Raw genomic sequence first — 288,358 nt, 5'->3', positions numbered from 1 at the left:
GACATGCGGACAAAGTTTGGGATCGTTTTCAGACAAAGGATGTGAACACATTTCAAAAAAGAGAGAAAAAAGAAATTGCTTAATTGCTTGTTGCTCACTTAATTGTGTATGTTTTTAGGGTTTTGGGATCATGTTTTACTAGGGTTTGTAAGCTAGGCAGGCTTGGCCATGTTGGAGGTACAACGAGAAGAATGTGATGAGTGAAGAATGATGAAGAACAGACAATGGGAAGCTTCCATGCTCATTAAGCTTTTTCTCATCATCAAGAATGTGGAGATTCATCTTACATTACATTGTCTTGAAACATTGAAGAAGCATTGATCAGTTTCTTATAACTTGATGGAAAATTTGGGATGGTGGTTACATTGATAATCTTGCCCATTACCAAGCTTCATGATGGAGTTTATGCATAATGGAATGGTTAATGCCTTGATTTGAATTCTATTACATGATTCACACCATATCTAGCAAGATTGAGTCAATTGGCATATCCAATCAAGGGCTTTTGAGAGAGTCTTCATCATACATATGCTTTGATGCAATCTATGCTTAAATGATGCTTTGCTAGATTGCCTATACTTACCTTCTGCCATCGTAAGGGCATATTATGGACATTATGTGTTGAAATCATTTGGGAGAAGAGCATGAGTACCTAACAAGAAATGTAAATGATTATGATATTAGCATGAGTTCATGCAAACAACATTGTAAGTGAAGTTACCAATCTTTTCAAGCATTCTACACAAATCCCACACACATTGTATTCACATTTCTTTTCCTAGAATCTTGAATGTGTGTGAGGGTGTACCCTTGGCATTGAAGCCATGTACATCAAGACCATTATATGCTACATATGGCCTATGTGGTCATGGGAGTTACATTCCATTTCATGAACTGAATTTTATGGTTTCAAGGATGAAACCAATGGGAAGAGATGGTTTGTAACAAAGCCATTAATGCCATGTAAATAATGGTATGGGCCAAAGGCCATGGACAAGTGTAAAAAGGACATTAATAAGTGTCGTGTGGAAGGGGCCAATGATATAAGCCATGGACTTGTTCATTTACTAACTTTTAGAATATACAATCTTCTTGGAGCTCATGCACAAGCTTTCATGGTGGTAAGACTACTCATGTGTGCATTCTATGTAATGAATGCTAGGATGTGTGCACTTCATCCCCATTGAGTGCTAACCTTTCTTGCATATAATTAAGCCCCATAATCTCAAAAGCCCAAGAAGTCTTAAGAAAAGACGCAAACCCTCAATTTTTGGAGTTTTTGGTAGTCAAATAGGTTGTTGTAAACTTTTGGTAGGTACTAAGAGGTTTAGTCATAAATTTCAGAATTTAAAGTGTTTTGGTATTTTTTGGGACTCGAAACTCAATGTTTGGCTTTTTTGCACATAAAAGGCCTAAAATAGCCAAAATTTACCAAAAATTCTATAAAATTTTCTTTCACGTTTGGCAACTAAACATTAAGTTTTCAAGCAATGGACAAGCTTGTATACCTACACAAACTCCATCGAAATTATTGTGTGAATTTCAGCATGACTCAAGTTCTCGACCTTTGATAAAAAAAATAAATCAGCTTTAACATGAATTCAAGCTATCTCTAGAGTATTGAGCTAAGTCAATTTGTGTACTTTATTTAATTATATGTAAATTATTTATTATACTTTCTTTATTTATTTATCTATTTGCACAAAATGGCCAATTTACCTACACAACCCACAATGCAAGAACAAATTACTACACTTCAAGAGAAAATAGCAAATGAATATTATCATGGGCATGAGTTAGAGCATCGTATTAAGCATGCTAAGTACAAACATGATCTTTCCGATTATGATGAAGAGGAAAGTCATAATGTTAGACGCACTGTTAAGGCTACATTGTGCACTTAGAGTTCTGAAAAAAGACTCACAGATTAGTCGAAAGGCATTTACTTTCCATAAATATGATGGGAAGAAAGAGGCTCGAGTGCTTATTGCATGGCTCAATTAGCTAGATAATTATTTTTTATTCAAAAATTTCTCACAAAAGATAGGATTAAATGTGCTTGTAATCATTTGATTGAAAGTGTTGCTTTATAATGGAATGTGATGAAGCAGGGAAAGCATTAACCTAGTACAATGAAAGGAATTCCATAAGCTTTTAAAGAAACTTTTCTTCCTTTACAATACAAGGCTAAAGCTTGTCAATGATGGGATACTTTATGCCAAGTGGAGAAAGAGAATGTCTAACCATGTATCGATAAATTTTGGAATATTCTATTGTAGGTTTAAGTGATCGGGAAGGTCAAAGAAAGAGAGAAAAGAAGGGAATTTATTGCCGGTCTCAAGCCAACCATTAGTGCAGATGTTAACATGTTTCATCCTTATAATCTCAGTTTTACTATGGATCTTGCTCTCAATTCTGAACGCAAAGCTTCTACACCCACCACAGATTCTAAAATGTAGGATAATACATATGCAAAGTCTTCTAAATCTTCTTTTCCTTCAAGTAGTTTTAATAAATTCAAGATGTATAAGGATAAAGATGTGGCCAAAGTTAATAACAACAAACCCTTAAATGAAAAGATGAAGAATTGTTTCATTAAAGTGTTATAGATGTCACAAGGAGGGGCACATTGCACCAAAATGTTCAAAGAAGAAAAAGAACTCCACACTTATGGTTCGTGTCAACATGGTTGAAGACGATGACAACTATGATTCACTCAAGCAAGAGGGTAACCCCAATCCGAACTATATGAATGAAGATAAGGTTCCTATTCATGCTTTGTTGATAATTTAAAGAAAAATAAAAAGATTTTTTTAATATAATGATGGTAGTTCTCATGATTTCATTTCCAAAAAGGTATTAAAAGCACTTAACCTAGATGTATCACACTCTAATTACAATGTGAATGCTACATCGCACTAGTATAACTCTACTAAGTATTAACCTAGATGCATCGCACTCTAGTTACAAAGCGAATGTTGCATCATACTCTATTTACAAGAAACTAAGTATAATTGTACTAAAGAGTTTAGAGACCTTGAATTTGAAATGAACTCATTGAAAGAAAAGAGAACATTTTTAGTTACTCCTTTGCAAGGTGTTGATGTCATATTAGAAATGCCATGGAGACATGAACATAACCCTTAGATTGATTATGACACTGATACAATATAGTTAATGAAAGATGATAAAGAAATATATCTTCAGTGTATCAAAATAAGGGTGATTTAGGTCCTCTTTTAACTCATACTCAAGCTAAAAGAGCTATAAGAGAGAAGGAGAAGACATTTTTTATTCTTGTCAAGAAACTAGCTTAGTGCTCAAGCTGACTCTAAACCAAACGTGTCTCATAATCCTTTTATTTCTAAGTTCTAAGACTATTTTACAGATGAGCTACTTCCTGGTTTACCTAAATCCCATTCAGATCATAAAATTGAGATAATCCCTGGAACTCCCCACCACGTAAAGCTCCTTAGCAAGTTAACATGCTTGAGCAGAAAGAGATTCAGAAACAAGTAGAAGAATTGCTAGAGAAAGGAATGATTAGACCAAACAGTTCTCCATTTGGTGCTCCAGTTCTTCTTATCACAAAAAGACGAATGGGACATATTGAAATCAATTATCATGCTTTAAGCAAGATTACTATGAAGAACCAATATCTAATACCAAATGAGTGGATGACTTTCAAGGGAGCACTTAAGTCTTTACCATCAAACTTGTATGGATGAAGGAGACATTTTCAAGATTACTTTTAAAACCCAAACCGGTCACTATGAGTATCTAGTTATGCCATTTGGTTTGACTAATGCTCTAGCTACTTTCAATAGAATGATAAATAGAATATTATTGAAACATCAAAATTTTGTTGTAGTATTCTTTGATGATGGTCTTAGTTTTTATTAAGAGTCATCAAGAGTACGAACAACATTTAGAAAAAGTATTCTCACTTCTTCAAGAGAATTAGCTCTTGATAAGAGAAATATCTTTCAAGAGGATACTTAGGACATATTTTATTTATTTTGATGGTATTTGAATAGACCCTAAAAAGATCGAAAGCATTGTTAATTGGTCCAAATTGCACGATATTCATGAACTTCAATCTATTCTTGGCTTATGTAGCGACTATAGGAAGTTCATTAGAAATTTTACATATATTTCACATTTGTTAATTAATCAAAATTCTTAAGAAAGTTAGAAACTTTCACTAGACTAGAAGGTAGGACCATTCCTTTTCTTAACTTAAGAAAGGTTTGACTCATGCACCAGTTCTTGCACCACCGGATTTTTAAAGTGACCATTCTTTGAACTAGTTTACTGATGTAAGTGGGCAAAGTTTTAGTGCTGTTGTTATACAAGATGGGCATCCCATTGCCTATGAGAGTCATAAGCTTAAACCAACAGAAAGACATTAAAGTACATACAACAAGGAATTAGCTGATGTTGTACATGCTTTGAGACTTTAAAAACATTATTTAATGAGATTTGAATTTTTACTCAAAATTGACCAACAGAGCATTCATCATTTGTTGACCCAACCTTTAATTTCTGACCCGTCACATATTAAATGGGCTTTATTTATCCAAAGTTTCCAACCCATGATCTAAGATCAACCAAGGAATGAAAATATTATGGAAGATACTTTAAGTAGATGTCCTAGTGTCCAGAACATCTCTATTATTGAAAGTGAGCCGTGATGTCTTATGAGAGTCCTATGAGAATGACCTAATTTCTCTGAAGTTTGGATTAAGCTTAGAGATAATAATTGGAACCCTGTTGGTGATTACTTGTGTCATGATGGTTTCAAAAGAGATTATGTGCTACACAACCTTTTAGACAATTTGTATAAGTGGAAATGTATCAACCACCATACATGGGCCATTAAGGTATTTTTGCTACTTTGTAATAAGTGTCTAGAGAATTCTTTTGGCCTTATCTTAAACAAGATGCAGTCAAATTTGTGGCTAAATATTCTATTTGTTAGAAAATTAAAAGTTATAAAGGTAAGACCTAGGGACTTCTCACACCTTTACTAATCTCTAATGATACTTGTTTGGGAATAGATATATCAATGGACTTCATCACGGGTTTGCCTACTACATTTGGTTGAAATGACATGATTTGGACTATATTGGACTGTCTAAGTAAGCAAGTCTATTTCTTAACTTGTAAGAAAACATTTACTTCTCAACAAGCCACGATCATGTTTATCCAAGTAAATTTTGTGCATCATGGTTTGTCAAAAGTCATTATTTCTAACAAAGACTCTAGATTTTGTAGTAATTTTTGGATTGCTCTTTTCTATAACTTAGGCACTATGTTAGACTTTTCCATTGCTTTTCATCTAGAAACACATGGATAGACTAAGGTTACCAATAGCACTATCTTAGATCTACTTAGAGCTTATATTGCCCAACAGCCTAGTTCATAGGATAAGTACATTCATCTTTTGCAATACTCCTCATTCAGCTCTACTGGTCGAGCACCTTTTGATCGTATATGAAAAAGCTTTGCCTATTTCAGCTACAAGACTTTCTCTACTGGTCGAGCACCTTTTGATCGTATATGAAAAAGCTTTGCCTATTTCAGCTACAAGACTTTCTCATAAAATTAAATCTACTGATAAATTTACTATCGATTTTAGTTGCATTTTAAGTGAGGTAAGACAATCTATTACACATGCTCAAGAGCAACATGTTAATAAAGCAAACCGTAAACGTAAAGCTATCTCTTTTGAAATTAGAGATTATATACTTTTGAGAATTGAGAAATGTCGATTGTTAGTTTGCTTAAACCTTTCAGTGGATCACTTCCCACTCATCTTGTGTATGAGGATCCACGTCTTATCAAGGATGAGGACGAAGTTTTGATTTCAAATACTATCATTGACTAGCAGATTACATTGACCCGTACTGGCAATCAATATATCAAATATTTGTTAACTTTCAAAATCATCCTCATGAAGATGCAAGATAGGTGCCTAAGAAATATTACAAAGTAAAGCAAGAGGGAATATTATGAGAATGTATTTTAACTTAAAAATAGTATTCTACCTTCTTAGATGATTCGGGGGCACTGGATTGTCTTCACATCATGACAAATTATGTTAATACTATGGATGATGCCATTTTAAAATATTAATACATTTGGTGCACATTGACGTATGATTGCGGCTTCCTATGTTTGTTGTAATTGCTTTGTATATGGCAAGGTGATTCCTAGAGTACTTATGCCTAATGAATATGTGTTTGGTGATGGTTTGTATGCCTATGAAATAATCACTTATTACCAATTTATTGTTGGATATTTTATAGGTGAAGAGGAAAGTGTATAAATTATTATTTTTGGAAGGCATTCATTATTTAGGACAAGCTTTGTATATATATGTGCTAGCTTATGCACATCCACTTATTTATTTTTACAAGCTTAGGCTTGAAGCATAGACTTGTAAATCTTTATTTTTACAAGCTTATGCTTGAAGCATAGACTTGTAAATATTTATTTTGTAAAGCTTAATAGCTTTCCCCTAGCCCCAAGTAAGCAAATATTGAAGAGCTCTCTATTTTGGGTAAAGAGAGAGCGCCGGGCAAGATATTTATTTTTACAAGCTTATGCTTGAAGCATAGACTTGTAAATATTTATTTTGTAAAGCTTAATAGCTTTCCCCTAGCCCCAAGTAAGCAAATATTGAAGAGCTCTCTATTTTGGGTAAAGAGAGAGCGCCGGGCAAGAAAAAACACAACTTTTGTGTTTTTAGAAGCTATGGCCTATTTAAATAATTAAATGCTTAAAAATATTCATGTGTGTGGGGAGTAGGCCACACATGTGAGGGGGGAGATTTCACCCAATGTTTATGTCGTACAAGAGCTAAGAGCTAAGTTTTTTCATGTGTTAATATATAAAGCCTGGTTTATGTTGAATTTAGTACAATAGCTTAGGTTGAGTGGCTTTAAAACATCACACGAACTTAGCAAAAAGGGGCTCTAATGTTGGAAGGACATTTGGTGTAGAGACCTGAGCAAATATGGATGCATGATGATGAGTTAAAAGTCAACTTTTAAGTTTAACACTCAGAATGCACAATTGATTAACAACAACGAATTGCAATTTAGGACCTTGATCTACCTTAATACATTCAAATTAGAGGGTCTTTTAGCCTCATAGCCATCTCTTGAAAAAATAGCCAAATCCTCCTCCCCTAATGCCTCCCCTTCTTGATGCAATTCCAAATGTGCATTGCAAACTAAGCAAAAGATGGCATATTCTATGGGATAGGAAACATTCGCATATTCTATGGGATAGGAAACATATTCTATGGGATAGGAAACATTCGCATTTAAAATTTGGTCCCAAGTCATTCCCCCTTAAAAGTCATGTCTGTTGTGGTTAATTATGTATAAGGCCATGTGGAATAATGACATAGCAAATAAATTGGGAATTAGTGATGGCTTATGTCCGAGATGTAGAACATAAGACGAAACTTCACCATCTTGCCCATACTAGCACCTATCTTTTGCAAGACGGTACTAGAATTTACAAGGCAACCTTACCATGAGCTTAATTTCAAATAGAGGAAGTCTAAGAACTTTGTATACATACTTTCTTAAGACTAATAATAGTGGTCGACCATTTTAAATATTTGTGGGCTAGCCTAGTGTGTGAACACTAGTCACTTATATATAAGTCAATTTTGACCATATGCCATACACATTCATTCCCTTATATAGAATACTTATGATCTCTCCTTCTTTTCCCTACTCTCTTGTGTTCTATTACTTGTTGCTAGATAGGTTTATATGTAGGCTTCTTCTTCCTCTCATTAGCTTCTTCTGTGAAAGAAAACCACCTTTTGAGAGAGAGAGAGAGAGAGAGAGAGAGAGAGAGAGAGAGAGAGAGAGAGAGAACCATTGCAAATGTTATCTCCTCTTGCCTCCTCCATCTAGAAAAGGGATTCTCTACATTCATCCCCTTAGCAAAGAGGGTGAATGTATCTCATCTTGCCTTTATTTAGGAAAGGGAAGCTCTACATTCAAGGAGCATTTAGTGTGACAACAAAGTGAGGATGCAACAACAGTGGACGAGCAAGCACACCCATATGGGAAGTTACATTTGTGGCTCTATGGTAAAGCACCAAAAAAATCTTGATTTAAAAAGGCTAAGGTAACTTGAACATATTTGATGCTGTCGATAGGGAAAGCCTAGGGCATTTTTCCATCCATTCTAAGCTATTGGGATCACCTAATATTGCCGGTGTGTTGATTAAAGGTCACATCCATTCTAAGCTATTAGGATCATTTAATATTGTTGCTATTGATTTTAAGAGGTCACACTCCAAAAAAATATGTGGCTTTGGAGTCTTAGATGTGGTTAGTTTATTGGTTTTTATTTTGTTTTGAATCTTATTTGCATGAGGTCATTCTAGTTGAGTACCTTGGAAGGGAAAACCCCTAGTTTCTTAGTGTTCTGCATGATTTTGAAGCCCACAAGGCTGAGATTTCATTGCATTAAATCAAGGAATAGCTTAGCAATTAGGAGTAGAGTCCCCTCCAAACACATAAGCTTTGAGATCCATTAGGTGTGGATTGGAGTGGGAAGTTAATTTTTATTCATTCATTTTATATTTTTCATGCATTGTTAAAATTGGTTGCTTAAAAGCACACAAAATCGACCAAAAAATACACTTAATCACTTGTATAAGCATCTTAAACTTGGATCAGGAACCTTGTGAGTCTACAAAAGGCATTCCATGAGTCTAGCTAACCTGACTAGTGCGACATTTCATAAAATCCAGGAGACGAGAGCCGTGAGCCCATCTAGCGCCATGAGTGTAATGTGAGACGTGAGACGTGAATCATGAGGTTCGCTCACTTGACATGAGATATAGATGTGAGTCATTTTGTATAAGATCCATGACGTGAGCCTAGCTCACTTGACATGAGGTATAGATGTGAGTTATCTCGTATAAAATTCATGATGTGAGCTAGCTAGCTATAAAGTGTGAGATATAGATGAGAGTCAATTTTTATAAAATCCATGACTTGAACTAGCTAGCCATAAAGTGTGAGCCCACAACTTCACATGAGCCAAGTTGCTCAAATTCACATGAGCCACATGAGCTATGAGTTGTGAGGCGTGAGTGAACTAGGCATGACGTGAGTCAACCATAAAATAAAAGTTTCAAGAAATCAAAAAACTCAAACTAAAAAAAGAATTTTTTTTAAAACCTCTCAGTAAAACACACGTCTACCTTAAGGCTTTCTCCCTTAAGAAGTAGTCAAACCATACTGGATGTCATAATGTTTTAAACCTTTGGTGTGAATCATCTCCGCAAGCTGGGTTTATCCTAAGTTTTATCCTAAGTTGACCATGGCCAAGTAGCTCAATGACCAAATTTATGGCAATTAGGGCATGTCTCTTTTGATGTACCCATTAGGGACGAGTATTCCACAAACACCTAATATCAAGCATGCATAGTGCAAGTAGGAGTCCCATGTTTAGGATCCCATTATAGAATCTTCTTCACCATGATTATGATCACTCCAAAGGACTACAAAGTGTGCATGAGCCATAACCTCATCAATGACAAGTATATTTCTGGATGGAGGGACATGGTGGGTGCAAATGCTATTCCATTGAACGTACACGAACAAGTTCCACGATTCTTTTTGACAACCCAATCTTGTTAACGATTAACTCCTCAAATGACATACCTAGGCATAAAAAAGCCCTCATTTTTTTCTCTTAACCAATGTAAAAAAATGTCAAAGAAAGTAGCAATAAGAGTCCAAGAAAGCAATTGAGTTAGAGAAATCTTTGAGATTGGAAGAGTATACATATGGGGCACACACCTTCTGCCCATTGCTACACATATACATCACCTGCATATTTCACTAAGGATATAGGGTGAGATTATATTTGTGTTGAAGGGAAGTCAAAGCAGAGGTTGTATTCTTTGACGTTATGTTGGTGTTAAAGGGGAGGGTTGTATTCTTTGAAGTGCTTTGGAGGTTCTTACAAGGTTAATGGTTTTACAGGCATTGGTCATACCATGAGCTCAGCTTATGCTCACCATGGCCCTCCCATCTAAAGATATACATAGAGGGTTGTCTTGCTAGTGAGGTTAGTTGCAAGCGCATGTGTATGTACCTACCTTGAGGTGCAAAATGTGGAAAAAAAAAGGTGATGTCCTTAGTGAAATATGCAGGTGACGTACATGGGCAATGGGCATGAGGTGCAAGATGTGAAGTCAATCTATTAGCCACACGAAGAAGCTATAAGCATCAAGCTGTGAGATCTATGAATAATATCATATCATGCAAGGAAGATCCCATCTACCCACACAAATTATTCAATGGTGTTCATTACGCTAATTTTGCTAATCCAAAGTATGACCCGCTTCTACTATTACGTGCCCATGTCCACAACAGAAGGAAGCCTTGCATGTGGAACTTCGACATCACATACATACCTTTCATTTTATCTCGACAAGCTCCCTACTACCACCCAAGGCTACCCAAAGATTATCAGCAACATGCCTTGGTCCTGAACCTACCACTTAACCTTATATGCCAAATTCACGACATATCCTGGACCATCCACACCTCTATGACTAACAAGAGCTTCACCTCTAATGTGGGTGATGCAAGGATGTGGCCACCATTAGGAAGGGGGATATATTAACCACTTCATTGTTTAATATGGTTTCACCTGGCTAACCTACCACATAAGGCACTTTTTGCACCTACCTTTTGTAAAACAATGTTAGACTTTATAAAGTGACCTTAACATGAGCTTAATGTCAAATAGGGGAAGTCTAAGAACTTTGTGTACATACTTGCTTAAGACTAGTAAAAGTGGTTGGGCATTTTTAAGTTTTGGCTAAAAATGTATGAACACTAGTCACTGATACGTAAGTCAATTTTGACCATAAGCAATACACATTCATTCCCTTGCAATAGAATACTTGAGCTCTCCCTCTCCCTACCCTCTTGCTTGTATTCTATTAAATCTTGTTTACTTGATAGATTGTTTGTAAGCTTCTGCCTCACATTAGCTTCTTCTCTATCCATCTTTGGTGAGAGAGAACCATTGCGAAGGCTATATCTCCTTCATGCCTCCATCTAGGCAAGGGAAGCTCTGTCTTCATCCCTTAGCAAAGGAGCATTTATGTGACACTAGAGTGAAGACGCGCGATGGACGAGTTAGCACACCCACACGAAAAGTTGCATTTATGAGTTTGTAGCAAAGTACCAACAACACTTTGAAGGCTAAGATAAGCTCTTGACTCGAACACATATCCATCAAATATAGATGCTCTGGGTGAATTTTCTACTGTAATGTTTTAAGACATGTTCATGAGTATGATTTGAATTAGAAAGAATTGCTTTTGGGTGATTTTATTGAATGTTCATGAATTGGAAAAAATTGTTGCTAGGTGATTTTATTGGATGTTCATGAATTGGAAAGAATTAATTTTGCTGGATGTTCATCTTCCCTCTAGAACACCATTAGGGTAGAATACCTATGGTGTGTTTGGATAAACATAAATAAAAAAAAGCTTTTAAATGTGCTCAGAGCAATGTGCTACAAATCTTGAGAATGGGTATGGTTTTGCAAATGAAGATAGTAATGAAGCATTCAAGGAATATAAGCGAGGATGACATTATTATACAATGTGGAAGAAACGCTTGCAATCAAGCAAGCTAGAGATGCCTATGAGGAAAAAATATGAGAAATTCAAGAGGAAATTCTGTGCTAAACCAAGTGGGTTACTAAAAAAGAATCCCCCTTAGCCAAGCACTATAAGGAGCTCTCTCATTACATCACCACCCTGATTGTATCTAAAAGTCATATTGAATTTTGATGTCAAATGCCACCTTGCCCAAAGAGGAAAGGAGTTATGCTTCTTCGAACAAGAAGCATTTGGTAGTTCTGTTCTTATAATATAACCTCCCATTTCCGTGGAAAAAAATAATTTTGGGGTTATCTTTAAAGTTTTGTAGCGCGAGAGAAAGATGGCTTTTTGCCTTAAGACACGTGCGGAACGCTGTCTGCCATTTTATTTTTGCAAAGAAAGCTTGCTCAGTGCCGACGACAGCGAGTCTCTTTGCGTGTTACAAACAGCCCCAATCCTGGCATGAACTCACCAAGGAGTCACAATGGATGGACGGCTGGTACAATCTAATCGACATGCTGAGAATCAAAGAGTCTTGCGTAATGGAGGCACCAGAAGAAGAAGAAGAAGAAGAACAAGAACAAGAAGAAGTGAACTACAGCAGCAGTGGTGGTTAGGCGACTCTAAGCGTAGAGGAGGCACTCGTTTCTTTGGTAGAAGGGATGCCGCCCCTGAAAGCTTCGGTAGAGGACTTTGCATGCATCTTGCACAAGTGCAGAAAGGAGAGAAATCTAGGTCAGGCTCTGTGCTTACATGATGCCTATATGTGCCAAAGTGGGCTGGAAGCGCATACGTCGCTTGGGAACCACCTTATCTCAGTGATGGTGGACGTCGGAAGCATGTGCCATGCCCAGCAAGTCTTCGATAGGCTGTTGTATCGGGACGAGTGTTCATGGAACTTGCTTATCACAGGCTATGTTAAATGCGGGGAGTCACGGCATGCTCTCTTCCTGTACCAGAAAATGCAGGAGCACAAGTCTCTGCATCCTAGTGGATACGTCTTTGTGGCCTTGCTGAAGGCTTGTGCGGCACTGAAAGATCTGGAAAGAGGTCGTGAATTATATGCTGATATTGCTAGGGAAGGTTTACTAGAAAGAGACGTTTTTGTAGGCAGTACTTTGGTCGATATGTATGCTAATTGTGGCTCCCTTGCAAAAGCACAAGAAGTGTTTGACAAGCTCCCCATTCGAGATGTGGTCACTTGGACGGCACTAATTGCAGGTTATGCCAAACATGGGCAAAGTCAGGAAGCACTCAACTGTGTTGAGTGGATGCAGCATGAGGGCATCTCTCCAAATTCTTTCACACTTGTATGCTGCTTGAAAGTTTGTGGTAACATAGGAGCCAGAGGTAAGGGCAGAGAAGTACATGCTGCGATTGCTAAAAAAGGGTTGGAAAAAGAGCTTTTCATTGGCAACACCTTGATCGACATGTATGCTAAATGTGGTTTGCTTGCAACAGCACAAGAAGTGTTTGACAAGCTTCTGGCTCGAAATGTGATTTCGTGGAATGCACTAATCACAGGTTATTCTGAACATGGGTGTGGTCAGGAGGCACTGTACTGTTTTGAACAGATGCAACAAGAGGACATCTCTTGGGATGCTGTTACACTTATTTGCAGCTTGAAAGCTTGTGGCAGCATAGGAGCTACAGTCAAGGGTCGAAGAATACATATTGAGATTGCCAAAATAGGGTTGGAAAGAGACATCCTCATTGGCAACACCTTGGTCGACATGTATGCTAAGTGTGGCTTGCTTTCAACAGCAGAGGAAGTGTTTGACAAGCTTCCAGTTCGAGATGTGATCTCGTGGAATGCACTAATGGCAGGATATAGTGAACACGGGCGCTGTGAGGAGGTACTATACTGTTTCAAACAGATGCAACATGAGGGCATCCCTCTGGATGCTGTTACGTTTCTTTGCATCTTGAAAGCTTGTAGCATTTTAGGAGCCACAAACAAGGGCCAAAAAATACATGCTGATATTATCAGAAAAGGGTTGGAAAGAGAGCTCCGCATTGGTAACATCTTGATTGACATGTATGCGAAATGTGGCTCGCTTGTTACAGCACAGGATGTGTTTGACAAGCTTCCAGTTCAAGACGTGGTCTCCTGGACCACACTTATTGCAGGATATGCAGAATGTGGGTATGGTGAGGAAGCACTCAGCTGTGTTAAACAGATGCAACACGAGGGGATCTCTCCAAATAGTTTCACGCTTGTTTGCAGCTTGAAAGCTTGTGGCAGCATAGGAGACACAGACAAGGGCAGAGAAGTACATGATGAGATTGCTAGAAAAGGGTTGGAAAGAGAGCGACTTGTTGGGAACACCTTGGTTGATATGTATGCTAGATGTGGCTCGCTTGTAGAAGCACAAGAAGTGTTTGTCAAGCTTTTAGTTAGAGAGGTGGTCTCATGGACTGCACTAATTGCAGGATATGCTGAACATGGGCATGATGAGAAAGCACTTAAGTGTTTTGTGGAGATGCAAGATAAGGGCATCTGTTTTGATGCTGTCACGCTTTTTTGCAGCTTAAGAGCTTGTGGCAGCATACGGGCCACAGACAAGGGCCGAGAAATACATGCTGAGATTGTCAGAAAAGGGTTGTTGGAAAGAGACATTCTTGTCGGCAGCACCTTGGTCAATATGTATGCTAATTGTGGTTTGCTTGCAGAAGCACAAGAAGTGTTTGACAAGCTTCCAGTTCAAGAGGTTGTCTCATGGACTGCACTTATTGCAGGATATGCGGAACATGGGTGTGGTGAGGAGGCACTCTACCGTTTTGAACAGATGCAACATGAGGGCATCTCTCCGGATGCTGTCACTCTTGTTTGCAGCTTAAAAGCTTGTGGCAGCATAGGAGCCACAGTCAAGGGTCAAGAAATACATGCAGACATTGTTAGAAAAGGGTTGGAAAAGGAGCTCCTTGTTGGTAACACCTTGGTCGATATGTATGCTAAATGTGGCTCACTTGTAGAAGCACAAGAAGTGTTTGACAAGTTTCCAGTTCGAGATGTGGTCTGGTGGAATGCACTAATTGCAGGATATGCTGAACATGGGCATGGTGAGGAAGCACTCAACTGTTTCGAACAGATGCAAGACAAGGGCATCCCTCATGATGCGGCTACACTCGTTTGCAGCTTGAAAGCTTGTGGCAGCATAGGAGCCACAGACAAGGGCCGGAAACTACATGCTGAGACTGCTAGAAAAGGGTTGGAAAGAGAGCTCCTTGTTGGCAACATCGTGGTTGATATGTATGCTAAATGTGGCTTGCTTGCTGAAGCGCAAGCAGTTTTTGACAAGCTTTCAGTGCAAGAGGTGGTCTCGTGGACTGCATTGATTGTGGGATATGCAGAACATGGGCGTGGTGAGGAGGCACTTGACTGTTTTGAACAGATGCAACGCAAGGGCATCTCCAGGGATGCTGTCACACTTGCTTGCAGCTTGAAAGCTTGTGGTAGCATGGGGGCCACTGTCAAGGGCCGAGAAATACATGCCGAGATTGCCAAAAGAGGGTTGGAAAGAGAGCTCCGTGTTGGCAACATCTTGGTTGATATGTATGGTAAATGTGGCTCGCTTGCAGAAGCACAAGAAGTATTTGACAAGCTTCTAGTTCGAGATGTTGTCTCGTGGAATGCACTTATTGCAGCATATGCCCAAATTGGAGAGAGTAAAAATGTTTTTTCTAGTTTTGAGAGAATGCTAGGAGAAGGTATACAACCAGATCTGGTCACATTCGTTAGTGTTCTCAATACATGCAGTCGTGCAGGTCTTGTGGAAAAGGGCCAGATGCACTTTGAAGCCATCAGCAATGACTATGGTCTCATACCAACTCTTGAGCATTACACTTGCATGATTGATCTCCTTGGCCGTGCAGGCAATGTAGACAAGGCAGTAGCAATTATCAGGAAGATGCCGTGGCATCCTGATATTGTTGTGTGGCATACTGTGTTGGGGGCTTGTCGAAAGTGGGGCAATGTGGAGCTTGGAACACATGCCTTTGAACAAGCAGTGCGATTGGATGAGAAGGACGTGGCAGCTTATATATGTATGTTTAACATCTATGCAGATGCTGGCATGCAGGAGGAAGCGGATAAGGTTGAGGCAGTGAGATTAGAAAACCACGCATGGAAGAAACCAGGACATTGTTGGTGGAAGGAGGCTCATGGATTTGTGCATTCCATTTTGGTTGGGGATGAAATACGTTTCCAGAGGGAAAACAGGTATGTAGAAGGTTTTTCTCTTTAACAGTGGGAAGGAGGGTGGTCTGCCCCAGGTTTGTATTGGGTGCCACAGGGCATTGGAAAGGAAGATTTGTTACTGTGTAAGCCCAACAGAGCGTGCAGTGACAGACGCAACCACGTGTATGAGAGATAAAGATAGAGTGAAGAGAGATGGGAATAGGGGTTTCACACAGTACACGCTGAGGAGGGAACATGCCCCACCCCCTCTTCAGGAATTTATTTCAGGAACAATCCACGGGCTTTTCCAAGCTAGGACCAATACAACAAATGAATACACTATCAAACAAAAGTGCCGATGTCGAGGTCAGGCTGAGTCGATGCCGAGCTCACCACAAGGATGACCCACAAGAGTCTTACACCGGGCTAGTACCAAAATCCAATGTCTGAATCAAACTGATGCTTCCAAATATCCTCAAGGCTCTCTATACCAAAATCCAATGTTTGAATCAAATTGATGCTTCCAAATATCCACAAGGCTCTCTATACCCAATCCGGACAAAGGCAATCCCAAGAGTGCTCACACCGAGGTGGTGGCGGAATGGCCACGGAGCTTTTTAGGACAATGGTGCTTTGAGATGGGACAATCATCACTGCCGAAGGTTCTCTTGATGGTAGCGCTGGCGGTGGCTTCCTGTTGGCAGCACAGGCGGTGCTAGTGGTTTTGCGTGGAGATGGCGGGCGGCACTTGTACTAGCGCTGCTGGTTCTGGTGGCATTTGGAGGTAGCAGCAAAAGTGGCTGCTAGAGGCAGTGGCGGGCGCTGCAAGCAGAGGCGGCGCAGGCGGGGGTGCTGCAGACAGAGGCGGTGCAGGCAGGTGTTGCAGACAGAGGCGATGGTGTTGCGATGCTATACAGGGTGGCACAGGCGACTGGAATCTCTGCACAGGGCAACAAGTGGAGCTGGCCCAGGCGACTGGAGTATCTGCACAGGGTGGTGCAGGTGAAGATGGCGCAGGCGGCTGGAATCTTGGCATAGGGCAGTAGGCGGAGCTGGTGCAGGTGGCTGGTATAGAGACAACGCTTCTTCTCTAGCAGAGGCGGCGACGACAGGCGGCGGAGCAGTCGGAAAGTGGGCGCTGCAAAGGTGTTGCCGTCGGCAGGGGTGGAGGAGTTGGGTGTTGCTTGGAGATAGAGAGGGAAGATGAAGTTAATGATGCCTACTACAAGTCTTCTTCAAGAATCTCCAAGAGTACTTCTCTATCTTCCACCACGAGGGTACAAGCTTCTTATATACTTGATGGGGGGGGGGTGGTCCATGCTTTTGTCTTGCCTTGCTTTTTGTTTATTTTCTTGCTTTTGCTTTGCCTCTTTGCTTTTGTTTTTATTAAATATTAATAATAGTCAAAGTTCTTGATTTGTGCTTTTACAATCTTCAGGGCCTTGCTTTTTTGCCTTGGAGCAGCTTTTTGAAAAAGCGGCTTTTAACTTTTTTGATCGAGTTCGATGTCCTCTCTCCAACGGTGCCTTCAACTTTTTGGTCAACAAAGTTTAACCTTTGCTTTTTCTTGCTTTTTGACCAAGATTGATGCTTTTTCTAATGCCAACATTAGGGACCCTATTTCCATGTGTCCATCATCTTGTCTGTGTCCGGGCATGAGTTCTATCATGTGAAAAGAGCTTGGAGGACCAAATAGTTACATCCTCTCCCTCTTACATCACAGTTGTCCTCAATTGTGGGATACAAATATGCCATATGATCGTGGTACTAGCCCCATTTGGTGCTCTTGTACATTTGGTCTTTCCTCATAAATGTGGTGTGCTTTGCGTCTCTGGCAACATCTTTATGCCTTTCTTTGACCGATGTCCTTGTTCTTGATACATGTTCTTCATAGCTTGTCATATGTGTTAGATATAATAAATGGATTCTTACCTTCTGCAAAAACTAGACATAAGCTAGTCAACAAACAAGTATGCATTATTCGCGTCTACTTGGTATTCCAGGTACTGGCCAGGTAGTTTAGAGCCCAGTAGACTATCGCATGCCATAAATCCAAGCATTGTTCACACATCATAAACAGTACACAAAGTCAAAGAAATTCAAACATACATCAGCATGCAATGCACAAGTAATGATCCTCCTGTTCATGGATTGTCTTGTCTTGTTTCATTGAAACCGTGCTGAGCCATGTGGTCACTAGGACCACTCAGACTATCCCCAAGTTCGTTTGGTCACTCGAGAGTTCATCAATAGTCATCTGGGCCATCTGGTCGCATTGATCGCCGGACTATGAAATCCAATCAGTCGTCTCGGCCATCTGGTCGCAATGATCGCCCGACTATGAAATCCAATACAGTCGTCTCGGCCATCTGGTGGCAATGATCGTCCGACTGCGAAGTCCAATATATTTGGCATCGTTGCCGTCCAATGGGTTTTCGGACATTGTTGCTTCCCATATAAAAATCTTGCTCCTTGGGCTTTCATGCATCGTTGCCACCCAAACTAGAGCATATCCAATCAAGACCATTACATAAGCAAGATAATGATCAATTCCATTTTAGTATAGTTATATACAATGAAGAGGGCTAGAGGTACAATCTCTCCCTCTTAAATCTTTCTTGATCACAAGACATTTCAAGCTTGTGCTTCAAATACATCTGGACCAATTGCTTTCTCATAAGCTCGAAAAATATTTGGATAGTCCTTGAAGTACTCTTCTGGCATCCATAGGCGAATAGTTCTTAAACTTCAAGAGGAATTTTGTGACCATTGTCCTTTTTTTTTCACAATGAAATACAATTTATTTTGGCTGTAAGATTTTTTTTTGTTCTTCCACTTCTGGTGGATCATCCAATACAAGCTCCTTTGGGGGTAGTCCTATATATGGCTTTAATAAATTGACATGTATGTATCCTCCAATGATCTGGTAGATACAATCGATAACACACATCGTTGATCTTCTTAGTAACCTGAAAAGGTCCATAATATCTGGGGACAACCTTGGGTTCTTTGTGTTCTTTAGCTTTAGACTTTCTAAGTCTTGCCTTTTCAAATCGCAATAAGATCCAATCCCCTTCTTCAAAAGTGACCTTCCTTATGTGCTTATCTGCAGCTTTTTTTTTGCTTGGCTTGAGATGTCTCAATAGCCTTTTGAACCTGTGCAAAGGCCGTATCCAAATCTCGAGCAAACTCGTCTGCATTGGAAGATCTCTTCCTTGGTCTTCGAAATAGGCAACAATGGTCTGCCATAGATAATCTCAAAAGAAGCTTTGCCTGTCGAAGAGTGAACAATGTTATAGACAAACTCAACCAATGGCAAGTACTTCTCCCATTGATTCTTTGCTTCGAGAGCATAACACTTTAGCATATCCAAAATAGTGAGGTTTGTAATCTCACTTTCCCCATCTGTTTGAGGATGAAAAGCCGAAGAGAAATTCAACTTTGTTCTTATTTTGTCAAAAAGTGCTCTCCAAAAGAAACTGATAGTTCGAGGATCTCTATCCTCTACAATGGATTTGGGTAATCCATGATGTTTGAAGATCTGCTGAATAAACAATCTCGCCATATGATCTGTGTGGATGGTCTTCTTTACTGGAATGAAGTGGGCTTGTAACCTATCAATAATAGTCCATATTCCATCATTCCCAAATCTTGATTTTGGCAACCCAAAGATTTTGTCCATAGTAATACTTTCCCATGGAATATTGGGAATTGGCAAAGGTTGTAACAATCCGGTGTGTTTTTGTCAATCAAATTTGACCTTTTGACAAACCAAACATTCTCGAACATATTGCTCAATATCCCTTCTCATGCTAGGCCAAAAGAAATAACTCTCCAAAGCCCGAGTTGTTGTCATGATACCCCTATGTCCCATGTAAGGTGGGGCATGGTATTCTTCAATTACCTTTGGTCTCAAATCTTTGGTCACACATAAATGGGCTTGCATCAAAAGGAACCCTTTCTTGATGACATAAGAAGTCACCAAGAGGCTAGCTCATGGGTATCAAGCCTTAGGCAGCCAAATCTTGGGCATACTGTTGCCCAACATAGGAGCAATCAGCCACCACAGTAGCATAATCTTCTCCATTCTGCAACCTGTTCGAAATGTCCTTGAAATCTTCATCTGTGGCATAAAGATCTCTCATCATAGTGAAGCCCAAATGATATCCCATAGAAACTGCATGGGTCATGGGTCTTTGAGATAGAGCATCTGCTACTTTGTTGTCTTTACCATGGGTATGCATAATCTGAAAATGAAATTGGGCCAAATAACTAGCCCATCTTATATGCTTTTCTGATATCTTAGGTTGAGACATAAATAACCTGACTTTGATGGTCTTTCTTGATAACAAACTCAACACCCATAAGATAGTGCTTTCAAATCTTTAAAGCATGAATGATAGCCATCAATTCTTTCTCATATGTGGGTGCGGTCTTTTCGGCTCCTTGAAGTCTTCGACTCTCAAAGATCATAGTATGGCCCTCTTGGTTCAAGGCTGCTCTAATGTAATCTAATTCCACTTTGATAAATGTGGAATAATTAATATCAGTCCTTTGCTAGCATAAAACTTTAGTGCTTCAAACGATTCTTTTTCAGCTTTGGCCCATCGAAATTCTACGGCTTTCTTTGTCAAATCATGTAGTGGACTTGCTACCACGGTAAACCACTTGATGAACTTCCTGTAATAAGAGGATAAGCCAAGGAAACTTCGAACTGCATGCACACCAGTCAACTCTAGCCATTCCATAATAGTCTTGACTTTATATGGATCCATCCTGACCCCTTCCTTGGACACTATATGGCCCAAATAGTGAATCTCTGACAAAAAAAACTCACTCTTCTTGCTTTTCACATACAATTTGTGCTTTTGTAATTCCTGAAATACCATGTTAAAGTGCTTTTGATGCTTTCTTCGTTCTTTGAATGCACAATAATGTCATTGAAGAAAGTAGTTGTAAACTTTCTATGTGCTCAAAATATTCTTTCCATTATTCGGTTGAAAGTAGCCGGGGCATTGGTAAGACTAAATGGCATCACCAAATACTCGTCCAAGGTTGTCCTGGATGCGGTCTTGTGAATGTCCTCTGGAACGATCTTGACTTGATGGTAACCCCTCTTCAAGTTGATCCTGGTAAAGATAGTGACTCCATTCGATCTATCTAGGATGTCATCAATCCTGGGCATAGGAAACATGTTCTTTATAGTGATCTTACTAAGAGCCCTGTAATCAATACATATACGGCAAGAACCATCCTTTTTTTGAACCAATAAGATTGGGGAGAAAAAAGGTGATGAGCTAGGTTGAATCAAACCCTTTTCCAATAGCTCGGTCACTTGCTTCATAATCTCCTCTTGTTGAGCAGGGATGGTCACCGAGGGAGCTTGGTGGAGGAAGCTTTCTTGGTTGTCCTCTCTCTACTTTAACAATCTCTCTCTAACTATTGCCACCACCATCTCCACCCACCACCGCCTAGCCCACACCATCACCCTCTCTCTCTTCTCCCACTCTTTTCTCTCCCTCGCTCTTTCTTTCCTCCCTTTCACTCTCCCTCTCTCTCTCTCTATCCATGTCTCTCATTCCTAATACTCTCTCTCTTCTATTACCACCTACCCTCTTCTCTCTTCCCTCCCCTCTCACTGTCCTTCATCTCTCTCTTTCTCTCTCCCCCTCACTCTCTATCCTTCTCTTTACGTACTCTCTCTGTCCCACCCCTCTCTCACCCCCTCTATCCTTCTCTTTACTCTCTCTATCCTCCCTCTCTTGCTCTCTTCTTCATTTACCTCTCCTTCCATTGTGGGATAACGTCATCGGGTAGCAATGAAGAGAACCTCCTATGGGTAATCTCACTACAATACAATTACACGATGTGCTTATATTGACACCTTTAATAGTAAAGTTCGTCTCCCACGTTGGCCTTTTGCAACATATCAAAGATATGTTCTAGCTCCGGTGAACACTCCTAGTTCAGAAGTGCATGGCCTATCTTCAAAGGACCCCCTACAAATGCCATTATCGTTGTAGAATGATGTCTTGCCACGCCATGTTGAGTAGAGTTATACATCAATTGTCATTACAGGATATAAAAGACACACCTTTATAATCTTTTCACACATGGTCACAATTGATTATTACACTTGTTAACGGTGAGGCTTTTATAACGGTAGAGGAACTAGCACTTTGATGTTCGCTTGGAGCGTCGAGAACTACTGTCATGGTACAACAACACTTTTACAAAGCGTACATTTTGTAAGTGCATACACCATACAAATTCTTTACATTATCATTACCAATGATTAAAATTATACTTGGTAAATTTATTTGGATTGGAGTTAGGTTACCTAGGCTAGCTGAATTAATAGGTCACAATGGTGTATTTGGCGTTTCACCTCTTGCCAAGCTTATTTGAATCCATAACTTAATCTATGTTAGTATCCAAACAATGTAACAATAATACCAGTGAACCACAAGTAAAAGAGTGCCCTGCATGACTAACTTCAACTTTTGGGGTTGCCTCGATCTTATGAGTGCTATCATCAAAACACTTTTGTCATATGCTGATGGAGAGGTATCAGTCGTTCCCTTCTTGTAGTGCGTTTCCTTTTTCCTTTCCCTTCGTTGCATCCTTTTTTGGTACTTTTATCCCTTCATTATCATCATTCTCTTCATCGTCATCCTCTTCATCTTCATCATCCCTTTCATCTTTCATAAGACTTTTGTCCTTGCCTTGAAAATGTCATTTGTCACGTAGACTTCTAGGCTTCACAGTAGAATTCATGATTTGAAAAAATATAAGAAATAATATTTAAAATAAATTAAAATATCTAATTATATAGTTCATACCATGGTTGATTACTTCGCTTTACAAGTTTGAGTATACATCTCCTTTTCGCTCTTGAAAAATTTACCACTTGGAAAGTCAAGGAACAATGGGCATCTCTTGTATATCCCTGTATCCCAAAGGTCTCGAAGTTGCTGCTGTGTATACATAGTGCTCTCATGTTTTGGATTGCACTAATCTTTTAAGATTGCAGGCACATCTATAATATATCTCTTCGCATGGTACTTATTACAAATCCATCTACACATTATTATTTTCGTTCAATTTACAAATATAAGAGTACAACTAAGTAGTCAGTAAGCTTTGTAGAATGTTACGCACCTGAACATAGCACGCTTGGTAGCTTTGACAACAACCAGGATTTGAAGCTACCACACCTTGTTTCTTTAAGGATTCCATCATTTCCTCGCATAGCTTTCCAAAATACAGTCTCTTAAGATTGACGAGGTTCTCTAAGAATGTATTTAGAAAAATTACCTTGTACTTTTCTGATATTTCTGTAAGGACAGATACACCTTGTGCTCCAATCCCATGCCATATAACTTCTCTCCAAAGTCAATCCCTAAATAAAGTTGCATTTGCTGCGTTGTTATTGAAATTATTATTCAAACAAAATAGAGTACTTTGTAAATATCAAGATGATAGGGAAAGCAATTATTACATACTTTTAGAGTACTTTGTAAATATCAAGATGATAGGAAAAGCAATTATTACATACTTTTAGGGATTTATGAATCCTTTAGTCTCTATAAATTGCCATAAATCAAGATATCTAAAATCTGTGCTTTGTGGTCATTTGGTAAATGAGCTAGTTTCTAAGTTGTATAGCATATCCTCAATTAAACAATCTGGTTTCTTGTCCCAATTAACTTGCACCAGTCGTCTGCAACACCATCAAAATTAAACCGCAACATTAAAACCATAAAATGTTGTCTACGTAATAAAGAGAGGAAAGAGTGTAGGATTTCTTACACAAAGAAACCTTTCCCTTGTGCAGGGTTTGCAATTACTGCCAGCCGCCTTGTAGCATGCCTCCACTTTCTTTCATCTCTATAAAATGCAATTACTGCCACTTGCCTTGTAGCATGCCTCCACTTTCTTTCATCTCTATAAAATGCCGTTCTCCATTTCTCTTCAAACTCATGTGCATGCAAACTATCTACTAGGGGATCAATATCTCGGGTGGCTAGTACTCATCCTATTATTCACGAATTACAACATTAGTGGATAACATGCAAATGTTAATCGTATATTGCAAGTGTCTAAATATTGAAGGTTTACTTGGAATACTTTTGGGAAAGTTTCGAAAGCTCACAGTTATACCAGAATGGGCGTTCCTTTTTTTTGTATCAAGGCATCCATGCCTTGATCATCTCTTTAGTGCACTTTATAATTGTTTCTTTGTTTGCCAGTCCAAGAAGCGTCCTAATGAGGAACACTTTATCCAAGGGAAGAAGAAACATAGCTCACTTCATTCATTCTATGGTAATAAAATTTAAGGTCATGATGAAAGATTGAAACATAGTACACTGAATATTCCTAATTCAAAGAGACTTAACACATATATTCTCTTAACTGTTTAAGCGAGATATCACTATGAGAACCTCTCTCTCCCCCATAGCCTTATTAAATTTAATAAGGATAGTGTCAACAAAAGGATTTCTTGATACGACATTCTTGAATGTTACAGCTAGATAGTGTAAATCTAATTAGTCTCAAAACTATTTTATATAACAAAAGATCACATTAAAAAAAGTAGGCAATTTAAGTAGACTCACATTTATTAATCTCCTCTATCCATGCCACAACTTGATGATTGCCATCCTACACATACATCTTGTTGCTTATGAATTTTCACTCTGTGCCTTTGATCATATTCTTGAACTCCTCGTTTTCAATCGCCAGATGTCATTCCATGCAATAACATTATCTTGAGTCACTTCTCTAATATGATTGTGGGATGACGAGATAGAGCAAATGAACCTGCATTTATCAGCAACATAGCCATTCGTATATGAAATTCCCTTGCCAGCTTCTTGTACCTAAATTGCACTCTTCGTATATAGAGGGGTTAGGCACAAGTCTGTACAAGGGAATATGTGGCAAAGGAGTGGATTTCACCACCTGTAATGCACACACATACACACACACACACATTATGCTTGGAAATTCAAAAGATATCTTATGTAAGATTTGATAAAAAGTGGTTAACAATTATCGTCACTCAGTTAAGACTGTCTTGTAGTGTTCTAATTGCAAGTGAGTTGCATGAGTCACCATTTTCATCCTCGTCTTCTTTTTCAATTCCCTCGTCCACCTCTCCTACTTCTCTTGCACTTTCTTCCTCTTCTTGGTACTTGTCACTTCTTGGCTTGTTTGTTTGGCAGGTGTGCTCTTTATGCGTTTTGCACGCTTTGGATGTGGATTTTCCTTTAACGTGTTTGCAACAATCTAAACACATCGATATATATAAGGCATATTGCTTTGGATGTGGATTTTCCTTTAATGTGTTGCAACAATCTAAACACATCGATATATATAAGACATATTGCTCTTAAAAAAACCGCTAAAAAAGAGCATAATTGGAAAGGTGGAGAGAGGTAAAATATGACATGCAATCTTTGGCTGACCATTGCTTTTTTACTCTTTTTTTTCTTTTTCTTTCTTATATCTTTTAGGACTCTTTCTTACTTATTCAATCTGCTTCTTCTCGTGCTACTTGTTTGTCCTCGTGGTGTCTCCCCAATTCCAAAGAGAAACACAAGTATCCTTGATGTTCAATGATACTAAGGTGGCTACTCGGACCGTTTTGCATGTAGATCCCATCATGGATACTGTCCATGGAATTGGTTTGCCACTTGGTCATGTTGGCGTGTCGATAGAAGATGTTAAAGTGGGAGAAGTTCCTCTTCCTTTTCCCCTCGAAGATGTAAAAAATTGATTATCTACTAATCTTAATTAACTAGGTGATTAGTGAGATAATGCGGTCATAAATTTGATGGATTCTAAGCTAGGCTCTGATACCATCTTAAATTTGTATTAATGTGATGAGCTATGGTGGATCAAAAGCTAGAATCAACAACAATTCTCTCATTTACAGATTCTCTTGTACAGCCTTTGGCTAAGGGCTTGTTCTCGCACACACCCTATTCACTTGTAAATTTCAACACCTCCCCTCAAGTGAATAATCCTAGCACACCTAGACCCTATACCAAGTTTCCCTCTTACTTGGTAGTCCGCGACCAGTGCCTCAAGTCCCTAAACTCATAGTCCTTGACACTCTCTCTCTCTATGTGTCCAAGGAGGCTACTACAAGTGCCCGTGACGTTGACTAAAGTGCTCACACATACATCTACCACATGGCCTACATCATCGATGGCTCAGAGGTGGTTTTACTCTGATAGGGTAGGTTACATTGGTTTCTCTCTCTCTCTCTCTCTCTCTCTCTCTCTCTCTCTTAGAGAAGATGATTTGACTCCACTTCCTTAGGAGCCTCCATGAAGTTTGCCGATTTCGTTCCTTCTCCATTGGGTTTGTTGTAGTAGTCTCTTGCCATGTGTGATACAAGGGGTTTTCCTATTATTCCTGATTATGGACCAGATAAGGGTTTTCTCCATGGTTTATTTATTGAGTTCATCCCATGCATCTTTTGCCTATTGTATCCCTGTGATGTGATGAATAATTTCATCATTTAAACTGAGTGCGATAAGTCCTAATGCTTTCTCATTCCGTCTCTTCCACTCATTTTTCCTACTCACCTCTGGGCATTCATCTCTTTCCTCAACTAGCCCCCACAGATTTTTTCTCATGAGCAAATACATGGTTTTTGTTTGCCATGTATAAAACTGCTCCCCGTTAAATTTTGCTATCTCTTGTGCTGTGCTCATGATGATGTGAAGGGGATATTACCTCTTGATCCAATTTCAAGATTCAAGAGGGTAGTGTCTACCCTTTTACAACTCAATCTGGTATTTAGGTGATGATTACAACAACAGATTTATCAGCATAAATTCACTAGAAATTACATAAAACCAAGGGTAATAAATCTGTACTGAATGGTTGGAGTATCAAACCATCTTCGAATTGTAATGTGAAGCTATAGGGATCTGTATCAGATACCCAATGGTTATCTTTAACCCTCAATTGCACCAAAATACAATGATCAGTGTTGATTAATCCATTGATTAGCAAAATAATTCTCTGTTTTGTGTGCAAAAAACAGAGTATGCGGGGAGTCCAGATCCTTGGGACCTTAGAGTTCAAAAAAGCTCAACCCCTTTCAAAGCCATCAGTAGTAGTTAGTCTAGTTAGAGAGGATTAAGCCAAGAAACACAAGATTTGACCAAACTTTGGATTCTTAATCTCTGTTTTACCAAAGTTACCTGCAAATTTGATGTAGAGCTTAGATTTCACTGTAGACTTGATGACATAAAAAACTATCTTCACCAACTTGTAGAGCACTCTTGAAAATCCCTAGGGCCAAGAGGAATTAGACCAATGTCTTCTGTGGAGGAGTAGATCTGCAGTTTTCTTCCAGAAACAGGTGATGATTTGATTAGATGGGCTGAAGCATAAGGAGTGTAGCTATGTGTGGCTAAAGGCTCGAAGCCTATTGTTAAGCCTGGAGGGAGATCAAGTCCCTCCACCAGTTGTGGGTACAGAAGGCTTGTTGAAAAATGACTTAAAAATTGATTATCTATTAATCCTAATTAACTAGGTGATTAGCAAGATAATGGGATCATAAATTTGATGGATTCTAAGCTAGGCTTTGATACCATCTTAATTTTGCAGCAATGTGATGAGCTATTGTGGATTAAAAGCTAGAATCAACATCATTAACAAAGAGATTAGATGATGATTAAGATGTGATTAGTAAGCAATTAACTGATATCTTAATGTAGGCATGGATAACCAAAAACCAGCAAATTCTCATAAGGCCAATGTCTCAATTTAAAGAGTTTACATCCAAGCATCTAATCCCACTGATCTCTCCTTGATTCACTCCACCTCTTCTGCTTGATTCTCTCCACCTCTTCCCAGAATATCTCCACACATCCTAAATCTTCTCATGCTACCCTTTATTCTCTCCCAATAGATACTTCTCACCTTGTCATAGCTTCTCTCTCATTTACAGATTCTCTTTTACAGCCTCTTGCTATCTAAGGGCTTGTTCTCGTACACATCCTATTCACTTGTATATTTCAACACCTCCTCTCAAGTGAAAAATCCTAGCACACCTGGACCCTATACCAAGTTTCTCTTTTACTTGGTAGTCCGCGACCGACCAGTGCCTCAAGTCCTTTAACTCATAGTCGTTGACACTCTCTCTCTCTATGTGTCCAAGGCTACTACAAGTGCCCGTGACCTTGACTAAAGTGCTCACACATACATCTACCACATGGCCTACATCATCGGTGGCTCAGAGGTGGTTTTACTTTGATAGGGCAGGTTACATTGGGTTGTGGGATCTCTCTCTCTCTCTCTCTCTCTCTCTCTCTCTCTCTCTCTCTCTCTCTCTCTCTCTCTCTCTCACAGAAAAGATGATCTGACTCCACTTCCTTAGGAGCCTCCATGAAGTTTGCCGATGTCGTTCCTTCTCCCCACCAACCACTGGGTTTGTTGTAGCAGTCTCTTGCCATGTGTCCTGTCTTTCCACATTTGTGGCAAGTGAAGGTCCTTCCTCACTCTACCTCGTCCTCATCCTCGAGAGAATCCTCCTCAGGCGAAGAATGCTCTTTCTTCTCCAGCTGTTGAGTCCAGCCATTTCTTCTCTTTGACCTTGGTCTCTTGCTCTAGTAGAGCTCCTTTTATCTCATGCAGCTTCAATTCAGGTACATTCTTTAATGTTGTTACAATGTTTTCATATTTACCTTCGTCCTCCACACTCTTCACAGAAGCACTACTAGTGCCTCATCATCTTCTACCTTCTTGCCAATGGCTACTAGTTGTTGCTTAATGCTTTTGTATTTTGTCAAGTGTGTGATTAAAGTTTCACTTTCTTTCATATCCAGTTTATAGAATTGCATGAATAGATTTATCTTTGATTTTTTTGCTTGAGTGCGAAATAATTTATTGAGTTCATCCCATGCATATTTTGCCCATTGTATCCCTGTGATGTGATGAATGATTTCATCATTTAAACTGAGTGCGATAAGTCCTAATGCTTTCTCATTCTTGCTCTTCCACTCATTTTCCCCACTCACCTCTGGGCATTTATCTCTTCCCTTAACTAGCCCCCACAGATTTTTTCTCGTGAGCAAATACATGGTTTTAAATTTGGCTATCTCTTGTGTCGTGCTAATGATGATGTGAAGGGGGTCTTACCTCTTAATCCAATTTTAAGATTCAAGGGCAGTGTCTACCCATTTACAACTCACTCTGGTGTTTAGGTGATGATTACAACAGATTTATCAGCATAAATTCACTAGAAATTACATAAAACCAAGGGTAACAAACCTGTACTGAATGGTTGGAGTATCAAACCATCTCTGAATTGTAATATGAAGTTATAAGGATCTGTATCAGATATTCAATGGTTAATTTGAACCCTCAATTACACCAAAATACAGTGATCAATGTTGATTAATCACATTGATTACAGCAAAATAATCCTCTATTTTGTGTGTAAAAAACAGAGTATGTGGGGAGTCCAGATGTGGGGCCTTAGAATTCAGAAGACCTTAACCCCTTTCAAATCCATTAGTAGCAGTTAGTCTAGTAAGAGAGGATTAAGTCAAGAAACACAAGATTTGACCAAACATTGAATGCTTAATCTCTGTTTTACCAAAGTCACATGCAGATTTGATGCAGAGCTTGTAGACTTGATGAAATAAAAAACTGTCTTCACCAACTTGTAGAGCACCCTTGAAAACCCCTGGGGCCAAGAGAAACTAGACCAATGTCTTTTGTGGAGGAGTAGATCGGCAATTTTCTTTCAAAAACAGGCGCTTCAAAAAGTACAAAAATCAAGAGGATGTGCTGGCGGTTTGATGATTTGATTAGATGGGCTGAAGCATAAGGAGTGTAGCTATGTATGGCTAAAGGCTTGAAGCCTATTGTTAAGCCTGGAGGGAGATCAAGCCCCTCCACCAGTTGTGGGTACAGAAGGCTTGTTGAAAAATGATTAAAAAATTGATTATTTATTAATCCTAATTAACTAGGTGATTAGCAAGATAATGGGCTCATAAATTTGATGGATTCTAAGCTAGGCTCTGATACCATCTTAAATTTACAGCAATGTGATGAGCTATGGTGGATCAAAAGCTAGAATCAACATCATTAACAAAGAGATTAGAAAATGATTAGTGAGCAATTAACTGATAGCTTAATGTAGGCATAGATTTAAAAAACCAGCAAATTCTCATTAGGCCAATGCCTCAATTTATAGAGTTTACATCCAAGCATCTAATCCCACTGATCTCTCCTTGAGTCACTCCACCTCTTCTACTTGATTCTCTCCACCTCTTCCTAGAATATCTCCACACATCCTAAATCTTCTCATGCTACCCTTTATTCTCTCCCAGTAGATATTTCTCACCTTTTCAAAGCTTCTCTCTCATTTACAGATTCTCTTTTATAGCCTCTTGCTAAGGGCTTGTTCTTGCACACACACCCTATTGACTTGTATATTTCAACACCTCCCCTCAAGTGAATAATCCTAGCATACCTGGACCCTATACCAAGTTTCTCTCTTACTTGGTAGTCCGCGATTAGTGCCTCAAGTCCCTAAACTCATACTCCTTGACACTCTCTCTTTCTATGTGTCCAAGGAGGCTACTACAAGTGCCCATGACGTTGACTAAAGTGCTCACACATACATCTACCACATGGCCTACATCATCGGGACGTTGACTAAAGTGCTCACACATACATCTACCACATGGCCTACATCATCGGTGGTTCAGAGGTGGTTTTACTCTGATAGGGAAGGTTATATTGGGTTGTGGGGTCTCTCTCTCTCTCTCTCTCTCTCTCTCTCTCTCTCTCTCTCTCTCTCTCAGAAAAGATGATCTGACTCCACTTCCTTAGGAGCCTCCATGAAGTTTGCCGATGTCATTCCTTCTCCACTGGGTTTGTTGTAGCAGTCTCTTGCCATGTGTCCTGGCCTTCCATAGCAACAAGTGAAGGTCCTTCCTCCTACTCTGCCTCTTCCTCGTCCCCTCGTCCTCGAGAGAATCCTCCTCGGGCGAAGAATGCTTTTTCTTCTCCAGCTATTGAGTCCAGCCATTTCTTCTCTTTGACATTGGTCTCTTGCTCTAGTAGAGCTCCTTTTATCTCGTGCAGCTTCAATTCAAGTACATTCTTTAATGTTGTTACAATGTTTTCATATTCACCTTTATCCACGCTCTTCACAGAAGCACTGTTAGTGCCTCATCATCTTCTACCTTCTTGCCAATGGCTACCAGTTGTTGCTTAATGCTTTTGTATTTGTTCAAGTGTGTGATTAAAGTTTCACTTTCTTTCATATCCAGTTTGTAGAATTGCATTAACACATTTATCTTTGATTTTTTTGCTTGAGTGCGAAATAATTTATTGAGTTCATCCCATGCATCTTTTGCCCATTATATCCGTGTGATGTGATGAATGATTTCATTCAAACTGAGTGGTGCGATAAGTCCTAATGCTTTCTCATTCCTGCTCTTTCACTCATTTTCCCCACTCACCTCTTGGCGTTCATCTATTCCCTCAACTAGTCCCCACAGATTTTTCCTCATGAGCAAATACATGGTTTTTGTTTTCCATGTGTATAAAACTGCTCCCCATTGAATTTGGCTATCTCTTGTGCCGTGCTCATGGGTGATGATAGGAAGGAAGTCTTACCTCTTGATCCAATTTCAAGATTCACGGGCATTGTCTACCCTTTTACAACTAAATCTGGTGTTAGGTGAGGATTACAACAGATTTATTAGCATAAATTCACTAGAAATTACATAAAACCAAGGGTAACAAATCTGTACTGAATGGTTGGAGTATCAAACCATCTCCAAATTATAATCTGAAGTTATAGGGATCTGTATCAGATACCCAATGGTTAATGTGAACCCTCAATTGCACCAACATATAGTGATCAGTGTTGATTAAGCAAAATAATCCTCTATTTTGTGTGCAAAAAACAGAGTATGCGGGGAGTCCAAATCTGGGGCCTTAGAGTTCAAATGAGCTCAACCCCTTTCAAGGCCATCAGTAGCAGTTAGTCTAGTAGAGGATTAAGCTAAGAAACACAAGATTTGACCAAACATTGAATGCTTAATCTCTGTTTTACCAAAGTCACATGCTGCAAATTTGATGTCGAGCTTGGATCTCATTGTAGACTTGATGAAATAAAAAATTGTCTTCACTAGCTTGTAGAGCACACTTGAAAACCCCTGGGGCCAAGAGGAATCAAACCAATGTCTTCTCTGTGGTGGAGGAGTAGATCTGCAGTTTTCTTCCAAAAACAGGCGCTTCAAAAAATGCAAAAATCAGGAGGATGCGCTGGCGGTTTGATGATTTGATTAGATGCGCTAAAGCATAAGGAGTGTAGCTATGTGTGGCTAAAGGCTTGAAGCCTATTGTTAAGCCTGGAGGGAGATCAAGCCCCTCCACCAGTTGTGGGTACAGAAGGCTTGTTGAAAAATGACTAAAAATTTCATTATCTACTAATCCTAATTAACTAGGTAATTAGCAAGATAATGGACTCATAAATTTGATGGATTCTAAGCTAGGCTCTAATACCATCTTAAATTTGCAGCAATGTGATGAGCTATGGTGGATCAGAAGCTAGAATCAACATCATTAACAAAGAGATTGGACAATGATTAAGACGTGATTAGTGAGCAATTAATTTGTATGGATATGGCTCACATACTTTCCTGGTATGAAATAGGCTTATTTAATACACCAAAAGCTAGGAATTGGGTCTATAACTGGGTTTATGTACACTTATTAGGTAATAAGTATACTTAATCCTCCAATAATTGTGAAGGAAAGAATTTTCCTTGAAAATTATAACTGGCACATATTGTATAACAAGAAAATCTACCAAGGGCATGGATAAGCGTGTATGTATAGGTAGGTCTTTATGCCTATAATAATTGGTCCATACTATGTTAGGTATACCTATATCTTAACTCTTAACTCACACGTCTATAGGTTAACATGTGCAACTTCACAACTCACGGGGATCATATCTCTAGGCTCATGTATCTAGATTCACATCTTTTTGCACAAGATTATCTCGCTTAGGCTTGGTTTTTTATAGTTTTTGTGATTTCTTAGACTTGATGGGATTTGTTTAATGTTCCAATTCTAAAGTTGTGATGTAACTAATTAAGTGATTTTTTATTATTTTTAGATGATTGTGCATGCTTCTATTTTACCAATTCAACAATGCATGAATAAATTATGAAAAATAATGAAATGTATAAACAAAAATTGCAACTTCACTCTAATTTAACCTAATGGATCTCAATGCTCATGTTTTTGGAGTGGATTCCACTCCCAATCACAATTGCTGACATAGTACATATGTGTGTGTGTGTGTGTGTGTGTGTGTGTGTGTGTGAGAGAGAGAGAGAGAGAGAGAGAGAGAGTTATAACCACACTGGGCTAACACTACTCCATGCATAACTTCTTCAGGCCATATTTTTATACCGCACAATGCACTTCATATGTAAAACTACTATGAATATTTTTTACCACACAATGCACTTCATGTAAAATGATTATGGAAAATCTCTAAGTTTACAACTTGTGTAATGTCAAAAGATAGTCAGATGTTGAGCTTTGAACTTGTGTAATGCTGATGGTGTATATTTATTTAGGCTAGGAAATTAGCCTAGACTAGCTTATTGGGCCCCCAAACATAAGTTAGGTAGCTGGCAATGTATAAATAAGAATTATATATAAGACATTTTGACTAATGATGAGAAAACACATCATCCATTCTCATAATAAAGTTTGAGTCTTTTTTCTCTTGTGAGATTGAAGTGGCTTTTACGCTTTTCTCTTCTTCCTTGTTACATGCATGCATAGGGATTATGTGGATAAGTGATGGTGTTGTTGATGTATGCTCTCTCCCTTCTCTCTCCTTCTCTTGTCTACTCTCTCATACTTTTACTCACTGTGGCATCAATGTAGAGCTTGAGCTTTCCATAACTCTCTCTCTCTCTCTCTCTCTCTCTCTCTCTCTCTCTCTCTCTCTCTCTCTCTCTCTTTGATCCCCACCCATTTACAAAGTTTCTTTGTGGGGTGACAATAAAGGAGGCAAGGTTGAGGATGCTAGCTCTCCACAAGAGAGAGTTGCTCTACCAAGAGTGGCTTAAGGACCCTAGCTCTCCACAAGGACGAGTTTCTCTACCAAGAGTAGCTTGAGGTGCAAATTGATATGACCTTTGTATTCTTCTCCCCTTCTCTCTATTTTGCAAGGCTTGAGTATTCTCTCTTGTGAATATATTTAGTGTCACTACCAAAAGGAAGTGTCTTTTCTTAGGATTCCCTTGCTATACTTTGCATTTGTAGTATTGACATAGCCTAATTAGATGCAAATCCACCAATTTTAACCTTCTTTTATCGATGCTTTATGGTTTATTTTGCTTATTTGGTTAAAGTGTAAATCTACCAATTTTAACCTTTTTTTTATCAATGCTTTATGGTTTATTTTGCTTACCTTGATACAAATGGAGCATGGAGCAACCATTGGATCAAGTTCCACTGATTTTAACCTTTATTTGTTAATGTTTTATGGTTTATTTTGCTTACCTTGATGCAATGGAGCACCATTTAGGCTCAAGTTGCATGGCTGCTATAACTAAGTTTCTAATTCAATTTCCATTGATTTTGGTTGATCCCTTCTTGTGTTTATAATTTTATAAGTTTTGTTCATATATTTAATCTCACCATTAATATTTGTATAAACACAATTAGGTTGCATTGTGCACATCATTAGGTAGGTTATGGGAAATTAGGCATGCTATTAAGAAATCCAACAATATGCTTCATTTAGGAGAAATCAGACAGCAAAATTTGGATTTTTAGACCAAGTCTCAAACAGTCCAACAGAGATGGAAACTTTAAAAAAGTTCAGTTGAATCCAGAATATCCAAGATCGCTGTTGGACTTGTGTCGGTAGTAGGAGAAGTACTCGCTCTTACATGAACACGAGGTCAGGTAGGATTTTTGGACTCAATCCCACGCTAGAAGAGAGTGCCATAAATGATGCCAAATCAAGAGTATCTTCTCAAGAGGAATCTTTGCACACTTCACAATCCTTCGAACCCCATAGGAGCCAAAAAATCATTTGAGCTATTGTGTCGTGAGGACGCTAACTTGAGTGTGAGGCCTATTCTTGGGAACACGAGCTATTCTCCCTTCCACGTGGCTAAGGGAGAGGAGGGAGAGGGCCAAGGGAGGAGAGAAGACCCTTTCTCAATTTTTAATTTTCTCATCTCAATTTTTGAAAGAAGAGATTTGGTTTCTTACCTAATGATTTTCTTGAGAGAGAAAACAGGGGCCTCCCTCTTAAAAGGTGAGCTTCATGTGATGAAAACTTCAATGTGTAGGTGTATCTCTGTTTCACCCTCTCATTATAAAGAAAAGATAAATGCCATTACGTGTAAGATGCATTTAAGAGTGAGCACACCTCACGACATATCCCCATCCATTAAAGCTTAATCTAAATTAAAATTCAATTAATTAAAATTATATGTGTACATGTGCCTATATATAATTAAAATTCAATTGATTAAAATTATATGTGTACATGTGCCTATATATAAATTTCTTTATATTTATAAATACACATGTATATATGTGTATAGGTGTATATGTCTAAATATAATAGAATGTAATATTATATATAATATATATTTGCATGTGTGTGTGTGTGTGTGTGTGTGTGTGTGTGTGTGTGAGAGAGAGAGAGAGAGAGAGAGAGAGAGAGAGAGAGAGAGAGAGAGAGTTTCTATGTGTGGGAGATTGTGTTTGAGAAGTCAGAGGGAGTGTGTGTGTGTGTGTGTGTGTGTGTGTGTGAGAGAGAGAGAGAGAGAGAGAGAGAGAGAGAGAGTGAGAGAGAGAGAGAGAGAGAGAGAGAGAGAGAGAGAGAGAGAATTTGTGTGTGTGAGAGAGAGTACAATATATAGGGGGAGAGAGTGTGCATTTGCATTAGTGCATGTGCAGGTGTATACATGTGTGTGTGTGTGTGTGAGAGAGAGAGAGAGAGAGAGAGAGTGTGCGTGTGATGTACATGTGCATGTGTGTGTGTGAGAGAGAGAGAGAGAGAGTGTGTGTGTGTGTGCGTGTGATGTGCATGTGCATGTGCATGTGTGTGTGTGTGTGTGTGTGTGTGTGTGTGTGTGTGTGAGAGAGAGAGAGAGAGAGAGAGAGAGAGAGAGAGAGAGAGACATTACATGTAAGATGCATTTGTTTGAGAATGAGCACACCTCACTACACATCCCACCCATTAAAATTTAATTAAAAAATATTGGTGTATATATATACATTTATTTATATTTAGAAATACACACACACACACACATATATGTATATATAGGTATATGTGCCTAAATATAATAAAACATAATATTATATATAATGTGTCTAGCTATAAAATATAATATTATATATTATATATATTTGCATGTGTGTATGTGTGTGTGATATATATATATATATATATATATATATATATATATATATATATATATATATATATATATAATTTCTATATGTGAGAGAGTGTATGTGGGGGGAGAGAGTTTGTGTTTGCATTAGTGCATGTGCGGGTGTGTTCATGCATGCATATGTGTGTGTATGTGTGTGTGTGTGTGCACATGCATGGAGAGAGAGAGAGAGAGAGAGAGAGAGAGGGGGGGGGTTTACATTAGTGCATGTGCGGGTGTGTACGTGTACGTGTAAGTGGGTATTTGTTTGTGTGTGTGTGTGTGTGTGTGTGTGTGTGTGAGAGAGAGAGAGAGAGAGAGAGAGATGTACATGTGCACATGTATATGTGTGACATAGAGAGAATGCGTGCGAGAGACACACACACATATATATGTCTATGCAAGGGTCACAGAGACACATGCACATACAGATGCATACACACACATACATACAAATGCACACAAGCACACACACACACACACACACACACACACACACACACACACACACACACAAGCATACACTTGCACACACATACAAGCACATGCTCACTCGCACACGCTTGCACACACATACACATGCATAGATGCATACACACATGCATGCAGTTGTACACTTACATTTGTATGCACATATGCAAGTGTAAGGTTCCCCCCTTCCAAAATGGGGGAAACACTTAAGATAGTCCACTAAGTCTTAACTTGGAGAAAATTTCCTACTCATTCTCAACACCTTGACCATGTAGAGATTCAAGGATACGATTCATAGGTAAGACATAGTCCTATCCCCCGTAGGGGGAGCGTGATCTTCTAAACATCAAATCACTCATAGGGTAATTGATCATAATTTGGGCAACTACTAGTGTTGATTCCTAGAGACAATGCTTTTTTCCTCATCCATGCAAGGCACAGCCACTGGCCTAGTCTTCTAGAATAGAATTGCCTGAGAACCTATTTATCTAGCGTAGGGCTTTCACTTAATCTATTGGAAAGCTACCCGACTAATCGGGTCCACCCGTCCATAGGATGATGCCGTCGGGACATTCCATCCTCCCACTTTCCACCCTACTCACACGTCAATTTGTTTTCTAATTAATCCTACCACAGTGTTTTGACATAAATAAACATGTTCCTTAATTAAGGCCCTTTTCACAAGGTTTGTTAAAATAGCCTTTTTCTGTAGTACAATAATGTCAAAGATAAGATTTATTAAAAAAATTTATACATGAATCAATTCCATACAAGCCAAATTGGCTCTCTTATTCTTTTCCTTTATACTGCCGATGATCTAGAATTCGGCCTTCCAGCCTCTACATGCTGGGAAAAACCCTACGGGACCATACACCTCATCGTCGACCGCCACTGGTGAGGACTCAAGCCGGCCTGTCACCCTCTCAGGCTCCGTCGCTCGATCCTCCCGCCCCTCAGAGGGATGTCTACGTGCACTAGGGTGGTGGGCTAATTCACCGAACTAGCTTGGGCCCTCAGAAACTAGGCAGCATCACAATCACTCACCTCAATTGGCGAACCTCATTCTCCCAATGGTATGAGGGATACCATGGGCCAACTCTGGGCCTTACTAACGTCTCCACCATCTGGCTATATAAGCACAAACGGGGCAACGTCAAGGCAAGGAGAGTTGTACCTGTATCTTAATTTAACCAAGTGAACAATCCATTTACTCAACTAAACCATAAGACTAGAATCCAAGGCGATAAAGCAACCAAAGGACCTTCGCACGTTCACTGTGATCAGCTATGAAGAGACTACAACTCATCTTCTTAGGCGTCAGCAAACCTAGAGGTGCTGGTGGTCTCCACCTCGACTCGCCTCTTGTGGACACCTCTGAGCAGGTGTACATCTCATCACACTAGCGCTGCTCAAAATGCTCAAACATGGTAGAGCAGGGGTTGCACATGGTCACACATGTGCCCTTTCTAAAAGGCAAGAGGCCTTGGATTTAGAAAGGGCTATTAGACATAGACTAGCTGCCTTACAGAAAGAGCACGAGAAAAATCCTCATGCTAAAAGGGTTGCAAATTCTTTATGTACTGTTAGGGTAAAACTTCATCACTCTCTTGAGCAACGTGCGGAGTACCGTTACCCTGCCCATGAATCCTTTTGGACCCAGATGGGTGGCAGATGTAACAAACATTTCTTTGCTACTCACGGCCCATCTCATCCCAGAGAGAGTGTCAGGAAATTGCAAGATTTACATGGCACTCTTCACTCACATCATCTTATGGTTAAACAGATTACTACTGATTTCTATCACCATCTACATGATTTAATACATAGGACACAGAGGAAGGTTTGGAATGTCTTGCCATATTTGATCACTGAGGAGATGCGTGCTATTCTAGATGCCCCTTTTTCTATGCAGGAGTTCAGTCATTCTCTTCATGCCTTACCTCATGGTAAGTGTCCAGCCTGAGGATGGCCTCTTCCTTGTTTTTTTCATTACTTTTTGGAATGAGATTGGGGTTAAGATCACATCCGCTCTCCAGGGAGAACAGCTTCTATGTCTTCTTCTCTCACTGAGAGGCTTATCGATCTTATTCCTAAGAGTAGGGGGATAAGACATTGATTGGCCAATGGAGACCTATCACCTTACTTGGGACTCGCCGTGAACTCAATGCTTTAGTCAGATGCTCACTTTATGAGTATAAAACTCCTAGGTGGGAACCACCTCTACCAAAGAACCTAATATTTATTTGGCGATTAGAGGCGGTTCCCACCTAGGAGTTTTATGCTCATAAAGTGAGCAAATGAACTCTAATTTGCGATCTAAAAGCTTACTTCTAATATTCCAGATGTAGGTGCGTCAAGCCGGGGCCCACGGGAAACCAGCAACCCGCTTTGCTTTGTGGCTCCAAGTTAGCTTGCCTTCTTCACTTGAGAGAACTCACCAAACGGCTCCACCGTTTGGACTTCACAGGCCGGTGATGTTACCTTGAGTCTCACTCTGAAATCTGTAGTTTTGTGTGTGAGGCCCCAGCTCTCATAGTCCACCATTTTTCACTAGCCAACTAGGTAGCACCAAAACTGACAATCCAACATGCACCCACTTGTTTGCTTCACCCACTATGGGGACTGTGGGGTCAAGTGACCCCCTTGAGCCCAGCTCATAAGGTGTATCAGATAGATAAATGCATTGCAAACATTTAGAAATACACAATACCATGAGGCAAACTTTAAAAAATATACCTCAACCTGGGAACCACCAACATCGTAACACCCAAAAGAAGGCTCATGCTCTACCACCACTCGGCGATGTATATCTAGATCTGAAACACGGGTGTATCTCTCCACCTATCCAATAGAATCCCGTGCACAAATAATAAAGCTTGGAGCCATGTAGTTGGTGGGCACTTGTTAAAACTATAAACATGACATATACATTTACATTGCAAGTACCTGCAAAGGAAGCCATGACCAGTAGCCAACCACAATCTGCCAATGTGGAGGCAGCAAGAGCAATCCCAAATCGTACATGCTCCTCTGACAGCCTATCCCATATTGGACATGGCTCTCCACCACTACGAGGAAGAACACCACATGGAAGATCCAAAAAGATGAAGTCTGAAGCCCATGTGACAACCCTACCCTTCTTGACATACTGCCTCTCTGTGGGCCTCACTCGTGTCATATGCTCATGTATCAAAGTAAATGTAGAATTCTTCAAGCCACTTGCAAAGTCTTTTGCAATGCATATATAATCCCCAACGACAACTATACACCTACTTCCAACATCTGACAATGGAGCAAGTGCTACATGCTCCTCTAAGAACAAAAAGGTTTTACTCTTCTTAAGTGTTTTCCTCCCTATAGTGGGCGTTGTGTTCTCCTCCTCATCCATAAGGTCTTCATCTTCTACTTCATCATTCAATTTCTCCTTTCCTTTTACTTCTGTAAAATTTGCTTATTTAGCATTATTGCTAGCTCTTATTATTTTCAAACGAAAACATGATTAATTGGATGGGATCATTGATATTTACCATTTTTCATGCGTGCCTCGTCCTTCCTGTGGTCCATCTTCATCTTCTTGTAAATCTCCTTTTCCCTCTCAAGTGTGTGTCTAGAGTCTAGATCGATCCACCATGGACACTGCTGCAACTCCCATTCGGATAGTGTGTGCATGGGAGGGGGTACATACAAACCCCCTCGTTTTCAGCCAATACAGCCCATTTTCTAGCTCTGATAGGAAGAGCATCCATGAACCCCTGTCCCTTCAAATAGTTGAAGTACTTATAGCCACATTCCCAAACAAAGTACTATAAGGAAAACATTGAATTGCATAATTCCTAACCATTGCAAAACTATAGACCAAGTTCTTGACACTAGTCTCACTGAGACACTGTCTAAATCAAATTTAATTCTCTTAATGCTTTGAGGTCTTCACTATAGACTTAAGGCTAACATTTTTAGACACCAATGTGTAAAGGTCTTTAAAAACTAGCATCTAAGAATAGCAAATATACCTGTAAACTAGTCTTTGTGCAGCCAACTGCACCAAGTCTAAATTCTTCAATGCTTTTAAATCATCTCCTTTCTCCTTTGAATCTGCGCGAACTTCTAAAGAAAACAAATGTTTTCTTCCTTCAAGCTTGACCTCCTCAAAGTAGTCAAATAATGTGATGTTGCATGGAATGTTCACACCCCCAGGGACATCCACAAAGTCAGGTAAGATACTTTGGGCCTTTTGAAATATTCTCTCCAATATCACCTCTCTTTTTAGCCATCTATAGTAATATAAAAAAACATGTTTTTAGTTTCTCGAATTTAAAGGCACAACATATGGCAGTTGAGATTCTCAAAGGAAGCATAATAATATGCACAATCTATAATGATGATCACCCCGAGGAAGGCCAAAGGAGATTCTAGTAGCCTTATTTGACTCAAGCAAGGACATCCAATATGTCTCTGTGGCCAAACAAACATTACAAAGGCAAGCATGTTTAACTTCTCCACCAATGTGACATAGCTGTCAGAATCCCACTTTAGAGAGAATAGTTTCTCTCGCCACTCACCTCCTAGCTTGGGATCAATGATATTAAGAATCTACAATCAATCGTTTAAGTTTAGAGCCATAAATTAATAGAGTTTTGCTCAATTTATCCGAAAATGAAAAAGACACTCAATTAAAAATGTAAAAAATAGCAGAAGTCTTTACCTTTGATATCCTCTCTCCATAATGTGAAGCGAGCTCATTGACATAGGTCTCTTCTGCCTTCTTCAACTCACTTTGAGACAAAGTAAGCTTTACTTGATCCGTTTTCTTTGCAAGAGCCTGACTTATTTGAACCTTTTTAAGACAAACAAGAATGAGACTGCAGGGGCAGACGCTCCAAGGCTCCAATGGTTGCAGCGATGGTGTCAACAATGGCGTCTAAAACCTAAACCTACACGAAATGGTCTAAATAATCATTATTAGACATACGCGCACACACAAAAATAAAAAAAGATTATATTAATCATTATTTACATAGTCTAATAATATTATGTATAATAATATAAATACTGGGTGACCATTTTTTAAATTTTTTCATTCTCATGTTACTTAGAAATTATCCCAAATCTAATCAAATTCTACTTTTTAAAGAGAAACAATGAAAAGTTTAATTCTAACAATTTGATTACATATCTAGGATAAAGAAAGGCTAAATTCAAGAATGGAGAGAGGGGGAAAGCCTTTCCAACAAGGCATAACATCATTTTTCATTTTAAAGAAAATAAAAATTAGAAAACCATTAAATGGAATAAAGAAAAAGTAGGATTTCTAGCTTACATGAATTTTTGCGAGCTTTCCTTTGGCTTGATGGTTTGAGGGATCTACTCTTGTTTGTAACAAGAGTGGCCACCAATTCTTTTGAAGAGGAAATGGTCAAAAACTAATGAATTATCAATAAATTCACTGTTTTTGGCTTTGGGGAGGAGTAGAGTAACAGTGCATAAAATACTATTAAGCTTTTACAAAGGGGAGGCTTCTATTTATAGTAAGAAAAAGTGAGCCTCTAACCAAGCAAACTGATTCTAGAATTTTCCAAATCAATTTGGTCACTTTTTGACCAGTTTTAGGTTAGTTTAGCTTACTTTTTGGTTCTAATTGAAACAGGAGAGAGGAGAGATGAAATATCTCATTATTTGAGAGTTTAAAACTCCACCACACATGTGAAATAGGTGCCTCCTTCATGAGGGAAATTCCCCCACACTGAGGTGTCAAAAATGCATCATTTCCTCTAAATATCACTTCTTTTTTAACTAATAACCTTGTCCTTAGTCAACTCTTCATCTTATGTGAGTATTTACTCATTTTTGGGGGGATTTTCTTCATTTCTTCAATTTATCTCCTCCCTACATTTGGATTAATCTAATTGGCCCCTCATAACCTTAATCTAAAATTTTCAGAAAATATGGACCCTTAGGCTAAGGCCTTTTGAACAGATTATAATTTATTTCTAATGCACCTTCTGAATTTCTTTTTTAACTTCTATTTTGGGAAAATTTATTTTAATAAGAAGATATATTTTTCCATCCAAAAATATCTAAAAATTGAATAACCTCTCTCTAGAATATTTTCTCTCTCTAATCTAAAATACGTAAAAACAAGATCTGTTAATATTCTGACAAGGGGAATGATTACACGGGGAGAGATTGGACATCTTGAGGGGTTGGGGGAGGAATCTTACATCCTACCCCACTTAAAAAATGCGAGATGTCCTCATCTCACAAGTGGAGTATGATCTCTTTCATCTTCTTCTTCTTCTTCAATCACTTCCAGTGTTACTGCTCTGAAAGTGGACGGCCGATTTAGGAACAACTCTCTTTGACTTTCCCTATTCTGAGGTAGAGGTCTTGCATTACTTTGGATTGAAACTGCAGGTTGGTTAGAGGGTCTACCTCTGGGATTTCCCTAAATTTGGCGGCCCTAAATTTTGCGGATAGAAACCTGATTACTCTAGAAGGAAGGAGCTAGAGTATGGAATCTTGATCCCTCATTTTCCTGCCCCGAAAACCTTGATCCAAAAGGAGTTGGGCAATCCATACTGCGATGTCCAAATCCTTGACAGTTATAGCATTTCACTCCCTTGTTCAAGGGTGGAACTTCTAAAGTTAAATTCCAGGGGATTGAGTTTTGGGAAAAGGACATTTCTTCCATTCTAGAACTTTCCCTATCCTGGGATTGACCTTGATATCTCTTAGATGGTGGAAGGTTGGAATCACCTTCTAGAACTAATAATCTTTTGAAAGGTGATGGTTTTGGCTTTGGTGGGACCTTGACATCAAAGGCCTTGGAGAAATCCTTCACCATCCGCATTGCCTCGAGCATGGAAACTGGCTTGGCATTCTTCACCAAAATATTCAAAGGTTCGTTCAGTCCCCGAATGAACCTGGCCATCAGCTGTTCTTCATTCAGTGTGGTGGCGAGTATTTGAGGAGGAAAGCGAACGCTTGGTGATATACTTCAATAGTTATGCTCCCCTGGGTTAACTCTAAGAATTCATTCATCTTTGTTTCCAAAAAGCCGGGAGGACAGAATCTCGTCCTTAGGTAAATTTTGAGATCATTCCATGTCTAGGTATTCCGATCCAGACGGTTTGTCTCGCAGTAGTTTCTCCATGCCACTCTGGCTATTTCTACAATCTTCAGCCTTGTAAGAGCCATTTTGCTCTTCTCATTGTACCCGGTGACATCGAAGTATTCTTCCATTGCTTCGATCCACTTCTCCACGGCCTCTCCCAAGTTTTCCCCTTCACCCTTAAAAGGTCCAGGCTACGAGCTATGAAGAGTTTTACGAACATGCAAGTCGAGCTCTTCCTCATCGAGTTGGGGGTTTTCATTTCTACCACGACGACCTCGATCCATGTTTCTATCAATACGAAAAATCTTGTTAAGTTCCCTTTATTTATGATTCAAATCAGATTTTTGAATTATCTGATTCTGGGGTTCTTTAGATAGGTCGGCTCCCCACAGAATCGTGGGATAAAGATACTCGCATTATCAGATAACAATTCATTCAGAACATATCATTCATATCTTTAACACAATAATTGTCTATTATACCAAAATTTCCATCTGAGCAGTCCTCCATGGGGGAATTTTAATTTTATATATTTTTAATTTATCATCCCTTAACTTGATCCGCTCGGTCAAGAGTTAACAGTAGCAATCTGTCAGCACAATCCACTAATCTCATAGTAATTTTCTGAAGTCATTATCGTCATTACAGTTACAAACATCAACACAGGGACTCGTCCCATTCATCCTCATTGTGGTTTTGCTCAGTTTATCGTTTTTCAACAAAAAAAATTAGGAATCATCATTTTTCAATCAGAATCCAATTCAACTCATTAGTTCTCAACCAAAATTTTAAAAACATATCAACCACATTCGAATTCATCATCTGGATAGCATTTTAGCTTATAATTTCAAGATCTTAGATTTACTCATAATACTGCCAAGAGCTACAGTTATACCCCTCGGTATATACGGGTAGTCACGGTCCTTGGAATTATAAGGTAAATACCATCATGTCTAGGCCTCAAGCAAGTTAGGGATTCCATACAATTGCAGCACGTCCATCTGAAGATCCAATTATCAAATTAGGAATTTCTTTCTAAATATCAATTTGTATGAGTTTCATCACACAATTCCAACCTTTTATTGCTACTTCATAAATTTATGACATTCTTGGCTTCTCGTTTGATCCACTTTAGCCAAATTGCTCTGATACCACTTTTGTAAGATCCCTGACCCCACTGCGCAACGAATTTCAGGGTGCTAGCAGCAGAAGTAGCACTTCTTGCACGGGGCAGGGTCCCACACTCGGGGCCTCGCCCACAGATATGCAGACAAGAGACTAATCCATCGGTTCTTCCAAAACTCGGAAAAACTTCCCTTGCCCAGAAAGTATGGGCGATTCCTCCAGGATAACTTTTCTCTAACGTAGTCAAAAGCTTTAACTAACTGAACTCATCAGACCAAACCCGTAAGTCCCATAGTCAGATCAAGGGAAAGATTGCACTTGGATCATAGAGACCAACGCTTTTTTCCTCATTGAGAGGCACAACCGTTGATTCTTTTCCATAGAATAATTTTTATCCGAGATTTACTTCATCTATCCACTTCTTGCACGGAGCAGGGTCCCACACTCAGGGCCTCGCCCATGGATATCCAGACAAGAGACTAATCCATCGGTTCTTCCGAAACCGACGAACTCGAAAAAACTTCCCTTGCCCGAAAAGCACGAGCGATTCCTCCAGGATACTAGGATCCTTCGCAGGTGACCTAGCGCTTCACTCATAGGCCGCTTCCTTGGTCCCTCTTCCACCGTACTACCGGAAGCTCACCATTTAAATCGAATAAGACCTTGGCCGACCTTACTACTCGAGATGTTCTCTGTTGACTCTCCGTCAGCTGTTGCAACTTTATCAGCTAGGTCTCCACGACCTCATTCACAAGACGGTCAAAATGCTTCCCCAGCATTCTTGACATAAAACAGTCATTTAAAAACAGTTTATAAATACAATTTCTATAAAACGAATCTCTCGTCTTTCCACATCAATCTACATTACTTAATCCACATTCATTTCATAAGCATTCCCATTCTCATCCAATCACATCATTTTCCATCTCAACACTTCTTTCCTCAATTAACCTCATCAGAACTCATCCACTCGCATTTACCCATACATCTCATCTCATCACATTCATTAACATCTATCCAGTTTACATCGCATCTTATCACATCTATTCATTCACATCCTGATTCACATCACATCACATCCATTCATTCACATCCTGATTCACATCACATCACATCCTGATTCATTCACGTCCTGATTCACATCACATCCATTCACATCCCATACCATTCATTCTCATCCCGATTCACATGCCATCACATTCATTCACATCCCTTATCATTCATTCACATCCCTTATCATTCATTCACATCCATCACATTCATTCACATCCCTTATCATTCATTCACATCCTGATTCACAGGTTATCACATTCATTCACATCCCTTATCATTCATTCACATCTTGATTCACATGCTAACACATTCATTCACATCTCATATCATTCATTCACATCCTTTATCATTCATATATCTATCCAATTTACATCACATCTCATCGCCTCTATTCTCGTTCATATCCATCACATTCACATCCACATATATTCTTTCACATACATCCACATCCATACTTATCACTACACATCCACATATATTCTTTCACTACACATCCACATCTATCCTTTCACATACATCCACATCCATACTTATCACACATACACATCCACATCTATCCTTTCACATACATCCACATCCTTCATATATATACATCCACATCCATTCTTTCACATACATCCACTTCCATTCTTCACATACATCCACATCCATTCTTCACATACATCCACATCCATCCTTTCACATACATCCACATCCATTCCTTCACATACATCCACATCCATTCTTTCACATGCATCCACATCCATCCCATATCATTCATTTACATCCTGATTCACAGGACATCTCATCACATCCTGATTCACAGGACATCTCATCACATCTATTCACATCACATCCATCCATCCATTTATTCACATTTATCTGATTCACATCACATCTATCCATCCATTCATTCTCATTTATCTAATTCACATCACATCTATCCATCCATTCATTCACATTTATCTGATTCACATCACACCTATCCATCCATCCATTCTTTTATAAAAATAAATTTCTATGGGAATAACACTTTTATAAAAATCCTTTTATACATTTATTTATGCATAAATTTAATTTTAGGAAAAATAACACTTTCGAAATAAAAATAAATTCTTTTATGCATCTTTCTATGTATAAAATCAAATTTAATGAGAATAACTCTTTTGAAAATAAATTCCTTTTTGCATCTTTCTATGCATAAAATCCAAATCAATGAGAATAACTCTTTTGAAATAACAATAAATTCCTTTTTGTGTCTTTCTATGCATAAAATCAAAATCAATGAGAATAACTCTTTTGAAATAAAAATAAATTCCTTTATGCATCTTTCTATGCATAAAATCAAAATCAATGAGAATAACTCTTCTGAAATAAAAATAAATTCCTTTATGCATCTTTCTATGCATAAAATCAAAATGTCAATGAGAATAAATCTTCTGAAATAAAAATAAATTCCTTTATGCATCTTTCTATGTTTAAAATCAAAATCAATGAGAATAACTCTTTTGAAATAAAAATAAATTCCTTTATGCATCTTTCTATGCATAAAATCAAAATTAAATGAAAACAACACTTTTATAATAAAAAGAATTTCCAATATGCATCTTTCTATGCATAGAAATTAATTCTAATGAAAATCACACTTTTATAATAAAAAAATATCCAATATGCATCTTTCTATGCATAGAAATTAATTCTAATGAAAATCACACTTTTGTAATTAAGAAAATTTCTTTTATGTACCTTTTTATGCATAAAAATTAATTTTGATGAAAGTAACACTTTTATAATAAAAAAATTCTTTTATATATCTATTTATGCATAAAAATCAATTTTGATGAAAGTAACACTTTTATAATTAAAAAAAATCTCCAATATGCATCTTTTTATGCATAGAAATTAATTCTAATGGAAATAACACTTTTATAATAAAAATATTTCTAAAATACATTTTTTAATGCATAGAATGAAAATAACACTTTTAGAATACAAAACGATGGGCATTACTCTTTTTGAATAATCAAAGATAAAACTTATTTCACAAAATTTAAGAAAATTTTACCATAACCTCCTTTGTATGGCTGACCATTTTTCAATTTTTTTCATTCTCATGTTACTTAGAAATTATTGGTTTAAAGCATTCTAAACTAATCAAATTTCACTTTTTAAAGAAAAATAATATGAAAAGTTTAATTTTAACAATTTGATTACATATCTAGGATAAAGAAAGGCTGAATTCACGAATGAAGAGAGGGGGAAAGCCAACAAGGCATAACATCATTTTTCATTTTAAAGAAAATAAAAATTAGAAAACCATTAAATGGAATAAAGAAAAAGTAGGATTTCTAGCTTACATGAATTTTTGTGAGCTTTCCTTTGGCTTGATGGTTTGAGGGATCTACTCTTGTTCGCAACAAGAGTGGCCACCAATTCTTTTGAAGAGGAAATGGTCAAAAACTAATGAATTATCAATAAATTCACTATTTTTGGCTCTGCGGAGGAGTAGAGTAACAGTGCATAAAACACTATTAAGCTTTTACAAAGGGGAGGCTTATATTTATAGTAGGAAAAAGTGAGCCTCTAACCAAGCAAACTGATTCTAGAATTTTCCAGATCAATTTGGTCACTTTTTGACCATTTTTAGGTCAGCTTAGCTTACTTTTTGGTTCTAATTGAAACAGGAGAGAAGAGAGATGAAATATCTCATTATTTGAGAGTTTAAAACTCCACCACACATGTGAAATAGGCGCCGCCTTCATGAGGGGAATTTCCCCACACTGAGGTGTCAAAAATAATCAATGTCATAATCAACACATGATCTTTGTCTTCACACTACCACTCAATCCACCATCTATACGACACCTCAATCAGTACCTTTCCATATCTCACCACCTATACTCATGATATTATCCATGTTAGTTAAACAAATCATATCAATCGATCCAAATGCTGTCTTGAGACATAGGCCCCACAATAGTATCAAACTGCACATACCAACTGGCACAACACACACACAAGCATCTCCAATATAAAATAAGAAATATAATTTTCAATAACACAAGAGTGATTTGAGTAACACCTTGATTCCCCAAAACTTGGATGAAAGGTAAATGTCAAAGAAACCAGAAATAAGAGTAAAAGAAAGTAGAGAGTTGGTGTTGTCACAAAGGTAAATGTCAAAGAAAGCATATGAAATGAAGTAACCATAAGTTAAGATTTGGGACAAATCATTATGTTGATTAACATGCAATTAGCCAGAAATCATACATAATGCCTAAGTGATTTAGCCTTTCACCAAAGGATGAAAATAGCCTTCCATAAGCCACGTTATGGTAGCTTTAGGCTCCAATGTACAGTCCAAAAGTCATATGATCAAAAGATACAAATGAGGGTCCATGAGCCCCTTTTATACTTGAGTGCTATGACCATAAACCTAAGCTTAATATTAAACTTGCTAATCCATTACAAACTATCCCTTCCCCAAAGATTTTGTTCTCAAAATCTATCATGTGTACAATTGCCATATCTCCCATATACATTAATGAGAAGAGAAGGTTCCATCATATGTACAAGACAATGGTACAGTCTCCAAAAGTAGCCATGTCAAACTAGTATGAACTCTAAATAGATTTCGTGAATCGATAGCATGAGCAATGTAGAACTAGACCCTCCAATCACGAAAGAAGCATTCTTGAAGCATAGTGTACTGTTATGACAGCCCATGTCGATGTCGAAACCACTTGCAAATCTCTCATGAAAACCCATGTTATGACAGCCCATGTCGATGTCGAAACCACTTGCAAATCTCTCATGAAAACACTTCAAAATGAGTCCCAAATGACATGTGCATGATGCCAAAGCATGTAAATATCATAAACTACCAACATAGTAACCATTAGAGCTCATTGAGATTACCAAAAGACTCCCAAAAGTGCCTCTACCAAATCTATCTATAAAATTCTAAAATGCACATCTTCCATCATAGGAGTCATAAAAGCCCATAAAATGCATGAAAAATGGTCAAAACACATCCTCCCATAATAGAACTTGTTGTTACACATAAGAAAGTGGCTGTCATGTAGTCTCATCCGTAGGTAAATGCCATTTTGTCCTCCCAGCTCTCTTAGCAAGGTCTAGATCCCCTCTTGTAGCCTTTTGCTTCTCTGCAATAGCTTTTTTCTCTCCACTAGCTTCTTCCTTTGCACCCCCCCCTCAAGAGCTTTTTTCTCTCCACTAGCTTCTTCCTTTGCACTTCCCCCTCAAGTGCCTCTCATAGGTCTCTCTCTCTTCTTCAAGGCATGTACTTGATTTCATTTCTATCCAAAAAGGACAATGCTTTTTTCTCTCCACTAGCTTCTTCCTTTGCACTCCCCCCTCAAGTGCCTCTCATAGGTCTCTCTCTCTTCTTCAAGGCATGTACTTGATTTCATTTCTATCCAAAAAGGACAATGCTTTTTTCTCTCCACTAGCTTCTTCCTTTGCACTTCCCCCTCAAGTGCCTCTCATAGGTCTCTCTCTCTCTTCTTCAAGGCATGTACTTGATTTCATTTCTATCCAAAAAGGACAATGCTTTCTCTCCCATTCAGAGAGGATATTACAACCATTTGGCTTTTTGTCCTCTCTAAATATGAATGAGGTGTACATACAAAATGTAGGTGGTTGAAGCACACTCCATGCCCTACATATAGTAGGCACTCTCTATAGTATATTTTGCGTGAAACCAAGTAGTGAAGGTACATGTTTGTGGATCACAACTTCTTACATTTACAATACATCAAAATAAACTATATTACATAAGAGCACATGAATAAAAAGAAATAAATGGATTCTCACCTATATATAAGTCACCGTCTGCTGGTGAGATCAACTTGTTTAGATGGCAAAGCAGCAATAATCATACTTGGAACTAGTCGCTCAAACAAGTACTCTCTATGTCTCACCACAATGTCATTGAAGTACTCCTTTAGTGTAAGATGGTCTGGCAGTTGTGTTGGCCCTTCATTGGTTGAGGCTTTGATAACCTGGTCCAAAAGTCTCGCTGTATCTGTCAACACATGTTCCATCCACACTTCTTTTGCAATCCATGCAATAAAAGGATGGTCAAATAGCTTCATGCCATAGCTCTGTTTCAAATTCTCATTTGCCCCCAAAAGTGAAAGGATAGATACTTGCTTTGCCTTAGAGCATGTTGCTATAGAGATTTGATACAACTTATCTAAGGTAATCTTTATAGCAGCATCTTCATATGGTAGACTCCATAAGATGTTGAACCACTCTTTTCCAAGAGAGGGATTCACAATGGATAACATCTACACATATCACAATTATCACATATACACTTTAATGATAGTAGCTTTATAATGCAAATTTTGAAAGGGTATTTCTAAGATTATAGCTTTCCAATTGATATGCTAAGATTCTATTAAAAACACTCATCGAGAATACCATTCGACCAAGAATGGCTTGTGTGAGTGGGTACCATTCTCTCTTGCCATTTGCCACTTCCTTTTGTTTTGCCTAATCAATTGCTTTCTTCTATTCTTCACTTAAAACCTCTATGAAGTGACTAGGATCACAAGTGATAAGTGTGCTAGTATGATAAAGATAGTCTTTAAGATTGGTGACCACAATGGCATCCTCATTTAGCCTATCAATTGAGAAGAGTTTAAATGTCATGGAAGATGTATTAAAGAATCTTAAATTTTTATATTGAGTATCCCACAACAAACATATTCATGATATCAAATCAATAGAGAGATTTTGTAAAATAGATCAAACATTGATGTTCAGGGGAAGAAACTATTACTTATTAGTTAAATCTCTGCAATGTGGCAGAGATTTAGATCAAACATTGATGTTCAGGGGAAGAAACTATTACTTAAAAGTTAAACCTCTGCAATGCGGCAATGAGGCACATCTCGTCATTAGCTTGTGGAGAGATAATTTGAGCTTGCATCCTAATATGTCGATACTTTATGTTTCTTAATGGTGAGTTTGTTTAATGCCCTGTAGTCTACACAAAGGTGTGCATATTTGTCCTTCTTTTGGACAATTAGGATGGGTGCAACAAATGGTAAGGAAGAAGGAAGTTCCCCTATACTTTGCATCCAAGAAGCTATTCGATGTTAGGGTATGGAAAGAAAGGATGGATATTTAGGGTATGGAAAGAAAGGATGGATATTTAATTCCTAGAGCTAACCTTGCTAAATCAGTGCATGGGAGCTGGTTAGCATCAAATGATGGGATTAAGTATGTAACACTTCTGAATGTGTGTACCATTGATTCAACAACTATGTTGCTTCAAATTTCATGATATATGAAATATATAAAGGGCTTGCACTTGGGAAGTGGTCCGAGTCTTGATAGGTTGGCAAGAAGATATTTGACTATAGGTTGTTGTAGCTCTGTGTGTAACTAAGTTCATTGACCTTACAAATGAGGTGGCTAATGATATGAATGTTGCGGGTGTGGATGCTTGCATGGGAGACATGAAAACTATAAGAAGGAAGAGGCACTACTCCTTTCAAGGAAGCGTACATGACAATTACTCTCATCGCCTAGAATACCAATATGTGAATCTGCCAAGATCAACAAAGAAACAAAGTAGACCTATGAAGACTGAATCACATAAAATATCCATAAAATAGCATGGGCTATCCGAAGAATCGATGCTGGTAGCGAAGTGGTGTCAAGGGTACCTATAGGACAAAGGGGTTAAATGCAACAAGCTCATTGACATTAAGGGAAGGTCAGGAAAACAAGGTGTGCCTACACCTGCACCTTGCTTCTTTGGGAGAATTAATACACCTGCAGGCATATGTCCACAAATGATCTAGTTTTGTGTTGATAATGATGATCATGCATGGACTCCTTCCAACATTGTTAAGGGCACTCCTCCAAAGGTGCCACAACAGTGGCCTATTGATAAGGGGGCATTCTTGAGGGATGAGGAAATCTCTACACTCAAGGCAGGAGGATTTGAGTTGAATACTAGTGATCAAGAAGTACTTCCAAATGTAGGGAAAAATAGAGATGGAAGTGCAGGTGGTGATGATGAAAGACCTCACTTGCATAATGGAGAACATGTGGAATGGACTAAAAATGTTACTAAAGACATGCAGACAATGATCAACTCATCCGTAGGCTTGGAGTGTGATGTGGCATCATGTTAATGTGGTGGTGGATAAGGAGTTATTTCATCAAACTGGTAGTGGTGTCCAACTGGAGATCTTTACCCTCTCCATAACATGATGCGAGTTGGAGTCCAGCATCGTATTTTGCTCTAGCGAAATACACATGCGAGTTTTGAAAGATAAGGATAGATCAAGTGGATAGAGAAGAAGCTCATGAGATGGAGAAGCCTACACTCGAACCTATTCAAGCAAACCATCAAGCATGTAAGAATCCAGCACAACACAAGCAAGAAAGCAAGACGGTAGAGAAGAGAGAGATCTCACAAGTATTCTATTGCAAGGGAATGAATATGTATTGCTTAATGTCAAAAATGACTTAACAATACAAGCAATCAAGAGGTTTGAGAGAAGAGAGAGCAAGCAAGAGGGTAGAGAAGAGAGAGAGCTCACAAGTATTTTATTCCAAGGGAATGAATACATATTTATTAATATAAAAAATGACTTATATACAAATGAATACATTTTTTATTAATATAAAAAATGACTTATATACAAATGGCTATGTTCACATGGCTGTCATAACTTAAAAATAGTATTATCAACTCAAGGTAAGTTTCTAGTATATTTATATCCATAGTCAATTTATATTCTATTTGTATAATGTCAAGTTTCTCATGAATTATGTCGCCGAGGAACTTTATATTTTGTATGCATAGAAAAGTATAGAGATTCACATGTTTTTGGAGTGTTAAATTGGTTCTTGCCATATAATTTCAACTACACCATCAATGATGGAGGTATGTGTTGACTTCATTTCGCTAATGATTCACATTGTTAGCAAAATCATGTTTTTGGAGTGTTAAGTTGGTTCTTGCCATATAATTTCAACTACACCATCAATGATGGAGGTATGTGTTGACTTCATTTCGCTAATGATTCACATTGTTAGCAAAATCATTTAAATTTACTTTAAAAATCATCTTTGCTTTTACAATAAGATATTGAAAATAAATTCATTATATTATCATTCATTTCTCAAGTAAGAACAAATTTTAGCATTAAATATTTCCACACTTTAGGTATTACTTAAACAAAATTAAGATTTAAAAAAAATGTATCAAAATTTAAGTTTTAGAGGGAACTCGCACATTTGAATTCCCTCCTGTAAACAGTGGCAACAACGTATCAAATACATCCCGTGAGCTCACACCTGTCTCTTTGGTACATGATAACAAAGGCTGCACAGCATCTTCCACAAAAAACAACATCTCGACTAATCAAGATACGCTTTGACTACGGATGATACAATCTGTAACCCTTTCTCTCAGCACTGTAACCAACAAAAATGCATTTGACAGCCTTATCATCCAATTTTCTACGTTGTTGCACAAGCACTAAAGCATAGGCCAAGCAGCCAAAGGCACGCAAGTGATCAATAGAAGGCTTCCTGCCATGCCAAGCTTCGTATAGAGTAACAGACTACAAGGCCTTAGTGGGACACCTGTTGAGTATATATGTAGCACACATGACAGCCTCAAGCCAAAGCGCATGTGGCAAAGCTTGGCTCTTGACCATACATCGTGCCATCTCCATAAGTGACCTGTTTTTCCTCTCAGCAACACCATTTTGCTGAGGGGTATATGGCACTGTACATTGGTGTTTTATCCCACGACTAGCCAGAAATGCATCAAACTCTTTAAACATGTACTCCCCCCCTCGATCAGAACGGAGGGTGCCCACAGTACAATTGGATACATTTTCAACCATAAGCAAAAATTGTTTGAAGCACAAAAACACTTCGAACTTTGCCTTCAGTGGATATACCCATGCATGCCTTGAGTAATCATCAATGAAAGTCACGAAGTACAAGTGTTTACCAAATGACGAAGAATGCATAGGCCACATACATCACTATGTACAAGTTGCAATTTCAAGTGGCCCGTACAGAACCATCCTTTGGAAACGCAGAACACTGCATTTTGCCCAAAATATAGCCTTCACAAACATGTTTCAATGGTGCCTCAAGAGGGGGCAATGAAGCAACCATATCAAATTTCTGCAAACGCAGCAAACTAGCAAAGTTCAAATGACCAAAACGAGCATACCATAGTTTTGCATCAGAAACTGCCTTTTCATCAGAAACTGCATTTGCTGAATCTTCCACACACTTGTCATAAGAATTGAGCCTATACAGCCCACGAAACAATGTGCCAGATGCAATAATCGTATCACCAAAAGTCAAATCATGAACAGTACATCTGTCATCCACAAATTTGACTACAAGTCCAAGTCTAGCAAGCGCAGAGATAGACAATAGATTCTTCTTTATCCCTGGCATCTGAAAGTGTGAAAGCACTGCCATTTACAGTAATAAGCATAATTTTACCAACGCCCTTCACTGGGTAAGAAGCATTATTAGCACATGTGACAGTATTCCCAATAGGGATCTCCTCAAGCCAAGTGAACATATCACGATGCGAGGTAATGTGCTTTGTAGCACCACTATCAAAATACCATACATCAGAGTCAACAGAAACTGCCAAACATGCATTATGGATAGATGGGTCATATTAGCAATACACGCTAAAACGCCCATTCTGTATCCTGCACAACATTTGCAGAATCTGTAGTTGTAGAAGCATCCGCTATTGTGGCTGCGTTTTACTCTTTCTTCTTTGGCTATTTAGCCTTTAGCTTAGGGCAATTCTTAACGACATGATCAGTTGCCTTATAATAGTTGCACCTGATCTTTTTCTTGCCTTTATCAAGAGCCTTCTCAGACTTATTGTTGCTACCTGTGGAAGGAGAAGAAGTTGTAGACCTACTAATAGGAGAAGAAACAGTGGAAGGGGCTGCCTTACCACTTCTTCTCTGCTGGGCAGCAATAAATGCTTGATCAACTGCATGCTGCCTGGCCCTGTTTTGCTTAGACTGCGCTTCTTGCAAGAGCTTGTTGACTAAAGTATCATACTTGACAACATCAGGTCTATCCTCAGTAATAAGTCTCCACATGGAAGCAAAAGTCTGATATGACTCAGGTAAAGCATCAAGAACAGTCTGCACAACAAGAGAATGATCAGGAATAATCTCACCTGCAGTTCCTTGAGATCTTTAATCTTAGCAAGAAAAACATTCATGTCATCATCTTCCTGCATAATGTTCGATTCTAGCTCTTTACGCAGGTAAGAGATTTTTGCCTCGTTACGACCTGCATACAAACCAACTAGAATATCCCGTCTGTTTTGCTGTTTTGGCTGAACGAATATGTGGAGTGATGTTACGTTTGACAGAAAGTGCAATTAAGGCATGAGCCTACGCATCTTTACCATCCCAACGAGCTTGTTCAGCAGTGGGTAAAATAGCAGCAACAGTAGAGCTGCTAGAACCTGCAACATCCTCAACAGATCCTACATCCACTGAACCTGGACGTACATCCATACCCTGCACAATGTTCCACACTCCTTTTGCAACCAAAACATGCTGCATCATGTATGCCCAAAGTGGGTAGTTGCTGTCTCTATCCAGTTTGTCATCATCAGCAGACATGCGAAATACATCATTGCTATCAGCCATGGCCCACTGACTGAAACTGATGCAAAAGCTACCTGTAAAATGAAGCAAAGACTGAATAGAAAACAACTCGTGCTATGTAGCACGGTCCACAATAGAATACATATGCCTGTTTTACAGAAAACTGCACTGTCGACGAAATTTCTGCACAAAGTGACGAAAACACCTGTACAGAACTTGTAATGCAAAAACGGAGCCCGAAACGACCTCAGATGCAATTTCTAAGAACGCAGAGCCCTACGAGTAAGTTTGCAGAGTATAGGACCTGCAAGCGCTCGTGAAAGCTCACCTCAATCGGAGAACGTGAGTCGGAGGGTGCTAGTGGTGTAGCCCTGGGAGCCAATGCCTACTCTGGTACCAATTGTTAGAATTAGGGTTGCAAGAAAGCACACAAAGCTTGGAGAAGAAGAAGCAAGAATGCACATAACACACAGTGTATTAGATTGTGTCAATGTACAAAAGATAAAGATAGCCCTAGAATGATGGGCGTAAATACAAACCGGGGAAAAAAACTCCTAAAGAGGGAAAAAGTGCCCCGGCGGTCCTCTGTGTTCACACACATCACTGCCTATATATATGGCAACATGGAAGTGGCCACTGTAGGCTGCTTCTTTTGCTGAGCCATGATATACATAAATCACCAAGGTAAAATCAAAACCCACTAGTGGACACTCGTGTGTCATAACATCCAGCCCAATCTGAATCACTAAAAGTATGCAACTATGACTCACCCCTTTTGGATAAAAATAATCCAAAATAATGAGTGCCCTGTAAATAGTGGAAAACCCTCTTAACAGCCTACCAATACTTCGTACCTAGGCTATGCATAAATCTTCTCAACTGTGAGACCTCATAGTATATATCTGGCCTCGTGTTGCATATATAAAGAAGGGATCCAATAGCCTGGTGATACAAACTAGCATTAAAAGAGTCTCCTGTATCTTGAAGACTAAGCCGAGTACCTGTCTCCATAAGTGTAGCCATAGGTTTACAGTCTTCAATATTAAACCTCTTCAATAGCTTCTGTATATATTTAGACTGTAGCATAACAATGCCATCAATGCGCTGCATTAACTGAATCCCCAAATAGTAATGCAACAGTCCCAAATCTGACATCTCAAATGATGACTGCTGTGAATCAGTCTTAAAGGTTGAAATCTGGTCTATATCCGGTCCCGTAAGTAGCAAGTTAACAATGTATAAAACGATGACAAAAAATGTGTCCTTACTCCTCTTCACATACAGGGTACTCTCTGTTGGACTGTTGCGAAAATCATTTGCAACCAAGTATGTATGAATCTTCGCATACCATGCTCTAGGAGCCTGCTTAAGGCCATAAAGATCCTTTTTCAACCTGCATACTTTAGACCCTCAATGTCTACACAAGCCATTTTGGCATATGCCTAGATTCTTCTATTGCTGCTCTCTCCTCATCCACTACATCCTTAATAATTGCCTCATCAAAAGGCTGATTTTGCACCTCCAAATGCTGAATTTTAGCACTTGGTTGAGCATTCAATTGCTCTACATATGGCTGCCCTCCATTAAACAAAGGTAGGAGCGAATCAAACATGTCTTGTGAGCATACATTCTGTTGTTTTTTGCATGAAAGCATGGGCTGAACTGAGTTTTTGACAAAAACATCTCTACTTACCAAAATCCGCTTTTAGGCTGGATGGTAGAGTCTGTATCCCTTGCTTTCTGAATTGTATCCCACAAATATGCTTTTAACTGCCATATCATCAAGCTTATTGCATTGTTGCTCAGACACAAGAGCATAAGTAAGACAACCAAAAACACGCAAATGAGCCACAAAAGGCTTCCTGCCATGCCAAGCTTCATAAGGAGTTTTAGACTGCAAGACCTTGGTAGGACATTTGTTCAACACATAGTTGCCTCTAACCAAGAACCATGAGGTAAATCTTGGGCTTTCACCATACATCGTGTCATCTCCATGAGAGACCTGTTCTTCCTCTTAGCCACACCATTTTGATGAGGTTAGTATGGCACTGTACATTGATGCCTTATGCCTTATGCCTTTTCCAACCATATATGCATGAAATTCTTTGGACAAATACTCCCCCCCTCGATTTGAACGAAGGGTGCCAACTTTACATTCACATGCATTTTCAGCGATGGATACGAAGTGCGCAAAGTACATAAAAACCTATGACTTCTACTTTAATGGATATACCCAGCTATATTTGGAGTAATCATCAATAAAAGTGACGAAGTAGAGATATCCCCCAATAGATGGTGTCCTTATAGGACCACATACATCACTATGTATAAGTTGTAATTTCTTAACAACTCTCACAGATCCATCCTTTGGAAATGATGCTTGCTGCTGCATTTTACCAAGAATACACCCCTCACATACATGTTTAGTAGGGGTCTCAACAAGAGTTGGCAACTCAGACACCATATCATGCATTTGAAGGCATAACAAACTGCCATAATTCAGATGGCCAAGTCGTGCATGCCATATTCTGCATCACTCATAGCACGAGTCGTCGAGACTGAGCAAGCATCATGCTGCAACTTCTCAAATACATCCATCTTGCATAGGCCATAAAACAAGGTACCTGAGGTAATGATAGAATAACCATCATTTCGATCTTGAATTGTATATCTATCATCCACAAATTTCATCGTCAAGCTTGACAATGCTAAGGCTGAAACTGACGGCAAGTTCTTCTTAATGCCTAGCACATATAAAACTTTAGAAAGAGTAAATGTGCCCCCATTTACAATAGTGAGCACAACTCTACCAACTCCTTTGACAAGATATGAGGAACCATTTGCACACGTGACGGTTCCTGCACTTGGAATAGATTCTAGAGATGAGAACAATTTTTTTTGTGAAGTAATGTGCTTACTAGCACCACTGTCAAAGTACCAAGCATCCAATTATGCCACTAACATGCATACATCATGAACAGAAGGCCATAATTTTAATGTACTGTCCATGTCTAATCATCTTGAGAAAAACTTGCAGATTCCTTCTTCTCTGCACTTGGTGCAGATGCATCAGCCACAGCTATACCCGATTCTTTCTTTTTCTCCTTCTGTAGCCTTTTCTTGCACTCATTTATGTATTGCCCTGGTTTCCTGCAATAGTGACACTTGCCCTTCTTTTTAGGCTTATTGCCTTCTTTCTTGGCATCCTTACCTAACGATTCTGATTTTGGCTTATAGCCACCATGTGAAGAAGCTTTACCTTTGCCTTTCTGATTGGCAACAAAAGCTTGGTCACACCAACTCGCATAACAGATCTATTTTGCCTAGACTGCTCTTCTTGTTGCAAGAGTACTGAAACTAGCTCATCACATGTTAGGGCATTTGGATTTCCGTTCATTATGAGTCTAAGGGTAGAGGCAAAACTCTGATAAGAATCCAGCAATGCATTGAGAACTGTGAGCACCAATGTACTATCAAGATATATCTCATCCATACTAGCAAGCTGCTCCTTAAAATCTTTGATATTGGTCAAGAAGCTGTCCATTGAGTCTCCCTCATTCATGTGCTCCTACTCCAACTGTTTGCGTAGATATGCAACATGTGCTTCATTGCACACCTGGTATAATGCAACAAGTGTATCCCATGTCTGTTTTGAAGTCTTACATGACCGAATATGAGGAATAATGCTTCGCTTCATAGAAAGTGCAAGTAATGCATGTGCCCGTGCATCTCTTCTATCCCATCTCGTTTGAGCATCAGTGGGAGGTATTGGTGGTGCCTATGGAGGAGCCACATCTGTATCAGATTCTACTTCAGATGTACCTGCAGCACATGGTTGCATTGGTAGTTGTGAAACAGGACGAGTTTCACTACCACTGAACACATTCCAAAGGCCTTTACCAGTACATGCCTCATCATATAGGACCACAATGGGTAGTTAGTCCCATCAAGTTTGTCCTCAGCAGACAACATGTTGAATACATCACTACTACCAACCATGACTTTCTACCAAATGCAAAATCTTTCAACACACTGCAAGTAGTCATCAGTATGTAACCCTAGATGGCTGCCAACTAACTGAATCACCTGCAAAGTGCATGAAAAATAACACAAAGTAGAGAATAGAGTGTTACTAGCAAAAGTATGATGGTCGATGTTATTGAAGACATTGTATATGTTGCTGCACACCAAATCTTTGCCTTTACACACAGTCCAAACACCCAAAATCGAGCAGAACCAATCCAAAATGACGCCTCTCCAGAACGTCTGCCGAAACCTTGCGATGCACAAAACGCGCCCGAATCGCGCCGTGGACCCCGAAAATTTATGTATACTTAGTATACAACATACTACAGTATATACCTTATTCTCTTAAGAGGGAGGCTGACTACTAGATCAAGTGTTAAGAAAGCTAGCTCTGATACCAACCTCATGTGCCTATGTAGTGGCATATATGTAGGATTAATGTGTTCATTAACTAGCACTGGCATAGTAAGTTGCCCAATAGTCTAGATTTCGGAGGTAGCTTGGGTTGGTTCTATTAGTTTTGCACTGTTACAGTATTTATCATCTATAGGCCTCATGTATCCACCTCGCTCTTCAATTGGGGTGTTCTACAGTCACAGCTTGAAAATAGCCTTTCTTATAATTCTCAAGGATTTAGAGGTAGTTAGTACTGGCGGGCTACCAACTAGTGAAGTTTCATCTTCTTTTACTAAAAGATAAGTTGAGCGTTAGAGAGTCTTGTCTCTTATGAACAATTTGTTAAATTTACCACCTAACTTAATTTGGCTCTCATGAACTAATAGCAATTATTGACTATTATGAAAGAGCCCTTAGGAATATGTATTTTCCTAAGATGCTTTATCAAGTATTGAGGACGGTAACTCATGGGAGATGAAGCATGGTTAAATCGTTTAAGAGGCAATTCCCAAATTTCCTTATTACACATTTCTTTGCCTATTGGGTGTCCCCATCAAAATAAGGGAATATGCTATGTTCTTAGAAGAAGATATAATTAACATGGTAGTCAATAATGAGACTAGACTAAAATCTATAAATTAATGACTAAGTGTGAAAGTGATCGTAAGTAGAGGGTACACTTACGTAAAGTCTTGTAATTGAAACATTAGTTCAAATTTGACTAAATAAGGACTTCAACAATGCTTTTTTAAAAGGATCCCGCTAAAGTAATGTAGCCAAAGGTTGCGACCCTCATCCCTTTTCAAGCGCCTTACCAATACATTTTTAAAAGGATCCCGCTAAAGTAATGTAGCCAAAGGTTGCGACCCTCATCCCTTTTCAAGCGCCTTACCAATACATTTAGAGCTCTCTCTCTCTCTCTCTCTCTCTCTCTCTCTCTCTCTCTCTCTAAGGATAAGCCTTTTATTGACATCATTGAAGATAACTAGATGCTACAAGTGGCAATTTGATTTTCATGCAACAACTCTTGGGCCATGCTGGATAGCACTTTCAAAACTAATGTGTTTGGTCTTCCATTTTTTTCCCAACTAGCATAGACGATGCATGTAGTACAAGTCAAGAAAGCATTGCCTTGGAGATGACCATAAGGATGATCTCTAGATTGAAAAGAATTTGACCCACATCCATTATCATTGACGAGTTCCCACACAAGCTATAGTCTATCCTAAAGTCATGGATGAGGATGCATATTTCTTGGACATTAGACTAGTAGAGCAGAGGCTTTGGCAACAATTACTGTACATGTAGTGCTATACTGGTTTCATGTCAAGAAGGCATGGGTTGAGAACCTACTACTGTAAGTATGTCTCATTCATTTCATTTACTATGCAGCACGTGTTCAAATAGTATATTATGTGTGGGTCGAGAACCTACTACCGTAAGTATATAATGCATGGGTTAAGAACCTTCTACGCAAGTATATCTCTCATTCATTGACTATATACAAGTTTAAAAAGTATATTATACAATGTCTTCGCTTACTTTGCATAGTCCTCATGCACAACTTGTGTCAAGTACCAAAAGAGATGAGGGATCACATTTACAGCTCCTTGAGTAATCTTATATACACACCTAGCGAGAATTTATTTGATGAAAGGTTTAACAAGCTAATTGTTTGATTATTTGGCACATGTGAATGTCTGATGATATGTGTATGATGGATGATGTGGCCAAACATGTATCTGGTGAAGGAGGTGGCCGAAATTTGGACGTCTTTTTTATTATAGTAATGCCGACACATCTAACTTAGTTGAGAGGCTATGGTAGTACATAAAATATACATTGTTAGATGCCAAGATAAACAAGTCTATTCTAGAACTCTTGCATGCGCTTGTGGGAGACTCTACTACTGGCAAATGACCGAGGGGGTATATTGTTGGAGTTCTTCAAGTAAAAAAAAGAGATAGGTATAAAGTAGACACGTATTATAGTAAACACATCTTATAATTCTCATTTTTTTGTTTTTGTTCTTCTACCTATTGATTTGTCTCCATCTCCATGTTTGTGTTTTGCAGGTTGACTCTTCATGCTTTAGCATTCGTGGCTCAAGCAAGCAACACACCTCGAGGTTAGCAGCATGCAGTAGGCAGGGGAAAGAATTTTGGGAAGGTATCAAGTAGATGCATCAACCCTACGAGCCATCAATGAGCCAACCATGTTGTCTAAAATGCAAAGCACAAGTGACCCATCTACATGGTACCACATGTCCATGCAATCAAATTATTATGATTGCACCCTGATTGGAGAAGTGAATGCAAACACCTATATGGGCTATGATTGCACCCTGATTGGACAAGTGAATGCAAACACCTATATGGGCTATGACTTATTATCAAATATCATTTATCCTATCTGTATGCTATTCTACCTATTATGGACAATGCACGTGAAATGGCATTTACCCTGCCATTGTTAGGAGTCCCACTACCACCAAATACTGAGTTTCACGATGGTGGAGTTGGTGATGAGGTTTCGGATGGAGACATTCACAGGGATAGATCTATAGAGATTCAGAATTGCTACAAAATCCTTCAAAAGATTGAGCAGGAGTTTCCCACATTTAGCACCCAGCAAAAGGAAGGAACCCTCAAGTTGTTTGAAAACTTCAGGGGACACCATGACGTGCATCTTTGGACCGAAGTAGAATGACATGCCAAAGGAGGGAGGCATTGCATAAATTCAAGCTAATGTGACATAGACAAGGCTTGGGCATGGGACCACCCAATGACTGATATTGGATGTAGAGGGAGATTAAACTAACCCGCTAGGCCTGCAAGGCTAACTTGTGTTTTGCGACGCAAGCATCAAGGTGGTAGAAATCGTGTCAAATTTAAAAAAAAGGCCTCATATTACTGTAGTCATCACTGTTGTAGCAAGACACTTATGTTGGGCCCCTTGGAGACTACCTCTTGTCACACGTGCCACACCCTACTTCCTATCTCGCAAAGACATGTCCCTCAAGACAGGTATAATCTTCTTGGAAGGCTTGTCAGATTGTGTGATCAGGTGAGCATGGGAGTGGTAACAATTATTGCTTGTATCTATGAGGCTCGACAGGAGGAAGAGAGACACTTTACCTTGAGCTTTGGAGGTGGTGGTGTTCTTGAAAAAGTGTATGCTTCAAAGCATAGGATCATGCTTCTATTCTAGTTGGCTGTGCTTTTGATGTGCCTTTCTTGTATTGAGCGCGCTAAAATTTCCAAGCAATTATATGCTCTAACAATCATAATTTATGAATAATAACTCTATGTTTATTTCCTAGCCATTCCGTGTACAATGCTCAGGTTTGCTATGCATTGGTTTACTTCACTGCAATGTTCACTGATGAACTATTGTTATTCTAACCACCTCTTGTAAACATACCAACCTCACATGTTATGAGATTTGGCAAGGATTGGACCTAACCTAGTTTACTTACCTTGTATAGGATTGAAGACAATATTGTATCTGCTATAACCACCCCTTGTACATGTATCAACTTGAAAATATTGCTTATTTGCTAGCCACCCCTTATAGATATATCTCGATCTGTCAATTAACACTATTCATTTGCTCTATACTTGGGCCTACCCCAATTCACTGTTCTCTGACCTAGTTTACTTAATAGGAACCTGGTTTTGTATATAGTCTCTTGGTTTACACAACACAAGTTTAGAGCATTTTTTTAATGCACTTTACTTAGCTCTACCCCAATTGACTGTTCTATGCCCTCCTTTCTTGCACGAAACACTGGTTTGCTCTTTGTATACATTATGATGGCCTATAGTAGACAATCCAAGGGATCGAACATTATATCACGCTGTAATTATACACATTGTTGGCCCATAGTAGACACATTGCCATGCCACGTTATTTTATGCCTTGTCATTTTGCGGCTCTCTACTTATATAGATCAAACATATTTCTCCTCATGCAAAGCTACATAGTAGGCCAAGCCACTAACGGGCACACCTGTGTGACTGCAGAGTTAACCCAAACACCCAATGAGCCCATTATACACTACATCATGTCACAAGCTAGTCAATTATCTTTTTTTTTGCTTACAACCACTTTTTACGTGGCCACCCAAGTACACTGTACAGTAAAACCAGCCACCCATTTACACTAGATCACATCAGGTGCATCTTTTGCTTATACACAAGGTGTCACACATCATAAATGCACCTCTACGCTTGTAGATTTAAAAAAAAACTTTGCCCTTATTTTTATAATGCGTCAGTGTTTTTGGTGATAAAGTACAACATAGTGATGTATAAAATAATGTTACTTTTATGGATGCTCATATTAGTTCTCAAACCTTACATCCTACCTCCCTTCTCCCCTTACTTCCTCCCTCAACAGAAGGTTATATAAGGGTAACATCAACAGAAGGTTATATAAGGGTAACATCAACACTATAAAGAGCCCCATCTCTTGTAGGTGGAAAAAACTATGTGAGAAAGTTGAAAAAATATAGTTTTTGACCTTAACTAAACCAATATCATCATCTAAAAACACATTGTGGAGTAAACACTCGTCTACATGCAAAAACACCACTCTACACATAAAATCTTCAATATGTTTGAAATCTTATTATAGATATTATTCCCACATGTTATTTTAGCTTGTCTTCACGTAATGTTTTATAAATAATATCTACAAATTCGTTCATTGCAATGTATATATGTAACATTTAGATAATTGTTTCACATAATATTGGGATTTTAGTGATGAGGTTGAAACAATAAACTAAGATTCCATTTACAAGAACATTATCTAAGACAAGTGTATAGAGAATGGGGCATTAAAAAATAGATAACAGAGTTAGACGTTACCTATTTGAAAATGTACATATATGAGAAGGTACAAGTCTCTAATTACCTATTTGAGAATGTACAAACCTACCATAAATACTTATTTTAGAAGGTATCGATGATAGAGATAGCATACGAAAGAGGTACAAAGGACTCCTATCACAATTGTTCAAAAAAAACCATTGTTAACTACTCTAACTTCCATGTCCTTTGTCTTTTTTCTTTGAGAAAGAGGAGTCCATGCATGTTTTTACTTTTGAGCATTTTTTATATACTTATAATACAAAGTTTCAAAAACTAAGTTGATTAAGTATTAAAGCATCAATGTGTATACCAAGCGAGTGATTCAACTAGGACCATCATATTAGTATATTTCACAAGAGTACCTAGCCACATTGGCAATCACACACATACACCTTTTGGTGGCAAAGAGAAAGGGCCCGCCATAGGTTCACAGAGGCATTCCACAAGTTTGTCAATTGTTGCATAGTCCAATTGCACATCAAATCCAACATCCTTGGGCCCTCCTTTCCTTTTTGCCTTGCAAAGACAGGTTCTTTTTTGAATGGTTGCCAACACTGCAACAAACAGTAAACGAGGTATAGGTGGCCAACACTGCCATTGAAAGTAAATTAGGCCACAAGAAGTAAATCAGGACACATGTGGCCAACACTGCCACCACAGACAATAAACTAGGCCAATTATGAAGAAAGAAAATACCCTTTGATGGGGAAGAATGGGGCTCCAATTCTTCCATAGGACCCTAAGCTGCCCCGCCACTGCACTGTCTTTTTTAGGAGCCTTAGGTGAGGGACTTTTAGTGAACCTGCTAGCCATGCTTGTGTTCGTGTTTTTAACATATTGGTCTTTGGAGAGGTCTTGTTTGAAATGTTTGCATTATATCGAATTTTAACATGCAAAATAGGGCTACGACTTGCCACCATCATTGATCGTAAACCAAGCCACTTATGTATGAAGAGAGTAAACTAGACTGAATTATGCCACTTATGTATGAAGAGAGTAAACTAGACTGAATAGGGCTACGACTTGCCACCATCATTGATAGTAAACCAAGCCACTTATGTATGAAGAGAGTAAACTAGACTGAATTATGCCATGGATAGTACCTATAAGATGTTGGCTTCATTCACCTTTCGATTTGCATTGTGTTGTAGAATACCTTTTCCTAGAGGCGGTTGGGACTTGTCTAACTTTTCAACAAGGGGCATCTCCTTGCCCCCTTTAGACTTACATGGTGTCATGGAATACCTTTTGCTAGAGGTGGTTGGGGCTTGTCCAACTTTTCAATAAGGGGCATCTTCTTGCCCCCTTTCACTTCAGTATCCACATGTTGAGCCCCTCCTTTACCTCTTCTCCCCATCTTCTTTGATGGGGAATCCTTTAGTGCCATATCTACAACAAGCAAAGCAAGAATTAAAGCCACAAGCTAGTCATATGCAATGCAAGAAATATTGGTCCAAGAAAGTAAACGAGGCACTAGTACAATAACCATTACAGTAAAATATTGACCAGCTGCCCTGAGTGGTACATGGTATCATACATTACATTTTGTTGGAGGCTTCCTTTGTGGCTTTTCAACAAGGGGCATCTCCTTGCCCCCTTTCACTTCAGTATCCACATGTCGAGCTCCTTCTTTCCATCTTCTTCCCATCTTCTTTGATGGTGGGGAATCCTTTAGTGTGACATCTACAACGAGCAAACCAAGAATTTAAGCCACAAGCCATAGGTAGTCAGCAGTCATTTGTAGTGCACGAAATATCAGCCTAAGAAAGTAAACCATGCACCAGTACAGTAACCATTACAGTAAAGTATTGATGAGCCACCTGAGTGGTACATAATGTCATACATCACCTTTTGCTGGAGGCTTCCTTTGTGGCTTTTCAAGAAGGGGCATCTCCTTCACGCCTCTGTCACTAAGGTATCCACATGTCCAACCCCTTCTTTCCCTCTTGTTCGCATCTTTGTTGGGGAATCCTTCAGTGCCATATTTGCAACAAACAAAGCAAGAAGGGGCATCTCCTTCACGCCCTGTGTCACTAAGGTATCCACATGTCCAACCCCTTCTTTCCCTCTTGTTCGCATCTTTGTTGGGGAATCCTTCAGTGCCATATTTGCAACAAACAAAGCAAGAATTAAAATCACATGCCACAGCCACATACTAAGACATAAAAAAATAAAGCTTAATGAATTGAATATTTGGATAGAAATAGAATCTTGGGATAGTAACTACGCTAATTCCAATTTCTGTAGAGTAAACCAGAGTAGCTAATAGTGGTGGGCATGGTGTCACATACAATACCTTTTGGTGGAGGTCTTTTCTGCAAGGGGAATCTTCTTTGTTCCCCCTTGCACTACACTATCCACATGAGCCCCTTGTTTCCCTTTTGTACCTGTCTTCTTCTTTGACGGGGAATCCTTTAGTGCCATATATGCAACAAACAAAGCCACATGCCATAACAACATACCCACACATACAAAAACAAAGCTTAATGAAAAGCATAAATGGTTCCTAACCTTTTGGTGGGGGAGATGGCTGCAAAGAGCATCTACGAGACGGGTAGTGGAGACAAGGGTTTTGGTCCTGTGTCCCCTTGTTTACCAGCTTGAGCACGTCCTTTCCCTTTTCATGGTCTCTTCTTTTGACCGCCACGAAGAGTTGCGTGCCATATTTGAGGAGAAATCATGACAAAAAAATAGGGCACACAGTAAATCGAGAAATAAAACCAGGCCATGCAGTGAGTGCAAAAAGATGCACAATTCCCACACACATAGTAGATGCGTGCACACAAACACAAACCACATGTTGTTGGCCCAGGGTCGAGTGAATGGATTGCGCTGCTGTGATGTTAGCAAATTCGCGTAAGCCTGGGTAGAGTTGTTTATGTGCGTTTGAAGTAGGGGTCTGGAGTTGTTCCGAGTGTTTGAAGCATATGCATTAGGTAGGTAGTGAGGGATGGTGAGGAGAACAATGGTGGGGATACGTGAGAGGTCTGCACAGACATGGCATGTAGAATTGCACGCGCTAGCTATGGGCCATTTTTTGGCATCCCCTTTCTGACACGAGTGTCGAAACTTGACAGGCCACTTTCTAGGAGCCCAACGTGTCAGAACGGGAGTCGGGCCTGGGGCTTCCACGCAAGCGATTCATGGCCATGGCTTCATTCAAGACACCGTGGCATATAGTGAGGAGACCCATTACACGTTGCAATCAATCATGCCTAAAGAAAGCAATTAGAACCACTTCTCAAGTTTTCGAAACCACAGTTCTTCAGCAAGATGGAGAAAAGGGTAGCCACTGGAAGAGAAGGTGGACCCCCCTTTTTCCAAGCCCCAAGAAGAGCAGAAAGATTCGTCCTCTGCTACCTACCTAATAAGCTAGGCTGCCTTTAAAGATTAAGCTTATCGCCAACTTGGGCCAGAGTGTGATTGCCGACGGTCGTTGATTAATACGATATTCTCTCTCTCTCTCTCTCTCTCTCTCTGTGTCTCTTTCAACTTGCTGTTCTTGGAATACTCCTCCGTCTCTATTAATTCCTCTAATTCCCATGCCTTCATTTCACCCTTGCTACACAGATTTGGATGAAGCTGTATGAGGACTAGAATTCTCATTTGTATTTCATCTCATTGTGCTGCTTAGATTGGACAAATCCTCAGTCTTATGAAGGTGTATAGCTGGTACCCGCAAGGGTTCCGGCCTGCACCATGTTCCTTCTGCGCAGGTTCGCAGGCAGATCGCACGATACTGATGCCAACGAGAAACAAGGTACTCCTCACGCATTGATTAAAACGGGCTTTTGATAATTGCATTACAGGATCCACGCATACCTGCTTACACTCTAACTTAATGATAACGACATTTTTACTCCTTCAATAAGGTGATAATTTACTCCGTTATAATGATGCATTACAGAAGATTGCAGGTGTTGCTTTGATAATAGTGGCATTTTGTATGTTTAGCAGATGGAAATTCGCAATGCACGTGCCAACTTAAATGTTTGTGTGTGTGTGTGAGAGAGAGAGAGAGAGAGAGAGAGAGAGAGAGAGAATTCTGTTAACATCTGCGGAATGCCAAAATGACCTATGAGCCTGAATACATATATGAAGAACATGGAGGTCTTATGACAAATCTGTGGTCCAATCAAAGGAACATCAATTTAAAAAAGGAAAGCTAAAAAGTTATAGTGTTCATTTATCACTTGAGTGAGTCCCATTGTACTTGGGCTAGAAGCCGGTTCTCTCAAAGCCAGAGGTGCAATGAGTGGTTGTCTGTGACTTTGAAAGGGAAGGGGTTGATATGTCATCTACGGTCATGTAAGCCGACTATCCACACACACATGCTGTTTGGGGGCATGGTAGTCCCCCTTGAAAAGGGGTCCTTGTGTATTGTAGCTGGCCACATCTGCCCACCACAAAAGCAAGTGCGGGGTGGAGATCACCATCCACATTGACGTAGGGAATTAAGGAATAATGAAATAACATGGCCACTAATCAAGCGGCATATGGTTCAACATTGGTGCCACCCGGTGTATCATATGGAGAAGATGATTGAGATAAAAGCAGAAGACATTTTCTGTTTGAGATTATTCTGACAAAATTTGGGAGCTACAAAAGTATTCTTCGGCTTTATAGGAATTTAAGGCAATTTCTAGATGGAAATCATACATTCGAGGAAAAAATTTGTATTTTGGGAAAAATAATGGAGAGATTTGGGAAAACTGACATTTTTTTCGGGGTGGAAATTTAAAGGAGCTTATAAATTTGAATGCAAAATTAGGGGAAACACAAATTTGGGAGAAGTATGGGACAATTTGAGAAAAACTTGAATTCTAGGGGGTAATGATGAATTTTGAGCCAAAGTTCAAGAGGCAACCATGTGTAGAGAACTTTGGGAATTTCACAATTTGGGGTTGTTAATTTCAGGAACTGAAATTTTGGTGGAACTCTATGTTTAGGGCACAAATTGTGGAAAAGTTTTAGGGGCAAAATTTAAGAGGGAACCATAAATTTAGGGTAAATTTGGAAAAAACCCTAACTCTCGGGAGAAATTTGGGTAAACCAACAATTTGGGGATGTTACTTAAAATAAAACTATAAATTTAGGGACAATTTTTAAAAATGGAGTTATTTTGGAATGGCACTTTGCTAGCATTCACTCTAAAATGAAAAATTATTTTGTGTACTACTCCAAAATTTGCTATTTTTTTTGACCCATGGGTTTTGTAGGCCATTTCGATTCTCGGCAATGAAACGTTTCCATTTCGTGTTTCAAAAACTGTTTCATTTTGGAAATAGAAACGGAAACCTTTCTTGCCATACTGGCTAATGAGGTTGTTGAGGTGGAGGTTTGCTTGCAGTTGGGGTGGCCTTAGTGGAGGAAGTGTCAGAGGGCATTGGAAAGATGTAGACCAATGATAAAACACTGAAGCTCCAAGAGAGAGAGAGAAAACAACAAAACGCTGATGCACTAATCCTCAAGAAAAGAGTGGATACAACCAGCCTGTAGGCGAGGAGTGGACTCTGGAGAGGTTGAAGGTGCTCACCAAAGTGATCAAGAAAGAATGATGAAAATTGAGGAAGAGGGTAGCATATATATACACGACATATGAGCTGGCCGATGGCCTCCTAGGCTCCTACACGACGTGAAAATAGGCATAATAGCCATAAAAAGGGTGGGCAACCCACATCAAAGGCCCATAAAAAAGGGAAAAAATATGGAAAAATTGGGGAAAAATATGGGGAACACCTGAGCATGGAAATGTCCCCCGTAGACACAAGAATAGCCACCAGCAAGAGATGATACATGCTAACACCCCCGGGGGTGGCCAAGACCCAAGGAGCTGCCATGAACGCCAATAGCTGACTGAGATAATCCTTTGGTAATAAGTCTATAGCGTTGTCCTGGGGGGGTAGGACAATACTCAAGGATAATGTCTCCCTCTAAGATCCGCTCTCGCACAAAGTGTTACTGGATCTCTCTATGCTTGGTCCACGCATGAAATACTAGATTCTTAGCAATAGCCAAGCAACTCTGGTTGTTGCATGAGATAAGGGTAGGGTGCTGCTATCGAAAATTGATCTCCTCAAGTAGCCGCCGCAACCAAATCACATCACAAGCAGCCGGAGAGGCGGCTCGATACTTCGCCTCAATTGTTGAAAGCACCACCGCAGGCTACTTTTTACTCATCCATGAAATGGCTCCAGATTCAAGAGTAAAGCAATACCCTATAGTAGATCGTCGGGAATCCACATCTCTAGTGCAGTCGGAGTCCCTTCAGCCACGTAAAGTGCCCTCCACTCCATAGAAAATGCCAAAATCCTTGGTACCTTTCAAGTATTGCAACACGCGGAGTGCTGCTTGTTGCCAATGAGTGTCCAAAGGTGCCTGCATGAAAGCACTGAGAGTTTCCACCACAAATGCACAATTAGGCCGTGCGTTGAGCATGGGGGAAGTGATGGGCTTACAACTGTCATCCTGAAAGCCTCTAGCAGCTCTGTAATATACCATTGTTGAAAAATGAATAGGCCATTCCAAGAAAGAAGTGAAGCAACCCAAGATCTGTCATCTCAAATTCCTTACTGAGGGCAGCCTTTGTCTGAGCATTGTGCGCTGTATGGGTGTTGTGATGATCAAGTTGTCCACATAGAGAATGATAAGAGATTTGCATCAGTCGCCGACTGCTTGAAACCTGTTTGTTGAAAGAAAGAATCAATCTTCTCATACCAAGCCTTGGGAGCTTGTTTTAAACCATACAAGGCCTTTTTCAGCCTGTAGACATACCTTTGGAGCTAGGAATTTGAAATCCTGGGGGCAACTTTTTGAGAATAGCCTTTGGCCACAAGCTGGGCCTTGTGCTTATCCAGAGTCCCATCCGATTTGTACTTGGTCTTATAGACCCACTTGACACCAATCACCTTCCGCTTTGCCGGTCTAGGAACTAGCTTCCAAGTCTGATTCCGTTCAATAGAATCAAGCTTTGTTTCCATGGCCTACTTCCAAGTCGGTTTGAAAAGTGCCTCCCTAATATGAGTAGGTTCCGAGTCCTCCAGGATGCGTGACATCAGAATTGACGCCCAGGTTCTCTTCAGATAATGTTGTGGTACGCAACTACTTCGATTGACGGGGACCCCTTGCTCCAGGTGAAAGCAATCGTGTTACCCAGAGTCCCGCATACGAGATCTCCCCTCAGAAGTCGAACCCTGCTCCTCAGGTGTAACCTGCTGTGGAGCATCCACCGAAATCTTATCCTCCTCATCAATGTCGAATGATTCCTCCGCCGGAGGTGCTCGAGGATGTGCCGGGTCAAGTCGAGGAAGAGAAATAGGAGGATCTAGTGAGGAACCAAGGAGAGGCTGAGTCGAATCAGCCCCTGAAGATGAAGAAGCCCTCTTTGCAATGGGAGATGAAGTCTCATCAACCACCACATCTCTGCTAACGATGATCTTCGAGGTTGCAAGATTGTAGAGCCGATAACCTTTGGATTTTGAGCTATAATTAACCAAAATATGGTGCTTGGACTTAGCGTCCAGCTTTTCCCTGTCACCATCAGGTACATGAACAAATGCATCTGATCCAAAAATCCGAAAGTGAGAAACCTCAGATTTTCTTCCGAGGTAGGCTTGAAAGGGGGTCTACCCTGGAACAGCAGTAGTAGTAGGGGACCGATTGAGAATGTAAACAACAGTAGCAACTGCCGCCGCCCAAAGCTTTTGAGGAAGACTTCGATGTTCCAACATTGCCCGAGTTATCTCAATCACCGTTTGGTTCTTCTGCTCCGCCATGCGGTTCTCTGAAGGAGTACTTGTGTTGGCAAACTCCCGTTGAATGCCATGTAGCTCCCAATACTGGCTAAACTGGGGAGAAGTAAACTCGCCTCCTTTGTGGGCTTGTAATGTTAAGATCGAGTGTTTTGATTATTTCTCCACCAAGGTTCTCCATGTTTGGAATTTGTCGAAAGTTTCATCCTTTGATTTTAGAAAATAGGCGCAGGTATACCTGCCAAAATCATCAACCAAGAGAAAAACATTTTTAGTAGAACCAAGAGACGGAGTGTGCATGGGGCTGCACAAATTTGCACGAACCAATTCTAGAGGTACCGGAGCTTGCCGTGTAGCCTTCTTTGGAAAGGCCTCCCGATGTTGTTTCCCTTTGAGACGAGAGTGACAAGGGCCCTCAAGGGTGCCAACATTTGGTAATCCATCCACCAGTTGCTCCCGAAAAGCCTTCCGCAAGGCCTCCAAATGAAGATGTCCAAATCTTCATGGATTTACCCAAAAAAAAAAGTGTGTGTGGAGTGCGTGTGTGAGAGCATATCTTGATACAGAGTTCTACACCCACTATTGGGCACTGATGACGTTAGTGGGGATGTCGTAGTATGTAGTCCATACTATGCATAACGGAGTTGATAGTTATATAGTCTTGTGGGTTGACTACCATGAGTATATAACATGCACGTTCCTAAAAGGTGAATTTGGGCATGTTCTTGGATTCATCTAGGTATATAATTCAGCCGTATATATTAGCGGACATGGAGATTTCACATTGTGAAGTTTTCGTCCAAGTTGCGGCCAGTTGATATTGTGGTAATTCTTTCTATCTTTAGCGGTGCATTTGCCTATCAACTACTTATTTGTTGTACTAAATTTTTCTATTTGCTACTTCTCTTAGTGCTAGGCTTCATTATGGCTGAGTCTGCCGTGCATCTCCGGAGGTTTGACAGAAACTCAGTACGAAGGGCTTTGTGTGAATATATGCTCTTATGTGTGTGTGTGTGTGTGTGTGTGTGCGCGTGTGTGAGAGCATATCTTGATACAGAGTTTCACACCCACTATTGGGCATTGATGACGTTAGTGGGGATGTCGTAGTATCTAGTCCATGAAGAACATGTGGTGCAACCCGACAAGCGGCCCCGATATCTTTGCTTCTTCCCTCGCTCTGGTTGGGTGTTTCCGATGCATTTTGGTGGACTGTTTTGCTACTGCCCAGCCTCTTTCTCTCTCAGATTTGAGAGGGGGCTGATTGGTGCTCGTGCCTTGCTTTGTTGGAAAAGTGCTTGAGAGGAGTCTTGGAGTGCTGAGATTTGTGTACTTTGTTGCTGTGGATATGGCTCCCCCCTTTACAAACAAGTATGACAAGTTTGAGGGAACCAACTATGCCCATTGGAAGCTGAATATGCGGATCTGGTTCATCCATAAAGGTTTATGGGAGATTGTTCAGGGTAGTGAGAAGAAGCCCAAGCGTCCTCCAAACTCGAGGAAGTGGACAAGGAGGTCTCAGTGGCTGTGTAAACTCTTTCCAGTGCACATCAAGTATGGTCCAAATCGGAGGATCTCTTTGCTCGAGATTCATTTATGTGGGTAGTTACTTTGCAAGGGAAACTCTACGGTCTGTTATTTCTTGTTGGCAGTTCTATGCAAGTCGTTCCTCATGAAGGCCAAGGTTATCCATGACTAGTTACTTCAATGGGTGCTGCTTTGTCCTTTGCTCAGTTGGTTGCACTTATCCTCACCAAGCTTTCCCCGGAGTATGATGTGGTTTCTCGAGCTTTGAGGTGCCAGGTCACAACCACTCAACTGGATTTTGATGACCTTAGCTCCCTTCTCTCGGAAGAAGAGTCCGTCCTCTTTTCTTAGGGTAAGATCAAGGTGTCTCCTAATAGTTCATATTAGGCACTTACTTTAGTTCATAAGAAAGGTCGGAGTTGTTGCTTCTCATGGGGGAAGAGGACATCTATCGAAGGATTGTTTGTCCAAGAAGAAGGACAAGACCAAGGGCAAGTCTTCATCTCAGAAGAAGGGCAAAGACATGACATAGGACAGTGATTCAAATATTTCTAGTAGCTCATCTAGGGCTCCTAGGGTGATTGCGGCTCGGGAGGACCAAGATGGTGTACTTCTCTACTATACACGATGTCTTCCCCCATGTGCTTCCAACCAGAGGAAGCTTGTGGGTGGGAGAGGGGACTGGTAGTAGCTTCATTTTTTGGTGCATGGGAACTGCGAGTCGGAGTTCCAAGCATTAAAATCTGGTAGGACAAGGTCATCTTTCCTGCAGCAGAGACTATGGAGAAGATCTGTTCTGAGTTCATTGTTCGAGGCTTTTGGGACGTGATGTGTCACATTCCACTGATGGGCGATAATGGGCGCGGTGTGTCCGGTAGCTCATCATTCTATTCTTGGAGTTCACTGCAAACTGGTGTGGGAATTCGGAGCCAAGCAAACTTCAAAGTTCTTTGCTGATCGTGGTGGCATTGTGTTTCGAGGAAACAAGTTGGCGGGTGCTCTCTCCGAGGTGATTCCGGTATCTGTAGTACTAGAGGGTCCATGGTTGCGTCTTCATTAGCGTATCTTCTTTAGAATCTTGCACACTATGAGTTGCAGAGGGGGTGTTAGAATATTGTGCATCTCAGTGTATTGGGGTTTTTCCTATTTATTAGGTTTTCTCCATTTTCTCCTTGTTTAGTAGGTCGTGGAGCAGTTGGCCAGCTCCTAGGGGCAGTTGGCGATTTCCCTGCTTCATTACATTAGGCAGCTCCTCAAATTCACTTGTAGCATCCAATACAAGCATAGTGCAACATTCCTTTGCTAGCTATTGCCATTGTAATAAACTTTACGCTATAATAAAAGGCGATCTTGTCAACAGTCTCTCTCTCTTTCCTTGTCTATGCTTCCACTTGCGCATACTCCAACAACAATAGGGGGAACAATTGCTTGAGCAAAAGGCTTTGATTTAGGCCTTGGAGAAGCGACTACCTTTTCCAAATTCCTCTTCACCCATTCTCCCCTCCTTTCCCTCACCAGTTCTCACCAAGACTCCTTTCTAGATCTTTACCTCGCTAACTCCATTGCAGAGTTAACGCAACAGTCCCGTGTTTTACATGACTTACGGGTACGGGAGTTTGAGCTTCAGTGTGGGTAGTAGCTCACGTTGCCGCATAGGAGGAACAAAGATGACACGCGGAGTGTGAGTGTTTCTTGAAGCTCTTGACAAAAGGACAGTATGGCCACTTCTCCACTTATCTTCAAGAGAAGGTGAATTTTAGTAAGTATAATGGTAAACTCGATCCCACATCTTTGTATTCTTGGATTGATTAGTTTGAAGCTTACTTTGTTGCTGGTATAAAGTCTGATGTGGAAAAAGTTGTGTTAGCTAGTTGCTACGTAGAAGGGAAAGCTATACATTGGTGGATACATTGGGCCCATGCCAATTTTCAATTTGGGGTTTTGCTACATACTAATGGGGCTAGTTTGTTACCAATCTTAAAAAGTGGTTTCTACTGCCTCATTGCCTTGAGTGACCTAAGGATGAGTTCAGGGGATTGTGCCAGAACACGCAATCGGTCCTCCAATTTGCCAATAAGGTCACTCACCTGGTTTTACAGTTGCAAAAATCCGAGGAGGACTAGAAAGGGCAATTCCTGTATCGTTCAAGCACACAAATGCAATGGGATGTGTGTATGTTTGAACCACTGACCTTGAACGGGCACTAGTGCTTGCACAAAGTGCCGAGATGAAGTACAATAGTGGAATGCCCAAGACTTCCTAGCCCCCAATGTCCAAAGCAGCTCTTGCTGGTGGCAAGGGCGAGAACCAAGTTGGGTCTTCCCCAGGATAGAGTATGGGAGCCTCTAGCTCCAAGAACTCGACTAATGTGCTAAAACTTATGTTGGAATTAGGGTTGCAGGAATGCACACACAACTTCAAGAAGATGAGGAAGCTTGAGCACAACACAGTAGTGTATTATGAGTGCCAAAAATGAAAGATAACAAGCCCTAGAAGATAATGGGCGTATATACAATGCACGGGGGAAAAAACCTCCTAGTGAGGGAAAAAGTGCCCCGGCGGTCCTAAGTGTGTTCACACACATCACTACTATAATATGGTAACAAATCCCCCCTGGAGTGATGCGGTGAACAAGAGCTAGCACTCATGTATAGGGAAGTGTCTAGCTATGTGGACGAATCCACAAAAGGGAGTAAGCCCAAAGCTTTGCGAAAAGCTTCGAACTTCTCACGAGGCAGAGCCTTTGTGAAAAGGTCTGCAAGGTTATCCTGTGTTGGCACATAAGCCAAACTGATCTCTCCTGCAGAGAGTCTCTCCCTGACATAATGGTAGTGCACCTCAATGTGCTTCGTACGAGCATGGAACACTGGGTTCCGCGCAACTGCCAATGCGCTCTGACTGTCAGTGAAGATGGTGGTGGCAGATGGCTGCCCAACACCCAAATCAGCCATAAGGCGTCTGAGCCACACACACTCAACCGTAGCTGTGAAAGCTGCCCTGTACTCAGCTTCACAACTAGAAGTGGCCACAGTAGGCTGCTTCTTGCTCAACCATGATATGCATGAGCTTCCAAGCATGAAGCAAAAACCACTCGTGGACACGCGTGTGTCATAACAACCAGCCCAGTCAGAATCTGAAAAAACATGTAAATCTGGCGGCAATGATCCCCCCTTGGGATAAAACAACCCAAGATGCCGAGTACCACTCAAATAGCGAAAGATACGCTTCACTGCCTGCCAATGCTTAATGCCTGGGCTATGCATAAATCTGCTCACCTGGGAGACTGCAAACTGAATGTCTGGCCTCGTAATGCATACATAAATGAGGCAACCAACAGCTGTCTGATAGAGTGTGACATCAAAGTGATCTCCAGCATCATGAAGACTCAACTTCAAACCTGTCTCCATTGGAGTAGCAATAGGCTTGCAGTCTTCAAGGCCAAATCTCCGCAACAATGTTTCAATATACTTTGTCTGACACAAAGCAATACCTCCATCACACTGCTTAAATTGTATCCCCAAATAATGATGCAAATGCCCCAAATCTGACATCTCAAAAGAGGCATTCAAATCAGCCTTAAAATCAGCAATATGACTCTCATTTGGTCCTGTGAGCAGCATGTCATCGACATAGAGAGCAATGATTAGATGTACACCATCCACACGTTTAACATACAAAGTGCTTTCTGTTGGACTATTCTGAAACCCATGTGCAGTCAAATATGCATGTATTTTTTCATACCAAGCTCGTGGAGCTTGCTTTAAACCATATAAAGCCTTTTTTAACCTGCACACTTTGTTTTCCTGCCCTCTTTGAACAAAACCACGAGGCTGCGATACATACACCTCCTCATGCAAATCTCCATTTAAGAACGCAGTCTTTATGTCCAGCTGATGTACATTCCAACCATTATGAGCTGCTAATGCACAGATGCTACGAACAGTGGTCATACGACATGTGGGAGCAAAAGTCTCATCAAAATCAATGCCCTTCTCTTGAGCATAACCTTTTGCAACAAGCCTAGCCTTATGGCGATCCACTGTGCCATCAGGCTTACGCTTCAATTTGTATACCCACTTAGTGCCAATGGCCTTCTTGCCAGGGGGCAAGTCACATAAAGACCATGTACTATTCTTCATAATAGCATCGTATTCTGCTTGCATAGCAGCCATCCAATTTTCTGAACTTTGTGCCTCATCAAATGAAACAGGCTCACTTTCATCGCACATACTAGAAACAGCCAATGCATAACAATCTGACGCATAAGAGGCACCATGAGAGCCAGAACGAGTGCGACTAGACAAAGGGGCATCCAACTTGCTGTCACGCAAAGTCTGCACCAGCCATCTAGGCATGTTCCTAGAGCCCTCAATCTCTTGTCTCTCATCCTCAAGTGCATCATGCACATCTGCATCAGATATAGGCTGATCTGTGCCATCATTTAAAACCTGCATAGGCTGAAAAACTGCCTCATGAGGTATTGCACTTGACTGTGCACCACTGAAAAGAGGCAACAATGTATCATAGACATCACGTGAGCTGATATCTGTCTCCTTAGTACATGAAACCAAGGGCTGAACTGCATCTTCCACAAATACAACATCACGGCTAACCAAAATGCGCTTTGTCTGTGGATGATACAAACGATAGCCTTTGCTCTCAGCACTATATCCAACAAAAATACATTTGACAGCTTTGTCATCCAATTTTCTGCGATGTTGCACAGGCACTAATGCATATGCCAGGCAACCAAAAACACGTAAATGGCCAACAGATGGCTTGCGGCTATGCCAAGCCTCATATGGAGTGACAACCTGTAATGCTTTGGTGGGACACCTGTTTAGTACATAAGTGGCACACATGACAGCCTCAAGCCAAAAACCATGTGGTAGACTTTGACTCTTAACCATACATCTTGCCATTTCCATGAGAGACCTGTTTTTTCTCTCAGCCACACCATTTTGCTGTGGTGTATACGGCACTGTACATTGGTGTTTTATCCCACGCTCAGCCAGAAATGCATTAAATTCTGAAGACATATACTCCCCCCCTCGATCTGAACGGAGGGTGCCCATCTTACTTTCTGACACATTTTCAGCCATAACCAAAAACTGTTTGAAGCACAAAAACACTTCGGACTTTGCCTTCAAAGGATATACCCATGCATGCCTGGTAAAATCATCAATGAAAGTCACGAAGTAAAGGTAGTTTCCAAATGATGGAGTTTGCATGGGACCACAAACATCACTGTGAACAAGCTGCAATCTGCGTTCAGCTCTCACTGATCCATCTTTGGGAAAGGAAGCACGCTGCATTTTACCCAATATGCAGCCCTCACAAACATGCTTGACAGGTGCCTCAAGCTTAGGCAAAGAAGACACCATTTCAGATTTCTGCAGGCGCAGCAAACTTGCAAAATTCAGATGACCAAAACGTGCATGCCACAGTTTTGCATTTGAAATAGCCTGCGTATCCATAATAGCACATGCTGAATCCTCTACACATTTGCCATCCATATTGAGCTTATACAGCCCTCGACATAGTGAACCAGATGCTACAATGATGTCACCACAAGAGAGATCATGAACAGTACATCTGTCATCCACAAATTTTACAACCAAACCTGTTTTGGCAAATGCGGAGACTGACAGCAGATTCTTTTTGATCCCTGGCACATACAATGCATCAAAAAGTGTAAAGGTGTTGCAATTTGCAACATTCAGCACAATCTGTCCAACTCCTTTAACGGGATAAGAGGAGTTATTGGCACAAGTGACAGTATTCCCTGTGGGAGCAGACTCAAGGAAAGTGAATAAACTGCGCTGCGAGGTGATATGCTTAGTGGCACCACTGTCAAAGTACCATACATCTGAATCCACTGCAGACATACATGTGTCATGCAAAGATGGGTCATAACTGCACTGCGCATTGAATGCCCATTCTGTATCTTGAACAACATTAGCAGATTCATTGTTAGAAGGAGAGGCATCTGCAACAACAGCCATACCAGCCTCTTTCTTCTTAGCCTCTTTCGCAGCCAGCTTAGGACACGCTTTGATGACATGATCATTTCCCTTACAGTACTTGCAAAATGTCTTCTGTTTGTCACCCTTCTTCTCATCTTTGTCTTCCTTCTTTGGTTGCGCAGCATTTGCAGATTTCTGCTTACTAGAAGAAAAGCCAGCTTTACCTTTCCCGCTTCTCTGACTAGCAACGAAAGCTTGATCTGCGACACGCATAATATTCCTGTTTTGCCTTGACTGGTCTTCTTGCAGCAAAACAGAAACTAACTCCTCAAATGATAAGGCATTGGGATTGCCTTTCATCATCAAGCGAAGAGTGGAAGCAAAACCCTGATAAGAATCTGGTAGACCATTCAAAACAGTCTGCACAAGTGAACTGTCTGACAGGATTTCATCTGCAGAAATGAGCTGCTCTTTGAAATCCTTGATCTTTGTCAAAAAGCTATCCATAGAATCACCTTCGTTCATATGCTCACTCTCCAACTGTTTTCGGAGGTAAGCAACACGAGCCTCATTTCTTGCCTGATACAATGTTGCAAGTACATCCCAAGCATCCTTAGAAGTCCTGCAGGAGCGAATATGTGGGATAATGGTACGTTTGACAGACAGCGCAATCAAGGCATGAGCCTGCGCATCTCTACCATCCCAACGAATCTGCTCTGCTGAAAGTGGTGGTTCTCGAACAGCTGCTACAGCACTTGTGCCTGCACCATCATCAACAGTACCTGTTTCTGATGTGTTTGCAGCATTCCCAGCCACAATAGGACGTGCATCAATACCCTGCACAATGTTCCATAACCCCTTTGCTACCAATACATGTCGCATCATATATGCCCACAATGGATAGTTGGTGCCATCCAACTTATCCTCAGCAGCCAACATGCGGAATACATCATTGTTGTCAGCCATGGCCAATGACTGTACTACTAGATGTAAATGCTGTCTGTAAGAGGTAAACCTGTATGAAATCGACCTGTGCTATGTAGCACAGCCCAAAACAGACGAATGGGCACCTGTCCTGCAGATTTTAATCTTGACAGAAAATCTGCACAGTAGGACGATTTTGCCTGCGCAGTACTTGGAATGCAAAAACGGAGGGCGAAATGACTTCAGATCAAAATTCTGAAACGAACAAGCCCTACGGGCTTGCCCACGGCATATACTAACCTGCAGACGCTCGTGAAACCTCGTCGCAATCGGAGGAGATGAAGCGGCAGGTGCCGGTGATGCTGCCCGGGAGGAGGAAGCCTGCTCTGATACCAATTGTTGGAATTAGGGTTGCAGGAATGCACACACAACTTCAAGAAGATGAGGAAGCTTGAGCACAACACAGTAGTGTATTATGAGTGCCAAAAATGAAAGATAACAAGCCCTAGAAGATAATGGGCGTATATACAATGCACGGGGGAAAAAACCTCCTAGTGAGGGAAAAAGTGCCCCGGCGGTCCTAAGTGTGTTCACACACATCACTACTATAATATGGTAACAACTTAGTCCAGACCAGAAAGCACAAGCAGGCACGACCAGTGGTAGGCTCAGCTAGGATGAGTAGAACCAATACAAAAAGGAGGTTTGATGCTTTTATTGTAATACAATAGGGCATTCTTCTAGGGCGTGCCCCTAAGAAACCCCCTGCGTAGATCACACCACTAGCATCGATTGCTTCAGTGGTGAGTCAGGCTTCCTCACAGTCTACCTAGGATGCCACTAGTTCTTCAAATCCCACAGTAGGCACCATTGTTAGCTGGGAGCTCAAAGATAAGCAGAAGGGCACCCATGATTCGGAGTATGAGCACAATGAGTTGCTTAAGACCTTTGATTACATAAGTGGCCAGAGGGTGTGATCACGGAACAGGCTTCTCGGCGGGCCCGTTTCCCACTTACTTCAGTAGACAAATAGGTTGAGAGATTTAGCATAGAAATGTCCGCGAGTATCAAGGTTGATCCTCATGGTGCTAAGTTAGTCATCCATGGCATAGAATTTGTGCGAGATTTCATGGTTGCCCTGCTTATAGGAGTAGATATAATCTTAGGGATTCGATGGTTTCTCGAATTTCACCGCAATATTGATAGGGAACGGCACACTTTCGAACTTTCCTGTCATTAGCCACATGTAGGCTAAAGGCGCATAGGGTGCGTTGATCTATATTCAGACCGTCCAAAGTGTCACTAGTGCTTTAGAGAAGTACTGGGCCCTTCATGACCGATTTCAAAAGATTTTCCTTCTGGAGAAAGTCCCTCCCAAGCTTCCTTCGTTTGATCACAGAGTTGATCTCCTTGAGGCTTGGATCCCTCGAGTAAGTTTCCATATTGCCTGAGGTAGGCTATGGCATGGGAGTGGACCGCCAACTCCAAGAATTGTTGCCGTCAGGATTCATAGGTTCTAGTGTGTCTCTGTTTGCAGCATTGATCCTTTTTGTCAAGAAAAAGGATGGAACAAGTTGACAGTCAAGAGCAAGTTCTCAATGTCTCGGATTGACTATATTCTAAAGAGGCTGAATGGAGCCAAGGTGTTTTCGAAGCTTGACCTAAAGAGTGGATACCATCAGGTACAGATTGAGGAAGGGGAAATCCCCAAGACTTCCTTCCGCACTTTGAGTTTGTGGTCATGTCCTTTGTCTTGACGAACGTGTCGTCGACATTTAACTGCATGATGATGTGTGTGTTCAAGGACTTAACTGGTAATGAGCTTTATTTCAATGAAAAGAAATCGGAATTTTATTTGTTTGAGGTACATAAGGTGGACGTCCGATTAGATCCCATTGGAAGATTCCAGAAATAGCGTACGATGTGCGGTTGTTTGTGGGGATTTGCGAGGTGTACTCTATCCACGTCGACAAATTCTTCAACCTTTCGGCAACTCACATAGATCTGCTCAAGGGTGTCAAGATCCGTAGGCAACGCATCTGCACGATCCCTCGCGGACTGCAGGCTTTCAAGGACCTCAAGGTTACTTTATCAGAGGCCCCTTGTTCAGCTCTTGCATCGTGGGATGATATATTCTGTCAGGAGCTAGAATTTACAGCCAGAATTCTGTCATGCTACTCATTCAATAAAGCAAAAACACCTTACGTGGTGGGGGCCATTCAAAGGGTATTCGGGACCCAATGCTGTATATTTGTCTTCTTTCTCTCTTTGCTCTCTTATCTTCTCTACATTGTGCTATTCATCTCGTCAAGAACCAGGGGCTGAAAGTATTTATCAAAGTATAATCCTCGTCATTAAGCTTCCACATGTTACAATATCAATGCCAAACAGTATAAGAGCTCATGTGGGTGTGATAATCCTCAGCCATCAAGAATGTCCAGCATAGGAGAGTCAGTGACTCACATGGCTCGTCATGTCCACCGCTGTTTTTTGGAGGGGGATGTTCCTGTGGGGCTGGAGGATCTCCCGAATCGTGTTGAGAGGATTGTGGTGGACCAGGGGCCGGTGGATATCAAGAGTGGTGTAGCTGTTGGGTGCGGTCCCGATTACTATAAGAGGTATTACTCCAAGAAGTCATGTGGGGTGGGGGGCGGGGGTGTTAAGCTAGTGATGGTCAATTGTGAGTTGTTCCAAGGCTGGGCTGAGGAGTGAGCATCAGGTATAGACCTAGACATCTTTGGTTGGGGAAGGCATATCATCTCGGAAGAGGCAATGAAAGTGTCCTCCCGACCAATGCCCTTTTCTCTCTCTGTTTCTAGTGTAAGGTGATGGGAGGAGACCTGGATCTCTCCAATTGCGATCTGCATGTGTTTTTGTGAAGTATCCTGGCCTCTAGATGAGTCCATCTGCTGTGACCCTCCAGAGATGATCCCGGTAGAAGTGCGTCTTCGTGGGAATCTTTGGGGGCACCAACCATGAGGTGTGGATATGTAACCTAAGAAGATCAGACAGCATGATCCGGTTAATATTGTGGTAGGTGAGCTGGAGGGAGGGGGCGTCTAGGCTGTACTGAAAGTGTGTATGTAACCTAAGGAGATCAGACAGCATGATCTGGTTAATATTGTGGTGGGTGAGCTGGAGGGAGGGGGCATCTAGGCTGTACTGAAAGAGTGGTAAGCGGTCCATTTGGAGCCCCTGTGTGAGCAATCATTGGATGACCCAAGCATACCAAACTCGGTCGTGCCCTGATCTGCAAACTATTGGACAACACGAGAGAAAGTCTCGGTAACTTGTGGCTAGCCATGGCATGGAGGCGATGGATGTATGCCACGGTCTGAAGGCTGCTCCAAGCTCTACTAAAATGAGAAGATATGGCACCGACGGCTTGCTCCTTATCGTTCTTCAGAACATCATGACCTGTAACTGCTCAATCCTCCTTCCCAAGGTCTGGCCTCTGAAAGGGACTCCATACAGCACCACCCGGGCTACTAGGGTGCCGAAACCATTCCTTAGGGCTAATTTCCTGGAAATGTGTCTGATAACACTGCCTCTCAAGGAGGGCAAGTGTTGTGTAATCTCTCATGAAACGGCCTCGGCTGTTGGCTGCATGGTGAAAATCGGGCCAGAGAAGGTGACTCTTTAATAGAAGTAGAAATGCGACAATATCCCCCATGTATGTGAACTGATGCCTATAGGCTACTGGTGAGAGGTGTTAAAGATCATCATCTTGGTCCTCCCAAGGTTTACCGTGAGGTCACGCTGCCTATAGAAGCTGCAGAGTGCATCCAAGTGCCTAAGAAAAACTTCCGCTCAATCCGAGATCAGCACTCTATCATTTGCATACAAAAGGAGGGGATCATGGTGCCTGTTGGGGGGAACATGTGCCCCATGAGTTAGAAATCTCATCAATTCAGAACCCAAGCAGGGTTGGAGTGTCACATGCACCCACGCAAGCACTGAGGTGCTATGTGTCACACTAGCTCATTGTCAGTGCTATATTTTGTATAGCACTGACTCCATTGTGAGCCATAGTTCAGGACATGTGAGGCACGAGCTACATAGGTCTTTTTCAAGCCTTAGGTGTAAGTGTTTTTCCCTTAACCCACTTGGAGAACGATCACATGAAGGTCATCCTAGCATAGGAATCAACAGCAACCATATAGATGCATTTAGTAAGCATATAATGCATGAGCATATGATAGCCTTATTGCCAGCCTAAGGGCCTTGCACATGGGCAGCCTGAGGGCTTTGCACATGGGCAGCCCATGCATAGTTGTTACGAGGCGCGCCTCTAATAGTTTGAGGCGTACGACTTCCTGATGATCGAGGTGTCCACTTTTTTTAAAAAAAATACTGGTTTGAGTCTTTAGACGGGGGCTTTAAGGGCCCAAGGCAGCCCCTCTCTCACACACACTCTCTCTCCCTCATTCTCTTCCTCCCTCCCTTAAGCCTTTCTCAAGACCCAAAGTTCAAAGTTCAAACTTCGAACACACTAGGATGATGATGTTTTTTATACCCACTTTTGGAACTACCAGTTCATTTCATTTTACTTTGTACCCTTGAATCTTGATAATGTATCCAGATGATGAAGATGGACTATTTTGGTCTCATAGGTTATTTTGGCCTTTTGTAGACGTTTAATACAGCTTTCTTTCTTTAACACACACTCTCTCTCTCCCTCTCTCATACACATCCTCTCTCTCCCTCCCTCAAGGCTCATACATACATACTCTAGTCTCTCTCTCGCTCTCTCAACTTTCACTATATATATTATATCTATCTATCACTATATATATATATATATATATATATATATAAAACAGACGCCTCTAACACCCCTCTAATGTCTCTAAAAAATACGAGTCTTTCGAGGCGCGTACCATACCCGCCTCGTACCGAACGCCTCTGACACCTCTAACAACCTTGAGCCCATGAGTCACCAAAGGAGGCCAACCAAGGGCCACCAAGGGGCCAGCACTTGGGCCTTGGCTGTGTGGCCAGCCCATAGGCCTGTCGGCCAGAAGTAGAAGGCCATAAGAGCCTGTCGGCCAGCAGCATATCCAGCCTGGCACACACGTGTGGATCTAGAGATCCACTGTAGAGGGTCATGATCAGGTGTGCATGTCCCGCACATGAGGTCAGTGCATGTCTGGCATGTCTGTCACCCTCTGGAATGATGTAGAGGTGTATTGGGCATTTATTAGGTGTCCACTCGGATGCACGGGCCCAAGGTCATGTGAGGAGATGGACCTTGTAGCTGTCTCAAGGATAGCCATGGAAGGGCTGTCCAAGAGACACCTAGGCCTTAGACCACCCCCTTAGGCACTAGGGACATCATTGGTTGATCCTATGCAGCCCAGACGGCTAGCAAAAGCCCAATCAGCCAGCCACATACCTTGTCAGCTAGCACAATACCCTGTTGGCCAGCACAAATGTTCACACGTATGAAAGGCGCCACAATTAGTGCTGAATATGCAAGTCGTGGGCTGATGAAAACAGGCTGACAGCCTCTTGAGTGAACCAACCAGCATATGAGAGCCTATATAAGTGATGGGCAGCGATTGGGGAAAACCATCTCATAATTTGCAAGTGCTGAGAGTCCAAGGGCTGTATACAAGCCAAGTAAAGGGCCGGAGCGAGGTGGAAGGTGTAGATCCAGGGATTTTACCTTCAGGCTGAAAGCTATGTCAGCCAAAGGAGTACATGCAAATGTGTTCAGTCTAGGCTATTTACAAATGTGTTCAGTCTAGGCTTTTTACAGCCATAATTCTCTGATTATACTCATTCAATAAAGCAAATACACCATACGTGATGGGGGCCTTTCAAAGGGTATTCAGAACCTGTAAACGGAAGGCAACTGTACACGGGAAATCTTATCAATCATGAAATCGGAAAGTACACATAAGCATGCCAGATAAAACAAGATGACAAATCTGCACAGTACACCACACTAGGGGCGCACCCCTTCCCCCCCCACCCCCCCCCCCCCCCCCCCCCCCCGCCCCGCCTTTTATGGTTAGATTACCAAAAAGGAGTCTTCTTCCAATACAACTTTGCGGGTGCCTAGGGTTCACCACTGGTTGCACCTGTTTCTTCCAATACAATATGAAAACAAGAAAACATAACATAAACTGAATTCACTGACAAATCTCAGCACAAGGGAGCATTCCCGGCATAATGCATATGTAGGACAACCATGGACAGCCCATAGCACTCCCACATCAGCCCGGGACAACTCTCCATCTTCATCTTCCTCCTATTTGGCTCATAGAACTAGTCGACCAGCCACAGAAGGGGTTGACTGGCAGCAACACTCATTCCAGGAAGACTTCGATTAGCAAAAGATGACTCTCCCTCAAATCGGCCAGCTTTCTCCCCTCTTTTGTGCCCTGACCAGCAGCTTTTTAAGAGCTGTAAACAGGCGGCCAGCAGCAAGAAAGGCTCCCAGGAGTAGCCGACCAACTTCTACCATACACCTGGTCCCTGGATGGTTTCCGTCGTGATGGATGGTGAGAAAAGGCTGCCCATAGCTGCAAAAACTGGTCGACCAGCTCCTATGCACCTAGAAAAGTAGGTGCATGCTCCAAATCTGAGTTTTTTGCCAGTAATAAGGGCTCCCCGCCGGAAATAGCTCAAACGTGTGCTTTGTGGGTCCAAAAAGGGAGTGCCTCCTAGAAGTGGGTATAAATAAAGTCCGGTGCCCACCTTATGGCTGCCACATGTATTAAATAAGTCCTGTCCAGTGTGTACAACTTAGAAGTTGTCCAGCCACTTATTAAGTGTGTGAACCTACACCCATGTGAAAACGTAAAGCTGTAAATTGGGTTTTTGGGGACACTTACCACCTGCAAAACACATGTAGACCACTTGTTAGTCCCAAACAGGTGTGCACATACACATCCATAGGGTGTGCCCAGGCGTCCTCGGCTCCATGGACAATGCAGGTAGAAATCTCAGGCATTGTCTAGGCAAACAAGACAAGTCATCCAAAGTAAAATCAAAGTCATGCATACACATGAGTGCAGCTAGATTGGAAGAAACATCCATCTACTCAGTTGTATCCGATAGAATGTCTAGGGCTCATGATCCTTTTGGAACCTTCCCAGAACATAAATACAAAAGATTTCCATGATAGCTAGTCCTAGAGAATTACATCATGTCAGGCTCCATGAGCCATACATGTACACCATGTCAGGCCCCACAAGCCACACATGTACTATCATGTCAGGCTACACCAGCCATACATGTATGTCATGTCAGGCTCCACATGCCACACATGAACAGCAGAAAAATAGAAGCTGTAAGGAATTTTGTGACAGGACCCAATACTGTGTTTGTCTCTTCTCTCTCTCTCTCTCTGCACTCTTATCTTCTCTACATTGTGCTATTCTTCGTCAAGAACCAAGGGCTGAAAGTATTTTCCAAAGTATAATCCTCGTCTATAAGCTTCCGTAGGTTACACTGGGTGTGTAGAGTGGCTTCTGAAGTGGCTTCAAAGTTGTTCTCGGTCTGCTTGATGGTTCACAGCTGGTGTTTGGTCTACCTTGTCCTTACGTTTGGCATTCCTCAGTCAACTGTCATTAGTAAGTTTTTGGCATTGTAAAGAACGTTCTCCAAAGCAATAAAGCAAATACTTGTGCTTGCGGGGGGGGGGGGGGGGGGGGTGCCCTTTAGTGGGTAGTTGGGATCCAATCTGGTGTCGACTCTACATAGTCTCTCTCTACAGCTCTACTGTATTAAAGATTAAAGTGGATTGCTTAATGCTCACTAATGTAAAGGGATGATGAAGGCCTTGCTGTGCATTACACGATCAAGCCGGTTGCATGTTACATTGGTATCAAAGCTTTTGCTTGTGACCCAAGTTGGCCACATAAAGTGAGAGCATTCTGTGGATGGTAAACTTGAGGTTGGAAAAACCCACCTAGCCGTCCACCATGTCTTGGGACGAAGAAAGAAGCTTCAAAGAAGACTCCAGTGTAAAAGAAAGTGTCCAAGAAGACAAAACTGCAGAAGAAAGTGTCCAAGTAGATACCACAAAAGAATAAACGCTTTTGCAAAGCACTAAAAATTTCCTTCAAGAGCCGATGAAGCAAAATGGACTATTAAAGTTACAACTTCATACGGCAAAAGAAGCAAAAACCCTAAAGAGCAGCCTAAAGAGCAGGGTCCCACATAATTTGAACGCATGCTTTCTCTATGGGAGCCTGTGTCTGCTGATGACATCATGATTATAAAACTGACTAGCATCAAGGTGCTCGTATATAAGGCGTGGTTAGTCCCTCGCATAAATCATCTCATTCTCTCATAGTTTCAGCAGGGATCAAGAGTAGAAACATGTGTGCTTGAGTCCCAAGACTTGTGCATACATATTTTCAGTTTGCCGACATTCACCCGATACAAGCGATCACTTGGGTGTGTCTTCACTCCCAGCTTCTGCACAAGTTTAGCATTAATGAAGTTGTGAGTGCTATCAGGGTCAAAAAAGATGTGCACAGTCCAAACATATGCATCAAGTCGTTAGACCCAAGATTGCCATGTTGAAAATACTTTCCATGCAAGCACTTTGACCTAAAACAATAGTACCCACGGAAGAAATTTGAGGCTTACCTGTTACTTCGGTCAAATGAGCTGCCTTGCTCTTTGCTTTTGGACAATTAGCCTTCATACGGCCCTTTTGACCACAAGTGAAACACTTGCCCTCCCTAACGTTGTGAAGGGTCTGTTGGTGCTTTTTATCCTTCTTCGGATTGGGTTCACCCGAAACCTGGATTTGGTTCTATGGAGCCTTCTCAGACTTAACCTTTCATTTACGCCTGGAAGCTTGCTCAGAGGTTTTTGAGGGTTGAGGTTTCTTAGAGACATTCTTCTAAGTGTGGCCGGTCATCGTCGCTTCGTAAATCCTAGCATACCGGATGGAGTGCCTTGCTATGATTATTTCTACTTGAAGGGGAGTCGTGCTGCCATGGTAAAGGGAGAGAGAGAGAGAGAGAGAGAGAGAGAGAGAGAGAGAGAGAGAGAGAAAGAAAGAAAGGTTTGCCATGTCGGATTTTGAAAGTCAAAAAAACGGAATAAAAAAACATATGCTTGAGGCGAGAAACTGCAAAAGGTGGGCTAGTTCTGCTCCATGCATGAAAGATGAAGAGCCGGCTGAGAATCCTCTCAATGGGCTGTCTTCAATCAATTTTGTCACACATTGAGGACAAGTGGTCTAAGGCCTCCCCTTTTATGGGCAGAGAAACACCTAAGTGCTTTCTGTTCTTTTAAAATAACTGGGCCCCCTTTTTAGCTCTGCGTTAAAAATTGCCTCTCCCTTGCATTAAAAAAAAATTGCTTAAGCTTTTTTTAATAAGACAAATATCTTCGGCTTTTTCAAAAAAAAAAATGCCCCACTTAGATTGCTATAGTGCCTTTTTTGCCCATTTGCATATCATCAACAGCTTGCCATCACTTTCTCTCTCCTCTGTCTGCTGCCCACACTTGGCCGCCAGGCTGACTTTACCAATTGTGAGGCTGTGGTGGGCTAGGAGTCACAGGAAAAGGGTTATCTTCCACGGACGAAAGCTCTCCAAGTCTCTGAGAGAAAGCCCTAAGAGATGCTCTATGAGTGCCACCAAGAGGAGGCCGTGGGAGTGCCGTCAAGCCCTTGAAGAAGTGTGGGCTAAGATGCGAGCAAGAAGGATGTCCTTCCATAATCGGCTGGAGACCAAACAACGAGCTTCCCTAGTAAAGCTCCGTTCTGGGTCGTAGGGTCAATGGCACAAAGGCCTGTGTGAGGAGGTTGTAGGATCTCTCCATGCCACCTTCGTGTGACCCACCCTCATCCCTGCTGGCCCACTAGAAGTTCCGAATGAGCCGCCGGATCTGTCCAATGCAAGCCGAGAGAATGCTCAACATAAAGAAATGTACCACATGGTGGCTAGAAGGACCTGGTTGGCCACCACCACCCTTCCAGCCAAGGAAAGTCGAGACGAACTGTAGTAGAGCAGCTTCCTCCGTATGCAAGAGGAGGGGGGCATTCTGCTTCTCAGTCGATATGTCCAATCACATGTTCATAGATTGCCTAAAGAGAGATGCCTTGTTACAAGCTACCTCCCAATACACAACTCTGAATATTTTAAGTGTCTATGCCCACATGTCAGCCAAGGTAGCGAACATTGGTGCCCGTGGGAATCCACTGAATGTTTCTACCGGACACCAAGTTGGGGTGGGAGATTAACTGACCCAAAAACCAGACAACTTGTGCCAGTTGATTGAGCACCTGAGGCTAGGCAAAACTTCATGACAAAGGTTCATGGTGCCCGAGGCTACCCCAACCTGCCTAATTTGCTGCCCACAGCCCAATGGCTCCCAATTGCAGCCCAATTGCTCCTTGATTGTTGTCCAATTGCTTCTAAATTCTAATTGCACAATTGCTCCCAATTGCTGCCCAATTACTTGCCTGGTCTGTTTATTTGCTCGGTAGCTTGCCTGTCTGCTTGTATAGCCCTTGGTTAAGCCCGTACGGCTCACAACTCAGCTTGTACAGCCTTGTGCAACCAGCCGCCCATACTGACCTGGGAACAATGCTTAATCAAATCAGATGCCTTGGGAATAACGCACAGGCCTGTTGGTATTCCCGCTGACTGTACACCCTTTGTATTGCATTCCTTATGGCTAAGATTAGTTTCATGCCCACATTTTGTCTTTGGGATTTTTGGGTGTGCCAAAATCCATGGACATGCACATGCATGAAGCATGCGATGCCCATGTCCAAATGCAAGTCACACTCACATGTTCATTTCCCATGCAATCATGCAAAACATGACATAGACCATGTGCAAAAACATGACATAGATCATGTGCAAAAATTTATCAAGCAATTTTCCCATCTGATGGAGCTTGACACTGATTTTCTAGGTGGGAGAAAATTGGCTGGTTACATTTGATGCACTTGATAAGGTTTCTTGAGGGGTCCTCTATCCTATCTTTCTATGATTTCACTCTTCTGGCAAGAAAGGCCACTTGACATTTTTCAACTTCCTTAGAAATAACAATTTTAAAGACTTGATGATGGAAGAACATGTCATTTGGAGTAATTTAACATGTGCAGAGTTTTGATTGAGGCGGCACGCAAGGTCAAAGGGTCAGGTTGCTTGAGGGCAATGAACCAACGTGGCAGGACATCATCATTGGGCATGGTGACTAGGTTTAATATAAGGCGGACCAAAACAATGTTGAAGAGAGAAATGGGGAATACAGAGGTGGTAGTGGCATCGAGGAAGGGGTTATTGATTAGCAAAGCCACAAGAAGAGATTACCTTGGTTAGCCACAATCGATGTAAATAGAAATAACGATTTGATAGATACCTTGGTTACTCATGGTTGTGATCTGCAACTTAGTGTCTTGAAAGGCTTCTAATGGCACAGTGGCAACCTGCTCAAAGTGTTATCTTAGTTATGGAATGATATTCTTAGTGCTATTGGCATCATTTATAATTTGAGCTTTTCAGGAGCCATTTACTTGACTTGTTTGAGAGAAGAAATGGGTTACAGATCATTTTCTTTACTGCAGGTGGTTCAAATCTCACTGGCTATGTTGAAGATGAGGTTTCAAGGAAGGCCTTAGACCAAGCAAGTGAGGATGTAAGAGAAGGTAAATATGAAAGAGCTTTGTGGATGCTGGAAAAACTTGGACATCTCTATCCTGCTGTCAAAGGAGTTGCAGAGCTTGTGGCAGTTGCCGAAGTGTGCAATGCTGCTGTTTTGAGATCTTGCATGTGTTTGTCAAGAGAAAATAAAAGTCCAGATTGGTACAAAATTTTAAAGGTAAGGATTTCAGCTGCCCTATTTTTCAGAGAAGTGTGTGTTCAAGAATGACAACGTGCTTTTATTTCAGTTGCAGGAGGAGGTGGTGATCCTCCTGAGAGTAGAAGAAGGTTTCTTATTTTCCACTATGGATTTTAGAGGAAGAGTTACTAGTTGCATATTCTCTAATTATAAGGCGGGTGGCCTTAGCCGTCTGAGTGGAATAATTGTACTTTTTTGTTTCAACTTGTATTTTTAGCTTACATCATAAGTTTTATTCACGTTGAAGAGTAGTTGGCTTTTGATTTTGATAGTAATTTGTAATTGACTGAAGGGTTGCACAGCATGCTTGCCCCTTGGCAAGACAGATGTTTGCTGTAGGTTTATAATAAGCTCCCTTACTGATCTTTGTTTAAACCTCCTCATTGAAACTTTGTGTTCAAGCCCTTTCTAGAGTGACTGAGGAGCTCTAGACAATCCAGATTCCAGACCCTTCTAAGTTTGCATAGGTGTTTTTGCACTTCTCACAGGTTTGCAGCAGAGTTGCCAAGGTTGGGATGGACTATATTAGAAATGGGATCTAGAGTAAGATAAGGAGAATGATTTTTATGTTTAAAGGTTTTTAATATGCTTGATTTAAGTCATAGGAGGGACATTGATGATTTGTAATTTCGAGAAAGTGTTCTGTGTGCTCGCATAGAATAAAGGTGGGGTGTGGTAGGATAGGAGTCGTCCTAGTAATGGGCATTTTTGTTACTTGGGAAGGATAATGTGTGAGTCTGTTTTTGGATGTGTTTGGGGTCTTGCAAAGGAGTACGTGGTTGATGTTCTTTGAAGAGGCAGCAATTCCTCACTGCATTTCTGTTCACACTTGAAATTCACTTTGAGCATGTGCAAACAAGCTGCTGCACAGCTTATGCTGTGCATTCATTCCAGGTTATGTGGCAGCCTGGTTTTTCATTTTTGCATCATTATTCGCAAGCCTCCTTATTTTTTATTGAGCCTTTGCCTGTGTGATATGTAGTGTGTTGAGCACACATATGAGTGCCATTGAGCTATGAGCACTAGTATGCCATGTGTCCTAGTCTAGTGTAATTGTATTGCAAGGCTGCAGCATATCTGATGATTGCACTTAAGGGTTGTAGTAAATGTTCTTGAGCTTGCAGTACTCACGACCAATGCTAGTAAAGCCTATACAACTAGGATTTAAGTACACGTGCATACTCTATTTTGTCTAGTTAGCTTAGAAGATGTCATTCAAGAAACCAACCATTTTGCACCGGGACATGTTTTTTTGCGGGTGGGGGGGGTTTGGGGGGGGCATGCACACGCACGTGGGGACACACACGTGTTTATCTCTGTAAATAACTTATTACCATTCCTACCTCATCACCACTTCAGGGATCATAATTGGTATATCCTAAAGGATGAGATTATTTTTATTAAACAATCACTCACCAGCAGTAATCTTTCAACGTCTCACACGGAGAAATAAGAGAGCCTACCTAGCCAGGCTTGAGTAGGAGCTATACCAGCTATAATCTTTCAACGTCTCACACGGAGAAATAAGAGAGCCTACCTAGCCAGGCTTGAGTAGGAGCTATACCAGCTATTTCTTGGAAGGGATTGTAAGGAGGCCTGGAGGATCTTCCAGGATCATCGCCTTCCGACTCCGATTACTTCACCCAGCACTTGGCACACCTATGCCACCTCTCTCTACCATGCCCCCGAGCAGCCACCTCTCCCCCATCCACCCGAACCTCGTCCCCCACACTCTTCCTTCTTTCACCTCAGCATGGTGAGAGATGCTATTGAGAGGATGCAGACTGGGAGAGCATAGGATCATGATGAACTCCTCACCGAGCATTTCTCCCATGCTAGGGACACGCTAGCCCCTTTACTAGTTCACATGTTTAACAGGGCTTTATATGAGGGCTTCCCCGTTAGTTGGTCATCGAATACTATTAGATTTATGGCTCGATTTTGGAGCATGAGCTTAGTAGATGGTCCGAGGAGCAGAGACTCAGAGCAACGCGGCAGGCAGGCTTCAGGAGAGGGCACTCCACACTAGATCATATCTTTACACTACGGGGGATCATTGAGGAGGGGAGAGCTCACGGGCATCGGATATACGGCTGCTGTGTCGATTTCCGCAAAGCTTTTGATACCGTCCCACAGGCCAGACTGATGAGGAGACTCCAAGATATGGGAGTGCCAGCAGGGATGCTTTGGGCGATCATTACACTCTATGAGTCAGTCACAAGCAGAGTACGGGCTCCAGCAGGTGACTCAGAGAAGATCATACATAGCACTCTCGGGGTGAAGCAAGGCTGCCCCTTGTCTCCTACTGTATTTGGTCTATACATTGACGAGATCTCGGATTACATAGACAAACAGGGAGGACCAGGAGTACATTTGGGAGGAGTCTTGATACCGATCCTCTTGTATGCAGATGATATTGTTCTTATTTCTGATTCACCAGAGGGGCTGCAGAGGCATTTGGATGCATTACGGGCCTTTTGCGAGGACTGGGACCTCACTATGAACCTTGGAAAGACCAAGGTCATGATCTTTAACACCTCCTCACAATGGATAAGTAGATCTGCAGTACAGTTTACATACAGTGGAGAGCCTGTGGAGTATGTTACCTCATATGTATACCTTGGGATCACTTTCTCAGTTCTCGATGCGGAAGGCGGCCGAAGCTAGATTGATGAGGAGATATGCAACCCTTGGCTCGCTAGAGAGGTAATGTTCACAGATATAGTTTCAGGAGCCGAGGACGAAGCTTTGGCTATTTGATACTCTAGTTACACTTGCAGTACTGTATGGTGCCGCCATCTGGGGTCCTAGCTTATAGCACAGGAGGAGACAGAGGAGAGAGCTGGCCAAGACAGATACAGAGGAGGTGTATGATGGGTCGAAGCCGATGGAGAGGCCCTAGTGGCGATGATCTCACGCATGATTAGGAGTAAGCCATCAGTGCCACATGAGATTGTGCGGGCAGAGGTGGGGGCTACACCGATAGTGACGGAGGCTCTATTGCAGACAGTGAAATACTGACATAGGCTATGGGAGCTTCCACTTGATAGATACCCCCGGCTATCCGTGGAGTCCTCGAGACAATTGACACTTGAGGGAGATACAGAGTGCTGGTATGCACAGGTAGGCACTTGGTTTGGCATGCACGATATGCAGATGGAGGCACTCCCCCCGTTCCAGTATAGCATAGAGGCCCCGTCATTTTCTCTCAGCCGCACAGAGCGGAGCCATCAGGAAGGACATTGTCAGACTGGATACTCAGAGGACATGGAGTTCACGTAATCGTCCACTGGGGACGAAGATGGCCTTCTATAGAGATCACCTCCTATGCCTGACAGAGGATGGGGTGAGATGTGCGATCGGCCAGATCCGCACCTCGTCCCACTAGCTGAGAGTGGAGATTCCGAGATATGGGCCTAGGGCGGCCGCACCAGAGGACAGGATATGCTAGCTTTGTCATATAGAGCCCGAGACAGAGGATCATGACATATGCCAATGCCTTGTATACTATGAGATTCGAGGGAGGTTCCATTGCCTCTTCCGAGATGGGTTTAGACCACTTTCTAGGATCATGGACTTCCCCGATTAGAGATGCCTGGGACTTTTTCTTCTAGAGCTCCGTAGACACAAGGAGTCCTTAGTGAGATCGAGATCAGCTGTACTTGCTCGAGGATGAGCATAGAGCTCTCACGGACTTTTTCCATACCAGCACTCCGATGGCCGATCCACCCATCATACCCAGACCACAGGTTACTGCAGGAGCTTGGCTGAGAGGTGTGACACTCGACAGAGCCACTGAGTTATGCAGAGCTCGACGCCCCAGACCCCATGGCTCTCGCCCATGGCCATGCCACCATAGGAGGATTCGGGCCATCATCTCCCATCATTGCAGGACCTTCTCGCGCCAGCTCAATTTTACCACCTTGAGCACCATGTCACAGCGGCCCATGAGAGATGTATTAGGGTGATATGAGAGCTCTTTGCTCATGTACCTAGATCAGATTTTATAGTTCTAGATTTTTGTTACCTTTCTTTATTACTATTTTGTACCCAGGATGATGTAGCTCATGTATATGATGTAACCTTTTGGTCTCATAGGTCATTTTGGCCTTTTGAAGATGTTAATACAACTTTCTTTCTTTCTTTCTTTCTCTCTCTTTTTCTCTCTACCCTGAGGCCGCCTCTTACACTGTCAACAGGAGATAGGAGTCCCATCTAACATAGTTTGGAGCATTATCGCCCTCTATGAGTCCATCACTGGACAAGTGAGAGCCCCATGAGGTACATCCCAGGAGAATTCCAGCACTATTGGGTTGAAATAGGGCTGCCCTTTATCACCCACTCTTTTTTGGCCTCTACATTGATGAGATCGTGAGCTTCATTGACTGATTAGGCGGGGCTAGTCAGGCATATTGATCCCCATACTACTTTATGCTGATGACATCGTCCTCCTCTCAGATTCAGCCAAGGGGCCTCAAGGACAGTTGGACTTACAAGACTTCTGCACTCAGCGGGACCAAGGTAATTCGTCATCAGCACTTCAGGGATCATAATTGGTATATCCTACAGGATGAGATTGTTCTTTCTTAAACAATCTCTCTCTCTCTCTCTCTCTCTTACCATTCATCATCACCACTTCAGGGAACATAATTGGTATATCCTACAGGATGAGATTATTCTCGACACCGGCGGAGACTACAATAGAGGATCAGGACCATACTAGCACGGCATGGGAGACGTCCAGTTAGAGTACTCACCATGGAAGACATTGAGGATATCCGCCATCAACCGATGAGAGACATCTTTGGATAGTGATGTATATGATGCTTACCTTTGTTGCTGGAGTTTTCCTCCCCAGATGTTATCCATTAGGAGCTCCTAGTACCTTACTTTTCCTCATAGTTATTGTTTCAGTTTCAGTTAGTTGTTTAGTTGTTTTAGCTTTTCTTACACAGACATTGTATCAGATCCACCAATTGTTGTAACCTTTTTGGTCTCATAGGTCATTTTGGCCTTTTGAGGACATTAATATATCATTTCATTTCTTTTTTTTTTTCGTGAAATGGTGTTTTATATTATATGTAAAAATGTACATCAGCCACATGGCTCACACAGAACCTATGGCCCCAAAAAAAAACCCCCACAAAAGATCCTCTAAAGGATCATGACCATGCAAACCTGTACACTAATAAGAAAGCCTCCTGGCCAAATAAGCATCCTAGATAAAAGCATCAAAGATGAGCCAGCCGAGCCGCCGTAGATCATAACGAAATAACATCTGCATCCAGTAGTAGCTGAGCTAAGAGAAGAGAAGAAAACTGCCAAAGCAGCAAACCGTGGATACGTAGAATGTGCCCATGTATTCCAAACAAGGAATCAAAGATGAACCCATTCCGTGTAGTCCAAATATGCCAAAGTCCTGTCCATCTAAGGAAATGGAATATCACAAGGTGACTGTCCGAAGTAATGACTTGAGGACAAATCCCAAATATCCACTGATGAGCCGAAACAGTAGACCTCTCTATTGCCTCCCAAACGCGAGAGACAAAAGACCAAATCTGACGGGCCACTGGACAACTCATGAACAGATGCATAACTGTTTCAGTGCATGTCGTGGAGAAGAAGCAAGAGGCCAATGTAATTTTACGACGGCTGAGCTGATCCCGTGTAGGTAACCCTCCCACCAACATCCTCCAAATGAAAACCTTACCTTGGTAAGGGAGTTTAGACTGCCAACCACGCATAAGAGTTTTCTGCCACCATGATTTAGACTTGTGCAATCCCCACACCTTATTGGCCTTGGCTGAAACCCAATCTTTCTCTGATACGAGCTTATGATAGACCTGGTTAGCTGAAAGTGATATCAAGTCACCAGATTTACATAGTGCAAGGCTGATCTGCAGATGGCCGAGGCAATGGAGTAAAAGGCTCAATTGCATGCATGATGTCAACCCATAGTGGCTGAAATGTCCGAGGAACCCTAAAGTGCTGCCGAATACGACGAAACGAATATGGCCTGTCACGACCAGGTATCACAGCATCTCGGATTCTAACCAAGCCTAACCTGACCATGCGGTTGAGTCGTATGCGTGAAGCATCTCTGTCTGGCCAAACAATGACACGCGACTCCACAAATGTTTCGAACTGCAAAGAGTTCAAAAGTAGTCTTTCATGACCAGGATCCCACCGAGCCAATAGTAGAACTTCATGCCAAGAAAGGAGAATATGCGATAAAATGTGAGATGAGCGAACACGGACAGGATGAGCCGCATTCACAATGTCCCACCATGAAGCCTGCACGCGTGTCCGTCCATGTGACAATCCCTCCAACTCAATCAAGTCACGAGCCATGAATACCCAAGGCTGCTCCTGCAAACACATATCCTGAAAAAGCACCCACCTACGCGCCACCATATGCAAGCAGACATCCAGTAAAGCAGCCCCACCCATTCTTTTGGGCGTCGTAATGTGATTCCAAGCTATCCATGTTTGACCCATAATATTTCCTTGCCTCTTCCACAACATAAACCAAATGGGAGCAACCAAACGGAGAAGAGATTTATGCATCCAAGGTAGCAAAGACAAAAAATAGGAAATCATCTTAAGCATAATAACCTGAGCTACCTTAACCCTCACGTGCATAGGCCACCCTTGAGCTTTCCAATACACAAATTTATCTGAGATCCGAGCAGAAATCCAAGCAAGAAGCGCTTGGGGGTCCACATCCACACCCACCGGATACCCAAGATGACGAACAATGTCTCCTGTATGCGCCACACGGCCTTGCCACCCTAATGCCTCAAGATTAAATTCCGTGCATACAATGAGGGCTGATTTTGTTGAATTTATTTTCAGCCCAAAAGCCAATGCAAAATTATTCCAAGCCTCCATTGCTCGATCTATATTGGCTTTTTCGGCCCTGAGAAACATAAAAGTGTCATCCGCAAGGGCTTGAGCAACCAATTGCTTGCCATGAGGGAGATGCAAACCAACCACTTCACCATGCGATGCCATAGCATCTAGGCGAGATAACATAGGATGAGTGGCAATGGCAAAGAAAAGAGGGCTAAGAGGACAGCCCTGCCGGAGAGAACGGGTGAGAGAAATACCATCCGAAAGTCCTCCATTGAGCATAATCCGCGTGATAGAGCCAGAGCCAAGTAAATGCACCAAATTAGCCATTTTGGGACCAAAGCCCATGGCTGTCATTAACTGAGAAAGGAAAGACCAGCTGACATGATCAAAAGCTTTTTCAAGATCCAGCTGCACCATCACAATCTCTTGCTTCTTTGCCTTGGCATAATCCACTCCAATTTGAACATTAAGAATATTATGCAAAATATTCCTGCCATGCACAAATCCATATTGATATGGATGAATAAGAGTAGGAAGCACCTTCTGCAAGCGATTGGCAAAAATCTTTGTAAAGATTTTATACATAATACTTATAAGTGAGATCGGGAGCCATTGAACCAAAGAAGTAGGCGAAGGGACTTTGGGCAACAAACGAAGTATGCCCAACTTCCAATCGGCAGGCATATATCCCTCATCCCAAACCCTTTGACAAATAAGCGTCCAAGGCTCTGCAAGCTGATCAGCATATTTTTGGAAAAACTCATTTGTCAAACCATCCCAACCAGGGCTCTTAGGCTTTGCCAGCCAACTTATGCTGCTTATGTTCAACTGCACACAAAACATCCCAACCATGACAAAAAGTTGTACGCCAAAGCCTGAACTGCTTTTGGCGCGAAGAAATACCTTTACATTCCATTGTACAATTTTCATAAGCCTTCCCAGAAAAGGAATCAACAAGGCCGTGTACTAGGCCCAGGACAATCTGCCAAATCACGAACCTTTTGAAGCATTGCATTTTTAGACATGGTATTTGTGATCTTAGACTGCCCTTGGAGTTCCCGAGCACGTGCCGAAGGGTAATGACCATCCCATGGCGAGATGACCTCACCCTTCGAACCAAACACAAGAGGCAATTGTTGTTGTGCTTCTTTTGTTAGGCGACTTCTAATAGGATAGCGTTCTACTCTATCCACCCCAAGAGCCCCTGTACCCTGAGAAAGTTGGCCTCCCGGCCTCTCAATCCTGGTCTGTTGCTGGGCACCTGAACCCAAAGGGCGACGAGCATATGTATGTAAGGGCCCCTGATGAGTACGCAAAGGCCCCCGCCAAATAGCATCTGAGAAATCCCCCCACGAGGCAACAAATCATGTCTTTTTACCATGTACTTCCACCCATGGCTGCTCAACCTCATTCTGAACATCCACATGTACATCCATGTGCTGGGCATCATGTAAAGGAGCATCATGCTCATCTTCCACGGGCAACTGCCCATCAACGATATCCTTGGTAGCAACAACTTGTTCTTTCTTAGGACATTTGGAGACAAAGTGGCCCATCTCACCACATTTGAAACAGTGGCCAACAAATGTATCCCACCTCAATTCATACAGTAAAGGTTGTAGCCCAGCCATATTGACACGCAAATGTGTCGGCCTAGGTCTCCCAGTATCCCACAACATGCATAGACGATTTCGGTTTCTAGATGTCATTCGAGGCACCACCAAGACATCACCGATACCTCGCATGAGACCTGGTCAAACACGCCAAAACATTGGTGGGAATCGTTTCATTTCAACCCAAACTGGGCAAGCCTGGCGCAACATATCTTGGTACTCTGCCATAGGCTTCCACGGAACCACATGAACCAACTGCCCATCCAAAAAGAGTGGCACCTGCTCCAAGACTGCCCTACGGGCTTCCGAAGTGCGAAAAAGTATTTCATAAAAGCCTCTCGGACCATCATAAATCTCCTCAAGTGCCTAAGGCGACACCAAGCGGCCCAACCATGCTCTAAGACGAGGCAACAACGGAATACGCCTAGTAAAGAAGAAGATAGCAGCACGATCATGAAAATCTGCTAGCTCTTGTAGCAACAAAGGAGTCTCCATGCATACATCAGCTACACCACCATTATCTACTGCAGCCATTTGCACGCTATTTGCCTTCACATATTCTTGCAGAAGCTCACTAGTGATCTGCAGCAAACGTGCAAACTCCGGAGAAGGTACCTGAGAACTTTCCTTTGCATTCTCTCCAACATTCACCGGAGTGAAGCTTGCATCAACATCAAGCCTTTGACGTTTTCGTTGCCCCAAGGCATCTGAAGCATAACCCACATCCTTCTCGATCATCTCCTCAATAAGATCCATGTTAAGGCTATTGGCAGCCCTGCCACCAACAGCAGCAGCCGGGTCATCCAAATCCATGTACAAAAGCAAAGAAAACCCGTTCTCTCAAGCCCTAATTCAGCACCTGAAAACCCTAATTCAGCACCACACACTGCACACGATCTGTGTCTTTGATGGAAAGTTGTTTTTTGGTATTTAAGACACCCTCTCTCTCTGTCTCTCTCTCACACACACACACTTACACACACACACTCTGAGAAGGTGATGTGCAGAGAGGAGAAACAAAAGGCAGAAATCGACTGGTTACAATAAGCAGACACAAAGGACAGGAAGCAAACGAACGGGTCGCAAGCAGAGAGCAGGTAGCAAGTCGTAGATGAGGAGGCAATGAAGTCGCACATTGAACAGGGGCGCAGATCATAGAGACGCAGGCGAGCAGAATCACAAGCGAACAAGCGAGCAAAGTCACACATGAGCAGGGTTGCAGGAGGCGAACAGAGTCGCAGAGTTGTAGGTGAGCAGATCGTAAAGTCACAGGCAAGCAGGTCGTAGGGTCACAGGGTCGCAGGCGAGCTCGCTCCCTCTCTCTCTCTCTCTCTCTCTCTCTCTCTCTCTCTTGCACACACACACTCTTTTTTTTTTTTTCATTTCATTTCTCTCTCTCTCTCTCTCTCTCTCTCTCTCTAGCTTGAGCCGGCCTCTTACACTGTCAATAGGAGATAGGAGTCCCATCTAACATAGTTTGGAGCATCATCGCCCTCTATGAGTCCATCACCAGACGAGTGAGCTCCAAGAGGTACATCGTAGGAGATTTCCAGCACTATTGGGTTGAAACAAGGCTGCCTTCTATTACCCACTCTTTTTGGCCTCTACATTGATGAGATCTTGAGCTTCATTGACGGATTAGGTGGGGCTGCTCAGGCATATTGATCCCCATACGACTTTATGCTGATGACATCGTCCTCCTCTCAGATTCAGCCAAGGACAGTTGGATGCCTTACAGGACTTCTACACTCAACGGGACCAAGGTAATGGTGTTCAATACTTCCTGCCCGTTCACATCCAGATTGAGCTTCACATACAGAGGGGATCATGTGGAGATTGTCTCATGCTATGTTTACCTTGGTGTCACTTTCAATGGCCCACGCTTCACCATGCTTCCCGCAACACATGCTAGAGTGACACGGGGATATGCAGCCTTGAGCTTACTTGAGCAGCAATGCCTCCAGGCACATTTCTAGGAGCCCAAGACGAAGGGTTGGCTTTTTGACACCCTCGTCACACCAGCCTTGATGTATGCCTTGATGTATGGAGTAGTCTTCCGGGGCCAGATTTATCTGACGAGGATTGGCGGCGAGTTGAGAGGCCCCAGGTCATGATGTTCTCCCGTATGATCCGCAACAAACCATCAGTCCCACACCAGATTATCTAGGCAGAGTTTGCTACAGCCCCGATGGTAGTGGATGCACTCTTCTAGATAGTCACATACCTCCATCACATTAGTCACATGGATCCCCACAGGTACTGGAGGCTTGCCCTGGAGTCCTTGAGCTGAATGTTCATATGTCACATGCCATGCGGATTGCGATTGGCTAGATACGGGTTTCACCCACTGCCTCAGAGTGGAGCCAGGTAGAGTTGAGCGTGTCTTTAGAGCCAAGGAGCTCATACGAAGACCCAAAGAGGAGAGGATCTACCGATTATGCCACACAGAGGTTGAGACAGAGGATCATTACATATGCCGCTGCCTAGTATACTATGAGATCCGCGGAAGGTTTCAATGTCTATTTCGTGAGGGATTTGGTCCACTCTCCAAGCGCATTAACTTCCCGGACTAGCGTTGCCTAGCACTCTTCCTGCTTGGGCTCCCCCCAGACACAGGGTCACTTTCTTGAGAGAGCTTCAGCCCCAGCCACCCCGACCCTGGTCCCCTCCCTTGCCAGCCAACCATCACCAGTTTCTTTTGGATCCAAGAGGTGGAGGACACCCATACAATGGATCTTGTGGACCCACCTCGCCCGAGAGGAGTTACCTCAGACTCTAGGCCTCCGCATTCGAGTGTGCCCGACGCTCCTGCCTCCCCCGGACGCCGGCCATGATCCCCTCATCACCTCCAAATCTAGGACATGCTCCACGGCCATTGGGCTACCTTTCCACATGACATAACTGAGGGAGACCTCTCGGCCATACTCATTAGCCCCATGCTTAATATTTTTTAGAGTGGTATACCATCTACAAGGGCTAATGCTTCTCTCATGTTTCTATGTTCCTGGTATTCCATGATGAGTTTCCATGGTCAGTTTTGTATCACCCCAGTGAGATAGCTATGTTTTGGTTTCTATTTTATTTTCCATTCCATGATGAGATATGCCATGGACATTATTGTATCACTTTGGTCTCATAGGCCCATTGGGTCTTTAGTAGACGCTTAATATATATATATATGTATATCTCTCTTTCTTTCCCTCTCTCTCACATGCACTACCCTAGACCCACTTCTGCCACCCTCTTTACCATACATAATGTTACTAAAGACATACGTCTGCACCATGGGAAGGCCACGGACCACGAGGACTTACGAGCTGAACATATTGCTCATGCTTGTGATGACAGTCTGTCCCCCTTCCTAGCTGATATGTTTAACATAGCTCTTTGCCAAGATTTTCCACCCTCATGGTCTAATAACACCATTGTGCCGATCTATAAGGTTGGGAACCCATTGTCAGTGAGACAGGGAGAGTCTGAGCATCAGGAGGCATGTGAGATGTGATCGCTAGCACCAGAGGGGTGAAGCAAGTATGCCCTCTCTCTCCGACACTCTTTGGCCTTTACATAGATGAGATCTCTTACTTCATTGACAAGTTGGGACACTCGATGGCATTGTAGGTCTTTTGTGAGCAGCGGGACCTCACAGTGAAAACCTTGGCAAGAGCAAGGTTAAGATCTTCAGACTGCACGCTTTGTGGCTTCTAGATTGAGCTTCACATATTCTCGGGACGAGGTAGACATCGTCTCAGCTTATGCATACTTGGGATAGACTTTTGCATGGTCTGTGAGAGTGAAGATTACTTCTTCTTCACTCTCAAGTTGGTTGTAACTGAACTCAATCCTAAAGTACTTGGATTGAGTAGAAATAAATTCCCATCTTGGGAGTGGTTCCCCTCTTCAACCCTCAATCTGGCTCCATCATATGTCTCTCAACTTTACTTCCAATATGTATTGCTATCTTATGCACATGTGTTGTAATTAATTTCAGCATTGAGTTATTTGGAGTTAGTTTTGTATGCATCTATTTTAAGTGTGGAATAACCATCGAAAATAAACGGGAATATTAATTGTTAAGCATACCATGTTGTACGGGGCGCCTACAGTGGTATCATAGCTGTTTATTTGTCAATTTCAAATTTTATACGGTTGTGATAACTATAAAGAAAAAGAAAAGATCAAGTTTGCAGCTCTTCATTTGACTGACTTAGCTCACACTTGGTGGACGGGGTTGGAATGCGACCATGCTGTCCCAAAATCTTGGAGGCCTTTTATTCGAATGTTGAAGGCCTAGTTTCTTCCCGTTCATTTCAAAAGAGATGTGAAGATGGAATGGGATTGGTTTTGGCAAAGAAAGATTGAGTCTCTTGATGACTATATGAAGAGATTTTTGGAGCTACTCTTGAAGGTTCAACACTTCAAGAAAATCAGCAACTTTGAAAAGATGAGGAAGTTCTAAGGTGGCCTACACTCCAGACTTCATACTGCTCTCAATCATTATTGCTGCTCCAATTTGAGAGAACTCATAGACCATGCAGAGACATGGGAAATGGAGCATGGCAACAACGTGCTTCAAAAGAATGAAAAGATGAGGTCCTTTGACAAGGAGGATAGTTCAGCCACTAAAGAAGGGGAAAAACAGCACCAAAGGCAGCTACCAACTCAAAAGAAGATGAGGCCTTATGAACCTTCCAATGCCCCTCAATTCTGCTCCAATATGTATTCCCAAACAAAGCAGATCTATGAAGAAGAGAAGCAACACTACATGAAAGAAGGGAAGTGCTTCAAGTGTGGACAGCTAGGTCACGCCTCCAAACATTGTCCCAACAAAAGACAAAACAAACCCTCCAACAACTCCATACCACAAGTCACAATCAATGCGATAGGAGATGTGGTGGGCAACACAACTCACACCCCAGAGATGCGCCAACTATTGAAGGCTTGGGGTCAAATGCAAGGAAAGCAAGCTCTTTTCTTGGTAGACCTTGCAGTCAATGAGAACTTCATCTCTTGGCAATTAGCAAAAGAGTTTTGCGTAAGGAATGAAGACATGGATACTCCATTGGAACTGCACCAAGTTGCTCATCCTGATGATGGAGATGCAGAGAAGACAATTGTACCTTACATTGGCAAGCTGAAATTCCAGCTACAAGGCTACAGTGATAAAGATACCTTTTGCATCGCCGATCTTGATGGTTATGATGTGATTCTCGGCATGCCTTGGAATCACAGGGTAGATTCAGCTCTCTACTCCGAGAAAAGAAAGGTGGAATTCAAGCATAGAGGCAAGAAGTATGAAATCCAAGCTAGAGTCAAAGCAGAGACACCATAGCAATGGTAAGCCATATGCAAGTCTCTTGAGCCATTAAAGATTGTGTGCAATGTTGTTTGATTTATGTGAATGATGTCCATAATAGAAAAGAAAATATGAATGTTCAAAACCAAGAGCAAATAAAGCTTTTGGAAAAGTACAAAGATTGTTTTTCAGAAGATCTTTCTTATCAACTTCTGTCAGAAAGGCCGGAAGACCATCAAATAAATATCATTCCTGGAAGCTCTCCTCCCAATCTTGCACCATACCGTGTAAGCCGACCTCAACAAGAAGAAATAAGAAAACAAGTGGAGGACCTACTCAGCTGTGGCTTGATTAGGCCAAGCAGTTCTCCTTATTGCTCCCCAGTTCTCATTTTTCAAAAGAAGGATGGCACATTTAGAATGTGCATTGATTATGGAGCTCTCAACAAGATCACTGTGAAGAACTGCTTCCCAATTCCAAGAATCGATGATATTCTGGATCGATTAGGAGGCTCCAAGATCTTCGGTCGGATCGACTTAAAGAGCGGCTATCATCAAATCGGGGTGGTACCGAAGATTTCCATAAGATTGCCTTTTGCACTTCGTTTAGTCTTTATGAATTCTTGGTCGTTCCTTTTGGATTGACCAATGCACCGGCTACCTTCAACCAAATGATGGAACGCATCTTTCGAGATCATCGCCAATATGTCAGTACATTCTTTGATGACATTCTTGTGTTCAGCAAGAATGAAGAAGAAGATCACCAACACTTGGAAGAGGTTTTGTAACTTCTTGAAGAACACCAGCTTCTAATCCATGGTAGAAAGAGCGAGTTCTTTATGGATAAGAGAAATTGTCTTGGACATGTCATCTCTTCTAAAGGCATTCAAATGGATACTGAGAAGATTAGAATTATTCAAGGATGGCCAGATCTTTGAGATGTGCATGAGGTACGACCTTTTCTTGGATTGTGCTCATACTACCGCCGATTCATCAAGCATTTTGCACACAGCCTCTCCTCTACATGACTTGACAAAGAAAAGCTCTTTTCGGTGGATGGAAGCTGAGAAGGCAGCCTTCACAAAGCTGAAAACAGCCCTCACTTTAGGACCCGTACTCATCATTCGTGATTTGCTAAAACCATTTGTGGTGGAGGCAGATGCTTGCGGAGATTGCATTGGAGCAGTTCTCAATCAAGAAGGCCATGCTGTGGCTTTTAAAAGTGGTCGGCTAAATGATGTAGAGAAAAGGTATGACATTTATGAAAAGGAATTATTAGCTGTGGTACATGTCTTAAAGATTTGGAAGCATTATTTTAGGCACCGAGTTTTTGGTTAGAACTGATCATCAAAGCTTGAAGTATTTCAAACCTCAAAGGCATCTACAAGAAAACATGCGAAATGGGAAAACTTTCTATCCATGTTTCATTTTCAGATTATGTATACTCCTGGAAATCATAATGTAGTGGCAGATGCACTTTCTAGAGTCCCTCAAATTTTAACCATGACAGTGGCCCATCATGAAGAGTTTCAAGAGATGCAGAACACATATGAGAAAGATGCTGATTTTGGAGTTGTTTGGGCAAATTTACAGTAAGGAGGGTCTCATACGGATTACTTTAGCAGAGACGGTTATCTCTTGATGAATAATCGCCTCTATATCACTTTTCCTCTTCGAGAAAAAGTGTTGAGAGAAGGCCATCAGCCTCCATATGCAGGTCATCGAGGAAGGGCAGCCACTTTGAGTGCACTAGAGCATTTCTTCTACTGGCCCACACTTCGAAGTGACACCCATGACTTCATAGAGTCATGCTTGGTTTGTCAAAAATCCGAGTATGACAGACAAAAGACTCTTGGTTTGCTGCAATCCTTACCAGTTCCAGATGCTCCTTGGGAATCCATCACTATGGATTTCATCTCAGGTATTCCAAGAACTCCACAAGGTCATGACATGATTTGGGTTATTATTGATAGATTCAGCATGCAATCACATTTTATTCCTTGTCATAAAACACTAAAGTCTGGACAAGCTGTAGGGCTCTTTATCCAACACATTTTTAGATTACATGGGATGCCTTCTCAAATAATATCTGATATAGATTCTAAGTTCACAAGTAATTTTTGGCGGGCTTTATTTGAAAACTTTGGGACTACCTTGAAGTTTTCTTCTGCTTTCCATCCTCAAACTGATGGGCAAATAGAGGTCATGAATCTCACACTCCTTGATATGCTCAAAGCTTATGTTAGTGAACATAAGACCCAGTGGGAGGAATACCTTTCTTTACTGGAGTTTGCCTACAACAATATAGTGCATTCATCTACAGGAAAAGCTCCAAATGAAGTTATATAGGGTAAAGTGATTCCACCACCAATTATTCGCACCAAGGATAAGATTTTTGCTACTGATGAGTTTGCTTTAGATATGAAAATAGCAATGAATGAAGTCCGCTCCACAATCAGGTCAGCTTAGGAGCGACAAAAGAACCAAGCTGACAAGCGTCCAAGGCATTTGGTCTTCGAGAAGGGCAACTATATTTTGTTGAAATTTGATAAAAGCCGTCTGAAGCAGGGAACCGGCCAAACTTCATCTTTTCCAAAGTTGTCCAATAGATATTATGGGCCATTCAAAGTTATTGATAAGATCAATGAAGTATCTTACAGGCTTGATCTTCCACCTCATTGGAAGATACATAATGCTTTTCATGTAAGTTCGCTAAAGTCTTATGTTGGACCAGAACCAAAAGAACCCATCATTGAAGATCCACCTTTGGTGGAAGAAACTGAACAGGTGCTAGAACCAGAATAGATATTGTTTCACAAGGACCAAACCACCAGAAGTGGCCTTGTCTTGGAAGTTTTTGCTGAAATTCAAAGATCTACCCTCAACCGATGCAAAATGGGTAGATGAAAAGTTCATGCAATCTTATTCAAGGATTCTTCAACTGTACGAAGAAGCTTTTCAGCTAAGGACAATTGAATGAAAGCCAGAGGGTTGTCATGACTCAACGCAAAATGAAAGAAATAATTCTTTGTATCCTTTGTAATAATTATACTTTCTTTTATGTTTTTCATGTTTTCCTTTGAAATTAGATAAGTAAGAAAATTCATTTATTTGGATAGATTCGTGCATAGGAGCCGGCTATTGGTGAGTTGTCATAGGTCATGGTGGATTCACCCAATTGGCTAGAACATGGATAGTGCACACTTCCACGTATATGACCTAATTGGGCGCCTATGGCCGAAACCCAATCATACCAAGGTCAAGCTCGCACACAGAAAGGATTGATGCTTGGGAGTGTGGGCTAGATCCGCCAGAATAGACAGTTACATTCGATAGATGGCATGACCAATTAAAGTCTATGTTAGAGTGGTTGCTTGATTTTCATTTTACATGAGTTAGATGCATCAGGTTGAAAAACCATTACTGTATTGTGAATGTGGACGGAAAGAGCTTTCATTTGACTCCCATATTGGGGGGTCCCTAAAATCTAGGGCCGGGTCCTAAAAATAGGGACCTCGGTTTTTCCTAAGAAGGCTTAACCCTAAAAAATAGATATTTCCTAAAATTTAGGAATCACTTACTATATTTAGTAATTTTTGCATCCTAACCATGCTTGCTAAATTTGAGGTTTCTATTTTTTTGGAGTTGACACCTCACCACAGAAAGTTCTAGAAGAATGGACGAGTGTCCCAACACTTGTCACTTGAGTTTCCAAGTGTCTCTCCACTTATCCCACCTTCTAACATGTGGCTGGACACTTGTCCTTTTCAGCCTTACTTTCTCTCTTAAGCCTTACTTTTTCTCTTAAGCCTTGAAGCTCTCTTTTCCTATACATACAAACCTTTTCCTCTCATTCTACACACAACTCCCTTGTTGTAAATCAGTCCCTACTCACCCTAAAGCAACCCACACCACTTGGGTACAACCCCTACCTCTCCATCAGTGCTTCCACATGATGTAACTACTCCATCTTCCACCTTTTCCCATGCTGTCCATTATTGCAGCAAGCTTGTAAATGAGGTTTGAGTTCTCTTATTACTCCAATTTCAGCTTTATAAAGTCTCTTTTCCCTTCATCTTTGGATCAAGTACAAAGTTGCTGCCATTGTACAGCTCTACATCAACAAGAAGGTTGATTACTCTCTCTCCCATTGTGGCTTCTCACTATCTATGTATTGTAAGAAAATGCATTTGCATACTTGCTTGTTTTTGTATGTTCGTTAGCATAGACTTTTGCATGGTCTGTGAGAGTGAAGATTACTTCTTCTTCACTCTCAGGTTGGTTGTAACTGAATTCAATCCTAAAGTACTTGGATTGAGTAGAAATAAATTCCCATCTTGGGAGCGGTTGCCCATCTTCAACCCTCGATCTGGCTCCATCATATGTCTCTCAACTTTACTTCCAATATGTATTGCTATCTTATGCACTATGTTATAATTAATTTTAGCATTGAGTTATTTGGAGTTAGTTTTGTTATGCATCTATTTTAAGTGTGCAATAACCATTGAAAATAAATGGGAATATTAATTGTTAAGCATACCGTGTTGTACGGAGCGCTTACAGACATTGTATCATTTTAGGATTGTACTAGTGGCACTTTCTTCTCTCAGCTCTAGTTGGGTTTTTAATCATGTTTTTTTCCAGGATTTTGTCACTTCATGGACACATTAACAGTTTTGGTATCATGGGTCCTTTGATCTTTTGTAGACGTTAATAGAACTTTCTTTCTTTCTTTACACACACACACACACACACATATTTTTTTTGGGATGTAAAACCACTATTCTATTACTTTATTGTAGAGAGCGAAGCACCCTCAGTGTGAAAGTGTTTCTCATTAACTCACAAAACTAAAAATAGTGGAAAAACAAATCTAGATGTATCTTATCTAACTATTGGAGCTGATGGTAGTCATATAAGGATTGGCACAATGATTGAGGGAAGTAGTAATACTTGTCAATCGGGGGTGATAGGAAAGCCAGTTGATTGCATGCAATCCAAAGTGACTAGTGAGCCCAAAATTGTCTATAAAAAATATGGAGCCATTCTTGCTAGCGCTCCTTTGATATTTGCCAAAGATCTAGAAGATCCTCGAGAAATGTGTACCAAGAAATCTGATAGTCAAACACACAGATAAAGTATGCAAGAAATCCTGGGTGTCAAAATAGCACCATAGCAAGTGCTGGATGGTCTCATTAGAGCATGAACACCTTGGGCATTGAGGAATAGTAATCTTTCTTGTTGTCAAAGTTTAAAAGGAAGTACTCCTTTATACACACACTCACACATGTACTTTTTTTTTTTTGGTTGTAAAACAAGTGTTCTATTACTTTACTATACAGAGAGAAGCACGCTCATGAGACTTTTCCTCATCAATTCACAAAGCTAAAAACAATGGAAAAACAAATCTAGATGTATCTGATCAAGTTGTTGGAGCTGATGGCAGTCATGTAAGGATTGGTACAATGATTGACGAAAGTAGTAATACTTGTCAATCGGGGGGACGGGAAAGTCAGTCCATCGCTTGCAATCCAAAGTGACCAGAGAGCCCAAAATCTTGTCCATTCCAAGAAAGGTGCCATTCTTGCGTGCCTCCTCTCATATCTGCCAAAGATCCATAATTCTTGGTAAAATGTGTACGAGGAAATTTGGTAGTCAAACACAGATAATCTATTCAAGAAATTCTGGGTGTCAATATAGCGCCATAGCAAGTGCTGAATGGTCTCATTAGAGCATGGGCATTGAGCAGTAGTAATCTTTCTTTTTGCTAAGGTTGTACCGATATGGAGTACTCTTGTAATATATGTGCAGAAGAATACTCGCTGTTTTAATGACAATTTACTTTTCCATACTTTCGGTTAAGTTTGTTTCCATTATTTTTCCAACTTATTTTTATCTCATGACATGTTTGCATGGTCTGAGAATCAAGGCCTTGGAATGATCAATCTGTAGACTCTTGCTATTGTGATTTGTGAGAAAGAAATAAGTGTCTCCTGACTTTGCCAAATCTTCTAGTCCATTGTGTTGAGGGTCAAGTAACACATTCTCATAGGGCTGCAATTGGCATTTGATTTGCTGGCATGAAAATATGTAATGCATACCCAAACCCCATCTTGTTTGAGCTTGTGGGAAAGATAACACACATCCTTGAGGGGATATGACATCTTGAACAGTACATATTCCTTTAGTAGACAAGAAATAAGATTGTCGAGGTGTTGTAATCGCTAGCGGGGTAAGGAAAAGCTCTACTCCAATGTATATTTTCATATCTCAATGCATTCCCTATCTGAGGAGGCCTTCGAGACCAATGTAGATATTCAAGCACTTTTTTATTTTTTCAGTCAACAACCAATTGGCTTGTGTATGGACATCCAAGAATCTCGCCATGCACATGTCCAAATAATATATCCTAGTGTTGTAGCTTCCATTTGCCAAACGAGCATGTTTGAAACTTTGTACGTATTGTTGCTACCATGAGTGCCCAAGGCTATTCTTGTGCAAGAGTACGTAGCAACGTTGCTTTTCTTGCCAATACATGATAATGAATATTAAGTCCACCATGCATGTAATAGGGCACCAATTAGAGATATTTGGACACATTTGTTTTTTTTGGCACGAGTTTGACTAAGATGACGGCATAATACCCTGTAACCATAATTGATTGATCATAAGCAAGAGTGGCTGTTCCAATATTTTCGAGAATTGAAGAAAGAACTCCATAGTTAAACCATCCCAATGTGGGGATTTCCATCAACCCAATGATTGAACTGCGGCGCTGAGTTCTAATTCCGAAAAAGGACCTTCAAGATCTTGTGCTTCTTGTGCATCCATGAATTCTTTCACAAGCGAAAGTAGCTGAACATGGGTAGAAGAAGCTATTTGTCAATCGAGAAGGGGTTGCAAAAGAATGCTGAAAATGAGTAACACATTCTTTCTCCAAGAGCATAAGATTTTGTCCCTTCACCGTTTGACAACTGAACTCTATTGCATTGCTTTTGCCTTGTTGGATGCGACTTTTGAAGAAGGCTTTCGAAGAACAACCCTTGTCCAAGAGAGGTTTTTGCTGTAATCGAACTTGCCATTTTTGCTGCTTTCTATGATCATTTCTGTCTAGTTTATGCCTGGAATAATGCATTTGCATTTCTTCTTGAGGGGATAAGACATGAGTATAGCGAAGCTCTTCAAGAGCCTGTAATTGATTTTTCAGCGAGTAGTTCTTTGTCTTTCTTCCCCTAAATTAGTCAGTTATTATACCTTGCATGTGTCACCATTTGGCTGCCCAAGTGGTCTTCCCCTATTTCGTGCCAAGGTATGGGAGGCCAGGGAGCTTCGTGTCTCGTGTACTGAGGCCAAGACTCGCGTCACATATGGGAGGCCAGACCTCGTGTCACCTATAGTGTGGCGAGGACGTGAGACCCATCGTCATGGATCCTAGTTTAGGCTTTCCACTGAGCCAGTACCGTGCTCAGGAAGACTTGCTATTTACAGGTTCCAAGAACGGGAGATATATCCATTGCATAATGCATATGCACGCATGTTTGCCTGATTGAAGCTGATTTTGCGTGACTTGTTTTCATGTAATTGCCTGCTATGACGTGTCCAGTTCATGGGTAGGGGACGCCCACCCGTGAACCGCCCTGTATTCTGACATGGTTTGTGGCATGTGAACAGGTGGTAAGTAATCATTTAAATCTTTGTTTCTCTTTAACTTTACCCTTGTATGGGCAGCCCAATCTTTGGATACCCATCTGACCATTTACACACATTAGTGTGTGGGCTCTAAAAGGAGGTGTGTACTTGTACCAGGGAGGCTTGAGCCAAGTCTCTTCGAGGGTTTGAGCCAGGCTCTATTACGAGAGCGCCTATTTGTGCGGGGTCTCGGAACGACAGTTTCGCGTTTACTCCCCTCCAGGTGTATGAGAATGATGAGTCCGGCATCGACAAACTACTCCGACACACTTCTGTTTGGGTAACTTGTCTTCATAGTTGTATTGCATTGGATTATCAAGCTGGTAGGCCCTTGGAACTTTGTACAATACTCCAATAATATATTTTAGTATTGAAGAGGGGGGGGGTCGGCCCGTTTGCGGTCCTAGTGGTGGTGTATTGTGCAGTGCATGTCTTCTTTGTAGATTATCTCGTGTAGTGATGTATCATTTAGTTGTTTTGTGCAATGTGGCTTTTACATTTCAAGTGTTGACGTGCGTATTGTTCACGAGACGGTGCCCAAGGCAGTTCACACCTAGCTGGTGTAGTTACAGTGGTCTCAGAGCCAGGTTGTTACCCTCCTCAGTGGGGAAACGGTCATTTGGGCATTGGGCTCCGTGTGGATAGCCGTGAAACACTATGGAGAGCCATGCACAAAGTGGTCAAGGGGCGAGTTCACATGGCCAAGCATATGCATGCAGGTTATAGAGAGGAGCAAATATATGTGGGACAACCTTCTCGTGCCATGTGCATTGCTCATGGACATGCCTAATGCAGATTGGCAGCCAGATTCAGGATGAGATTTAGGGCTTTTGCAGCATGGACAGGAGTCGTTCAAGACTTGCAAGGGCTAGACATCAGTCGGCCAACATCGGCCAACATTGTGGACCCCACATGTGTGAAAAGAAGAGCATTAAATGCTGAATATTTGAGGACTGAACTGGCCGACAAGGACACAGTTGGCCAACCAACAGTTGAGGAATGCTATGTAAAGGTCGAGGCCCCTTGGGGATAAATCATAAGACTAGCATAGACATGGGTGACTTTTCATAGTAAGGACTCCGTTTAGGTGTGCTTCAGGCCACTGGATTTGTACAGTGATACATACACTTTTGATAATATGAATATATTGTAGATTAGGTGAAAACTCTGCGTTTTTCTCTCTCTTCTCTCTATCTATCTTTTGCATGACTGCATGAGTATAAAAACTTCAGGCTGATTATGAGATATTGTTGCTGCCTATGGTTCCATCCACCCTTATTGCATTGTGCATGGATGAAACCATCACCCGTGTCTTGGTCTTTTGGTGGTGTGGTGGCCAGGCAACATTGTATCATAGCAGGTTTTAGGAATGCTAAGTGCTGAAGTGTCCCAGATGAAGGTGCACAAGTCCAAGGTACAAGGAAAAGTGCACAAGAACAAGGCCCAATGGAAGTAACACCAACATGGTTAGGTTGTATAGCATAACTCGCAGGAATGGCAGACAGTCGGATGCCGGTTGGGGCATAGTAGGAAAGGCTTTCAGAGTAACAATTCCAAGGGATGATGATCATCCACGGGGATGAGTGCAAGGAAAACTAAGGATTAGTCTTGAGAACATGGCAAAGAGAGTGGCAAACATGATATAAATGTACATGTGATGCAGGCTTCCCATGGGGAAAGTGATAGGCATGCTAGCTGCTATGCTTTGCCTATGGAATTGGCTAGATGAGCCCCATCACGGGCTGAAAGTTGTGCATAATGTTGGGACAGCCAAAGCTGATTATGTATCACTTGCCACTCATGCCACTGAGTATACCCGTGGTGAACGAGTCTCATGCAGGGATCCTTATGCGAATGCAAGTATTGGGAGGCTGCCTTTGCATAGGTCACCATTGCATGGGGCGCATGCTTCCGTGCCACATATTTCTCACCAGGGTCATGTGCATGCACCTTCTGTTGCGCCATTGGACAAGGGGAAGAGAAAGCTAGAAGATGAGGGTCACCATGCCAAGAGACTCAGAATTTAAAGTAGTTGACAAATCTTTGAAGTTTGAAGCTTAACATGGGGATTATGATGCAAGCAAGGCAATGGCTTTTATAGCCCAGTTTGACATTGCCTTCAGTGATGAGGAGTTCTGTGAGAAATCAAAGATTCGCCTTGTGAGTATGTTCCTAAAGGGCTTGGCTACCCATTGGTGGATCACAGAAAAGCTCTCTAGCAGCCCTGTTTAGACATGGGAGGACTTTAAAGAGAGATTTTATGCACAATTCTTGCCTTCCAATGCGGTAGAGAAGATCATGAGGAAGAGGAAGGACAATGAGTCCTCGCAGACATATGTAAACATGTTTTGAAAGATCTATTGGGAGGTCTCGCCATTCTTGTTTGTGAGTGAGCCCAAGAAGAAAAGGAAGTTCAAGTCTGGACTTCAACTAGTCTACAAGTCTGGTCTTGATACTCACCACAATGCTACCTTGTAGGACTATATAGCCGGCGCTCTTGCCACCAAGCAATTGGAACATAAATTGTAGCGTTTTGGCAAAAGAGACCATGCTTTCAAGGGCAAAGATAGGGCTGGTCATAACTAGCAAAAGAGTGGACAACATGTTGAACCTTTTGTGAAAGATGTAAAGAGTGGTGGGAAGGCTGAAAAGATGCAACCCAAGGATGCCTCTTAGAAAAAGCACAAGTTTAGCTTCACTCCTGAGCAAAGGGAGCAATATGCCAAGGATGTGGTAGCGAAGATCACATGTTTCATGAGTGCCATAAGTGTAAGAGTAAGGACAAAGAGACGTAACAAAAGACAAATGTGCACGCCATTCTCGATGTGCAAGGGAATACAGAAAATGAAGAGAAAGGGAGGATGGTTTGCAAATCTTGGGGACAACTGATTAGCGGACACTCTTTATGTTTGATGACTGTGCCACATATAACTTTATTTCTGTAAAGATGGCATCCATGTTGAACATTGATGTAGGGGACATGGGACCCCATATTGAGCGGAGGCCGCTTTTGTGGGCAAGCAAGTACAAGTGATTCCTATCTTTGGAAATTTGCGTATACACATCCAGGGGTTTCATGAGAATTTCTTGGTTGCACCATTGGGGGATGTAATGTATTGCTGGGAAAGCCATGGCATCACTGCATAGAGCCAGGCAAGGAGTATAAAACCAACAGGATTACTTTTATGCATAAGGGCCACATGCATGTTATTGATGCTGGCCGAGAGGGAAACTCCATCCCAATTGTATCTCATGTTTAAATTAATAAAGCAATGAAAAAGAATGTTTTTGCATACTTGGTTTTTGTACGTGAAAATGTTGACTGAGGTTTGCTTTAGCCAAGCTCTTCACCATATTGCTCACCGGTCTTGGTAGTGCAGAAGAAGGATGGCTCCTTTTGTATGCGTGTGGATTACTAGGCTTTAAATAAGATTACTATCAAGAACCGGTTTTCAGTTTTGCACATAGATGACATCCTCGATAAACTTGATGGGCTTGCATGTTTCAGCCGCATTGACCTTAAGAGTGGGTATAATCAGGTGTGTGTGGCACAACAGGTTCTACACAAAATGGCATTCAGGATGTCATTTGGGTTATATGAGTTTTTGGTTCTGTCGTTTGGTCTCACGAATGTCCCAGCCACGTTTAATAGAATGATGGATCACACTTTATATGAGCATCGGAAATTCATAGGTGTGTTTTTCGATGATGTCTTGGTATTTTCCAAGAATGAGCAGGAACACCACTAGCATTTGGCCATTGTGTTTGAAGAGCTTCGTAGCCACAAGCTCTTCATCAAATTTTTGCATTTTCTATTTCTACACACTTCTTGCCTTTTAGGAAGACTATTAAAGTTGAGCATATGGTCAAGATATTTGTGGCACAAGTGTTCAAACACCATGGTATGCCAAAGTCCATTGTGGGAGATAGAGATCCCAGGACTACAAGCCTCTTTTGGAGAGCTTTGTTTGACAATATGGGCAGTAAGTTGGACTTTTCACTGGCTTTTCACCCCCAAACACATGGGCAAAGTGAGGCTCCGAATGCAGCTGTGTTGGATCTCCTCAAAAGCTACGGTGCAGATCAGAAAACATCTTGGGAGAAGTATCTATCGTTAGTAAAGTTTGCATACAACAAGCTAGTGCATGCCTCCACGGGAAAGGCCCCGTTTGAGATTGTTTATGGCAAGGTGATATTGCCACCCATCCTATGCACTAAGAATGAGATCTTTGTAGTTGATGAGTATGTCAGAGATCTTGATGTTGCCTTTGCACAAGTGTAGACAGCCATTGCTTGTTCACAGGATAAGCCTAAGAGGGCTGCCGACAAGCATAGGAGAGGTAGACATAAAAGAGAATGATTGGGTATTGCTGAAATTTGAGAAAGCAAGACTCCGTAAGAGGCCAAGATAGGAGGGAGCATGCCCTAAGCTCTCTGCTAGGTATTATGGACCTATTAAGGTGATAAAGCAGATCAATGAGGGAAAGGCAATGAGGTCGCTTTCCGGCTTGCATTGCCTGATTATTGGAGGATTGACAATGCCTTTCATGTGAGTCTATTGCAGAATTATGTGGGGCGAGAGCCAAAAGAGCCTGTCACAGAAGAGCCACCAGAGGTTGATGAGCTAGAGGAAGTTCTTCAACTTGAGCAGATTGTGTTTCACAAGGAGAGAAAGCTACTTGCCGGTAAGATTTATTTATTTATTTATTTATTTATTTATTTATTTATTTTTTCAAAAAGAGACTTCTATTAAGTATGAGAAAAACATAGAACAATCACAGCTATAAGCCGGAAGAGAATAGAATCATCCCAATATGTAAGGTGATTTCAACCAATGAGGAGCATCATGATGCCATGTAAGACGTGTGGTACTAGAGGAAAAGAAGATGCCATGGTCCCATTCCCGCATAAATATCACACACTTTGCCTGCGCAAAACGAGAGGGCCCCTGAATGCTAGCCCAAGTAGCCATAAGAGTGTGGATGATATCACCCCATATAGTACTAATGCATTGAGACCCAAAAATCTGGACACCCTCAATAGCCTCCGTGCATCTAGCTCTCCAGATCTACCATGCTGTAATACTGGCAATAATCTCTCAACTGGTGTCAATCCTTTGTCTAGGGGGTGTATAATCAGAGTGAGGAACATCCTGCAATAAACCATGCTGGGCAATACCTCTACAAATGAAAAAAAAACAGAATTTGTACCACTGCCCTCATAAAAAAGTTGCGGACCGGACTGGGAGAGCCAAGCAACTGCCCCCCAAGTCACATGCATGGCTCGGCCATTCAATTTGCCCATAAGTTGGGCTACAGGACCCCAAATCTGCTGTGCAATGCTGCATCCCCATAGACAATGTTGTACGGACTCAGAATCTGCCGCACATCTAGGACAAGAAGGTGCTACACCGAAAACTAATCTCCACTGATTGGTGGGGAGACCACCATGTAAGAATAACCAAAAGAAATGACAGATCTGGCTCCTTTTGTATGAGTGCCAAAGTCTATGCCAATATCTGCGCTGTATCACTGGAGAAATATCATAGCTCTCCCAATGAGGCCTAAGAGTAGGGATCCTATGCATCTGTCGAGTGAGGAGAAGCCTGGCATTCCGAACAGTGAAACTGAAAAAAGGAAGGCTTTTCAAAGGATCAAAGGCATCAATCCACTCCCACTCTCCTGGATCCCACTAAAGATATTTGATAGGACTGCCACCATATAACCACAAACACCAAGAGCCATGAGTCACTATCTGAGGAGAAGGGTCAATGAACCAGTGCTTCCTCGAGCGACCAACAATCCTCACTGGACTAAGCCTAGTATTTGGTATAATCTCCTCCATAAACTACATCTCCTCAATCTCCCACCAGGCATGATAGAATAAATGAGGAAATCTGTATCCTCCTGGCCTGGCAGAGCAATGACCTGTAGAGGTATGCCTATCCTCAAAAAGACTCCTAGCCAACTCGGATGATAGTCTCCGTGAAAGGTCCCAGAAAGCCACTCATGCGGAATAGCTGCATCAATCTGATCAATACGAATGCGAGAGCCCCTAAGATGCTGAGTGGATGTAACTCTCCAATCCTTCGGAAGACTCTTAAAGGTCTTCCAAGCAAGAACTGTGTATGCGCATCTCTCCCATCCTGACCATTGCATATAACGAGATGCACCAAGTGGCCAACCAGCCTCATCCCTAATGAACTCGTTCCACATAATAGGTTGTTGGTCAGCCTTGTCCAAAGACCTAGGAAGCCTTTGTCGCAAAAAATATCTCATGCTTCTCCATGCTCTGACAATGGCTGCAATAAGAGGGGAAGATGGTGCCCTAATATCAGCCTCTGTGAACAAAAAACGTGTGTTGGGCATCTAGTCTCTCCGGACCCTGGGTGTACATCTGGAAATCTGAGACAAGAAAAAATCCTTCCAAGGCTCAGTGCCTGGTAGGAAACCTCTGACCACAAGTTTGCAAAGCAACGCCCTGCACTGAACATCCGAATCGATAATATTCAAGCCCCGCTCTCTTTTGGGTTGAATAATTGTGAGCCAATCTACCCTGACACAAGTGTCTGAGGTGCCATCCAAGCCCGACCAGAGAAAATTGCAGATTAATCTCTGCAATTGGCCAATGCACGCACGAGAGAAGCACCAACAAGAGGCAATAAACCAAGCTGAGGCAAGCAAAACCTGATTAGCCACCAAAGCTCTGGAGGCTAAATCTAATCTCCTGGAGCTCCAATGGAGGAGCTTCTTCCGGATACTCATAAGTACCGGAGCAAACTGCTGTGCAGGAGAAATATCAATCCCAACTTGGCATCCCAAATATCTAGCAGTGCATCCTCTGCTGATCCAAGTAAAACCAAGCTCTGCACCCCAATCAACTCTCGGTGAATCACTAACCTAAAAACCAGCAGATTTGTGCCAATTAATGAGGGCCCCTGCTGCCAAACAGAACTCCTCTAGTGCTACCCGGAAGGAACATAAGCATATATGTGAAGCCTCCAAAAACAGGGCTGTGTCATCAGCTAACTCAGAGTCAACCAACTCCTCATGACTACGAAGAGGCAATCTCAATCCTGAAATACCAGCAGTGGAGCGGAGAAAGATGCTCATGGCCTCTGCAACTATGATATATAATAAAGGGGCTAATGGGCAGCCCTGTCGTACTGAGCGAGAAATCTGAAACTGCTCTCCTCTATCACCGCAAGCAAGAACTCTACTATGGGCATCACGATACATGCATGAAACTCCCTTGATCCATCTCTGAGAGAAGCCCATATGACTAAGAGTACCCTCAAGGAAGTCCCAATCCACTCTATCATAGGCCTTCTCAAAATCCAAGAGCAGAATGGCTAAGGGCTGATTGCTCGCTTTAGCCCATTCGACGGCCTTCCAAAACGAGAAAATGCTATCAAAGATGCTCGTGCCATGTCAGAATCCATTCTGGGTATCATGAATAATATCTTGCAAAATTGGCTGCAACCTGATGCTCACTGCCTTAGCAAGAATCTTAGGCAGTCCCAAGTAAGGTGATAGGTCTCCACTAGCCAATCAATGTCTTATCCCTGCTCTTAGGAATAAGATAAATAAGCCCCTCAGTGAGAGAAGAAGGCATAGAACCTGTGTCTCACATCTCCTGCAAAGCCGATGTTATCTCAGCCCCAATCTCATCCCAAAAAGTAGTGAAAAAAACAGGGGAGAGGCCATCCTCCCCTGGACACTTACCATGAGGTAAGGCATGAAGAGCATGACTGAACTCCTGCATAGAAAAAGGGGCATCCAGAGCGGCACACATCTCCTCGGTGATCAAATGTGGCAATGCATTCCAAACCTTCCTCTGTGCCCTATGTCTCAGATCAGAACGCGGCTCAGCGCTAAGAAGCTGGCAATAGAAATCGGTGGCAATTTGTCTAACCATAAGAGGATCTGAGTGAAGAGTGCCATGTGAATCCTGCAACTGCCTGACACTATCTCTGGCATGAGATGGGCCGTGAGAAGCAAAGAAATGTTTGTTACATCTGCCACCCATCTGTGTCCAAAAGGATTCCTGGGCATGGAAACGGTACTCCGCGCGCTGCTCAAGAGAGTGATGAAGTTCTACTCTAACAGTACATAAAGAATCTGAAAACCATTGAGCATGAGGATGTTTCTCGTGCTCTTTCTGCAAGGCACTGCAAGGCAGCCAATCTACGTCTAATAGCCCTTTCTAAGTCCAAGGCCTCTTGCCTCTTAGACAGGGCACATGTGTGATAAAAGTCACTAATATCACAGAGAGCAGAGGCCAGGCTTTGAGAGGCTTGTAAGAAGTCATGAGATCTCCAAATATCAAGCATACGACGCGATAGTTCTGCATCTGAAAACAAATGATCAGGGATGCGTACATGGGGTGCTGATCCATGGCAATTCGGATCTCTAATACATAAAACCATTGGGCAATGATCCGATTTGGAGGTGCCTGTAGCAATCAAAGTATGTCCACCTCTGTCAAGCACCCAATCATCCACATAAAATCTGTCTAACCGTGCATAGATACATCCTACGTCTCTTCTCCTGTTAGACCATGAATAAAGAAGAGAGGATGGACTCCTCAAATGTCACCTCATGCCAACAATCTTTTTTTTTTTTTTCAAGAAAAGATCCTTTCATTAGTTATAAAAAACGCCCATTGGGCTACAAAACCCCTCTCCTGCTCATAAGAAGGCAGAGCAGAGATCCAATCAAGGCAACTAGGGAGACTCTCCCTAGGTGCAAAAAAGTACAAATAATTGAGAGGCTATATCATACAATAGGAGGGGGGAAAATCCAAACAGGTGGCCTGTAGTGCTAGCGGGGGGTACCCGCATGTAGAGTATACCACTGCGCCAAGTGCTGTGGAAGGCCTGGCGCCGCAAGATCGCTCGATCTGAGTCGCCCCGGATGCGGTCATACTGTCCTCGTAGGGTGTGAATCAACTCTTGCGAGATACTCCGAACAGTCTCTGCTGGTGGCTCCAATCTCCCCTCAAAGGCCCTGAAACAACAGGCTCTCCAGGTGAACCATATGGTGAGGCTCCGTCTCGTATCCCAGAGCAGGCCTTGACGAAGTCGACCAAGCAGCGGCTCCCCACGTATACATGCCCTCTGAAGAGAGGGGAGCCAAAATGCGCAGCATCCTTAGCCAAATCTGCTGCGCCTGTGGACAGTCCCATAGGCAATGTCTCTGTGTCTCCAATGGGTGGCCGCATCGGACGCAGGCCGACGGAAGGCCACTGTAGACAAGCCAGGTGCCAACTGCAGAGCCCCTGTGGGCAACCAGCCACTGAAAAGTCGAGATCCTGCGTGCCTATCAGCTAGCCTAGAGACTGGTCCAAAAATCCTCCAAGAACTCCTGTGAGAGTCCCTGTAGCCGCCAATGCCCCGACGCAGTTGGAGAGACCATCCTCCTCGCAGTCAAAATACGCCTCCCCAGCCGAACAGTGTACTGGAAAAAGGTGATCTCTGTGGCCTCGGGGGACGCATAAGGATCATGCCACTCGTACTGGCCAGGGTTCCACTGGAGCCGGGCCCCAAGTGCCCCCCGTTGGGAGAGCTCTAGTCTGCAGCCGTTGAAAAAGAAGCTCCTTCCAAGGCTCAACACCTGGAAGCAGCCCCCGAACAATAAGCTTCCCCAACAAGGCTCTACTCTGATCAGCTGGATCTATAATGCCCAAGCCCCCTGGCCAGCGGAAGAGTAATAACTGCCCAAGCAACCTTGGCCCAGGCTGGCTGACCATCTTGCCCAGACCAAAGAAAGTTCCTGATCAGCCTCTGTACCTGGCTGATTCAAGAGCTCGAGAAGATCCAGCAAGACGTGATGTACCACATAGTCGCTAAAAGCACCTGATTTGTCACCACCACCCTCCCAGCCAAAGAAAGCCGAGCTTTACTCCAATATAAAAGCTTCTTCCGAATGCTCAGAAGAAGCGGGGCGATCTGCTGCTCAAGTGACAAATCAAGTCCAATCTGGCATCCCAGATACCGTACTGCTGTGCCAGGAGGAATCCATCTAAAACCCGGGTCTGGGCTCCATGCCGGAGCAGGAGCGCTCTACTGATCCAAAAAGCCACTGTCTTGCGCCAATTGATCAATGCTCCCGAAGCCACACCAAAAACCTGTAGCGACTGCTCTGCCCTCTGAAGATTGGCCTTCTGGCCATGCAAAAACAATCCCGTGTCATCAGCAAACTCAGAATCGAGCAGGTCCTCACCACGGACTGGAAGCTGGAGTCCTCTCAAACCAACCTCCTTTGCTGTCAGATACATGCTCATAGCCTCTGCAAAGAAGAGAAAAAGGAACGGGGCGAGAGGGAATCCCTGAGGGACTGATCTGGTCAACTCAAAACTCGGCCCCCGTCCTCTTGCCATCAACACCTGGCTACGAGCTGTGGAATATAGAGCCGCAACTCCTCGAATCCAGTATGGCTCAAAACCCAAGCGAAGCATAGTGCCCTCTAGGAAACCCCAATCGACTCTATCGTATGCCTTCTCGAAATCAAGAAGCATCACGACCAAGTCCTCACCAAGAAATCTAGCTCGGGCCGTCGCCTCCCAAAAGGTGAGAATGTTGTCAAGGATACTGCGCTCCTTGACGAATCCTGTCTGGGTAGCATGAATCAACTCCCCAAGGAAGGGCTGGATTCTCAAACTCAAGGCCTTTGCTAGGACCTTGTAGACAGTATTGAGGATCTTAATAGGCCTCCAATGCCGAATATCATCTAACACTCCCTCCCCCTTGGGGATAAGAAAGATCAAGCCCTCTGAAAAGCTCTGTGGCATCACCCCAGTGTCCAAAACATACTGAAAGCCCTTGCGGAGGCCTGGCCCCAAAAGGTCCCAATAACGCATAAAGAAGGCAGGCGTCAATCCATCCTCCCAAGGGTAACTATGACGCGGAAGGACCCTCAAAGCCTCAACAAGCTCATCCTCTAAAAGGGGCTCCCCCAAAACTGCGCGCATACGATCTGTGACCCTCCTCTGCACATGGGCCCACACAGTCTGTCTGCAAGCATCACGTGCCTCCGTGGCTGGCTCCGCTGAAAGCAGGTCTTATAGAACTCAGTGGCAATGGCTCTGATCTCCCCGGGCTCAGTGGCTAACGATCCGTCCTGCCTCCTGAGCTGGCGTACTCCTGCTCGAGCATGGCGGGGTCCGGTGATCTCAAAAAACTCCCCAGTCACTCTATCACCAAGCTGCGTCCCACTGAGAGGCCTGGCGATGATAGTAGAAATCATGTCTCTGCTCCTCTGCCTCTCTAACCTCCTGGCGTGCCTGGGTCAGCTGGGACGCCACCCACTCACATGTAGGCAGCTCCTCCTGAAGATGTTGGAGCGACGCACGGCTACGTCTCAAGCGACGCTCCCGCTCTCGAGTCTCTCCCAGCCGTGTCAAGGCTGTAGCGTGCAAAAAAGAGCTGAGCTCGATGAGTCCCTGGGCACACTGGCCTGCTGCATCCAGATCAGAGCTCTGGCTACCATGCCATATCCTCTCAATATCCTCAGAAAGACTGGGATCTGTAAGTATCCTCTCTGGGACCCTCAACTGCAAGCTGGTCTCCCGTGTCCTCTCCTCCAATGTCAAAATAACTGGCGCATGGTCTGAAAAAGAGGTGCCAGCGAGAATGCCAACAGAGCCACCACGCTCCCCGAACGTGTCGCCCACATAGAAGCGATCAATCCGTGATAGATTAGTCCCTCCCTGGTGGTGATCCGACCGAGAAAAACTAAGACTGTCATGAGAACGGGAGAAAGCCTCATGCTGCCATGCATCAGTGATCCGCAGTGTCATACAAAATCGCTCCCAAGCTGCAAGCTCCGTGCCGTGCACTGTAACATGACTTCCTCCCACCCTATCGGCCGGGTCCTCAAGCATGTTGAAGTCTCCCCCAACACACCAATGTGCGGCCTCGGGCAATGCATATGTAACAAGGGTCCAGAACTTTGCTCTGGCACTAGCATGGTTGGGCGCATAGACATTGAGCACACCAAAGTGCTCATCGTGCATCCTCAGCATAACATACTGTGCTCAGAAAGCCTGATGGGGGTATCCTCAGGGGCGGGCGAGGGGGCTGCGGAAGAGTCCCTCTGAGGTGGGGCGGGAGGAACCTCCATCAGAGTTTGAAGCTGAATCGAAGGCGAAGCGATAAACGGGGGATCCTGCAAGAGCCAAGCTGCACGAAAAAATGGAGCGGGGATGGGAAGAGAGGGAAGGGCGGAAAAACAAAAGGGGGGGGGGGGGAGACAGAGGGGAAGGGGCGGAAGACAGAGGGGCCGGAAAAAAAAGGAGAGGCGGAAGGCAGAGGCGAAAAGGGGGGGGGGGTAGGGCGGGGGGAGGTAGGGGGGGCGGGACGCGGAGGAAGGGGGGGAGCGGGGGGCGTGAAGGAGGCTGAGGTAGGCGGGCAGGGGCGGTGCGCGGAGGCGGGGAGAGGCTAAGTCACGAGGGCAGGGAGGGGGGGTGCGAGCAGGCGGCAGCTCGAGCAGGGTGAGGGGCGAAGGCTTCAGCGAAGCACGTCCTTCATACACTTTCCCATGCCAACAATCTCTACCATGAATGGAGAGTACAAACCTCCCAAGATGCTCTTTCAAGAGGATGCACCAAGCCTGCCGGTAGGATTTTGAGGCGATACCTTGTGAAGATCAAGAACTATTTACGTATTGAGTATTGATGCTAAATGGGTTGATGAAGGCTACTTCAAAGATTACCCACAGCTTCTTTAGGCGTATTTGGAGGCTTTTCAGTAGAGGTCAACTGTTTTGAAGCCGGGAAGGGTGTGTCACCATTTGGTCGCCCAAGTGAACTTCCCCTATTTCGTGCCAAGGTATGGAAGGCCATGCCTTATGTCACTCGTAGTGTGGCCAGGACGTGGAACCCACTGTCAGGTATCCCAGTTTAGGCTTCTCACTGAGTCGGTTTCGTGCTCGGGAAGACCTGTTATTTACATGTTCAGGAATGAGAGATATATCCATTGCATAATGCATATGCATGCATCTCCACGTGCTTGAAACTGATTTCGTGTGACTTGTTTTCATGTGATTGCTTGCTATGACGTACCGTATTAACGGGCAGAGGACACCCACCCGCGAACCGTGCGAATGCCCTATATTCTGACATGGTTAGTGGCATGTGAACAGGTGGTAAGTATTCATTTAAACCTTTGTTTATTTCTCTCTGACTTTATAACCTTAGCAGTTCACATTCATTAAAATTGGGCACCGGCTACCATTGGTCATTGCCCGGTTCCCAACGAACCCTTGTATGGGCAGCCCAATCTTTGGGTACCATGTAAACACACATTAGTGTGTGGGCTCTAAAAGGAGGTGCCCACCATCAAAAGTTGGTTTGCTATGCCACATGGCACAAGGTGAATGGATCCCTTCCCATCTCTTCCTCCAACCTCCCCCACACAATTGCTCTTTCTCATCCTATCTCTCATTTGGTAATTAGCGCATCATTCCAAACCTATTTAGCTGCAAGTAGACCAGCTCCAATGTGCTTCTCTCTGTTGCCGTACATTGCACCTACTGTACTCGACTGTGTACTTGCTATACCTGGTTGTGTACCTGCTGAAATCCTAACTGTACATGCAAGTACAAGCTGAAACCCTAAGTGTACCTGCAAGCACAAGCCAAAACCCTAATTGTACCTGCAAATACAGGTTGATACCCTAAGTGTACCTGCAAGTATAGGTAACTGTACTTGCAAGTACATGCTGAAAACCCTACTATACCGGCAAGTACATACTGAAAACCCTACTGTACCTACAAGTACCTGCTGAATATCATCCGACATCTACAGTACCAGATGTGTGTGCTGTGAACCGGCACCAAGTGTACGTGTTTGAGTACTTGGTATTGACACCGTGTACTAGTACCTGTTTGCATACGTGTACTTGTATGTGTACTTGTACCAGGGAGGCTTGTTGAGCCATAGTCTCTGTGAGGGTGTGAGCCAGGCTCTAGTACGAGAGTGCCTGTTTGTGCGTGGTCTCGGAACGACAGTTTCACATTCACTTCCCTCCAGGTGTATGAGGCTGGCGGCCAGGCTATTTAGACTCATTCGATGAGTTTGGCATCGAAAAACTACTCCAACACACTTCTGTTTGGGTAACTTGTCTTCATAGTTGCATTGCATTGGATTATTTGGCAGGCCCTTCGAACTTTGTTTCGAATAAATACTCCAATAATATACTTGAATATTGAGGGGGGGGAGGGGGAGGGGCGGGGTCAGCCTGTTCGTGGCCCTAGTGGTGTACTGTGCATTGCCTGTCTCTTTTGCAGATTATCTTGTGCAGTGATTTATCATTCAGTTGCTTTGTGCAATGTGTTGACATGCGTATTGTTCACAAGACAATCCCCAAGGACGATCACACCTAGCTGGTGTAGCTACAGCATGCGAATTGCATGATGCCAAGCAACATCTATGTCCTCATACATTTATACTTGAAGTGCATCGGCAATATCATGTACCATATCCTGAAACAAGGGGTGAGTGAGACAACTATTATTTATGAAGCAAAGCCTCTTTTCTAGCAGCTGAACATCATCAATGGGAACATATAAATAGAGACTCATCCATAAAGGAGCATGATGCGAGAGTCCATAGGATAAACCCACATACGACATGTTACTAGATCAGTGTGATCAGCATTTAAAATGTACCAGTGGTCCAAGCTGGCACATTCTACAATAAAGGCATTATGATGAAATGTGCAACCTTTTTTGTTTTGACAAGTTTCTTTCCAGATATCCATTGCATTCAAATGACGCATTACAATTGTCCATGATACTCTTGCAGTTGCAATTATATGTGAGTGACTGCGAGTATTGTCATCACGCAGTGGCAAATTATTAAAGACCCCATGTAGAAATGTATTTGTCAGCCATGGATACTGCAAAAGTTTGAGCCAAAGCCTAGTTCTTTGGGCTGAAACTAAGGGAGCATAAACAGATGCAAATTCATGTACTTGGCCATTGAGTATACACTGCACAATGTCAGGTGATCATTATAGGCCACTTGCTGGCTGTAATACACGTCTGACCAGTACACAAACTCAAGAAAAAGTATTAAAACCTGCATAATATATATCATAGCCATGGAAAAGACCAGTTTGCCATGAGTGTCTGAGAAAACGATACCGACGTAGCTCGCTGAAGCTCCCGCCTCCACCCTGCTCTGCGCACCCGTCTGTTCGCCCCCATCCCTTTGTCGCCTGTTCGCCCCCTCCTCTCCGCTTGTTCGCCCCTCCACCCCCCGCCTGCCTTCTTCTCGCCGCTGCGCCCCCCTCCTGCCTCGCTGCTGCGCCTCCCCCCTCCTCGCCATTTCGTCCCCCCCCCTCCTCGCCGCCTCTTCGCCTCTTCGCCCCCCCCCCCCCCCTCGCCTGTTCGCCCCCCCTCCCCTTTGTCGCCTGTTCGCCCCCCTCCTCTCCGCCTATTCGCACCCGCCTCCCTTCAGTAGCGCCCCGCCTCCCCTCCCTTTCACGTTTTTTGCCGCCCCCCCCTTAGGGTTTCTCCTTCGTTTTTCGCCCCCTCCCTCCTCTTTCGTGCTTTTTTTCACCCCCAGGGGGTTTTGTTTTTCTTCATTTTCATCCGGTCTTCCGCCTCTTTGTGTGCAGCCTGTTTCTTGCAGGTTTTCCGCCTTCGCCTCGCCTTCGCCTGAGCTTCAGACTCTGATGGAGACTCCTCCCGCCTCACCTCAGAGGGACTCATCCGCAGCCCCCTCGCCCGCCCCCGAGGACATCCCCATCAGGCTTTCTCTTTCGCCGGAAGAGGAAGCGAGCCTCACCGCAGAGGTGGAACGCCTCCAGGCTCATTCCACCATCTGCCGTATAGTCGGCGCTCGCCCCAGTAGAGGGGAGATCAGGGATCTTCTTCAGGCCCGCCTTCTTGCAGATGTGGGCAAGATCCTGGATGTACAGCTCTTGGGCCGGGGCCATTATCAGATCGAGTTCGAGGCCGCCCAAAGCGTTGCCAAGGTCCTTGCCATGAGTCCTCTGGACATCAGGGGTGCTCGGGCTTTCTTCAGACCCTGGCAGCATGGATTTGACCCAGCAGCGGCGGAACAGGGAGAGCGCCTCTTCCATATTACAGTTTGTTTCCCTGGTCTCCGCCGAGAGTATCTTCCGCTCCTCTCCAGGCTCGGAGCATTGGTGGGCTCGGTACTAGAGACGGGCCCCTCAGCAGCTTCAGTGGTGGCCAGAGCAGCTGGGCTACCTTCGGTCAGAGTGTTGGTGTCTGACATCTCCTCCCTTCCTAAGGTCATTCAGCTACCTAGGATAGGGGGGGGGTGGATAGATCAGAGAGTGGAGTTCTCGGGGCTCCCGAACCAGTGCTTCATTTGCAGGCAGGTCGGTCATCTGGCCAAGGCCTGCCCTCGCAGGAGACCTCGACCCACACCACAGCAACAGGCTTCTGATGGCCCGCCCACAGATTCGACTCGGCAGGCTGCCTCAGGGACGCCTGCCCAGGCCACAGAGACCTCGGAGTGGCAGCCTGGACAGGGGCGCCGCCGAGGGAGACAGCCACAGCAGCACGCCCAGAGACCGTTGCAGCAGCAGCCACAGTCTCAGCCTCACTGGGTTCCCGTGAGGAACAGCTTTGCTCCCCTTCAGGAGGAGACCCCTGCAGCGACCGAGGACCAGGAGATGCCAGCTCCCCCTCCTTCACCCCCCCCACCCCCGTCCCCTCCCACCGCCTCGCTTCCACCTTCGCCTCCTCCCGCCCCCGCTCCGGTTTCGGCAGCGGCTCCCTCTCCACCTCCTTCGCCTCCCCCTCCTCCCCCTCCGCCCGCCTCACCTTCCCGGGAGACCCTGGCAGTTCCCTGGCGCTCACCTGCAGTCCGGAGAGCGCTGAGCACTGACCTCGCTCGAGCATCACAGAGGAGACCTATGCCGATCAGGGCCTCACGGATTTCATCTATCCGCAGTCGGCTGAGTCGCCTTGGCATTAGACAGCGCTCGTGGGCCTTTGATTATACCTTTACACGGCTTTTTGGAGCAGAGGGACCCCATGAGCCAGCACCCATTCGAGTCCATGTAGTGATACCTCCGGCCCGCGGGGAGGAGGCACTAGACTCAGCGGTGGCCTTCTCGTTCCCTCTATGTGGACCTTGTGATCGGGAGTGGACTCTAGAGCTCGCTCTCAGCACTTTGAAGACTCAGGCAGTTGAGTTTTCTCACCACATGAGCGATCTGGAGGTGACAGATGTGATAGGCCGACTTTGGGAGTTGGCTCATTTTTTCTTGGATCCCGGGAGTGTGGATACCTCACGTATTCGGCATTTGGTCGTGCGCATAGTGGCAACTTGGCACGCGACCCTGGATATGTGAGTATACATGAGGTTTCTCTGTCAGAGCAGGAGGCAGTTGCCATGGGCCACAGCCACTGGCGCCTGATCCGGGATTCTTGCATTACACCGGGTGGGCAGATTCGCAGCCGTTCGGATGGGGACTACTCTCCATCCAAGCCGCTTGCGAAGGCCCGCCGCACGGCTGAGACCGCATCCACCTCAGCAGGGCATCCATGAGGATCATCTCATGGAATGTACAGGGCCTTGGCGGAGCACACTTTATACGCTATCGAGGCTGCTTGAGGCAGGAGCTTCAGAGATGCCTGGTTGGTGGCAGCATTGACATTTTGATGATGCAGGAGCACCACTTGGGTGAGAGCAGGATCCGGAGATATGGTTCGGTGATGCCTGGTAGATGGGACACTTTTTGGTCTGCAGGGTTTGGTCCTTTGGGTGGACAGGGAGGAGTATGCATGGTTATTGCAGATGTATGGCGGCAGGCCATTGTGGATCGAGGGATCATTGTGCCTGGTAGAGCACAGTATGTCATTCTGAGGATGCATGATGAGCTATTGGGTGTGCTCAACATCTATGCGCCCAATCATGCTAGTGCCAGAGCAGAGTTCTGGACTCAGGTTACAGATGCATTGCCAGAGGCCGCACATTGGTGTGTTGGGGGAGACTTCAACATGCTTGAGGACCCGGCAGATAGGGTGGGAGGCAGTCATGTTACAGTGCACGGCACGGAGCTTGCAGCTTGGGACCGGTTTTGCATGTCACTGAGGATCACTGATGCATGGCAGCATGGGGCTTTCTCCCGGTCTCAGGACAGTCTTAGTTTCTCTCGGTCGGATCGCCGGCAGGGAGGGACTAATCTATCACGGATTGATCGCTTTTATGTGGGCGATTGGTTAGGGGAGCGAGGAGGCTCCGTCGGCATTCTCGCTGGCACCTCATTTTCAGATCATGCGCCAGTTATATTGACATTGGAGGAGGGGACACGGGAGCCCAGCTTGCAGTTGAGGATCCCAGAGAGGGTACTTGCAGATCCCAGTCTCGCTGAGGATATTGAGAGGATCTGGCATGATAGTCAGTGCTCTGACCAGGATGCAGCGGGCCAGTGTGCCCAGGGACTCATTGATCTTAGCTCTTTTTTGCACGCTGCAGCTTTGACACGACTGGGAGAGATTCGCGAGCGGGAGCAACGGCTGAGACGCAGCCTTGCTTCGCTACAGCGCCTTCAGGAGCAGCAGCCTGCATGTGAGTGGGTGGCGTCCCAGTTGAGCCAGGCACGCCAGGAGGTTAGAGAGGTAGAGGAGCAGAGACATGAGTTTTACTATCGTCGTCAGGCCTCTTAGTGGACGCAGCTTGGTGATAGAGTGACTGGGGAGTTTTTTGAGATCACTGGACCCCGTCATGCGCGAGCAGGAGTCCGCCAGCTTGGTAGACCGGATGGATCAGTAGCTACTGAGCTCGGGGAGATCAGAGCCATTGCCACTGCTTTTTATAGTGACCTGCTTTCAGCGGAGCCAGCCACTGAGGATCGAGATGTTTGCAGACAGACTGTGTGGGCCCATGTGCAGAGGAGGGTCACAGACCATATGCGTACAGTTCTAGGTGCGCCTCTGTCAGAGATTGAGCTTGCCGAGGCCTTGAGGGTCCTGCCGCGACATAGTTGCCCAGGGGAGGACGGACTGACGCCGGCCTTTTTTATGCGCTATTGGGACCTTTTGGGGCCAGGCCTCCGCAGGGGCTTTCAGCATGTTTTGGACACTGGGGTGATGCCGCAGAGCTTTTCAGAGGGGTTGATCTATCTTATCCCCAAGGGGGAGGGAGTATCAGATGACATTTGGCATTGGAGGCCTATTACGATCCTCAATACTGTCTACAAGGTCTTAGCAAAGGCCTTGAGTTTGAGGATCCAGCCCTTCCTGGGGGAGTTGATTCATGCTACTCAGACAGGATTTGTCAAGGAGCGCAGTATCCTTGACAACATCTTTACTTTCTGGGAGGCGACGGCCCGAGCTAGATTTCTTGGCGAGGACTTGGTCGTGATGCTTCTCGATTTTGAGAAGGCATACGATAGAGTTGATTGGGGATTCTTAGAGGGCACTATGCTTCGCCTGGGCTTTGAGCCAGGATGGATCAGAGGGGTGGCAGCTTTGTATTCCACAGCTCGCAGCCACGTGCTGATTGCAGGAGGACGGGGGCCGAGTTTTGAGTTGACCAGATCAGTCCGCCAGGGGTGTCCTCTCGCCCCTTTCCTTTTTCTCTTCTTTGCGGAGGCTATGAGTATGTATTTGACGGCAGAGGAGGTTGGTTTGAGAGGACTTCAGCTCCCAGTCCGGGGGGAGGATTTGCTTGATGCTGAGTTTGCAGATGACACGGGCTTATTTTTGCATGGCCAAGAGGCCAATCTTATTCGGGCTGAGCAGTCGCTCCAGGTTTTTAGTGCAGCCTCGGGAGCATTGATCAATTGGCGCAAGACAGTGGCCTTTTGGATCAGTAGTGCTCCCACTCCGGCATGGAGCCCGGACCCTGGTTTTAGATGGATTCCTCCTGGCACAGCAGTGCGGTATTTGGGATGCCAGATTGGCCTCGATTTGTCACCTGAGCAGCAGATTGCCCCGCTTCTTCTGAGCATTCGGAAGAAGCTATTGTATTGGAGTACAGCTCGACTATCCTTGGCTAGGAGGGTGGTGGTGGCAAATCAGGTGCTGTTAGCGACCATGTGGTACATTACGTCTTGCTGGATTTTCTCGAGCTCTTGCATCAGCCAGGTACAGAGGCTGATCAGGAACTTTCTGTGGTCTGGGCGGGACGGTCAGCCAGCTCGGGCAAAGGTTGCATGGGCAGTTATTTCACTTCCGCTGGCTCAGGGCGGTTTGGGCATTATAGATCCAGTCGATCAGAGTAGAGCCTTATTGGGGAAGCTTATTGTTCGGGGGTTGCTTCCAGGCGCTGAGCCTTGGAAAGAGCTCCTCTTGCAGCGACTGCAGGCTCGGGCGCCCCCTGCAGGGGGTACTTGGGCACCAGAGATTCGCTGGATCTTCATAGAGATGAGGAGGACAGGCCTCAGTAGAGGATGGGAGGACAGATTTGCTTTGAGTATCCTGAGAGCTTGGGAGCTGCTCAGACCGGGGCTATCTCAGCAGCCTCCTTCTTGTGTTGAGGAGCGGGCCAGGCAGCCGCTCATCTGGAGCCCAGCGGTTCGTACGGAGCAGGGTCATATGCTGGGTTCTCGGCCTCGTCTAGCCTGGGGACCTTTAGCGGCAGGCCCAGCTCGTAGTTTTGGAGACTGGCAGGCTTTCTGCAGTCTACCAGAGGAGATCCAGGTGGAGAGGCTGAGTCACTTCAGAGGGGGGTTGATTATGAGGGATGATATTCAGGAGGCACTTATAGAGGAGTGGTTCACACCTCTCGAGCCAGTGGCCCCACAGTGGATGGGAGCCTTTACGCAGTTGGAGATCCTGATTGCTGTCAGAGCTAGCATTGAGGATGGCAGATGCCTCTATTATGAGATTCAGGATGAGGGCAGACTCCAGAGAGTGGAGGTGGAGTCGCCTTTGGTTGCAGAGTGCACCTTCCAGAGGATTCGGGTAGTGGCTGCCGCTTCTCGGAAGTGGCATATTGACCCCGACCCTGCTGATGTGCTCCCGGATTGGCGCATATGGGCATATGCAGCGCGCCCCTTGGCCCGGCTACAGTGGGACCCCGGGGAGTACGAGTGGCATGATCCTTATGCATCCCTTGAGGCCACAGAGATCACCTTTTTTCAGTATACTGTTCGGCTGGGACGGCATATTTTGACGGCGAGGAGGACGGTTTCTCCAGCGGCAGCGGGGCATTGGCGATTGCAGGGACTCTCACAGGAGTTCCTGGAGGATTTCTGGGCTCGGCTCTGGGCTAGTCGGCAGGCCCGCAGGATCTCGGCTTTTCAGTGGCTGGTCGCCCACAGGGGCTCAGCAGTTGGCACTTGGCTTGTTTACAGCGGTCTTCCGGCGGCCTGCGTCCGATGCGGCCACCCTATGGAGACACAGAGACATTGCCTTTGGGACTGCCCTCGGGCACAGCAGATTTGGCTGCGGATACTGCGTATTCTGGCCCCCCTCTCTCCAGAGGGTATGTTTACGTGGGGTGCCGCTGCTTGGTCGACTTTGTCAGGGCCTGCTATGGGCTATGAGATGGAGCAGGGCAGTCAGGCCATCAGATTTATTAGGGGCCAGCCTCGCCTGGTTCCGGCACCGGATTTCTCGTCCGGCAGCTGGACACAGGAGAGGGATTTACGATGGGAGCTCCTCAGCAGCCTCACCATCTGGTTCACCTGGAGGGCCCGGTGCTTTACGGCCTTTGAGGGGAGATTAGAGTCACCACCAGAGACTGTTCGGGGGATTTGGCAGGAGTTGATCCACACCCTGCGAGGACAGTACGACCGCATCCGGGGAGACTCGGATGAGGCGATCTTACGGCGCCAGGCCTTTCACACCACTTGGCGCTGTGGCCCGTTCTACACCTTACACATGGGATCCCCCCGTTGGCACTACAGGCCACCTGTTTGGCTCTTCCCCCCCCCCTATTGTATGATTTAGCCGCTCAGTTTTTTATACTGATGCTTGTATTTTGCAGCACCTAGGGAGAGTCTCCCGGGCTGCCATGATGTATTCTCTGCTCTTCTCTCTCTTAGGAGCAGGAGAGATCTTTTGTAGCCCTTCGGGCGTTTTTATATAACTAATGAAAGGATCTTTTCTCGGGAAAAAAAAAAAAAAAAAGAGACCAGTTTGCCAAGCTAGAGCATGCTGATTATGTTCCTGCAAACATACTATATCCAGTTTTATTCTTCACATATAGTTCTAAACGAATCTCCAAGTTCTTGGGTTATGCAACACTTGTACATTATATGCCATACATTTTATGAGCGCATTCATTGTCAGAAGAAAGGGAGCGATTTCAAGTGTAGGCCATATCAATATCAACCAACATACTTTGCAATTTCATCATTCCACCCTTAAGCACATCAGCCCACAACATCCCTGCATCAACATGTGTAGGGGAGGATACTTTACTATGTGATGTAGATGCAGATGACTCTGTTCAAGTGTGTGTCTGCTATGGTTGCGGTTTGACATTGATTACTTTTCTTGGATTCAGGGTCTGCCAACCCTCTGAATCCAACACATTTTTGTCTCTTGCAACAGTGCTTTTCTGAGGTGGCTTAGAGCGTACTTGCTGTTGGGGCTGTTGTACAATTTTGCTTCTTGTTTGCACACTTGTGTTGGGAACAGGGTGAACAGAATCAGCCGGAGGCCGCAATGTGAGAGTGGGACAATCTGAAGCTAGATGCCCAAACTTATGGCATGTAAAGCATGCACTTGCAAACACACTCCGTTTTAAGTCAAACATTTTTCCCCCATGTGTACATCATCTATTTCCATAGCAATTGATGGAGGGGTGGGTTTAGCAGTGCCCCACAGCATGTAGAAACAATTACAATTGCCCACATCACATGTGGGGCACAAATTACAATTCCCAGCTATTGAGCCAAGCATGGCAGGGCTTCGTTGAAATTCACAGGAAAGTAAATTTTTATCCATTGTGCAACATCATTTGCTGATGACATTTTCATAGGATGACATCACTCCCCAAAAACTTCTTTACTTTTGGGAGAATTGTTTGCACCGAGATTTTATATTTGATTGTAGGTTCAGGCTTGTCCCACAGAGCTTGATTTTCTTGAAATTCCTTGTGAAGAACATCATATAAATATTGTGCATCTGGATAGTCATGGTGAGGCAGAACAGGAGCTGATTCCTTTAGCCTTTTAGAATCTTCAGCAATCGAAGAGATACACCCATGGGTGTAAACTTTCTTGTGAAAGACTTGATCATGGTTGTCGATGATGAGAGCAGGAGATCAGAAAAAACTAAACAGAAGGTGAAAAAAGAAGGGAAATCACAAGGCTATGAACAAGAAACACAGAACGGACAGCAAGAGGGAGGGAACAGATGCAGAAGAAGAAGACGAAGACCAGCTAGAAGAAGAGACGATAGGCAGCAGGAACAGAAGAAAGCCTTGGGAGGAAAAGGCCAGCAGGAACCAATGTCCTTCTGAGCAGTAAGAACAGGCGACAATCTAACGAAGGGTTAGACTCCAGCAGAAATGGGCAACTGGTCAAGCTCGAATAGGAACAATTGACGGTAGGTACAGTTGGCACACTATCCAGTCGACAGGAGGTACAATTGGCATACTATCCAGGCGACGGGAGGCACAATTGGCACACTTTCCAGCAGGAACATGCGACAGTGGACGGAAAGCGAAGACATGTAGGAAGCTGATGACGGAAGGCAACGGCAGGAGCAGGGAACAACAGAAACAGTCGATGGCACCACACTGCTAGCACATGCGCACCTGCACACACACAGACGTCTGCTTATGCACACTTGCTCAGGGACACATAAGGGGGCGTGGTGGCTAGTTGGTTATTGGCACATGAATGTGAGGAGATTCGTGTATGGTTGGTAACTTTAGAGTTGATGGGTGACTCGGTATTATCAGTAGTTGTTGTAAGCTGAGAAATAAAAGAAATCATAAGTTGGGGGGGGGGACCAGCCTAGTCTCTAGTGTGGTGTACTGTGCTTGCATAGTCTATCTGCACCATTCAATACTTTGATTCATCTGGGTGTGGATTGTCTTTGTGTTTTAAGCGAATCTAAGTGAATAGTTAGACCTTGCAAGGCACTCCCTTTTATGTGCCGTAGTGAATATGCTTGATTCCTTACAAATTTTGTGCATTTAATGAAAATATGCTTTCAGGTGGATGAGAAGTCGGATTTTGATTTCATTAAGAAGAGATATCGCCAATTGGGTAAGCATTTGGAAGGCTTATGGGTATTTTATTATGAAATATATTTCCCTACGCTTGTTTTGTGGTCTAGCATGTCCTGTTTTGGAGCTTAGTCATGTACTATTTTCAGTTTTGTGCTTGAACTATGAATATTTTTATTTTTTTCTGCTTGAAGAACACTGCAGATCGTGGAAAAAAGTCAAATGTTGGTAATGAGCATGTAGTTTTCATTTTAGTTAAGGTGCTTAATGTATCAATATCACAAGTGCGTTGCTGTTGTATCAGCTTTACTGCTCCATCCCGACAAAAATAAACATGTAAAGGCAGAGGCTGCTTTCAAGCTGGTATCAGAGGTAAAATATCATCTAAAGGTGTGCCAAAATTGAAATGATCTTGTTTCTAATCTCAGTATAGCCAAGGGATAAGTTTATTTCCTGCCCTGCTCTTGATTGCACTTTTATAACAAACTCGGTGATAGGTTTGATGGTCCATTGTTGATATGTTTCAAAGTAGCACAGTTTCGATTTACTCAAGTAGAATCTACTGTTAGTACATGACATTTATGCTTCTCTTGATTTATTGTTTAGCTATGTTTTAATGACTTGTGGGCATTTGCTTACAGTCTTGGATTCTTGTTCGATGTTGTTTTATGTACTCAATTGGAAGTGAAATGACAGATAACTACAAAATGTTGTGCTTTCTTATGCATCTTTGACTTGTTTCAAGAGTTTTGGATTCAAAGTTTTACCAGATCTTACTATCTCAAGTGGAGGAATGCTTGGTATTGACTCACTCCTTGGTCACACCAAGTAAACATCTGCAAGCTTGGCAGCACCACAATCTAATTAATACCCTTTTTGAATGAAGAGTAGAAGTAATGTCGCATCCATGCTGTGATACTCTTGTGTGTATGTGCAAATGAATGAACAGAGAGAGAGAGAGAAGCGGAAGAGAGAGACATGCACAACATACAAGTACCCTAAACTACCGTATATTCATGTGCAAGCAAAGGTGATACAATTGTTTCTAAAGTACAAAAATGTTAGTGAAGAGAAGGTCTCAGATTTCAGCTGGTGAAAATTTGGGCCATTGGTCTGCTGTCAGCCTGCTCTGGGACATGCTTCAAAAAGGTGTTCACATGTGTTTAATGCTGGTGACTAGCGCACGATCACCCCTGGCTCTGCCCGACTGCTCATGGGCTGCCCGAGTGGCACTGTATGATGGCCAGTGTTGCCAAATATTTGAGAAATGGTTTGTATGAAATGTTTCAAACAGGTTTCATATTTGAATGAAATATTTCATGTAGACGGCAATAAAAGCTGAACTTATTCATGATTCAGGAATCAAGACTGAATTGATCAGTTACAAGTTACAACTGAATTGACACCAAATGTCATGATTCATGAATGATGACTGAAGACTAAAAATAAAAGATGACATATGGTCATTGCTCTTGAAATTAATCATGATTCATGAGAAGTGTTCAACGAGTCATCAATGAAATGAAAAAAAACAACAGGTTTCGGACCTCTATGTTTTTTATAATAAAAAAAGCATCAAAAAAATGGTTTGAAATACCTGAAGCATTTCACACGTTTTGTACAAGTTTCATATTGGATGATGCTGAAGATCTCCGGGGGTTGGCCTTTTTGAAGAAAAGGCGACCCATACTGGATCTGGAGGAGAGGCTAAGGGGGTGTGCTAGTCCAGAGGAATGGCTAAAAAATTTATGTTGAGGCTAAGATGACCGCCTCCTCCCCCCTTTCCCCCGGATGCCTACAAGCCTCTCTTGTTGTATGGGGGGAGGCAACGCGTGGAAGCATAGTGAGCAGCCTACCGTTTGAGCTTGGCCCGAGCAAAGACGCCCCCTAGAGATGTGCAAACAGGCTCCCAAGAACTGACTTGAAGGAAGACAGGTGAGGGCATTCTGCATCAAAGGTTGGAGTCATCACATGAGGAAGTTGATTAGAAGAGCTTGGGTTGACAAGCCTCCCAAGCGTGGAAGGGGCTAGCCACAAACTTGTCTTTGAATGAGATACTACTAAGTTTGCGGATAGGGGCCATGGTTGGAGCTGGAGGGCCAAGGTCCACCACGGGTGGAGGTGCGGACCAATATGCGGGCAAGAAGAAAATCCTTTCAAGGCTCTTCCTTGGGTTGGACTTTGGAGGCCGTGGACAATAAGATTTCCTAGCAAAGCTCCCCAATGTAAAGCTAGATTGATGATGTCCAAGCCCCCTTTGTGAAAGGGTTGGACTATCACTCTCTAGGCCACCTTGGCCCTCCTGGATCGATAGACATTGCCAGCCGACAAGAAGAACTGGATGTAAAGCCCTCGTGAGACCAAAGTGGCATATCTCATCACGAAACGGAAAATAAAATAGAAACAAAAGAACGCTCTCACTGGGATGATACAAAGCTGACCATGAAATCTCATCATGGAATACCAGGAACATGGAACATGAAAAGAGCATCAGCCCCTAATAGATAGTATACCACTTTCCAAAATATCAAGCATGGGGCTAATGAGTATGGCCGAGAGGTCTCCCTCTGCTATGTCACGTGGAAAGGTAGCTTGATGGCGGTGGAGCATGGCCTGGATCTGGCCAACGTCCGAGGGGCCAGGGCACGTTGGAATGTGGAGGCCTGGTCTGAGGTAACTCCTCTCGGGCGAGATGGGTCTGGAGCAGCCCGAGGTGGGTCCACGGGTTCCACTATATGGGTGTCCTCCTGTTGGGTCCGGAAGAAGTTGGTGATGGTTGGCTCATGAGGGAGGGGTCGGGTTGGCTGGGGCCGAAGCTCTCTCAAGAAAGTGCCCTTGCGTCTGCGGAGCTTGAGCAAGAAGAGTTCCAGGCAACGTTGGTCCGGGAAGTCAATGATCCTGGAGAGTGGACCAAATCCCTCATGGAACAGACAACAAAACCTCCCACGGATCTCATAATATACTGGGCAGCGACATATGTAATGCTCCTTTGTCTCAACCTCTGTGTGGCATAATCAAGAGATCCTCTCCTCCCTGGGTTTGAGAGAGAGAGAGAGAGAGAGAGAGAGAGAGAGAGAGAGAGAGAGAGAGATGACAAAGCTGTAGAGTAAGCTAGTATACTGGGCAACGACATATGTAATGCTCCTTTGTCTCAACCTCTGTGTGGTATAATTGGTAGATCCTCTCTTGCTTGGGTCTCCGTATATATATATATATATATATATATATATATATATATATATATATATATATATATATATATATATATATATACGGAGAGAGAGAGAGAGAGAGAGAGAGAGAGAGAGAGAGAGAGAGAGAGAGAGAGATGACGAAGCTGACCAGCCTTGCAATAGGGTGCAGCTATACAGCCAGCGCTGAATAAAGAGAGAGAGAAAAATGAAATGTTATATTAACGTCTTCAAAAGGCCATAATGACCTATGAGACCAAAAAGTTACATCATGGTGGATCTGATACAATGTCTGGATAAAAGACCAAAAAATGAAAAATAAAGATGATACTACTGGCACCTAGAAAATGAAACTGGAATTGGAAGGTAAACAGAAACCCTTATAGGGTGTGAATATAGTGAGGGGGGGGGGTACGCTATGGAGGTGAGTGGAGTACAGTGAGGGGATACAATATCATGTAGGACGGGGGGGTACACTATGGAGGTGCCTCCATCTCATAATATGTGCCGCATCGGACGCTGGCAGATCTCCTCAATATCCTCTGTGGTCAGCACCCTGACTGGGTGTCCCGCATGTCTCGCAAGAATAATCCGAATCCGCCGCTGTAACCTTCGTCTATGCTGGGATGCCCTCCTCCGTAGTCGTGGGCGTCTGGACCACCCAAGCTCAATCGCACGATCAATCAGTGTACCGCTGGTGTGGGTAGTATCCATGTCCTGCTGCTGCTGTGGTCCATCTGGCGCAGTGATGGCTGGACTAAAGAAGTCTGTAATGTGCCTCTGAGTCTGGCTCTCTGTGCGCCTAAGCAGGCTATCTCTATATCTAGGCAGCTCAAGCAAGAACAATCCCAAACACCTCTGATCCTGGTACCCCATGACTCTGGAAAGTGGTCCAAAACCCTCTCTGAATAAACAGTGGAAACGACCACGTATCTCATAGTATGCAGTACAATGGCATATATAATGCAGCTCTGTCTCTGGCTCCCCATGGCATACTCGGCATATCCTGGCCTCAGCTGGTATACCTCTATATCGGCCAATCTCAATCTCAAGCTGGTGTGAGGACGTGCGAATCTGACCAATAGCACACCGTATTGCATGAGACAAGTGTACATCCATGTAACTGGGTCTGATCACAAAACCATCTGCTGTGAGCTGAAGAAAATGCTCTCTGTAGAAAGCCATCTTCGTGCCTAGCTTCTCAGTCGGCTGTATCCATGTCCTCCTAATGTCCAGCTGAACTAAATCCCGACGGATGAGTCTGGTAATCTCTGTCCGTGTGAGAGTGAGAGAGGGTGCCTCCAGAGAATACTGGAAGGGAGGCAATCTGTCCATGCTAAAACCATGTGCCTGGAACCAAGATGTCATCTGTCCATACCAACAAGCCGTGTCTCCCTGTAAAGCTAACTGTCGGGAGGACTCAAGGGCGAGGCGTGCATATCTGTCTCGGGGGAGATCCCACAAGCCATGTATGTAGGAGACTGATCTCGTAAGAGCCTCAATCACCAGAGGGGCAGCCGTCAGCTCTGCTCGAATAATCTCATGAGGTACCATCCATTGAAGACCAGCAAGGTCAATCAACCAGATCCATGCCCGGTTTCAGAAAACAACTCTTACTCCTTGTGGGCTCTAATAATCCTAGCAATCATAGATACCAAAGGCCTCTCCATACCTCTCCACCCGCTTGCGCTGTGATGGCCCCCATATCTGCCCTCCATAAAGCATAGCTGATGTCACTAGAGTGTCAAAAAGCCAAAGTTTCGTTCGAGGTTCCTAAAACTGAACCTGCAAACACATCCTCTCCAAACCACCTAGGGCTGCATGTGCTCTAGTCAATCTAGTCTCTGCTGCTCTCCTCATCGAAAACACTGGCCCACTGAATACTGCCCCAAGATATGTATATGCATCTGTATACTCCACAATCTCCTGCCCATATGTAAACGTGGGAGCTGACCGCCTAACCCACTGTGGCGTGGTGTTAAACACCATAACCTTGGTTTTGCCAAGGTTGACAGACAATCCACTATCATGTGCAAACTCATGTAAAGCATCCAGATGACGCTGCATACCCTCAGGGGATTCAGAGATCAACACAATATCATCAGCATATAACAATAGTGGGATCCATGTACCTGCTAGCTGGGCTCCTCTGTCCCCGAATCTCTCAATGTAGTCAAAAGCCTCATCCGCATACATACCAAACAATGAAGGAGATAACGGGCAACCTTGCTTCACTCCTATAGTGGAGTGAACCAAAGTAGAGATCCCCTCTGGGGTGCGTACCTATCCTGCAACTGATCTATACAAAGCCATAATCCCCCATATGAGCTCTATGGGTACCCCCATCTCCTGTAATCGCTTCAACAGGTGTGTGTGTGTGTGTGTGAGAGAGAGAGAGAGAGGCCATTAGCAGGCAGTCGTCACCCCCAGCAGATAGTCGCCATCAACAGGCCACTAAGCAGAGATACGTGCGTAGATCATACTGCACCGCGCGCATTTGATCTCTACGTCAGGTGGCATCAAGAAACCTCCATCACAGCTCTACACGAGGGTTTTCGACTCTAGGGTTTCAGGCAGCAGTGGAAGAAGATTAAATTTTTTTTAAAAAAAAAAAAAATCAGGTTTGCAGGTTTTCTCAAGGGTGCAGCAAGGGTTTAAGCAACTATTCAAGGTGCTGAATTAGGGTTTTCAGGTGCTGAATTAGGGTTTGAGAGAACGGGTTTTCTTTGCTTTTGTACATGGATTTGGATGACCCGGCTGCTGCTGTTGGTGGCATGGTTGCCAATAGCCTTAACATGGATCTTATTGAGGAGATGATCGAGAAGGATGTGGGTTATGCTTCAGATGCCTCGGAGCAACAAAAACGTCAAAGGCTTGATGTTGATGCAAGCTACACTCCGGTGAATGTTGGAGAGAATGCAGAGGAAAGTTCTCAGGTACCTTCTCTGGAGTTTGCACGTTTGCTGCAGATCACTGGTGAGCTTCTGCAAGAATATGTGAAGGCAAATAGCGTGCAAATGGCTACAGTAGATAATGGTGGTGTGGCTGATGTATGCATGGAAACTCCTTTGTTGCTACAACAGCTAGCAGATTTTCATGATCATGCTGCAATCTTCTTCTTTACTGGGCGTATTCCTTTGTTGCCTCGTCTTAGAGCATGGTTGGGCCGCTTGGTGTCGCCTGAGGCACTTGAGGAGATTTATGATGGTTCGAGAGGCTTTTATGAAATACTTTTTCGCACTTCGGAAGCCCGTAGGGCAGTCTTGGAGCAGGTGCCACTCTTTTTGGATGGGCAGTTGGTTCATGTGGTTCCGTGAAAGCCTATGGCAGAGTACCAAGATATGTTGCGCCAGGCTTGCCCAGTTTGGGTTGAAGTGAAACAATTTCCACCAATGTTTTGGCGTGTTTTACCAAGTCTCATGCGAGGTATCAGTGATGTCTTGGTGGTGCCTCGAATGACATCTAGAAACCGAAATTGTCTATGCATGTTGTGGGATAGTGGGAGACCTAGGCCGACACATTTGCGTGTCAATATGGCTAGGCTGCAACCTTATGAATTGAGGTGGGATACATTTGCTGGCCACTGTTTCAAATGTGGTGAGATGGGCCACTTTGTCTCCGAATGTCCTAAGAAAGAACAAGTTGTTGCTACCAAGGATATTGGTCATGGATAGTTGCCCGTGAAAGATGAGCATGATGCTCCTTTACATGATGCCCAGCACATGGATGTACATGTGGATGGTTAGAATGAGGATGAGCAGCCATGGGTGGAAGTACGTGGTAAAAAGACACGATTGGTTGCCCCACGGGGGGATTTCTCAGATGCTGTTTGGCGGGGGCCTTTGCGTACTCATCAGGGGCCCTTACATACATATGCTCGTCGCCCTTTGGATTCAGGTGCCTAGCAACAGACTAGGATTGCGAGGCCGGGAGGCCAACTTTCTCAGGGTACAGGGGCTCTTGGGTGGATAGAGTAGAACGCTATCCTATTAGAAGTCGCCTAACAAAAGAAGCACAACAACAATTGCCTCTTGTGTTTGGTTCGAAGGGTGAGGTCATCTCGCCATGGGATGGTCATTACCCTTCGGCACGTGCTCGGGAACTCCAAGGGCAGTCTGAGATCACAAATACCATGTCTAAAAATGCAATGCTTCAAAAGGTTGGTGATTTGGCAGATTGTCTTGGGCCTAGTACACGGCCTTGTTGATTCCTTTTCTGGGAAGGCTTATGAAATATGTACAATGGAATGTAAAGTTATTTCTTCGCGCCAAAAGCAGTTCAGGCTTTGGCGTACAACTTTTTGTCATGGTTGGGATGTTTTGTGTGCAGTTGAACATAAGCAGCATAAGTTGGCTGGCAAAGCCTATGTATATAAGGGGTTTCATGTTTTCTACAGCGGACATCCTGCTTCGCAGTTAGGTGTTATGTTTGCTGTTCGTTCGCAGTTTCAGCCTTCTCTTGCGATTCAAGATGTTCATGGAAGATTTCTAGTGATACAGATTGTTTGGGATGATACGCCTTTATGGTTGTTAGGGGTGTATGCTCCAAATAATGCTTGTTGCAATGACTTGTGTGCTCTTTCAATCTCTCATCCTGGCTTTGTGATGGGAGACTTTAGTATGTGTGTCTCCAGGGAGCAAGCCACGTCACCTCATTCTGTAATGGATGGCCCAGAGAGAATGGCGTGGGAAGCTTTTGCAGCAAGGTCGCTAAAACAGAACATGTAGTCTTGGTTGCATCCAGATGAAAGGGGTTACACTTATGCTTCACAACAGTTTCGGGGCACTTATGCTAGATTGGATAGGATGTATATTTTACATCAAGATCTCTTTTTGCCAGAGGTTCTTACTATGATGGTTGATCAGCAACAGGTTTTCTCGGATCATTGGCCGCTTGTGTTTGAAATGGTCTATCATCCTGTGGGGATGCATATAAAGGCTTGTTGTTGGGACGCTTGCCTTTGCGCTTAAATCACACTTTTTTGGAGCATGAAGTTTTTGATGTTTATATGCGTAAGTTGATACGACATTTCTCCACAAGAGTGTCCATGGCTGATTATCATGCTTGGCCAGTGTTCCTTACCAACACTCGGAAATTAGTGTGGCATTATGGTCTTGCTAATGCCTCTATACAAAAACAGCATGTGGCTCTTCTTGAGTCGCTTTTAAAGGGCTTGCAGGCGTTCATGTTTACTGGCTCTATGGATGCTGAAGTTGTGGATGCCATAGAATGGCTGAAAAAGGAGCTATCTAGGGTGCAGGAAGCACAATATGTTCGCTTTAAACTACTTGCACGTCTTGATGCTTTGCGGGATGCTAACTGTCAATCTCATCGCTTCTATGATAAGTTGCATCAAAAACATATGTGTGAGAATATTGTTAGGCTGATGGATGCCCAAGGTAACCTTGTTACTCAACCTTCTGAGGTTATTCAGCATTGCATCAGGTTTTATGAAGATTTGCTTGCCCCTCCAGAGGATGTCTTGCCGGCTGTCTTGGCTGCAAGGGAGTTTTTGTTTGCTGAAGTACGATATCAAGTTGACCCTGATGTGGCGGTTCAGCTTGATGCTCCTGTTACTCAAGGGGAAGTGGAAGCTGTTCTCTCCAAACTTCCCATGGGAAAGAGCCCTGGTTGGGATGGTTTGACAAATGAGTTTTTCCAAAAATATGCTCATCAGCTTGCAGAGCCTTTGATGCTTATTTGTCAAAGGGTTTGGGATGAGGGATATATGCCTGCCGATTGGAAGTTGGGCATACTTCGTTTGTTGCCCAAAGTTCCTTCGCCTACTTCTTTGGCTCAATGGCGCCCTATCTCACTTATGGGTATTATGTATAAAATCTTTACAAAGATTTTTGTTGCCAATCGCTTGCAGAAGATGCTTCCTACTCTTATTCATCCATATCAATATGGATTTGTGCATGGCAGGAATATTTTGCATAATATTCTTAATGTTCAAATTGGAGTGGATTATGCCAAGGCAAAGAAGCAAGAGATTGTGATGGTGCAGCTGGATCTTGAAAAAGCTTTTGATCATGTCAGCTGGTCTTTCCTTTCTTAGTTAATGACAGCCATGGGCTTTGGTCTTTCCTTTCTCAGTTAATGACAGCCATGGGCTTTGGTCCCAAAATGGCTAATTTGGTGCATTTACTTGGCTCTGGCTCTATCACGCGGATTATGCTCAATGGAGGACTTCCGGATGGTATTTCTCTCACCCGTTCTCTCCGGCAGGGCTGTCCTCTTAGCCCTCTTTTCTTTGCCATTGCCACTCATCCTATGTTATCTAACCTAGATGCTATGGCATCGCATGGTGAAGTGGTTGGTTTGCATCTCCCTCATGGCAAGCAATTGGTTGCTCAAGCCCTTGCGGATGACACTTTTATGTTTCTCAGGGCCAAAAAAGCCAATATAGATCGAGCAATGGAAGCTTGGAATAATTTTGCATTGGCTTCTGGACTGAAAATAAATTCAACAAAATCAGCCCTCATTGTATGCACGGAATTTGATCTTGAGGCATTAGGGTGGCAAGGCCGTGTGGTGCATACAGGAGACATTGTTCGTCATCTTGGGTATCCGGTGGGTGTGGATGTGGACTCCCAAGCGCTTCTTGCTTGGATTTCTGCTTGAAATATTATGGGTCAAACATGGATAGCTTGGAATCACATTACGACGCCCAAAAGAATGGGTGGGATTGCTTTACTGGATGTCCGCTTGCATATGGTGGCACGTAGGTGGGCGCTTTTTCAGGATATGTGTTTGCAGTAGTAGCCCACATATCTTGAAATATTATGGGTCAAACATGGATAGCTTGGAATCACATTACGACGCCCAAAAGAATGGGTGGGATTGCTTTACTGGATGTCCGCTTGCATATGGTGGCACGTAGGTGGGCGCTTTTTCAGGATATGTGTTTGCAGCAGTAGCCTTGGGTATTCATGGCTCGTGACTTGATTGAGTTGGAGGGATTGTCACATGGACGGACACGTGTGCAGGCTTCATGGTGGGACATTGTGAATGCGGCTCATCCGGTCCGTATTCGCTCATCTCACATTTTATTGCATATTCTCCTTTCTTGGCATGAAGTTCTACTATTGGCTCGGTGGGATCCTGGTCATGAAAGACTACTTTTGAACTCTTTGCAGTACAAAACATTTGTAGAGTCGCGTGTCATTGTTTGGCGAGACAGAGATGCTTCACGCATACGACTCAACCGCATGGTCAGGTTAGGCTTGGTTAGAATCCGAGATGCTGTGATACCTGGTCGTGACAGGCCATATTCGTTTCGTCGTATTCGCCAGCACTTTAGGGTTCCTCGGACATTTCAGCCACTATGGGTTGACATCATGCATGCAGTTGAGCCTTTTACTCCATTGCTTTGGCCATCTACAGATCAGCCTTGGCTTGATTGGGCACTATGTGAATCTGGTGACTTGATATCACTTTCAGCTAACCAAGTCTATCATAAGCTCGTATTAGAGAAAGATTGGGTTTCAGCCAAGGCTAATAAGGTGTGGGGATTGCACAAGTCTAAATCATGGTGGCAGAAAACTCTTATGCGCGGTTGGCAGTCTAAACTCCCTTACCAAGGTAAGGTTTTCATTTGGAGGATGTTGGTGGGAGGGTTACCTACACGGGATCAGCTCAGCCGTTGTAAAATTACATTGGCCTCTTGCTTCTTCTGCACGACATGCACTGAAACAGTTATGCATCTGTTCATGAGTTGTCCAGTGGCCCGTCAGATTTGGTCTTTTGTCTCTCGCATTTGGGAGGCAGTAGAGAGGTCTACTGTTTCGGCTCATCAGTGGATATTTGGGATTTGTCCTCACGTCATTACTTCGGACAGTCACCTTGTGATATTCCATTTCCTTAGATGGACAGGACTTTGGCATATTTGGACTACACGGAATGGGTTCATCTTTGATTCCTTGTCTGGAATACATGGGCACATTCTACGTATCCGCGGTTTGTTGCTTTGGCAGTTTTCTTCTCTTCTCTCAACTCAACTACTGGATGCAGATGTTATTTCGTTATGGTCTACGGATGGCTCATCTTTGATGCTTTTATCTGGGATGCTTATTTGGCTAGGAGGCTTTCTTATTAGTGTACAGGTTGCATGGTCATGATCCTTTAGAGGATCTTTTGTGGCTGTTTTTTTGGGGCCATAGGTGCTGTGTGAGCCATGTGGCTGATGTACATTTTTACATATAATATAAAACACCATTTCACGAAAAAAAAGAGAGACGACGAAGCTGTAGAGTGAGCTAGATTGCTCGACTCAATGATGATTTGATTGATATATTGGACCTTCGCCAAGTACATGCTTTTGTAGGCTTGAAGCCTTATCTTTTGACCCATAGAAATCACACACACACACACTCAACTGATGATATATGTCACCCGAATCCCAACACCTATGACTTCACTTGATATATGGATTAAATCATGTGGATCAATCATCCCTAGGTTTAGGCACCAATTCTCGCAATTACTATTGAAAGAATAGACATGAATGCTGTCATTACGTGGAACGAGACCTGACTGTACCAACTGTGCATGTGCATGTAGTTGCAGAGCTTTGTCACCACCTCCACCACCACTAGGAGGCTTCTTGTCGAATAGACACTGAATTGCATAGTGGCCAAGTCTCTGACATTTAAAATAGGCCCCTTTAGGGTCCTAGGGATCGTAGTAGAACTAGTTGAGTTTTGATACCAGAAGGCCTCCATTTTGGTTGCTCTAAAGTAGTTTTGGTTCTCGGAACATTGGGTTTACTTTTAAGGTTTTGCTACCATGGATTCATCCAAGAGCAACCCCTTAGTAAACTATGTGTTTCAATAGTGTACACATGGGTAAATTAATTAGTTTATTGAACGGATTTAATTGAAGTCTTGAGAAAATTATTATAATAAAAAGAGACAAATTAAGTGGACACTTACTTGAATTAAAATGTTTCTTTGAGTTAAACAGTTGATTAGAGGATTTTCGATCAAGAAAACTCTGGTTTCACGTATGGAGTAAGAGAGTTTTGATGATTTAGAGCTTGATTTCTTGTAAATCAAGGGCTTTGTGATTTAGAAATGAATTACGGTATTAAACTATGGTACAATGTATGAACCCTTCGGTTTGAAGCTTAAAGCTTAATTTGAGCTTGGAGGCTTATTATTTTGAGAGGAAGTGAGAGGAAAGGGATTGCGCCTATTTCCATTCGGGCAAAATATATAGGGGAATAAACTTGAATACTTATTTAAGCTTTTTCAAACATTGTCAAAGTCTAAAATGCTTCAGAATGAGTGAAAGTCAACCTTTCCTCTCTCCTCAAATAGGTGCGGGAAGTTCATGAGGTGGAAGAGGAGATTCGACATATTTTAAGAGGACAAATAAGTACATAATATACATTGCAGGCTACAAATGTCATGATGTCCCTAGCACATGGGGGCTCCCAGTTGTGCCATGTGTTCACCCCTAAGGGCTTGTGCAAAATCAATAAGGGTTCAACATTTTTTAATGAGTTTCCATCAATTACCAAGCTCTACTGTGGTTGATCATTTAAATTATTTTGTGCACATCTTATGCACAAATCAAGTACATTTTCACAACCAATTGACTCTAAAATTACTCTTGAGTAACCCTAAACTAATACTAAGGGCTAAGCACTAATTAATTGAACTAATGCTCTGAGACCAAATGAAACATCCCGTAGTAAGAATCCACTTATATGTGTGTCCTCCTAAGACATATACTCACAAAAGAAAGCTTGAGAAGCACGTCTGAAGCACTACAAATCACATACACCATATGATGAGTATATATGAGCATCCATAGGATTACACAAGGGTTTGGCTAGCAGTCGCCACCCAACTGATGGCTCCAAACCATATGCAATGGTAATCCATCCCCGAGCTAGAGACCGACACAACTTTGGCAAGCCTGCACCCTCAAGGCATGCACGTCTCATACCACACACCCCGTCCTTCACGATTGTCATTGGTACGGCTAACCAGTGGGCTAACCACAAGCTGGCTCCATTGGGAGGCTCCTCTCGCAAGGTAGAGTTCAACACATGAACTCTCATAAATGAGTGGCAATTCCAACTATATAGCTTATAGCCAGTTCATAGAGCTATAAGAACGGTCCAGCTGGTCTCTAATCACTAGCCTCGTTATGTCCAAGTACGGGATATGACAGGGAGGACTCAAAACCTGATCCAAACAATGCCCAATAATCGAGAGAAGCGTATGATACTCCTTTGAAAGGCGAGGGAAGCAAAGCAATTCTAGGAATCTTGTTGCTACTTGGTGAAGTACACCGGGGAGCTTTGTACTGTGAACAGGCTCATCGCTGCAACAGGGGTGAGTCACACTCATCCTGGGATGTAATCGTTGCCAAGAAACTGGACATCTATGATACGCCCTTGCTCGCTGACTAGGGCAGCTTGCAGGGTGTCACTTATCTATCCTTGGGCTGGCTTGCTAACTACAAACTTGCAAATCAGGATTCTGGCTTTGAGGGCGGCCACAAAGGAAGCAAGGAGCTGGAGGTTCATGACGGAAAGTTGACAGCTGATGCTGTCAATCGGGCCAAGGAGTGCTACTTTGAAGGGAAAAAGACAAAGGGCACCAACCAGCTGCCTGAAAGACAGGGAGCAGTGAGGAAAGGAAAGGGAAGCAGGAAAGGGGACAACGGGAGGCGAAAAAACTCAGTGCTAGGTATGGGGATATAAAGAGGAGGAGGAAAAAAACCAGGGGATGCAGCGACGGGACAAAGGGGAAGAGGAAAAAACCCCAATGTCCAGTGCGGGGGCGGCTAGCAGGCAGAACAGAACAGAACAGGGGTGCTCAAACAAGGACGGCAGGGCTTAGAAGCGAAGAGGTGGGGGGTACTATCGCAAGGGCAGAAAGGGAGCAGGTCTCAGAGCTCAAAAGAGGGAGGGGGCATGGGAGGCTACCTGGTTAGGGAGCTCCAGCTCTCTGCGTCGTGTCTTGGCATGCATCATGGTCAAAGACTTGTATGGCAATGCTTCTTTTTGGAAAATCACAAGAGGATAGTATTGCTCCTCTGGGGGATATGTTCAGATTTTCTATTCTTAAATGGATCCCCTTTTAGGAAAGCCTTTGTGAGTTTAGAGTCATGTAGAAGTTCATTCCATGTGAACACTACATTATTGTGACAAGAGCTGTGTTCTGAACGCAATACAGACAGTTGCTTGGAACTTTGTATTAATGGTGCAAGTTACTGTTCAGCATTGTTCACTTTAATTATAAAGAAGCCTTTCTGAGGAGTCTAAAGGGAATATTGATTTCTCATCAATTTTTTGGTTGTCTTTTCAAGGAGATGATTTGAAATGTTTGATTAACAACTTATGGGAATTGGTAAAGGTTTTAGAGATTTTTGGAGTTCCGATAGTAATAAAAGCAGCATCAAAGGGTTACGGGCAGCTTATGGGGAGTGATGGTTATTGGAGTGTGGGCAAGGACCAAGGTTGCATTTAAAACCCGTTTTTTATTATTTAGTACTTTTTGGACTTCCGAACGTTTCCAAACGTTTCAAACTTAAAAACGTTTGTGTTTTGGTTTCTTCCTGCGTGTCCTTTTTTCTATGTATTATGTTCGGCAATCGCGTTGTATAGCCCGTTTGCGCTCATGACATCAGACAGATGTGACATTGTCATTTGATTTTGATTTATCATTTGTTTCTACTATCTACTTGAATTGTCAAATTCCAATCATGGTGTATTTGGGTATGTCTAGACATTGTTTATGTTGTGAGTGCTAATTTTGAAATTCTTAGATAGGTTGAAATGCTAGAATGGGACATGTGTTGACACATCACTACTTGTCTATCAAAGGATATTAGATATAGACTTCGGGCTTTCTTGACCAATCTCTCACACACAGACACACATATATATGATTTTAACATTGTAAAGTACGTAACGTTTTTGACGTACTTTATCGGTCGGCAATGTTCTATACCATGTACTAAACTCGTGCCGTTTCGTACGTTTCGTACGTTTGAAACTACCTTGGCAGGGACATCTGAGATTGAAGAGAATTGACCTTGTTGTGGCACTCATTTTTTGAAAGAACTTGGCTACAAAGATGCGTAATACTTCTTTTACAAAGGGAGGTTGTCTCTGTTGCGGTGTGTGAAAGAAACATGATGAGGATGTGTGTGTGTGTGGGAGGTTCGTGACCTGCTCACCTGCGACTCTGCGACTCTTCTCGCTTGCGACCTTGCTCGCGTGTGACTTTGCTCGCTGGTGATTCTCCTCGCCTGCGTCTCTATTCGGCTGTGTCTTTGCGACTTGCTCGCCTGTTCGATGTGCAATGCCGGCATTGTGCAACATCACTTGCCATGGGCATTCTACCCCGAAAGAACACTGGTGGAAGTAGTCAACTTTCTTAATTACATGCGAGAGGATTTGCCAGGGCTTGCTGCTTCTCTTGGCACAATCATATGCCCACCTCGTCCTTCGGGTAATAGGAACAGGCTTTGTATACTTTGGGACCCACGCCCTCGTCCATTGCAATGGAAGTAGATGAGGTCCATATGGGTGAAGAAGCTTACTATGAGTTGAAATGGGGTGTATTTGTTGGTGCATGTTATACGTGTGATAAATTTGGTCATATGGCCACTCAATGTCCCACAGTGTTGCATCCTCCACCGCCTGCTGGTGGGGTCTCACACTCGACATCAAACATCAATGTGAAAGTTCAGACACCTCCTATCTCGCAGGCGGGCAAAAGTGACAAGGCAAAAAAAAAGCCTCATCTCTTGCAAATGCAAATGTATCGTATTCACAAGCTCTGCAAAAGGGAAAAGAAAAATTGGCAAATGATGGTTGGCAAACACCTAAAAAACCAGTGTTGCAGTGCAGGCAACTGTTGCCAACCTGAAACTGGGCCCTTGATGCTTCCTCCTTGCACATGGCTGCGTCAAATTTGCAAAATAATAGTGGGCAAGAAGTGGGAACAAATGGTGGCATAGAGCGCAGACTCTTATGGAAGTGCAAGAGATGGAATTGCTAATGCAGGCACATGAAGATGAAATGCAAGAAAATATGTTGCACAATGATAATGGGAAACACATGCCAATGGCAGATGCCTGAGCAGGCCGTGTCATCTACTTTCTTGTACATATTTCTCATGGTAGTCCCTCTTAAATGCTTTACGTACGATGTCAATGGCCTTTGTGATGTAAATAAATGGAGTTGTTTTTGGTGCTATGTAAATATGATGAAACCAGATATAGTTTGCTTGCAAGAACATAATCAGAATGAGTTCGTAGGGCAAGTAGGTCACTTTGCTGGTTATGGCATCTTTTATGCAAGCCTGGGTGCATATTCACGAGTTGCCTTGTTGGTCAGACATGAGTTACAAGCGGTTTTAGCGCATAATGACTCGGATGGTCGCTGGTTGGTGGTTCAATGTCTAATTAATGCTAAGATGTATGAGTTTGCAGCTCTTTATGCGCCAACTGCTTCAGCTAAGAGAGCAACGTTATGGGCAGAGATTTGTGACTACCCTTGGTTGCATAATGCTTTCTTGTGTGGGGATTTTAACAATGCCCCTCAGGGGGATAACTCATTTGGTCATTTGCATATGCTAGCTTCTGAGAGGTTCTTTTGGAATGCAATGATAAATACTTTACAGGCTGTTGATTTGTGGACTCAAATGTGCCTTGGGGTTTTTGGCTTCACTTTCCACCACAAGGCTTTTTCTCAATATCGAGCCCGCCTAGATAGATGGTATTTATTACGTGCGGATCAGTATGATGATTTTATATGCAAAATTTGGGTGGATCACTCACAAGTGTTGTTTGATCATGTACCATTGTGGAAAGGGCTATACTTCGGAGTGCAATTGGATGATTGCCCTTTATACCGCCATCGTCCGCTTCTCATCAATAACCGTTACCTTTAATCAATAACTGTTACCTCTTGCATTACCTTTTCTATAATTTGGTCAAAGAGGTGATTTATCCGCTAAAGTTGCAAATACTGGAAAGTACAGATCTGGGTTTTCACCTCGCAATGAGGTTTCCCATTGGTAATATAAGAATTACAAAAAAAAAAAGGCGATGAGGATAGACCAGCACTAACTGACAAAGAGACTATGTTTAGGTGAGGGTTAAATGCCCTGCTTCCTCTCTTTGGTTCTGGAAGTAATGTCCATACATGTTTTCCTCGATTGAAAAGTCACAAGCGGATATTTCAGTGGAAAACTGTGCTATGTGCAAGAGCTTATGAGAGGGAAAAGGAAAGAAAGAAAGAAGCTCATACAACATGGCAGGTAAAGACCTATATGTGTAAAAGCCAGCTCTTCGTGCTTGGTTCCTGCTGGAAGTGGGCGTAGAAACAGTGCCTCTCGAGCTGGGCTAGGGCTGCATGTTCTCTAGCCATCCGTGCCTCTGCCAATTGACGAGATTTGGGAGGTGCTGGTTTTCCAGGATGGTTCAGCAACACTAGCCCTTGATACAGGAATCGGGGCTTGAACTGAAGCATCATCATGGCATTTGATTATCAGATCACAACAAGAGAGAGAGTGAGAAAGTACAAAGCTCAAGTAGAGAGAGAAACTGCACGATTGTAATGATGACTTGTTGATTGATTTTTTCAATGAAGTCCAACACCTTTATAGGTACAAAGGTTGCTTCCTGACATCATTGCTTATGTCACTCACACACAAATATCTAGATATTATTTGATACCCCTCTAAGAGGTGGTTCATGCACACATACTTCCTCACTCTAGGCGTAGGTTCACACACAAGCAAGACCTTGATTCCCAACAATCTCCCCCTCAAGGGATTACCTCATACTGTGTCATCAAGGATAAATCTTAGGCTCATGGCCTAGTTTCTCATGCCAGTTATGGGGTCTCAGGGTAGAGTACACATGAGATCAGGTCACTTACAAAACACAATAATCATAACACAATAACACAACACACAACATTGGACTCTCAAAGGCGCACTCATCCTGGCAGAAATTTGCTTCCTCTGTGGAAAGCTCTTTCTCCTCAATGATGTTGGCCAATGGCATTTGCTTTTTTATGATAGTAGTACTTTTCATTGTGGTTGTTTTTTCCGCAATGTTTCCACGATGTCTTTGAATAGCAGTATTTTCCTGTATGATTGTTCCTACCACAAAGGGAACATTTCATATCTTTGAAGTTCTTTGTGAAGAAATATTAGTTTTCCCTTTCTTCTCTTTTCTTCATCTTCTTCTCCTCTTCCTTGAAGGAGGTTATGACCCTTCCAATATAAGACTGGGGAGATTCTTCAAGGTGGTGATGAGGTTCCTGTAAAGCTCATCTGGCATAGACTTGATTCGCGCCGCTATGGCCACACCATAGTTGTTACGAGGCGCGCCTCTAACAGTTTGAGGCGTTTGAGGCGTACGACTGCCTGATCGAGGCATCCACAATTTTTATTTATTTATTTATTTGCTGGTTTGAGTCTTTAGATGGAGGCTTTAAGGGCCCAAGGCAGCCCCTCTCACACACACTCTCTCTCCCTTCATTTTCTGGGTTTTTTTATCCAGACATTGTATCAGATCCACCATGATGTAACTTTTGGTCTCATAGGTCATTATGGCCTTTTGAAGACGTTAATATAACATTTCATTTCATTTCCCTCATTCTCTCCCTTCCTCCCTTAAGCCTTTCTCAAGACCCAAAGTTCAAAGTTCAAAGTTCAAACACACTAGGATGATGATGTTTTTTATACCCACTTTTGGAACTCTCTCTATACATTTCATTTTACTTTGTACCCTTGAATCTTGATGATGTATCCAGATGATGAGGACGGACTATTTTGGTCTCATAGGTCATTTTGGCCTTTTACAGACGTTTAATACAGCTTTCTTTCTTTAACACACACACTCTCTCTCCCTCTCTCATACACACCCTCTCTCTCCCTCCCTCAAGGCTCATACACCCTCTCTCTCCCTCCCTCAAGGCTCATACACCCTCTCTCTCCCTCCCTCAAGGCTCTACATACACATCCTAGTCTCTCTCTCTCTCTCTCTCTCTCTCTCTCTCTACGAGGAGGTAGAGATAGAGGAACACTACATTTGCCGATGTACAGTCTATTATGAGATCCGAGGGAGATATCATTGCCTATTCCGAGAGGGTTTTGGGCCGTTACGCAGGGTCATGGAGTTTGAGGATCAGAGATGCCTCGGATTGTTTCTCAGGAGACATAGAGAGACCCTCTTGGCAGATAGGAGGCCGAGCCATGATGTACCTAGACAGAGGACCCTGACAGATTTCTTCGACACCAGCACCAGCAGTCCACACACCTCCTGATACCTCCTCCATTGGGCCATCAGAGCACCGACCATGCTCCCAGGGAGTCACCACTGATAGAGCAGTTATCTTATGTCGTGCTCGTCGGCCACGCCCACTAGGATCCCGACCACAGCATCCTCACCATCGCCAGATCAGAGCCATTATTGCTCGGCATCAGAGGCGCCTACCTCGCTTCTACGACCTCTGCATTGTATATAGGCCCATGGCGGAGATACTTGATCTAAGGAGAGGGCAACACTTCAATTGATCAGCATACATGGATCTACCTGATATACATTTTCCAGTATTTTCCAGTATTTTCTACTCAGTATCATCTTGAAGTCTTGCAGTTCTGTTCTTATAACTGTAGGACAATCAGTTTATTGTACTTTTTAGTCTTGTTCTCTTTGATGAGACACCAACTTCAGATGTACTCTCAGTTTTGGTCTCATAGGCCATTATGGCCTCTTAGAGACGTTTATATATCATTTCATTTCTCTCTCTAAACTTTCACTATATATATTATATCTATCTATCACTATATATATATATATATATAACATACGCCTCTAACACGGCTCTAACGTCTCTAAAAAATATGAGTCTTTCGAGACGCGTACCATACCCGCCTCGTACCAAACGCCTCTAACAACCTTGGGCCACACCTTCCTTCACTTTGGCTTTGAGTGGAGCAAACTGGTTCATTAGGGACTTCATCTTGTTCACATGAGTGTCGAAGCTCTCATGTGATTGCATCATCAGACCATAGAACTCTTTTGTAAAGAGGCTTTAAAGTTCTTTCCTTGAAAAACAAAGAGCTTTTTTTTGAGAAAAAAGATCCTTCCATTAGTTAACAAAGAACAGTCACGAAGGCCTTTGTACAACCGCAAAGGTCTAGATACAAACTTGCCTCCATGTAGGAGGTGAGGATCAAAGAATCAAGGGGTGGGGAAAGATGCAGTTCTCCTCCGGCTGGCCGCTTTATGAGGAGAAGCCTATCTCATACAAGAGGAGGGGGAGGGAATAACCACACAGGTGGCCTGGAGTGCCAAGTAGGCTCACCACCTCTTTTTGTGAAAGGGCCAGGCCGCTAGAGCCTCAAGAATGCTTCCCGTCGCTTCCACATGCGGTAATAGCCACCCTGCAGCTTCCCCCACTGACCACGGAGGGTATGGATGATGTCAAGCCAAATGCTCCTAATGGACTCAGGCGGAGTGTGGGTACCTTTAATGGCTTCGCTGCATCTAGCTCTCCTGATGTGCCAGGCAGCAATATTGCTACAAATCTCCCATCTTTGGCACGAACACGGAGTCCAATGCTCAGTAGATGGGCTGGGACCTTGTAAAAGAATGCTTTTGTTCACTCACAATGCATTGGAAGAAGGTATGCTTTCTTATCCCGAAGCTTTCAAGATTTTTTGGCTTCATCTTCTACTTCAGGCATTTTCTCTTTTCCTTCAATGAAAGGCTAGAGGCCTTCTCTCATCAGACTTAACTTTAGTTTAGTCAACAATGTATGGAAATTATCCCTGTCAATTTTTTCAATTAATAGATGAGAGGCCATGATAGGTAGTGGTGGGTATGGTAAGGTCTTAGTGAAGGAATAAATTCAATTCTAGTGTCTAGTCCCTTACATAGGAAAAATGTGCAAAAATTAGGGTTTCTAAACTGGGGGGTTTTGGAAAATGACACTATAGGAGGCTATAGCAACATCTGAATGTCACATATGTACCCTCAATTTTAAAAAAATGATGGAGGATTTGGGATTTCTGCTTTCATTAAGATAGATTTTCAGAAAATGATAAAAAGCGCCAAATTTTTACTTTCTTGATTTGAACCGATGTTCGCAGAAGCTTTGTTGACTAGATGTAGGCTCTTATTGTTTTTATTCTACTAGTGATGACAATGTTGGCAGAAGCTCTAACATTGATGTAGAGTTGCTCTATGGGCAGTAGCAGCAATAGATACACGAGAAGGGGAAGCTAAGGTACACATAGGCATACACATCGGCTTCAACCTGTCAAACATGAGCTGTTGTACGGGCAGCAACAACAGCATGCGGATTCTCTGATGGTGCATACGGCAGCTGTGTCAGGTGGAACCGCTGTTGATGACCAGCAAGCGCAAATTGAAGAGGGTATAGGCCGGGTAGATGCTTTGATAGCAAATGAAGGACAGGGGTTGTCCTAGGGTTTGGAGGGAGGCTTGAACTGAAACATCATCATGGCATTCGATTATCCGATAAATAAGAGAGAAAGAAGGAAAGAAAGAAAGATATATTAAGCATCTACTAAAGACTCAATGGGCCTATGAGACCAAAGTGATACAATAATGTCCTTGGCATATCTCATCATGGAATGGAAAATAAAATAGAAACAAAACATAGCTATCTCACTGGGATGATACAAAACTGTCCATGGAATCTCATCATGGGATAAACATGAGAGGGGCATCAGCCCCCAATAGATGGTATACCACTCTCCAAAATATCAAGCATGGGAGAGAGTGAGAAAGTACAAAGCTCAAGTAGAGATAGAAACTCCACGACTGTAATGATGTGACGTTGATTGATTTCTTCAATGAAGTACAATACCTTTATAGGTAAAAAGGTTGCCATGTGACATCATTGCTTATTTCATTCACACACAAATATCTAGATATTATTTGATACCCCTCTAAGAGGTGGTTCACATACACACATACTTCCTCACTCTAGGAGTAGGTTCACACATAGGTAAGACGTTGATTCCCAACTGTATTTCTTATTGAGACAAGGAAAGCAAATTGTCACCAAAAAGCTTGAGATGCTAACTAGGGGATTGGATGCTCGGTCGAAGCTGTGCTGCCACCTCGTAAAGAAGGCGTGGGTAGTGCATAGTGCGATGGGGCTTAGTTGCATGATTTTGTCCGATGCTGTAGGCGAATCAAACTTGATCTGGTGGTATCCACACCGCAAAGGATGAATATCAGTGATCTTTCAAGGCTCGCCGACAAGGCTTGCCTACAAAAGGTCTCTGAGCTGTCCGGCAACTACCCACAATCTTGCAGACCAAGGTGGGGGCCTTGAGGGAGGCAATTGTCGAAGTGAGGAGCTAGAGGTCCACTTTTGAGAAGGAAAGGCAAGGGACGGTGGCCTCAGTTAGGGATGACGGAGCGGCTGCCATGGAGTCCTCGTGTAGTTGTGAAGACCAGAAGATGCCGACACTTCCGAAGAGAAAATCAACCTGAAAGCTGAAGAGGCTCATGCGCGCGGATTTTTTGGGGGGGGGGGGGTTTGAAACTGGCCTTCAGATGAATCCCAAAGGGTACTAAGCAAACATTTAACACACTCTCTCAAAACTGTTAATTCAGCAAGGTAAAACACAGACACTGGGGAGCCAGAGTGCTCCTACACAAATAACAAGACGACACCTATTGGCCCCAAAGCTTGGCGCCCCTTTCGGTATTTCTTTATTCAAATTCAATGGAAAAGCTTAACTGAGTACAACAAAGCCAATCAAGGAAAAGAAACCTGCATGTCCACCCTCAAGACCTCTTAGCATAGAGGATACACACACAGATCCATGTCCCACAAAAGCACACTCCTGTCTCCTTTGATCAACCAAGACTTGAGGGTTGCCAGATTGGACATCTAGCTGTTCCATGATCGTAGCCTCAAACTCAGCCAAAGAACAAATCCACAATCTTACTGTGTTTCCACCCTTCAAACTGTCCAACCCCTCCTCTCACAAAGGGCCAGATGAAACAACTCTGACACAGTTGTGAGCTAGTGGAAAGAGAGAGAGTTTTTCAGCCGACACACTGCTATCCCTCAGTCCAGTCCTCGTCAAATACACCAGCCCCGAGAGAAAAGTGTCTGCTGTCTTGAATTATAGCCACCTACCTTTGCCCTCCAGAGCTCACACGAGGGGGAGAGAAATGAAATGAAATGTTATAATAACGTCTTCAAAAGGCCATAATGACCTATGAGACCAAAAAGTTACATCATGGTGGATCTGATACAATGTTTGGATGTCTGGCCTGCTGTCCAGTCAACACCCCGCCAGCAGTCTTCCCTCGCCCAACTCTGTGTACCAACTGTCGTGCAGCCGCATGCAAAAACCCATGCCCAGCTCTGTACGACTACTGTCCTACAGCCACCTGCAGTTCTGTCCACCTGCAACCTGGTTTGGTGAGCACCTGCGCAGACTGCCAACTCCAAGCGTGTGCAGCCCACTGTGTGCTTTCTGTTTGCAGCAGCCTTCTCTCCACGCCTGCAATCACCCTAGGCTGTATGCGCCTTCCTTTTAGAAAAAGCAAGAGAGATAGAGAGGGAGGCGTGTACTCTAAAAGTAGAGAAGCCTCCTCTCCCCATAAAAATCCGAAGGCCCATAAAGTTTATTAAAACTTTACTAGGAGCCACTTATGCCTAGGGGACACCCAAGGTTATAAACTTTAAAAACTTTAATCCCTTGGTCCCCCTTCACACTTGGGGATGTCCACAAGTTAACTTTCCGGGCACCCAAGAATGAACAATTAAATGTTTATCTTGCTCACAGACCACCATGCCCACACATATACTGTACCAATTTCACAGGGCCATGACGACATACCCCCCTCTTGAAGAATGGCAAGCGTCCTCGATTGCATTCCAAGTGAACAGCGGATTACCCATAGTCAAAAGACTCTCATGCATGGAGTCCTACAAACAAAAGCTTTCTCCCACGATCAAGGTACCTTGACTACCCATAGTTTTTCACCCTGTGGACAACATACATCGTGAGACATCCAGTGCTTCTATTTCTAGCAAAAAGGACTTGAATCTGTTTCCAAAAGAGAACTCATATGACAGCGCATTATATGATACAATAGACACACCTGTACCATCCATCTCTGCCGTCGAAGGGTACTATCCATCTTAACCATGGATTCCCTGACCCTTGTCCAATCAGCGGCAAGGCTATACCAAACATGTGTCCATTCCTGTAACTGCTTGCATGTGACCTATCTCTTGGAAAAACCAGAAGCATGTTTCCCACGCGAAGCAAAGACATGTTCCAGTATGCATCCAATGAGTTGTTTCCCATGAAACATCTGGTCTGATCAAGCATGAAACCTTTGTCTTGTCCCCCACATGAAATCATCCATAGCACCCTCTCAAACATAGTACCAACACGGCACACAAACAAGAGAGTTCTAATTGAATATGTCTGGCTGTAATTCTGTGCCAAAACTGAGATACATGGGTATGCCCAAAACTGCAAGTCCCTTTGTTCCGTTCAAGCAGGAATAAAGCAATCTGCCCTATGTACATCCACCCATACAAGCTTGCATCACTTCCATGCTAAGAAACACATCCATGTGACCTTGTAAATGCAGCCAAAAACCCATGCACACAGCTGTACTTGCAGCCAACCAAAACAGCCCATAAACAGTCCCAAAACAAAGCTTTTTTCCCACAACATCAGCATATACAATAGCCCACAACTCATGTGCACGAGCGAATCCTACATGATCATGAACACATGAGCCCTGGCAAGCTGTAACAAACTGCCCAAAAGCAGTCCCTGTCATAAAGCCATTGCTCCAACTTGTTGCCCTTCCATAGCCATGATCTGTGCAAACATATAATTGCCGACAATACACAGAGTGACGGCATTCCCCGATTGCACTCGCCAGAGTGCTCCTACACAAATAACAAGACGACACCTGTTGGCCCCAAAGCTTGGCGCCCCTTTCAGTATTTCTTTATTCAAGTTCAATGGAAAAGCTTAACTGAGTACAACAAAGCCAATCAAGGAATAGAAACCTGCATGTCCAATCTGGCAACCCTCAAGACCTCTTAGCATAGAGGATACACACACAGATTCGTGTCCCACAAAAGCAACACACTGCTATCTCCTTTGATCAACCAAGACTTGAGGGTTGCCAGATTGGACATCTAGCTGTTCCACGATCGTAGCCTCAAACTCAGCCAAAGAACAAATCCACAATCTTACTCTGTTTCCACCCTTCAAATTGTCCAACCCCTCCTCTCACAAAGGGCCAGATGAAACAACTTTGAAACAGTTGTGAGCCAGTGGAAAGAGAGAGATATTCAGCCAACACATTGCTATCCCTCAGTCCAGTCCTCGTCAGATACACCAGCCCCGAGAGAAAAGTGTCTGCTGTCCTGAATTACAGCCACCTGCCTTTGCCCTCCAGAGCTCACACGAGAATGTTGATGTACGGCTACCAAGCTAGATCTTTGGCAACTATATCAAAACTTAAGGGTAATGCGGCTAGAGGATATGTAGGAAATGCTAGTCAGTGCACGAGAATCTATTAGAAGTGCCTATGATCGAGGGAATGCTAGTATATCTAAGGATACCCAAGAGTCCTTAGAAGTTGCGGATGGGGAAGGTTGGGAAGTTGTCCCCTAGGTATTGTGGAATTTTGTTACAACCCCACGGATCTCTCCTAAATGCAAAACATGAGTGATTAGTACAAACCCCCTAAGAGGGTTGCAGGCTAGCTCACCACCCAACCGTAGGCTCGCGTCCGCAAACCTCCCCGGAGCCAAAGGCTAAGGCTCCAATCCCATGAACCATGCCAATCAACCTACCTGTTGTTTGCTGCTGTTGAGGCCTTTGGCATGACCATCGGTGATTTGTCGAGTCCAATCATGTTCCCGACGGTAATCCTGGTGCATCAACTCTCTGTGTACCAACTGTCCTGCAGCTGCCTGCAAAAACCCACGCCCAGCTCTGTACGGCTACTGTCCTAAAGCCGCCTGCAGTTCTGTCCACTTGCAACTTGGTTTGGTGAGCACCTGCGTAGACTGCCAACTCCAAGCGTGTCCAGCCCACTGTGTGCTTTCTGCTGCAGCCGCCTTCTCTCCATGCCTGCAATCACCCTAAGCTGTATGTGCCCTCCTTTCAGAAAAAGCAAGAGAGAGATAGAGGGGGAGGCGTGTACACTAAAAGTAGAGTAGCCCCCTCTCCCCATAAAAATCCTAAGGCCCATAAAGTTTATTAAAACTTTCCTAGGAGCCACTTATGCCTAGGGGCCACCCAAGGTTATAAACTTTAAAAACTCTTGGTCCCCCTTCACACTTGGGGATGTCCACAAGTTAACTTTTTGTCTGGGCACCCAAGTATGAACAATTAAATGTTCATCTTGCTCACAGACCACCATGACCACACATATGCTGTACCAATTTCACAGGGCCATGATAGGTGGGGGGGGGGGGGGGGGGGGGGGGGGGTTGTTGAGGGACAGGCAGCCAGGGGATTGGAGGCAGGTGAAGGTGGATGACATGCAGGTCGAAGTGCAGAGCAGGAAGGGGTAAGGCAGGGGCTCAACAGGGTGGAGGAGGAGGAAGGCAGACGAGAGGAGCGGGGGGCGAAACCAGGCAGCAAGGAGACACAGGGCAGCACGAGAGAGAGGAGTTGGGTGATGCAAAGGCCATAGGTGCGCAGATGGGGAAGCTCCATTATTTCCTCAGATTGTTTAGTAGTGAAAGTACTTGAATGCCAGTTGATGTAAAAGTTTTGGAATTTCATTCTCAGGGTGGTTTCAGTGATACCATCTCTCTTGAGTGCTTTTCCGGTGTCTAGTTAAAAAAATGACAATGGGAGGTTTTCTAATCTGTGTGGACAACACATTACAGGACAATGTACAAATATTTAAAGGTGAACATGGAAAGAGCTTGTTGCTCTCACTGCAATTTCCTTTTTTTTTCATTTTTATTGCTCTGATCGTGTTGTAGACATCTGCAATCTCAAAATGCCTTTAGAGGTACCAATGTTTTGAATCCCACTATCTCTTGAAGTGGTTCACTGATTGTTTATTTCAGCAAATGCTCAGTGTGGGAATGCTTGGATTGGATGTTTCTCCTCACCATTCAGTTGCTTACACCTATCTATGTTGAAAGCTTTTCATGTGTCTGATAACCTTAGGAATACAAGGCACAAGTTCCTCCTCACTTTTTCCCTTCGACTTTGCTTATACTTGCAGGCTTATGCATGCCTCTCTGACAAGAAAAAACGTGCAAATTTCAATGTCGAAAGGTCTTTAAATTGCAGACGGTGCAATCCAAGAGATTCTGTTACTTCAGGGTCAGACAGGTGGTCTAGTTGTAATGTCCTAAAAGAAAAGAAAACAGGTTTGCGGAGGCCAGACAGTTCTCCAGATCTCAGTCAGGCTGATTGGATCTTAGATCAAGAGCGACTGAAAATGTTTCGAGCTAGGGCTCGAGCTAGGGTATTTGGGAACCTGACTAAGACGTGGAAAGCAAGGGGTTTTAAAGGGACACAAGAGGTCAATCTAGGAAGAGAAAGGTTCAATCAAAGAGAACTGGATCAAATATTTTGTCCTGCCAAAGGAGCGAGGAAGATTTCTGATCAGTGGCAGGGCAAAGGCAACATAAATGAACTCAATGTAAATAAGATGGAAAGTCTAAAAGTGACATCAGTAGTTTCCTCTAAGGCCATAAACAATGAAATCAACAACCTGCATAAGGCAAATCTGAATATGGTTTCACATAATGTAAATGAAAATAACAGAGTTTCTGATCACCAATTATCAAGACCTGGCAAAAACTTAGAAATACTGATACGTGACATACGGGCAGAAATGAATTCAAGTGGAGATAGCACAGGTGATCAAAGCTGTCAGTGGGAGAAGACTACAGGACAGGTTTCTTCAGCAGAGAATGTGTTTAAAACAGATGGAAGAGACTTAGGAAATGACTTGCAGGGAAGTGATAGGACATTAATTAGGAGGTCAGGACTTCATGCAGATGGGGACTATGCTTCTCCAAGAAAGGTGCAAAGTTTATTAGGGGCCTCAAGTTCAGGCTTTGAAATCCAGGCTAATATTGCAGAGCAAGAAGCATTCGGTATAGCTGGAAAAATTGCTGTATCTTCATCAGCACAAAGATATTCACGTCTCCGTGGTTCTTCAGGAAATGGTTCATTTGAAATGAAAGATAATGCAAACCTTTCAAATGAATCTGTATCCAGAATTTTCTCTGACAAGGTATTTATTAGCATTACGAATAGGTCTTATAACAAGGGAAATGGAAATACGGTATTATTTCTCTACCGTTTAAGTTCACTTATCTTCAAAAAGACTAGCATTTGAATTTAGGACTTTTTGGATTATTCGAGGATCAAGTGCATGCGCTGGTGCAGCTGCATGCAGATGGGTGGATAGGGTATGTGCATGTGTTTATAGCATGTATTCTCCTCCTCCTCTCAAATGGAGGCATTTTTTGCAGGGAAATTTGTCAGATGAGGTTAGAGGAGAATGTAATTCCGAATTTAATTTTTTTCCATCAAAAACCATTTTTGAAAGCCCGCTCAAGCCAAGGAGTGAAGCAAGAGATTATGACAAGACTGCAATGAACGATGTTGAGTATATACCATTCACTAGCACTGTCCTTGAGAAACCGGATTTGCATGTGCGAAATTGCAGAGGTGATAGCCTTGATATGGAGGAGACAATTCTGCAGACTCAAAAGGAGGTTGGTCTTTTTGTTCATATCTTGGTTGTTGATCCTGCTTCTTGATTCAAAGTTAACACTTTTAAATGTAAATTTTTGTTGTAAACTCTAATTTTGAACCAATGTCAGCACTTCACGGTCATTTTGAATGAGCACAAAAAGATAACTTCTATGATGGGGTAGCTAAGAGGCTTTTTGATGTTTTGCTTTAAACTTGCCAGGAAAAATTCTTACAAGAAAGCTAAGAAAAACTCAATACTTATTCGGAGCAAGCTATCTAGCCACTTAACTCATGCAAGTAGTGTAGTTGATCATATGCTATATACAAGCCACTTAATTTTTTGACACTATGATCTGTGATGATGATGTGCTCCTTGAGAAATAGTTTTTGATGGCACTAGGGCGGAATTTTACAATGATCCAGTTAAAATGGTCATGGCCATTTGAAGAAAGAAGCTCATTTTCTGCAAGTGTACAACAGATGCAAAATTTCTTAACAGTTTCAACTTGTCAAGGCTATTTTTGTTTAAACCCTTTTAAGAACCACCTAGGCTTCCACATGAACCAGTTGCGAGGACAAGACATCTTTATAATTTAAGATATTCAGTATTCCGAAGAGACATAAAAATGGAAGGGTAGATCAGAGGAAAGTTCAGCTGGGGAAAAGTTAAGCAATTTAAAGAATAGGTTTCCTAGTAGCTTTACATGGACTTGCATGTCTCTAAAGGGGCGGAAGTGCTACATGTCTTGTATTTATGGGATTTCTCTACAGATCACACCTCAGGCAGACTACTAGCATTGTCCCGAAGGACGAGGAGGCATGGTACCTATGGGTGCTGCTACAAGTGATTGGAGAGAGAGCTATTTATATTGCAATATGCTATTTCCCACCGAGCCACTCCCCTTATGCTCAGCAGCATGGTTAGTCATCTTTCCTACCACTATTAGAGTTTTCTTGTGTGGGTGAAGTCCTCCTATTGGGAGACTTCAACGCTAGGACCAGGAGCTGCCAAGTTCCTCTACTTGAATTGGATGACCCCATCAGACTGCAGGACCTGGACATCAGTCACATGGGCCTCATGAGATCATCATAGGACAAGAAGTCTGGGAGATACTCCTGGAGCTCAGAGCTGCACACAGTCTCGTTCTTTATAACGGGATGCCCTGCTGGTTTTCCTCAGGTGCCTTCACCTGGTTTCCACACAGATGTCGAGGGTCTGCCCGAGCTGCCCCAGCGGCGAGGGCGGGCCTCCGCGTGCCCACCAGGCGACGGGCGCAGAACGTCGCCCCTCGCGGGGCGGCCCCCCCTAGGCGGTGAACAGCCGTCTCAGAACTGGTACGGACAAGGGGAATCCGACTGTTTAATTAAAACAAAGCATTGCGATGGCCCCCACGGATGTTGACGCAATGTGATTTCTGCACAGTGCTCTGAATGTCAAAGTGAAGAAATTCAACCAAGCGCGGGTAAACGGCGGGAGTAACTATGACTCTCTTAAGGTAGCCAAATGCCTCGTCATCTAATTAGTGACGCGCATGAATGGATTAACGAGATTCCCACTGTCCCTATCTACTATCTAGCGAAACCACAGCCAAGGGAACAGGCTTGGAAAAATCAGCGGGGAAAGAAGACCCTGTTGAGCTTGACTCTAGTCCGACTTTGTGAAATGACTTGAGAGGTGTAGAATAAGTGGGAGCCTTTGGCGCAAGTGAAATACCACTACTTTTAACGTTATTTTACTTACTCCGTGAGGTGGAGGCGGGGCTTGGCTCTAGCACCGTGGATTACCTACTAGGATCTCTGGCTTTGGCACGCCTCATCCTTGACTTCTCCACCCGGCTACCCCCCATTGTTTCTGACCAAACCTATCTCCAATTCACCCTCATGTGTCCTGACACCGCGCCCCAATCCCGCCGACCCCCCCCCCCCTCCCCCCCCACCTGCCCGCCCAAACAACACCTCCCACCTCTCACTACACCCAGATCCATTTTGATCACGAGCTTGATGGTGTTTACTCAGACCACATTTATTGCCAGCTCCAAGATGTGGACCTCTTAACCCCTTGCCACCCTCACATCCCAACTCACCATCATCCTTCACTCATCTGCCACCACCTCCTTCAGATGCACACCCTGCTCCACTGCCAAGTCACCTTGCAGCACCATGCCCCAGGATGGTTGGTATGATGATGAATGCCGGGCCACCCGCTCCCGTCTCAAGCATGAGGTGTGCGTTGGGAAAATCTCAAGGCACTTAGTGCAACGGATTTTCTGACAAAATGCAAGAAACGAGAGTTCTATGCTTGGAAAGAGGATGAACTATAACGACTCTTCTTGGGGCCTAACTACAAACAAGGACGCTTGGAGAGAAGTCCCCCCCCGCGGCCACCTCCACTTTCTTCACACTGGGCATGGTACTGATGGCCATTTGTAGACTATGTAATGGGCGAGCACTGGATCGTGAGGGACTCATTTCCAGTACATCTCCCATGCCCATGACACACTTGTGCCCTTACGCCTACATGTTCAATAAAGTCATGTGTGAGGGTTTCCCACCTTCCTGGTCCACTAACACCATCACCCCCACTTACACTTCACAACTGGGCCGCAGGATTCACATGTCAGAGGTGGAGGACACTCCCACAGCAACAACACGTTGGCAGTCCCAAAGACGCCCGCCGCACTTTCTCTCAGATTTTTTGAAGTGGTTGTGGGATAGTTTTAGAAGATCACCCTTTTCATGTGGCAGCTGGCACATAGGAGCTTAGCAGTTGGCACTTGGCCATTGCATTATGTCGGAGGTGTGGTTATCCCCAAGAGTCTCAGCATCATTGTCTTCGGGATTGCCAAAAGGCTCAGCCGATTTGGTAGAGGATCCTATGCATTTTCGCTATAGATCGGGCCCCGCCCGTATTGTGACGTGGGGTACAGTTACTTGGGCCACTGAGGCCGTGATCATCATGTCATATAAGGAGGAAGGTGGGGGACTAGCTAGCCCTTCAAGTCTCTCACCTTCGTATTTCTACAATGCCAGTTCCAGCTCCTCCTACAGGTTGTTGGACTTTGGGTTCCAGCCAGAGACAGAGATTTGTAGCAGTATTGCTGCGTGGCACATACAAAGAGCATGATGCAGCGAAGCCATCGAAGGCACCCTCACCCCGCCAGCGAAGTCTATGTGGAGCATGTGGCTTGATATCATTCATACCCTCCGTGGTCTACAGTGCCAGTTCCAGTTCCTCCTACATGTTGCTGGACTCCGGGTTCCAGCTAGAGATGGGAGATTTGTAGCAATATTGCTGCATGGCACATACGGAGAGCATGATGCAATGAAGCCATCGAAGGCACCGTCACCCCGCCAACGGAGTTCATCCGGAGGGAGCATTTGGCTTGATATCATTCATACCCTCCGTGGTCATTAAGGTAAGCTTCAGGATGGCTCAGACTGCATGCAGAAGTGTCGGGAGGCCTTCCTGATGATATGGGGGCACGATCCCTTTCTTACAGATAGTGATGGCAAGCCCACTTGGCATTATAGACCACCTGTGTGGTTGTCCTTTTCTCCTTGCATTGTATGAAATAGCCCTCTCCTCGTAGAGGGATTAACCAAAGGAGAAGTGCATCCTCCCCTTTTGTACATCTTGACTCTTGTTTCCCATTTGGGGACAAGTTTGTACTTAGTCATTTTGGTTGTTTTTCTCGGTAACTAATAGAAGGATCTTTTTCCCAAAAAAAAACCTAATCACTCGTACTCTGTTTCAAGTGCATATCAATACAAGGAAGTAAAGATTCCTAAGTGAAGTCCACATAACGAAAGGCAATCTTAAACTGTTTGATGAAAGCAAGCTCTTTCGTCATGTCCATCCTACCATTGAAAGTCTCAAACTTCACATCTTTGTCGCCTCACTTCAACTCTTTAAGCGGCTTCCTATAATAAATGTGGGCAGATAGTTTGTAGAGCGTGATGATGGTATTGTGATGTTGCAATCAAAGTACATAAAAAGAGTATTTTACACATTTTGGTCTATAAGCAAGTTGCTACACCAATAGAGACAAGTGCTAGGCTTAGTCTCCTGGATGCAAATGAACCATTTGATGCATCACTTTATGAGCAGTCTATTGGGTGTCTCATTTATCTATGCAATACAAAGCTAGACATTTAGTTTGGGGTCTCCCAAACTAAATGTCTAGAAGTAAGAATTGGCAGGCTGCCTGCCAAGCGAGTTTGCTGATACTTATATAGGGCACTCATCAATCCCTTACGTCATTCTGTGTAAGCCAAGACAAGAGCTTCACCAAATGTGGGAGTAGGAAGAGCAAACCAAGCTCCACCACAAGGTCAGAAAAATGCATTAGGCAAGAAAGAACGCAAGGGCTTGTGAGGCGTGGAGAAAAAAAGCATTGGCTCTTAAAGGAAATGCACCAGGTGAAATTAGATGGGCCAGGCCAAGCAGAGTTCCCCGCTGTCATGGGAGGTCTAGCCAACTGAGCAGACCTCCCTAACACCAGGTAGCACTAGTGTGGTTTTTGAGGAGATAGTTGAAGACGAGGAGGTGGGGGACATAAAGAAGCCAGAAGGGAGTTTTTCTCTGAATGAGCTACTCAAGTGCTGGGATGATGAAGGGTCAAAGAGTGGGGGTTCTCTCTGATCTCGGCAGCAGGGAAGAGCTTCGTATCACCAAGAATGACTGATGTTGGTTTCACACTAGGAGAGCGTTGCGTGGCTTTATTGGCAATATATATATATATATATATATATTTTTGGGTGGGTAGTTGATCCTTCTGGTTTGACAGCATGGCAAGGCACCCAAAAAAGAAAATTAATAATAAAAATAAAAAGATCCTGGCATTCTTTGCAGCTTTTTTTTTTAAGTTTTTTTTTTTCTAAGCATAATAATTCCATTTGTAAGCCTAAATATGATGAGACTCTTTTACTTAGTGGAGGGAGAGAGGACGAGGACGACGACGACGACTACTACTACTACTTCACTTTTTGTTTTTTTTTTCCCAGAAATCGGAACAACTACTCAAAACCCTGCAGCGACTTCGTGAAGAGACGAAGTCTGTAGCTGCCAGTCTCGACTATTTTTGCTATGGTCGCACCTCAAAAACTTGATGTTGGATCCTTTCAAAGTATAAACCTGAGTTCGTATGTATAAAATATTGGGGGTGTTTTGGGCGAACAGCCCCATCACCTGCGGATATATATAGTTGTTGTACAGCTACTGCCTTTAACGTAGGCGCATTATTTCACACGTAGAGCCTGCAAAATTGTTATGTAACCCTGTGCCTCTAAGTGTAACCAACAACGTTTCCTTGCTGTGTGTGATGTGTATGAGAATTCTGCAAAAAAGAAAGGGCCGTGTTCTCTGAGGCCATAGGGTGATTTCGAATAAAGGGTGTGTGTTATCAACCATGCTAATAAGATTATGCTGTTCCTGGATTCTTCTTCTTGCTCTTTCCATTGTTTTTCCATATATAACCTTGTGATTTTTCTCCAAGTGGATGTGGTTTCTGGGGGCGATTGGAGGCAGCTGACCCCATGTTGAGGACTTAGAGAGAAATCAAGAGGGTCAACGATGTATCCTATTTTTTAAGATATCGGTTCTGGATTTGTGTTGTCAACCACATTTTTGCATTAAGCTTTGTATCATCGTGGTGTATTTTTGTTGTTGATGCCAATGCCACCTATAAGTAGTCTGTTTGAGGCTCACAAATCAACTCACTAACCCAACCATAGACTTAACAATTCCAAACTATCCAAGCCAACCACGAGCCTTACTATATTCCGAACTCAAAACTATCCATGACCACACATAGAGTTGAACTGATGCATGTTGCTAATCACTCTGTTGGTTAATATGGTTTCACTTGCTTGACCTACCATAAGACACTTTGCCATCTTACCTACTCGAACATGCACTTTTCTTTTGTAAGAGGGCATTGGAACAAATAAAGCGATCTTATCTCGAGCTTAATGATAAATAGAAAAAATCTATGAACTTTGCGTAGACTAGTAATATAGCCCTAGTTAGGCCTATTCCATAAAATGAAATATGTAAGCCTGACGTGGTTTGACATGGTTTGACCACTTTTTGAGGGAGCAAACTTTGGGGTCCGTGGTCTTGCTCCCGGTTCTTCAATGGAGCTATGCCCAAAAATAAGGGGGTTTGATGGCCTTTTCACAAAATTTATGGTGGTGTTTATAGAGCCAATTATAGTGAATCTGGAGCTCTCGGAGGACCGTGGTGGCTCTTGTTTCAAGGTTTTCCGTTGTTCCTCTACTTATGTTTGTGTTTCATGAGCTCATTCTTCCCAAAGTTCCTTACTTGAGGTGAATTCAAAGAAGTCTATCCTTAATAAGAGAGCACTTTCTATATACTGCTAGTCATGTGCTGGTATTGAAGACTTGGTGGGTTTAAGGAAGAGTAATCATGATTTGATTAGTGTCTTTTCTAGATAGAATACAGATAATGAATGACTTAAAACCAAAGTCAATAGAATTTGTATAAAGAAATGGAGGAGATCCAATAAAAAATTGATCAAAAGTAGGTATAATGCCATTATGGAGGAATGAACACAACTCCTTAGCAGGCTTGTCCTTGCTTACTTGCATCCTTCAAAAAATAAGCTTAGATAAAACCATCTTAATGGGATTGCAAGCGTCAAACAATGGCAAGAGGCAATTGTTATCCATGTCATTAAGAATAGGTAAGGAAAGGACATCTCTTTTTTTTTTGGGTGGGTGTGCAGGCGGGGCAAGGGGGACATCTAGCACGTGTATGCATATATTTTAAAATATGACATCACATCTAAACAAATGTGGAATCACTTGGCTCACTCTTTTGTTCTCCTACAAATGACCTCTCTAAAATTATCGGCTTCTAGACACTTCCCACCGAGGACTTCTAATTGGCCTCCATAATCATTGGGATAGCATATCCTTAATTAGGAGTTATACAAAGGTAGTGAAGGGCATACACCATAAGGAGCTTATTCAGGTAAGAAACCCTCTGTTACACTATATTGCATATCCTTAATAGGAGTTACACAAAGGTAGTGAGGAGCATGACATTGTAAGGAGATTATTCAAAGGTAAGAAACCCTCAGTTAAATATTTTAAGACATTTGGATGTGACTATTTTGTGCATTTTCTAGACTTATCTAGAACCAAGTGGGATTCCAAAAACAAAAAGTGTCTCTTCTTAGGGTATAGTATGGAGTTAAAGGGTTACCGATCTAGAGGCAAAGAAGATAATTGTCAACAATCGTGATGTGGTGTTCGAGGAACAGCCTCATTAGGTGGTTGAGAGGGCTCCATCCACACTATCCTTCAATGAAGAAGTAGCCTATCACAACCACCACCAGTGTGATAGGCGTTCGAGGAACAGCCTCATTAGGTGTTCGAGGAACAGCCTCATTAGGTGGTTGAGAGGGCTCCATCCACACTATCCTTCAATGAAGAAGTAGCCTATCACAACCACCACCAGTGTGATAGGCGTTCGAGGAACAGCCTCATTAGGTGTTCGAGGAACAGCCTCATTAGGTGGTTGAGAGGGCTCCATCCACACTATCCTTCAATGAAGAAGTAGCCTATCACAACCACCACCAGTGTTATTACCAACTCCATAAGAGGTGGATTCATTAGATGATGAAGAAGAGAAGCCTACAACACCTCATAAAGGGTATATTCTAAATGGGTGGATCAACTCTTGGATAGGAAACCTGTGCTTAGCAATCGCAGAAGAGCCAACAGCTCATAGGTCCAAGAGAATAGAGGAGGAGAAGAGGGCCTCCGCTCACATTGTCAATATGGCTTTGATGGTGGCTCTGAGATAATAGAAGTACATGAGCCAGCTAGCTTGGAGGAAGCATTAGCAAATCCAAATTAGAGGGGGGCAATGGAGTTAGAGTTTGACGCAATTTTGAGGACTCAATTTTGAGAAACCACACTTGGGATCTTGTGGGTCTACCTACAAAATGGAAGGTTATTGGCACCAAGTGCATTTGGAAGGCCAAGTACAAGTATGATGGTACATTAGATAAGTACAAGGCAAGGCTCCTAGGTGAAGAGTTTTGCACAAGTTGAAGAGTTCCACTTTTAGGAGACATTCACCCCCATCATGGCTAGATTCACCACTATTCATACTGCCTTGGCCACTCATTGGGAAGTGGCCAATATTACAAATGGATGTGAAGTTAGCATTTCTGAACGGCCATCTCAAGGAGGAGGTTAAGGAGGAGGTTTATGTGGTGTAACCACTCAAGTTTGTGATACCTGGTTCAAAAAACAAAGTGTACAGACTCCGAGAGGCATTGTATGGGTTGAAACACGCCCCTCAGGCATATGGTACCAACGATGGCAGATAAATGTTTTCTTTGTTAAGTATCAGTGTCTTGAACATGCCCCTCAAGCATTTGGTACCAACGATGGCAGATAGATGCTTTCTTCGTTAAGTATCAATCTTTCTAAATTGTCCTTCAGATGCAAATTTGTATATTTTCTTTGAGCACGGCAGGTACATGATCATTGTATATGTGGACAACCTCATTATATGACAGGGAAAAATGAAAAGAAGATCTGAAAAACACAGGAGATGTTGAGTTTAGTGTTTGATATAATAGATCTTAGGCTTATGCATTTTTATTTGGGGATTGATGTTTGGCAAGAGTCAGATAGAATATTCATTTCTTAGAAAATGTATGCAATATAAATTTTGAAGGCATTTGGGGCATGGCTAAGTGCAAGTCAAGGGTTACACGGAGGTTGGTGTGAAGCATGTGGGAAGATGCTTCTCCACTTGTGTATATGAAGGAGTACAAGAAGTTGGCGAGAGGAGCTTGATCTTTCTGTACAATACACAACCTGACATCAGCTTTACAGTTGGTGTCCTTATGAGGTTGTCAAATCAGTCTCTGAGAGAACCATTAGAAGGCTAGAATGTGAGTGTCGAAATACATCAAAGTTACCATTGGGCATGGCATCACTTACAAATTGGATAATTCTTTGACTCAATTTTGTGACTCAAATTGGGCAAGAGATTGTGATAACAGGAAATATGTTTTTGGGTAGTTAACTGTTTTCTTATTAGGTCTGGAATAACATCCTAGATTAGCAAGAAGTAGCCGGCATTGGCACTTTCTTCCATAGAGGCTGAGTATAAGAAGGCAACATGTTTTCTTAGTAGGTCTGGAATTACATCTTAGATTAGCAAGAGCAACCAACATTGGCACTTTCTTCCATATAGGCTGAGTATAAGAAGGCAGCATGCTTTGCGTCATGTGAAGCAATCTGGTTTAGGAGGATCTTAAGAAACATGGATGTTGCTCAAAACGAAGCGATGGTGGTGTTGTACAATAATCAGAGTTACATGGCACAATCACCAAGAACCTAGTGTTTCATGCTTGTATGAAGTACATTGAGATACAATATCATTATGTGTGTGAGCTTATTATGGATGGAGAGGTGGAGCTTGTCTAATACCTAGAAATGTGAGTACATTTTCACAAAGGCTCTGCGGAGAGATGTGTCAGAGCCCCATCTTCATTGACTCAGCATTGGACCAAAGAGGCAGTTCACCTCTACATGTGTGGACATTAAGGGCGAATGGGAGTGTTGGAAAAGCATTTGATCAATGCTCCACCCTCATGTTATTTCTACGGGTGATAGATGTGCTCTATTTCATAAGGCCCCCTTTATGAGGAGTAGCCATTGTGGTGAGCACTCGGGCAGTCTGTAAAAAGCACACTTACTTAATTGTGCTTTCTAAAACTTGAAGCATAAAAATAATCCCCCTTCCACTTTAGCACAAAAAAAAAAACTCACTTATGCTTTTCTTTACTCGTGCTTTTTTCCATTTTGACATCCATGCCTCTTTTAGCTTTTCTTCTCCCACGCGTCCTCCTACATGTCTATGTGTGCATCCAACCTGTATGCTCTCTCATCTGTTTGCTATCTTTTTGCACGATTTCCCAGTCCACATGTGCACATTATCGAGCCCACTACCCCACTACCTAGGTCTCTTTTCTCGTTGTCCAATCAGCCTTGTGCATCACATCCAGTTGCCACTTGTTGGGATGCACTAAAGTATGGTTGCTCGACATTTTGTGTGGTTGAATGGGCCTTCTTGGCTATGTTGCTTTTTGTGTGCTACAGTATGGCTACCCGGCATTATATGTGGCTTGAATGGGCCTTCTTGGCTACTTCCCTCAACAAGTTGCACTGAACTAGCTTGTGCATGGTCATATAACAAACCCTCTTCCCTTGTTGGCTATGTCCCTCAACAAGTTGCACTGAACTAGCTTGTACATGGTCATATAACAAACCCTCTTGACTACCCCTTGGTTGGCCACCTTATCCCTCTTGTTGGTTGGCCTATCATGGACACCCTTACCATTGGTCTATCCACCTTTATGTTTGAATGGGCCTTCCTGGCTATGTTGCTTTTTGTGTGCTACAGTATGGCTTCCTGACATTATGTGTGGCCTGAATGGGCCTTCTTGGCTACGTCCCTCAACAAGTTACATTGAACTGGCTTGTACATGGTCATATAACAAACCCTCTTGACTACCCCTTGGTTGGCCACCTTAGCCCTCCTGTTGGATGGCCTATCATGGACACCCTTACCATTGGTCTATCCACCTTTATGTTTAGTTGCATTTCATGCATGCAAACCTACCTTTGCTATGTGTAAACCTAGCTCGTTTGGATTTCCCCTTTTGTTATGCACATCACATCCCACATACACCTATCACGCTTGCTTTTCATGTCTACGATCAGAAGGGCAAAGCAAGTTGCACAAGAAGATGCCTCAGGCCATCATGGCTTCCCCACACCAAGGGTCCTTTTTTACCTTCTCTCCTACCCTATATACATCCATAGTCTAGGCTCTTGCTTTTCCTCGACTCTTCCACACATCGATATGGGGAAACTAGCTCACATGAGGGTAGTGTCATGTACATCCTCTATGCCTTGGGTTCTAGCACTTGTCAAATCCAATCTCTGTTACCAGTGTAAGGCCATGCCCAAGGATTATCTAACCTAGAATCAAAACCCTAACAAGGTTTAATATACCCAACATCATATGCATTGCATGACCGTGATAGATTGAGGCTATCAATTCACCACCCAACCATAGGTTCAGTGTCTTGAACCATCCTTAAGTTGCAGGTCTGATTCCCAAGCATTCTTGGTACTGAGATGAACCCAACCTAGCATCCCATACCACTACGCCAAACTAACTGCCTTGCAACTCCATGGCCATGGGATCTTGCATGTGTCCTTGGTATGTATCCCCAAGCCACTACGTGACTACTTGACCTCTTAAACCAAGGATAGCCAAAAGTGCCCATGAACAAGCTAGGGCACTATTTTAAAAGTGACAAAATGAACATTGTGTTACCTGTCATGTACAAGAGCTTTATAGCCTCCGTGATCTTAGATGGTGGTGCTGGTGTTAACGTAATCACCAAGGATTGATGAGAGGCCCAGGGAAGCCCACCACTCATAGGCACAAGCCTTGTGGTCAGGCTTGCCACCAATGGGAACACATCCAAACACTTAGGTGTCCTACAAGATGCAAAGATCAAGACCATCACACTAAGCTTCCACCACACATTCTTGTAATGGATTTTTAAGAAGAGGATCATATAAAATGATCCTCGAAATTCCTTACATGAGATGCCACGCTAAGGTGACATTTACCATTAGTTCATGATTTTGGGAAATTAGTTACATTTACATATGCAAAGGCAACTAGTCCTTGAAGATAAAGCTGAAGACAAGGAAGACTCGTCCAATGGGTCAAGGTATTTTTGCCTAATGAGTCTAATACAATTGTCTGTGTACCGCTTGAGTCAACATGTATAAATATTGCAACAAGTTGTTGGATAGTGAAGATAAAAACTAGGACTGCGAGCCTCTTTTAGTGAAGATGAAAACTAGGACTGCGAGCCTCTTTTAGTGCCATCTATTGTCTCTAAAGATTGGGTCGGTCCATGTCTTGGCAACCATGGATATTCTTCCACAAAATCTTGGAACAAGGTTAATAAGATTGGAAAAGACAAAAATAACCTGCATATTCATGCTTAGTATAGCATCTCTTTTGGGAGCCAAAAGCGACTTCAAACTAGAAGTAGCTAGTGATTCATTTAGTGAGGAATCCTTTGCATAAGAATCAACTTCTATAGTATTGCCAAGAAGGAGAAAACCGTATAGAAATCCTAAGAAGTATCTTCTCCTCATGGAGATGAACCTTCATTGGCTTCACTATGTTGACGTCATGGATTCCCATGAGACGTACTCCAAAAACCATATAGAAATCTTAAGAAGTATCTTCACCTCGTGGAGATGAACCTTCATTTGCTTCACTATGTTGACCTCGTAGATTCACATGGGAGGCTGACTTCAACATGATCATCCTTTAGGCCAAGATAGTGGTCTATAAAGGTGACCAACATCTCAAGAGCTTTGAGTAAGCTAAACTCTACGCAGACACAAGCTCAATAAGGTTAAGGTTGAGGTAGAGAAAGAAGCCTAACTCTCAGAGAGGATCCCACGAGCTCTGAGTAAGCCAAGCTTTGCCGAGCTACCAGATGCAAGCTCAACAAGGTCAAGGCTGAGGCAGAGAAACAAGGTCAAGGCTGAGGCAGAGAAATAAGTCTAACTCATGAGAGGATCCCACGAGCTCTGAGCAAGCCAAACTCTATCAAGCTACCATAAGCAAGCTCAATAAAGTCAAGATTGAGGCAGAGAAAAGAGCCTAACTCAAGGAGACCACCCAAGCCTTAAGAGGAAGATTTGATGCAAGTGTTCGAGTACTTTAATTCCTACAACATTGAGAAGTGATTGGTACACTACGAGAAGTGAAGGCAGAGAGCCACATGCTTCATATGGCAGCCTTGCTGCTACTGAGGTTAAAGAAGTACATCTTGTTGGCCCAGGTGAAGAACCTAAGCCAATGTTTATTACCAAAGACCTTACCCCTGAGCAAGAAGGAGAATTGATAACCTTGCTCAAAGAATTTCAAGTGGTTTTTGCTTGGAAATACAGTGACATGGAGGGAGTTTCTCCGAAAGTGATGGTTCATGTCAAGAGCTTACCTTAGCCTTGCCAAGCATGTGTCATTAGGTCTTGCCTTCCAGCCACAAATGCAACGTCCATTGTGGGTGCGCAAGCTAATGCACTACATCCTCACTCCATAATGGTCCTTGTCAAAGGGGTAAAGGGAGAGCTCTCAATGCCTAGAGGGAGTCAAGAAGAGATGGTCCCTGGTCCTCTCTCACAAAAGGTGAAAGAAGAAGAAGAAGAAGCTAATGCAAGAAGAAAACCTATCTAATATGCATCCATCAAGAAAGGAAGATTTAACAGCATGCAAGCAAGCAAGAAAAGGGAAGAAGGAGAGCTCATAAAAAAACTATTGCAGGGGAATGATCGTCTATTGCTTATTGTCAAACATAACTTATATACAAGTGACTCGTTTTTACATTAGGCTGGTCAAACTTAAAAATGGTATGACCTCTGTTACTTATTAGTCAGGCAACTATGTACATTAAGTCTATTGACTTTCCCTATTCAACATTAAGCACATGGTAAGGTTGTATGGTAAGGCTACTTTATATGTTCCCACCAATGGAGTGGTTAGCATACCCCCTTCCTAATGGTGATTGCATTCTTGCATCACCAAGTCAGTTTTGTAAAATTGCTACGAGGAAGTGGATGATCCAAGATACGCCATGGAGTTTTGGTGGCCAAGGTTAAGTAATTAGTTTGGGACTAATCCACAATCAGATGTAGGGAAAAGTTATGTGAAGCTTTGGGAAGCCCTAATGACAATGTGCCAAGGTGGCATGGAAAGTCATGGTAGGCGATGTAGAGGTTCTTCATGCCAAAGCAACATGCCAATGCAGTGTGGAAAGTGATAGTAGGCCATGTAGAGGTTCTTCATGCCAAGCCTCTGGTGGTTGTGAAGTGGTGTAGACACCAATCATGAGGTGGTTCACAGAAGTAGCTCGTACCCCTATGATTCGTGCACAATGAGTAAAAGTAGGTTGTACCCCTCTGGTGGTTGTGGAAGCGGTGTAGACCCTAATCATGAGGTGGTTCATAGAAGTAGGTCGCACCCTTGCGATTGGTGCAGAAGAGGTGCAGAATGAGTGCCAAGACCCCATGGAATGACCAACATGGGTAGATGGCATCCCTAGACATCTTAGCACGATAGGTTATTATGCTTGGATCTCACAGTGTGATGCTTAGAGATTGGCTTTCTTCATGGGCAAATAGGTCGACAAGGGTGAGGTTTTGTTGGTGTTGAATTGGAGTCAAAGCAAAGGATACATGCATGAGGACTCGTTGGATGTACCTACAAGGTCCAGGATTCTCCAGGCAATGGGTCACACCATGGACGTACTATGGGCTAGGCTTGCACCGCCATGGTCCCCCCATCCAAAGATGTACCTAGAGGGTTAGCGACGATAAACGAGGTTAGTTATAGGTCTATGTGTTTGTGTGTGGTGGGATGTAAGAAGTGAAAAAATTATGATGCCCATAGTGAAATATACATGTGACATGCATGAGCAATGAACGAAAGGTGTGCCCACATGGGTGCACTTCTCCAACACAATTGCTTTCTTAGGTCCTGTTTGCCACTTTCTTTGACATTTACTTGATAGCCCTTTTCTTGGGGAGTCAAGATCAGTAGAGTATTTGAGACATGACAATGGATTTACACATGCAAGGGAGCTAGGCAGTCTACGTGGCTCGAAGGATGTGGCATTATCGAGATTAATGGGTGGTGCGGTTAAAGATGAGGCCACGGAAAGTTCTTGTAGGAAGTTCCAAGCAATGGGTCGTACCATGGGCCAAGCCATGGTCTCCCCATCCATAAATGTACCTGGATGGTTGTCGATGGTGGCGGGCATGGCAGTAGCAGCAGTGATAAGGCACCACTATACACCCTTTGTTTTATGATGTCGTTCTTTTTACCATTTAGCCAGTTGGAGCTGTGGAAGGAGTTGAAATTTACTATGGAGGATCAAATATGGTGATTAAACACATGATTGAATAGAAATGATGCTCAGCATAAGTATTAAACACTAATAAAAAATGATTACCTTAATGATGCTCATAATGACAGCATAATTGGAGGCAAAGAAGCTTGATCAATTCCATTAGATGTGAGCCTCTTATATAGGCTAGAGTATATGATATTAAGTTGCAATTAGGTGTTAAACCTTGATCTAAATCATCTCCACCTTCCCTCCTTTATTCATGGACCTAAAAGTGACCTGCCTTTCTAGATTCAAGCTGATTGATCTAATCATACCTAATGATGATCCCACGACCTCTTCTGGCTGATTTTGAGCTACCAATTGACCCTTTTACATAATGGTAATGATGGACAATAAACTTTGAACACATTTGCCCATATATCTATGACATTTGCGTGGTTTTATGTGGATAGTGCATGTACAAAGTATGTGTCCCATATAACATTTCTAATGAGGTGTTTGCCATATTTTGAACACCCCTCCTAAACACTGAATTCACCCAATGATATAGTTGGTCATGCTGACTCTCATAAGCCTAATTAACTACCCCATGCTCAATGATAACATACATGAGCGTGGTCTGACTGACAATGCCATACAAGTTTATGCCAATGTAAACTCAGAGGCTTTAGTCATGTGTACAAAAGAGGTATGGGATGACTTTAGAAGAGTGTGACAATGACATTGCTGCATGTATGAGTGAAGAGGAAACTCGTGTCTATAGGGCAGTCAGTGCCTTACACAATAGCACTTTAGAATAAATGTTCAGAAAAGGTTATAGATAGGGCCTCTTGATGGGGCTCCTTGTCTTTAGCCTTGTTTCCCTCTTGGTCTTCATTTAGCTGCATCTCTTACATGAGATAGGCTCGTTGCATCTTCTTCTTATTACCAAAACAATTCCTCTTCATGGCCAGGCTTGTGACAAAAGTCACAAACAAGAGTGTTGTTGTAGCCCTTGTGAGAGTTGCCTTTGTTAGATCCTGCATAAAGAGCATGTTCAGTAGGCAAGGTAGATGATGAGGACACCATTTGCTTGGTGTTTAGTTTTCTCTCTTCCTCAAGAAGAGAAGCTTCAATGTCCACAAGCTTTGAGGTAGGCATGTTAGTCAAGGTTGTGACTACATGATCATATTCTTCAGGTAAAGACTTGAGTAATACACCAATGGAGATGTCTTCATCCATCTTGAGATCTATCCCTGCAAGTTGTGTTAGGAGACCTTTCATGTAGTTCAAGTGTGAGGCTAGAGATGTGCCAGGCTTCTAGCTTAAAAAATTCAATGTGCAAGCCAAACTTTGAACTTTTAAAGTGAGCACCAAATAGAGTTATGAGTTGGTCCCAAACTTCCTTGGAAGTTTCACATCCATCCGCATGATGAATATATGTATCATCAAGCTTCAATGTGATGATGGCACGAGCTTTGTCGTCTGGAACTTCCCATGCAAGTGCTTCAGCAACATTCCTTGGTTTCTTCTCCTTCCCATTGACAATGTTTTGAAGAGCCCCTTCTTTAGGAGTATTAGTTTGATGCGGGTTTGCCATGTGTGAAACCCATGACCTTTGAAGCGCATAGACGGTGAATCTCTGGTGGCCATTTGGATTTGGGATGAAGGGGGTCTTACCTCTGGTGTTTGAGGCAGTGTCTACCCTTTTACAAGAGAGAGTAGCTTGAAGTATAATATTCCCACTACTAGTGAGTGAGACTTGAAGATGAGAATACTATGCTCTTGATTGAGTGATGGAGAGGCTTCCAAATAGCAACCAAGCACATATGCAAGCTCAAAGAAAAAAAAAGAAAACTTTCCTCACAAGATTGGAGGTCAATAAATTAATAATTAACCCAAGTGATTAGGGTTACATTGCTTTACCCAAAAAATGGTTGAGCTTCTAGCTATGGCAGCTTGACGCCCCCTTGGTCTTTCTCTCTGTGTGGCCAGTAGAGAAAATCATTTGACAAACCCTCTTAAGAGAAGCTAGGGGACCCCATGGGCTACCTCCAGCTCGCAGGAATTAGCCCAATTCGTTGTGTGGAGCCCGGACGATTTTAAGATATAGGCATTGGAGCCTTAGTGAACAAGGGTGTAGAAGGTGTGTGGGTGTGAATGGTCCTAAGGGAGCCACCTAACCCTAGGCCACTAGCAAGCCTATTTAAAGGCGCATGCCAAAGGCATTTGTATGAGCATGAAGCTTAGTTGTATTTTGAGCAACTTAATAAGATCGTTTCTTGTATTTTGGGTCTCTCTCCTCCACACATTTTGATCTAGCATAAGCACCACAAATTCTATCATGGTATCTAGAGCTAGGCAACTTGCAAGGTGTAGAATAGGTCAAAAAAAGTGGTTTTTAGAGTGCATCTCATCTACCCCCAGCCAGTGGAGGCCTTCCAGCAGCTTGAGGAGGACGAATCTTGGCGTGCTTTCAACTAGGAAGTTGAAGAAGGCTCTTGGGCGCTCAGCTTCGTACCATCAATTGCTAGGTTTTCTCTCTGAGCAGGCCGGCATTGAGCTCTGAGTAGGCCGGCGCCGTTTCTTCTGCGCTACTACTATCGTACACCAATACGCCACCTGTGGGCACCATAGGCCTGAGGTAAGTTAGGGCTTTTGAAGCCCATGACCTAACGGCTTAGGTCTTAAATCTGAGCCCTAATGGCGAGCTGAATCGATCGTGGGAGTCGAAAAACCAGGCGCCTACTATTTTTTTCTCCATGAAAGCTTGCTCAAGTTTGTTAATAGTGTTCATAAACACTAATAGTGTTGCTTAACACTAATAGTGGTCATAACCATCAAAGGAGGAGGTCTTTAACACTTAGGAGGCTCTTCTTCATCAATATTGGAGGCCGGGCACACACCATAAGTGCCACATTATAAGTCTTCATCATCAACCCGCTTCTATGCTTACCTTGGCAAGCTTTCAAGGAGAAATGGTGCAACCATAAGCCATTGTCTTCATCCCATAAGCCAAAGAGGTTGAAATTTTTCGGTTTTCTATCATCAAACTCAGTTCCTTGAGTGGTTTAAAGTTGGGCACATGTACACTAAGTGCTCATCTTTAATATTTTTGTGTATCACCCTTGAGGCTCTTGTTTGTAAGAGGCATAGGCATGTCATAAGCCATATGCTCTCATTCCCAAGCCCAAGGCATGTTATTCCGCTGCATACTCAGCATTTTCATCTTCTAAGATGAGTTTTAAGGTTGAGCATAGCATCCCTAAGTGCTCTACCTTGTTGATGGTCATGTTTTTTATAAACATTTCTTGGCATTGTATTTGTAAGAGGCATAGGCAACATTATGAGCCATGCCCTCACCTTCTTGAGCCAAGAATGATGTGCCTTATTGGTTTGAGCATTTACCTCAACCACTTACTCACTTTCATTAAGCTTGTACTTTCAAACCCTAATGGGTATCATGTAACCAACATGCACCAAAGCTCTTGTTGTAATTATGGAGTAGACACTGCCCTTGACCAATCTATAAGGCAAGTGGTAAGACCCTCCCTTTCCCTTTCCCATATAAATCTACCTCATAACCGTTACTCTAAGGAATTCCCTCATTGCCCATGGAGGAGGTATGCTATGCAGAGAAGCATCAAGCATGTTGAAGGAACACCTATATGCAAACCACTTAAGCAAGGGTAGTAGCCTTGTGTTGACCATTGTTGTGTGAGAATGGTCGTGGAAGCATGTGGAAGCAATGGCATGTATGTCCAAAGAATGTCAACTACAAGAGGTCAAGTAAGCACAAAGAGTGGGGTGCACCATCATTAAGGTGTATATCTTCATCGACATCAAATAAAGACTTAGATGGCATCATTGTATTAGCCTCTAAGGCTCTAGGAACATAGTTGTAAGTCCTAGATAACCACACCACCATGAACATTCTTGTGAGCCTAATGTTATAAAGGCAAGTTTTTTTTCTTTCATATGTCCAATACCACCCATTCCAAGCTCATTTTTTCATGGCTGGTATTGAGGGGGGGTATTAAGATATAGGCCTTGGAGCCTTAGTGAACAAGGGTGTAGAAGGTGTGTGGGTGTGAATGGTCCTAAGGGAGCCACCTAACCCTAGGCCACTAGCAAGCCTATTTAAAGGCACATGCCAAAGGCATTTGTATGAGCATGAAGCTTAGTTGTATCTTGAGCAACTTAATAAGCAAGATCTTTTCTTGTATTTTGGGTCTCTCTCTCCTCCACACATTTTGATCTAGCATAAGCACCACAAATTTCATCAAATGAGACGTACGACTAGATCCGTGTAGAAAAACGTCGCCTATTTGGGGGAAAATGAAATGGAGGGCAGCCTGTCTACGGATCTGCACAATTGGTGACTCTAGCCTGAGCGCCACGACCTTACCAAGCTTCCCATGAAGTATTTTGGCTAATGATGCACCAGATCTCGTGCTGGAGATGCTCCACTGACAAGGGGTCGCAGATCCTGTTTTGTAGGAGAGGTAGGTGAGATGGATTAAGCTTCCTTATGATGGTGATTAAGGATTTAATGAAGCATGCTAATGATGGAATAAAGAACGATAGGCATGGAACCTTGCTCTGATACCAATTTGAAATTTGCGATGGAGGATCAAATATGGTGATTAAACACATGATTGAATAGAAATGATGCTAAGCATAAGTATTAAACACTAATAAAAAATGACTACCTTAATGATGCTCATAATGACAGCATAATTGGAGGCAAAGAAGCTTGATCAATTCCATTAGATGTGAGCCTCTTATATAGGCTAGAGTATATGATATTAAGTTGTAATTAGGTGTTAAACCTTGATCTAAATCATCTCCACCTCCCCTCCTTTATTCATGGACCTAAAAGTGACATGTCTTCCTAGATTCAAGCTAACTGATCTAATCACACCTACTGATGAGCCCACGACCTCTTTTGGTTGATTTTGAGCTACCAATTGACCCTTTTACATAATGGTAATGACAGACAATAACCTTTGAACACATTTGCCCATATATCTATGACATTTGTGTGGTTTTATGTGGATAGTGCATGTACAAGGTATGTGCCCCATACAACGTTTCTAATGAGGTGTTTGCCATATTTTTAACAGAAGGCCCATAAGTCTTGTCACAAGTATACCATCAAGTGTATGTTTTTTCCCAAGCATTTGAATGCAACACGAACCACCGAACCCCACCTTTCCAAAAATGAATCCCCCAACCATTTACCGTCAAGACCTGGCCTCACCAAAACCTTTGCATGCATACCCACACTAGTTAAGCGGGTTCTTCAAGACCACCACACACCATTTGCCCATTGTCGACACGATTAACAACCTCACCAACTAACTTCCTTTCAAAGCTGTCGGGCAAAGCTCCCTCCAAGCCTAGAAAAGAGACTGAGACATTGGCCCATCAACCCTGAAGCTGGCCCAAAAGCAAGTAATCCCATTGGCAACTTCAAGGCATCAACACACCCATGATGTCGGCACACTAACCTCGAAGAAGCTGGTGCAACCACAAGCCCCCATTCGGCACATCAACACTGATGCCAATAAACAAGGTCCTTGGGGTGTGAAAGACCTCAACCGGACATTACCAGCACTTCGACAAGCACCATTGAATGCAATGCCGACGTCCATGTCTTCCCACCCAACTGATAAGTGTAGGTGTTTTTCGTACCCTCTCTTACTACTTAGGTTGGCTCCACCACTGAGTGGGTAGAGCGCTCCCTAATGGAGGGTAGAGCCTAGGATTATTTGCATAGATAAATCATCAGATAGCCCAATTGCCAAACTACCCAAACCCCAAAGATAATCCCACTACCATCAAAATCAAATCACTTATAACCAGACACTTGCAAGCCTCTAGCTTACAATCAATCCTACAGCCATTCGACATCGACACTTAGGCACATAACCCTAGACAAACTTTCCTACCTTGTGATCTATAATCCCACTACCAGACACTTGCAAGCCTCTAGCTTACAGTCAATCCTACAGCCATTCGACATCGACACTTAGGCACATAACCCTAGACAAACTTTCCTACCTTGTGATCTATTTAGCACCAATCCTTACACTTGTGCCTTCCGCACCTTTTCAAGGCACTCTGGCATTGGATCCTATTCTTGCACACAATATCCATGCCCCATGCCAACACTTTGCATGCTTGCCTTCAATTTGGTTTTCTTGCCTCATCTTCTTTCATTGAGTCTCATTCTTGCTCCGTCTAGGCCTCTTCCCTGACCTTGACAATTCCGATGTCTGCATACTCATAAGGGCCACTAGCTTTCCATCCATGCCCAACATGCTAGGAATTCGTGAAGATGCCACTAGAGAGTATCACCGTAAGGTGCTTTGCTATCTTATGCATGCAAGCGGGAACTTATCTGTACTTATCTATTTGTAAGACAATGCTATAAAGTGGCCTTACCATGTGCTTAAACTGAGTGTACATAGATGCTTAAGACTAGTAATGTTATGTGTCATAGTGCCTTTGATAAGCTAAAGCTTGTTGCATTAGTGTGACAAATCCTATGTCATCAATGATGTTGGTGGGATCATAATGCAAGAAGGATGCCCCATAACATATGAATCCTAGAAGTTGAGGCTGCATGAAAGGAATCATGTTGTCTATACTTGTAATGGTATATGCCTTAAAGCTTTGGTGACACTGTCTTCTTCGGCAAAAGTTTACCTTGATAATTGATTATAAAAGCTTAAAGTGAATCTTCACTCAAAATGATCTTAATATGAGGCAAAGAAGATCGATGCAACTCTTCAAGAATTTAATTTTGGGATTAAATATAGATCAATAAAAGAGAATGTGATTTAGTGAATACCCTTAGTAATTCATGATAACCATAATTTCAAATCCCTTACCTATCGAGATCAAGAAGAGAATTGGATCAAATAAATTCTTCGCTCCTCTCATTGCCTTGCTTAAGCAAGAAAGTAAGGCAGCCTAGGAAATGAAGAAAATCCAAGGTCAGTGATTAGAGAATGATTGCGTGTACTTCAACAACTAGTTGTGTGTACTTGAAGATGGAGAATTAAAGAGAGGAATTCTAAATGAGGCTCATGAGAGCCCTATAGAAGGACACCTCGAGTATGCAAAGACTTTTAGGGTTATAAAGAAGAGTTTCTTTTATCTTGGACTTAAGAAGAATGTGTTACAACACATTCATTATCAATGCTTATTTTGCCAAAATATCAAGGTCAAAAAAGTAAAGATGATAAGAAAATTGCATCCTTTAGATATCTTGTAATTTAAATGGAAATTCATAAGCATGTATTTCATTACTAGATTACCTTATAAATGTTGAGTATGAATCCATCCTAGTAGTGGTGGATCATCTTAATGAAGGTTACCCACCTGATCCAAGTGAAAAAGTCCTATACTGCACCTAATGTTGCTAAAGTCTTTTTGAAACCATTTAAGGCACTATATGTCTCTCATCTCATCAAAGCATCGAGATGAACCCATTTAAGACACTATATGGATAACATTGCCTAATGCCATTAAATTGGTTTGATCCACACAAAAGCATATAACTCCAATGCTTGACATCAGGGGCCATGTATGTCTAGTACTACCGACATGCATACATAGCCACCAGGATCCACCCTGCTCGTCGCAATTTGGAGCTGCTTCCATGTCATCGCACTAATCGTTCTAGGAGCCTATTAGATATGTAGTACTACTACACTGAGATCATGCACTTATGCCATGTGCACGTTTATCCCACTGGAGTTTTTCCCAATGGCCATTCGGGCATACACGGGCACCTCATGGCCACTTTTATCCCACTAGGTTTTTTCCCATGGCCATCCAAGTTTGCGTAGACACCTTAGGATTAGCTAATATAATATAAGCAACCTCATTCTTAGTTTAGGGTTACTATTCATTTTGTACTTCATTATACCTTGAGCTCTTGCTCCTAGTGAACTAGCCTTCTATACTCTCTCTCTTTCTCTCTCTCCCTTGTGTTATCTTTTATTTGAATATTGAGTGAGTGAGTTGTAACTTTTCTTCCATTCAAAGATAACAGTGGTATCAGAGTAAAGCTTTTCCTTAGCTTGCTTTTTGGTTTTCATCTTCACTATGTGCAAGCTTCTATATGTTGTGTTTAAGCTTTCAATAGCTTGTTTCATTTGAACTTTATCAGTTGGTTTCAATTCAGGGATGAAGCTCTTCATGGTGGTGCTATAAACTTTCCATTGAAGCTCTCTTACACTTTGTACTATAAAGGAGGCTTTCTCATATTGAATTGTCTCCTCTACTTCAAGAGTCCACTCCAATACATTTGGTTTGTACAAAAGATTCAACATCTACAAGAAATTCTATAAGCGATTCTAGCACAATAGAAGTCAACTCATTTTTCTTAGTTGGATCTTTTTAATCTCAATCAAATTGTTTAGCAATTCCACTTTCCACCACTTCACCTGTAATTCACATGTGGTGCAGATAAAATCGCCCATTTCTTAGATCGTTTTTATCTTGGATTGTTTTTGGGTGCAATCTCTAATTTTGTGATCATTTACAAGTTTTACAATGTCGATTTAACTCTTGAATCATTGATTTATTGGATCAACCAGTTCCACTCTTTGATCAACGATTCCCTATTTTAGGATTGCTTCAATTCGTGGTTCTCCAACGATCCAACTCCACTGATCCTACTTTGTCGATTCCACTGTTTTGGACAATTCCACTTTTTTCGACGATTTCAATTTCTCTCGGCACAAGTTTGGTCATTAACTTTGTAAATGATTTGTTTGGTATTCTTTCCAAAAAGAGGATAAATTGGATGGGTCAAATTACTCCCTATGGAATTTTATGATCAGAAATGTCCTAGTTGAAAATGTTTTATAGGGTCATATTAGTGGTGTGATGATCCCTGCCCTAGTGTAATTACTCTCTACTTCTCAAAGGGTTCAGGACCCACAGATCCAATAACAAGTTCCTCAAATTACTGCTTTCACCAAAGAAGATGGGATTCACATGATGCTTAAGCTTTGACATTGATAGACTTGTCAGTCAAAAGTTCTATTATTTCACACATTCGCTGTTTTAAAATATCCTTGTTTGCTTGAAACACTTTAGAAATTATGTATCATGCTAAAAATGATACGAGGATTGACTTTCTTGGAAAGAAACTTGATAGTGAAAATATGTAAGAAAAAGGGTCCATGAATGAACATCTAACAAAATTATAGGACTTGAGAGAACTTCTCAATATTTATGAAGTCATTCTTGAAAGGATATGATTAACATCACTCTCATTGCTTAACTCTTATCTAGGTTTCAATACTTCCCGTTGGCATTCCTTGAGAGATAATGTAGCCCATCTTACCTATCAAGAGCTTATTAGCTTACTATTACAAAAGGAACAATCTAGAAAGAACTCTGAGAGTTCTAGCAATGATTAAGTTCTAACAACCAAGGATAAGGGCAAGAAATTTTAGGACAAGACCAATTCCAACAAAACTTCTAAGGCTAAGGGTGATTCAAAATAACCAAAGAAGGTTACTTATGCTAGTATTGTAAAGAAGCCTAGCCATACAATTGAAAATTGCTTCAAACTTCAAAATAAAGAAAAGAAGAAAAAGGTTGCTAATAATGTTGTCCAACCATCAAGACTTCTCACTAATAGCTATTTGCAACTATAATCCTGAATAGAATGCATGTTTGAGTGCAACCATCCCTAACAGTTGGTTTCTTGATAGTGGCGCTTCTAAGCACATCACTTCTCAAATAAGTTTGGTTAAACGTATGGAGACTACGCAAAGTGGTTACACTGTTACATGTGCCAACAATACCTCTTACCTCAATAAAGGTATTGGTGAGATAGTTCTCACTACTATAAGTGGTGAAGATCTCTGTCTTTAAAATGTAGTTTTCATTCCAAGAATTAAAAAGAATATATTTTCTATGTCCACTCTAGCAAGGGGGTCTTAATGTTAAATTTACAAGATGATAAATGCATTATTCATGTGATAGAAAAGAGGACAAAAGTATTGTTATTACTAGATCTTTAACCTTGCTTGTATGGTTTATATAAATTGGACATATATGATCAATGTGACGTTGCTTGTATGGCACACTTCTAATATAATGAAAGATGCCCAGTTATGGCATGCTAGTTTGGTCACACTTCTATTAGTGGTTTGATGCTTCTGTGTTAGAGGATCTTTCTCAACTTGATCCACCACCAAGATATATTTGTGAAGTATCACATCCTTGGCAAACTTGTTTGCCAATCTTTCCCAAAGAATGCAGCAGATTGAGCTAATCATAAATTGTGGCTCATACACAGTGATGTGTGTGGTCTAATGAGGACTACTTCTTTGGGAGGAAACGTATACTTTGTTACACTCATTGATGATTACAACAAGTATAGCTGGTCTTACTCTATGAAGGAAAAGTCGGAGGTATTTTCTCATTTTTAACACTTTGTTGCTATGGTTAAAAATCAAAATGGCTTTAAAATTTAAACTCTCCATTTAGAGAGAGGGGAAGCAAGTTTCAGTGTACAACTCCTTATACACCACCACAACAAAATGGTCTTACGTAGAGATAAAACAGGACTCTCATATGAAGATGGTTAGATACATGGTTAAAGGTCATCAACTTCCACATAAGTTTTAAGTGGAAGATGTTATTTGTGCTACTTCTATGTGTTGAATAGGTGCCCCACTAAAGCTTTGAAGGGTATCACTCCTTATGAGGCTTAGTTCAATAAAAAACCTAAGATTAAATATATGTCTGTTTGATTGTTTGGCATATGCATGTGTGTCAAGACAAAGTAGAACCAAGCTTGATGACAAGGCAATAAAATGTAATTTTATTGGTTATAATGTTGAAAGTAAATGCTATCATCTCTATAATCCTCTCATTAAGAAGATTATTATTAGTAGGGATGTCATTTTTGTAGAGGATTCTATCTACCCAATTAAGGAATTTAATAAGCATGCCTACGCTAATTCTCCTTACATGTTTGATGGGTTGTTACTACATGTGCCAGTTTTTTTATTCTCAACAAATTTTGCCTAATGATCCTTATTTTTTGTAAGGGGAAAATGCTCAATAAATTGATGCACCAACTTTACATTAACTGGAAGCTACAATAAATGTTGAAAGATTAGCAATCAATGAATATAGGGTTATACCTAGATGAGTTAGAAGCACCTTACAGGATAGAAAATTGTCTTCTCCTTTGCAAAGTAGAACAAGATCTAGTGCTAGAACCACTTCTTCAACAGACATTGCTGAGTTTATATTTCTTAGTTCTCTACATGATACAGATGAACCTGAATTTTTTGAAGAGGCTCAAAAAGATCCAAAATAGGTGAAAGCCTTGCAGTATGAAATTCATTCCATTCAGAAAAGTGATACTTCGGATTTAGTGGATCTACCATTTGGTAAGAAAGCTATTGGTACTAAATGAATTTTCAAAGTTTAGAGAAAGGTAGATGGATCAGTTGATTCAAGGCCAAACTTATTGTAAAAGGTTATGCCTAGCAGAAAGGGATTGATTATAATGAAACTTTTGCTCCCACTTCTCGTATGATCACTATCCCATTTATTATTGCTTTGGCAACCCATCATGGATGACAAGCAAAATTTCCTTAATATCATTCTCTATGTAGATGACATGCTAGTATTACAGGCAACAATGAGGATTTCATTACAACATTCAAGATTTACCTTGCCTCAAATTTTGAGATTCAAATCTTTGTCCTTTATACTACTATCTGGATATGCAGTTTATGCAACAAGATTATTGTAAGATTCCTCCCCAGCCTCTCAAAATGTCTAGCATCTTCCTCTAAAATCAATCCCTCTTCAGAAATATAAAAGACTTGTTTCTAACTGTTTTAACCTAGCGAGAGAAAATATTCTAGAGAGAGAATATTCAGATTTTTAATATTTTTGGATGGAAAATTATCTCATCTTATTAAAATAAGTTCCCCTGAAACAAAAATTCAAAGAGAACTTTCCAATGTGCAATTGAAATTAATTGGAAATGGGTATAAAGGACCTTAGCCTAAGGGTCTAGATTTTCAGAAATTTTTGGATTATGGTCCAATTAAGGTTCCTATGGGCCAATAGCATCAATCCATGTGTAGGGAGGAGATAAATCCAATTTTGTAAAAGAAGATACCAAAAAATGAGTAAATGCTCACATAAGATGAAGAGTTGAAAATGTATAAGGTTTATTAGTAAAAAAACTATGAGCAATATTAAAAATATGAGATATTTTGGGTATAATGATTTCATATTGACACTATGTAAGGAAGGGGAGTTCTTTAAAGGAGGTGCATATTTCACATAAGATGAAGAGTTGAAAATGTACAAGGTTTATTAGTAAAAAACTATGAGCAATATTAAAAATATGAGATATTTTGGGTATAATGATTTCATATTGACACTATGTAAGGAAGGGGAGTTCTTTAAAGGAGGTGCATATTTCACATAAGATGAAGAGTTGAAAATGTACAAGGTTTATTAGTAAAAAACTATGAGCAATATTAAAAATATGAGATATTTTGGGTATAATGATTCTATTTTGACACATATGTAAGGAAGGGGAGTTCTTTAAAGGAGGTGTATATTTCACATGCTTGAATGAGTTTTAAACTCATAAAAATTGAGATATTTTATCTCTCCTCTCTCCTAATTCAAGTCTAGTTACAAAAAGTTAGCTCAACTGACCTAAAAATGGTCAAAAATTGACCAAACTGAGTTGGAAAATTCTAGAATCAGTTTGTTTGGTTAGGAGCTCAATTTTTCCTATAAATAGAAGCCTTCTCTTGTTGAAAAAAATATATAGTGTTTATGCATCGTCACTCTACTCCACCTAAGCCAAGAACTGTGAATTCATTAATAATTCACTAGTTTTTGGAGCTTTCCTCTTTCTTCAATCCCCATTGGTGGCTCCATCAACATACTTAACCAATTGATTGGTTGGGGGCCTCTACTGTGAACAAAGAATCAAGCAATTTGTAAGGTAATTAGTGAATATTGATCTTTCCTATAATTTCTTAATGTTTCTCTCTTCTCAACCCCTCTCAAGCTTGAGAAGCTTAATTGGTATGGTTTTTTTTTAATGCTATTGAAGTTAATTGGTGAATAGTAGTGAAGAGTTACATAATTTGATGAATGCTATTGAAGTTAAGTAATTAATGATAGTAAAGAATTACATAAATTTCTATTTATGTTTAAATTCTAATGGTTTTTATGTAATTTCTCTCTCTCACTCAAGAAATGGTCATACTCATGACCCATTCTCAATCCAAATGAAGCTTTTCATAAAGCTTTTCCTTAACCCAAGATTAAGCTATGCTTGAGGTCAAATTAATGGCTTTTTTCTATGCTTTTGGTTTATGTATATTGATGATTCAATCCATTTTGGATTAATGATCCAATTAGAGATCATTTTAATTATTTCTTTAATGATAAGCTTTATCCCTTAGAAAAATTAAGATTTATCAGTCTCATAGCAGCGGAGCTATGGTAAAATTTTTATAAAAATTATGCATAAAATAATTTCATTCAAAGCATAAAAAGAGGACTTCCTACCATATTCTAGGAATTATCATCCTAGATTAATTAAAAGAAATTCATTATAATCATGAAGAAATTAAATTTTTATATTATGTATAAAGGATAAGTTTTTATATCAAAAGTGTTACTTTTATCATTTTTATTTTCATGCATAGAAGTATGCATAATGGATAAATTTTTATATCAAAAGTGTTATTCTTATCAATTTTTATTTTCATGCATAGAAGTATGCATAAAGGATAAATTTTTATATCAAAAGTGTTATTTTTATCATTTTTATTTTCATGCATAGAAGTATGCATAAAGGATAAATTTTTATATCAAAAGTGTTACTTTTATCATTTTTATTTTCATGCATAGAAGTATGCATAATGGATAAATTTTTATATCAAAAGTGTTATTTTTATCATTTTTATTTTTCATGCATTGAAGTATGCATAAAGGATAAATTTTTATATCAAAAGTGTTATTTTTATCAATTTTTATTTTCATGCGCAGAAGTATGCATAAAGGATAAATTTTTATATCAAAAGTATTATTTTTATCATTTTTATTTTCATGCATAGAAGTATGCATAAAGGATAAATTTTTATATCAAAAGTGTTACTTTTATCATTTTTATTTTCATGCATAGAAGTATGCATAATGGATAAATTTTTATATCAAAAGTGTTATTTTTATCAATTTTTATTTTCATGCATAGAAGTATATGCATAAAGGATAAATTTTTATATCAAAAGTGTTATTTTTATCATTTTTATTTTCATGCATAGAAGTATGCATAAAGGATAAATTTTTATATCAAAAGTGTTATTTTTATCAATTTTTATTTTCATGCATAGAAGTATGCATAAAGGATAAATTTTTTATATCAAAAGTGTTACTTTTATCCTTTTTATTTCATGCATAGAAGTATGCATAATGGATAAATTTTTATATCAAAAGTGTTACTTTTATCATGATTGAATTTCATGCATAAAGGTATGCATAAAAGTTGATTATTTTATTATAAAAGTGTGTCTTTTATTATATTGAATTTCATGCATAGAGGTATGCATAAAAGTTGATTATTTTATTATAAAAGTGTGACTTTTATCATAATTGAATTTCATGCATAATAGAGGTATGCATAAAAGTTGATTATTTTATTATGAGAGTGTTACTTTTATCATATTGGATTTCATGCATAGAGGTATGCATAAAAGATATTCTTTTTATACTAAAAGTGTGATTTTTATCATAAATGGATTTTATGCATAACTTAGATACATAAGAGAAATTCTTTTATTCTAAAAGTGTAATTCCTACCAAATTGAATTTATGCATAAGAAGATGCATAAAAGATTGATTTTAATTTCAAAAGTGTTACTCTCCTTAAATGGAATTTATGCATAAATAAATATGTAGAGAAATCTTATATCAAATATAAGAATTCTCTTAAAAAAGATATGAAATGTAATAAGATGTGATAAGAGGTGTATGAGATGTGATAAGATTTGATAAGATGCGTATGGAAAGTGATAGGATGTGATAAGAGATGTATGAGATGTGAAAAGATGTGATAAGATGTGTATGAGATGTGATAGAATGTGTTAAGATGAGTTAGGATGTGTTAAGATATATATGGGATGTGTTAGGACGAGAATGGATGTAATATGGTTGTATGAATGTGATGTGGATGTATACATGTAGATGTATATGTATGAATGTGAATGTGGATGTGGATGTGGATGTATGGATGTAGATACGGATGTGTATGTATGTATGTGGATGTGTATGTATGAATGAGGATGTGAAAATAGATGTATGTATGTAGATGTGGATGTATGGATGTATGTATGTAGATGTGGATGTATGGATGTGAATGTGAATGAAGAGGTGGATGTGGATGTATGGATGTAGATACGGATGTGGATGTATGTATGTGAATGTGGATGTATGAATGAGGATGTGAAAATAGATGTATGCATGTGAATGTGGATGTATGAATATGAATGTGGATGTGTGGATGTGGAAATGGAGGTATGGATGTATGAATGTGGATGTGGATGTATGCATGTAGATGCGTATATATGAATGTGAAATTGGATATATGATGTGGACGTACAAACATGGATATGTATGTAGAATAATGAATATGAAGGTGTATGTGAGATAATGTGTAGTCTATATGAGTGAATGGATGAGAACGAGTACACATTGAATGGAATGTGAAATAAGTAATGTGGTCCGAGAGTGGATAATATGGAAAGACAAGAGTTCGTTATAGAAACTGTATTTTGTGATTGTTTGTAAATGACTGTTTTATGTCAAGAATGCTGGAGAAGCATTTTGACCGTCTTGAGGATTAAGGTCATGAAGACCGAACTGATAAAGTTGCAACTACTGACGGAGAGTCAATGGAGGACGTCTCGCGTAGCAAGGTCGATCGAGGTCTTGACCAGCCTCGGTTCGATTTAAATGGTGAGCTTCCGGTACGGTGGATGAGTGACCAAGGAAGCGGCCTGTGAGTGAAGCGCTAGGTTACCTGCGACGACGAGCGAAGGATCCTAGAGGGTGCTGACCATACGGTGCTCGGGCTCTGGGTCGCCGAAGATACCCACACGTGCGTCGTGGAAGATATTGGAACAAGGAGTAAGAGTTGTTTTCTGAAACCGGGCATGGATCTGATTGATTGACCTTGCTGGTCCTCAACAGATGAGTCCATGGCTCTTTTATATGGATTTGTGGGTTGATCTAGCTGATCTTTCACGGAGATTCCATTCTATTATATGAATATATTGCCGGTTACTATGAGCTAGGAACTATGGAAAAGGCCCCTGAGCGAACAGGTGGTGAGCGTTCTGGTTGCCAATGATGCCATAAGTATACCAATGAATGAATGACTGGAAATAAGGATTCAACCAGAGACTTTGAGGATTGTCATCAGTGACATAATGGTTTTATTAAAGGATTGTTTTAAAGCTAGTTGATGCTAAGGAAAAGGCAATTTCATATTGGGTGTGTAAGTGGTGTGACTAGTTTTATGTTTGCATGAACTTCCGGCTAGGGGGCCTTGGAACTCTTTTCCCTGGTACCCGAGACAAAACCTAACCAAATTCTTAATTGGATCCCATCACTACAGTGGTTGGGCGGTTGGTTAACCCATGGGACTGGATGGGGTTAGGCTGGACTGATGGATCCGTAAATCGAGATTTAATTTCTATTATTACGATAGATGAAGTAAATCCCGGATAGAAATTGTTCTATGGATAGGAATCAACGGCTGTGCCTCTTGATGGGGAAAAAAGCGTTGATCCCAATGAACCAAGTGCAAGTTTCTTCCTTGATTGACCAAGTACCGTTAAAGGTGTAGTCAGATCAGTTGATCCGTAATGATCTTGACTACGTTAGAGTAAAGAGTTATCCTGGTGGAATCACCCATGCTTTCCGGGTAAAGGAAGTTTTTCCGCTTTCGATTTTGGACAAACCGACGGATTAGTCTCTTGTCCGGATATCCGTGGTGGGCGAGGCCCCGAGTGTGGGACCCTACCCGCGCACGATGTGCTACTTCCGCTGCTAGTATCCCGAATCCGTTGCGCGGTGGGGACAGGGATCTCATAGTTGGTATCAGAGCCGGTTTTGAAAGCTAATAAAGATAATTAAATTCTTATCTGAAATTGGTAATAAGAATTCAGAAACAGCATTTTCATAATGTATTTTCATTCCGTAAGCTTCTTTAATGAAGAAATTTTAATCAAAGAAATTATTTTTATAGATGGAAGTTTCCCATTTATCTGGTATTCCCGACCTCACCCAGTCTCAAGATATGATTGCATTTGCCTTCAAGCATCTCGTCTCTTCCGCTTCAACACGAACAAGCCGAGCAAGACTCGCACGCCATTTCGAGGAATCATATTTTCCTAACCCAGTGGAGAGACAACAGCATAAGTGGTTTGCAGGGCTATATTTCCACGCCTCTTATAACCGGCGTGCAATGCTGAGGCAGAACCTCTCATTGGCCATGATTTTGATAAAGCTGAAAATGACGCGTGGTGTCATTCTATATCTTTCAACGCCTCAAAATTTCAGACTTGCTTGCCGAGTTTATAGACTCCTTAGTCAATTTATCCCTAAGGAGAAAATAATAGCTCCCTTCGCAGTTAGAGAACTTATGTAACAGGGCATGACTATGGCCCAGTACGGTCCTCTTATATGTCTTTCGAGGAGATTTTGAACTCAGAGCCGAGTTGCTCTATGTACATATTGCAACTTTTATATAAATAAAGAAACGTTTTTCGGTTAAAAAATTCCTATTGGATAAATGATTATTTATGGCGAACCTACTGCTGCTGATAAAGAAAAAAAATCTGTTATCGGACATATGTCATAGATCTCCATTAAGATCTTGTCTTGTATAAGAAATTGTTTTTCCGAACTCTTAAGTCTTAGGATCTCATGAATAATATCAAAATAAAAATTTAATAATATATAAATTTTGGCAGAATCATGAGACGAGGAAACCGTGGTCGTCAGCCAGACCCTATCTCTGAAGATGACGAGCTTGACCTTGATGTTCGCAAGGCTCTTCATAGGTCTCAGCCAGGACCCTTCAAAGGAGAAGGGGAGAACCTGGGTGAGGCTGTGGAGAAATGGGTGGAAGCCTTGGAAGAGTATTTTGATGTCACAGGATACAATCATCAAAGCAATTGGCTAATAAAGATCAACTGAGAAGCCAAATATGTCAAAAATTTATCAAGAAACACAAAAAGGTTGTAATTGTGTGATATAATTCATACAATTTGATATTCAAACTGAAAAATTCGTAATTTAGTAATTGGGTTTTCAGATGCCGCAATTGTATGGAACCCTGACTTGCTTGAGGCCTAGACATGATGGTATCTATCTTATAGTTCCAAGTATCATGACTACCCGTATATACCGAGAGTATAACTGCAGCTCTTTACTGACAGTATATACGAGTAAATCTAATACTTGAAATTATAAGCGTTAATGCTATCCAGATGATGATTTCGAATGTGGTTGATATGATTTTTAATTCTGTTTGAGAATTGATGAATTGATTTGGATTCTGATTGAAAAATGATGATTTTTGAAATTTAGTTGGAATATTATAACCTGACCGAAACCACAATGAGGATGAATGGGACGAGTCTCTGTGATGATACTCATAACTAGAATGATGATAATGATTTCAACAAATCACTATGAGATTAGTGGATTGTACTGTCAACTTGCTACTATTAACACTTGTCACGGTAGATCAAGTTAAGGGATGACAAATTGATAACTTACTTAACTGAAATTCCCGTGGAGGAATGTTCAGAAGGAAATTTTTCGGTCTAATGGACCATTATCGTAGGAATGATATGATCTAAATGAATTATTATTTAATGATGAGTTCTATATAAGGAATATTTATCCCAGTATTCTGTTGGGTTGACCAGAATCTAAGGAACCTAGAATAAATTGGATCCTAAGAAAAAGAGTTGTCCTCTACTTTGCGAGATGAGGACATCTCGCACCTTTTTAAGTGGGGTAGAAGTTTGTAAGATTCCTCCCCCAACCTTCGAGGTATACAGGAGTAAGAATCTCCCTTTCTGATCTTAAAATTATTCCCTCTCTAAAATAAAAGAAAGATTCTGTTTAAAAAGGGAAGACACTTTTCCCAGAATACCTTATCTGGAGCCCACCTGTTTTAAGAATTCAGAACAATGAGTTCAGAAGTGAGAACCGGTGTTTTGGATGCCAAGGTTTTGGTCATCAGTTAAAAGACTGCCCGACTCCTACCATGAAAAGGGCACAGGGAAGTCTAGAACCCAAATTCAGAGACCAATTCCTTCATACCAATCTAATCAGGGTCCGTCTCGGACAAGATTGCTTAAACTAGGTCCAACCCATTGATTAGGGTCGAGATGACCAATCTCAAATGCTTGGCGACTTAGAGCAACAGATGCAGGCAATTCATAAAGATATAAACGCCCAGGATCGACAGAGACAATATACAGATAAGAAGAGGACAATCAGAGAATTCAAAGAAGCAGTTATAGTCTTCATTTGATTACGGACCAAAAGAATTTCTTTATCCCTAGGGGAGTATAAGTAGTTATCCCCCAGCTATTGTGGATCAAAGAAAGTAGGTGACTTAGCCTACGAACTTCTTTTATCTCCTCATCTCAAAGTTCTTAATGCCTTCTATAGAAATTTGTGCCAAACCCAAATCATGGAAAGACGCTAAAACTTCAGTGGCAAGATACCGTTGGCTTCTAGGTTACGCTAACTCCTTCCCTTATATAAGTCGTAACTTTTACATATCACTCACAGTAATCTTACTTCCATCGATCTCCCTTCTTCTTAATCTCCTTCATGGCTTGGCAATAGGAATTAGTTTTATCCGTGATGATTTCTCACCTTCAAGACGCAAGCGAGTCTGTGAAGAAGGATTTTATAGAACAGTATGAGCGCTCACTTTTTCCTCACTTGGGAACGTCTGTAGCTCAGACCAAATGGCGAACCTATCAAGACATAACTAGGGTAACACCCTGGGGTCAGCAGCACTTTCGTAACAATGTCCGCTTGGCCATGGTTATCGAAGCCTTGGGTTTGGGTCCTCGATACTACTGCGTCATGAGATCAAGACATCTTGGGTTTTCTGAGCGAGTCTTCTTACTGGCGTGTTTTCTTCCTCATCAGAAGATATGCCTTTACCCCGTTTTTGGTTTGTCTCTCAGAGGTCCTTTTGTTAGAACACCTCATACCACTGAGATAGGCGCGGCAATAACCAACAGAATCATTCCCATAGATGAGTTACCTTATACGTGCCCAGCTTGTGAGTGCTGCTTTTGATGGATGGGCTTATGGAAGTGTAAAGAGTTCTTCTATCTTTACTGTATATGTTCCAAGAATGAATAAAGTTTAAATCTTGTTCTTGTCTTGACCCTTACTCTCTTGAGACTTTTTTAATTAGTGATTAATCTTAATTAAAAAAATTTCTCTCAGTCTCATACTTGTGCATCTTGCGAAATTACCCCCAGTTTGCGAGATGAGGGCATCTCGCATTTTTCAAGTGGGAGAGAATGTAAGATTCCTCCCCAGCCTCTCAAAATGTCCAGCATCTTCCCCTGAAATCAATCCCTCTTCAGAAATATAAAAGACTTGTTTCTAACTGTTTTAACCTAGAGAGAGAATATTCTAGAGAGAGAATATTCAGATTTTTAATATTTTTGGATAGAAAATTATCTCATCTTATTAAAATAAGTTTCCCTAAAACAGGAATTCAAAAAGAACTTTCCAATGTGCAATTGGAATTAAATGGAAATGGGTATAAAGGACCTTAGCCTAAGGGTCTAGATTTTCAGAAATTTTTGGATTATGGTCCAATTAAGGTTCCTATGGGCCAATAGCATCAATCCATGTGTAGGGAGAAGATAAATCCAATTTTGTAAAAGAAGATATCAAAAAATGAGTAAATGCTCACATAAGATGAAGAGTTGAAAATGTACAAGGTTTATTAGTAAAAAAACTATGAGCAATATTAAAAATATGAGATATTTTGGGTATAATGATTTCATATTGACACTATGTAAGGAAGGGGAGTTCTTTAAAGGAGGTGCATATTTCACATAAGATGAAGAGTTGAAAATGTACAAGGTTTATTAGTAAAAAACTATGAGCAATATTAAAAATATGAGATATTTTGGGTATAATGATTTCATATTGACACTATGTAAGGAAGGGGAGTTCTTTAAAGGAGGTGCATATTTCACATAAGATGAAGAGTTGAAAATGTACAAGGTTTATTAGTAAAAAACTATGAGCAATATTAAAAATATGAGATATTTTTGGTATAATGATTCTATTTTGACACATATGTAAGGAAGGGGAGTTCTTTAAAGGAGGTGCATATTTCACATGCTTGAATGAGTTTTAAACTCATAAAAATTGAGATATTTTATCTTTCCTCTCTCCTAATTCAAGTCTAGTTACAAAAAGTTAGCTCAACTGACCTAAAAATGGTCAAAAATTGACCAAACTGAGTTGGAAAATTCTAGAATCAGTTTGTTTGGTTAGAAGCTCAATTTTTCCTATAAATAGAAGCCTTTCCTTGTTGAAAAAAATATATAGTGTTTATGCATCGTTACTCTACTCCACCTAAGCCAAGAACTGTGAATTCATTAATAATTCACTAGTTTTTGGAGCTTCCCTCTTTCTTCAATCCCCATTGGTGGCTCCATCAACATACTTAACCAATTGATTGGTTGGGGGCCTCTACCGTGAACAAAGAATCAAGCAATTTGTAAGGTAATTAGTGAATATTGATCTTTCCTATAATTTCTCAATGTTTCTCTCTTCTCAACCCCTCTCAAGCTTGAGAAGCTTAATTGGTATGGTTTTTTTTAAATGCTATTGAAGTTAATTGGTGAATAATAGTGAAGAGTTACATAATTTGATGAATGCTATTGAAGTTAAGTAATTAATGATAGTAAAGAATTATATAAATTTCTATTTATGTTTAAATTCTAATGGTTTTTATGTAATTTCTCTCTCTCACTCAAGAAATGGTCATACTCATGACCCATTCTCAATCCAAATGAAGCTTTTCCTTAACCCAAGATTAAGCTATGCTTGAGGCCAAATTAATAGCTTTTTTCTATGCTTTTGGTTTATGTATATTGATGATTCAATCTATTTTGGATTAATGATCCAATTAGAGATCATTTTAATTATTTTCTTAATGATAAGCTTTATCCCTTAGAAAAATTGCGATTTATCAGTCATAGCAGCGGAGCTATGGCAAAATTTTTATAAAAATTATGCATAAAATAATTTCATTCAAAGCATAAAAAGAGGACTTCCTACCATATTCTAGGAATTATCATCCTAGATTAATTAAAAGATATTCATTATAATCATGAAGAAATTGAATTTTTATATTATGCATAAAGGATAAGTTTTTATATCAAAAGTGTTACTTTTACCATTTTTATTTTCATGCATAGAAGTATGCATAATGGATAAATTTTTATATCAAAAGTGTTATTTTTATCAATTTTTATTTTCATGCATAGAAGTATGCATAAAGGATAAATTTTTATATCAAAAGTGTTATTTTTATCATTTTTATTTTCATGCATAGAAGTATGCATAAAGGATAAATTTTTATATCAAAAGTGTTACTTTTACCATTTTTATTTTCATGCATAGAAGTATGCATAATGGATAAATTTTTATATCAAAAGTGTTATTTTTATCATTTTTATTTTTCATGCATTGAAGTATGCATAAAGGATAAATTTTTATATCAAAAGTGTTATTTTTATCAATTTTTATTTTCATGCATAGAAGTATGCATAAAGGATAAATTTTTATATCAAAAGTGTTATTTTTATCATTTTTATTTTCATGCATAGAAGTATACATAAAGGATAAATTTTTATATCAAAAGTGTTACTTTTACCATTTTTATTTTCATGCATAGAAGTATGCATAATGGATAAATTTTTATATCAAAAGTGTTATTTTTATCAATTTTTATTTTCATGCATAGAAGTATGCATAAAGGATAAATTTTTATATCAAAAGTGTTATTTTTATCATTTTTATTTCATGCATAGAAGTATGCATAAAGGATAAATTTTTATATCAAAAGTGTTATTTTTATCATTTTTATTTCATGCATAGAAGTATGCATAAAGGATAAATTTTTTATATCAAAAGTGTTATTTTTATCTTTTTTATTTTCATGCATAGAAGTATGCATAAAGGATAATTTTTTATATCAAAAGTGTTACTTTTATCCTTTTTATTTCATGTATAGAAGTATGCATAATGGATAAATTTTTATATCAAAAGTGTTACTTTTATCATGTTTGAATTTCATGCATAAAGGTATGCATAAAAGTTGATTATTTTATTATAAAAGTGTGTCTTTTATTATATTGAATTTCATGCATAGAGGTATGCATAAAAGTTGATTATTTTATTATAAAAGTGTGACTTTTATCATAATTGAATTTCATGCATAATAGAGGTATGCATAAAAGTTGATTATTTTATTATAAGAGTGTTACTTTTATCATATTGGATTTCATGCATAGAGGTATGCATAAAAGATATTCTTTTTATACTAAAAGTGTGATTTTCATCATAAATGGATTTTATGCATAACTTAGATGCATAAGAGAAATTCTTTTATTCTAAAAGTGTAATTCCTACCGAATTGAATTTATGCATAAGAAGATGCATAAAAGATTGATTTTAATTTCGAAAGTGTTAGTCTCCTTAAATGGAATTTATGCATAAATAAATGTGTAGAGAAATCTTATATCAAATATAAGAATTCTCTTAAAAAAGATATGAAATGTGATAAGAGGTGTATGAGATGTGATAAGATTTAATAAGATGCGTATGAAAAGTGATAGGATGTGATAAGAGGTGTATGAGATGTGAAAAGATGTGATAAGATGTGTATGAGATGTGATAGAATGTGTTAAGATGAGTTAGGATGTGTTAAGATGTATATGGGATGTGTTAGGACGAGAATGGATGTAATATGGTTGTATGAATGTGATGTGGATGTATACATGTAGATGTATATGTATGAATGTGAATGTGGATGTGGATGTGGATGTGGATGTGGATGTATGGATGTAGATACGGATGTGTATATATGTATGTGGATGTGTATGTATGAATGAGGATGTGAAAATGGATGTATGTATGTAGATGTGGATGTATGAATGTATGTATGTAGATGTGGATGTATGGATGTGAATGTGAATGAAGAGGTGGATGTGGATGTATGGATGTAGATACGGATGTGGATGTATGTATGTGAATGTGGATGTATGAATGAGGATGTGAAAATGGATGTATGCATGTGAATGTGGATGTATGAATATGAATGTGGATGTGTGGATGTGGAAATGGAGGTATGGATGTATGAATGTGAATGTGGATGTATGCATGTAGATGCGTATGTATGAATGTGAAATTGGATGTATGATGTGGACGTACGAACATGGATATGTATGTAGAATAATGAATATGAAGGTGTATGTGAGATAATGTGTAGTCTATATGAGTGAATGAATGAGAACGAGTACACATTGAATGGAATGTGGAATAAGTAATGTGGTCCGAGAGTGGATAATATGGAAAGACAAGAGTTCGTTATAGAAACTGTATTTTGTGACTGTTTGTAAATGACTGTTTTATGTCAAGAATGCTGGAGAAGCATTTTGACCGTCTTGAGGATTAAGGTCATGAAGACCGAACTGATAAAGTTGCAACTGCTGACGGAGAGTCAATGGAGGACGTCTCGCGTAGCAAGGTCGATCGAGGTCTTGACCAGCCTCGGTTCGATTTAAATGGTGAGCTTCCGATACGGTGGATGAGAGACCAAGGAAGCGGCCTATGAGTGAAGCGCTAGGTTATCTGCAAAGGATCCTAGAGGGTGCTGACCATACAGTGCTCGGGCTCTGGGTCGCCGAAGATACCCACACGTGCATCATGGAAGATATTGGAACAAGGAGTAAGAGTTGTTTTCTGAAACCGGGCATGGATCTGGTTGATTGACCTTGCTGGTCCTCAACGGATGAGTCCATGGCTCTTTTATATGGATCTGTGGGTTGATCTAGTTGATCTTCCACGGAGATTCCATTCTATTATATGAATATATTGCCGGTTACTATGAGCTAGGAACTATGGAAAAGGCCCCTGAGCGAACAGGTGGTGAGCGTTCTGGTTGCCAATGATGCCATAAGTATACCAATGAATGAATGACTGGAAATAAGGATTCAACCAGAGACTTTGAGGATTGTCATCAGTGACATAATGGTTTTATTAAAGGATTGTTTTAAAGCTAGTTGATGCTAAGGAAAAGGCAATTTCATATTGGGTGTGTAAGTGGTGTGACTAGTTTTATGTTTGCATGAACTTCCGGCTAGGGGGCCTTGGAACTCTTTTCCCTGGTACCCGAGACAAAACCTAACCAAATTCTTAATTGGATCCCATCACTACAGTGGTTGGGCGGTTGGCTAACCCATGGGACTGGATGGGGTTAGGCTGGACTGATGGATCCGTAAATCGAGATTTAATTTCTATTATTACGATAGATGAAGTAAATCCCGGATAGAAATTGTTCTATGGATAGGAATCAACGGTTGTGCCTCTTGATGGGGAAAAAAGCGTTGATCCCAATGATCCAAGTGCAAGTTTCTTCCTTGATTGACCAAGTACCGTTAAAGGTGCAGTCAGATCAGTTGATCCGTAATGATCTTGACTACGTTAGAGTAAAGAGTTATCCTGGTGGAATCGCCCATGCTTTCCGGGTAAAGAAAGTTTTTTCGGTTTCGGTTTTGGCTAAACCGACGGATTAGTCTCTTGTCCGGATATCCGTGGTGGGCGAGGCCCCGAGTGTGGGACCCTACCCGCGCACGATGTGCTACTTCCGCTGCTAGTACCCCGAATCCGTTGCGCGGTGGGGACAGGGATCTCACAATTATGGTATAGTCATTAAGTAGTCAAAGTACATTAAAGCACTACTCAAGAGGTTCAATATAGAAAGTTCTAAATCAATTTCTACACCAATGGAACCTTAGTCTTTAGGATTTCACTGAACCATTCGACATAGTCACTTATGATTAAACTATTGATGCCTAATCTATTTGTGCACCTTATGACCAAACATCCATAATGGTGTGTTACAACTTTTAAAATTCATGCATTGCCTAGGCACTAAGCATTACCATGTAGTTAAATGTATCTTCTAGATACTTGCAAGGCACTCAAGATCTTGGATTGTTCTATGCTAAGGAGGGTGATTTAGAACTACAGGCCTTTGGTGATTCCGACTAGGCAAGGGATTATGATATGTGATAGTCCACATCTAGGAAATGTCTTTCTTGGTAATTCATGCATACCTTACCTCAGCATAAGAAGAAACCACCAACTAACATTATCCTGTAAAACTGAATACAAAGTAGCATTCATCACCTGTGATAGTTGAATGTGTATGGTTGAGAAGATTGGTGGAGAATCTTTGTGTCCCTTTCAGACACCCCTACTCCTATTCTTATTGAGGCAGTTAGAGCACAATGGCAATTGTGCTCTAGCTGTCAATCTTTGTGTCCCTTTCAGACACCCCTACTCCTATTCTTATTGACAGTTAGAGCACAATGGCAATTATAAAGAATCTTGTCTTTCATGCTAGGACCAAGAACATTGAAGTGTATTTACCACTATGTCAAAAAGAGGCTCCATGGAAAGAGAGATCAATCTAATCTATTACAGTACACATGATAATATGGTAGATCTTTTCACTAAAGCCTTATTACGTGAAAAGTTTGAGGCCTTGGGCCTCTTCCCTTTCAGAGGCGAATCTGCAATCTTTGTAATCCTCACATTTATACTATAGGTGGATTTGTTAGATATGTAGCATTACTACACTATAAGGTTATGCACTTATGCCATAGGCACTTCTGTCCCATTGGGTTTTTCCCCATGGCCATCTAGGTGTGAATGGGCACCTTAGGATTAGCTAGTATATATAAGCAACCTCATCCTCAGTTTAGGGTTATGTTCATTTTGTACTTTTTTGTACCTTGAGCTCTTGCTCCTAGTGAACTAGCCTTTTACACTCTCTCTCCCTTGTGTTCTCTTTCATTATACTTCATTGTAACTTAAGGAATAGAAAGAGGGACCTTACATTATCAATATGTATATAAGATACACCACCCATGGATCTCACCTAGGCTTTCAAGCAGGTTTTCTCATTGAGAGTAGCTTGCTCTAAGAGCTTTGGCCTCTTGCTTTCCAAATTGAGACACAAAACTTGGATATGTTCTCATTCTCAACAAAAGAAAAAGCCAGGAGGGGGCAACACACCACATGAACGTGGCATGTTCCCCCTAGAATTTTTTTAAATCCAAGTTTATTGTATCCACATTGATGCACCATAGACCTTATGTAGTAAGTATGCTAGGAACATGGTAAAAACCTGGCTAGCTATGCTAGGGTGTTGAGATATGGGTTTGTTGTTAAGTTCACCACTATCACCTTGAAGGGAGCAATAGTGATTTTGGATGGACAAGGATTGGCACTGATTGTTATTAAAAATAGATTGTGATCCATGCATTTATCTTAGTCAGAACTCAATTTCTTTTGGAAAAAGTAAAGCTTTAAATTTTATAGATTCCAAATTAACAAATTCATTGGGTTGATTTTTTAGATAGGTTGATGTAAATTCAATTTTCATTAGGTTGGTAGGATCCATGAGTTGGTAGTTCAAATACATTGTATTCATGACTTTATTTTATAGTTTAAGGTCTTTACATCTTTTATTTTAGGGCAGGATCCTAGAAAAATGATGGTTCATTGCATTTGAAAGAAAAAGAGAATGAAATCTACCTTAAAAAAGGGTGTTAGGAGAAAACCTAGAGGAGGTGCCCCCATATGAATGTCTAACTTCAATAGAGTGGGACAATGATCAATATGAATGCCTAATAGTAACCTAAAGTCATATTTAAATCATTATATAGTTAATCATAGTTTCAATCAAAGAAATCCATCATTAAATATCTCTAATAAAAAATTATAGACATTCTTTTTAATGTAAAATTTAGACAATAACTGCATATTTATTGAGAGCTTTATTCCACCACAATGGGCACCATTGGCAAGCCCATAAGCCTCATTAGATTAGGGTGCAAGCCATCCATGCCATAAGGCACCTAAGGGAGGGGAGATCAAGCAACCTTAATAAGCCTCCATGAAATTGGCACCAAAACTGCCCCTCATTGTGAGAATCAAGCCTTAAATCAACCCCAAAAGCACAAATAGAAATAATGGGAGGAGGAAGAGAATGAGCCTTACCTTGCTTGATTTGGTGAAGGATGAAGCAGTGATAGGCCTAACAACTTACAGATGATTGAGAGGGAAAACTTGACCTCAATAAGGTATTACTATGCTAATCCATCATTAGGGATTGATTAACATTGTTTAGGAGCTTATTTTGAAGAGGATGAGCCCAAGAGGAGGTGAAGAAGAGGGAATTCTAATGTGCAAGAATGAGGGAGAGAGATGCCAAAAATGCTTATAAGACGGCTTTTTTAAAGGCAAGCATTGAATGAGTATTACCTTCCCCGCTTCTTTACTCTCTTCACATAGCTCCTTCACCCTCCACATGTGCCAAAAATGTTTTCACTTGTGAGCTCTTACAACCTTCCTAAAAATCTTTTATTAAAAAAATCTTTTCAAGTGTGAGTTCTTACAAGCTCATTAGCTTTAAGTGTGAGAGTTCTTAATAACCCTTCATATGTGCCAAAAAGAAAAATTCAAGTGTGGGAATTATCACAACCTCACTAACCTCCAAGGATTATTATAATAAAGATCTCAAAAGACCAACTTTGGCCTACCTTAGCATATGGCATTATATTTCCACTCTCAGATCATAAATCTATTCAATTTTAAGGTGCACACAACCAAACTTATTTTTTTAATCAATAATTTATCATACCCATGTCAATTATTCCTAGTAATGCACAAGAACTATGGAGGGCTGGTTCGAGAAGTATAATTTTTTATTACTGGATGGACAAGTTTGAGAACTTATCTTTAGAATCCATAAATCCCAATATTCTCAAAACATTTAAGAAAATGAAATTTTAATGCTACATGACTGTGTTTGGGTCCTGGACAGTCATTCTCCAAGATTTCAACTGTCGGGCCTACTTTTTTTACACACCACTTACGCACCCAATATGAAATTGCCTTTTCGCAAATTTAACTATCTTCAAGACTGAAATTGCCTTTTCTCAGATTCAACTATCTTCAAGACTAAAATTGTCTTTTCTCATATTCAACTATCTTCAAGACAGAATTGGAATAAAACCACAGAGATTCCATCATAATCCTCACTATTCTAATACCAATGTTTTACAACTAAATGTCATTCAGACTCTCTGTTGAAGACCAGCTAGTCAACCAACGAGATCCAATTTCATAGTTTCCAGTTCACTTAAATAAATTTCTCGCCAATCCGTGAAGATTATCGCAACAGGGGCCTTGTTCTTGAATGTTCGGGCAAGGGACTAGTTCGGCGATTCTTCCAAAACCGAAACCGGAAAAACATTCCTTACCTAGAAAGCACGAGCGATTCCTCCAGGAAAATCTTCTAACGGGGTCAAGAGCCATAACTATCCTTTGTATTTCGACCAAACCCGCGAGTCACATGGCTGAATGAAGAAGAGACTTGCACTTGGTTCATAGAGATCATCGTTTTTTTCCCCTAAAGTGAGGCACAGTTGTTGATTCTTTCCCATAGAACAAGAATTCCATGTGGCTTACTTTGACTATCGTAACTTGAACATAACTGAAATTTATTGTAGGAATCCATCGATCCATCCTCGGCACATGGGTTATCCCTCTTTATAAAATTTTGGTTGTGTTTTGTCCCGGTACCACGGAAAAGAGTTCCCAGGCCCCCTAGCCGACACTCATACAAAAATATAAAATAGACAAACCACTTACACACCCAATATGAAGTTGCCTTTTCTCATATTCAACTATCTTCAAAACAGAATTGGAATAAAACCACAGAGATTCCATCAAAATCCTCCATATTCTAATTCCATTTATAATCAAATGTCATCCGGACTCTCCGTTTGAAGACCAGTAGTCAACCAACGAGATCCAATTTCATGGTTTCCAGTTCACTTAAATAAATTTCTCGCCAATCCATGAAGATCTCCCCTTAACATACGCATGGGTGTCCTAGTAGCCGCCACGCGAGCCCGTGCATCGCCTGCTAAGAACCCTCTAGGATCCTCCTTAGGTGACCTAGCACTTCACTCAGGGACTGCTTCATCAGCCCTCACCCATTGTACTGGAAGCACACCATTTTTAACTGTACTATCGAGGTTGGTCAAGACCTTGGCAAGCTTGGCCCCGCGAGAGACATCCTTTGATGACTCCCCGCCCCAGCTGTTGCAACGTAAACTCTCCTTAGATTAACAATAAACCAAATGCTTCCTCCAGCATTATGGCGTAAGACAGTCCTTTACAAAAACAAAGTTTCTATGCAAGTAGGTTTTTCCCATTGAGTTTGATTTCCTCTCTCACGAAAAGCCATTTCACGAGAAAACATTTCTAGTATTGGTTTCACAAGACTCTTTTTTCAAAACCCAGACTTCCTTAATGGAAATCACGAAGCTCATATCTCGGTTGATCCATCCATCAAATACAATTTAAAATGAATTTCTAACTTCTTTCTAGACGATTTTAGGTCTTAAGGGAAATTCTCTAAATCAAACAATTATCCCTTCTTCATAATACTGAAGAATGGGAATGGTCACAAGTCTTGCCTTAATTTATAATTCAAGAGATGGGCAGGCATCTTACTAACCCACCTTTCTCAAGTGGTCCTGGTCTAGCACCGAATTACTTGAATTTATTCTTAGATTTATTTCCTAAAGATATTTCTCCATTTATCTCATAAAATAACTGTGATTTTTTATCATAAGGGTAAACATCCAATAATATGAAAATTCATTCTACTTTGGATATAAAAGAACTATAAATAATTCTACTCGTGAATAATAGAATTTAACAAGGATATTTCTTTCTCTAAATTATCCTTTAATAAATATGCATATATCATTTTATTAAAATATTCACATAAAAATATTCTTAAATATTCTCTTCTCCATTTGAACCTAGGCTGATATCAACATGCCATAATTATCTACATAGAAATATGATGAAACAATCTCTTTTTGATACCAAAATTAATTATGTGCATATTCCTATTTAAAGATACGATAAAAATTCCTCTTTTGATAAATAAAAATATTCGTGTATATACATACCATTAATATACCTATTTAAAATATGACAAAAATTTATCTTTTTAACATTTAGACATTTATTCATACATACTATAAATGTATATTCAAAAATGTAACAAAAATCCTTCTTTTAGCATTTAAAATGTTTATGCATAGAATATCATGAAAATCCCACTTTTAGCATTATTAAATTTATGCATAAACATAATTACATAAAAATATGGTGGGACTTACTCTTTTAATATAATAATACTTTATGCATAAACATAAGCATAAATATAAGCATAATTACATCTAAGCATCTTGTTTATTCAAAAAAATATTCAAATATAACTTCCATATGAAAATAATTATATGAATGTTATCATAAGCTCTCTTTCATCTTAAAATGAATAAATATAAAATTTCTTAACATAAAAACAAGCTTAAATGATTTAACCTTATTCTAAGTAGGTTAAAAATCATAAAAATGTTTAATCTCCATCCTCTAGCTTGTTAGGCTTAGAGTTTTGGGTAAGAAAATGAGATTAGAATTAAGGACTATCCTTCCAAGAAGGATTTAACCATAAAAGTGAGTATTCTTTCAAAAAGAGAGATTACAAATAAAAAACAATACATTTAAGCATAAGAGATTAACATTAATTCATTTAAACAACATAAATAAATAAGGGCATGGTTTTAAGAAGAAACCATAAATCAGAATGCTTCCCAAGCATGTAGAGAGGTTGGAAAGAAGAGTAAAACATCATTGTTTTAGGCTTACCCTTGGTTTTTGTCTTGATTCTTCAGGGCGAAGTGTAGCCCTCAAGGAAGAGGCTTGGCCACCAAGAAGAAGAGGGTAATATCCAAGAGAAGAAGAGGATTAGTGAAGCCCCAAAGCTTCACAATGGAGAGGTAAGGTAGAGGGATAATGGAATTACGCTAAAATAAAAATTACACTAGCATATAAATACACTAAGATGAAAATACAAAGGAATGGGGTTCTATTTATAGGTGAGAGAGGCCACCAATCAAGTCCAATTGGGATCTAGAGGCTTCCAGCTTCGATTTGATCCAATTTGGATAAGTTTTGAACCAGTTAGGCCCACTTTTCTAATCTAGTTTGAAAGAGGAGAGATGAAATATCTCATTTTTTGAATTAAAAACTGGGATAATGATGAGGTTTCTAGGTGCCTCCTTTATGAGCTCCACTCACCCTCCTGAGGTGTCAAATTTTTCATTTTTATACTATTAAGTGCCAGTACTAGTCAACTCTTCATCTTCTGTGAGAATTTACTCATTTTTGGTGGATTTTCTTTTATTCTTGCCTTTTTCTTATTCAAACACTTGGAATCAACCCTATTGGCCCATTAGAACACTCTTTGGACCTTAATCCATAATTTTTTGAAAATGGGTACCCTTAGGCTAGGTGTCCAATGCACATATTCAATTAATTTCTAATGCATGTTGGAAAACTCTTTTTAAACTTCTGTTTTAGAAAAATTTATCTGAAATTTAAAGGATAACTTTATATCCAAAAATATCTCAAAACTGTATTATCTCTCTCTAGAATATTTTCTCTCTATAGGCCAAAAATAAAGGAAAACAATGTTTTCTTGTATTTTGAAATAGGGTATGATTACAGGGACTGAAAGGAGAACTTATACATCTTTAGAGGCTGAGGAGAAACCTTACATAAGGTTTTGGTCATAGTACAATTCTTGGATGATAATTTCTAATCTCTTAGATAAAAACTTTTCTATAAGGTTACTCTTACTCTTAGCATTATAAGACATCCACCTAAAATTTAGGATAGATCTTATTCATGTCTCAAACCAAGTAATTTTTCTTGAATCATCTTATGTACGGTTTAAGCCTTTCTTAGTTTAAACTCTAATTCTTCCTTGATTTGATTTAGTCTTATGTACAGTTTAAGCCTTTCTTAGTTTAAACTCTAATTTTTCCTTGATTTAATTTAGTTAAGCTACTGTTCTAAAATTAGATCTTCCATGGCCTTAGTTGGGCCTCTAGTTGTTGATATATGATTACTTCTTTCTAGCTTTTCCTTATCTCTCTCTAGATTAATGCTACTTTTTTCTAGGATTTCATTGGGAACTTTCCTTTCAGTAATTTTCTAAATTTAGACCCTTAATGATAGTTCTATCCTTAACTTTGTTCATAATGCTAGGGTTAGAGGCATATTTATTGGAGAAAGTCTTTCGTAAGAGCACAAGAGAAGAAGAAATATATACATAAAGAAATGATTGAATTCTCCCCATTCACATTATCAAAAGTTGTATATATACACAAGGGCTTTTCCCGACCGTCCAACTTAAATGGGTGCCGATTGCTTATCTTTACATTTGGAGAGGAGAAACTCCAAGGAGAACATCTCTTCAAAAGCTTGCATGCACATAAACAACCCATATAGAGTGGGCCCCCCGATGTTGATGTCGAAGACGAGGCCTTGCACATGGGATTCATCATATTTGTGCCACTTCATCATTGCTTCTCTCTTTAAAGTCTTGGAGACAAATCATGATGGTGTCCAAGAACTAAATGGGGATGCTTGGATTGCAATGTCGACGACGCCTTTTTGGTAGGAAGTGATAAATTGTGTGATCTTCCTGCATATCCAATCCTCTATTGGGATCACGATAAAAGATGAGGAGTAATGGATTGATCTTCTTTTTTGACTCACCTTCTACTACATCATGCACCTATGCAGTGGCATGTACATAACATAGTGAATAGCAGCAGTACGTGGCCCAACAGTCTGAGTTCTTTAGGTAGTAGAGATGCCATCTTGGCTGATTCTTTATCTTAGCACTATTGAATGATTTGTCATCTTGGGCCGGCCTCCTATATCCACCTCTTTCTTCTATTGGGGTCTTCTGTAGACACTCCTTGAGAGGTCTCTCTAGGTACATCTGCATTAGCAAGAGATCTAGTCTATGCCATAAGGAAAATTTCTTTTAAAAAATGAGTAAAAACATTTGAAATTTTAAATTTCCTTGGGAACCTTGAAATTTTATAAGGCTCAAATGTGCTGAGAAAAATTATAAAGGTGCACTTGTTGTGCATACACACATGTGTGTGCACTTAGATCCTAAAAGAATTTAAAAAATTTGAGTTCGTAATTAAATCTAGAATGTGGGGTTTACCCTAGGACCAAGAGCATGGTGGGTAGAAATATTATTAGCACATTGGAGAAAATAAATTAAAATGGGTTAGCCTAAGTGTGTGTGCCCTTGGGAAAAATTAATTAAATGATCTAAGGTTCTAAAGTTTGGGTGAAAAACATGGTTTGAGGAAACCAAGTGGAATTGAGGAGGTGGTAAGTGAAATTGTACACATGGTTTTAGTAAACCATGGGGTTGGCTAGTGGTTTCTTGCATGAGTTCGAGCTCCCTCAACTCTAGTGCATTAGTGCGGTGGGTTGTTACTTTAGTAAGCCTTATTCTATCCCCTTTTCCTTGGAGTGAATTCATTTAAAGTGAAGTGCATGGCGGCTGGGACTCATATACATGCCAAAATAGGTGACCTATATAAAGGAGTTCCATCTCTCATTTTTCAACACGCCTAGTAAGTTAGCTCCTTTTGCTAGTTTTTCCCATCATAAATGCCCTGTAGTAACCTTCTTACACACTCTACATGATATAGTACTCATAGGTGGTCATACTAGGCTCTCATAAAGGCTTGAAACGAGTACATAAATCAAGAGATTCCAAGCAAGTTGACCTTTGATATCCATAGCTATAAATTGACCTTTTTGTAATTAAATAAATCGTCACCCTTAGGTTTCATTTGAGAATTCTTAGCACTTTATGAGTGGGATTCGACCTTAGAATATACCCCTTGAACTTTAGCATATGTGGAAAATGGGCATTGAACCTTGCTTACCTTATTGAGGTGTTCCACAAACCTCCTGACTAGAAGCTCCTCCTCCTCACGTTTGGAATGATTAGATAATGAAGGGTAGGTGTAACCCTTCACTTTTCAAAGTCTAAAACTTAGTTTAGCTTTGTTTTAACTATGGTGGGCAAGTGACAATAGGGGAAATTATATGTGTGAGTTATTTGAATAATGGTAGGTAAAAATTTATAATCTAGAAAAGTGGCCAAATCATGAGAAATTTATTGTCATTAAATATTTTGTATGATTAAACTCATAAGTTATTTGCATGGGTGTGTTGCAAGTTGTTAGTGGTAAAAACGTGTTAAACTCAATGCTCTTAAAGAATCTTGATTCAAAATCTTTATAATCAATTCGTGCATGTCGTGTTCACACAATCCATCCTCATTGTGAAAGAAAAGATTTGTGTTTTTTGCTTAAATAAAGTGTAGTCATTTTAAGTTATGTAAAAGCATATCTCGTAACTTCTATTATGAAAATATATGCTGGTCAATTTACAACTTAACCATTTCAATAGTCATCTAACTCCTACTCAAAAATTATTCCATCATTCACTCCACCCATTTTCATATTAACCATCACTCTTGTCTCTCCACATACAAAAGAGATTAATGGAATTGTGGCAACCTTGACTAATGAAGATCGTATAGCATCTTGTTACAAACGAATGGAGTTGCAACTGTTACTAAGGAGCAATTATGTTCTACCTTTGGTATTTCAGAAAGTTCTGACACTCTACCAACTACCTGTGAGACGACTGTAATAATGTGTCTTTTAAAGTGCCTAGTGTATACCATGGAGAGAATAGTATGATTCACTTGGATATTCAATTTGGAGATACCTTCATTGTCTAGGGAGTGAGATTGATACCTTCCAGTAACACCCAAACAATAATAGATCTGGAATCTATTGAGGCTTCTTTAAGTGTGGTGCCTTTCTTAAGACAGTTGCCATGTAAAAGTTCACTGCAAAAAGCATTTGATTTGGTCACTACAATCTAGCAAGTGGATGAGCTTTCTCTAGATATGATGGTTTGAGCTTTCACCTAAATTACATAGGGGGTAGTAAGTATGATATTCATGTATGGACAAATGAGCTAACAAGTAATATATCTAGATTTAAAGGTGTTGTAAGAATGAGAAGATGTGAAGGCCATTTACAATGCTCCAACAATGTTTGCCCCTTTGTTGAACGGACTCAAACTGTTAATGAAAAGAATTGGCAAGGGAGACTGGCAAGAAATTATCCATCTGGTCAATGTGTTAGTGGGTTTGCATCATTGAAGTGTCTGCATTGTGGTTTGCCACCTCTCTGTGTGTCTCTAAATGTCAATGCAAATTGATTATTTGTTACCCAACATGTAAGGATGAGATGAAGGTTAATAGATGTGTAATCCATAATGGGTATCATATGCATCATGTTGGGGAAGGGATCTCTAGAGGTGCTATTGAAGAGGTGAACAAAGCCTTGAAAATCACTCAAAGAAGTGCATACCTCCCTATCACCAAGAAGAATTCAAATTTAGGTGCAGGCAACGGAAAGATGCACCATCCCAAGAGGCAGCAGAGATAGAACTCAAGAACCTTCATGCAAGTTTCAAAAAGGGACATGTAAACAAAAAAGAGATCTCCATGTAAACAAAAAAGAGATCTCCATGTTGGAGACATGGATTACTTGGTGGCATGCAAGAGTTGCACACTAGAGTGAATACATGCTGAAGGTAATCTCCACTATCAATATTCAAATTGTGATATTAGCTTGCGCTCCCTTGCTTTTTCAACATGTGCTAAAATATTTATTGCATTATTTTAGGGTATGGAAAGCAAGGATGGATATTTAATTCCTAGAGCTAACCTTGCTGAATCAGTGCATGGGAACTGGTTGGCATCAAATGACGATATTAAGTACATGACCCTTCTAAATGTGTGTACCACTGATTTATTAAGTGTGTTGCTTCAAAGTTCATGATATATGCAATATATAAAGGGCTTGCACTTGGGAAGTGGTCTGAGTCTTCATATTTTGGCAAGAAGATATTCGACTATAGGTTGTGCCGTGTGTCAACTAAGTTCATTGACCTTACAAATGAGATGGTTGATGATATGAATGTTGCGGGTGTAGACGCTTGCATGGGAGACATGAAAACTATAAGAAGGAAGAGGCCCCACTCCTTTCAAGGAAGCATTCATGTGACGACTCTCATCGCCTAGAATACCAATGTGAATGTGCCAAGATCAACAAAGAAGAAAGTAGAGCTATGAACAATGAATCACACCATGGAGAAGCAAATATCCATAAAACAACATGGGCTATCCAAAGAACTAATACCGGTAGTGAAGTGAAGTGTCAAGGATACCCAGAGGATACCAGTAGTGAAGTGAAGTGTCAAGGATACCGGTAGTGAAGTGAAGTGTCAAGGATACCCAGAGGACAAAGGGGTCAAATGCAACAAGCTCATTGACATGAAGGGAAGGTCAGGAAAACAAGGTGTGCCTACACCTTGCTTCTTTGGGAGAATCAATACACTGCAAGCATACGTCGACAAATGATCTGGTTTTGTGGTGATAATGTTGATCATGCATGGACTCCTTCCAACATTGTTGAGGGTACTCCTCCAAAGGTGCCACAACAGGGGCCTATTGAGATAAGGGGACATTCTTGAGGGATGAGGAAATCTCTACACTCAGGTAGGAGGGTTCGAGCATAATACTAGTAATCAAGAAGTACTTCCAAATGTACGAAAAAATAGAGATGGAAGTGCATGTGGTGTTGATGAAAGACCTCAGTCACTTGATGGAGAATGTGTGGAATGGACTACAAAAGTTACTAAAGACATGTAGACAAGGATTAACTCATCCATAGGCCTAGAGTGTGATGTGGCATCATGTTAATGTGGTGGTGGAGAAGAAGGTCCATCAAACTGGTAGTGGTGGCCACCAACAAGAGATCTTTACCCTCTCCATAACAAGCGAGCTAGAGGCCAACATCGTATTTTGCTCTGGCAAAATACACATGGGAGTTTTGAAAGACAAGGATAGATCTTGCTTGTTCCATTGGGAACAAAGCCTTGAAAATCACTCAAAGAAGTGTATACCTCCCTGTCACCAAGAAGAATTCAAATTTAGGTGCAAAGGCAATGGAAGGATGCACCATCCCAAGAGGCAGTAGACATAGAACTCAAGAACCTTCGTGTGCAAGGTTCAAAAAGGGACATGTAAACAAAAAGGAGATCTACATGTTGGAGACATGGATTACTTGGTGTCATGCTAGAGTTGCGCATTGGAGTAAATACATGTTGAACGTAATCTCTATCAATATTCAAGTTGTGATATTAGCTTGCCCTCCCTTGCTTTTTCAACATGCGCTGACATCTTTATTGCATTATTTTAGGGTGTGGAAAGCAAGGATGGATATTTAATTCCTAGAGCTAACCTTGCTGAATTAGTGCAAGGGAGCTGGCTGGCATCAATTGATGGTATTAAGTACATGACACTTCTAAATGTGTGTACCACTGATTTAACAAGTGTGTTGCTTCAAAGTTCACAATATATGCAATATATAAAGGGCTTGCACTTGGGAAGTGGTCCCAGTCTTAATTGGTAGGCAAGAAGAAGATATTTGACTATAGGTTGTAGCTCTGTGTTAAGTTCATTGACCTTACAAATAAGATGGCTGATGATATGAATGTTGCGGGTGTGGATGCTTGCTTGGGAGACATGAAAACTATAAGAACAAAGAGGCCCCACTCCTTTCAAGGAAGCATGCATGACAATGACTCTCATCGCCTAGAATACCAATATGTTAATGTGCAAAGATAACAAAGAAACAAAGCAGAGCTATGAAGAGTGAATCACACCATGGAGAAGCAAATATCCATAAATTAGCATGGGCTATCCAAAGAACTAATGGCGGTAGTGAAGTGAAGTGTCAAGGATACCTAGAGGACAAAGGGGTAAAAAGCAACAAGCTCATTGACATTATTAAGGGAAGGTCATGAAAACAAGGTGTGCCTGCACCTTGCTTCTTTGGGAGAATCAATACACCTAAAGGCATATGTCGACAAATGATCTGGTTTTGTGGTGATAATGTTGATCATGCATGGACTCCTTCCAACATTGTTGAGGGCACTCCTCCAAAGGTGCCACAATAAACCCTTCATAATCACCTTGAAGAATTTCCTTGCCCAACTTGATATAATCACACTCCCAAACCTTAAAAGATAGGCCATGCATCTCTCGATATGATGAAGTAAAGGAGGATAAAGGCATGTACATCATGTCAACATTTGTCACCTTCTTGGTAAGTAAGGCCTCATCCTTATTGGGCACATAATTTATATGAAAGTTAAAAACATACTTCAGTGTAATGCATTAACAATGACAACCTCACTTTCATAATGCACATTTGGTCAAATATACCAAAAAGAAAAACTAAAAGAAACATAAGATAGAATGTTGTATTTGAGGTACCATGTTCCTCATGGACAATTTGTCCTCCCAGCTCTCTTAGCAAGGTCTGCATCCCCTCTTGTAGCCTTTTGCTTCTCTACAAGAGCTTTTTGATCTCCACTAGCTTCTTCCTTTGGTTCTCAACGACATCACCAGAGGATCCGGAATTAGATTTGCACTCCCCCCTCAAGTGCCTCTCATAGGTTTCCCTCTCTTCTTCAAGGCATGTACTTCATTTCATTTCTATCCACCAAAAGGACAATGCTTTCTCTTCCATTCAGAGAGGATATTACGACCATCTGGCTTTTTGTCCTCTCTAAATATGAATGAGGTGTACATACAAAATGTAGGTGGTTGAAGCACACTCCATGCCCTACATGTAGTAGGCACTCTCTGTAGTAGCTTTTGTGAAACCAAGTAGTGAAGATACATGTTTGTGGATCACAACTTCTTACATTTCCAATACATCAAAATAAACTATATTACATGAGCACATGAATAAAAAGAAACAAATAGACTCTCACCTATATTCAAGTCACCGTTTGGTGAGATCAACTTGTTTAGATGGCAAAGCAGCAACAATTATACTTGGAACTAGTGGCTCAAACAAGCACTCTCTATGTCTCGCCACAATGTCATTGAAGTACTCCTCTAGTGCAAGATGATCTGGCAGTTGTGTTGGCCCTTCATTGGTTGAGGCTTTGATAACTTGGTCCAAAAGTCTCCATGTATCTATCAACACATGATCCATCCACACTTCCGATTGCAAGCCATGCAATAAAAGGATGGTCAGATAGCTTCATGCCATAGCTTTGTTTCAAATTCTCATTTGCCACCAAAAATGAAAGGATAGATGCTTGCTTTGCCTTGGAGCATGTTGCTATAGAGATTTGATACAACTTGTCTAAGGTAATCTTCATACCAGCATCTTCATATGGTAGACTCCATAAGATGTTGAACCACTCTTTTCCATGAGAGGGATTCACAACGGATAACATCTACACATATCACAATTATCACATATACACTTCAATGATAGGAGCTTTCCAATGTAAATTTTGAAAGGGTATTTCCAAGATTATAGCTTTCCAATTGATATGCTAAGATTCTATTAAAAACACTCATCGAGATTACCATTCGACCAAGAATGTCTTGTGTGAGTGGGTATGATACTCTCTTGCCATTTGCCACTTCCTTTTGTCTTGCCTAATCAATTGCTTCCTTCACTTCTTCACTAAAACCCTCTATGAAGTGACTAGGATCACAAGTGATAAGTGTGCTAGTATGGTAAAGATAGTCTTTAAGATTGGTGATCACAATGGCACCCTCATTTAGCCTATCAATTGAGAAGAGTTTAAATGTCATGGAAGATGTATTAAAGAATCTTAAATTTTTATATTGATTATCCCACAACAAACATATTCATGATATCAAATCAATAGAGAGATTTTGTAAAATAGATCAAACATTGATGTTCACGGGAAGAAACCATTACTTACAAGTTACATCTCTGCTGCAACGCGGCAATGAGGCACGTCTCGTGATTGGCTTGTGGAGAGAGAATTTGAGCTTGCATCCTAATATGTCGATACTTTATGTCTCTTAATGGTGTGGTGAGTTTGTTTAATGCCTTGTAGTCTACACAAAGGCATGCATATTTGTCCTTCTTTTGGACAAATAGGATGGGTGCAACAAATGGTGAGGAAGAAGGAAGTTCTTCTATACTTTGCATCCAAGAAGCTATCCGATGATTCCCTTCCCATACAAAAAACATCTTACTGGAAAGGAAGGCCCATGTTGCATTATTTGCTATTGTAGCCTTAAACTCATCCTTGACCATAACCTAATATTTATCCCATGTAGCCCTTATGTTATCGTCCACAAGGCTTTTCAATGCTAGCTAGAATAAGATCCTTCACACCATCTTTTTGCTTCTCTTGTTTACCTGCTCCATTATTATTCCCTTGATCATCTTTCTTCTCTCCTTGGCCCGCAATTAGGGCATCATCAAGATATTGGGCTTCCATGTCTTCAATATCACTCCCTTGCTGAGTACCCTCATGCTCTTGGCTAGCCTCCTTCCCATCTTGCTTCTTCTTCTTGCCCCCTCAGGGTCTAGATGTGCTTCCCTCTTTAAAGAGATCAAAGACACAAGGCAGACCCAAATCAATATACAAAATCCTAAACTAAAATACTTGTGAAAGCTGATTTATAGAGACCTAACCTTTGGAGGCATTGTTGTAAGTGCTATATCTACAAAATGAATAATAAGCATCAAAATAAAAATGTAGCAATATTAGAGGTGCACATGATTGAGTTGAACAACACCGTTTTTTCAAAAAGAAGAAGTCATTTTAGGTATTAGTATAAGAACCAAGCTACTACACCAACTCAATATTATAGAATATACAATAGACCGAGATACTCTTCTCTAGAAAAATGAACTTACGACAAACAAAAGTAGTTCGGGCACAATGAAAAATAGGGGGGCACTTGAAATTTGCAAGCATCATCCTAGTAAGAAAAGGGATAAACCATCTAACAAAGAGAGGTCAATGCCATACAATAGCAAAGGGAGTAGGCATAAGATCAAACCATCGTCAACATCATACCTAAATCCATTCTCCAAGATCACCCTATGAAAGAGAGGTGAATGCTATAAAGGGGCACAATAGTCATCCAAATATACAGAGGCTAGTCCACTAGCTGAATCCATTCTCCAAGATCACCCTATAAAAGAGAGGAGAATGCCATAAAGGGACAAAATGGCAGAGGGTGCACGTTGAGACCTAGTCCATTAACTACATCCACAGTAGATATGTAGAGGTCATCCCACAATAGCTAGATCCAATATCCAACCTTGCGCTAGGTGCCAATCAAGAAAGGCCACAACTTCTACCTTGCATAATAGTGTAGGACACATAAGCATCAAGATGGTAAGTACTCATGCATGAGTAAGTGGAGCCATTGCTTGGATGGAGATTTATGACCATAGCATTGTTTTAAGCAAACCATTTTTTCTTAAATTGCACTAAGGTTTAGCTCCTATGGAAATGAAGTCTTTTGAAGTGGCATAATGTCACTGCTAACATAGCCAAAAGTGCAAATTGTGGCTTGTATAATGGAGAGTTAAAATTTGGCCTAACATTACAGGCTAAGTGATATATCACTCGAGTTGTAGCTACTACAAATTTAAGATGGATCTCTTACTTGCAATATGTCATATGCCAAACTTACACCCCCCCCCCTATTCAAATTCACCTTCAACTTCCTCTACCGCTATGTCATGTGTGTTATGAAAGAGGTAAGACTGATTTTACTTGTACAAGATGTAGATGCACAAAGGTGGATATGATGTTGAGATTTTCCACACGTGTAATTCGAAATGCCAGCTGAAAATGCAAATTTCCACATGCTGTATAAACACACCCTTATACATTCAATATGTGCTAACGCCTGAACTTGTGTATGTGTTAAGAGATCTTCGTGTGAATAAACCACACCATCTCGCAGTTGCAAAACTGCACCTCAACATATCATCATGATGGATGGATGTACTTGGCCTTAGCGCGGGAACGTAAAGAGAATCAAAAAATTTAATGTCCATAGATCAGTTAACTGTGCCATGGCAGTGTTCGAAAAAAACCCGGGTATAGTGTAATTTGCACTTGCAGATTTCTAAAATTACCTTCAAATTTGAAACTTAAGGGTACAAAAACCTGCATATTTTGAGGGGTTGTAGAACAAAAACCTTCAAACTTTGAAAATTTTCTTTATAAATAATTTCACAATTTTTAGATGAAGGTTTTTTATTTTTTGGGAAAATAGTTTTTTTCGAACACTGTGCCATGGGAAAGCCCATGTCCCCCCTTTAGTGCTCGTCTCTTCATATAAAAATTGGACAAGGTTGGAGTGTACTAAAAAAAGCAAACATTTCCGGGTATTTAAAGGCCTTTTTGTTGCAAAATACCGGATTTTTTAAAGAGCACTCACTGCTCAGCAGTTTAAGCTTGACCACAAAAGACCTCGTGTGCAATTGCTACATGGCAAAGGCATTTATGGACCTCTTTTTCCATTATCGCCATTTTCCGAAGAGGCCCATTGCCTGCGCAATTCGATCGATCTCCTCTTCAGACGCCTCTTGAGCTGTGGCAATGGCTATGGCTTTGTTCAGCCGCGGCATCAGAGCTGTGCTATTGCTGTCGTGCACCATCTCTGTCCCCTCGGCCTTTTTGTACCTCTATCCGGACCTTCTCTCATCGTGCATTGGCACGTTTCTGCAGGCGTGGGCGGGTTTCAGTGCCTGGCTGACCCCTCCTGTGCTCTTCCTGCTTATGAATGTGGTTGTCTGTGCGCTGGTCTTCACTTCTGGCTTTGTGGTACAGACGCCATGGGGCAGGCAGCACGGAGTTGATGGTGAAGGCGGTGAAGTAGAGGGCAAGAATGGCAGGGAAGAAAATGCCGAAGAAGAAGAAGAAGCTCTTTACCCTGAGGTCTTCAGTTCCTTCTTTGGCGAGGGCAACGTGGCGACTTGCAGGGAGCCAAGCTTGAAGCAATCTTCATCTTCATTTTCTACATATAGCAGAGGCCGGCCTTCTTACCCCGCTCTAGGCAGAAGCCTTTCCGAAAGACGAACCGCTTACCCTAATTCTAACCCTACCCCTATGGTTGGCCCGAGCTACCATGACAAGCCCCTTGTTAAGGCACTCCGGCCTACTCATACACAGGCCCCCAACAAGAAGACCGTGACCTTCGACATGGGAAAGCTTAACTCTCCACCTGTGGTGGTTCAAGCTCGGAATGGCTATAGTGAAGATAGAGATGTTGATCAGAGAGCAGACGCCTTCATCGGCAACTTCTATCAGAAGATGAGGCTGCAGCAGGTGGATCCTTACATTGAAAGGCTGGAAAGAAGCTATGGCAGATGAGTCATGCCTCTGGATCTGATACTCATCCTCATCCTATTATTATGTACATCCATCGCGAATAGCAGCATATCATAAAGCAAAGTCTCGTTTTGCTAGGGTGCAAAACACAGTCCTAAGTTAGGATTCCTTTCTGAGATCCTGCAACACAGCCATTTCGTGAGGTAGTGTTTCTTTCTAACGTGCTGTAATGCGCCATTAGCTAGAGTTTCCGCCTTTCCAATGTAATGCAGCCAAGTCTGTTTCTTGTGCATTGATGAAACGCTAGGGTTTCTTTCTGATTTAATCTTCTTGTATTTACGGTTTCTCATGTTGCCTTGAAGAAGATAGGGTCTTCATGTCACCTGTGAACACGGCAAGACATGCTATATACTGAGACATTGGGATGTTCCTTTGCTGGCTTCTAAATTAAGCCACTGCAATCTCTTCTGGTGGAGCAGAGAGTAACCTTGATAACCTTGATCTGAATAATGCTCACCGGTGAAAAGCCTAAAGACAGAAGCTCCTCTATACTAAATAATCAACATGAAAGATTCTCCTCTTGAGGGAAAGGTTTCCTACTGAGCTTTAGCTTATGAGGATGCTTATATTTTGGGGGAAATTATGTTGCATTCTTGTAAAGAACTTTGGCAAAATGTTATGCATGTTATTAATTGTTATTGATGTTATTCAAGTAATATGCAATGTGTATGTGTAACAAATCTTAAATAGAGGCTGCAACTTTGTGGCAACCGTTATTCTGTTTTCTGGGTTGTTATGGTAATCAACTTTTGTAATGAGTCTTATGTAAATGCATAATGGGTGCTACTGAATTAGAGGCATCCATGTGCTTCCTCTGTGATGAACCCATCGTATGTAAAGACTTGAACGCAAGGATATCTGTGAACGTTTAGTTGGGTTAGAGGCATTCGTGTGCTTTCTCTGTGATGAACCCATTGTATGTAGGAGTTGAACGCAAGGATATCTGTTAGAAGCTTGTGTCAATGAGTGAAGTCTGACACAAAATCAAGAGGAAACTGGGGTGAATCGGAGTACAGACTCCAGAGTCTCGTTATTGGTTAGACAATGTGGATAGGTGGACAATGGAAAACTAGAAACACCTGCAAGCTGCATTATTTAGTGAGTTGGCCTACTCAGGGAGTTCGTTCATTCTACAATTTTACCTCCAAGAAAATAGTACAAATCTTTTGGGAACAAGAGTTGACCAATCGAACTTGCTTGCGGGAAGAATACGCCACCAGCTCGTGACAAGAGAACCCACCGGATTGCGACAGGTGAATTGAAGTTTGAACTAGTCGTTCCTTCGAGTAGTGGGTGTGGTGGGCCAGTTACCATGCCTTGTCCCAAGTGCAACTGAGACTTTATCCCCTACCTCTGTGTGTGTGTGTGTGTGTGTGAGAGAGAGAGAGAGAGAGAGAGAGAGAGAGAGATCTCATTGTATCCATGTTGATAAAAGAGTAGAAAGCGTGAGCTTGGGCAATTTCCTTGTGGCAGGTATGATGGCTACAAGCTTTTTATATTACCAAACCCTTACAAGCTTTTTATATTACCAAACCCTGAGTGTTGGTACCACTCCAAATGTCAATTTGCAGGTCTCCTGTTATTATTATTCATTCGCAGTTTATAAATTTATAGATGCCTCCTATTTTAATTAATGCACCTGATTAATTCATATGAGGTCTAAAACCTTTGACCAGCTCCTCCTCCTCGCACTCCACCGCCCCACCACCCACGAAACACAAAAAAGGCCCGGGAAGAGCTTGCAAGCAGCAGTGCTCGTTGCCTTCCCCTTGCCTACATCGCCTGCTCTTCATAAGAGTAGAGAGAGGGAGAGAGAAGGCAAGCAAAAGATCAGAGGGAGATCACGGTTTTTTTTTCCATAAGCTGACAGAGAGACAGCACACCTAGCCCTGCCCTAAGACGAATGGGCCTCGTCTATAATTCTCAGATTTGATCCTGACGCGCGAAGGTGGGAGAGGGACCTCCATTGTCAAAACATGCCTTACAAAATTGCAGCTAGGGACCCTATTCTCCTCACTCGGATGTATTAATTAAATTTTTTGGTAGTGTCGAATGTATTAATTAATTAATTTTTCGGTGGTGTATATTCGTTTTCATATTATAATTACAATTTGTAAGGTTTAAAAATCTTAGAATGTAGGGTTAAAAAAATTAGAATGTAAGGTTAAAAAACTAATTTTTTTGTTTTGAACATTACAATTTGTAAGGTTAAAAACTATACGAAAAAAAGATCGGAAACGAAGCCCAAAAAAAATATTTATATTGTTGAAAACCAAGCATAAGGTAATTACATGTGAATTTGAAAATCAAGGCCATGGAGCACTATATGCTTCTTGGCGAAAACCAAGCATGAAGTAATTACATTCGAAATTGAAAATCAAGGACATGAAGCACTACACAAAACATGCTTCCTCTTCGGTGAACATGCACAATGAACAACAACAAAAGACAGACTGTGATTAAATAGGGCATGAGACCATAACTTGCTCTAAAATAGAAAAGTCCAGTATTTTCCATACGCCTCAAGAAACCCAAATAGCAGGCAGATATTACGACCAAAAAAAGCATTCCGAACAACCACGAACACACGACTGTGCTAGAACCATCGTTGGAAGACGGCCAGGAAGCATATCGAACAGCCATGACCCCACGACTGTGCTAGAACCATCGTCGGAAGACGGCCACGAAGCATATCGAATAGCCACAAACGCGAGCACCGGTTCCAGAAGATCGAAAAGACAGACGACCATGACCATGGTTCGACGACTGTGCTAGAACCATCCTCGGAAGACAGCCAGGAAGCATATCAAACAGCCACGAACACACAACTGTGCTAGAACCATCGTCGGAAGACGGCCACGAAGCATATCAAACAGCCACAAACGCAAGCACAGGCTCTAGAAGAGGGAAAGACAGACGACCACGACTAGAATCAAAAAAGACAAGAGAAGACATGCAAAACGAAGGGCTTACACATGTCCACGTTTGCATGCATGCAAATAGCTTCCAACATGTGTATCGCGGCCCCTTTCGCTTCCCCTTGTTGATTAAGCTTTGCAATTTTAATAAATTCTTTGCCTTATTAATTAATGCACCCCACAAAAATGTTTGGGGTGCATATTCTCCTCAATACTCCAACACACTGCATTTTTTAGGGTTGTTCGATGGCTTGAGCTTCCTCAACACTCCAACAGTGCATTTTTCGGGTTATTCGCACATTGTGATAGTGGGACAAGCGGGCACTAATTAATATATATACTCTAAGGTGCAAAGGTTTTAACCTTTGGACCTAGGTCTTTGCCCTCGTCCTCGCCGATGATCGAACAAACACACCACATGCGTGATGACCGAGCGACTCTAAGCAAACACACCGCATTCACGATGACTGAGCGGCTCTGAGAGAGAGAGAGGTGAAGCAAGATTCATTTTCTTTGGCAAGGCTTGCAGCAACAAGCAGGCAATAAAGAGAAGAGAAGCGAGGAGAGAGAAGATAGCAAGAACATGCCGTGCAACGAAACGAACTCTCTGAGAGGTGAAAATAAATTGTATGAGAGAAAGGCGAAATCTACACGGCGCGAGAGAGGCAGCTAAATGAAGAGTCTGGAAAACTCTCGCAACATCCAACCAACACCTTTCCTAAGGTTTCAAAAAAAAAAATCAACCTTTCCTAAGGTCCCATCGCTTTCCTCCTTCGTAACTAATTAATTAATACCCAAACAAAATTTGGGACCATATTAAGGGTGTGTGTGTGTATGTGTGTGTGTGTGTGTGTGTGTGTGTGTGTGTGTGTGTGTGTGTGTGTGTGTGTCTTCAGTTATCTAATGATTGATTATATTTTCATTATGTTTACAATTTATATAAAATTATAGATTTGAAGAAAAATGTGCAAAATAATTTTAGTTGATTTATTTTATAATTATTATAGTTTGAATATATTTTATATTATTTATGTAAATGTATAATTATTTATATATATTTAAAGTTTATAATGGTATATATATATATCTTAAGGTATATATTGATTGATTATATTTTCAGTATGCTTACAACTTAATTTAGTATGAAGTAATTATAGATTTGAAGAAAAGTATGTCAAATATTTTTTAGATAATTTATTTTATAATGTTTATATAAAGAGTATTTATAATTTGAATATATTCTATATTATTTATGTAAATATATACAATTAATTATTTTTATTAAAAAAATATAATTAACAATAAAAATAATGTATAAAATTATTATTTATTTATATAAATATTAATATGTACATTTCATGTTCAAAAATTAGTTTGTAATTTTAAAGTCATTAATTGGTCTTTGCTTCTATAATATTCAATTTATTATCGTGAATCATATATTTTTATTATTATATTTAGGTTATTTTTAAAATACATAATATTTTTTAAATCTTAATTATGGTCAAAGTTATATATTTAAATTTGTAATGAATATTACATACATAGAGGAACCAAATTTGGTTTTTATATTGTTAAATGTATTCTAGTGGGTTAAGAGTAATAGATTTATAATTTTTATAAATTAAAAATCTAGTGGGTTAAGAGTAATAGATTTTAATTTTTATATTGTTAAATGTATTCTAGTGGGTTAAGAGTAATAGATTTTTAATTTTTTATAAATTTAAACTAAGCGATTCTTGAATAGCATAGTTCCATATATATAGTATATATGCAATTTTTGGATAGAGTTTATGAATAGTATGCTTGCATATAGTGAATATATCTTGAATATATAGTGAGTACATATATAGTATACCTGCACTTACCTTAACGTAACTTGAATGTATAGTGAGTATATCTTGAATTTATAGTTAGTATATCTTGAATTTATAGTTAGTATATCTTGAATATATAGTTAGTATATCTTGAATATATAGTGAGTATAGCTTGAACATATAGTTAGTATATCTTGAATATATAGTGAGTATATATATAGTATACTTGCAATTACCTTAATGTAACTATTAAAGTCAAGAGCTTACATGAGCATTTGTCGAAATAAGTGTCATTTGGTATTGCCTTAGAGCCACAAATGCAACGTCTCGATATGGGTGCACTAGCTCATATGTCGCATCCTCACTCCGTTGTTACACTAGAATGCTAAGGGGGTGAAGATAGAGCTTCAATCAACTTGATGGAGGTGAGAAGAAGGTTGCCTATATTATGGATCAATCACATAATAGGTGGATAGAGAGGAGAAGCTCATGCAAGAGAGATCCTATAATTAAACTTATCTAAGCAAGCATCCATCAAACAAGCAAGATTTAATAGAATACAAACAAGAGAGTAGGGAGAAGAGGGAGAGCTCATAAGTATTCTACTGTAAGGGAATGAATGTGTATTATAAAAAATGACTTATGTGCAAACAATTAGCTTTCACAATAGGCCACACACAAGGTGGAAATAGCCCCGGGCCACTACTCCTAGTCTTAAGCAAGTATGTATTTGAAGTTTGTGACTTCTTTATTTAGCATCAAGCTCAAGGTGAGGCCACTTTATAAAGTTCAGTGTCATCTTATAAAAGACGGGCTTCAGTTACACATGTTAAAATGGCAAACACCTTATGGTTAGGTCGGGCAAGTGAAACCATGCTAGCCTTGTCGTAAGCAAGTATGTACATGAAGTTGGTGACTTCATAACCCCTTTTCTAATGGTGATAGTGTGTCCTTACATCACCAAGAGCAGGTAGTGAAGATGCTGCCAGTTCTGGAGGAGAGGAGTGGATGGTCAACGATGTAGCCAGTGAAGTTACCAATCCACATGCTTTAGGGCCTGTTTGAGATAGGATTTGGTTGGCCCTTGAGTTAGGAAGCATGTCGAGGTTGCATGTGGTGTAATGGGGAAGCGGAAATGGTTGATGTCAGGCCTCATCTTTGGGTTTGTGAGTTGGTTGGGGACCGTGGTTTTGCTTTGTGGAATCATGTGCCAAGACTACTTTCATTTGATTTGCAATGACCGTTTGTAGTCGTGAATTGTTGGCGTGGGTAAGGTTTGATTTCCAGATCTCATGGGGTGAAACTAAAAACTAGGTTATTTTATGTTGCTTGTTGCTGAGGTTTTTATTATGGTGGTGAAGATCGTTGAAGACAAGGTAAATGGCCCAAAGAAGACGACAAGGAGTTGTATTCTTTGAAGATCTTTGGAGGTTTTGAAGAGGATTCATGCGATGGGTCTTTCACCCACCATGGCCTACCCAGAGATGTACCTTGATAGGTGGCGATAATGAGGCTTGGTGTAGGTGTTAGCTATGGTGAGTGCTTATGTATGCAAGATGTGTTTGTGAAGTGCAAAGCCCTTGTGAGTAATGTAGGTGTACGTGCATGGGCTATGAGGCTTGAAGGTGTGCCCTTGTCTACTCCATGTAATAACTCCAATTCTCTAATTCCTTTGACTCTTATTTATGCTAAGGGGCTCATGGACCCTCATTTGTATCTTTTGATCATATGACTTTTAGAATTTACATTGGAACCTAGATATACCATACCTTGGCTTATGGAAGGCTATTTCCATCCTTTGGTGAAATACTAAATCATTTAGGAATTGTCTATGATTTCTTGCTAATTGCATGTTAATCTCTTAGCTTATGGTTACTTCATTTCAATTGGTATCAAATCCTTGATTTTGATTTTTGGGAGCTTTCTTATGCATTTAGGAAAGAAATTTGCAATAAAATGGGTATCTGCATATGTGATTTTAGTAATTTTCTTGATTTTTGCAAGCCTTATTTTCTGCATTTTCATGGATCTTCTTGATGTTGATGGGGAAGATGATGTAGTTTCAAATTTTTGCTTCATTTCATCAATCTTCTAAGGTTTTAGAGCATGTGGGTAGGATCTGCATCAATTTTGGCAATTTTTGGATCAAATTTGGGACAGGGGATCAAATTTTGGAAAGCTGTGGACCAAAATTGGGGGAAATTTCTGCATCTCCACATTTTTCTCTCTTCTCCCTCCTTGTGCTTGAGCTTTCCATGTCCATAGCTCACTCTACACACTTCATATGCTTGTCCAAGCTTAGGGTTATGATCCCCAAGCTCTAGGGTTTAGCCTTTCTCTTGAAGAAAATTGTGAAACGGCCTACACGACGACCTCCCATGGATTTGGAGAAGAGATAGTTTGCATATTAAGGCTAATTCAAGTATGGAGAAAGTGTTTCCTCAACAAGGATGCCATTCAAGCATCCAATGGTGAGATTTGAGCCTCTTCTTTGGGATTTCATCCATGGAAACAAATGCTTGAAAATTTTTACAATTTCTTGAAATTTCTTGAAGAATCATGCTCTTCTCACTTCCAACCGTTCATACCGTCAATGCTTGATTCTCACTAGTATTTAGAGTTTCTTGGCCCTCTTGAATGATTTGGGGGTTCTCCTCAAATCAAGGGCATTCATTCTCTTCATCCTTTCAGCTTAAAATACCATTTGTGGGGATTTCTATCAATAATTTCATCAACACATGCATTCTTGGGAAAGTTTACCTTGCTTGAGATTCTATCATGCATACTCTTGATAAGTCTTGATCCTTCCTTGCATTGGTTTATCAAGATTAAGAATCAATTTCATGGATCCTTTATCCTCTAGAAGCCTCTACACATGCTTCTCCAAGAAGAGGTGAAGTGGTGCAAATTGGAAGAGGATTGAAGTCACTCTTAAAGCAATTGATTGGAGAGCTAAATATTAACCATTTGAAGCAATGGAATCAACATTCTTTTACCTCTTCATCAACATGAAATTATTGAGTTAAGATACCTCTTCATCAAAATTAAACTTTTGTGTTGAGAAATCTTTGATTCCCAAGCCAAATAGAATCTAGTTGAATGAGTAAGAGGTACCTTAGCAACTAGAATCTAGTTGAATGTGGAAGAGGTACCTTGCAAGGCACTTTGGAGAGGAGGGCCAAGGGGAGAGTTTTCTTGAACTTTCCTTTGCCATGAGTGCCATGGTAAAGTGGTAAGGAAGGGGATTAGGTACATGACAGTGAAGACATGGCCCCAACCCTTGCCATCGAAAATTAAACCTTGGTAAGGGGATGGGAAGGCTTGGTCTCGGGAGGTCGACAAGCAAAAGCTCTACAGCGACTTCCCTCAATCCAATCAAGTGGCAATGATTCTTACAGTCAAGTGGCAATGATTCCTACAATCAAGTGGCAATGATTCCTACATACAAGTGGCAATGGGTTCAAGGACATTTGGCAATGCACTTGGGAATCAATGGTTCACAATGTGGTTATGTAAGGATGTATAGTTGATCTTGTTGGTTGCATTGGTTTGGGTTTGCATTGGTTGAAATCCGCTTGCAAATGTAACAAAGTGTTGCGCTTGACAGTGCGGTGGCAGCGAAAGGATCAGTGGGAGCAAAATCCATGACGCATGAAGTGAGCACCACCTCGGTAGCACACGTGTGAAGATGGCGGATTGTAATCGCCGTAGAGCCGTTGCCAAGATCAAGAAGACATAGTATAGAAGGGTGACCAACTACTGTAGAAAGAATGATGCTGAGAGTAGAGGGATGTTGAGGGTAGTGTGTGGTGAGAGGAAGTGTGTGCCGACTCACTGTCTATGTGATTTGTAATGAAGTGTAGCTTTGTAAGATCTCATTATTGGTGATGCTTATTTCATGAAGCTTGCAAGTATTGATCTATACTGGGTATCAGTTCTGTGTTACTCTGTAATTCTTTGGAAATGAAATCAAGAAAACACTTGCCATTACTTTTCTCTTCTGTGTCACATGTTATGTTGGGATGTCTAAGTGTGTTGTGTTTCTCCTTAATTGTACGTGCTGTGTAAGAGAGAGAGTGTGTCTGATATGTAAAGGAGTGAAGTAGAATAAGAGTTGGGAAACATTGTGCATGAGCCTGTCCAGCTAAGCGGAGTCTGGAATGTTCCTTGTGACCATGAAAGGTTTGGTGTTTTAATCCAAAATTTCTGATAGGAGTCTACGCGTCTCCCATGGCATTGCTTGACTAGTCTGATACACTAGACTATTGTTCTGCCATTTTGCCTACTATTGGAAAAAATAGCAAGAACCACCTGGCAATCTTGCTGGGGAATAAAACCTCTGCTGGGATAAAACCTCTGCTGGCAACAAATCTCTCCTGGGAACAAGCTGCTGGGTGGCACTCTACACTAGTAAGCAAGGGAGAGTGTGAATCCATTTCAAGAAAATCCACAGTGAAACCACAGCATGAAAGGAATTTCCCAAAAAATTCAATATGAAGAGCTTTTCACCACACGACCCAACCAGATTCAAGCATGTTTCACGTGTGTGCATGAATCTAAAGAGGGTAAAAATTAATACCTTCCAAGAGACCCTCTAAGAAGCTCGCAAAATAAGGAGTACTTCGCACCGTCATAATCAAGAAGACAATACGGAAACATCTGCTAACCCACACGAGTAAGAAGTAGCATCGAAACTTAAGTACAATTTGGACCAAAAAAAGGAGTGCCAAGAGCGAGAAATAGTGCACAATCTAGGTCCAAAAGATTCAAAAAGGATGGAGCAACCAACCAAGAAGAACTCAAAATGGTTCAAGGGAGCCATAGCATCATTAAACAAAAATTTCTTGGTGTTCTCAGGGAAAGATGCAGATCTGCATGTGAGGAGGTTTGAGTAATACTCGAAAGTGGCTAGACCTCGGGATTTAGAAGAAGCAGAGCTAAGTGAAATCCGTTGAGATGCCTTCATGAATACCTTCAAGGACAAAGTCACAGAGTGGGTGTCAAGATATTAGGACAACCATTTCCAGACCTATGAAGAAGTCACAACGATTACCTTTCTGGGAAGATTCCGCAAGCTAAAGTCTGCAGCTCAAATCTGTGATCGAATGAGAGAGCTCCGACAAGAGGACATGGATGTGGACGCTTATGCAACAAAACTGTTAAACTTGAGGCAGAGAGTAGCGAAGCAAACCCGACCCTCGATATAAATTGTTGTCGATTGGTTTGTCTAGGGGCTTAAGTCGGACGTCCATCCACGCAGTAGTTAGCACAAAGCAAGCGGAAACTAAAGAAGAATTCGAGGAACTAGTGGAGCTGGCCAAAGGGTGAAAAAAAGCAGTCGGGAAAGGAGACAAAAGAGGAAGCCCAGGAAGAGCGTCACCACTGAAGACGATTCAAGCGACTCTTTGCAAGACACTCAGTGGCAAAAAAAAAAGATAAAAAGAAGAAATCCGGGAAGGTACAAGCAAGTTCCGAAGAGCTAAATGCAGCAGGTGAAGCAGCTGGTGCAAGAAATGAAAAAGGGAAAAGGTGCAGATTTCTGGAAGAATGTGTTCTGTTCCCGATGCAAGCAGGAAGGTCACATCAAGAAGGAATGCATTTTACCTCCAACTTACTCTATTTATAACATGTACAACCATAGTACATGGAATTGAAGGTACAACATGAAGATTAGAGCTCCTATGGTAGAACAACATAGAGGCCGTGAAAAGAAGACCCCCTGGAATGGGAAGGTATAGGAATAGAGGTCACAATTGAAAAATTTTCAGGGAGAAGAGGCCAAGGATGTTCTGGAGGAACCACTAACTTCACATGCTACTATCATTAATAGCCTGGACATACCAAAGCAGAATGTGCCATGAAGAAAAAGCATGATGAAGAAAGACATGCAGAATTGATGCAGCTCAAGGAGAATCTACCAAGTGCCAACATGATGCAGGCAGAGGACACGTAGTTAGAGGTTCATGATATCCTAGCAATGACAAGGGCTAAGGCAAGTGAATCAGGTGTGGTGATAACTCCACTTGGTGATCTAAACTCCAAAGGCCACAAAAAGGTAGCTCTGGACTGGGAACAATAAGAGAAGGTGAGAATTCAAACTGCTAGGGAAATAGAAAGAAGGAAAGGCAAACAAAAGGAGGATGACTCAAGAGAAATCATTGTAGATTTTTTAGAAGCAAGTGGAAGCAAGCATGTGGAGCGCTTCGGCAAGGAATGCTTGGAAGAAAACCATAAAAATGTTGACTGGTTGCAAACAAACGTGATATCAATGCTGCTAGATAGACAGGTTCGGCTAAAACAAGTATTGGATTTATGTCCAAGGTTTAAGGCCAAAATTTTGATGGTAGGCATTGATGGACTGAGTAAAGAACTGAAGCACATGGTAAAGGAAGAAACCCCAAAATGTGGCAATATGCAAGTAGAAGAACCACTAGCATCTAGAGATGATGAAGTGGTCAAAGTCACAATTTAACTCAACAATGTTCTCATTAATGATGCAGTGCTAGATGGAGGGTCCGGAGTGAATGTTGTCACTGAAGAAACTGCATTAGGATTGGGCCTCAAGTGGGAGCCCATTCAGTTCAACATAAGAATGGCTGACAACAGGGTGGTGGTACCAAAAGGAATCATAAAAAATGTCTCAATGAGGATCAAAAAGGTTGACTTCAAGGTCAACTTAGTAGTTATCACCATAGAAAACCACACCGGGTCTTACCAGGTATTATTAGGAAGGCCCTGGTTGAGACATGGCAAGGTAGAATCACCATCAGAAGGGGAAAGTGGAGAGGTTCATGTGGATCTCACTAATGCAAAGAAACCAGTGAAACCTGCTCAGAGAGAGGCCAGTCCATGCCGAAACTTTCAACATGTCAAAAAGCTTTGATGACGATGAAGAGACCAAAATACTCCGCAAACATCCAGACCTGGTGCCCTTGTACATGATGATAAATGTGGGGGAAGCAATAAGGCATCATGCAAAAACAAAGGGCAGAAACATGGAAGTAGCAGCAGATGATCAAATAAAGAATGCAGAAGTAAATTCTAGGAAAACAGAAAGCTCAAATCTAAGCAAAACATTGCAGGAGAAGGCCTCGGAAGAAGTGGGCCCAGAATCTGGAGCAAGCAAAAGAGATCAGGAAATCCGAGAATGGGTGCAAAAGCAAAAGGAGAACGAAGAAAACGATGCCGCAAAAGTCAGCTCGGACAAGTTACAAGAGGTGAATCTAGGGGAAGAAAAAGATGAAAAGCATGTGAAAATCAGTCTCGAGCTAGAAGAAGAATTCAAACAGGAGCTCGTATCCGTAACTGAAGGAATAACAAGATGTCTTTGCATAGTTGTATGAAGACATGGAAGGCATTGACCCTGAATTTTTTCAGCACAGCATCAACCTAAAAGAGGGAGTCATACCTGTCAGACATCAGAGGTATAGAATGAACTCAAACTATGCAAAGCAAGTCAAAGAAGAAATTGACAGGCTATTGAGGGTGGGTTTCATCGTTGTTGAAATATATGATGTACAAGTGATAAAGGGTGAGAGAAAGAGGTCATGTATAGGTGTGAACACACCCCAATAAAGTAGGCATGTGGGTGGAAAAGGGATCTAGGGTTGGCCCAACCCTAGCGCTTGGTGAACCCTATATAAAGGGAAGGAGGCTTCACTTTTTGTAACACAACACAAGTAACACATGAGGGTCAAGGTTAAGCCAACTTTGGAGTGGCTGAAATAGAAGGTAATATAGAAGCTTTCTATACATCTTATGTTCTTGCTCTCTCTCATATATGTTGCTCTATCTTGCCATCAACTATTACTTCCGTTGTGTATACTCCCCATTATTTTGACATGGTATCAGAGCCTTGCAGAGGCTAAGTTCCCCTTCAATCCCCTTCAACATAAGCCATTCACATCCTCATCAAGAAGGATAGTGGTAGAAGAAGGTGAGAAGGAAAAAGACGTCAAGAAGGAAGGCAACAAAAGGGCTTCATCAAAGAGGAGATTCTCTTCATCAAATTCAAGATCTTCAACAAGTGAAGGAAGCCAGCAAATCGAGAAAGAGGGAAGAGAAGATTGGAAAAAATAACACAAGCAAATTGGTAATTTTTTGGTTTTTTCGTCAAAGAATTCCGTCAGCATTTTCCATCAAAGATCCTCTTTGAAAGCTTTGGAGCCGTCCAAAGAAGCTATTTTGTGATTGGTTGAAGGTGTGGAAGATTTGTTCTGTTTGGCATGTCCTCTTACAAAGGAGAAACTTCATCTTCTTGGCGCATCAAAAGCAAGTCATCAAAAAACGCAGCCTAGCAATTCCGTCATCGTCATTGTCCGTCTTCAAAGGTTTTTTTTCATCAAAGGTTTTTTTTTAAGAAAATAAAAGACCAATTCTCTAGTAAGGTTTTTGAAACCTTTTCCAAGTTCTCTCCATTTTTCAACCTTACTACAAGGTTTTTTTTTTTAAAACCTCTTGCTCTAAGGTTTTCCGAGCACACAAAGGTTTTTTCTCATTTCTTTCAAGCTCAAGGCGAGCGGAGGAAGAAATTATTTTTGCCAATCTCGCTTGGGAAGTGCAAGGCATGCACGACTTCTGAAACCAAGCAAAATCAGCTCATCAAGCATGAAATCCAATCCTACAATTTTTTGATGAACTCATATGCAACTATATTGTAATGGAGTTAGACACTGCCCTTGTGTTGATAAACAAGTGGTAAGACCTCTCCTAAATCAATGTTCACATTGGTGTATGTATTTATGCATCATCATGAAGTGGAAGGTGGAAGCAAGAAGCATATTGGAGGAGCACATGCATAAGCTATTGAAACATGGGTGGCAGCCTTGTGTTAGTCTATGTGGTGTTGAAATATACAAGTGAATAGGGTGTGTGTGGGAACAAGCCCTTGGCTAGAGGCTGTAAAAGAGAATCTGTAAATGTGAGAGAACCTGTGAAAAGGTGAGAAGAATCTACTAGGAGAGAATAAAGGGTATCATGAGGAGATTTAGAAGGTGTGGAGATATTCTGGGAGAGGTGGAGAGAATCAAGCAAAAGAGGTGCAGTGAATCAAGGAGAAATCAGTGGGATTAGATGCTTGGATGTAAACTCTATAAATTGAGGCATTGGCCTAATGAGAATTTGCTAGTTTTTGATTATCCATACCTACATTAAGCTATCAGTTAATTACTCACTAATCACGTGTTAATTATCATCTAATCTCTTTGTTAATGATGTTGATTCTAGCATTTGATCCACCATAGCTCATCACATTGCTATAATTTTAACATGGTATCAGAGCCTAGCCTAGAATCCATCGATTTGAGCCCATGATCTTGCTAATCACTTGGCTAATTAGGATTAGTAGAAAATTAATATTTTCACCTCTTTTTCAACTAACCTTTGCACCCCAAGCCAGTGGAGGAGCTCCCTCTCCTTGTAGGCTCAACATTAGCTCAAATGCTTCTAGCCCAACATAGCTAACTCAATGGTGCTCCGAGAGAGAGAGAGAGAGAGAGAGAGAGAGAGAGAGAGAGAGAGAGAGAGAGAGAGAGACCCCACAACCCAATGTAACCTGCCCCAACAGAGTAAAACGACCTCTGAGCCGTCGATGATGTAGGTCATGTGGTAGATGTATGTGTGAGCACTTTAGACAAGGTCACGGGCACTTATAGTAGCCTTGGACACAGAGAGAGAGAGAGAGAGAGAGTGTCAAGGACTATGAGTTTAGGGACTTGAGGCACCGATCTCGCAGACTAGGGAAACTTGGTATAGGGTCCAGGTGTGCTAGGATTGTTCACTTGAGGAGAGGTGTGCTAGGCACTGGTCGCGGACTATCAAGTAAGAGGGAAACTTGGTATAGGGTCCAGGTGTGCTAGGAGTATTCACTTGAGAGAAGGTGTTGAAATATACAAGTGAATAGGGTGTGTGCGGGAACAAGCCCTTGGCTAGAGGCTGTAAAAGAGAATCTGTAAATGTGAGAGAACCTATGAAAAGGTGAGAAGAATCTACTGGGAGAGAATAAAGGGTAGCATGAGGAGATTTAGGAGGTGTGGAGATATTCTGGGAGAGGCGGAGAGAATCAAGCAAAAGAGGTGGAGTGAATCAAGGAGAAATCAGTGGGATTAGATGCTTGGATGTAAACTCTATAAATTGAGGCATTGGCCTAATGAGAATTTGCTGGTTTTTTTATTATCCATGCCTACATTAAGCTATATCATTACTCACTAATCACATGTTAATTATCATCTAATCTCTTTGTTAATGATGTTGATTCTAGCATTTGATCCACCATAGCTCATCACATTGCTGTAATTTTAACATGTGGCAGAATAAAGAAGCTAGCATGATTGGAAGGAGACATGTACGCATGAAGCGTGTCTACCATGAGAAAGGATTGGAGAAGCACAAAGATGCAACCAATGAAGCCAATGTAATGAAGAATGGTACATCCAAATCCCACTTGAAGATTGTCTTTTGCAAGAAGATGGTTTCATCAAAGCGAAGGAGCAACAAGGGTGGTGCACGAGCCACTATGGAAGAGATGGTAACAAAGATGTTACTAAGGTTGAGGGGAATTTTGGAAGTTCCTCACATGATAAGAAACTCTTCTAGTTGAGGAATGAAGCATGTTTACTAGAATTGGGAGTGAACCACATTTCTCTATTACTCATCACTTTTGTAAAAGCCTAATCTATAAAGGTTACCTACCTTGTCATCTATCCTATGGTTGAGAAGGGGTCATTTTGTTCTTGTATGTCCAATGCTCACCTTGTTCCATGTTTGGCATTGTCCCATGGTGGCATTGAGAGGGAGTGTTGAGATATATGATGTACAAGTGATAAAGGGTGAGAGAAAGAGGTCATGTAGGTGTGAACACACCCCAAATAAAGTGGGTATGTGGGTGGAAAAGGGATCTAGGATTGGCCCAACCCTAGCTCTTGGTGAACCCTATATAAAGAGCACGAGGCTTCACTTTTTGTAACACAACACAACCAACACATGAGGGTCAAGGTTAAGCCAACTTTGGAGTGGCTGAAATAGAAGGTAATATAGAAGCTTTCTATACATCTTGTGTTCTTGCTCTCTCTCATATATGTTGCTCTATCTTGCCATCAACTATTGCTTTGGTTATGCATACTCCCCATTATTTTAACAATCATACCAGTAGAAAAAGCCACCTGGATATCTCCCATTGTGGTAGTACCCAAAAAGAATATGAAGATAAGAATATGTGTGGATTACCGCAAGCTGAATGTAGCAACAAACTTAGATTCCTTTCCACTTCCATTTATAAATTCCTTACTGCATGAAGTAGCCGGGAAGGAGATGTACTCATTTTTGGATGGTGTCAGAGCAGGTACAATCAAGTCAAGATGGCCCCAAAAGACAAGGAGAAAACAATCTTCATCATAGAGTAGGGTGTCTTTGTGGCAACTGTTATGATGTTTGGCTTAAAAAATGCACCTGCCACCTTCAAAAGAATAGTGTAGAAACTTGACAGATTTCATGAAAGCTTTTGTGGATGATTTCAATGTGTCCAGAGATAAAGCTAAACACATCTATCATCTGAGGTTATGTTTGCAGAGATACAAGGCTGAAGTTGAATCTAGCCAAATGTGCATTTGTAGTAAAGTCCGAAACACTGTTAGGACACATCATGTTAGCCCAAGGATTGGCCATAGATCCAACTAAGATGGAGGCCATATCCAAAATGTCTGCTCCCCAGAACATAAAGCAACTTGAAAGATTACTTGGCAAGGTGAAGTGGCATTCAAGGTTTTTGAAATACTTAGCACATCTAGCTTATCCATTATATGCACCAACAAAAAAGGATGCCAAATATGAATGGAGCTCAGAATGTTAGAAGGCATTCATTTGGCTAAAGAACATGGTATCATCTACACTGGTAATGATCAATCCGGAATAGAATATGATATTCCATGTTTATGGATGCTTTAGATAGGGCAGTGGACAGTGCACTCATGTAGAAGAAACAAAAAGGGTACATGTAGCCTATACATTATGCTAGCAAAGCTCTCACAAAAGTGGAAAGAAACTACAGTACAATAGAGCAGGAGGCTCTCTCCCCATGATCTTTGTTTATGAACAAGTTCTAGCACTATCTTTTGGAAAATAAATTTGTTTTCCATGTGGATCATCAAGCTCTCATCTATCTGGTGAACAAAGCCTTCCTGGTGGAAAAAATGGCAAGATGGATGCTTCTACTTCAAGAATTTGAGTTCACCAACATGCACCCAAAAAAGAAAATGCAGTGGTGGTAAGCTTTTTATCTAGACTAGATTTCGGAGAACCTACTTTGGAGGGTGTGGAAGATCAACTCCCAGATTGCAACTTGTTCATAGTAGCATCAACCGGAGTGGAAGAAAATTGGTATTATGACATGATGCAGTTTTTGGAAGATAGGTGTTTTCCATAAGGATATACTGCAAACAAGAAGAAGAGAATCGCCCTAAGGAGCAAAAATTCCACTATTGCTGGGCAGCTCTACAAAAGAACCATAGACTAGATTCTATGTAGATGTGTTCCAGACCATGAGCAGCAAGCAATAGTGTTAAGAGAAGCACAGTGTGACATCATCGGAGGAGGACACATGGGTGGTGAAATAACAACCCAAAAATTTTGTAAGCAAGCCTGTGGTGGCCAACTATCATGAGAGATGCCAACATAGAAGCAAAGAACTGTGATGTCTGTCAACATATGGGTCAACCCGGAGATTCCCATCACACCTATACTACCATTGTCACCATTCATAAAGTGGGGATTGGATTTTGTGTGGGACCAATCAAGCCACCCACAAAAGGCAGCAGATGTGAATACATCATTGTAGCAATAGATTATTTCACCAAGTGACCGGAAGCTAAGGCTGTGAGAAGCAACTCCGCAGAAGAGGTGGTGAAGTTCCCCTTCAAAGACATCATTGCTAGGTATGGGTTGTCAGTGGAAATAATCAGTGATCACGAGACACATTTCATGAACAAAGTGATGAAAGGATTAATAGAATGATACCTGATCAATCACAAGAAGTCCTCACCTTACTACCCAAATGATTGGGACCAGAAGTTAGATGCTGGATGGGCATTCCAAACATATTCAAGGTCATGGATGGGCAAACACCATTCAAACTTGTCTATAGATTAGAAGCAGTCATGCCAATGGAGTATGTGGTACCCAGTCTAAGAGTGACCATTTAGGAGAAGCTTCTAATGAAATAATCCTGGGAGCATAGAATACAAGAACTCCTAGCCTTAGAGGAGAACAGACAAATCAGCTCTTTAAAAGCGGAGATAGTGCAATGAAGAAGAAAGGCTTGGACCGATAGGCATCTCAAGCACATAATTTTTGTAAAAGGGGACCTTGTATTAGTCTACAATGCCAAGTTGGGACCTGATACCAAAAAATTCAAGATCCCCGGTGGATAGGACCATTCATAGTGAGAGACTCGGTCAGCCAAATGCTTTCACCTTAGAAAATTTGGATGGTACACCCTTTCCAAAATAGTTAATGGCTTCAGGATGAGGAAATACAAGGGCCAACTAGTGGAAATTCCACCGAAAAAAGAAGAAGCGGAAGACCAGGAGCTGGTCCGAAGTATATGCTGTGGCATGATCTCTCCAGTAGAGGTGGACGTGAAAGATTAAAAAAATCACAAAGCTACGGAAGGGTGGCCAAACTCCAAGGATGTCTAGACCATAAAAGCTCTGATTGTTGCAACTAATCAAAGCCTGGATAGCAAAAAAGTAGGTGACCAAGTATGCACCAACCCAAGCCACATCAACAATACAAAAGGCCACATAAGCAATTGCATGAAGGGCACGTTTCACGACATCATTAAAAATCCACTCACAATGGCAAGGAGGGAAAACGATAAAAATACTTTAATAGCATTAAACCAAGGTGGCGGGCATGATGTAAATTGAGGGTCACATCACATTAAAAATGAAGAAGCCGAAAACACCTCAAAAAAAGAAAGCTAAAAGGAGAAAACATCATAAAAGAGAACACAAACGCTCACATTCACATTCTTCTCTCTTGCTTGACACACTCTCACCCATCTGTGCAGCACTATTTCAGAAAATAGCACCATGCCAAAGATCAATAGGATGCTTAGGCCTGATAAAAAACCAGAGAAAAGCCTCTGTATGCTCATGTTCATCCCGGACATGAGGAATAAAGAGCATCATGAGTCAGCAAGGAGGTGCAAGTTTGAAAAATTTCTCGACTGACAGCAGGAGGAGCTGCAGAACCAAGAGGATGGGGGAAAATTGATTAATCAATTTTTAAAAACCAACACTGTGCATGTGGAGGGGAAGGAGGCACTTAAACTAATCACGTAGGCTTATTTCCCATCTCATTACCTTTACATAGAGCCTTAGTTTGTTCAAATCGGATAACCTTAGCTCCACTTTTTGGCAATTTTCTCAAAACAATCTATTATAGTCGGCAAGCTAAAAGGTTGACCCCGGAAGCTATCAATTATCACGGGAAGACATGGAAGGGGAGAAGTTAATAGAGCATGGCAACATGGATACAATGGAGGAAGTGGAAGAAAAATTTATTGTGACAAACACTCACAAAAGCACTTCTCGATCAATGGGGCAAGCTTCAAAGGAAGTTGAAGAGGAGGCAAATATGGAAAACGCTTATAAGCATACATCTCAAGGAGCACAAGCCATTTCAAATGATGCCCTCTTGCAATTGCTTGTGGTGGAAAGACTCGATTTCAAGCCGCTTATGGAGAGATTGGACATCATCAACCATGAATACGAGGTTTGAATTCATGACTACCAAGATTGGGGCTATTGAAGACCAATTGGAGCAACACCATGAAGATGCCCTTGATGGGTAGAATTGGTGGTGTGCATGGGAGCAAGCAACCTATGTACAAAGCTTCTCATGGTGTGGTCATAAAAGGAAGGCAAGCAAGCTATGCAAGAGGCTTCATTGACCCTCTTCATTTCAACTCGATACCTCTTAATTGTATGGAAAGCCCTTACAAGTTGCATTCAAGTCTATGGATACACATCATGGAGAGGCCTATAGGGTACCATTATACCCAAAAGCGAATCAGCCCATGGAGGTGGAAGAGGAGATGCATTGGGATAAGGAAAAGATCAAGGGTGATTGGAGCACATGTCTTTTGCACAAAGACAAGTGACGGCTTAGGATAGTTGGATGGAGTTATCCTCTTTTATAAAAAATGAGTACAAGGACTTTTCCCAATTTGCCAACTTTTATACACAATCACAAAAGGGCAAGCCACTGGCATGAGAACCCTTCTTCCAATACTCCCAAAGATATCAAGGACAAGGTGTCCCTCTCCAAGTTCAGGGGTGATGGTTCCACTTTACATGAGTTGGAGGAGTGGATCACCAAGAGTGAGCAAGACACTTATTTTTAGTTCTACCCCAAAAGTGAGCAAGATAAAGTGCAATTTGTTTCACTACAATTGGAAGATTATGCTCACCAATGGTGGCGACACATGGTTAAACTTGGGAATATACCACACTCATGGGAGGATTTGAAAAAGAGAGATGAACTTGACTTTCATGTCACCCTTGGGGCTTGATAGATACCATGAGCAATGGTATAATCTCACTCAAAAGGGCATGGCAATTCGGGAGTACATAAAGAGTTTCATGAAGTTACATGGTATCTCAAAGACAACATTCTATCTTATGTTTCTTTTAGTTTTTCTTTTTGGTATGTTTGACCAAATGTGCCTAATGAAAGTGTGAGGTTGTCATTGTTAATGCATTGCACTAAAGCATATTTTTAACTTTCATATAAATTATGTGCCCAATAAGGACAAGGCCTTACTTACCAAGGAGGTGACAAATGTTGACATGATGTACATGCCTTTATCCTCCTTTACTTCATCATATCGAGAGATGCATGGCCTATCTTTTAATGTTTGGGAGTGTGACTATATCAAGTTGGGCAAGGAAATTCTTCAAGGTGATTATGAAGGGGGTTTTAAGGTGATACGTAAGTTCTATATGGATATTGGTGGGGCTAACAAGATATGTAACTCAAAACAAGCAACATGGAGTGTCGAATGTGTATCATTGATCTTCTGACTGGCTCTTTTGTTCATGGTGTGAAGGGTACAGTCCCCTTTTGGAATATCTTGGTTGAGGATCATGTTATGTGCTCCTTTTGGCAATAGCTACAGCAATCATGGATGATCATGGGTGGACCTTGGTGATTTTCTCCCCTCTTACTACAACGTACGTTGAGTGTGTGGCTTTGAAAATGAATATGGAGGTTTATTGTAAGTATGTAATGTTTAATTCTTATTATAATCATGTGCACATGATGTTTCATACATGTTGTGGTTCTTTGCTTACGTTGAATCTCATAGACAATCAATGTTTCATACATGTTGTGGTTCTTTTGATTTTATTAGATGGATAATTGTTATATGCACATTATGTGTGCATATACTAGGAGGCTAACCCACATTAGGCTTGTGAGCATGGGAGCATGGGAACAAGCTCTAGTGGAGCATGGGTTAGGACTAACCTTAAGGGTTATGGTTAGGATCACACATGGGAAATGGAGAGTCAAGAGTCACTTGAGGGCTCTCCTATATAATAGGGGCATGGGGCACACTCAAGGGGGGCTTGGAGGCTTGGGGCTTGTGAGGCCAAAGCTATTTTATGCTCTCTTGTGTAGAGGATCATATCTACTCTCCTACCATTTCACACTATAGGTACATGCTATTGGATTGAAGTTATACCTCCTCTTGATGGTATGGGACATCAAGGTAGAGGTATGATGTATTTCATTATATTTCATGTGTGCATCCCTTGGGCTCGGGGGTGGTTGGGTGCATGAGTTTATGCCTGATGTATGCATGAACAATCATCTAGAGAGATCTTAGGGTTTTAATAGTGGTATCAGAGCAATCTCTAGTTAATTGTTGCTGATTTTTTCTTATTGTAATTTTTGGTATTTTTTTGAAGTAAATTTTAATATTTACTAATAAATATATTAATTTATTGATTTGTGTTGATGATTTGCATGTGGATCGTCGATATGGCGATTGGAATGTGTGTTACTACTATTCAATGGGACGAATCGACGTTGCGGGGGAATTCCGTGAGTTTAATGCTATTTTTTCTTTGTGGTTTAAAATAAGCTTAATGGAAATTTTAATGAAAATACCACATAATTAATTATGGATATTTTTGGTAGAACAGATTCCCTAAATTTTAAAAAAATTTAGGAGTTTTTTTTCTAATTTTTTAAATTTTTTTTGAGCATTTTTATGGTTAAAAATGTATTTTTAATGCATTTTGCGGGTTTTTTCGCAGGTATGCGATCAAACTTCTATCGATTTTTTGCTAAAATTCAGTAGGGGGTAGCATGTTGATGCATGAAATGCTCTCCTATGTGGGTGGGACCCTCTCCACCTCTCAAATATGTTTTTTCTCATCTATTTTCCTCCCGCTCGTGTGAACTCCTTTTAAAAGGGATTTTTACTTAAATATTAATCATAATTAATTAAATTATGATTAATTAAATTTTTAATTAAAGATTAAGGCTCCTCACTGTTAACAGAGGAGAGAGGGGAGAGGAGGAAAGTGTGTGGGATGGAGAAGGAGAGGAGAGAGGACCCCCTCTTCCTCTCTCATTTCGGCGCACAGGCTGGGGGGCAACTCCTGCGAAAAACGTTCGCCCTCCCCAAAAATTTTCCAAAGCTTATTATTAAAGCTTAAAAGCTTTAATTAGATTGTGATTTATTTTTAAAGAGTTTTTTTATCTATTTAAAAAAAAGCTTTTCAAAGCTTGGAAAAAATAGGAGAAAATATAAAATTTGAAGAAAAAAATCTCTGTTTTTTTTCTAAAATTTTCTCTTCAAGTTTTTTGGCTTTTCATCTTCCGGGAAACCTTTTGGTTTTCCATTTTCCCAAAACCTTTTGCTTTCCGAATTCAAAAAAAACTTTTGACCTTTCGTATTCCGAAAACTTTTGACCTTTCACATTTCGATTTTTTTTTGTCTTTTCATTTTCCCGAAACTGTTGGCTTTCCCTATTCTGGGAAAACCATTGGAATTCCCAATTTTTTTGACCGTTCGTATTCTAAATGCATTCAGGGTAAATTTAAAATTTTAAAAAAAAAATCCTAAAAATTAGTGGAAAATTAGACAAAAGGTTATTTTAAATTTCTGGAAAATGTGGGGTTGGTGTTTGGCATGTGGTGTGTCCATTCGGGTGCCCGTGACCATTTAAATTCCTTTTATAATATATTTTTTGACCTAGAAAATTAGAAAATCCATTAAAATTATAAATTTTCATTGGATTTGAGAATTGTCGGGCGGAATTGGAAATTTCGTGAACAATGGGATTCTCAAGAAAAATTAGAAAATTTCTAGAAATTATTTTTAGAAATCCTAAAAATTGGTATTTTTAAAATATCAATGGTATTTTGGCAAATCTAAATTGCTAAAAATTTTCTAAAAAATTATAGGTTTGGAATGCCATAAGATAGGTTTGGCGGAATTCAAAATTATCATATTTTGAGGCCTTAGAAAATTAGGAAAAAATCATGATAATTCTTTTTCTCAAGAATTTACTATTTTCAAGGGTATTTAATGTTGAAGTACGTTTTCTCGTGCTGACATTAGATAGATGTGGGTTCTTCACATATTATTAATACGATTGTACCTTGTATTAGTAGATATTTCTGTTTGGATTTATTCTAAATGATGTTTTCATGATTTTTTACCATTGTTTAGCCAGTTCTTTTTGGACATGTTCCTTAATTTCTTTTGATGGCTATAATTTGCGTTCAAAGTATGTTTCACCTTTGACACTTCCATGATAATTTATTTTACACTTTTTTAAGTGTGGTTTGTGCTTAATTTCTTAAGCCTAAAATAAATTCTATCATGGGTCAGTTGATCGGTTTGTTTTGGTGGATTTTATTGGATGTTTTTCAAGTTTTAAATGGACTCATCAGGTTCTACCTAGATCACTTGTGTCTAGGGGTTTTTTAATGAGTGCTACATACGTGTTTCACTTGCTTACTTTGGAGCTTTGCTTGAACGTTTTTCGGATTGATGAGTTGGCCACTAATTTTAATGCTTCTTTTGGTATGATTAATGCTTCTTTTGGTATGATTAATGACCATTAGATGGCATGCATTAATTTTTATGATCAACTATGGTTTTCATGGATTTGAGGAGCTTCTATACTTTTATCCATGGTTTTATAAGGATCTTTTGATCTTTTGGATAATTTCATATGCTTTGAGGGTATCATTTACCTTCGTTTTTTGCGCATAATTTTGGAGTATATTGCTTGTACTCTTGTACATATTCCAACTTGGATACCTAGTTGTTTATATATCTAGGTGAGTTATTTTTCTACCCTAACTTTATTGTGTTTTGGGTAGTTACCATTAGAAAGGCGCCAATAATTCAATTTCTTTTCTAATGATGTACTCGAAAAGAGTTATTCAAGAATATAGAGATAGGTTTTAATATGTGAAAGTCTGGATAAGGCCATCTTATTCCTTTTATACAGGATTTTATTCATATTTCCTAGATGGCATACTAGGGAGTTTTCAAATTGTTAAGGTATGTATGGGTGGTATCATGGTGGTATGGGACGCTAGTAATCCCCCCTATATAATAGGGGCATGGGGCACACTCAAGGGGGGCTTGGAGGCTTGGGGCTTGTGAGGCCAAAGCTATACTATGCTCTCTTATCATATCTACTCACCTACCATTTCACACTATAGCTACATGCTATTGGATTGAAGTTATACCTCTTGATGGTATGGGACATCAAGGTAGAGGTATGATGTATTTCATTATATTTCATGTGTGCATCCCTTGGGCTCGGGGTGGGCTGGGTAGATGAGTTTATGCCTGATTTATGCATGTTTATGCATAACAATTATCTAGAGAGATCTTAGGGTTTTAACAATAATGGAAACTGGTGAATCAATGTGCTTGTCAATAATATTGGCCTTAATGTGAAGGTGGGTTTTAATGAATGATTTATCTCTTTCATTTCAATTAGTATTTAGCCTAGAAGGAGCTAATTGTATTAGTGGTTTGTATGTAGACTTGTGCATTTCAGATTTTGGTCTTGTCTAGACATGGAAAAAGAGCAAAGCTCTATCAAGGCCATGCTAAAGAGATTGCATGGTCATTGAAGTTGTCATTGGATAACTACTTCATCAATCATTGGCTACCATCCTCTATGGGTTGCACAAGAGAAGGGGGCCAGATACAAGGTGGGCTAGAGAAAACTCCCTCACACATGTTGATGTTTATGGAACTTCTTTGTCCCCCTTCAGGCTCCATTCTAGAGCTTGGAGCTGGCACAGGTCCATGCTTGAAAGTAGCTATTTATTCAGGGCGCCTTTATATGGTTGTGGATAATGATAGCCATGTTTGTGGCTACTTGAATGGCTTGGCGCAACCTTACATTCCACAAGGGGAGACATTTGGGGCCCATTCACTTCATTTAGTGGGGATGATGACATTGATGGCTTTAATATTGAAGCTCCCATGGATTAGTGAGTATTATCTTTTGTTGTTTGTTCTCTGTCTGCTTGTGCAATGAAGAGCACTATTCAATGAGGGTATATTGGCATGCGATTGCTAATCTAATGTAATTAGTGTTTTTCCTTGTTATGCAGAACAAGTGGCCTCTCACATGGCAGGCTTCGAGCTCTATGATTATGTGCAAAAGGAAAGCCAAAAAACATTGCCACATGGCATTGATGATTATGCGGTTGAGAGAGATAGTAAACAATGGAAACTTTTTTGGATTGTAGTCGATGAAATCTTTTTTGGATTCTAGTTTTGTATTTATGTTACACTTTCAAAAATTCGAGAATGGCTAGTTTTGATAATGGCTATATGTATGATTGTCCTTCCATTCTTGTTCTCTCTTCTGTAATAAAAATGACAATATAAACAATTGTGATAGAGCATTTATAGTTTTTGCCTTAAACTCATGCTTCCTACTCAATGAAGTGAGCTTATTGTCACCGACCTTGAAACCATTAAGTATTAAGTTATGGTATTTGGCGGGAGACTATAAAGGAATTTGATGTGTCAATGAGATGTCAATGAAGGTTTACATCTAGTTTTGTGAATTTGTAGTGGAAATCATAGTTACTAGCATAGTAGTATGACACTATCAATAATTGTGATAGAGTATATATAGTTTTGACCTTGAAATCATGCATTCTATAATGGGAAATCTCGTGGTGTCAATGAAGAATTTACATCTATGTTTTGTGAATTTAGAGTGTAAATTGTTTTTGCTAGCATACTAATTGGCCTATTATGCTTTGTCGAAATGCTAAAAAAATTTGCTCGAAAAAAATTGCTCGGATTTTTTGCTCATAAAATGTACCCATCCTCTATTTACTAAACTTAAGCAAGTATATACACTAGGTCTGTAAACTTTTCCTATTTAAGCTTATGGTAAGGCTACTTTATAAGTTCTAGCATCATCTTATAAAAGTTAAGTACTTGTTTGCATTAGGATGGCAAAGCACCTTACAACAGTAGGTCAAGCAAGTTGAAACCATGTTAACCAATAGAGTCATCTTCAAATTTGTAATCAACCAAAAGAGCTAAGTCTAATACATCAAAATGTGTGTGTGTGTGTGTGTGTGTGTGTGTGTGTGTGTGTGTGTGTGTGTGTGTGTGGAGAGAGTGTGTGCTCTTGGGCTCGCTCTACTAATGAGTGAAGTTGAAAGAGCATTGCATGTAACCTCTAGTCATGCAAGCTGATTTGACACCTGACTCATTGGAGTCCTTATTCTTATTGCTAGGTCATTACTAGTTGGTCACAAGGTTATGAATGCTATTGGTTCATAGGGTGAGAACTATAAAATAAGAGATCAATGGGCAAGTTTAAGGGGATCAAGAGAAAGGGATCTTACATAGACAAAGGGGAGCATAACTCTTAAATGTGCATGTGTAGGTGGTCTAAAGGGCCATTTATCAAAGGCTAAATTGTTCGAAGGTTAAGTGGTTAGGTGAAGTAAAAGATCAAGGGTAGATTCCCAATGATGTTATCAGTGAGGTGTCAGGGTAATACCATGTGGTTGATTGAGAAATTCACGATGATTTGTGGAAAGTTGATGGAGTGAATCAAGGAGAAGAAGGTGGATCTTGATGCTCTTGAGGGCTATAAAAGTATGTATTCCTTTGCTCATTTATGAGCTTGATTAGAGTGTATTTATAATGAGATTAGACTTTTGTTTATTCTAACCATTATGGTAAATTAGGTGTAATCAAGCTGTTATTATCTTTATCCAAATCATGGCATTAATTATTTTCTATGATCCACCCTAGCTTTGCATGTTTCAAGTAACATTATGGCAAAATGTCCCCCAATTCCATGGGAACATGCAAGCATTTTGAGCTTATTCATTACATCCATGGAGGGCAAATAAATTGTTTATTTCTAAATTCACATCGTGGAGTTAACATTAATATTATGATCTCACAAAGTTAGATTGATATTAAACCTAAGAGAGAGCATTTTCTATTTTAAAAAAGATACCCAATCTAAACACAATAAAAAATTACTTGCTTTTGTTGCAAGAGAATACATATCCATACTTCTTTAAGAAGTCCTATATTGAAACTATTGGGCTTGGAGCAAGGATAGATGCCTCCAATCATATATCAACCTTTGAAACCTCCGCTATATATATTAGTGAAGAGAGGTCATAAAAGCAATTGCAAAACAAGTGACTATAAAAGCAATTGGCTGAAGAGATGTTAGAAAAGCAATTGCAAACCAAGTAGAGCCACCATGTCCTCTTACCCCCTATTGATGTTCCTCTAAAGTTAGAAGGGGAACCATCTCGCAAGAGTGAGAGTCTTCATTCCATATTGCAGATAGAGGTGGAATATTATGTTCCATCCATGGTGGAGGAAGGAGTATGTAAAATATCCTGCTCACACTGCTAGTCAAGGTCTTGCTCGATCTCAGTCAAGGAGCTTATGCTGTCAGGTCATGACACTGCTTGCCACTACTAGTGCTCAAATTGATGAGATAGCGGGTAGTTTACATGCAATATTCTTAGTTTGAGCCAAGTGAGGAGAGTGAAAGTGAAATGATAAAAAATAAGGCCATATGGACTTTTTATAGGCATTTAACTTTGCAATAATTTTCTTAGTTTGAGCCATGGGCGAGAGAGTGAGGAAAGTGAAAGTGATGATAAAAATGAGGCCATATAGACTTTTTATAGGCGCCTAACTTATATGGAAAAATTAAAAAAGTAGATTTTCATAGGTGAAACCAAAAAGTACAATATCCATTATAAATAATGTTCTTTCACCTAAGGTTTGCCCTTTCTAATCATTGTGACATGCTTCATAATAACCTTGGGCCACTAGAAGTGTGTCAAGAGAGCAGGCACCCACCATCTTTGGGTATAGTGCATTTTTGTCCAGGGTTATCTTATTTGACAAGTTGGTTTTGACTATGTTGCTTTGGGTAGCCAAAGTTGTTTTTGTCTAACGTACTATCCTTGGGCTTCCAATGACTTCCTTTCGAACCATGTTTTTGGTCTAGGTTGGAGTTTGATGTTTTGTTATGTGGTCTAGTCGGTGGCGTGGCTTTATCTAGCATATGCTAGACCTCCCTCCTCTGCACCTAGATTTTCGGTTGCCCTTCATAGTAACCCTAAACCTAAACATTGGTGTTGCTGTGGGGACTTCCCTGTAGTGTCCTTGGTGTCCCTGTCTGGTGATAAATTTTGTTCATTTCTTGTTGAAGCCTCTTTAAATCCATGAAAATGTTATTGAAGGCATCATATACTACTTTGATTTCACTCTTTGATTTGTCCTTCAAAACTTTTATTCCCTCTACAACATGGAAATACTCACACTGATAAAGGGATCTTACGTCTGTGGTGTTCATCTTCTTTGCCAATTAAACTTTGTATGGAGGTTTAAGAAAGTGGCTTCTGATCCCTTGCTTATGAAGAGTCTCTTTCATCACGACGACATGGATTGACTCATAGCCCTGTTTTTGCGGACTGATAACAATGCGTAAATTCTCGAGTAATTAGGATCACGAACAATGGCTTTCTTACTAATGCAAGATTTCAAAAGACTCAAGTTTAAGCATTCCGTGATGCATCCATCAAATAATTCTTAAAATGCAACCGTTCAATAAAAGTGTTAGTTGTAGAACTCTAATGTAAATTATTTGACACTCAATTATTTACCTTGTAGCCATGATTCCCCTTTTTCTAGGACCGCTGCCTATTACAAAGCTATCAATTTCCCTTTGGCGTTCCCTTGCACTGATTGGGATTCTCTTGTTTCTTGATTTGTATCTCCTTCTCTTTGTTCTTTTTCTCTACGCCTTACACTTGTCATCAAATCTTTGGTATTTGATTGAAGATGCAAATTTGATGTGTGTATATATTGTATTTAAGCTCCATCACACACTACTAAATGTTTATAATATCCTAGAAGCCAACTTTTCCTGTCACCAACGTGACCTACTAAACTAGTTAAATCATTAAATGGTGGGTTAACTAAGGTCAATGGGGCAAGTGGATAGAGTGCAACATAAGTCTACATGTTTCTTTCCCTCAATCCTAAGTGAAGAAATGGAAGCATTATCCAATGGGTGTCTGACATTGGGATGTTTGATTGATGCATATTCCTCTTCTACACACACGAATATGGAGATCATATGTTTTTTCATGTTAGTAATATCCTCTAAAGAAGGCATGGTAAAGAATGAAAGAAGGATCATAGTAAGATTAAATTAGAGATATAGATAACTAAAAGGAAAAACATATTTTTCATATAGACTACAAGAAGGAAGATATAGGCTTAGAAAGTCATTTTTTTAATAAAAGACTAAAATTATATATTTTATCCTTAACTCTAATTTAAGGATCCTTTAAATATTTGGATTTTATTTGTGGATTATATTAAAAGAGTTATATTATTTGTGAGTTCTAAGATATGATGAAATACATATTATATATGTATATGTGTATAATATATCTATCTATATTATCTATTATGCGCAAGTTTTTGGGAGGGGAGGGGACACGTGGCATTTGGAAGAGGGCAAGTGTTGGGGTAGGGAAAGGAGAGAAGGGGTGTGATGGTGGGGGAGGGGAGGAGCCACATGTTAGGGTAGAGAGAGAGAGAGAGAGAGAGAGAGAGAGAGAGAGAGAGAGAGGAGTGTAGGAATACGTTGAGAGAAAAAAATTAAAATAAATAATATAATATAATATATAAGTATAAAATATATAGAATGTAAGTATATATATATATATATATGATAATAATACGTAAACATATAATAAGTAAGGATATTAAATAAATATGTATATATTAAATCTATACTAATGTATTATAATATAATGTTATATATATATATAAGTATAAATAAGAAAACTAAAAAGACATATATACATAGTAAATATATAATAATATAATATAAGAAAATTCGATCTCGTCGCATGGATAAACATAATGAAAAACTGACAAACAAAAGAAAGTCAGAAAATGAAACAAGTTCTAGTACGTCACTAAGTGAGGATGAAATAAGTTCTTACTCTTCACTTAGTGCACCACATAGACCAATCAAGAAACTAGAACCCATCCCAATTGGATAATAATGATCATATGACATATGCGGAAGGAAAAAAACCAGCTCAAGAGAGCATGCTTAGCTTGGTTGAATGTCTTACAGGGTCACCGATTGTGATTAAGCCTCATAATGCCAATCCTAAAACAGGAACCAAAATACAAAGCCCAAAGGAGTATCACTTTCCCTTTCAAGAGGAAGACATACTCTCTACATAAGAGTCATTTGAGACATATTACACAAACTATACGCTTGTGAAAGCACGTGAGAAATTCGATAATTCCGTTACAAGATTAAAACAGTCTCTCAAAACCTCATTTGGAGGAATGCTCTTCTCTCATGGTGAAGCCAGCATAATATCTGCACTTGCACCTTTAAGGGCTTAACCTGAGTTATACCAAGACTTAAAGAACTCCATAGAACAGGACTGTGAGGATTTGCAAGTTTCCAAACAAACCTCATTAAGAATTGTCAGAGGGCCAAGTGGTGCCAGTGTACACATTAGGTACTCTTGAAAAAGCTAAGAGCCAAAATGAGGATGAAAGTGAATGGAAGTATGAAACAGAAAACGGGATTTGAAGCCGAAACAAAAAAATGAAACATCCATGGTTCCTTTAGAAGATTCTATCATGGTATGGTTGGATTTTCCTACAGGCAATGATGTTAAGCGCAAACGCGCATTGATTAGCCCTCGAGCTAGTTATAACATCATGACAATAGACACTTGGGTGTCATTGGGACAACCTAAACTCATTCATATAGACAATAATCTTGCAAGAGGAGCCAATGGACAAAACATTGAAGTTTCAGGTTACTTTAGCTACACTACTCAAACAATCGATGGCGATATGGAATTTACATTTCATGTTACCCTAGATTCCCTTGAGTATGATATCGTCCTTGGTGGAACTTGGATAGGTGAATCGTTATATTCAATAGATGAATCCATACAAACAGTCACCTTGAACACTCCTACAAGGAATGTACAATTACTATTTACGGGAGGAAGAGACCTTGCAGAAGCTGAACTTCCAACATGTCTTACTGAAAAGATCCCTAGGATTTTGGTTGGATTGAAAATTTTAAATAAAATCACCACAACTCAAGCATAGCTTTATCCAACAACACGAGAACACAATATCATGACCCTCGAGCTATGGGATTTGTTAGGTCAACCAACACTCCAGCACATCCTGAAAGGATTACCTTTACAAAAAGACTTGAGCATGCCATGTTTGGGGTACTTTGAACATACAATGTATATTGAAACTAACCTTCTCACTTGCAAGTTTTTTGTGGTTGAGTATGTGTTGGAAGCAAATTTGATCTTGGGACATAAATGGACTATTGCTGCCCAAGCACCACTGTGCTTTGCTAGTGATAGAGTCATCATGATGGTTAACGACAAAAGTTGACAATACCATACTACAAGGAAGAGGATCCAACTTTAATGGATTTCTATGATGTTGAACGTAAAAGGATACAAGCCTCTTCGACAAAATCCCCTCTACACAATGACCTACCATTCGCGTCAACGACCAACTCCGATAAAGCATCTACTCCTTTAAACCCATCCTCACCAATGAAGTTCAATGCCAAAACGGGTCGCAATCAATAGCCCTTCCTGATGAAGTTCTCCCCACGCAACCATCTATCTCTAACAAAAAACTCAAAGGAAAAGCCCTAAAGCCTATACATCTTCATCAACAAATCTCACCAAAAGAGACAACCACATGCTTAAAAGTCTCGTCATCAACATCCACTCCACAAGAGACTCTAGCCTCATCATCATCAACAATGCCCATGAGTCTCAACCCTGTAGCCTCCGTGCCAACTAATTTAGTCAAGAAGGGCCCCAAACCTTCCACATCAACCCAAAAGAAAACTCCACCAAGACAACTACGATGATTAAGGTATCTTAATAGTATCAAGATGTGGGTGAAGAAATAGCTACTTATAGCTCAAGGCTACTATGAAGGTGCCAATCAAATTTGGGTGCCTCGATAGTCAAAGCCTCTTCCTCAACGTAGCACTCGGAGGCCAAGAAAGAAGAAAAATACTCCACAACACCGTCCACAAAAGCCTAAAAGAGTTCCTCAAAGAACTCTACCAAGTTAACAAGTGTGGGTACCAAAAATACTATTGCAGGCACAAGGGTACTACCAAAGAAATACCAAAGCTTGGGTACCCAAGCGCATCACAAAGTCTCCTAAGCTTGCACAAAGAAGGAAGCCTCAGCACCAAGCACATCAGTTTATAATGCTCATCCCTCATCAAATATGGGTGCATGTGCTTCAACAACAAGGATACTATGATGGTAATTCCATCATACGGTTGCCAAAATTAGTCTTACCTACTGCCTCGACAACATTTGAGCAACAAATTCAAGAATCAATACCCACGTCTGCAATGGAGACTTATGAGTGCATCAAGGGAAAAATAACAATGCACTTGTCACCCCTCTGGATGTGAGAAATAAGGGCACAAGAACCTGTTTCTCGCAAGTCATGATCTAGCTAACTCATAAAATCAATTAAAATAAAAAAACATCAAGGGCAAAACCTGCAATGGGATCAAAACCTGCAACTTCACGAGGTCAAAACCTGCAAATTCACTAAATCCCATCTCACAGAACTACACTTCACAGAATTCCATCTCATGGAATTACTCTTCAAAGAATTCCATCTCACGGCACTACACTTTACGGAATTTCATCTCACGGAATTACCCTTCGTGGAATTCTAGTTCACGGCCTGCACTTTCACATAAACACCATTTCACGGGATTAACTTTCACGAGATTAGGCCCTTTCACGGAATATCCCTTCACGACCAAAAAACTTCCAATCTCACGGGATTAGGCTATTTCATGAAATATCCCTTCTCACGGCCAAAAAAACCTGCAATCTAACGAGTTCAGGTCTCACACACGAGTTCACAATTTCACAACTTAATCCCAGATTTATGCCACATTCACGGATTAAGCCATCTCACGCATTAACACTTGCACAACGATCTTCAATAGCCATTATATATTTGTTAGGCTTATTGCTTACTATTATTTTGGCTAAATTAATGTAGCAACTGCTCCATGAGTACATATCCATACTCATGCACTTGAGAACATCTGCACGAAAGCCTCACCATCAAACAACTTCCAAGAACATCTCTAGATGGGGAGACCATGGTGGACAAAAGCCTCGTCAATGGTACAACCCATCGCCTGGAATTTTCCTTCAAATTATAAAATCTCTCCAAACAACGCCACCATCTTCACAAATCAATGATCTTCAATCCTCCTTAGTGAAGATATCTATATTAGCCTTGCAAGTCGACATAATTTTTTCAATCCTCACCAAAAAACAAGTGGCTACTTCAACATAGAGCAGTTCAATAAGAGTCTATATGACTCAATTCTTGTACGTCATGTATATCTGCTTCATAAGAGCACTTAAATATACATAAAAACATAAAAAGCACATGGACAAAAGAAAGCAGGAACAGGTCCTACTCAACAATATTTGACACGAATCCTACAACACAAAGAGACATCATCGAAGGCCAATTTCTTCAAATAATGAATGTCACTTTCAATGAATCAAATGAGGAACTCAAAATCACCATCTCGTTCTGATGATTAAGTGTACGTTCCTCCAGATCCTTCCTTCTTCTCTCTCATTATCAACATCTCTTAACTTCCCTACTAACACAAATCACATGTAACATTTCTTATGATTGCCAAAAAACAAAATGAGCAAAAGCTTTTAAAAAAAGCATGCTCACAAAAATGCAATCATTTGCAAAAACCTCACCCCACCCTGTTAGGAATTTTCAATAAACAACTAATATCTTCGTTCACTAACAGCTTTTCTTATTCTTTTCGGAGGAACAAAGACCATTGAATGTCACTCAACATCAACGCCATCGCCAAAGCTTGTCCATTCTCCCCACACAAAGGTCTTCAACGTGATCGCATCGCGATCGCTATCAGGAAGGGAGGGGATTGTTAACCCAATTCTAGGGTTAACAAGAGCTACCGCCATTATCTTACATCAAGGAGTCACCCGATAGATACACCAAAGGGTCATACATTCAAGATATGAAGCAATAGTATCCAAAGCTACAACTTTCTTGTCACCTTGGATGTACTCTCTTTATCCTACATGTTCTCTTTATGGCTGCCTTGGATGTACTATCTTACAGGTTCTCTTTATGGCCCTACGTCTTGTGGCCTTAGAAGTACTATCTTACATGTTCCCTTTATTATTCACTACATCTTTGCCCTTGAGTTATGTGAAATTGGGCATCATTTCCTCTCTTCTTTTTGCACGTGATTCTCTCTTTGACCATGTTATCTGGGGGAATCAAAATCACTTGGGACTTTCACCCAACCACGGAGCATGGACTTCACCACAATGGGCGCCCAACCCTAAGTGTCTACGTCCATCCGTTTGGTCACGATAGGGCTTGAACCCAGGTTCTTTTCCGGAGACTTCAACACCCTATCCACTGCATCAGCGACTGCTCTTTGGATTGTTTTTATATTCCCTCATTAAAGGATCATTTAGGAGCAGGTCATCTACGTCAACTTGCACTTGATCTTGGTGCTTCTCATCTACTCTCAATGAGCATCATAATGAGACTAGGATTTTTCTCACATCCTCCTATTAATGGATGGTCATTATGAGATATTGCAAGGAAACTTGTGATCATCTTCGTGTTGTAAATATGGAGATATTGTTCTTATTACAATTTTTTTCAGGGTGTTCCCCCATTTTTGATAGGCAGGACATTCAGGTTATGGGACAACCCTCTTAGTGAGGCTTGTATCTATGTTGGGAGAAATCAAAGAAGATATCTTTTGGAGGATACAGGGGTTGTGAATACCTCCATTCTAGGTGTCTACAGAGAGATGGGCTTGGTTATAGACTGACATTAACAGGCTCAGGGGTCTCCTTTTTGTTAGGTAGCGCATATCTCCCCCTCAATTGCATTTATGCTATAGATAAGTTGTATGTTTTGTATAGAAGGATATAAGGTGAATATTTATGCAGTGCTAGGCTTCTTGATGGAGCTTCTTGATATGTAGGTTAAACTTTCCTCTGATTTGGAGAGAAGGGTGGATTTTTCTTCTCTATAGGTAGTTTTCTCTCATATAGGCTTTGACTTCAGTTGGGAGGCCATTTGAGAAATATTGTTTGCAATATCTTAGAGTTGTTATAGGAGAAATGGATATATCAAAAACTTTCTATATGTATATATATGTGTATGAGGGGCTCTCCCCTATGGTGTACTATGTGATAGACTTCTGACACTGATCTTATTGCTTATTTTGATGATGATGACGTATCCCATTTATTAGACTTCTATATATGATTATCATTTTAAAAAAAAGATTGTCTTCACCTAATGATTATTTAGTGCCTTATGTAGCTCCCTCTCGGATTTTTATGAAGTGCTTCTTTTGCTCTCTTTTTTTTTTGTAGGCTACTGAGAGCTACATGACTATCTTTATTGAGTACATTAATAACTCTATTGAGAGCTGCATGGCTATCTTTGTTGAGTACCTTAGTATCTCTATGAGCTACTTTGAGCATCATAAGTCTGTTTTGACCTTCATGGACAAAATTGCTTGCTTAATGGCTTATAAATTGATGAAAATATACTCATAATATAATTTCTCGCTTAGTTAACTCATATGAGTTACTAACGGTTCATCTTGTTTAGTAGTTGGTAAATTTTGCATATAATTCTTTTCAATGGTCTCTTTGACCTTTTGTAATTAACTTAATGATCTTTTTCATTGATCTATAGCTTAATTGTATCTCTTAAGCTTTACTTTCTTATTTTTATAATATCTAAAATCCATTTATTACTATGTATAAGCTTCACTTATTCTCTTATCTAGCCTTTTATAGTAGTGAAATTTGGTATACTATAGTGGGCCTTGGTTTTGTGAACTTGGCATTCATTTTTTAGCACACCATTATTGAAGTCTTATAACGTTTTATTGTGGACCATTTCCTAGGGGACTCTCAAAGTTTGAAAAAACTTTTTGGTGACTCCACTTGGTTTTTTTTCCCTTGCTTTCTTTAACTAAGCTATGTTTGTTCGTTTTCCTATAAAAACATACAATGTCGATTTTACACTTCATACCTTCCCTAATCTCTTTATACCTATCCTAGAAAGATTCCTAATAATATCAGCTTATCTCATTATAAGGTGGTTCTCATCAAGGTTGAATGACACAAGTGCTATAGTAACTAAACCTATAGTTAATTACTACAAGTAGGTGACCCGTGCATTGCTAGGTATTAAGACTCACCCTAATCCTCCTTGAAACACATCCAACAAAAGATTACCTGATGAACCGCAACTGTCGTGAGGATCTTTCCAATGGCCGAGCTCGTAACCCTTGAGGTCTCCAAGCTTTACAACTCCTTGAGAAGCAATTTGACCGTAACTCCCATCGAGCATTAGCACACCGCCGCGTTGCACTACGGGTACTCATCCCTTCTCTCACCTCACTTTACTCACTCACTAGCATGTATTAGAGAGAGAGATTAGCAAGAGCAAGACTCAATTGCACAAGAGGAGAGTATGTTTTATTATGAGAGAAATTCACTTATATACATGGCCATAAGTATTCACACTCACTTGAACTACGGTCGACCGGGCACCTTAAGCTTATAAGAAGCCTTATGCTATTACAATGACTACTCTCATAATATATCCATAAAATGCATCACTTAAGACTTCATCCTAACTTGCTACCACATGCTCTTGAAACAAGAATCACCATAAATACTCCGTCACATTAGAAGGCACCAAAAGTAAAGTGGGATACCAAGAGAGCCGCATAGAGTCTACCAAATTGGAGTGCCAAAAAAACTAATAGAGGCTCAAGAATTAAGAATCTCAAGACAAGGTGGATATTCTTATTGGGTGTGCCAAAAACTAAAGTGGACATGTAGGGAGGAGCACATAGGGGAGGGATGAATTCCAGGTCTAAGGATTTATCCTTATCCAAATATAAACATGATGCTTAGGCCAATGGCCAAAGGGAAGCCTTAAGGGAAGATAAGGAAACATACATGCTTATAATGAGTGCCTATGTTAAATTAGTTTGTGACTCCTTTAGAAAAGATGCAACCTTAAAAAGCTCCATTAAGGAGTCAAACTTCACTAAGAGCTGGGATAATGAGGGAGAAAACCCATGTAGATAAACATGTGTTTGTTGCAAAGGATGACAAAATCAATAGCCAAACTCGATGTCAGGAGATGTAGAATTGGGTGATGTTTAAACACCTAAAGCGTACATGACATTGACATCAAACAATCTTGGTTATAGACATAGTTATGGCCATAGTGTCAAGGTGGATCAAATTCCAAGAGTTGATGGAGCAAGATGGGATTCCAATATCTAAGGGTGGGAGAAAGACGTTGGCTAATCTGCTTGTTGATGATGTGATCAAGGAAGGACAATAATTGATGCCATGATCTAGGGTGTTTGTGTGAGAATTGATGAAAATTTTAGGACTTCGTGTTTGGGTTTAGCTGGAGAGAGAGCGCTCAAGAGACCTCCCGAACCCCTAATGCCCCATCACAAGGCAAACTGAATAAGCATGCAACAAGGTAAACAAGGTGGACATGGATACGACACACAACCACAATCACAAACTTCAAATCTTACAAGTTGACAACAATAGAATCATTCAAAGCGCATATAAACACAGATGGTGATGACAAAAGTGTACACCATAGCCATCTAAATATGCGTTTGTTGCCACGTATATCCAATTTGAGATGCAGCCCCACATTCTCACTGCGTTTTTTTTCCTTTTCTTTTTCTTCTTCCAGAAATCTCACTGCATTTTCATTGCAACGTGTAAGAAACTAGATTTCCAACACTTAAAAAAGGTAAGTTTTGCACCGAAAAGACAAAGACGCTTTCAAATGGAAATCTAGTGCTGACACAATCACCACATAAAAGTCCCTTTCAAATGGAAATCAAGAGAATCGAGCAATCAATGCTCACACAATCACCACATAAAAGTCCCTTTCAAATGGAGATCAAGAGGACCAAGCACAGATTTCTTTGAGCTTATGAGGCTCCACGTTCACAATCATAGCTTGTAAAAGCAGGTTTGCTAAATTAGAAACCTTTCAAAATGTAGAGTTCCATTGATTTTATGAATTCTACCTCTACATGATGTACCTTGTTGAAGTATAAGATGCAAACTCTGTGCGTCATATCATTATATATATAGCACGAATGAAAACAATTTTCGTGCATGTAACATGTAGTCCTAGGAGTATGGGCATTGTGTCGAATGAAGACTTGGGTTGATTGAGAGAGAACCTGGAATCAATGAACGTACGGTTTCTATTTTTGACGGCGGTGAACAATTGATGTCAAATTTTAAAAGATTTTACAAAAGACACTTAGGTTGGATGTTCTTCACCACAATCTCATAAACTCAGACACATTGTAGCACAGCCGCCACATTAACAAGCTGTGTAATGAAACGCAGACAGATCCACGAGTAAAAGATTACACACCAAGACCAAACCCTCTACCTGTCATATACCTTAACTTTTGCAAGATTTTCTACCCCAAAACTTTGCAAGTTTTGTCCGCAACAATTTACGAACTTTTTAACCCATTAAGTTTCTTCTGCATGCGCAGCAGCCCCATTTTTATTTTTTTTTAGTTCAAGTCTACTGAATCCTTCTTTTTTTTTGGATTTGACCTTAATAATTTCAGATCAATTCCTATATCGGAATGCTGCTAAGATAAGTCTTACTGATCAGATTCTTGTCAAATAAAAAACTGCCTAAAAACATTGTGGCCACAGCCAAAGAAAGTCTTGTGATAGCACATAAAGTTTGATGCCTTTCAGAAACTCTTATACCAGTCTCCTTCTTTAATTTTGCCATCATGGGATGCCTAGTTTAATATTCTGACGATATTCCCTTCTTAAAAGCAACTCTCTGTGTGTTAGATTACAAAGATTTACAGCGTTTAAGTTAATGATGAAGCCAATGACAATCCAAGGTATCTTTCCAGAAGAGAGTCCAGTGCCTGCATGCACACGAAACAAAAGAAACAGCAACATATGATTCAACGTGCAGCCCTATATACACAAAACTCCCATTACAGCCTTGTAAAGCAAGTAAGGTTTTCCATCATCCCAACACACAAAAAAAAGCCACTGAAATCGGAAGCAGTTTTGGGGCTGATTCAACAAGCTCCTTACTAGAGCAGCTTGTCCAGCAACACACTCAAGATCTTTGGTCAATCCACAGGTTGTTTTCTGTCACTTCTATATGGCTGGGACTCTCCTTGTCACCACGATGCAGAGAATGGGGGAGGAGTGACGGGACGGTTGTTTAGCCAACAGAAGGGTGTTGGGGTAAAGGCGTTATGCCCACCCTTATAGTGTGTACAAGCCCATAAGTTATAGTACATAGTACACTTAGTACTTTTAATGTACTAAGTGCACTATGATAGGGGAGTCACACACTCATGCTTTTCATGAGTTGACTTATCCCCACAACTCTCTCTCTCTCTTCCCTTGCTTCTCTGTGTATGTCTCCCATGAATGAACTCTAACCCTAATTGCTGTTTTCTCCCCATCAACTGGTATCAGAGCTAGGCTGGCCCTTTGAATCTCTCTGCTGCATAGCTCTCATTTCACACAGCCATCAAAGAGGAAAGCGTGGCTCAACTTCTGCTATGCAGGCTGTGTGTGTGTAGCTCCATGGAACCTGGAGGGCTGAAGTAGCTTGTCGGTTGTGACCCAGTCAGCGTGAGCAGGCGAGCGAGTGAACGAAGGCAGCAGCAAAGCGAAGTGAACGAAGGCAGCAGCAAAGCGAAGTACAAGGTGGCGGGCGTTGCATCACACGCAGGCGAAGGCTAGCGTGGCGTCAAGCGTGGAGGCGATCGAGTGACAAGGCGCATAACCACAAGGCAGCGTGTAGCTTGGCTGAGGCAACGAGCGAAGGCGCATCGTAGCAGCCAGGCGCACAGCGTGAAGCTTGCGAACGTGGAGTTCCAGCGCACAGCGCTAGGCGAAAGCAGCGTGTGAATCGTGTAGGCGCTAGGCGAACACGTCAGGTGGGCATTCAGGCACAGTCGAGCGGATACACAATCGGGCTGCAAGCCCTGTGGGAAAGGGACGGACTACGCCGCCCAGCGCTGCATCAAACAGATGGAGCGCGCCTTCAACTTCGCACCAACATAAGTGCAGGCAGAAGCGGGCCAGCTCTACACGGCGCAGGCAATCACAAAGCCCGCACAGCCAGCCCACGTGGCTGCCCAGGCTGCCCACAGCCAGCACACCGGGCTGCCCAGCTGCTCCAGAAGCTGCCCAGCGCCGAAGTCGCCGCCACCACCGCCTCCATCTCAGCCTGCAAATCAAGAAACTCAGAAAAAATCAGAAATTTCAGAGGTATTTTTGCTTCAATTTTGCGAATTTCTTATCAATTCAAGCAATTGAGCAGGTACAGGTGCCCAATTGCTCAATTTTTGAGCAAAATTGGCAAAATTGGGTGACATTGGTCACAATCAGGATCAATTTGCAGGAAATTGGTCACAATCAGGTTCAATTTGCAGGAAATTGGATGTCGAAATTTGGGGCTTTTGATGTAATTGTGCAATTAAGCACTCATACATGCTGTATGATGTGAAAAATCGCACATTTGGGCAAAATTGCAGCAAATTGCAGTGCAAATCAAGGGGCTTTTGTGCCGATTGAGTTGATTTGCATGCAGGCAATCGCATTTGATGCTGTGGATAATGTGTTGATGCCTTACAAGCACTCAATGTGCCTGTAAATCAAGGGGCTTTCATGTATTGGATGTATATGTGGCCAGGGGGAAGCATCGTGAACACTCTGGATGCCTTCATATGCGTCAATGTACCATGCATGATCAGAAATTGATCTCAAATCAAGGGGCTTTTCAAGTTCGTATGCTTGTTGAGCTTGGCAAAGCAGCAGGCAAGCCATTTATGCCTTGAATCCTCCAAAATCAGCTTGCAGTCAAGGGGCTTTTGCCCAATTTCTGTTCGGGACTGTTTTATGCAGTGTACAGGACTGTAAAAGTCTGATTTTCACTCATTTGGACAGCCAGGAGAGCATTTATTGCTATTGTACCTGCTGGTACAGATTTGGCACAGCTTTGTGCATGTTTTGGCATGGCTGTACACTGTTTTGAGTGATCAAAAGGTTCAAATTCAGCTGCTGAAATTGCCGGTACAGGTTTGGTACATCATTTGTAAGCACTTGGTACTGTTGTACAGTACTTCGGAAGGGCAAAAGAGCACATTTAAGGTGCTGTCCAAAATCTGCAGCAACCAGATTTTGGTGTTTTCATCACAAAAAGTGGGAGAAAAGTTGCATTCTTGCTTCCGCAGTGGGAGATAAAGCTTGGGAGAACATTTGTAAGCACTTTGTGTGCTTTGGGTGCAGTGTTTGCACATCTTGGGTGCAGTGTTTGCACATTTGCAGGGAGTCAGGCATTAAAGGTTGCATATTGCTATGGCAACCACAGGTGAGAGCTCTTCATTGCTTCACATCAAGAAGCTTGAAGGCTCGCATAATTATGATATTTGGCAAACCCAGTGCTACAATGTGTTGCTCCAGAAAAAGCAGCACAAGCCTATCAAAGAAAGGGGTGTGATGCCCGCTTCTCTTACAGCTGAAGAGTGGGAAGATATGGATGAGCTGGCAAGATCTACTATCATGTTGTCTGTGTCAGACTCATTACTTTTCAGCATTCGTGAAGAGAAGACAGCTTGGGGAATGTGGCAGAGATTGCAGGACTTGTATGCCCAACAAAGTGCCTCAAGCAAAGTGTATTGGTTGAAGAAACTCATAGGCCTTCAGATGAAGGAAGGGGCTTCTATGACAGCCCATCTCAATGAGTTTAATGGTATTGTCAGCCAGGTTATAAATCAAAAGTTGGCAATGGACGATGAGTTCAAAGCCACTTTTCTGTTATGCACTTTGCCAGAGAGTTGGGACACATTCAGGACAGCCACTAGCAATTCGAATGCTATGCTGTCATATGCAGATGTTGAGGGTGCTCTTCTTCAAGAAGAGATGAACAGGAAAAACAACTCTGTTGGAAAGTCCAATGCAATGAATGCACGTGGGAGATCCCAGCAAAGGGGAAAAAGCCAAGAAAGGGGAAGGAGCAAGTCTCGCTCCAAAAAGGATTTGGAATGCCATTATTGTGGCAAGAAGGGACACATCAAAAAGCAATGCTACAAATGGAAAAATGATCAAAAGGAAAAGGGAAAAGGCAAAGACAAAGAGAAGGATGAAGCCAAAGATGTAAAGCCAAAGGGCAAAAGTGGAGTCAAGATCGAAGAAATCAATGTGTCACATGCAGGTGGTAGTGAGGATGAGGTCCTATTTACTTCTTCACTTGATGCCCATTCACTTCTTACAGGTGGTCATGGTATGCACTCATGGATCATTGATTCAGGTACCTCCTTTCATGTCACAGGTTGCAGAGACTTGTTTGTCAGGTACACTGCTGGCAATGAAGGAGTGGTTTATTTGGGTGATAACCATGCATGCAAGATACTTGGCAGAGGTGATGTGAGACTTGTGTTTTCAGATGGCTCACAGCTTATGCTCCATGATGTCAGGCATGTGCCTGAGATCAAGAAGAATCTGCTTTCTACTGGACAGCTTGATGATGCTGATTATGTTACCACATTTGGTAGTGGAAAGTGGAAGATTAGTAAGGGCTCACTGGTTGTTGCCAGAGGCTCTAAGGTGGACACTCTTTATTTTATGCATGCAGGTGTTTGTCACCATGCTAATGTAAATGCAACCGAGCTGCCGGAAATCTCTATGTGGCATAGCCGGTTGGGACACATGAGTGTCAAAGGAATGGAGCAATTGTCTCGTTTGGGTTACTTGCCTTCTCTAAAGTTTTCAAGTTTTCAGTTTTGTGAGCATTGTATATATGGTAGGCAACTACAGTGCCCCCACAAGAAAGCTCTTGGACAGAAAGATGCTCAGTTAGAGCTTGTGCATACAGATGTATGTGAGATGCCTCAGCTTTCTTTGGGAGGGGCAAAGTACTTTGTGTCTTTTATTGATGATGCCACACGCAAGGTGTGGGTTTATCCTCTTCGTTTGAAGAGTGATACATTCTCAGTGTTTCAGAAGTTTGTTGCTCTTGTTGAGAATCAAACTGGCAAAACACTGAAGGCTTTGCGTTCCGACAATGGTGGAGAGTATACGTCCAAACAGTTTCAGGACTTTTGTGATGCTAAAGGCATCAAGAGGGAGCTCTCTACTCCTTATGATCCTCCACAAAACGGGACAGCAGAAAGGATGAACAGGACCATACAGGAGAAGGTCCGTTCTATGTTGTCACATGCTGCATTACCTCATGGTTTTTGGGCTGAAGCTGTTATGACAACCGTTCACCTTATAAACAGGTCACCTAACACGAGGCTTGGTGGGAAAGTGCCAGAAGAAGTATGGACAGGGAAGCCTCCGTCATACAAGCACTTGAGAGTGTTTGGTTGCGTTGCGTACGTGCACATACGCAGGGAAATGCGCACCAAACTTGATCCTAAGTCTCATAAATGCATATTCCTAGGATATGGTGACAGAGGTGAAATGGGGTATAGACTTTGGGATCCCATGAATAGAAAGATCATACGCAGCAATGATGTCATTTTTGATGAAACATGCATGTATAAGGAGCCTGCAAGGCAACAGGAGCCTGGCAGAGTCATCTTTGATGATGATGGACATCATGGACAACAACAAAGGGCTGTAAATCAGCCATTACAGCAGGAAAACCAGCCCTTAAATGGTGCTGAAAATGGTCCAAATGGACAGCCAGAGATGGCAGAAGATATCCCTATGGATATACCACAGTTAGAGGAGATACCGGGCATGATTTTTCAGCCTTATGGCATGGAACAGGAGCCACCAATGGGTGATATGCAGGCTGGACAGCAACCTGCAAATGATGGTCATTGGGTACGGAGGTCCACTAGACCCTCCAGAGTCCCTGACAGGTTTGTTCCAGGGGTTGACTACTTGATGCTCACTGACTGTGGGGAGCCCTCATGTTATAAGGAGGCTTTACAGAGGGCAGACAAGGCTCTATGGGAGCGTGCCATGAAGTCAGAGATGGATTCTCTGCATAAAAATGGAACATGGAAGTTGGTGCCTTTGCCTGCAGGCAAGAAGGTTTTGCCATGCAAGTGGGTATACAGGCTCAAAGTTGCATCAGATGCTAAGCCAAGATACAAAGCCAGGTTAGTGGCTAAGGGCTTCAAGCAGGAATATGGTGTGGACTTTGATGAGATCTTCTCTCCAGTGGTCAAAATGACCACACTTAGAGCTGTGTTAGCTTTGGTTGCACATGATGATCTGGACTTGATTCAGATGGATGTGAAGACTGCTTTTCTTCACGGTGATCTCCATGAGGAGATATATATGCAGCAGCCAGAGGGTTATGCAGTGAGTGGAAAGGAGAAGCTTGTATGCAAGCTGAAAAAGAGTCTTTATGGGCTCAAACAGGCACCAAGAGAATGGTATCATAAATTTGATACATTCATGAAATCACAGAAATTCAGGAGAAGTGACATAGATCACTGCTTGTACACCAAGAAAGCTTTGGATGGCAGTCTCTTGATTCTCATTTTGTATGTTGATGATATGTTGATTGCCGGGAAATCTCGTAAAGAGATGGATGCCTTGAAGCAGAGGCTGCATGAAACCTTTGATATGAAGGATTTGGGTGATGCAAATCACATCTTGGGTATGCGGATACTTCGGGACAGAAATCAGCATGTGTTGTATTTGTCTCAGAAGGAATACATTGGCAAGGTCTTGCAGAGGTTCAATATGGACGGGGGGAAGAAAGCTAGTACTCCTTTGCCTCCATATGTGAAACTCAGTGCTATGGACAGCCCACAGTCGGATAGTGACAGGGCTGATATGGCCAAGATTCCGTATGCTTCAGCTTGTGGCAGTCTCATGTATGCCATGGTTGCTACTAGGCCAGACATTGCATTTGCAGTGGGAGTGGTTTCTAGATACATGGCCAACCCTGGCAAGAAGCATTGGGAAGCAGTGAAAGGTGTCATGAGATACCTGAAGGGCACACAGGATTTGTGCATTTGCTTTGGCAAACAGGATGCATTAGTGCATGGTTACACGGATTCGGATTATGCCGGTCATCCAGATAACCGGAAGTCTACTACCGGTTATGTATTTACATTCACAGGAGGTGCTGTGTCATGGATATCCAGGATGCAGAAGTGCACTGCCTTATCTACTACAGAGGCCGAGTATATTGCAGCCACAGAGGCTTGCAAGGAGGCATTATGGCTATCTCGGTTAGTGGTTGATTTGGGCTATACAGGGGATATTCCATTGTTGCATTGTGACAGTCAGAGTGCCATCCAGTTGGCAAAGAACCCTGTCTTTCATGCAAAGACGAAGCATGTGGATGTGAAGTATCACTTCATCAGAGAGGTGATAGAGAACAAGCAAATTCAGCTTGTTAAGATTCATACGGATGACAACCCGGCTGATCTGTTGACGAAGAGTTTGCCTCCGGAGCGGTTTGCTCATTGCAGACACTTGATGGGCATTGGATGAGGCCATTTTCAGCCTTGATATGGCCTTGTATATTATCATGTACATGCTGATTTTTTCTTTTCCTTTACTTAAGGGCACTTTGCCTTTAAGTGGGAGGTTGTTGGGGTAAAGGCGTTATGCCCACCCTTATAGTGTGTACAAGCCCATAAGTTATAGTACATAGTACACTTAGTACTTTTAATGTACTAAGTGCACTATGTGTACTAGTGCAATATACATGTGTGATAGGGGAGTCACGCACTCATGCTTTTCATGAGTTGACTTATCCCCACAACTCTCTCTCTCTCTTCCCTTGCTTCTCTGTGTATGTCTCCCATGAATGAACTCTAACCCTAATTGCTGTTTTCTCCCCATCAAAGGGCTGCCTATTTTTAGGCCGATGAACCAATTGTGTTGGTTCACGAGTTCAAAAACTGGTCTTTGAATTGATTGGCAAGTTCCAAGCTGGTCAGTGCTGGGTGTTAATATTCACACCTCCACCCTCATCATCTCTTTGCCCTAACTGCAATTCGTTAACATTTGAAGGCTCCTTTTATGAGCAGAGCAATATCTCAGTTTTGACACCCTATGATTGTGACAACTTTGTAAGTCTCACTCGCCACCACATAGGTGGCATATATTTATGGAACAATGTTCACACCCAGGATATGTTACAAGACTTCAAGGGTGCATCCTGGACAATCTATCCGAGTGTTCTCGGTCCATTTTGGCGGCACAAAATGGGAGGTCGACCAAGCTATTGCAATATTCAAGGTAAGAGCATAGTTGGTTCCGTACGTCGTACGGCTGAAACCGTACGTACCTGCCGTACCGTACGGTACCGTACGGATTCGTACGATACCGTACGAAATGAGTTTTTTTTTTTTTTTGTTGTTGTTGTTGCATGGAGCAATTTCAGTCTTCTAGAGACCATTCATCGCCCTTTGCAACCTATAGGGAGCTGTTTGTCAAGAGCGTGTGCACTTGCCATTGCCATATTAGGCAAGCAATCATATTGCCTGATGAGGAGGAGGAGGCAATCTTCATGGAGCTCTATAGTGAGCTTGTGGCAGCAGATACTCGCAGCACCAGGAGTCAGCATGGACGGGGCCGAGCAGTTGGAGTTCATAGGCCTCCGCCTTCGGCATCGGCAAGGGGTGGCCTTCGCACATATGTGAGGCGGGGATCCTCGAGCTCCAATCCCCGCCTTCATGATGATATTCCATTGCCCCTTCATGATGATACCCCACTGCCTAGAGAGCCCTTGTTTGATGATGATGGCAACCTACTTAGCGAGAATGATCCCCAGAGTGTCTCGTCCACCTTCGAAGAGTCCTCTTCAGAGAACTCTCTTGATGGACACTCTAGTAATCATGTTGATGATCATGCAGATGTTTATGATGATGTAGACTTTTGATATGTTATAGCTCTCTAGGCATTGGGCATCTATCTCCTTCTAGCCCATCGATGATGTATTGTAGTATGTAGTATCATGTATCATGTATGTACGCATGTTGGCGGTCGCCCATGCCATGAGTTTTTGGCCTATCCTTTTCTAGCAATTTTGTACTCTAATGGCATGATGACATTATGTTCATGGTTCTACTATTTTGTAACTTCTTGTCTACAATTTTTAATTTTAGGAAGTATTTTTTTTAAAAAACGTACTAATATCGTACCGTACCCCAAAAAATTTTAAGGTACCAATTAGTACCGTATTTTATCGTACCATACTGTACCGTACCGTACCTTTCGTACTAACTAACCATGGGTAAGAGCTAGTCATTTTGTGAACTGTTAACCTACCGACTATACAACCTGAGGGCCTATATAGAGACCCTGTACTCCCTCGTTTTATTTTAAAATCTCCTCTATCCTAAAGCAAGGAAGTAATATCCAGCCTCCTCTGTACAGTATGTATCTAAGCTCCCATCTCAAGAGCACATAGCTGAAATATGTCGTCACCTGTTGAAAGTCCTCTCTCTCCCCCCTCCCCCCCCCCTCCAAATAACTGCATTAGTCATAAAAGAAAAGTCTGCAAATGCAAACAACAAGCAGCTCTCAAGTGGAAGAGGTACAAACTATAAAAGAAGAGGCGGGGTTCTCTCTCTAGCTGGCCACTCTCGGAGGGAGACTACATGCCATAATTCTTGGAGTTATCCCAGTCAGACCATATAATGGGAAAGAGGCATGCCACGTGCCTCAGCCTGCTGGAGGGATTACGCCAATACCACTCCCCACGATCCCAAAAAATTGGGCAAGGGGACAGTTCTCCCAAAGCCACCCACGCCATAAGGGGTCTAAGAGGTGAGGGATCAATGTGCCACGTGGTCTAGTGGAAGCCAACTATTCTCATCCCATGTGGAGGGGTGACGTAATCCCCATTGAGAGTGGAACCGCTACGCAGCAACCGGCCCTCGTCTCCAACTGTAAAAGCTGTCTGGGGAGAACCTCCGTGCATAGCAAAGGGAACATCACACCGCGAGAAGGCAACCCACTCTAGGTCAAGGTGGAGAGGAAGGGGGGAGAGCCAATCAGGAGGAATGGCTGAGTCAATAGTGAGGCTGAGATGTGCCCTTCCCATTAACCCTGACCAACCTTCTCAGAAACGTAGCCATGTGCCCACAATCTGAGTTGGCCTGAGCACAAGCGGATAGCCCCACGCACTGTGAGCAGGCTCCATGGTGGTGACCCGAAGGGAGGCCAGTGAGCTCATTCCACATCAAGGGCTAGCGCAGGCGCTCCTCATAGGTGGGCTGTGACGGGAGCAGGGGGCTTGCACACTTCTATTGATGTAATTAAACATTTTAATGATGGCCACAGCCAAATTCCACACAATACTTGAAGAGATTTTGCACAGTGACACCACACTGGGGCCCTGGAATGGGCTGACACCTGCCCCCCCCTCCTCTTGGAACATTTATACTACCAAGGAGAATTTAAATAACTACAAGCTTTGCAGGCCTCTTTATCTCCCTGACTGGAGATGGCCAGACTTATCTGGATACAAGTCTTGATAACTTGTATATACAAGAGGGCATCCAACACTTGCCTAAATTGAAACAACCCTTTTGAGGACGTATGTACAACTGCCTTTTTATCAAGTCCAACATCAGCAGAAATATAACAAAGAGTCTTGCCAATGAACTCCATCACACGTGTACATTCCTGCAGCTTCTCACAAGAAACAGGATCCCCAATGTGAAGAGTGTCCAGAAGTCGGTACAGTTGGTGATAACGGCATGTACAATAATATATATACCTAGATGAATCCAGGAACATGCCCAAATTCACCTTACAAGAAAGTGCAATTTATAACCTCATGGTAGTCATCCACAAGACAATAAACCATCAACTCCCCATGCATAGTATGGACTAGATACTATGACATCCCCACTAACATCATCAGTGCTCAATAGTGGGTGTAGAACTTGGTATCAATATATGCTTCCACACACACAACCCCGTACAATAAGTATGGAGGTTGGTACAACAGGTACTAGGGCCGGTACAGTTGGTACAAGGACACATGCCCAAATTCACCTTATAAGAAAGTGCAATTTATAACCTCATGGTAGTCATCTCCACAAGACAATAAACCATCAACTCCATCATGCATAGTATGGACTAGATACTATGACATCCCCACTAACGTCATCAGTGCCCAATAGTGGGTGTAGAACTTCATATCAATATATGCTGCCACACACACGCCCCTGTACAGTAAGTATAGAGGTTGGTACAGCAGGTACTAGGGCCAATACAGTTGGTACAAGGACACATGCCCAAATTCACCTTATAAGAGTGCAATTTATAACCTCATGGTAGTCATCCACAAGACAATAAACCATCAACTCCATCATGCATAGTATGGACTAGATACTATGAGATCCCCACTAACATCATCAGTGCCCAATAGGTGGTGTAGAACTTGGTATCAATATATGCTCCCACACACACCCGCCCATACAGTAAGTATAGAGGCTGGCACATCAGGTACTAGGGCTAGTACAGTTGGTACAAGGACAGGTACAGCAGGTAATTGTGCTGGTACAGTGGGTACAGGTGCTGTGACAGCAGGTACAGTAGGTACATATGCGGCAGGTACGACATCATTAAATGCTGTACAGGCTGTTTGAGGCAGCGGCCGTCTTCTATTTTGGGTTTTTTTTTTTTTTGGGGGGGGGGGGGGGGCACAGGCTGTTCGTGAGAGGAGAGAAGTGGTAATGAAGAAAACATAAGCCCCTCTTAATGCTTTTCAACCTTAGATTAAGGTTTATTGAGAATAGCAAGCCTAGAAAGTTGGCATCTGCGTGAAGAAGACCTGCTCTTTTAAATGAGTCTGAACCTCTTTAAAAACCGGTATGCCCAAGTGAGAACTTGTCCACCCATCATTAATGTCTTATATGCAAGACTCATATTTACAATACCCGGCCGCCTAGGTAGTGTCCAGGGGCCCAATAGCTAGTCTAAGCTAATTTCCTAGTCTAAGTATATACTACCGGCATCACACAAGTTGTAAACTCGGTTTTGATTATCTTCTGGCGTTACAAAGTTGTAAGCTCGAAGATTTCCCATAATCATTTTACATGAAGTGCTTTGCACGATACAAAAAGTATGGCTCAAAAATGTTGCCGTGCGTTCAGAGTAATGTTATCCAATGTGGTTAACATACCCGCTCCCTAGTCATAGTTCCATCCTTAGAATCGACAGTCAGCTAAATGGGAGTCAGTGGTGGTAGAAGCCGTTGAAGTTCCAATAGAAGTCCAAGCGGGACTTCGTATACTAGGTCGTGCAGTGGAAAGCTTTGTAGAATGTCCACAAGGCGGTCTCGAACATGTCTTTGAAGGTGAGCAGCCGCCAGCCTTGCATCCTTTGGACTCACTTGTAGTAACCAAGTACTTATCGAAGAGTGGGGCCTTTGTTGATGTCGAAGGCTGGCCTTGGGAACCTTTATCAAAAGGGTGCCAGTCTTGAAATTCCACTAGAAGAATGATGATGAGACGGAAGAAGCGAACGGTGATAACAATGTCAGGGTCGAGCACTTCGTCACAATCCAACTTGTGCATGGTGCGAAGCATCCAAGCCTCGTTGAGAAGGATGGGTGGCCAAGGTGGAGGTATCCATGGAAAGTTGAACTGCACCTTTGGGTTTTTCTCCAGCTCTTCATCAAACAGATCCCAGGTCTACTGCCGTTCGATGGGGAAATAGATGGGACTGACTCTAAGATACCTAGAAGCATAACAGTATTCTTTCCAAAACTTGGGCTGGAGAAGGTAAGGCCGCAGTTGTTCTCCCATGAGGTCATGCGTGATAGGGGCTTTGTCGATGTCGATTCCGTCCAGTGGGTCCCACCAGTTGAAAGGACGGTGGGGGGAACATCTGTTCACACTCCCCAACTAGAGGTGTTGGGATTTCTCCTTCTTCCAATAGTTCCAAAGATGAGGGTGCTGCCAGGGTGGTGGTTGTCTTGAGAAGTGGAGTCCGTTTAGGACTTCCCCTAAGGAGGTAAGTGATGGGGGTCGTTTGGGAGACAAAATGGGGGATGGTGGTGTTGGAGAGGCAAGGGGTGTAAGTTGTAACCATGGGGGGAGTGGCAGGTGTCGAAATGGAGGCGACAGGAGGGGGAACAGAAGTTTAGAGCCTTGAGCTGTAGCACCGTAGCTCATACATAGATAAGAACATCCCCACGCTTGCTTTCCAGACCATCCTCTCCAAAGTGCCATGGGCCTCGCACCCCACGATCGCCTACAAAACACTCTCTCTCTCACTGAGCCCTCCAATCATGGTGTCGTGTCCTCGCCTTCTCTGCTGGAAGGGGATGAATTCATTGAGTTGTTCGTCCTCGAAGACCTCTTCCCCTACCTTGCATCGACAACCCTCATCACCAATGCCATACAGTGGATGTGCACCAACAACTTGCACAAGGTAGATGACATACAGGCATCTCACATCAGAGGGCAATGTACTTTATAGACCCATTGGTATCCTGGTGCTGTACAAGAGAATTTGGAAGCAACTTAAATTCATGAAGACTATCCAATGACACTTGCATTGTCCATGTGGCCTACTCCCTAGATGTCTCGGATGATAAATACATCAAGGCCCATGAGTTCTACAGGTCAATTAGTCCAACATTCTCCATGAAGGAAGCGGATGAGAAGAACAATGACACTGAGATGGACAAAGGCAAAGATGACAGCTATGCGTCAGGCAACAAGGAGTAAAGAGCAAAGGAGCACCATGTAGGTTCAGAAGTGGGTGGCCTGAGTGAGGCACCCTAGGACCATTCCTCATCATGCCCCTCTTTTGATACACCCACTCCAGAAGCTTCTCACCCCACGGAAAAACCCAAGAACTTTTCATGCCCAATGTCAGCCTTCAATAAAACCGACGGTCGGTAGACAAAAACTTCACCACACACAAGCGCTCAAAGACAGTTTAAATCATTTAAACTTGAAGAGACAAAGAAAATAGAGAGAGAATGTAGATAGGGGGAGGTAGATTGCTCCTACACAAGAGAAGTGGTGGCCCCAAACCACTCAAGCGCCCCCGCAAGTATTTATTTACTCTTCACCAAGTTGGTTACAACTTCACCCGTCTTCCTCCAAGTATTTTCGACTGGGAGCGCTCCCGCACACACACTAGTGCCCAAGGCTTGCGAGTGAAGGCTTCTTTAGTCTCCTCCTCTCAAACCCCCACTGTGGTTATGACTAGAGTCCTCCCCCATGGCTCACTTATATAGAACCGGTTAAAGCTTGCTTTAAAGCAAGTTTTTCTTTGAAAAAGCACTTTTAAAAAGTAACCTGCTTTTAAAAGCAACCGAAAAGCAGCTTTATTGACTTTTTATGCAAAAAGTCATCCTCCTAAAAATCTCTCAAACCACTTTGAATTTGAAGATGCTGTAAAAGACAAAGTTGCTCCTCTCAACGAGCTTTTCGCGCGATGAGAGTTCTAACAATCTTGAAAATTAGGGTTCGGGCTAGGGTTAGGGTTGGGTTTCCGCCGAGGCAAAACATGCATTGTGGTGACATACCACCCTCTTGAAAGAATGCAATCGTCCTTGATTGCGTCCCATAGTGCAACCAGAACGTCCAAGTTTTGCCAACCTGAAACAGAACACCACAAAGATAAACACAAAACAAGTGTCATCAAAAACCAAGCATCCACTCCATGCAATATACATGTCTCTAGGTGATGTCCCAACTACTCCAAAATATGGCCATCCAGCATGACCCATACTAAGCAGTATCATCACAAACAAATACAAGCAAGATGCTCCATATGTACAAATATTTCCATACACAAATATGAGTACATCCAAGACCATATGGTAAAGATCAGCATCCCAATATTTTTCCAACCATACCCAAGTCAAAAGATACCATAAACCATGTGACTCATATCACCAAAGTCCCGCAAGCAGTTGTATTGTCAGCCCTCAATACCACGGTAGCTGTCCTCCTATTTTGCATTCTCGTCACGACATTGAGTGAAACCGTTCATATCAGCCAATCTCTGACCTTAGCAAGTTAATGCTCACTTGGCTTACGCTCTTGGGTTGGACTTGGGCCAGACGCTCTCTCAATGGGCAATCCTTGTACATGTGATCGATGCCACAACCAATGCGCAGAGAGGTGCTAGTGGCTGTCAATTGGTTGGTGCGCTTGCTAGAGCCTTCTGAGTGGGACACTCTGCCACTCGGTGAGGGCCCTTACAGTCATAGCATTGTAGCGGCATGCGAGATCCTAAGGCATTGATGTCTCTCCCTCTATTGGATTGCATTACGGCTTTATAGATAGGGTAGACACTGTCACCATCTTGAATATAGTGACGGAGGATTTGACTTGGTGGACTCCGAGCCTCTAGGGGTTTTAGGTAGATAGTGTCGCTCCGTATTCCCTCCTCCTCCCAGGTATTTCTGTCAGGGTCAATTGGTTCATGGGGTTAACCCGGTGAATGGGTGGTGGTTGTGGCAATACTGGAGGTAGTTGAGGTAGCTCCGAAATTCTTAGTACTCTTTAAGACACGTACTGCCCCGGGTGAAGTGCATTAGCAAAGGCCTTTCCGGTGGTGCTGGCAAAGCCAAGTGGTGAACGGGTGGAACTGGTGCCACTAATGGTTGCTACCTTTGAGGTTGATTCTTGTAGCAATGAGCACTATCATGGTTTCCTACCCTCTTGCAGTATGCGCACCACATTCCTCCTTGTCGAATCTCCTTGTTTGGGTCTTAGGTGGGGGACTTCTGTGCTTGTGTGGGTAACACAGACCAACTCACATCTATGATATAGATGTGGTTGTCCTATGTTGTCTTTTCTTAACCCAACTTTCCATTGCTCAGTCATTTGTGGCATGAGCGGGGCCACTACATCTTCTACTACCGGTGCGGCTTGTGGTTCTTTTCCTTTTTCGCCAACCTTTGAAGGCACTGTGCCAAATGATGCTTCAGATGGGAGTCCCTTCAGGGAGATCCTCGAAGCTCAAAGTTTTTACATTTTTAAAGTACAAGGCGTTGTGCAAGGTTGAGTCAAACATTTCCAGTGTTGATGTTGTCTATGATTGATTCTTTCTCCAACTGCTTGACATGGTAGAGTTGGTCGCTTGTCATCAGGTCTCCTGACGAGAATACCCAATTGTGAAGCAGTCTTCAAGGTGTCAAAATCAGCCTTGTCTTCCGGTTCGAGTGACCGGAACCACTATTCCGCCTTCCCTTCCATGATGAGGCCGAAGGCACTCACCCTTACCAAGTCATCACATTGACCACATGTGTCACACATTTGATCAAACACTTCCAAGTGTGGAATGGGATCTCCAATCCCATTGAACTTCGGCATTCACTATGCACTTTGCATTGGTTTGATTGTATTTTGTTCTCTATGGTTTGGCCCCACCATTGCAGCTAGTAGTGGAGTTGCTACGAGTCTTGTTGCTACCCCCTCCCTATTTGTGCTGCTATTCTCAAAATATCTTCCGTGGTTAGTGCAGTGTAGGTGGAGGTTGAGGTAATGGTTGCGAGAGATAGAACATATACTGGTAGGTGGGTGGTGGCATGGCGTATGCAAGATATTCTACTTGTCCTTGAGGGAAGTTGGGGTGCTGCGGAGGGTAGCCATGTAAGACTGGGTCATATTTTGGGGTGTGGGCTCCTCCAAATGCCGGACCTATTCAGGAGCCTCCTACTCCTTGATGCAGCCCCAATGGCAAAATTCAACCTGAAATTGCCCACACTGCTTGTACTAGAGTCTAATGCTACAAAGGCCGCATATGTGGTAGGCCTCCAGGCAGTTCTAAATAATCTAAGGTTCGTGTTTTGAGAGCTAGTTGAGCCAAAAGCTGCTAATGTAACCACTGCGCCAGTTGTGGTTCTAGAAAGGATTACTCCCTCCCCTATAGGGTTGGTGCTTCGCATTTCTAAACTATCATGGTCCATATCGGGAACGGATGGCTCCATGGTTGGTTTTTCTTGGGACTCCCACGATGATTCAGTTTTAGCCGTTTTTATCATTATGGTCACTTATGAAGAGAATACTTTTTGACCTTTTCTTAATGAGAATATTTTCCAAATTTCCTTTTTTTTTGGGAAAATATTTAATATATATTAGTCCCTGCCAATAATTACATCCACCTTTCTTTTTTACAACATCAGGCAGCCCAATTAGGCTTACTCCTTATTCCAAGATGTCAACTAGCCTTTTACCACCTCCCTAAGGCCCCTACCTGTTCCAAATCACTCTCATTGGAGTTTAGTAGTTTGCAAAGGAGGTTCCATCTTTCATCTTCCTATACAAAGGAGGAATGACTCCAAGAAACATAATAACCAAGTCGCATACAAGTTACCATCATAGATTCAGTAGTAAATCCTTTGGGTGGAAGCTTTTCCAAAACACTTTTCCCAACCCACACCTTCACCATAGGTCTAGTACCCAATGGATTTTCTATATGCTTCTCCTTAAGGTACCACCTCTTGGTCCTAGGTCGTCCAAACTTGGGCAACTTGGTCTTTACCTCCTTGATAATGAATTCCTGCATACAAGTTTTTGGTTAGGGCTTCCTAGTATGTACCAAGGTCTGCTGTAAAGCAAATCATCTGATTCCATTGCATAGAGATTAAATCGCATGGATCTAGCCACCCATTTCTCTATCTTAACCCAAAATCCCCTGATGGCTGGGCACCCCCAAAAGAGATGTCTCCCATCTTCCAAGGCAGTCCTACACTTTGGACAGCAGCCTGAAGTAAAGTTCTTTTGTAGAAGCTTGGAACCAACTGGTAAAGCCACTAGACATACTCTCCACAAAAGGCCTAAAACGTCAAGGGCAGATTGCACTCCCAGATGAGCTTCCATCTCTTTCTCCAGGTTCCAGCTTTCCATTTTACCTTCCAAGCTTTGTTGCAGTTTACCACATTCAAATCTGATTTTCTCAGCTTTGTGTATACGACTTTGGCTGAACCTTTATGCAGCTTAACCCCATTGAACCAACCTCAGTCTTTGAGCCAGCTAGAATCATCCAAAGCAATGGATACCCGACCTTTCTGAAGCTCCCCCAAGATCTGATTGACCAGAGTTCTTTCTCTAGGTTTCAATCCAAATTCACTGACTAACTGATCAAGCATTTTCTAGCCAGCTAGGGTCCAATCCCAACAATCTGCCAAGATTCTTAGCCCTTTGTTGTTCAAACTCTTTACTACATTGATGTCTATCAAGGCTTAAGGTGGGTTAAAATAATGGGACCACCAAATTCCAAGATTGAGGAAGGAATTGCATGTTACTCTTGCACAACCATCCCATTGTAGAAGATATATAACATCTCCTTCCATTTTCCACAAGAATCTACAAAGTGAGGAGCTAGTTGTCTTGAGAAGAGCAGAGGAAAACAACTTGTTTCTCTAGTTAAATCCCATCCACACCCCTCTTTGATATATAGAGGAGTCTTCAACAATTTCTCTAAACATTCTGGCCCAGACTTCTTCGTGGGATAAGCATTTGGGTAAGAGTAAAGCAATCCTGGCTGAAGTGTGAGTAGGGAGATGCAAAATACCCAACCCCCCATCAGCCTTAGGTAGGCTAGTATTATCCCATGCTAACCAAGCAAGAACCCTCTTTGTATTGCCTTTATTTCTCCAAAGGAAGTCCCTTATGGAGCTCAGAATCCTCTTCCACTGAGCTTTCCCAAAGTTGACCACTAGAGCTAAAAACATGATATAAGCATTCAGAACTGTGTTGCAGATAGCAAGTCTATCATGAAAAGGGACTCTCACTCCTTCCCACTTCTTGAGTTTCACCAGAAATCTTATCAGAGTTGTTTATTAGTGACATCCACACCAAAAGGCACTCCCAGATGTCTCACAACCTGGCCCCTCCTAATTACCTCACACCCCCATCTCTGAATATCAAAGTCATTATCCTCTATTAGGCTGATCATTTTGGTTTTCTGGATATTACACTTGGACCCAGAGGCATCAACAAAATCTTGGACAATCGATAAAGCATGTCTCAAGTTGTCCCCATCAGCTCTAAGAAAAAGCAAGAAATCATCTACAAAACATTGGATGATCAATTGCTCCCCATCTTTTAGCTTCAGACCAGTAACCCTGGCTTTCTCACAAGCCGCTTCTAAAGCAACAATAAGGGGATGGGAAGCAATGGCAAACACAACAGGGGCTAAAGGGCATCCTTGTCTGACAAACCTCCTGCTTTCAAAACCCCCAACTATTCTACCATTTAAAAGAAGACTAGAGTATCCCCCCAAAGACAGTGTATACACAAGAAGCAATCCTAGGGCCAAATCCCAATTTCTCCATTACTCTTGCTACATAGGACCAATGAATCCTATAATAAGCTTTTTCTAGATCAAGTTGAAGCATTATGCATTTCTGGTTAGTTCTTATAGCTACATCTCTCCCAATCATAGCAGCCAGAATGTTGTCATAAATGGATCTGCCCTTTATACACCCATGTTGTTTCCTAGAAATCACCTTTTGAATCACTGGGGTAATCCTTAAGGCTATGATTTTGGCCAAGATTTTATATACCACTGTTAAGAGGGTGATAGGTCTCCAGTGGTTAAATCCGCAACAAGCAACCTGTTTTCGGATGAGTTTCACCGCCCCCTCCTTCAGGTCTTTATCCAGGACCCCATGAATGAAAGCTTGGCTGCACATTTTCCAAATTATATCCTTCAAGGAGGGCCAAAATGAGATGAAAAACTCTACAGAAAGACCATCCCACCCTGGAGACTTTTCCTTGCCCAACTGAGTAATGGCTACCCAACATTCATCTTGTTCTATGTTCCTTTCCAGCCAGTTGGCCTCTCCTGTATCTATGCTATGCTTTACCAGTCTAAGAATTTTACTTTCTACATTATATCTTGTTCTGGAATCATCTTCCTTGAGACTCAAAGTGGAGCCTAGATGATCTACCCATTTCCTGGCCACCTCCTCTATATCCTGGATCTGTACCCCATTTTCATCCCTAATACTTCCCACAATTTCCCTGTTGTCTCTCTCTTGGGTTAGCTTAAATAAATGTCTCTTAGGTCTCTTACTGGAGGAGAAGGCATTCCTTTTAAAAGCACCAAATCTGTACCTTGCTAGCTTGTCATCTTCTTCTTTAAGGCTTAGTTGGCAGCTTATGTATAGGCTGATTTTTTCCTCTGAGAGTTTCCCCAGCTGTCTTTTCCTCTCGAGAGCTTCCAGTTGATCACTCCACTTCTTCCTATTCTCTTTTCAATCATAAGCTCTCAATTTTCCTCTTCTCCTTATGACTCCTTGCATTTCAATAGCAAAGGCCCTCGAGGCACCTTCCCAAATGGCTCTTGTCCTCAATCTACTAATCGCTTCTTCAGTGCTTTTTATAAACAGCTCATCTTTCAACAAGGAATTATTTATCCTTAACTTTCTGGTTGGGAAATGTCGCAGTTTCTCATCATCCCCATTTCCAACATGCCACCCCCATATTAAGGGCATATGGTCAGACAGAGCAGAGGAATTATCTATCCTAATTTCCAAGGTATGAGGTACCCAAGAAGCCTGGTGACTAAAAAAAACTCTATCCAACTTGGAAGAAGAGCCAAAGTATTGTAAACTGAAGTATGTGTGTCCTGGGTCATTCCTCCATTCCCCAAGACTCCAACCATCTACCAGGCCCAACCTTCCTCTAAGTTCTCCCCATTTCCTCTTCTCTTGCCCCATTAGGATGGTGCTTCCTCCACATCTATTAGCTAGAGCTTCTACCATATTAAAATCCCCCACAAGAATCCCCGGACATTGCATGTTAAGACTTGTAAGCCAGTCCCATATTCTTCCCCTTTCTTTGTAATTATGAGGTCCATAAATGTTAATAACCCAAAATCTCTCTCCCTCTACCTGGAATTCTACCACCAGCGCTCTACCATTGGGGTGGTTAGCAATAAGGCAAGGCTTCATGGATTCCTTTATGATAGTCATAACTCCACTGTAACCTCTATCAGTGCCCCCATAATACACTACCCACTCCTTAAATCTCTCCCTTCTAACCTCCTTTCCACCAAAAAGGTTATGTTCCTGTATGGCCAGCAAAGACAGCTTCCACTCTTTCACCAGACCCCAAAAAGTTACATTTTTCTTTTTATCCTTGATGCCCTTAACGTTCCATGTGCCTTATCTCAGACTTGTTAATCATTGAATAGCTGTCTCAGGGACCATCTCCACCTCTTGACTATCCTCATCAAGGTCAGGGTTCTGGGCCACTGCCAGACAGTTTCCACTTGTCAATTGAATTTTTCCATGGAAGAGATCTCACCATCCATTCCCCCTAGAGGACTAAACTGGTTAGAATATATCCTGGGACTAGGAATCATGGGAGAGTTAACTATACCCTTCTCTTTTTCAGGAGACTTATTTCGGGGTCTTCTAGCTTCTTCTTTGGTTGATCTAAGATTGTTTTTGCTCCAGGGTTTTTCAACCACCTTCGTCCAACCCTCTCCTGTGCACCTACTCCCTTGAGGGTCCTGCACCCTTTCCCCTTATCCTCTTCAGCCTTGCTCCCTTCCTTTTCTGTATTATTTAGTCTCTCACCCTCAAGGTCCATGTCCTCCTTAATATCTTCCTTCTCTTTATTTTTGGAATGAGCATCACAAAACGTAGCTATGTGCCCAAGATCACCACATTTA

At 41.6% G+C, this 288,358-nt stretch overlaps 4 protein-coding genes across 7 annotated transcripts in view; 3 read left to right on the top strand and 1 right to left on the bottom strand.

Moving 5' to 3' along the window:
* Window positions 1–12,051: 12,051 nt before the first annotated feature.
* On the top strand, window positions 12,052–17,682 carry LOC147615128 (pentatricopeptide repeat-containing protein At2g33680-like). Of its 2 annotated transcripts, none has more exons than XM_086779117.1 (2): window positions 12,052–17,102; window positions 17,290–17,682. In XM_086779117.1, the coding sequence occupies exon 1, from the start codon at window positions 12,334–12,336 to the stop codon at window positions 15,916–15,918; it is 3,585 nt and encodes a 1,194-aa protein (XP_086635243.1). In that variant the 5' UTR covers window positions 12,052–12,333; the 3' UTR covers window positions 15,919–17,102; window positions 17,290–17,682. The 2 variants fall into 2 exon arrangements, with proteins under 2 accessions (XP_086635243.1, XP_086635242.1); XM_086779116.1 differs by having other exon boundaries at window positions 12,334–17,128.
* A 51,549-nt stretch (window positions 17,683–69,231) lies between these two features.
* On the top strand, window positions 69,232–191,872 carry LOC147615127 (uncharacterized). 3 transcript variants are annotated; one of them, XM_086779114.1, is made up of 7 exons: window positions 69,232–69,793; window positions 93,750–94,003; window positions 139,582–139,633; window positions 139,898–139,965; window positions 167,049–168,071; window positions 168,313–168,558; window positions 168,759–169,038. In XM_086779114.1, exons 1-7 carry the CDS (start codon window positions 69,733–69,735, stop codon window positions 168,780–168,782), a joined length of 1,728 nt encoding a protein of 575 aa, XP_086635240.1. In that variant the 5' UTR covers window positions 69,232–69,732; the 3' UTR covers window positions 168,783–169,038. The 3 variants fall into 3 exon arrangements, with proteins under 3 accessions (XP_086635240.1, XP_086635241.1, XP_086635239.1); XM_086779115.1 differs by lacking the exon at window positions 168,759–169,038 and adding an exon at window positions 191,720–191,872 and having other exon boundaries at window positions 69,282–69,793; XM_086779113.1 differs by lacking the exon at window positions 168,759–169,038 and adding an exon at window positions 173,543–173,974 and having other exon boundaries at window positions 69,284–69,793.
* A 35,437-nt stretch (window positions 191,873–227,309) lies between these two features.
* LOC147615126 (uncharacterized) lies at window positions 227,310–228,917 on the top strand. Its single transcript, XM_086778891.1, has one exon. It carries the CDS (start codon window positions 227,446–227,448, stop codon window positions 228,217–228,219), a length of 774 nt encoding a protein of 257 aa, XP_086635017.1. The 5' UTR covers window positions 227,310–227,445; the 3' UTR covers window positions 228,220–228,917.
* Window positions 228,918–267,373: 38,456 nt separating this feature from the next.
* Window positions 267,374–288,358, bottom strand: part of LOC147615125 (lysine-specific demethylase JMJ31-like) — a 79,857-nt gene continuing 58,872 nt past the window's right edge. The window contains 1 exon segment of the mRNA XM_086779112.1: window positions 267,374–267,666. Coding sequence (XP_086635238.1) covers window positions 267,607–267,666 — 60 coding nt within the window. The 3' untranslated portion in view covers window positions 267,374–267,606.

The sequence above is a fragment of the Cibotium barometz genome, chromosome 40 (assembly GCF_041138505.1).
Source record: "Cibotium barometz isolate CiBa-2024 chromosome 40, ASM4113850v1, whole genome shotgun sequence".
Lineage (NCBI taxonomy): Eukaryota > Viridiplantae > Streptophyta > Polypodiopsida > Cyatheales > Cibotiaceae > Cibotium > Cibotium barometz.
The sequence above is the reverse complement of the archived record's forward strand: the minus strand, read 5'-3'. Positions and strand labels throughout refer to the sequence as shown.

Coding starts and splice junctions, on each gene's coding strand:
- LOC147615128 (XM_086779117.1), top strand. CDS start 12,334: ATGCCGCCCCTGAAAGCTTCGGTAGAGGACTTTGCATGCATCTTGCAC.
- LOC147615127 (XM_086779113.1), top strand. CDS start 69,733: ATGTTCCTTCTGCGCAGGTTCGCAGGCAGATCGCACGATACTGATGCC. Junction 139,634..139,897: donor GAAGAGATATCGCCAATTGG/GTAAGCATTTGG, acceptor CTGTTGTATCAG/CTTTACTGCTCCATCCCGAC. Junction 139,966..167,048: donor CTTTCAAGCTGGTATCAGAG/GTAAAATATCAT, acceptor TTATACTTGCAG/GCTTATGCATGCCTCTCTGA.
- LOC147615126 (XM_086778891.1), top strand. CDS start 227,446: ATGGCTATGGCTTTGTTCAGCCGCGGCATCAGAGCTGTGCTATTGCTG.